Source organism: Semicossyphus pulcher, unplaced genomic scaffold (genome assembly GCF_022749685.1).
Source record: "Semicossyphus pulcher isolate SPU_LCO1_2020_fin unplaced genomic scaffold, fSemPul1.0.p SCAF_2, whole genome shotgun sequence".
Lineage (NCBI taxonomy): Eukaryota > Metazoa > Chordata > Actinopteri > Labriformes > Labridae > Semicossyphus > Semicossyphus pulcher.
This window is the reverse complement of record NW_027211693.1, coordinates 21907324-22195681: the sequence shown is the minus strand read 5'-3', so window position 1 is coordinate 22195681 and position 288358 is coordinate 21907324. Positions and strand designations below refer to the sequence as shown.

Sequence of the window (288358 nt, the reverse complement as noted above, 5' to 3'; positions counted from 1 at the left end):
TCAAAGAGGCTGAATAAAAGAACAAATAGAGAAACAAAACAGGCTTTAACCCGGACAGTTACATGAGCTCGGACAACATGGCGGCTGAATGAAAAAGTTTAAACTATTAGGTCTGAAAGTTGTTCTCACTTCCTGTCTTACTCCATAGTAAGACAGGAAGCCTACTGTCTGTGCTGTCAGTCTGTGCAACATTTGACCATTCCTATCACGGTTAGGTCCAGATAAGGACTTGTGGCCAGCTCACACAGAGAGGGTTGCATTTATATTTTCCAACTGAAACCATATAAGAGTATGTTAGGAACAGTATTCAGTAAGATCAGTGACGTTGGTAAACTGCTCGTGGCCAGCTGATGTTCTTCTGTACGATGAGCACCCACATGAGTCCAGGGGTTAGAGGAAAAGGGAGAATTTATAAATACATCACTAAACAACATTAGGTTCAAAAAAGAAACATCCCGACTGTTTGTACGTACAAATTAAAAGAATATGCAACAGTCGAGATCATGTAAAAGACCCGTTCCTAACCTCAAGGTGGCCACTTACTGCTAAAAACCAGACCTGCACTTTGCCAGCATCGAAACCAGCAAAGTGACCCAATCTTAGAGCTTGCTATATACAGTGTTTAAGTGTTTGTGTGGAGATCAAACAGGGGAAGAAGGGCCTGCAGGCTGTGGGTGGAGCGAGTGTAGGCAGGTGGATGTGGACAGCAGGCCTCATGGTGGCGTCTCTGCGTTAGTAGTCGTGGTCTTTTTCTTTGCAGTCGTCTTCTTCACTGTCTTGGTCTGAGTCTTTTAGAGAGGGAGGAGGAGGACAGGAGGGAAGAGGAGAACAGGAAGGAGGGAAAAAGTAAAGAGTAATTAACAACGCTGAATAAAGAAAAGGAGGAAAAGAAGGCAGGAGAGATAAGAGTGGCTGATACATTGAATCCTGGGATTAAAGCAAGAAAAAAAATCGTATTTTCAAGGAAGTTCCCAACACAAGCACTTGACGGGTAAAACAAAGGAGCCGAATATGTTACACTATTTTCGGAAAATATTGAAGTCTGGCCATCTGTTGATATTTTATAAAGGGTGAGAAGAAGGTAAAAGTTATTTGGGGGGACTCTGCCCTGGGAGAAAAATTGTAATTTCACCTGCAAATGAAGCCTTCTCGAGTGTTTTGAGCTCAGAATACGAGGAGAAAACAACATCTGGTTTTGATATACAAATAGGTACCAAACTCAGGGCTTACTCTATCATTTCAGTCTATATTTCAATCTGATTATAATTATGTTCATCACTTTAATGTTGCAGCTAGTGAAGGTCTTTTCAATAAAGTTATATCTATTTTATGTTACACCTGGATGGTTTGTGAGTTTCCCCATTGTGACCAGTTGATCTTTATTGATAATGTATTGATACAATATATTTTGTAATGTTCTGAATTTTGAAAGTTACTTAATCTATCATATAAATGTAGTTTGGTAAAAAGTACTATTTAACCCTCAAGATGTAGTTGAGTAACGTTAGGAGCAGCCTGTGGCCTATGATGAAGAAAACAGGAAGTCCTGACTAAAATAGTATCTTACAAAAGTAGGCCGACAGAACTTGAGAAAATCTTATTCTCTACTGTCCATCCCCGAGTTTAGGAACACCATAAAAGTAGCTCATGCTAGCTAGTTTAGCTAATAAGAGGGTGGGAGTATGTTGCGTTACTCCGTAAGGCAGTGGCTACTAGGGCTGGGTTTTAAAAAAACGATTTTTCTGTAGCCTCCAAACATACATACAAATGCCACATATATCAAATACTAGACTATTGCTAAATAACTCACAGTAATGATTTCTTGGACATAAACACTTTTTTTTTTTTAGGTAACTTCATGTCAGCCCCCTCCAACCAACGTCTTTTCCCCCAGTCATATCCAATGAATGCATACACGGCTTCTTGATTTCAATAAAATTCTTCAATTGATAGATATCCGTCGTAGCAACAGAGAACTTAAATCCCTGTTGGGTTATTAAGTTAACAACAATGGGACAAACATGAGGTCACATCAAACCTCTACCTTTGCCCTTTGTCCACCAAAGTGTGATCCGTTCATCATTTAGTTCAGTTGCTTGCGCCAAATGTGAAACATTCTCTCTCTGCGTTCCTGATATATTTTGTTCACAATAACGGGATGGGAATAAAAGCCTGGAAAAGTGTTTTTGACCAATGAATCATCCTTGGGTCAAAGTAGACGTGTGTGCACAATTTGTAGATATTCACTCCAGGCGGTTCTGAAATGGCTTGTTGATAATCAAAAATGTTAACACTGACTGCCTGAACTGTTTGCTATCACCTGTGAATGGGATTAATACAGAATGTATTACTTCTGTTTAAAAGTTAACACCACCGTTAGAGCCTTCACGTTTAAGTGGTTGATGAAATACAAACAACTTTGTAATATGCTCCAAAGCACAATACACAGCCCTGACAACCATGAAGTGAATCAACCTTCATTCTCTACGCTCGTCTTTCTTTGTGTGTGTGTGTGTGTGTGTGTGTTCGATGACCCTACCTCTGTCTTAGCAGCAGCAGGTTTCTTGGTTGCCTTGACGCTGGTGCTGCGTTTAGGGGCTTTTTCTCCCACATCTTCATCAGAGTGTTCAGTCCTTGTGTCTGACTGGTCAGAGCTGTGTTGGGACGACGCATCGTCAGCAAGGGCCAATGAGCGAGCTGCAGGGTTGGAAAAAAATTGGTGACTTAATAACAGATTAAAGGTCACACTAAATAGGAGTCTTAACTACCATAACAGTATCTGGGTAGATAATTGATACTCTGGTCTGCTGCTGAAAGCGATCTGGATCCCAAAAAACTCTTGTTCTGCAGCAGTGATATTCAGGATGTGGTAAAACAAAGCAATAAAGCTTTCACTAGAATGGGAAGTCCCTATTTCACACTTGAACCATCTATAGCTGTGGTCCCTCATTTTGGTTGTGTTGTAAGGCGTAAAGATACTATTAAAAGGGATAAGACACAGTAAAAAACACTTTCTGGAGGGGACGGTTACAGCTGGCTCGAGCATTGCCGAAGTGGTTGTCATAGGTTGCACATAATAATATGCATAGCATTACCCCATCCATTAACGCGATTGGCTCCTTAGGTTTGTGACGTCTCAAACCTGCCAATCTGAAAACGTGTTGTTCAGCCTGTCCTTGGTACACTGCAGTTTAAAAGCAGACAGGCTTTGAGGACTGCTTATGTTGTCCCTGATACGTCTTGTAGCACATGAACAACACCACATGGAGATGTTTACAAGGTTAAACACTTGATTTTCACTGGAGGGGGGCTTTAAGAACTCATTTTCCAAAACTGTTTGCAGCAAATTTGGTGTCTTAAAGATAAGGGCCACAAAATATATATCACCTATTTGAATTTGTTTGGGTCTGTGTCCATTATTTTGTTTTCTGTATGGATACAGCACAAAACCCATGTATTCAGCAAGTGTTGTAAATTTATGTAGACATGATAGTAAAACAGGTTTGAGCCAGTTTAAATGATGTAATGTAGGAAAGCATTACTCAAGTTTGTTCCATTTACAAATAACTGGATCTGCTTATTAAAACCTTGGACCCCTTTCATCATGTTCTGTCCCAACAGTTCAAACATTTAGTTAAATCTACAGGAAAAATCATCCTCTTATTCCTTTTATTTTTAACTCCAGCAGTCTAGTTCCTTCGCTGCAGTGTTTTGTTCACTCTATCTTTCAGACTTGGTTTTGAAGTTATACACAGTTTCTTTGTTAGTAGAAACTCAAATATGCCACTTCGCCCTGTTCACTAGTTGTGTCACTGTCTCTGTGTCTCTGTATTCAGTTCACAGCTCGTCAGGCCCACACAGACAGCCAGCCAGCCAGCCGGCAGTATAGTGGGACAAAAAGCCTCTCCTCCTACTGGAATCACATGCTTTCACCCCTCCTGACACTACTTTGCATCGCCTCCCCTTCCTTGTCATCCTGCAGTGCTTTAAATCACATGACTCAACCGGGCCCGACTAGCCCCACTCCTGCTCATAAATAAAAGAAATCCCCTGAGGAAAATCCAACCTAATCACTAATCTAAACACAAATTATGCATGTTTTAATGTTTTTTTTACATTTCCACATGAAGCTGCTAATAAAGCAGAGTGCATGTTGTGGAGCCTTACTCTGCCGTGCAGCGGAGCTCTTGGCCCGGGGCAGCGTGCTGGCCCCTGAGCTCATCTCGTCCATGGGTTCCCTTCTCATGCGGGAGTCTGAAGTGTGCAGAGCCAGGTCATCGTCAGCGTTGATGAGAGTCAGGTCCTGCATGCTGAAACTCCGCAGCTTGTCTGACAGCACGCCTTGCCCCTGGGAATCAGAGGAAAACAGGCAGAACAGATAAGTGACAGCATTGAAAAAGTATTAGTTTTTATTTACTATTTCACATGTTATGTGAAAAAGTGACTGAAGTTTATGGGACAGAATTCTTGGCAATGATATTGGGCAGCCAGTGTTCTAAATATAAATGTCCCATTTATGTCTTGTCCAAACTATTTTATGTTGCTGGCCTTTCAAGCATTTTAGGAACTTAAATGGAAAGAAAAACCTCATGATTGTAACATCTGGAGCTGCAATGATTAGTATATTAACCAATAAGTTCATAAACATTCAATTAAACTAGAAATCTTGTGTGGATTTGCTGGTTTTCTTTGTTTCAAATCACTATAAAGTGAATTTGCTTTGGGTTTGTTGGTCAGCACAAAACCTGTGTCAAAACGCTAATCTCCGCCCCCTTTCCGGCGCGTTGCTATGCTCCGTCGGTAACTTCTGCGTCTTCTTGTCATCTCAGCTACAAATTCCGCCTGTCTCCGTCCAAGAAGCGCTCGAACATCGTTCCAAATTTGTCGCACCATGTTTGATAAATAGACTGAATGAGTAATCGATACAATAAAGGCCTAACCACCGTAACATCTTCACTGTTTACTAACCCTGTTTCGGGCGCATTTGTGATGACAGACGGTGACGCAGTAGAAAAGAAACCGAAAGGAGTATACTCCACGCAGAGATAATCGCCATTTATAAGTGAGTCCTCCCGGGTCTGAAAAACCTGCGTCAACACGTTAAACTTAGGTAGGAAAGGGGTATAAGACAGGTGGTTAGTGTCATGCGTTTCTGTGGGGTCAGGTGTACCCTCTGCACAGGATATAAACAAGAAGTCTTCAATGAAGTCTGCAATATAGAATCGCTTCTACTTAAACTGTATGACCGTTTAATTAATGCTGTAGTCCGTGTAGCATAACAAACCTCCCAGAGGATAGAGGTTATTTTGGTATGCCAAACAACTCCGGCAAATTCTGATCTCTATTCCCTGGAACAAGACTCCACTCATCTCTCTGAAAAGGGGGGCATGACGTGATCTCAGGGGTCACTTGAGAAGAACTGTATCTCAATTAGCTTCATTCAAAGTCTGTACAGATCTGGAGTAAAGACAAAATGTGTCTTTAGCCCTGTTCAGATTCAAAAATTCAGATATTGCATAGATCAAACAACGAAACCAACCACCTCCTTTAATGTTATATTTGACTTGACTGCAGCTACTAAAAAAGCAGATCTTCAATCAGATTTCTAACCCAGGCTGCAAAGCGAGCGAGAGGGAGGGAGTGCAGCGGTGATTTTTCCCCCTTTTGCTGAAGTAGTGAAAGAGGTATGGAGTTCTTTTTAAAGCAAATTTTCTTTCCTAGTTCTGATATGGTGTCTATCTTGTGTCAAACATAATGGAAACAGGGATTAGGGAACTTTGTACATTGTATCTTAGGCCATGTCCACTCACACACGGGTATTTTTCAAAACATAGCATTTTCCTTGTGTTTTGGCCTTTTGTCTACACATAATCACGTTTTAGGCCACTGAAAATTGATGTAATGTAAAACTCCGGCCAGGGTGAAGACTTTTAGCAAGTCTGTTTCCATGGAGACGTGTTGACGGGTAGACGCCATTGCAGCCCACCAGGTAGTCTTCCAGCAAAAGATTTTTTCAGACTTTTGATTGGCTGCGATTTTCTTTTTCTTTGAATGCCTGGGTTATATCGCTGCCTGTTGGTGTGGCATTCTCATGACAGCTTTCTGTTGTGTTTTTGCATTTTCATTTGGACGGGGATTTATTGTTTTTATAACCGTGCTTGTGTGGACGGGTGTTTTTGGAAACAAAGGAAGGAAAAACAACCTGTGTACGTGTAGACATGGCATCTAATTTCATCAAAACACACAGCTCACCTTGGTGGCTGCAGTGACAGCAGCGTTAGCAGCCAGGTTGAGACCCCTCTTTCCAAACCTCATCATGGTGTCATAACTCCTGTCTTTGGCCTGTGCGATGTACTCATCGATCTCCTACAGAACAGGACCACAGTCGAAAGGGAAAGAAAACAATATCAGCAGTTGGGACAAAGATAAGAGCATAAGAAAAAAAGAAAACTCTGAATATTTCAATGTGCAAATTAATTTACATTTGTGATTTCATGAGATATCACAAAGGTCATGTTCCCACCTTCTCTTTGTTGGACAGGGTAGGGTGGACGAACTTGCGGTAGAGGACGCTGGAGCCCTTGGTGTATGGGGACAGGAGCCAGATCACAAAGGCAATCTTAAGCTCAAAGTAAAAAGGAAACCTGAGTAATGAAACAAAGAGTTATACAATCAGCAGACGACACAACAAGAATACATACATGAGTTTTAAAGAGAAACACTCGCTGATCTGACATTAAAAAAAGGCAGAATAGCTGTGTGGGTTACATTTTAAGGTGCTAAAGTGAAAATAGGACACTTTTATCAAAGATCATTGTTCTAAAAATATCAAGAATACTTCACACTAGATGCACATGAATGCTTCTATTGATATTATGTAATTAGTTCATTTATCACAAGCTAGTTTAGGGTCACAATCATGAGCAGCTCCTGACTCACCACGACAGGAGCAGGTCTGTGGCCGTCTCTGCCGTAGAGAACAACGCAAATACTATCCAGTACATCATCCACTTCACCTGGAAACACGCATGTAGACACAAATACACGCAAGTGAGGAGAGAACACATGACAAAAATAGCACATGAAAACGCACAGCTTCTAGTGTGCACGTGCTGAGACACGTGGAGCTGCACAGACATGTTGATGCACTAACGCAGCATATGTTTCAGTCCTGTCGGATCACGTCAATATGCATGGTTAAACTCAAGGAGACAAAGGAATGAACGGCTTTGTCCGAATAAATGAAAGGTGAACTAGGCAAATCGACATCAATAATCAAATGTATTTCATATCAAATGTTACTATTTAAGAGAGAAGAGCTGCACGGTCATTTCATATTGAAAGGCATAAACAGGCCAAAGGCGTGCGGCTGCACATGATGCTGAATCACTCGGCTCATTAGAAACAGGAGGAAAGGGGGAATGAAAACATCAGTTCTAAAAATGGCGTCCTCCTCTCTCCCTCCTTTCCTTGTTCGCTCCTTCTGTGGCAGCAATTGGGGGGGGGGGGGGTTGCCGTGGTAACCAGCCAGGAGGAAACTGTTCTCCAGTACAAGTCTAGGCAGAGGGCCAGGGTGCTGCTACCTCCTCCTCCTCCGCCTCCTGGACCCCCCTCCTTGCTCATCCCTTGCAGAGATGAGGTAAGCATGGAAGACCCCGACTCCCAGGCAAAGACAGAACAGGACTTCACTCCTTTTGGTCCTGGTTTTCCCCATGCAACACTGCTTAGTAGCTCTCAAACTCATAACTACTGTATTTGTTGTTTTGCTTAAAAGATTTTTATACACTTCCTCCTAGTCTTAAACTTTTCTCACAGCTTGGTGTTGATGTTTTAATATTCAAGCATGGACTCTGTTGAGTCTTAAAATATCAACAGACCTCATTTTGCATCAAGGGATTGGGTTGTTTTATGCATTAACATGCTATGGGTGCCACCAGGACCAGGCTCTCAACTTTATTGGCTGATGAAATAAAGTTCAAAGTCTGGATAATCAGATAATTCTTTTAATATTCTTTTATATCTTGTAATACCTTTAATTTAATTTGCAACCCCTAGTTTGGGAGCAACTGCACTAGATGCAGATGGGAATTCACAATATGCAGCACAGCAGGCTGTTATGTAATCAGTAGGAAGTGAATGCACAGTCACATTATGGTCTTTGCATGAGTGGGGTAAATATAATACGCCCAATAGATGAAAGAATACCTAAACACTTGTCTTGTTCCCAATTCCTTTTTTATTCTACATGGACACAACAGTTCAACACACATTTGCCCGGCCCATGTGAAATACAAAAAAAGAATTAGGATTGAAATATACGTGATCACACTGAGACAGGGAAATTAGTTTAAGACACAGTGCTACAGTTTCATGGAGGCCGGTGTGCCCAATTAACTACATTGCCATGCTTATGACCATGTATGGGAGACAGTAATCATTTCACGCTCAATATTTTGGTAATGAGTCCTCAAGTAATACAAACAAAATAATCAGGGTTATAAATTATTGCAAAAACTATTCATTAGTGCCAATTAAACAATTTCAAGTGTGTGCCTTGCCTTAATTCTATCTGTGCGATTTCTGTTGCATTGCTTTTCACGAAGTGCATTTAAAAACACCAGAGTAAAAATAGCAAACAGCATCCCGGAGCAAAACAACCCAAAAGTCAAAAATGCTCTGGTATGATTTAGTAACCGGAGGTGATACTCACATATTCCTTCACATTCTTCGTTTTGACAGCCTTGTATGAAGAGTATGCTGGATAGAGCGTCCCAAAGGCAAGGCTGCAAAAAGCAGAGGAGCAGAGAGCCCGGGTCAGAGGAGGGGGATTCAGTTTGGCAACATGCCTCTGGGTGTTCTCTCCGACACCTAACAAATTTGTAACTCCTTAAAAAAGCAGGTTAGCCATGTTAGCTCTGAGCTTAAGCAAATCATTCTGTATTACAGGTCGATTTATATTAAGCTGAGTTTGATCTGAATGATGTTACATTAGAGAGTTAACTGGCAGTAATTTGTCAAAACACAATGGCTTGATGCAGATAGATAATTGAGATCATGGAGTCAGGAAGGCTGCAGCGTGTTCAAGTGGAAAAATACACATAAGTCTTCCAGGGGTGGGTCACCATGTGTCAGTCCACGTGCAGTTGGGACACTGTGCACACAGAAACGTGTTTTTGATGTGCGTCTGGTCGCATCCTGTGCCACAGTGGTGATTTGTGCTGATGTGAAAGGATGTCAAATGCTCAGTGAGTGGACATTAGGGAGAATACAGTTGGAAAACTCACTGGTTTGTCTCTATGTTAGGAGTGTAAACCAAAGATTGTGGCTTTGAATACTTTCACCCTATTTAGGATTAAATATTTTTCCCTCATCCTGTGGAGGTTCTGTGCTCACAGATTACTGTAGTCTGAGGATATCTTCTGTTTTTCTCAGCATTTAAGTAGGTCCTATGTCCAAGTAAGTATCTGAGCTGCTCAGTCATGTGTGCAGCGCTTGTCAGCTTTGTACAGTAAGCTGAGGCAACTCTGAGCAGGCCGCTAGGCCAGTAGACTCCTTCAGCAGATGCCCTGTGCCTCCTTGTGTCCCCATCTCAGGTTCACTTCTCTGAGTTCCAGGTCATCCCGTCCTCTCACTCTGTATCATTTTAACGCTACAAAAACCATGACACAATGCATGTATAAAGCACAGAAGAAATATCAGGACAGATAAATCTGCAGCAGCCTTTATGATCTATGTGAAGTCACATTGTTTGCTTCCCATTGACACATGACCACCTGAGGGGCAGTGAAGTGGAAGAGCCAGCTGGAAGCCACTAAAAGTAACTGTTTGTCAATGTTTTCCTTCAGTTATGTAATCCAGAGAAGTGGAACATTTATAAGGATGAAACATCAACAATATCTCCACTGGTGGGTTTTTTTAAAGATGAGATTATGGTTTAGTTTTAGGCTGACGCCATCAATCGACAGAATATCTAATACATCACTAATGCAGCATTATAAAAGTGTCTGCATAAAAGATCAGGATGATGACAGCCGGCTTTAGTTGAGTCATCGCCACTGTCGGGATGTGGTGTGTACAGGTGAAAGCCTGGGCCTAGACTGCTGGTTCTTTTCTACTGGGATCACATGAGGAATAAATATGTGTATTAAAACATTCTGCACAGCAATATAATAAATAGCCACATTGATGTGGCCATAGGTCGAGTCCTAGATGGATGGATGCATGAATGGATGGACTCACATCCCTGACTGGCCTGCTGAGCTTAGCCTCACCATCACATTTTACCAACTCACGGTACCATATGGTAGGAGATGCTCCACATTCAGTTCAATATTTAGGCTGTGTTGTTTTTAAGACGCCATGACAGGCTGTTTAAGTCTTTATACTTGTCTGCAACGAGGTTTGCATATTAAGCAGATTCACTTTAATACTGTAGCCGGCTAACAGCTCCCTTCCCTGCCACACTATCTGTCAGGTGGCAACACTTTAACGGCTAGCCAGGAAACGTTAGCTAACAGCGGCTAGCACGCGCTGGATGCAGACTGTACTGCATCACTGTATTAACTGAAGAAACAGAGCCACGGTTGGTACAGACAATAGCTTGGTTCAGTACCTAAATTGCAGTTAAGCGACAGTATGTTTCAACATTAATGAAATGCAACTATTTACAGACATAAGATGAATAACAGAGCATAGGAATCTAGCTACTTGGCGCGACACAGCTTTCAGCATCAGACAGCTGATGAATGAGCCGTTAATGTGGCTAACGGTTAAACACAACAGCAGCCCGGCCCCATACTCACACTACTATCCTCGAAATGATCCAGGATACCATCTTGCTGGACTGGCCGTGAGCCTTCTCCGCTTCTAGGAAATCTAGTCAGTTAGCTGGCGGGCTAGGTGCCCCCCATTCCCCTCCAGGACGCCGCGGTTTGTTGTGGTATTAACCGGGAGGCTGGCCCGGTGCTGCCTGCCCGTTCCGCCGTGCTGTCTGTCAGGTGGGCTGGCAGCGGCTGCTGAGGATGTGCTGCAGTCTGGGTCCAAGCTGCTCTGCTCTGCTCTGTACCACTGCTGCAAAGACTGGCTCTTAAAGGGCCAGACACCCTTTAAAATGTGTCATTTTAACTTTAAAAAAAGCTGTCTCGTGTTGCCCCTCCTCTTCAGAGCACTGACAAGTAACTCACATGATCCAGTAAGCTCAGATAGTCAGTGGCAATTATGAGGAAAAAGCCAGAGAGCCCATGGTTAATTGACAACAGATGGGATTATTACACACACAGTGACTTTGATCATAAGGTATGCAAGGAAAGTTGTAGGGACATTAGGTTGTGTCACTATGTTATATCTATTCTTAGGACAATTTTTAAGATATTTGGTGAGTGATACATATGACAAGATGAGATTTTTTGTTAAAAACCACTTAAGCATGTACAGGATAAAATCAGCAAAGAGATAAGAAAGGTACACCTTTGTCCACAGCGGGCGCCAAAATCAACACGAACTAAAAGTTCCTCAAAGGAGCTTTAAATGGAAACAATCTATTCAAATTTCTGAAAGATATTTCTATACATCAGTCAAAAGATTTTTTACTTTATATCAATGATACTCAATCATTAAAACAATCCATATATATGATACACCCCTTAAAATTATGTCTTTGTTGGTTTATATTGAAGGCGCACTTGCACCCTCCACCTTGGTCAATATGTTCAGCATTCCCTGCCCCATTTATTTGATCTACTTTCTAATTCAGACTTGAGCAGTGAAGGCCAGGCCACACAGGACAGATCGAAGAGCATGCAGTATCAGTAAAGAACAATCTGATACATTGTACATTGCAATCTTCACACAGGTTACAACGAGCTATTGGAAATTGGAGTGCCTGTTACATGGATATTTAAAATGACAATTGGAGTTGATGATGAGCTCTAATTCACCAAGAGGAGAGTTTAATCTCTCACCTTAGACATTTTACTGTAACAAATACATGAAAAGGAACACACACTTACCATATTAAACACAGTAAGGAACCTTACATTTGGATGGAGCTGAAACAAATACTCGGTTAATAAATCAACAGAAAAGTGTCTATTTCAACTGAACTATTTTGCTATTTCTAGATTATTTCGAAGTTATTTATAAGGGGAAATCCAAATATTTGCTCTCCCAAGTAAAGATTGAATCTATTTTATCATCAATGTAAACTGAATATCTTTTTGGAATTAATACAAAAATATTGACAGGTTCATTGATAATGAAAATGACTGTAATGTCTTATAGGCACCCTGATTGCAAAGGTGTTGTGGGTGAAAATAACCATTAAACAAACAGAAGTTTTTGTAAACTTTATTGTGAAAAATCAAACAGACTGCTAAGATCAATATATATATTGATACAATGTTAATAATGGCCAGTAGTTCTGTTCAGCTGCAATTGTGATTCTTGAACAATGTTGGAAGTCTGCAGTTCATTCAGCCCATGGGACAAAGATAGGTGACCTAAAAAAAACCTGCCCTCTCTGAAGTCCTCCTGATCTTTACCTTGTGATGTATAAAAAGAAAAAACTTCTTACTCTAAAAGTGAAATAAGAAAACGCAAAATACAAAACTTTGGTCTGCTTCCCCTCACTGGCTGCTTCGCAAATTCATCTCAGCCACAGAAGGCAGAAGCAATCAGCTCAGTTTAAAAACTCCAACAACAAAAACAATCTACAAAACAGGTTAACCTTGCTCCTATTAAAGAAAAAAATAATATCAACGTCATCAAAATAGGAAAGTTAGCCCGGTAATCACATTTTGTCAGTCAACTTATATGGAAGCTGAACCTCTGCTCCAAAGGCACGTCAGCTTTACCCTCCATACTCTCACATCTTACATATACAATGAAAACAACAGAACGAACACACTGACCTTAAATACAGAGTTAATCAAAAAAATAGAAATTGGAAAACAACTAGACAAGTGTGAGCAGACTGTGTAACAGCGATAAAGGACTTCCTTCATCAATGCGCTGACTAGCCCCTCCCACTCTAACCCCTCCCCAAATCCAAGGTTCTCTTTACCCAAAACCCAGAGCGTCACTGCCCCCAAAAAACCTACTCTCTATCTGTGTACTCTGCACTCTGCAGCATGTACTTGTGTGTGTAGGTATGTAATGCATACTGTGTGTGTGTGTGTCTGTGTAGTGGCATGGTTATCAGAGGCTGGTTGTTTTGGGACAACGTTAAGTGAGAGGAACTAAGGGCGTGCTAGTTTAGGTTCGTGGGCCTTCAGTGTCCCAACAGCATCCTTCACTGCGTGATAGATGATGTTCTTCACCTGAGGAAATAAAAACAATGACAGACATGTTAACGACCTCCTACCAGAAAACAAATCATAACCAATGCCTTACACTGTCATGAGTTGCATATTGTGTCAAATGTTTCAGTACTCGAGCAAACACAATACTCAGGTTTTACTGTGATATCTAAACAATACTTACTTTGAGGAACATTAAAATACTTCAATACATAATAAAAAAAGTTTGATTTAGCATGAGAATAAAAAACCTTAAAGTTATAATGTCAAAGATTTTCATTTAAATTAATGTCTGCTAAGTCATTAGTTATCACAGAATGAGGTAACTGGTGATTGAGCCTACGGCCCACTGATGAAAGCCTTTGCATTTGCAGTATATAGTATTATTATGGACTGGGTGTCTGGTGCGACTGCGGAAAATAATCACAAGCGGCGCCAAAATTCATAAAATCAAGACAAATTTTTTTACAAAAGTATAATTGAAATCACAAAGGTTAAAAAAAAAAGTATAAGAGCATTAAATGCTGGATTTCAGTATGCTTATGTTGCTATAACTTAAAATATAATAAGAAGGAATAGTAGTAATATATGTGAATAATACTGTTTATTCAAAGCTAACAATGCTGACTGAATCTATTGGTGTTGACATATGCGCAAAATTAACGCTAGCAAATATTCGCCTCCTGTTTACGTACATGACATGGGAGCAAAGGGACACAAATTAAAAAAAACATTCACTTCCAGCTGCAAAGCAGTTTTGCATTTTCTCTTCTCTGCTGTCTGAAGATTTTCATATTAGGATTCAGTTAAACACATGACATAATTTCAACAGGTTTTTGAATGTAGTCATTTAAAAGCTTGTAAGCGGTTTTGAACCCTCTGCCATGTAATTTGTCTACGTCCGTATAATATGATGGATAATGTCATGATATGATATCATGCATCAATATAATATATCGGTTTAACTTGATTTCCATCTGTTAATTCTTTTCAAATCAAATATTTTTATCAGCCTGTAAACTTAGTCTGAATTAAGCTCTACTTTGTCCCACGCAGTTTAAAGGTGAACACACCGATTTGACTGTACGTTGGATTAGAAATAACACTAAACCAATATCCTTCCTCAGTTGAATGCATTAAATGTGACACTATAACCGAATGAGGGAATAGCACACCGACCTGTAGCTTGTCTTCATGGTTTGTATGCGTAGTGGAAAGGTGTCTGAACTCCTGAGTCAGTCTGAAACAGTGCCTGACATGTTCAGGAGACACAAAGTCTTCTGCTACCTTGATACAGCTGTACAGGTTGTGCACCTGAGGGAGAATAAACATGCATTTCATGATAAAAATAGATCTTAAATCATGGGGCATTTATAAATGATTTCTAAATAAATAAGAGAATGTTCTTAAAGAAAATCATCTCAGACCTGGTGCGGAGCTCCAGCAGGGATAAAAACAGCATCTCCTAAGAACTGGACAATTGCCCAACCCTGGACGCCGTATTCTTCATATAGCCTGCGGCGCAGCGTCTGATCCAGGTACCAGCTCTGGTCGTGAATGGGGTCGTGGTCTGGAGGGTTCTCTTGGCCCTGTTCCTCTCCCACCTGACAAAAGGAAAAGATATGAGGGTTACAGTGTGTTACAAGTAAAGCAAATGATACAGCTGCAGAGATCAGATGCTATTTTACTAAAATCTATGGGTTGCTGACCTTGCGGAGCAGCTCTCTGATCTTCTCCGCATCCTTGGCAGCGTAGATGTGCCAGAGAGCCCCAGGTTTCTCCTTTCCTTCGTACACCCTCCTCTTTGTCATTTCATCCACATCGCCCTCCTCGATGGTGGTCATGACCTCTGGAGGACCAAACGTAAACAACAGAGCACACACATACAGGGCACCAAAGGGTCATGAGTGTGTCACTATCATGACATTACTTCATCACCTGTTTCATAACTGGAACTGTCAGGAAATTTCTGCACCTTTCACAATAAAATCCTAAAACAGCCAAATTCATCTACGTCTGTCGGCCTGTTTGACAAAAATTGCGCAGATGTGTAGTTCTAAACTGGTGGCTCATTGCCCACGGGTGGGTCACAGGTCCACAATGGGGGGCTGCTGGACTGTGGGCCGTAACAGTCTTATCATGAAGTGCTATTCTTTTTACAAAACACTGTTTGCAGCTCCATCATGTGGCAGCAATCCAGTGTGTTCATCTTTTTCTTAAAAGATTAAAGAATTACTACAGCTGTTTAAAACACGAACATGCATTAACAGGGTTAATGTTTCTGATGCATGAAAGTAAATAAGCTACTGATTTTAAGGGATCAATAGAAAAGGTTCAAATTTCCAATGTTGTTTAGGTTGCAATAAGGCAAACATGAACCCGAATGCTCGACCAGTTGAGAACCACAGAGGCAAAGAGAAGGACGAGTTACAGACTACACAATCACATTTACCAGCACAATGTTCACATTCACAGCCTACAGTTTACCATTTAGTGAATCTAACACTACTGTACCTAACCATTCATATGCATTTAGCCAGGTGGCCTATGAAATAACTAGGGATGTGCATTTAGATTTTTTTTTTACCGGTTAACCAACAATATTAACGGTTAATAACCGGTTAAAGATTAAAATGCACTTTTTGGATTGTCTGGGACCCATGCAGACACTTTACCAGCGAGTCACTGGGTTTCCACCGCAGCTTTTAGTGTAGCCGCGAGTTTGTCAGCTGTGTGTCTGGCTGCCATACTCTGTTAGGAGTATCAGGCCTCATCAATATAGTGGCACGTAATTGTCACGTAGCTCAATTCGACCGGTGGACCCGACGCTTGTGGAAGTTCGCTTTGCATGTGGTATTGCATTGTGCTTGTACCACCGCTATATTTAAGCACTGCATTGCATTATTCACAACATTGTCGTCGTCGTCGTCTTGGGTGAAACAGTCCCACACTAAGGCTGGGTATCGATAAGGATTTCTCAATTCGGTTCGACTCCAGTTCACAAGGTCCCGATTTGATTTGATTTCCGGATCCGATTCGATTTGTTTAGGGGTTATAATATCAATTCACCTCTAACCTGGTGCATTATCCATGTTGTTAATGTTTACAATAAGAATTGCCCCTAAAGAAGTTACATCATGTACTTTTTATTTAACATGACAAAGACACAGCAGTCAACACAATATTAATTTCATAAATTAGACAGTCGAATTTCAGATTTTTAGTCTGTACATCTGGCTCATGGCTTTGATTAAACAAACTGGGGTTCAACCTGCGCGAGATTTGGCCACGAGATCTCATTGCGCGGAGAACAAAACCACGCGAGACTGAGAGTTATGGGGAAAGGCATATTCTATAACAACATGCCGAAAATACACTCACAGCCAAAGCTAACGCTAACAGAGAGTAACATAAACACGAGTGCAAAACTAACCAACATATTCATGGACGCATACACGATAAAAAGAGTCTGTCGGGAGTCATACTGAGTTCAGGAGCGCTCAGAAACGTGAGTGATCAGGCGCATTTTAACACATATATTTAAAGATCGATGTTGGGATTTATTAATCGATATTGGGTAATCCAAATGAGAATCGATTCAAATCAAGACCCATTTTATTTAACCGTTTAAACGGTTAAAATTATTAACGGTCGGTTAACTGGTTAAAGTGCACATCTCTAAAAGTAAAGTACATTAATAATGCTTGTTTATGTTTGTGTACAGGTCCAGTCATTATTATTTGGTCACTTCACAGCCATCGGTTCAGGATAAGTCTGTAAATGTGTTTATGTTGATGTGCATGTAAAATGCTCTTGTCCTAAGAAGAAAAAGAGGGACCAGTGTATGAGGACAGGATGGTCATACTGTTGGGTGTTAATAAACGTCACTGTGGAGAGTGACAGGAAGCCTGCGAGGGAAAAGGGACACCATGTCTAGATGCCCTTCATTTAAACTTGCCTCCCACGGTGTAAGGACCAGAGCACTGCTCGCCAAAAGCTAACAGGAACTGAAGAGACACCAAGCGCAGTTATTATTTTAAAGTGATAATCTCGAAGATTTCCTTCAAATTAATGTCTGTTAAGTCACTATCTATTGCCAAATGAGGTAACACAATGGTGATTGAGTTTATGGCCCGCTGATGCATTTGCAAGTACAGACTGGGTGTCTGGTGCCACTTTCGCAGAAAAAATCCCAGCAGTGGTTGGTCTGCCAGAGAGGGTAGGCGGAGCTAAGTGGCTGCTTTTCCGGTCTCTGCAAGTGTCATAAGTAAACAGTGATCTACCATGGCTGAACAAACAACGAAAAGAAACAAATTCGACGCTCAGATGAAGGCAAACAGTCTAAAAAGGAAAGCGACCGTCAGCGAGGAAAATTAAGAGTTACAACCGGAGCCAACCGTGGACGTCACACATGCAACACTGTCTGGATATCTGGGGAGTGTGCTCCCGCAATTACCGTTTTGTCAAAGTTGACAAAGTCAGGATTTCGAAATACATTTCAAAGTCACCCGTTATTAATTAAAGGTGTTAATAAAGTTTGCATTTACATAGAAATGTGGAAACATGCCACTGTAGAAACAGTGCTCTGGCCCCTACTTCACAGGTAATAACAGAAGCATGAATGGGGGAGTGAGAAAGGGGAGTTAGTCAAGAAGAAGGGCATGCTACTGAAGTGATACAATTGAAAATCTACAGACCTTTGCGTCCAGAGATATCTGCCTCTGTGAAGGAGAAATTTTGCCACAATGTAAATGAGTGAGACCCACTGGAGGGTCTTTTTCCGGGTTATCCTATCCAAGCCACTCAAGGCTGGATCAACTAACGCAGTGAAAGCATGTTCGCAAAACAGATGTGAAAATATTCTTGAAGCTAAAGAAGGAGGGGTTGAGATTCGGTCTTTTTATTTCCTACAAATATTCAACACAATGTCTTTGGTTCGTTATGAGGAAGCTAAACACTATATTATAAGTAAAAATATGTTAAAATAAAAAAAATGTTATTGTACGGGGAGTAAGTAGTTTTAAACATTTAACAGATAAATCGATGGTGTAAAAGTGATATGTAATAAATGATGCTTTAATGTGTGTGTGAGTGTGAGATGGAACGAGGGAGACCAAAGAGAGAGAGAGAGAGAGAGAAGGAGAGAGTCTGTGTTAAAGTCCACTGACCTTGGTCCTGGTCTCCCTCTCCTTGAGGGATGCCGACATAGACCATGACGTTTACAGCATCAGAGACATCCAGGTGGAGGTTTGTGGTTCCCACCTTCCGGTCTTCAGACGAGGTTAAGCCTGGGAAAAAAAGAAAATTAGATGGTGAGAGGGAGATGATCAAGAGAGAGCTGAGACATCTGAATGAGTTTACAGGGGATGTTAGTCTCAGCCGATCCTTCTCACCATAGGCATTGTACATCTTCGGTCCGAGATCAGGACGCACAAAAAAGTTTGGCAGCCGTGCAGCAAGGTTTAGTCGACCGTCTCGTTTTGTGTACTCAGGCAAGGGGAGGTTATCCATCAGGTCGTCAAACCTGGGGAATATGTAAGAATAGATTGAAGAAGCGCCTTGTATCAACATATAATTAATCAGAAGAGGAAACGTAATTCTGAATCTAGAAAATGTCCAACATTTTATCGTATGACAAAAGGGAAAAGTAGTTCACAAAAACATTTTTCAGCATAGTTGCAATTTCCTAATATTCCTCAACGCAATGCAGCCAAAACATGTTGGTTATTCCCCATTTTAACTAGTTACTTTACATGTACACATGAAGCTGCCAAAATGAGGTACAAAAATCACCAAAACACAAACATTGATCATTTCATAAAGTGTAAATTGATCGAACAGGGCCTGTCAGAAATTATTTAAAGGTGACATATTTTAGCTCTGCAATCAATTTTCTATTTCTCTCACGTGTTTTTGAATCATGTTGGTAAAGTTTGATTCGTTTTAAAAATTGTACACATATTTTAATGTAATCCTTTTTCAGAGCCTCTCCTTCCTCCTGAAACAAACAGGCCGTTTTGCCATTCAGAGGTTGGACCTTAGCCATGATTGGCTGACAGTATTTGGAATGACCATGTAGCCCCTCCCCCACTTGTGTGATCCCACGTGGGGGAGCGGCCGCACTGCACTGTCACTCCAAAGTTGTAGAAAACATGGCTGCTAGGATCGGTTATTCGGCCTTATATGTATGAGCAAGAATCGCCAGGAGGTATCGGAAATGTACGTTGAAATCTTGACGACTTGACTACAAGCTCGTACGAGAAGGCAGCCTGAGGTGAATGACGGCGAATGTCGATTTCAGCGAAAGCAGAGTTCTACGTAGAAACCTGCAGCTGTTTTGTACGGCCCATTTCAGAGGCGACCTTTTAAAAATGTTATTCTGCAGTTTTCACTTTTTCACTGTGTTTCACTGTCACCCAAAAATGTGAAACCCATGCAAAATATGAGAATATCCATTCAAAAGATACGGCCCCTTTAAAATCCTGTGAGCAAATACAAGATTTCATATATGCATGATGGCAGTTAAAAAAAGAGTAAAGTAACTGTGACGTTTCAGATAACTCAAACAATATACACTATTATACAAAAATATTATAATATGTATTTGTCAACAACCTTCTCTCTCGGTATGAATGGTAGCTTGATTGGTAAGGAAACTGATAACACACAAAAGGAGCAACGTATTTCTGGGTCCCTCACCGTGTGGGCATCATGTCCCTGAAGTCTTCACCTGGAGGCCAATCCTTTAATTTTAACACCATGGGCTGGCCTTCACTATCTTGCAGTCGCTCTGCATTTACAGAAAAACACATTAGCTGCCATTTCTGGCATCAGAGAGAAACCGGAGCCACAACGACACAATAAACAACAAGCAAGAGTAATTAAGCCAAACTGTATGGGCACTCACTGGAGATGACCTGGAAGCCGTCCCAGAAGTCTCGCACCTTCACGTCAGAGATGATAGCACAGTTTCTACAGTTGACCAGGTCTACATCCTGGTCTCCAAACTCCTTACTGAAGGCATCGGGATGCCACAAATCCCCTTTCAGGCGTTTATGTATCCCTGACACCAACACAGGCTGGACACAAAGAAGAAGAGATCAGACAGATGACAGGGCCACACATGCTTCAACCCATGTTTCCCCAGCAACAACCTCTGCCTAAGGACACAGGTGTTTTTCAGATTGTGGTTCTTACTTGTCCCTGTTTCCAGCACTCTCTGAAGATCTTCCAGTTGTTGCTGTTGCTGGGATCCTGAAGGCAGAGGAGTCGTCCATCACAGAGCCAGGAGTGGGAGGTATGTGGTTCCAAAACACTAAGACCCATTACGCCATCTTTGCGGCCCCCCAACACACCGAGCTCGCCGCCCTCAGAGGCTCCGGTCCGACGACCTTCGGCCTTCTTCGTCTCCACAACCGAGGCGATGATGTGATCCAGGAAGTTTGGGAGGCTGCTCTTGAGCTTGTCACTCTGACAGACAAAAGAGAAATTGAAGTTAAGATACACTAAAAGGCTTTTCTCCCAGGATTATTTAATAAATTAAAATCTTGGGCAAATATGACACTTTTCGGCTGAGAAATGGAAAACATTTTGTAAATCTTTTTTGGCTAAAATGCATAACAAATGTGTTCGGTGTTCAGCATAGGATACACTTTCTATATACAGGCATGAACTGTTCAACGTGGGATTTGAATCTGTTTTTTTAAATACATGATGTATTTCTAAAGGGGGGTATTTGATGATTTCAAGCTTCATATTTCACTCTGTGATACCGGTGGAGTAGCTTAGCATAATTTACAGTTAAAAAACGACTGTCCCTTTAAGAAACCCCGCCCCTACAAGCCCGCTTTCTTCTGATTGGCCAGCTCTCCGAAGCCCGCCGAGGGGCAGAACTCAGTGTTTGAGGCCTGCCTCCTACCCTGTGGCTGTGTTACAGAGTTGTCGGCAAAGAGTATACTTCACTTAATCGATTTGAAATGAATGTCTGGTGCTCTTGTCCTCTGGGAAAGTAAACACTGATGCCTTTCCTTCACAGCCTAAGAAACACTTTCTCCAAAACATTCTTCACCAATTTGACGAGCAGGGCCATTGAGCAGAGTGGTGGAGTGAAAAACATTTCCGAGGCAGACTGAGCTGCTGAGTGGGCGTGTCCTTGAACTGTGCCAGGGGCAGGAGGTTGTGTCTTTGGCAGATGCCATAATATTGTTGTGACATCACAAAGTGAAGGTTCTGGAGAAGGCTGTCTGAAAGCAAGCGTTAACAGCAGCCTGCAAACTGAGACTTTTTTACCAGGGGATAACTTGACCCGCATTTATGTTCATGTAGTATGGACATCCAATATTGTAACATTGTAAATACATCTTACAATGTGAAACAGCATAATACATTTAAATCTAAGCTAATGTACATTTTTTGGAGGGCGAATATTGACTTCCAAAGCAGAAGAGCAATCTAGTAAAATATCTACAAGTGATAAAAGAAAGCTTTAAACGTACGCCTGCTGAGGTAAAGACGGAGGGGAATGGTACCCCGCTCTCTCCAGGGCCCTGGGGGAGTTTTCCTGGTCCAGAGTTGAGCAGGTCCCGGAGACTGGACCCTTCAGGTTTGGACTGGGCCATGCTGGAGCCCAGCAGCAGGCTGTTAAATAGCTTAGGGCTGGAAGCAGAAGGCTTTGAAAGGGCACTCAGGGAGTCAAGGCCAAAGGGAGGCCTGCTGTCTCGACTCATCATGGAGCGAAGTGAACCGGATTCTGGAAGAACAACGTTAATCAAGATTTTGACTTTTTTTTTTTTTATTGCATTCAGATATTACTGACCGAGCATTCCCTCTCTCTTTCTTACCCTTGGTGTCATCCTTTGCTTTCTGCGTGGCCAGGTCTGCCAGCCAGTGCAGAGCAGAGCTGTTGCCCTCTCCGGATGAGCGTGACTCCTTGGCAGAGAACTGGGGGAGGTTACAAGGGGAGGATGTACCACTGGTGGAGTTACTGGTGCTGCCCACACTTTCTCCTCCCCCACTGTCTGATGGTGCTGCTGTTTGTGTAGTTTCTGTTTTGATCACCGATGTTTCTCCCTCTGATTTTGGAGCAGTGCCAATACCAGAAGCTGCAGCTGCGAGGACGCTACTACTGCTTGTTGTAGACTGCTGAGACAAGCACATCCACACATTAAAGCCTGCAAGATGAACACTTTTCAGAATTAGGAAAAGCCAAACTGAGAAAAAAGTACCTGTGAAATCCCATTGGGGGCACTAGGGCGCACTAGAGGCTTGGTGTGTCGACTCGCACAAGGACAGTTGGCCTTAATACCCCACTTGCCTCTAGCTGAGTGCACCATGTCACCTATGTTGTAAAGAGCTAAAGCAGAAGAAAGCAAACAAATCGATTAACTCTTCCAGTACCAATACTAGATTAAATTAAATACCCAGGCTTGTGAGGTGGGATAAACTGAATCATAAAGAGCCTGTTACCTGCCCCAGGTATAATCTGCGTAGGCATAAGGTTTTGTGGCTCATGAGGTTGACCTTTGGCACACTTCAACCAAGCGAAAACCTCATCTTCTGGACCTTCATCCACATCTGAGAGAAAGATCATACAGGTTTTCCACAACAGCTCACTTGTCAACACATTACAAATACTATAAAAAAGGTGAGAACATGCAAATAAAATGCATGTAACAGCTAGCTCCAAAGGTCCCTTAATGTCACTGTAATGACTCACCCTCTCTAGGCCTGTTCCTGCGGAGCCGATAGCAGTCCAGACACACTCCGAAGCCACACTTACGACAAACCCAGTGAATGTTGAACAAAGTGGTCTCACACACATCACACATTTCTCTGACGCCTCGCACAGCACGTTTCCAAGCAACTTTCTCTAAAGGACAGCAAAATAAACCAGGATTATATCCACAATAGACACTCATGACATGTTATGTAGATAAGAAAACTTCAGCTTAAAGTTTTTATACTCACGGTGAGGCTCCACCATCATCATCGCCTCCTTCTCAGACATGACCAACTGACAGAACTGGTCTCCCACGTTGGCTAGGATGTACTTGGATGTATCAAGGTCCAGGCCCTCTTGGACAGCCGGCGCAGGTAGCCACAGACCCATGGCCATGGAATCGCTCTGCTGAGGGCTCAGGAAGCCTTCCACACGGAGCACGCCTTTACGAGTGAAAGCCAACCTGTTCATAGGTGAAAAAAGGTTAATTCAGTGACATATTATTTTTTATCGTTGTTTTAACTATGATGCTATAACAAACAAAGCTACAACATTAAAGGAGAAATTGGCCCGTGGAAAAAGCCACTGTCAGTCAAAGCTGGTGTTCTCTGTAATCGATAGAAGCAATGATATTTGAAATTGGCGCCATAGCTGTGGAGAAAGTTGTACAAACAGCTCGTGGTTTCACCCATTCTACATTCCTACAACACCCAGCGTGCATTGCGCCCCTCCCTCTGAAAGGAACGGCCCAGCGAGAGACGCTGGAGTGAAATACTACCGTTTTCGCTGCACGCAATGGCTCAGAGCGGTACATAATACAAAATACGACGAGAATATACCGGTGGATCGTCTAAAAAATCTTCAGGTCTGCAGTCTACATTTCAAACCTGACGATTTTGAACGAGACACGACATTGGAGGCGGGCGTCCTAGATTGAGGGAGTGTAGTTTAGCGAGCTCCCTGGCCTCCACCGGATGACAAGTTTTATTTAGTCTGGCGGAGGTTTTCCAGGGTCCATTGGAGAGGCGGATATCGTCCTCCAAAGGCCCAGAGCGAAAATGCATTTTTTCCTACCATAATGGCATTAGCTCCCTTGTAATAGCATGATAGGTCTGAGGTTGGAAATTAGTGAACTGGCCCTTTAAACATCTGTAGATTATAAATGCGTACCTTCTGAAGTGGAAGAAACGACAGGCCACATTTGGATCATCGTCATCGTCGCTGTCTTCATCGGTGGTCCGATATTTACGGTAACGCTCCAGACGGCACTCACGGCACTTGTGCAGGTGAGGTGCCACATTGATGCAGGAGCCGTCCTGGAGAAAGGACTCGCCAGACTGCTTCAGGCGACGCACTTTGCTCTGGTCTTTTAGTACAGACTGGCCCACTGGAGGAGACAACTTTGAGTTAATTCAATGGCTTAGTTTGTCGATGCTAAACACTCCGGGGTTCTCAAAGACTTACCTTTGAAAGGCTTGTTACGTGGACGGCTCTTAGGAGCCCCTTGGACTTTAGCTTTCTGCAACATGGCCGCATCCTTGGCAGGGTGTGGTGGACCTCCTGGGACTGGGCCTTTCTCTGGGCCATCGTCATTCTCACTTAGGTCTGACAGGTCGCTGTTGCTGCTGGAGTCAGAGTCACGTTTCGATGATTGGCCTCTTTCTTCAAGAGTAAACTTCTGAGACTGGCTCTGGTCAAAGGAGACAGGAAGGTCCTCCATTGCTCCAGGGCCACTGCTTCCAAACATGGGGCAGCCTGAAGTGGATGAAGGCATCTCCCTAACTTCCTGCTCCTCCTTTGTCACAGTCCCTTCACCCTGTGGCCTCTGTGACGAGGCCGGTGCTGGAGAGGTGGAGGAGCTGGGTGAGGCTGCTGCTGAGAGTGCTGAGAAAGGGGAGGACAGAATCCCCTTGGGTGGCTCTGCCATAGTGAACAGGTTTGGCTTGCTGTCCGAGGCAGGACCAAGGGTCTGTGGTTCAGCACCAGAGAGTCCAGCAAAGGAGGTGTGGGAGGGTTTGTCTCCATATGCCAAAAATGGATTAGTGGGCTCTTTGGAGGCCTGAAGGAAAAGATTCTGGTGGCTATCTGAAGTATTAAAACCAGATTGCAGGCCTAAGCCCCCCACAGAAGTGCCATTATTAGTGCTCTTCTTGGAAGTACTTTGAGTCCCAGCTGCTGCAGCTAGACCACCAATACTTAGACCAGAACCCCTCCCAGCTGCAGAGCCAGCCATGCCCTGGAAGCCCGGTGAGGGTTTGTTGAGCACACCATTTCCAGTCGGATGGGTCTCAGGCACTTTGGGCTGCTCAGGCTTCTTCAGAGCTTCACTGGAGGATGCTGGCTTGAAAAGGCTTGGGGGTTCCTTACTCAGGCTCTCAGACACGGCGGTGAAGTAATTGGTGTCCTTGGACTGGGTCTGACCAGCAGCTAGGCTTGGGCTGGAGCCAGATTTCTGGGTCATGCACTGGAAAAACAAGTTTTGGTCTTGCTGGGATTGAGTCTCATTCTTTGCTCCGCTAAAGCCGAAACCAAAGGGCCTTGGAGTGTCCTGGGAGGTTGTGGTAGTGACAGGAGCTCCATTGGTCTGAGAGGTGACTTCTCCAAATACAGGAGCAGTGGACTGGGGCAAACGAAAACCCGAAGCCACTTTGGAGCCCTGAGAAACAAAGTGGTAAATACAATTACATACTGAAACAAAACTGAGATGACTGGTAATTCATGATATAATAGTAGTGATGGTGCTGACCAAACTGATCATCTTACCTCAGTCTGGCTTCCCCAGGTGGGGGCTTTAGGACTAAAACCCACTGAAGCAGAAAGTGCCACACTAGGCCCGCTGTCATGTGACCAAGAAATGGTGACAGGCCCCGGGGAGACAAGAGCAGCTGTTTTAGAAAAGGCTGACTGTGAGGCCTCCTCTCGGTCTGGCTGGGGGGATGGGGAGGCCTTGGGGGCTGGCGCTCCAGGGACCAGGCTTGGCATCTGGCCTAGGGAGGGGAAAGATGTGGTGGAGAAGGGAGAGGGGGCCGGTTTGAGGGGAGGAGGGGTGGGGGTGTGTGCAACTGTAGTGGTAGAGTCTGCTGCCCCTTGTGTGGAGAGTGAACGACCATTTTCTTTGACGTGGGCAGGATAACGGGGAGGAGTGGCGTTTGATTGGTCCATCTGGAGTGGGGAATTGGTGTTAGGGGATGACACTCTGCCCTGAGGAAAGGTTCCTTCTGAAGAGCTTCCGTTTTTGGTTGTGCTGCTGACTCTTTCGCCCGAGTCTCCGCCCCACATCCCCATCCCTTCTGCAGGAGTTTTGTTTGAATCGCTACAGTTTTCCCCTTCAGCTCCGGCATCTCCTGCGCCTTTAAAACGTTTCAAGTTCAAGTCATCCTCACCTTCGGAGGCAGTCCTGCGTCTGCGTCCACTGTCACCTTTCACTGTTTCACTGTCCTTCCTTCGCCGCCCGTTCTTTCCAAGCTATGGAGGAAAATTTAAGAAAGAAATTTTATTTACTACTTTCTATTTATTAAAATATCAGTCCAAAGCTGAAAATACATTTGAAATTAAACAGCATAGTGTAACTGTTTACTGTGACAGTGTGACAACCGTACCTCCTCTGTGAGCATGACGTGTATCACACGAGGATCTACCATCTGATTTTCTTCTCCCTGGACCAAAAACAAGAAGGTTGTTAAGCCGCATCCTTTCACTGTCACAAGAATGCATTTAGCACATTTAGTAGGTGTGTCTTAAACATATCATAGACCCGCATTAATCACTTGTAACATTTATAATAACGATAATAAAAGAAATTCAGGAGAGACAACTCTGTGAGTCTGTGTCAGTCAAAGCTGGTGTTCCCTGTAATCGATAGAAGCAATAATATTTGAAATTGGCGCCATAGCTGTGGAGAAAGTTGTACAAACAGCTCGTGGTTTCGCCCTATTACATTCCTACAACACCCAGCATGCATTGTGCCCCTCCCTCTGAAAGGAACGGCCCAGCGAGAGACATTGGAGTGAAATGCTACTGTTTTCGCCGCAGGCAATGGCCCAGAGCGGTACAGAATACCAAATATGGCAAAATATATCGGTGGAAAAAATCTTCAGGTCTGCAGTCTACATTTCAAACCTGACGATTTTGAACGGGACGTGACATCAGAGGCGGGCGTCCTAGAAGCTCCCTGGTCTCCACCAGATGCACAGTACAGTACACAGTACAGTATCCCATCTTGTCGGAAACCTTTAATATTGCCTCCTGTTTTCCAAGCTTTAATTTTGCTCCACTAGTCCTTTAATTTGTCTACAATCTGTCTTTTGCCAATATTTCAGGGAGCATTAACCCAATGAGACAAATAACATGATATCTATAAGAGAGTCCCTTTTCAAACCACTACGGTGTGATTTTAACATTTCACAAAACCAAAACAAGTGGGTGAAATTTCCCTCAAACTCTTGATAAATAAAAACAAGCAGTGATGTTATACAATTATCATACGACTGATATTCCATCTTGATCCTTTTATTCGTTTCTCTATTATTTCACAATTAGTTTTAACGTGTCTCTATCTGTTTGGCGTCCCATTTACCATTTTAACACAAACGTCATCTTACCTTATCTAATGTAATCTCCATAATGTGTGAGATAGGGTCGTGCTGAGAGACCAGTCCTGAGGCCCAGCACTCCTCAAACTCTGGCTGGTACACTCGAACCCTGCGTCCTTGAATAGTGTACGAACCTGAGGAAGGGAGAGAAGAGTTGGAGTTACTTTCTGGCAGAATTCAGAACGGATGATACACCAAGTCTTATTTAAATCAGGGCGGATCAGTTTTGTACGAGGAGTAAAAGCATCACCACAAATAAGCAGCATCCGCTACATCATGGTCGCACTGTGCTACTAAATCCAAAGCCCACATTTTTACAGTGATACCTGTCGCATCAGCCTGCTTTGGATCTGTGATATTTTATTACAGTCTATGTTTCAGGTATGAATACGTGACATAACGTGAACTGGAATGTACAATTATTAAACACTAGTGGTGGATCACTCCCCACAGATCAGGACGCAAAGTTTAACATCATGATGTAAAATATGTTTTAAGCTGCCTCTAAATCCTTATGCAGAGTTGCAGTGAAAAGTGTGAGTGTTGTGTTTGACTCTTATTTGTAATGATTAGAGGTGTCACGCAGACGTGAACAATGCTGCACAAGTGCCGTGGCAGAACTTAATCACAACAGTTTTAGGGGGAAAAACGTTGCTGCAGGACTGGGTTTGGATGTTTAAAGTTTAAATTTGGATATTCGACGTTCACCAAAGTCAGTCGAACATCCAACCTTAAACGAGCTTCACTGCGATAGCAAACCTAGCTTGAGAACTGCGAATTTTGTGGTGCGTTTGAGTGATATTTTTAACAGGAGGTGCAGGGCATCCACTCTTCTCTTTTCACTCACCGCGTCGGCATTTATTTTGAAGGAACTAGCTGTCTGTTATAACAATCGGGAGCTCAAGGCACATGACTTCGTCCCACTGCCTGCTGTAGCCTACTGTGTGGATGTTAACTCACCGGTACCCTTCTTACACAAAGTTAGATTCATAATGCTCACAGTTTGTTTTATTGCCTGTGACTTAAACAGCAGATGAAGGCGTAGCCAGTAAGTGCTGTGAACGCTGAGCATGTTAAATGAAGCCACTGCTGCTCTGTAAAAACCTTGTTATTGTAGATTATAGAACACTTGTAATGCACTAGACTACAGAAGGATATATGTTTGGAGTTTGTAATGTTTACTTAAGGTGGGTCCCACAGATACGGATATTATAAAGATGCAGCTTTTAATAATGAAGACTGATTTTTACATTAAGCTGCATCTAGAAAAGTTATTCAGCTGAGATGAAGAGTGACAGATGAGTGTAAACGTATAGCTATCATTTGTTTTCTTGCTGATCCGATTTGGGCTCAAAAACCACAGTACGATCCTAACCGCGAGTTCAGTGATCCGTTACACTCCTAAACACTATACTGCTCAATATTAAACTGAAACATCTGAGACATCATAACCATGCTTTCTGGGCTCAGCATCCTCTTCTAACTAAACATTACAACAAATACAAGGTTTAAGTATGTCAGATGAACAGTTATTCTAAGGTGTCCCGTGATAAAAACATTACATGGGAAACGCTGTCAAGACAAAACACCCCTGAGGACACGCAAAGCTAGTAAAGGAAAACAACATTTAGACGGGTGAAGGCTGAGTCTTACCCTTCCTGAAGATTTCCTGCAGTTCAAAGTCAGTACGCCAGCTGGAGATGGCAGCCTGCAGGGAGGGCTGCTCCAACAGCAGAGGGTGTCTTATATCTTTATCAACCTGCAGAACAACACAAACCAGACAGTCATCAAACAGTGATAGTGGTATAACAAAAACAAACTACAATGTTACAACTACCTTTAAACATCCTAAATAAATAGTCTATTATTAAAAAAAGCTGTCAATGAACAACCTGGTTTATAAACTATTCATATTATACAATATATACATATATACACACCTCAAACCTCTGGACACTCTTGTTATCAGACAGGAACTCAAAGTTCTTGTTTCCAAAATACTCCACCGCAACTAACGATCCTAAACCCACTCTGTCCACCAGGGAGTGGAAGATCTGCGGGAAAAGACAACATGTCAGTCTGTAGTCAATGACAGAAGTTTAAAGAGCATTCAATTCAGCAGTAAAGATTAAATTTACTTCTCAAGACCGCAAATATTCCAAAATGTATTTTTAAGCACTCTAAGCTACGTTTACACTGAACGTCGTCTTTCCTTGGACTTTAAAGTGAGTCACGTCTGATAACCATGCTTTGCTCATATTACCCACATGAACATATTAACAGACTTCAGACATCAGCTGAAGCATAAGCCAGCCCAAATGGCCATTTGTACTGGGCACAAAAAACCAATCCACTTTGGGTCTGGGCTGGAAGGAAAATATAAAGTTAAGCCGATATCAGGGAGCAAGAATGGAAAGAAGACTCAAACTAAAAGCCGAAGTTATTAAATTAGACCATGGCCAGCTATTTTGAGCCTATGTGGCAGCTGTGAGTAGCCATTTCATGCCTACTCATTTCAACATGTACAGTAGCTGATATTGTTTGGAGGTCTAACTTGTGTAAGGCCCAGCTCACTCTCGCTTTCAAACTGAGCACTCACCAGGGCAGGCCAGGCAGTGGCTGATGTTGTGGCCCCAGCAGTCCCAGAACTATCGCTCCGATTGGTCCAAACAATGGACTCTTCCACCAGCACGGCTTTAACCCCCTCGTCGTACACTTGCACCCAGGAACATTGCTGAGAGGCGTTCTCGAACTCCACAAATACCTGCAGTCAGGAAAACAGAGAGAGAGACAACATGAGCACGAGGACTGTTCACTGCTAACTCAGGAGCTGACTAACTTTTCATTAAATCTGTAGTTACACTGGCTGGAGTGCTGTGAAATTCGGTGTATAAGACGTACTTTTGTTTTTATCTAAAAAGTGGACTGCGTCGCATATATCTGTGCGACCAATATACCAGTATATAATGCAGAGAGGTATATTATTGTGTTAGACGATCTAGCTAAAGTCATCGGTTGTAAGTGGTGACATCTCACCTCCGCATTCAACTGTTCCCGTGTCCACGCCGGTACAACGTCTCCTATTTACAATACGCTGCAGTGCTGTTTTGTGTTTTTCTCGCCATTTTAAGTGAGGAAAACTAACTTGATTGTTGCTAACGCTTCATCGCGGATATGCACCGTCATGATCACCATTGCAGCCGCCTGCAGCCACCCTCACAACAGTCAACTTTACTGTAGGCTGCCAGCTACCGCTAGCTACAGCACCGGAAGCTAGCAGGATTACAAACTCGACGTAACCAGATGGTAGGCTGTAATTTGTGTGTGTTTTGAATGTGTTCTATGTAACATAGTTCATCCTTTTCTAAAGACAGAATGACAGACATTTAACTGGAGAGTAGAGCTGTTTTACTTTGGGTAGATACTGAAAAACCAAAATCATGTTTCACTTTGACTTGGGTTTACTTCCCTGAGCTCCCATAGGTCACAGTCCCACCAGAGTCCTCCTTGGACACAGGTAAAGGTCTCCATAGCCACACGTGCTAGTGAGAGGAATTTTGCCACATCCAACCGCGAGCAAACCACTGTTTGCTGTAAATGTTGTCTTACCTCTGTGTCAGCAAAGAAAAGCTAAGAGACTCAAAACAAACTCAATAGAGGCCCGCAGCTGAGAGGAACAAGTGTTTGACACTGCAACCTTCACAACACAGCGGCAACCCAAAAACAGCTGCTTAAAAGGCCGATAGCATATGCAGCAACAAACTGTGAGAATCATGACCATAAAATCGAGTTTGATCTGCCAGTGCCGACTGCGACGCAGAGCAAGGAGTTCATTAGACACTTTCAAATTCACTTTCTGGAAACGAGAATAAGACAGATTTTTGTTTGTGCGTTACTTTGTCTTGTGCACATTTCTTTTTTTAAGGATGTTTTATTTTGGCTTTTGCCATCATTTATAGGAAAGCTGAAGAGAGACAGAAAATGTTGGGATGAGAGAGAGGGGGTTGACATGCACCAAGTGATCGGCAAACTGTAGCCTCTGTATATGGGGCGCCTGCTCTACCAGCTGAGCTAAACCAGCACCCCGTCTTGTGCACATTTAATGCAAATTGGACACTTCATAGATGCCCTGTACTACCGGAGAGAGAAATGGACAACATGCATCATTTTTTTATTGACCTACGATGACTTTCTAACTTACATTAGCACAGATTTCAGTGGGGTGACAGGCTGAGTCAATCATTAGTTATCTAGCTACTTAGAAATGAAATGAAAAAGTTGATCATTCATTTCTTTATGACAAGGCCTTGATAACAGAAAACATTCAGGTGATGACATCCAACTTCAAGCACGTTATATTTATTCAGAATGCATGCTGCTGTAATAAATATTACATACAGCCATATACAGATTTCTTAAATGATCCGTGCTGGTACAAGAGGCTGAAAAATGTGCAGCTAGTATTTACTGACCTGTTTTCCACCTGTAGTGTTATTTCATTTGATATAAGAAGATGATACGCAACAACTATAGAAGCTTCATTTAGTCCGGAATTCATTTGAATTAGTCAGTTTTACTTATAAATGTCTCAGTTGGTGGCATCTATTTAAGAGCCTGTGTCCACTGACGGTGTTGTAGTTCAGCATATCAGCACAAAAACACCCTCTGCGTCAGCTGTTTTTTGTCGCTGTGCTCTCAGTTGCAAAAAGTTCAACTTTTGGAACACCGATGCGCTCGTCAATGTCGCTTCTCCCTCACCGACCAATCAAAATAAAGAGGAGGCAGGACTTCAGATATTAACTTTGTCAACAACAACGGAGGAGAAGCTAGTCCTTTCGTTTTTTTCGATTCCTTTCCATCATTTTTATGTTTTCTTTGCAGAATTTCCTTGATTAAAAGCAAATATTAAGCATACAGAGCAAATTAAAACAGACTTAACGATCACTACCGAGAGAAACAGAAGTGCTGGTGAGAAGCGCTCTGAAATTCAGGTTGTAGACGCTGCCAGCGCAAAAAATAGCATAAGTGGACACAGGCCCCTATATGAACCATAAAAATCTCAGGGTAGGTTCAGTGAGCATGACTGCCCTTTGTTATCAATGTCCAGGTTAACACTGACAGATAAAAGTGATCGAACCTGCAGGATGCAAAGATCAAACACAAACTTATCTGTTGGCCACTGAGAAGCTCCACAAGAGCTGTTTGGGGGTCAGGTCGTGGCCATATGTTAAAAGCCCCATCATTCAGTTAAATGGAGCCATGGAGTCACCTTTTGCTGCAATGTGACATCATGCCGCGTTGGCCAATCACATGCCCAACACAGCCACCAGTGCCGTTTTAAAGGAGAGCTGTTTTTGGTCCGATTCGCTCGATTGTTCCTCAACTTAAGTTCATGAGAGGAGCAAAACAAGCAACACTGTAGCAACGGGAACTGAAGCAGATCTGAGGAGCGGAAAAATATTTCCTGAGAGAATTTGTTGCAATTACTGCAACTGTCTTTTCCTGAGCAAGACTTTTAGTTAGGCAGATGTTTCTCTTGTAAAATTGATAGTGGAGGTTTGTGATGTTGTGGACTTGAGTGAAGTAAAACTTTGCAGACATAGCTGAGCTTCTGACTATAGCTGTTTGATTTAACAGAGCAGAGCATGACAGACAGGGCTGTTATCTGTCCGTTACCCATCAGCTTAGGTTTTAGGGTGAATAATTAAATTTTAGTTGATGCTGTATTTCATTGTTTATAAACTTAACTACACAGGTGGCCTTGACTTGGCCTTTTGGTAAAGATTATACCAAGTCAATTGCTTAACTTTCAGGTGCTGATGTGCTCCTTCGTTCAAGCGTACACCACCATGCTGCCAACACATCTAGAAGCACTTTATAAAAAGGTTGGTTTACCCACTTTTCATCAATATTTTCTCACTTACTTGTAGCGATATATGAAGATGCAGATTTTTCTCTGCTAAGGTGGAGATATCCATCGCTTAATTTACCGCTGCGGCCACGATACAATCTAAATCTAAAAACATCTACCCCACAACCACGTTATCTTTGGCTCCCAGACAGGGTGTGTGAGTGGTGCTGAGATGAAACAGAAAAGTGTGTTTTCACCTGGAGCAAAAATTGATTTGTTGGGAGAGTCTGTGTTTTCTTTTGATCCAAGGTGATGCTCCACCTCAATATAGATAGATATCACTCGTTGCGAATTTATGTCTTACTTGGAGCAGGTGTACTTTTTGTGTCGGAAACAGACAACCAATAGAAGAGTTCGCCAAACAATTTGACATTTTACGTGACAACAGTCAGTGTGTGACTGCTACTACAGCCTGATTTTCAACCTATCAGGAACTTGTTTAGTTCATTTTCATCAGGACATTTCTCCTTGTTTCTGAGGGGTAATGTACCTGTGAGAAATTTTAAGACCAAACAGTTCTGAGGACTCCCTGAAACAAACATGTCAACATGTGAGCTCCCCGAGAACTACAAGGCCTTTTCTTCCATGTGTATCTGCGTCTCCAACAGTTACGCTGAACTGACGATAGCAGGCCGGCGCTTGGTAGGAGAACATGACATACACGCATGGTCGTAGCTGTGTGTTTGTTGTTACATTATAACATCGTCTTCCATTTGTCTATTTTAGCGTGTCTTCGTTCCTTTACTGCTTGCATTACAAGCTGTTTAACATTACGAGGGGTTTTAAAGATGGCGGTTGCCGGTGCTGCGTTGTCTCATGTTTTTGCCTGTACAACTGCACTTATGTCTGGACCATTAACCGTACATCACATCACTCAATGTCCCTCTTATGCTGGGAGTGCACCTATACTGAAGTAGGAGCCATTGAAGTCCCCCTAAACAACAATCTTACAACTACGGCTGATCCAACTTGGTGCTGTGCAAGCACAAAAAAAGGGGGGCCGGGTCCTCCATAGTTCTTAGAACTAGGGCTGACCCAAATGCTTCAAAGCTCCAATCGTTGCCATGGTAATCGACAGCAAAAATCAGGATTTCTCCTTTTTAACCACAGACGATCGGAGACGAGAGGATATAACACAGATCTGTGTGTTTCTCACGCTCTGTAACCGGCTCTATAAGGTCGTGATCTGTCCGTATGTGTCCTCGTATGTCCTCGTGTGCACTCTCCTGGTTACGGAGCATCTTTGAATGCATCACAACGTCATTCTAAACTATGATATGTTAATAATTAACTTAAGTCCAGCTGAAAGAGCTACTTCAACAACAGTGTGCCGTGTGGTTATGATAGTGGATAATTCTAATCCCATCCTGGACGGAGAGACAGAGATTCTCACCCCCAGCGTAACAGACAGGTATAGTTATGTTGATTTTTTTAAGACCTGTTTACATTTAAATAAATATACCTGTCACAGCACAGCTCGCTCAGAGCGCTAAATGTCCGTTCTACCGTAACCAAATTATTTTCTCAGTTTATTTTGCAGGGTGTAGGAAGCCTATGTTGATCTTTTAAATGTTTATATAAAAATATCTCTGGAGGAAGTTTGTCTCTCGTTGTATTGCTATGTCCTCTTGTGGACATATTGCGCAAAAATAGACATTTTAATAGTTCAAACGTGTTTTTTTAGAAGGAACAATCAAACATCAATGGCAAATTTTGACAGCACTAGTATCTGGCAAATAAATGTAAGATATTTTTTCATTAAGTGATCTGGTACTGATATTTTTTACTATCATCGTGAGAAGAACAATTCAATTAGGCCTATTAGTAGTAAAGAAACTCACTTCCAAGTCATTAAAGAGGACGAGAATCAGAACTCCAGTTGACCCCTTGTGCTACATTAATATATATGTCAATACCTTTATCATCAGCTATTTGCATTAAAAAAAAAAACATCCTGGCAAAAAGTGTTTTTTTTTCTTTTTTACCAAGTTGGTTCTTCATCACGCTCATGTAACATAAGAAAAATGGTATTACTCCTGATTGTTGAAATACATTTGCATATACAACTCTTAAAGTCGAGCTGAAACGGCATTTCGAGAGTATCTAGCTTCCGTATCGTGACGTATTTCTGTGTGAAACAGGACGTGCACGCCGGACATATCATTAGAGGGATTTGATTTGATCGTTGAGAAGTGGGCGTAGACAGACGTTCTCCACAGCGCAGTAGCTAGCTAACTGACCGAGCGTTCTTGGTGCTCTGCGGCTAAAAGTTGCAGATTGATTGGTTGAAATTGTTTGGTGCTAACTTACGTAAGCACGCGTGAAATTTAGTTTTACAGGAAGAAAAAATGAGCGGATTTTGATACAAGAATACGAAGACATGGATTTTCTGTATTTTTTTTGGCCTATATTGTCAAATAGATGCACAATATTACCGGAGATGTGATCTAAAAGGATTAAAATGACATTTTTCATTTCACCTCGACTTTAACTCTTGCATCAGTCCTTTTTGTCCTTAGCACCAAAACTGAAACAACCTCCCATGAAAGGTGTGTAAGTCTTACATGTCTTCTTCTGTTCTATTGTATTTTTTGTATAGAGAAAAAAAAGAGAGAGAGTAAGTAGACAACTATTAGGTAAACCCAACTCTCCATTGTCTGTTGTGTGTCTATGTTGCTGTGGAAGTTTTTGTTATTGCTTGGGACCTTTGTACGGTTGACTCACAAAAACTGACTCCAGTATTGTTAGGCTGAAACCTAACTGGCACTGCGGCACATGGTCAAACCATTACAATACCACACTGTTACTACCATATGACTTTATTATCATTCTCATAGCGATAAATTAGAAAATGTAAAATATAATATATAACTTACACCTAATAATAATATCAAACATAAGATGATTGCATCATACCATATATTATAGATATTATAGGATTATATATACATGTCACTGATATTAGAACACAATTATGATGATTATGTGGGTGTGTGAGTACGCGTCTTTGCATAAATCTGTGTATATATTTTTTTTTTTCCTATCCTCTACGCCCCTACTATTTACACAGGCCTGTCTTATTCATTTTACATCAGCCATTTATTACCACAAACCTTTTTGGTGGTATCCTGTCAACTACCTCACTGTTGTATAATATTTTGGTCTTTAATGTCACCTTGCTCACTAATTTGTCATATTTTTTTTCACCAATAAAAGAAAAAAAATAAGAGAAATAATTCAAACACGGGGAAAAAATATCTCAAAGACTCAATCTTAACAGAATTTTATTATGTTAAATAATCATGCTCATTTAAAGAGCTAAAGTTGATAATTGTCATTAATTTACTCAAACCAGTTACTGCTAAATCACTGTTTTATTACCTGTAACATTACATTTAAGTCCATAAATATGTACAAATCAAGTCAATGAGCATGAGTTTCAGCTGTGATTATGTAGGTCACCCACCAAACCCCTAATTACAAAGCTCGCTCAGATGTCATTGTGCAGGACTGTGAATCAGCCTAAACAATACTTTGCAGAATAATTTAATTGACTTGAGTTTATTAGATTACCTAAATGTGCGTTAGTTTGCACATTTCTCAATCTAGACCTCACAATAAAGTGGGTGAATTCCTGGTTCACCCTCACATGAACTTGTTAGGCCTTTAACGAGACTATCGTGAGCTGGCGAGGGGAATAGACTAACTAAAGCTGTTATTCGGTTTTTCTTACAGTATCGAGGTCGTGTAGTTAGCTTTGACGCATCTGTACAATGCAGATTATTGGCACTAGATACGGCGTGATGTTTGTGAGGGTCTTTGGTTAGAAAGAGCGAACAAAGCAAAGGCCGGAAAATCCCCGGCCTCGAGTTTAGCTCCACCTCACCGCCTGCGACTTGTAGCTGTTGATGTATAAATTGGCTAACTACCTGGAAATGTGTCGATATCACCGGTTAAAAATGAGCCTGTTGGGTAAAATACTTTCTGTATAGCTAGCAGACGTTTCAAGCATTAAGTGGGTGGTGTTTAGCTCCGCAGTATGGTATCACTTGTATGTAAACACTGACCGTCAGCCCCGCAGCAGCACTAGATGTTGTTGTCGCCTCTCCCCCGCTACCCTCCGGTGCGACCAGGCCGATGACGCTCACTGCCCGCACCGTCCCCCGGAGCCAGTCCCGGGCCCAGGCAGCCTTCTCCGGCTCGGATCCGTTCGCGGACCTGCCGTCGTCGAGGAGCAAAAGCAGGCGCTTCCCTATCAGCTCGAGAGACTCCCCCATGGTTTGCTCGCGAGCTAGCTGCCTTCAGTCAGTCACCATGAACAGTGTAACTTCTCCGCTCGGGATGGGAAGTCAAAGACGCGAAAAGACGAGCAGGAGAGGGCTGCAGACACGTTGTGTTTAATATAAGTGCACGAGAAAGCCCGTTTCAAACGTTGCACCTGAGGGCACGCGGCGGCGGAGCGAGTCACGCCAGAAATTCACACAGTCGAGATGTTATTGTCCTCAGTGCTAATGCGACTATCCTGCTCTGTCCGCCATTGAGCCCTGCAACAATCAAACGCACTCCTCGTAGACAGGCAGCACTGCGGAGACAGAGAGCAAGTGTGCGGGAACAGCGGCCTCTAGTGGCAGTCTGTGAATCAGGTGAGTCGTGTGAGCTGTAGAAACTGAAGTTTAAGGTTTTTCCGCAGTGTTAAGACAGAGGTAGACAACGATCAATAAAGAAAGACATACATAACAAAGTTTGAGGCCAGGCAAGTTTATTGGTATAGAATATTTTAGCAACAAGACAATTCAAAGTTGAGGCGAAGTTAATATTTTGAATTCACAGACTCAAAGACTTTATCACAACTACCCTCACCTGCAGTCCTTATCACAGAAACATTATCTTTGTTATATTATTTCTTTATTTTTTAGGAATAGACCCATGGCGCATCATCTGATCAAAATTTATGTACCGAAATGCATAGTGCAAATAAAAAATACACATGCAATTATACAAAACATTACTGATGAGAGTGGACAGAAAGACTCTCTTTTTATTTGCAATTGAAAGTGATCTGAGTTTGATTCATGTTCAACGATGATAAAGGTAAAGCGTTTCACATATCATGGCCAGTGTGGATGTGTTAAGTTTAGCACTTGAAAATAAAATAAATGAAGCGTTTTTTATTTTGTATTATTAATATTATTATTATTATTATTATTATTATTATTATTATTGTTGTTGTTGTTGTTGTTGTTGTTATTATTATTATTTATTTTAATCTGAATTATTATTTGTACTTCGTAAAAGTAGCGTTCCCATTTGTGTCCACTAGGAGGTGCTCCACTGCAACATACTCATCATTGTAGTGCAGTGGGGAGATAGTTTTGTGGGGATGTGCTGCTGCTTCATTAAAAAAATATTTACACTCTCTTTCTCTAACCATCCAAATGCCATAACAAAGGAGCCCAGGACGAGAAGGCACAGAGTTAGTAATAGAGTAATACGATTTCATCTATGAATATATTTAGAGCTGTGACTTCTATTTTAAGGCATCATAACCTTCTCATACTGTTTATAGTTACTGATGTGTATTTTTGCATTACAGCTGTGAGATCTTAAGGCACAAATAAAGAAGTGTTAATACTATTGAAATATCATGTATCACTGAAACAGTGCAGTTCAAGAAACTAAAAAGCTTGCAGGGAGACAAAATGACACAGATGACTATTTGAAAAACACACCTCCATATTTATTCATGAGTTATACAAGATAAGATACATCATATCAGTATATACAAAATCAGAACATAAAAATATCAAAAAAGATAATAATACAAATATTATTTTTTCTTTCTATAAAAACCTGCATCTTATCATAGAATCGGCCAGGTCCTTTAGTCTGGCTCTTACCCTCCCTGTTGGTTGTTTCTTGTGAAAGGTGATATTTATAAATTGGGGTGTGAGGTTATTTTGAAATATCTGCATGTGCCAAGCATGTATAGGTTACCTATGTAAACTAATGCCACCGTGCCTTTAAAAGTATGTAGTATGTGCAAGGACCTTTCTGTGCAGAAGTCTGTGTGCATACATGTAAGAGTGTGTGTTTAAACATGTGTGCCACTACCAGCATGTGTAAATTACAGTGAACAAACCATAAGAAGCCTCATAAGGTCTTTTTAGGGGATACATTTGATATGCACCTTCCTCCAAGTTTATTCTATTTGCGTCCACAACAGTTTATGCAAATCACTGTTTATTTGAGCGCATTCAAAGTCTTATTCAAAACATGAATAACTGTCCATCAGTATGCTGCACTCACAATTACATTTCCATTCACTGCCGTTAAAATACACCCAGAGATGTGCACACTCTAACACTTATGGGCAGCACAGGACAGGGAAAGCAGCAATTTTCCACAATTTGACTGTAACAAACAGGAAATGCTCAAGCTGCAGCAACATTTCTCAGTCCAGCAGTAATAACATGAGAGTCCCAGTGTTGAATACTGGCAGTATCTGTGCTTGTGCACCCTGCGGGTTACTGGAGTTTCATACAGCTGTGTGGTACGCATTCAGCCTGTTCCTCCAGCTCAGGGCAAGGGACACCAGCATTGGCCGGCCGCAGGAGGATGTAACGTGTACGGTGGCGGACTCCACCCCTAGAGCAGGGACCCAGACACAAACCCCAGGACGACCAGAGAGACACCTCACAGTCCAGGGGTGTCGCTGCATCAGGGGGAAATAGATATGACAAAGATACATTTTTAAGTACAAACTCTGCAGAAACAGGGCATGTTTCCATTTCCTTGTAGCATCGGTGAGTACAACAAAGTCCTCAAACTATTCCTTTCATGCAAGACAAATCAATACAACAGCACCACAAGTTTCTGACCCTTCCAGGTAAAATGTTTTAGTTCCACTGATCTTACCTGAGAAGCGCTGTGGAATGATTGAGTTTGGCAGAATATGATTGGACATTGGGGTTTGACGATCATGCGATCTGCTCTGTTGAATGATCCTAATGCTGGCAATCGGCGGAAGCTCCTTTAAGCGTGGATAGTAGAAGGAGTTGGCTGGATGGTTCGGCATCTGAGACGTGATCTGAACGAGTCGGCAGAGAACAGTCAGGCATAATTCATCGGCAGAGCCAGCTAGATTCTCAACCAAAGTTCAAATACACAATAGCTCACTTTAAAACACATGTTGGGAAAGGATAGACAGTCTATTATGTAAGAGAGGCCCTTTTTACTCAAATCACTCCCGGTCAGGCATGAGCGCAGCCAAGCAATCATTTCAGCGAAGACAGCTAAGAATGATGTCTCGTTCTCGTGCTGCTAACCTATTTTAGGAGTAACGAAGGCCATCCACCTTGCTTTGTCTTTGCAGTGAAAGCACAAACGACTGAAGTGAAAGCTCATGCGGATAATGTGTTTGTATTTTTTTTACTTGTGAACCTCAAAGAGCTTACCTTTGTGATGTTTTCCGGGGGGCTCGTCGGGAAGTTGGGAGAGGAGAAAGTGAATCCACTGTCCGTCCCCGCATCATAAGGCTGGAGGTCAATGGTCACTTCCTGTTTCCACCGGCTGCCCTCGCATAGGTTGAGGCTGTCCACGCCAACAAACCAGTCGGGGCTGGGGATTATCTTCACCATAAGGGACAACTGTTGATCAGAGAGAGAGAGAATGCAGTTCTTTGAACTCTTTTGGGAGTGGCTCATAAATCACAAGTTTACCTTAAACAAATGGAGGAGGAAGGTTATAAAGTGCATCAAAAGGTTCAATGGTCCTACTAGTGGTGGTCTGTTCTTCCAGAATGAACTGTAACATGTCATCCAGCACCATCATCCGGTTAAACCCTAGTTTTGTCCAATACTTTGGTTTATGACCAAATAAGCCAGCTGTGAAACTAGCATCATTCCAGTCAGCCTCAGCCATACTGTAGCTGTGTCCCAGTCCAGGGGTTGCAGCCGATTGCGTCACAGAAGCACATCGAAGGCTGTCCCAATTCGAAGGCTCCTTCAGATGCGGCCGACAAATGCGAAGGATCCATCGGGTGCATCAAATGAACGAAAGGGCCCTTGAAAAAAAATTAGCATTAATTACTCAATGCTAGTTATGCTAGCTATTTAGCCCGCTAGCTACCTGTTGCTAAGCAACAGGAGCAACATTTGGTGACACAAGGGTAGACCACACCGTCTTATTTCAGTTCGGCTTTAACGGCCTATGCAGGCTATGAATGGAGCATCTTGCGTGGACCGCCTCCTTCGAAGGCCGCAGTCCGTGGATTGGGACACAGCTTTTGTGTTTAATGCTAACTCACAGAGCTAGAATGCTACAATGCTAAGCTAAGATGGTAAACAGTATAAACGTTATACCTGCTAAACATCAGCTTGTTAGCGTTGACATTATTAACTTTATTGTCTTTTTCTTTATTCATATACACAAGAGAAATAAACTATTTTTTGTCAAGATAAATGTTTTGTATGTGCTGAATGTGAAAATTCCAGTGAGTTTATTTGGCCTTTTTGTCTCTCTTTGCTTTCTCAAATTGAAACTGGGAATGAATCAAACAAAGGAACTACACAGATATACTTTGTTTACATGAATTAAAATTCAGGGACTAGGGAATGCATGTGTGCACGTGCATACACCCACTCAGTTTCCTGTGCAGGGTTCGACTGTGTCTCCTGTGTGATGGATGCTTCCTGAGAGCTGGTGACCTCATTCAGGAAGTGGCCTCGGGGTCAGCACACGCTGAGGTGACAAAAGTCCAGAAAACAGCACATTTGAAAACGCCTCCTCTTTTTTGTCCTGATATTTGAGGACCTGGCCTGTGCTGCTGAGGCGCCGTAGGAGTGGGTGGGATAGGACATCTTTTGATAGCAACGAAAGGTTGGCCTGGAGTCGGGAAAGAGTGCTGCATGATGGAAGAGCTGGAAGAGACATCAAACCAGAGCACCAGAGAGAGCAGACCATGAGGGACAGGAGGCAGGTAGTGTCATTATGACACATGGGGTCTGTTTCTTGCCTGTGACGCACGGCAAGGAACAGAAACAAATCAGAAGCAGCTCTGTTGCTTTTCAGAATCCTCTACTCATCCCTTCCTTCCTTCTTTTCTTTCTTCCATCTTCTTGTCCTTTTCCAAGAAGCCTCACCCTGCTACATTCATTGGGCCACTCAGCAAGGATGTCTACTCAAGGGTTTCCCTCATCACTGGCTTGATGGTTGTTTGCGATATACAGACCAGGAAAGATCTTTAGACCACAGAAAGTCAGTCAAAGCAGCCATGATCCCTTTCCCTTTTTCTCCCTCACAGCAAATCTTCCGCAGAGCCCTGAAGAGACCAAGTCGACCTACAAAACACGCCACTTAGTCCAGAAGCTCAAGCACCTTCACGCTCACTAGTTGTTGTCCTATTTTCTGTGGTCTCATGGCCTGAATCTTTAAGAAAAATACTAGTTGGATCCTGAATGGTACTGTTGTGGTGTTAGCTGTCTGTTTTGAATCGCACTTTAAACAGCAATAGCAGGAGGCTCATGAATATGGAGATAGGAATCATATGTGCTTTGGATTTCTGGGGCATTTTGTCTGATTGTTTCAGTTTGTGGGGAAGAGAAAATGCTTGGGAAGTGTGTGAGAGAGAAAAAGAGACAGAAAAGAAGGGCAACGGATTAAGCTGTCAGCCAACTCACATCATTCAGTCTGTCATTGTCACATTCGACACAAGCACAATAGTCATTCCAAGCCACTTTTTTTTGTTCTGTCCACTGATCTAAAAACAGACGGACCCGTTTAAAATCAGCCACAGACATCACGTACCTAGAAGAAAAGCTGTTAAGCTGCTGTTCATGACAAGTACTTACCAAAGATGCCCTCCGACAGGGTTGTTTATGATTTCAAAGAGCCATCAGGTTCAGGCAGTGGAATTACCAATAAACAAATGTAGGTCACCAGACATTCAGACAGGCACACACCTATTTCTAAAAACTCCACCAAACGTCTGCCCTTCCTCTTCACCTCTCTCCCTCTCGTTCATCAGCTACACATGCCTCACACATAAAAGAGTATTTTAGTTCCAGTTATAACTGAATAGTATGTCAACTTTTTCCAGATTGGTGTACCTCATTCCTACCTCAAATCCTTTGCCTTTGTTTAAGCCCTTGGTGCAAATTTAGGAGTCCAACCATGACCTCTGCTTCCATACTCACTCTCTAATACGCTACAGTGATACCCTGTAGTCAACAATGAGCAAAGGTGCACCTTAGTTAAACACTGAGCTGGTATATACCTTAAATAATACAGGGGATTTCGGGCCATCAGCAGTCTGACAAACCAAAGAAATTGTGATCTTGAACTATACCTAGAAAATATCTAGTTGGACTGTGGATTCTGATATACATATGTGTGAATATTGTACTGAGGTACACGTGGCTTGGCCTTCTGGGAAATATACTAATTTGCTTACTGTCTTAGAGTTAGATTAACAATACAAAGCTTAATCCAAAGGGCAACTTATTTGAAGTTCTTGAAGACGTTCCACCTCTCATCTGAAAGGCTACTTCAGTTCTAAACTGACTGGACGGAGCTGGAAGAGACGGCTTCTAGAGGCCAAATCAAGAGGAACCAACACACAAGATAAAGATCTACAAAAAGGGTGGCCTATACGGGTATGTTTTTGAAGCCACTTGAAACTATCCAAAGAGTCAGTGGATATGATTGTCTAAGGATATTGGGCTACAACAACAAAGGTGTGATTGCCTTTTATTTTGCAGCTGGAGCAGGGGGTGGATGCAAGGCTAAAGCTGACGATGAAAGTGGTTGAAAGGTGGAATATGGGATGTGAAGATTGGAGATGTAACTGGGGGAAAGGTCATACACTGTCTTGTATGCAATCAACAGGGTCTTGTGGTTTATTCTGAACTTTACTGAACTTTACTGGAGGCATGCAAGAACTGGGGAGATATGGGACTGACAGCTAGTTCTTGATGAAAACCTGGTAGCTGCATTTTGTTCTAACTGTAAATCCACATTCAGATAATTGGGTTTTGAGAAATAAATCTGTGTATCATCGGCATAGAGGTGATATGACAGGTCTCAAAAAGGCACACTATTCCTTCCACTAAACTTCATCCTGGGCACACCGAGTTCAGTGGGACAGGCAGCAGACAGAGTGCAGACCGCTCAGGACGGATGTGGGCGTTTGTGGCTGCAGGGCTTCAGCACTTGAGCTAAACATAGTCTGATTGGATAGTGGAAAGAAGTGGTGAAGGTTGCGGATGGACGACGTTATGTGGAGGCCCGGGTCACCAGATGACTTAAGGGATTTACTCAACCAGAGACAGTGTGTGTGACTTACTGTGTCTGAGCATGTGCTTACTTTTTTGAATGAGTATTGCTTCTACTTAAGTTTTATTTGTGCCTACCAGTGAGTTTCGGGGCAGCATGAGCAACTCTGTGGAGCTGTGCCCGATGCCGTTAGGGATGCCAGCAGTTCTGTACATGGTCCCGACTGCACGTCTCTTCCTGGCCTCCTTGGCCGCCTTCATCAGCTCCACCGTCACCCCGAGTTCAGAGAAGTTCTGCACCCCTGCACTGGCTGGAGCACCCTCCTCCCACAGTCGAAAATGGCGATTGTGGCTGACCGCTAATGGGGGAAAAGAAACACAAGAAAGAGGAGAAGACAGGAGTTAGATCCCTATTCGCTGGAATGCATATCAATGTCAATGAGGTACCACAGAGCCTCAGCCAGACGGTGAGATCATTTGCACCGCAGAGCCTGTATGTATTTCTACGGCTGCCTCCTACTTCCTGCAATTAAACAGATAATGGTGAAGAAATTGCCCACATGTACGTCTCCAGCGTTAGTGCTCGGTTATAGTTACATCTTTCTCTATCTATTACAGATAAAACCGCAGCACAGGCTCGATTTGCCAGAAGATACAGGTCAGGATGTCGGAGTCAGCAGTCAGAACATTTTTTAAACAAATTTTACAGGACCATTTGCCTCACATTATCATCATTGGCCCTGTTTATCTTTGATATCTGCTGAGAATCAAGAGACTTGATTTAGGTCAGACTGTTTGTACCGCAGGTTCTTGAGCACATAGTGAAACCCACAGACCCACTTGCCTGGGCCAGTGGTTTTAAGGGCAGAGTAAGGTTAGCCAGAAACACGCTGACAATTACTCTGATGGTTCTGCCTTACCTCACTTCTCAGAGCTGCATACGGGCACACGTACACAAGCGCGCACTTACACTTAAACACTCTTGACACATGCATTAACACACTGCACGCAGCCACACACTCAACCTGCCCAGCACACTTCGCACACTATCTTGTTTCTCCCCAAACTGCCATTACTTAGGCACTTAATTGAATTTCCATCTTAACAACTTTCCCACAAGCGTCAAGACCCTGAAACCTGATAACACATCACGTTTAAGCCCCACCAAGACGTTAAAGCCCACTTCCCGCCCTTCGTGTATTTTTGCTGGCCATGACAAACTCCATTCCCTCTTCCATCTGGCAGTGTCCTCGGCCCCTTACCCTCAGGTCTCCACAATAAAGCAATACAAAACCATCGCCGGCGCCCAAACCCCCCGACAGGTTGTTCTTTTCTTTGGGCTGTGACAAACTCCATTTCCAACGTCGGCCCTTTGAACCCCTTGTTTTTTTTCTTCTCTTGTGACAAAGCCCAGTCCTTGCCCTCCCCACCCCCTGTCCAGCGGTGCCCAAGGACATTTAAAGCCATTATGGGTGTGTCAGGATCCCCACTGCCTGTCTCTATAAGGAGTAAGTAGGCCATCGGTCCTGGCAGGGCAGCAGGGCACCAGTGGGAGAACTGGAAACCAGACAAAGCCACAGACAGTGATGCTCAAGAGCAGTCCAACACACACACACACACACACACACACATACATGCACACACACATGTACAAACATGTGCCATCCATCCAACACTCCATGGATGGGGAAAAAAACCCAAAAAGGGGGCCTGAATCTCCTTTTCCTCTCCTTCTCCTGGCTCTGAGGTAAGCGGTCTGACCCCACCACACCCCAACTATCATCACCCACCTTCGCCAGCCCTGAAAGCCTCGACTCTAGTGTTTACTGCCAACACTGCGGTAAACCAGCGGAAATGTGGGAAGCAGTGTATGATCAAGTTGAAGAAATAGAGAAATATTGAAGATATGGCTGGACAGAAGTTAGAGTAAGAGAGAGAAAAAGTCCCATCTGGTAACATTTAGACTGTCTTTCATATTGCTTTATGCTTCTGTATTGCTCTACGCTTCTCGCTGCTTTCTTAATCAAGATCGTTCGGACCAGTGAATGTGGCTGCGTGTGCTGACTGTGAGGCTCTAAACATCTGGCACATGATGACTTTGTGTTACCTTTAACACAGAAACCTACATTTGACAAAAGAAGCTGAACTGATCACCCCAAGAGGTAAAATTCCCTTTAAAAATGGCAGATTTTTAATAACTTCTTTGTCCCTGGCAGTCTTTCTCACCTATGAGTTTGGACCACTGTGCAGGGGGTCGGAACAGCGGATACTGCTTGGGGAAGGCCTGTGGGTTCCAGTGACCCGTAAAGACCAGGATGTAGGAAGCGGGACCCTTGGCTGTGCATCCAGTCCCATTGAGTGGTCGCAGAGGCCCAGCGAAAGTGAGGCAAAGCTTCAGAACAACGAGTAGCTGCTGCAGCCAACCGCGGGTCAGGTGCTCTGATGACATCATCTGAAAGAAACGGAGAAATGAGAAACGGCCGTGTGAGTATGACTCATTTATATTAGAGATCAGGTTGACTGGGTTCTCTGTGCAAACACCAAAAATGATGATTGTGAAGTATTGCTGCTCATATTCTTGAGTTTCTTGAAATAATGTTTGGCACTTTTTTAAAGCAGTCTCTCAGAAGTACTTTGGCAAGTAATCTTTGTCCATCAGCAAGCAAATGGAAGGATTTTAAAATACAAACGTAGGAAACCAAACCCATGCATAATGTTCCTTTTTATCTCAGAAGAAAGCTTATTGAACCCATTGACTCTGGGGCCTGAAAAACAATACTCCTATTCCCCCGGGCCAAGCCGAGGGTGTGTTGGTCCACCGCCAATCTGTGGCTGCGCTGCAAAACATTCATGGCTTTCACGGTAATGTCTGCCACAGAAGCTGGCCTAAAATTAAACAACAGGGGTGACATCTCTGAGGATAGATGCAAATCCTGTCTGCTCGGCTGCTCTACTGACCTCACCGACTGACCATCCGCTGACCGCCAGCTGCTGAGTCAGATTCACTCTATGAAGGGTGGAAGGGAGGGGAGGAGGGCACGTGCAGGGTAACTGCTCAAAACACACTTCAGCCTCGCATCTCTTTGTGTCGCTTACTGCTGCCAGTGGATTTTTTTTTATTGTCAAGGAGATTGAAATAAATCAGGGCAGTGCGACTTGTTTTCTTTCTCATCCCATCTTCTTTTCCACCCATATTCCCACCCCTCACCTGCGCTCTCCGTTTCTTAAGGTGGCAGAATTAAACGACACCGTGACACGCACACATTTTCCATCCTTTTTCCGACTTTCTTTGTTAGTATGACTGGATTTAAAATCTTAGCCTCAAGATATTCCTGAAAAACACCAAAAGAAACACTTGACACTGGACACGGTTTCTTTAAGAATCACATGAAGATATTTGCAAGTTAAATTCTGCAGTTCCGAGAACACTTGACGCAAAATCTTCCAGGTGAAAATGCACAGCCAAAAAAGGGGATTTTATTTCACCTTTTTGCTATTTTATTTGCAGATGTTTTCACTTTGAGTTGACGGTTTATGACCTGATGACAGATTGATTTTTCTGGGTGTTTCAGAAAAGGAGAATGATGTTTCGTGGCTGCAGCCTTGTGTATGGCGTTTCTCTATACTATAACTAAACCTCCAAGCAGCTGCAGAATGCAGACAGTTAAATTTGGGCAAGTGGACCAGCGCACACACACACATACGCACACACAGCACATAACACTCATGTCCTGCTGCTCATTGTCCCTGAAGTCTATTTCCAGAGGTCAGATAGTATTTCTCTGCCAATATAGCTGCAAAACTCCAACTCTGACACTTTTTGACCGCAGCCTTTATATGTCGCAGAGTGTTTTATCAATCCTGTGTCTCCATTAAATGTATATTAACCACTGCACAGTTTAACAGCCAGCCATAAAAATACCTCCAGTATGGAGACACACAGAGCCCAGCTTTGATCTCACTGCTCAGTCATCTGATCATCTCACTGGCTGCGACTTTGCTGCTCTGCAGGAGGCAGATAAAGCTCCAGGTTAGAGAGGCTTTAATATGCAACTAGTTCCAAAAAGTAACTTTCTTTTGGGAAAATGACAATAACATCATTTCCAGACTAATAAGAAGCAGTTTTTTGACGCTGGTGAGTGTGCTCAGGTTATTGGAAGTTCACCCAGAGCTGGAGGTTTTTCACATCAGTATGTGAACTTAACTGTCCCGTCTGCTCCATCCTCTGTGTTCAGTATAGAAAAGGAGGTCAGAACTTTCACAGGCTGCTGCAAAGATTTACCTCTTTTTCTGTTTTATTTTAAACACTTTTTAGATGAAGACAACCTGCATTTTCTTTTTAACTGGAAAGTATCTTTCTTTCTGATGATTTGTTGCTGATGCACTGTAAGAGGCTGTCATGTGATCTGTGTTGCTATAATAACCATTAACCAGATGACCCTACTCCTCACTCAGACTGTGGCTCAGTAGACCCTTCGACCTTCCCTCTGAACTTGTCACACTGACACTGTAACATGCTAAAGAGACATTTCTTAAATTCCCACACTGACACACTGAACTGTATCAGTCAACACACACGCAGACCTGCAACCAGCTGATGTCTGCTCAAAACACACACACACACACATAATAATATTCATAATAGACTGAAGGGCATTTATGGTGGCATCCAGAGACTTATTTTCTGTAGACATAAAGTTTACACTCTCACACACTTACAGCATGTGCTCACACCTCAGACCTGCTCTCATCAGTCAACATAAACAGACACACACAGCAGTTTGTGTTTTTTTCTGTCAGGCACAAGACACAATAAAACCAGGGGATGTGGCGCGGAGCCAAATGTAGCGGCTGACGCCCCATGGGCACCTTCACCGTGTAATTACAGCAGGCTCATGCAGAGATAATACACACATCCAGCTCGGCTCATATACACAGGCACGCAGGTTTGTCCAGACAGCGGGAGGTATGTTCATTTTTAACAAGGCAGAGGCGGGGAGGTAATTTGCTGTGTTCCCTCAGATTTTTCTCAGAAATGTTTTGTTTAGTGAGGCAGTGTCTGTGCTCCTCGAGAAGAACAGAGTCCAACCCTTTGTTACACTCTCCTGTATAGTGATCATTTATCTGTATATATCATCACGCATATGCACAGAAACACAGACGCATGGAAGCGTCCAGACAGGCATCACAACAGGAGGTCGGAGAGCAGACTGTTCCTCACGCAGGCCGAGGGGAAGTCCTGACAGTGAAGGTAGCAGCTCGTACAGATAAAAAAAGGGAGGAGGGCATGCGGTAATAGATTTGCCTGATGGGCTCAACTAAAGCCAAATTTCAGCAGGAAGAGGAAGTATGGACGGACAGCGCATGCATGTACATGCACTTGTATCGAAATTGCACCAATGAATGAGAAGCAAATGTGCAAACATACGCAAAATAAATACAATTGAAGGAATTTGACTGTAAGTTTATGTTTGTGGATGTCTCATAAAAAAAGATGCATCTGTGCACATTATTCTTTCCTCAAAAAGCATGTCGTAAATTTGAATGTGAACTACATTTACATTATTTGAGGGGTTTTTTTTCATTTGATGCTACTTTTTACACACAACACTGACAGCTGAAGATGCCAGTCATTTTGCAGATTGAGATTCTTCAGATAAAAATATGTATTTCTTAAACATGGTGCATTTTTATAGATTAAACCACCAGTAAAAAAAGTATACAAGAAGTTAATATTGGTTCCTCTTTGAACATTAAAATAATCATTATTGACATGGTATAATAATCACACTTTGAATGATTAGAAACTTTCACTTCTGATGCTTTAATATGCAATAATTCTATAGTTATTACTGCGTCATTGTTGCCTGTATTGCAGGGTGGTATTGCTACTTTTACCAATATAAACTGATGCATGCATCTCCTCAAACATACACCCTCCCAATCTTACACGATCTCATATGACTAGCAGAAGCGCTCAAACGTGCCCACATGTTTTCTCACACTGTCATGCAGGGAATGAATGGAGTCTCAGCGCACGTCCTACCTGTGTTGGATCAGTCAATGACAGAGAGAAGCTGCAGCACAATCACACAGTTGGGACCTCAGAGAGGAAACAGCTCCTCTCTCTCTCACCTCTTCTTCCTCTCCTTCTCTCTCCTGAAACTCACTGTCTGCTGCAGCCTTATCAGCCCGTATCCCTCTATCCTCTGTCTTTATCTCTCTCTCCAAATTTCTCTCCTCCTCCTCCCTTCTCTCTCTCATTGTATCTCCTCATATTACCCTCCTCTCGCTTTCTCTTGCTGCCTCTCACTTTCTCCTCCCCCTCCTCCTCTTTTCTCCCCCTACCTCTCCTTGTATGGAAAGGCAGTTAACAGCCTCCACTGTCCCTCTCGTCTCTCCCTCTTTCTTTCTCTTTTCTTTCTCTCTTTCAGTGGCTGAATGAGCTCAGCAGCTTCATTGCTGACGAGGTAATCAACACCACATTGGCCTCTCGTAACCACTCAGCATTGTGTATTTTCTTACCCCTGTTTTTCAACGCACACTATCAGACTTGAGAGGTTTAGGTTGCTGAATAATGGACGTGCTTATGCGCAGACATTTAACCTGGAGAGCAGAAACAGGCTTTTGTTTCTGCACTAAATTCACTGATTGGACTTTGCAGAGAATCAAAGGGTTTTCAATGGTTGCCGTCTTTTTCTCCCCCTTTGAAATAGTTGTTCTGTCCTGTGGCAGTTCCAGCTGTGATCTCAGCCGAAGACCCCCTTTTAGTCAGGTCAGAGTGAGTGTGTGTGTGTGCGTGTGTGTGTGTCGGAGTCGTGTGGTCACCAGTTCCCACAGCTGGTACACACATGGACAACCAGGGAGGTTTCTGTTACCGGCCACCTCTCACTTATCAACATGTCAAAGCTCAGCCTCAACCAGGCTGTGTGTACTTGTGCGAGTGTGTGTGTGTGTGTGTGTGTGTGTGTTACAGAGAGGGAGAGAAAATGTGAAATCTTAAGGAACTTTTGTTACTTTCCTGGTTATTATCTGTTCGACGCAGCAAATCGGTCATGGTGCGCGCACACACACACCGGGGTCTGTCCTTAGATACACCAACCAGTCCAACAGCGGCCGGGCCATAAAGACGACTCTGCTAATGTACAACTGCAGATCTTTAAAGCGACTCGGCCACGTCACTGTTTGGCTCGTCCGTCAGCCTTCCAGGAATGAGAGGAGACGGAGAGGGGCAGACGGAGGAAGAAGAGGGGGAGTGGGGTTACATGTGGATCAGGTAACAATTTGGACTTTGTGTCCTGCAGTCACAAACAATCACATAAACAATTACACCCATCTGTTTTTTCACTTTCTTCCTTAATTTCTCACTTTTTTCTCCATGTTTGTCTCAAAAATACATCCTCCTCTTATCTGTCTGTCTGTCAGTCTATCTACCAACCAATACAGGTCTGTACCAGACCTATATCTGTCTGTCTCTCTCTATCTATCTATCTATCTATCTACCTGTCTGTCTGTCTGCCTGTCTGTCGGTCATTTGTTGCCTCTGCAGTTTAAAGTAGGTTAGGGGAAAAACCCAGTTTTCCGTGCTGCTGATTAATGACAGTGAGCTCAGCATCCACACTGACTCACATTAATATGAGGCGTCACTGACGCACTGTCACACAGGTGTGTCCGTGTGAGCGCAAACACTACACACACTGCTCACACAAAAACATTCAAAAGGTGAACTCACGCTGGCACATGCACATGTACTTGCAAACGAAAGCAGGAATAGATAATTATTTTGATTACTACTTTTTTTACGACTTAACCACATTCTGCAGCGCGCACACACACACACACACACACACACACACACACACACACATTAGACACCAGACCCGGCAGCAGAATGTCCGCAGGTTGTCTGACGTAAATCTCGAAAGATAGTTCTTAGTTTCTTCCTGTCAATCACGTGCACGAGTCGATGTTACACGAGCCAAGTGAGTGAAGCAATGAGAGGAAAACTATGAGCTAATCACAGAGTGTTGGGCTGCGGCCATACGAGCTCCAGTGTCTCAGCTCCATCACCACAAAACCCTGCAGACCCTAAGACAGACAGACAGACGGATATACACGAGGACAGAGCAGCATTGGGAACAGATGGGTTTTATTGACAGTGTTTTGTGCTGCAATCCCAGGAAAATAAATACAGACTGTTTAATAGCGTGTGGTTGTTTAGTCATCTTTTCATATTTCAAAGAAACAGCTGGTTTATAAGAATTTTATTATTGTCAAAAAAATCCCCTAAAAAAACCCAAAATCAACAATTTGTTGGTTTGTCTCCCAAAGCCTTCTGACGCCTCTGCCTTGTCTTTGTGACTCAGCCCAAAGCCCTTTTGTTAATACTGAAACCAACTTCTACAGCCATGCTAGCAGTCAATCGATAGCAGATATTGGTTGTTAACTTTGACCTCTTTATTGGGCCACATGTAAAGTGAAGGGGTCACCCAAGGAACAACAGTTCAACCAATAGATTTTGAGATATTTCAGCTTGGACCAAAGTGGCAAAACCAATTCACCATATTTACACGGCGGCCATTTTTCTCTGACATCCTGCTCAGGGTGGAAAGCTCAAATGCTGTTGCGATGTCGTGCTACTGTTTTCCAGGTTGTATAATTGTTATCATTTAGCTGTTGTCTACCAGTAGCTAATGCTAGCATTCAAGTGCTTTCTAGATAACATTACGTTAGCTAACATTTCATTAGCTTGTGAGAAAGTTAACTAGTCATTTGTTCCAAGCTAACGTTAGCTAGGAATTAAAGCCTTTTCTTTTTGTTTCATATAAAACTACCAAACTGTAAAATTAAGTTTCAGCCACTTCGTAGCTAACGGTAATATCAGGTAGTAAGTGGTTGAATTCCTATGTTAGCTGTTGTCTGACTGTAGCTAAACAGTTATCCAATCTGTTGTTTTATCTTGAAATATGATCATATCCTGATTTTCACTGATCATCATTGTTTCAATATATTGATAATGATTGTGAGAAACCCTACACCTACATAACCAGAAAAACAGCAGTATTACATTATGACAGCATTTAAGCTTCCCACCCAGAGCGTGATAAGGACGCTGTGTGAATATGGTCAAATAAACCAATCGACCATGTGACCAATGTTGCCCTATCGGTTACATGGTTGATTCTTTCAATAAACTTTAGTTTTTAACAAACATGGGTACTATTTTCAGCTGCGGAATGATACACATTTAGCAGCAGAATGAGTTTTTACTGCCCCAGGACAATGTGCTAAATTAGGGGCTAATTAAAATCTAAAGCAGTATGTGTACATTGTAATGAAGGTACATTTCGCCTAGTTAAATAGCATAGCCCACTGATGTGTTTGAATAGTTTTTAGACAACCATGGAGCTCTGTGGCACTGACAAATGAATAAAATCAGACTTTGAAAACGTGTTAGGATGTTAGGATCAATTTAATGACAATAACCTGCCTTATATTTAAGGTTAATACGTGTGTTAATGTTGGTCAAAAAATATACTGTATATAATGCAGAATGCACTGCAGCATATTTAAATAGGAAAACAAAGTTGGTGCAGTCTTACGGTGATGCAACATCTGAGGCATTCAGTGGCTGGAAAAATATTTAATCGTTCCAAAGACAACCAAAGACAAATATTTATCCTCTCAGCTTTGGAGGTTGGTAGCACGATCCCTCCAAGTTTTTTAAGTCATCTCTCTGGGGACTAATTAATCAAAGAGACATGTATGCACACGCATGCACACAGGCTATACTGACTTCCTCCCTCACACTTACTCTGATCTGTCAAACTGCTCTTCTTTTTGCCCGTCAAAGCACAAAACAGTTTTTCATCTCTGGACTTCAGTTAAATCATCCTGCATGACCTTTGACCCCTTTAAGTTAAGTATTTTTCTTTTAGTGACCCTCTCACGTACACCTAAAGTAGTTACCTGCGCACGATGACACGTCTTATGGATAATTTTATTGAAGGTTCTGACCAAGCAGCAGTGCGGACACCACATCATTTTACTACTTTGACCAGTGAGTTCCCAGACCTCATGACATCTGTGAGGCCTTCAGGCACCTCCCTCTTCCTCCTCCTCTTGAACTAAACAAACAAATAAAAAAAATCTGGCGGCCCAGCATGGGATCCGACAGGAGTAATATATGCCGCTGGGTGAAGCGAGGTGGATGATGCTCTGATGTACTTTGTTGCACACATCGAGAGGGACCCAGGAAGCAACAAGCTCAAGTGTGTTTGAAGTGTGCGTGAATCAGGTCTGTTAAAATACTGCTTGCCTCCTGGGCCTCCTTCAACTACACACGCTCTTATGTAACACGCCTGTCCCTTACTTACACAGAAACTAGCCAGCAGAGCGTGTAACAGTGTTTTATCATCTTGACAAAAAATGTAAGGAATTAGATCACGAAAACGCAACTCGTAAATCTCCCTTTTGGCTGACTACTACTACTGAAATGTCTTTACAACTATTGGAGTCATTGCAAATTTAAACAAACATCCTATCCTACTGCCTTTGTTGATCTCTTTTCAATCAGCCCAATAATGCTGTTGACCTTTGTAGTTTTAAATAAATGTTCCCACAGTGTAAATTGTGATGACTTTGCTAACCCTTACCTTTGCAGTAGATAAAAGGTTATGCCATACTGTACTAGCAGTAAGCACTGATTTGGCCAAAATGTAGTATGCAGTATGCAAACAAAAGCAAAATGTGCAGTATGCCATAAATACCCGGATGTCGTACTGATTCAGAAAAAAAATCTCCAATATGCAGCAGACCAGTCTACCTCACCTACTGTATCCCACAATGCAAAGCACTGAAACGTCACAACAGCTGTTGAAATGGCGGACAGCAGCCGAAGAGCAGACGGGGGTGCTATAGCTAAAGAAGCAGCTTTTTGCTATTGGCGGGCTGTTGTTTACTTCGGCTTTACAAACCGGAAACTGGCGCCTGGCCTTGCATACTGCAAAATAAATTTGAACAGCTCCGTACTACATATTACCTCCAAATGCAGTATGCAGTATGCAGTATGTAGTATGTAGTATACAGTATATAGTATGGTATTTCGAACACAACCTATTAGTTTGAAGAAAACTAGAGGGTGTGGGGTACTAAAAGTCTGTTAAGGATGCTACATCAGAATCTCCAGCTGAACTGCATGTGGCCGAGGTGCATTGTGGGCAATGCAGGCACCTTCTTTGAAAAGGAAGAAAAATGCTTGCAGTAAAAAAAGACCTCTCTTTACTGACAGCCCTGACAAAGCTAAAAGAGTCTAGTAGTCTTTTAACCTTTGTGAATGTTTGTGTCAAAGATGCTTACGAAGCAAAAAGCTGCAGAGCAAAGTGAAAAGGCTGAAAGAAATTGTAGCATGTTATTAAAACATTATGGACAATAAACACAATCCATCTCTAATCCTTCATGATAGTAGTTTAACTTGAGAGGGTGCAACATGCTGAATGAGCCTCCAGTCAGTGGACTTTCAGTGCATTTTCAGAGGCTCCTGGTTATGTGCATGTGGTAACAATTTTGGGGCTGATAATCCCCCACCCTGCAGGTCTATACAGAAGCCCCCTTTCCCGTACACCCCACCTCGCCTGCCCACTCGTAAAGCTGTGCCTGTTCTGGCTCTGCCTAAACTCTTGTTGCCATATAAAAGAGCTAACAAACTGGGATAGAAAACAATTTTGTTTACGGCCAAATCTCTGTAAACGCAGCTCTTTGTCCTTAAACTGCTAAGTGTAATTAGCTGGACGGCGTACTGGCAGCCAGCTTTAATTGTAACCAACTTACAGACCATTATAATCAAGAGAAAGACCTAAAGAGTTAAAGACACAGTAGGCAACACTATTTCATAAGAATATGATTAAAAGAACACATTTTGATCATTGCATTTCCCTTACAACATGAAATTGAAATTACATTGATTGCTGAACTGTGACTGTGAGCGCCCACCCCTTTGTATTTAGTTTGTTTATATTCATCCGGTCTGAATCAAGCAACCAATCAGGGTTAGCTTTCCACATAACTCGCCAGTCACAGTGACTCTGTACAAACTAGCCTCATCCGGCTTCCACGTGACCTGTGTCAGCAGGGCGCACGCAGACGCTGTGTCAGTTAGGAGCTATGGCAACATGCAGTACATTTCCTGTACCTCCTATGACAACGGCATTTAACCTACTGCTGAAGAAGCAAAAAGGAGAACTTGAAGGAGAAAAAAGCTACAAAGAGAACCCTTAATAAAAAGCGATACAGAGGTTGCCCTGTTCCTTCTTGACAGGTAACGGTAGCTCTTACAGTAACAGCTAACGGTAGCTCTTACGGTAACAGCTAACGGTAGCTCTTACAGTAACAGCTACCGGTAGCACCAAGCTCCAGCTAACCTCGATGTAAAAAGGTGGTCCACACCAAGAATCATAACAGATAACTTTTGTAGTATTTGAACATTTTGCCAGCAATAAAGTGTACTTTATGCAGAGATGCACCGCACAACGTCTGCGCGGCACACACCAGTTGCAAAATGCACGTCATGCGGAGTATTACAGTACAGAGAGGCAGAATGATTTTTACATAGGGATGTTCATGTTGCCTACTTCTTCATTTCCCAAAAGAGAAGTACAGAGAAAATGTTTAATTTTTAAGATTTTATTAAAATACGGTGTGGAGTTTACCATCGGAAGTTACCATCACAAACATGATTGTTTCTAATAAAAAAGTAAACAAAACAAAATAAAGCTTAAGAGCCTAGTTACAGGAGATTTTTTTTGTTTGTTTTTTTTTTGTTGTTTTTGCAGTCTGGTGAAAGAAAAAAAAAAAATCAATTCACAATGAGAGTGAGTGGAAAAAAAAAAAAACACGTTCACATGTTGTAAAAATACATTTCCCAATTTTAACATTACACACAGTCACTTTCAAACATTCATTCATTCCTTGTTAGATGGTTAGATGTCAGTGCCAAAAGAAAGCAAAACAGAAAAAAAAAAGTTCAGACCTGTGCACAAAGGAGGAGGGGAGGGGGAGGGAGAACAGTTTCTAAAAAAAACGCAGGAGGCTGTTCTGCATTCACAGGGCGGAGAACTCGGGACGAGGGACACGAGACAGGGGGCGACTGCTGGAGGATATGTGTGCATTTGAACCCTGAGAGAGAAAAAGTGACCGATTCTTAATTTTCTGCTTCTTTTTTTCTTTTTTTGACAGACCACACCAGTGTCCGCTATGCCCCCTCCCCTCCCACAGGGGCTCCGGCATCTCTGTAAAAGATGCTAATATAGCCTTTGAGTGGTGGTGGTGGTTGTGGTGGTGGAGATGTAGGAGGGTCGGGGGCATACTCACACCCATGAGTGAAATACGAGCTGTAAGCTTTGTGAGCATACACACTGTGCTTATCTGTTAGCCTGCGCACAAACACACTGCAGAGCTGACTTTGATTATGAAGAGTAACACAAAAATTAATGCAGTTTGAATTCATATTGGATATATGGGTTTGAGCCATGAAGAAAGTGTCTACACACGAGGCTGAATGTGGTTCATCACAGAAAAAGGACAAAGTGCTGCAGATGTAGGCCTGTCGGGGTGTGAGGAGCTTTTTTGCAGATCGGCCTTCGATGTGGCCCGTTCTTTTCGACTGGGTGTCTCCTGACTTCACCTGCTGTGGTCAACTGTATTAAGGCAGTGAGTGGTTCCATGGCGACTTTCTATAACAGCTACTTTCACAGGGGGAGGAATAAGTAAGGCCCAGAGGATCAGCTGGAAAGGACAGACGGGGTAGGACGAAGAACAAAAAAAAAAAAAGGAAAATCACCAGGAGGGACCTCTTGTTTTCTCTGAAATGTTTCAGTACAACATGTAGAACACAGACAGCATATCCATAAAATGAAATCCTACAATAAAACAGAATGGTTTTCATAACAGTGCACTGCTGAACTGAAAAAAATATATATAATCATCAACAGCAAAAATTTAAGATTACTATTATGCTCATAATCCGAACTATGGGGGTTATTTTTAAAAATATATACTCATCACATGACAAGAGGAGCCTAGCATCTCAGGACACAGACATGCTCCATGTCTCTCATAGACTCTGAGGGGAAAACTGTACATCACTGGAAACTGACCACGACAAAAATGGCAACTCGGGTTGAAAACACTCTGAGAAGAGGGGAGAAGGCCGGGGAGCAGAGGGAAACAGCAAGATGACACAAATTCTTTAAGCCAATAGTATTTCCCCTAAAAAATTACCTCACATGCACTATAGATAGAGCAGCCAGACAATGGAGAGGGGGTTAAAACAAAACAAAAACAGCATCTACTACTAATAATTATCTAGTAAAAGAAAACTAGCAGATCACGGCGACCGCATTTTGTTTTTTCCTTATTTTTCATTAGCCAGTAAGATGGAGATCGAAGCACGTCAACTACACTCTGAAGCCTAAGAATGGGAAAGCATTGTGCTGAATTTTCCACCAGGAAGTTAAAGTAAAGGCAAAAGAGAAACACATTGCTTTGAAGCCTGAGTTCAGTGACCTATTAGCGAACCTAAAAAGACTGTCAATTTAGTTCACGGGGCATTTCATGTTTATTCTTTTATTGTATCATTACTGCTACAATTTCACAACCCTTCTGGTAAAGAATAGTAAAGAAGTATCTAGAAAATCTGTACAAAAAATAAAAGGGTATGCACGGTACATTCAATATCTGTTACTGAGGTACTAGAAAGGTGTTCCCTTGACACCAGGGCAACAGCGTTAAAGAGTTACTCCTAAGGGACTAATCCTTTGGAAAGACAAGAGCTTGTTATCATAACAGGGTGAGGGAACATACACACGCACACACACACAATTCCATACACACACGCACACACACCACTGTCATTAACAAAGCTAGCATGCAAGAACACTGTCCCCTCGCTCCTACAGGGAATCTAAACTCTACTGTCCCCTCACGCTTACAGGAAGGTGGATGCATACTGGTTCATGGGCTGATGTGTAGGGTGGGCCATGACAGTGGGAGAGGAGTGGAGGGTGGGTGGGTGCATGGAGGTTGTGGTGGGGTTGCGGTGAGATCTTATCAAACAATAAGGCGGTACCCGATCCCCGGTCTCCTATCCTGTGTCCTGAAGGTGGGCAGTGTGTGATCGAGCTAACCTGTAACTGTCCGGCTAAAGTGAGACGCATGTAACTCACTGAGGTCTGAGCGATTAGACGGCGCCCTCTGCTGGCTGGGCCTCACGCATACTTTTGCTTTCCCAGAAAGAAAAAGTTGCTGCTCTTGGACACCACGTGTAACAGCCTCACAAAGAGCACATGGCTGTCAGTGTGAGATGTAAATTCACGCCTAGGAGTCCTCTGATAAGACACTCGGAGCCTTTATCTCAGGACAAAACAATGAGGGGGAGAGCTTGTTTGAATACAGGGGAGACTGTCCTAAAACTGGACGGTCATAGCAGTTAAAAGTGACAAAGGATCTTGGGTGATACTACCTGAAGTATGAGCTGAACGGATATATTTTGACAGTCTGAGAGAGCTCCACACTGACAGCATTACAGATCCATCTGTTGAGCAAGCTGACGACAGTAACAAGGAGAGCCAAAGTGAGCACGGTCGCTAGATGCCTGGTGGGGAGGACAGGATGTACTGTTTGTGATTCTGTCTGGTTTACTTTAGTACACATTTTACCCCTTCACAATTAAAGGTGGAGGGGGGAGAAAAAAAGAAAAGGAGAAGAAGAAGAGAGCAGTAACATGAGCCATTAATGTACAAAGGGGGGCTTCAACCTTTCAGCCTGCAGGAGGCAGCAGACTGTGAAGCCTCATGTCAGAAATGCTATTTTTCTTAAACAAACATTAACACCTAGAACCACAACAGATCAACTTTCCATTAAAACAGCCAACTAAGGATATAAACCAATCCGATCATTGAATCCTTGAGAACAGTTATTGCTGACGTCGTGGGGGAGTGAAGGGGGGAGGGGGTGGAGGTTGAGTGGGTGAGATGAGGACAAAGATGGAGGGATGTGTGTGTGTTCTCTGGGATGTGGATGGGGAGGGGGCTAGCTGTGGATAAGTCACTCCTGGGCTGGTTCTGTGATCTGAGGAACAGGACTATGTGGATCCACATCAGCTCAAACTGGCGCTGCCGATGTACTGAAGGGTCGGGCTGTGTCTGATGCCTGGAGGGTGGGAGGGGTGATTTCCAATGGTGACGGAATGTGCTGGCGGCGGCGGAGGGGGCTATTGGTCGGAGGGGATGTCTCTGTCGGCTTCGGCCTTAGCAGATTGCACCGGAGAGGGGGCGTGAGGGGGATGGGAGACGGGGGCGATGCCGTGTGCCAGGTTGCCTGAAACCAGGCTTTCCACCCCTGCGGCGGCTCCGGCAAGACCCCCCGCTGCTGCAACATTGATCAGACCTGGAGGAAATCTGAGAGACAAATACCACAACATGTGATTGCTGCTCTGATGACAGAACATATATTGTCACAGGATGTTGGATCTACGTTTCACCTCATTACCAAGCCTGATGTGTAATCAGTAATTCTCATCCTCTACTTTTCTCTCACCTGTAAGTGGCTCCATTAAGTTCTGGGTGAACAGTGGCGGCCTCCATGCTGGGCCACTGAGAGGCTGCCATCAGATACTCCTTATTCACGCAGTTCTTCAGACTGTCAGGGATTCGTCCTAGAGCGGGGAAACGGACGTTTTCAGAAAGGTTTTCTGATTGAAAACAGTGTCAGTAGCAGGTTGTGCTATGAACTGATCTTTTTTAGGACAGCAATGTTTTAATCCAACTCGATTAATTCAAAAGTTACTATGTACGGTTTTTCACTGCACCTTGTATATTTTATTAACTTCCCATCGGTAAAGCCCACCTCGCATTACTGAACCCCTCCTTTCATCTAGGCGACACTATCTGTAGCCCTCTATACACAGAGATTCTGCAACAAAGCCGTAGTGAAGCTCCGTCTTTATGTCACCTTTATACACCTACACTAAACCACTTGAAGGTGTAATATGTTGCCACCCCAATGTGTGATTTTACGCAGCGTTACAGCGTCTGGAGAGCAAAAGAGGCGCAATGTGTGAACAAAAAGTCTGTGGTTTACATACACATGCCGCTGTTCTGACCTGCCGGCCCCGCCGTTTACACAGAAACCGTTTTGCCTCTGGTACTACTTCTGCGGGACAACTTCGTCCCACCACTCCGTCTCTGTGACTTTTACACAGACGGCAAAGATAGCGAGGCAATAACAGTCCCATCTTGTACGGATTGTGTAAAGGTGGCTGATGACAGTAGTGACATGCGACTCCGGCCTGCAGATACACTGCAGCTGCACACGACGACACACAGTGGCCCCGACATTTATATTTTTTCCGCTTCCAGCTGTTTTAGTGTATTTACTCATTAGCATGAGTAAAGATATGGTAGTAAAAGAAATAAACAGCGCAAGCTGTCATAGTTCAGAAATATAATAGCAGTGCATGGTGGACACCCGGCATGGCTTATGATGGGGCTTTCAGAGGACAACACTTGATGTTTGTTGCAGGTGTTGTCTGTTGACTTTGCTTAATTTGAGAGCGGTTAACACTGTGCTCTGTTTTTATCACCCTTATACATTTCCATTACCGTTAGTGGTGCAACTTAGCAATTTGGATTGTTTGTAAAAGTTTGTATCCTGTCACGCTGCTATTCGGTATTAAATGATATGGTATTTGCAAAATGGCCACAGAGGATATTTGACTTTGATTTGCTTTTTTATAGCATTTAATAATAAATGATGAATGGATTGAGAAGTTGCTCTCCAGTTAATTTCTAAACCATATCTGTAAATAAGAGCAGAATTTGTTGGCAAAGGACAAAATGTTTGGTGTTGGAAGCCTTCTGGTTTTCATTTGTAGTTCATGTAGAATAGTCCACCAGGGTTTCAGCCGGCTTTGGCTGTGTGCAAGCAAACCAGCAAAAAGGCGAGCCCCCTCTGCATTAATGTCAACCCTGAACCCATGGTCTATGGGTCGTCTTTATAACACCTAGCTGACATCTAGCGTGAAACTGCAGATAACAACGGCCTCTCCACTCTAACAGCAGAACTCCGATCATCAGCCACAACACCACGCAGTCTGCACACCCTTCATCAGAGTTTGAAACAGCAGGGTAGAGATGTAGAGATGGATTTGCATAGCTCCTGACTGAACTGTATCTATATCAATCAGCTCATTTCAGTGAACAACAGGTTTGATCCTGTTTAATGAAGAGGGTCTTACCGGTGATGGCACGGCGGACCTCTCTGGCTGCCTCCTCACGGGCCTCCACAGATGCCTGCTCACTGTACCAGGATGTGTGTGGGGTACAGATCAGGTTCGGGGCATCCTTCAGAGGGCCTGTTGAAAAACTGTTAAGAAGGGGAAAGGTTGTTACAAAGATAATAATGAAGGTGGTATCATGCACAGTATCATTATTACTTGCGTTTCATGGATACCTGAAAGGTTCTGTCTCATGCACGTCCAGGGCGGCCCCTCGTATCCGTCCCTCTTTCAGGGCCTGAGCCAGTGCTTTCTCATCAACCAAGCCCCCTCTTGATGTGTTCACCAGGAAGGCTCCCTGACGCATCTGTATGGCAGAGTTTAAGAGTGTGATTGAACTATGGTGAGCAGACCATGTGAGAGAAGTGGCAGCACAATATAACAGTACAGACTGAGATCATTTGGAAGCATGACAGTGTTTTTGTTTTCTTCCAATCCCTCCCACAACACGGGAGCAACGTTTGGATCAGGCCAAGTTGTCTAGACTGTCTTAACAATTATGCTCAGAGCAGTGTTAGCCAAATATGTGAGTCAGGATTTTTGGCCTCATAAAAAATAAAATTGCAGATTATTTTTAAATCAACTGGTAAAAAAGGAAGTTCATGAATAGTTTTCATCTAAAAAGCTATTAAACATAAGGGTGAGGGGCATCCACACACCTGTTTGATGGTGAAGTCATTAATGAGGTGGTGGTTGTGCTCGTTGAGGCTGCAGTGCAGAGATACACAGTCAGAGTGGATGAGGAGGTCCTGCAGGGTGGCCATTCGCTGAAGGCCCAGTGAGCGCTCCACGCCATCAGGCAGGTAGGGGTCATAGAAAATCACGCCAAAGCCGAAGGCCTTGGCCCGGAGAGCCACAGCTTGGCCAACACGCCCTGAAGGTAAAAAAAGAAAATGTATAAGCAGCTATAATTATTATTATTATTATTATTTTTTTTTTTACAACTGAATAAGAGAAATATAATCCCTCAATCAATCACTCACCTAGTCCAATAATGCCCAGTGTCTCACCCCGGATACGAGCAGCACCGCCAGCGACCTCCCTGATCTGCTCCACACTGGAGGCCCGGGTTCCCTCTCGGAGGGCCTGGTGCATCCAGGTGACTCGCCTGTACAGGTTGAGGATCAGACATAGCGAAGTGTCGGCTGTCTCCTCCACCGAGGCGGCTGGCACGTTACAGACAGCGATGCCTGGATGACATGATAACAGAGAAAAGAAATATAAAGCACCGTGTTATTCTTAGAGGTTGTTCTGATACTAATACTGGCATTGGAAATGCCTGAAAGTATGCCAGTCGATGCACAGATCTGATACCGTAATTTATTAGCTCTAAATTAAATCAGCTATTTTTCTCCACCACTCCACAAACGGTCTACACAGCAAGCTGCGCTGTAGTGCAACCATGGAGGTTTTATGGCTGCAACAAGTAACTACTGTTCTAGAGCAGCCAAGATGAACTGATGTCTGGTCATTTCTTAAACAAGGATAGCAAACAACATCTGTGCAGCGCTAACAGAGAATGTAACTTTAATCAGAACTACACAGAATTGACGGACAAAGCAAGACCCAAGGGGCTTAGAGCTTGTTTGTAGGCTCTCGTCTTGATTTCACGCAGAGATTCTGGGAGCTGAATTATCCGAAGAGGTCTCCTTCTCTCACAAACAAACTGATCATGTGATTGAAACACTGGAAACACTGAATTAAGAAGCTCTATGTTTAAATTCTGTGTCTCTTTTATGCTCTTAAGCAGACAAGCGAGATAGATGTGACAAAATCTTTTCCATACTGAGGCCTTGATGGTCGGGCTGCAAAATTAATCAAGATGAATCCTGATCACGATTTGGTCTTCCCACGATTGAATAATTGATTGAGAGCTATAATGTTGTTTAAAATCGTGTTTTCATTACGAGCTCAACATATACTTATCTGTCACGTCTTTGAAGTGTTAGTGTTACTAACGCTTAGTCTCGTTTTGAACGCTGCTTGTTGTTTTGCTAAAACAGGAAGAGAGCAAGTCAGTCTTAAACCTAAACACCGGATCAGTTGTTTGGAGGAATTTCGGGTTTATGGCAAGTGATGTCAAGCAACAAAAATAATATGCAAAGAGAGCATTAAACCTGTGTCTGCGCCGCAAACCAACACAACTAACTAGTTCCCCACCCCAAAGTGCAGTGTATATGTATATGTGCTCTATTGATATAAAGGGCTAATTTGCCAATTTCCAAGCTCAGTCCTATCATGCTATTATGGGGAGCTAATGCCATTATGGTAAGAAAAAAAAGCAATTTGGCGCTGTGCCTTTGGAGGACGCTATCTGCTTCTCCAATGGGCCCTGGAGAACCTTCGACAGACTATGTGAAACACGTCGTCTTGCGGAGGCCAGGGAGCTTGCTAAACTACACTTCCTCGATCTAGGACGCCCGCCTCCGATTGCATGTGTTGTTCAAAATCGTCAGGTTTGAAATGTAGACTGCAGACCTGACGTTTTTTTAGACGATCCACTGGTATATTCTCGTCGTATTTTGGATTCTGTACCGCTCTGAGCCATTGCGTGCAGTGAAAACGGTAGTATTTCACTCCAGCGTCACTCGCTGGGCCGTTCCCTTCAGAGGGAGGGGCACAATGCACGCTGGGTGTTGTAGGAATGTAGAATGGGTGAAACCACGAGCTGTTTGGACACATTTCTCCACAGCTATGGCTCCGGTTTCAAATATTATTGCTTCTATCGATTACAGAGAACACCAGCTTTGACTGACAGTGGCTTTTTCCAGGGGTGAATTGCTCCTTTAATTTAGGGTAAATAGTTTTTTGGTACAACTTTGTTTATATTGTGCTTCTAGAAGATTCACCAAATTCAGGTAACCTCATTTTAAATCTTAGTTTGATGCAAAATTTGTACATGAGCCTGAATGTAGCACAAAATGTAACTAAAGTGTTGCTCTGCTTATTTAACTGTTGAGTACATTTAAAAAAATAAGTAATCTGTGATCTCAATAATCATGTTAATCATTTTGGCCGTAATCATGCAGCCCTACCGGATGTATTTATTTCTTTCCCATCAGTTAAACTACATAATAAAAGAAACACAGGGTTTGTAGTTTACAGCTGTAATTTTTTAAGTCAGACACGCTATCGGATCTGTACACGCCATAGGCCATTTAACAAATGTATGTATCGGAATCGTTATCAGAAAGGATAAACATCTCTAGCTATTCTGTGATATGTGATGATAGCTGACTTTGTGTCCCAAACATATGTAATGTATATTAATATTCCACCCACTCACCAAGCTCGGCGGCTGCTTTGATGTCAACGTTGTCGAAACCGGAGCCGATCCTGACAATTACGCGAAGGCCTTTAAACTTTTCCAAGTCGTCTCTGGACAGAGTGATGGTGTGGTAGAGCAGCGCGGCCACTGCCTCATTTAGCACCTACAGAAGACAAATGCACATTAATAATATAAGTCCTAGTTTCCCAGGCTGTCTGCTGGATACAGACAGAAAGGCAGTGTTTTAAGTGTTTTGCCCTCATGTGGTGTGATTACAGTGTGGACATGTGTGTGTGTGTGTGTGTGTGTGTGTGTGTGTCGGCTCTACCTTCTCGTGAATCTCTTGTGTGGACTGGGCGTCGCAGAAGGCCACTGTGGCCACATCTTTCAGGATGGGCATTTCCACAGTGCAGTCGCGCCCGTCCAGCAGGGCCACCAGGGGCCGCGGGTGCATTGGCCCGTTCAGGATGGGGGGTCGGATACCTGAAGCCAACAGAAAGAAAAATATATGAAGGTTCAATGACTATAAAAAGTATTACTTAGAATCTTCATGTTACAAATGCTTTCATCTCAATCTTCCTGCACTGACAACCTACTGATGACACTTACACACAGCTACCTGCCTGTTACATTTAAGAACTGGCATAGGAAAGATAGAGATATTTTAGTCTGCCATTCCAATATATGGACTTCCCCACGTGGTGCAAGTCATCATACTCGTAAGCGTGTGTGTGTTCTTTGGTTACAAAAGTGATGTGTAACTAAATCTGTGATGGGCCATGGAGAGCGTCCAGCATCCTGGCCTATTTGGTATTAAAGCACAGCTCTGTTACGCAGCCCAGCTTTCATTGATCCCACTCTCTTCCACTCTGGTGCTGAGACTTCTCGTAAGGGGGGAGGTTAGTTTCGGGTTAATAAAGCGGAGCGATATTGATAACATATTAGGTCTGGAAACTTGACCTGCTGCTGTATGAGATGAGCGCACATGGAAGGAGGGGGCTGGGATGGAAGGGGGAGAGGTGATGGAGTGTGGCGGCTGGGGGGAGGGGTGGAGAAAACTGCGGGGTCTTGGAGGGGAGGTGGTGGGGGTTCATGAGGGGGTCTGAGTCATGACCTAAATTCTCCTCCTGTCTGGAAGAGTCCCTCCTTCCTCTTTCTCTGGTTCTCTCCTTTCTTTAAACACACAGAAACGCACACACACCTTGCCAGCAAACATCTGCACATTTAGCCCATGTGTATCATAGATTCACCATCATGCCAACAAAGGGAATGAAGCATGACTTAAAGACATCTATAACAGATAAATGGCACATTCCTGCCAAAGCACTGGTGTTAAAATCAGGGGAAATTTTCACTAACACCATGAATCTACAAATTATTTTACACCTTTCTCTCTCTCTGTCTTCGACTCAGCAGTTCTTGGCCCGAACTTGCCCCACACATGCACCAGTAAACACAGTATCTGGTCCCTGCTGCGTGACAGGTGTGTGTGTGTCCCAGGGTGGGGGAGTGTGTCTAGCTAAAACATTCACTTGGACAGAGGGCAGGAGGTAATGGTGAGACTGCAGAGGAGGGAAGGGTGCTGGTAGCCGAGGGTGGAAAACAAATATTTGTGAACACTTCCTCTGACGTCTGAGCATTTCCCAACGCATACATAAAAATGCACACAGGCGAAGGAGGAGGAAAAACATGCAGCCTGGTTCCTTTGAAAAATGTACAATCTACTGTACTCCATTTAGCAGTGTGATACACATTCACTGCAGATGGCTCCAGAATGCTAACAGGCCTACTGCTACACGCTGAACGCACAAAGAGAGTCTTGCTGTGTAGAAAAACCCAAAGGGAATGGTCACAAAGACCCCCTCTGAAAAAGAAGTCCTGGAAATATACAAGTAGGCCTACACAGAGTAATTTGAGTCAAAGGACACTGGCATACCCGAGGCCTACTAAGCGCAAGCATGGCCGCACACACAATACAATTCATTCAGTGATTCATTCATTCTCCCTCCCCTCTCCCTTTCTTTCCCCTCACTCCCTCCTCCTCTCCTCTCCCCCTCTGGCCACAGTTGGAGGAGTAAGAGGTGAGGGGGGAGGGGCAGCGAACGATGATAATGCAGCAAGCAGCGGTACTCCACCCAGACGCAGCTAGACACACACACACGGTTATTCAGTTCCTTCTCAGAGGCTGCGACAACACCAATACGAGCAGAACATAAAAGGAAAACTGCGCACACATAGCTCCTCCACACCCAAACCAGACCTCTCTCCCCCCACAGTTCACAAAATTCAAAAACACATGCCAAAATAGAAAACACATGAGCACCGGGCCTAACCTTGCATTATGAAGTCTGTGAGCCTGTCTTCCTCTCTCTCTCTCCCTCTCTCTCGCCTTGCTCTCCCTCTATCGCTCTTTTTTTTTCTCTCCCTCTCTCTCTCTGTCAGCCTGCTCTTGGCTGGCTGGATCCCAGCTGTCATCCACGCCCAGACCCTCCCCCACAGCCAGCCTCCAATCACAGGCAGCTCCATTCAGGGCCGGCCAACCAGCACTAACCTCATTAGCATAGCCGAGGCCGAAGGCGGTCTGGGCTGTTGTCGTTTTTTAAAGAGACAGCTGGCCCGTTTCCCTGTAGCCGCGGCCACGACCCTTCACCTTGTCCTCTCCCTCTCACCCGTCTCCAGGGACTCACCCAGACTGTTCCCTCCATTTTAGCGCACCATTATGTCTGATGGCCATCGTTTCCCCCCCCTTTACTCTGCAACAGCTCATATACTCAGTGCTCTGGAAATCTGCACTGTAATTTCGCACTAACACATCCAAATTTTCCTTTTTGTTGTTATCCTGAATTTGAAAAACAATGCAATGTTTTCACCTGTACATTCTTTACATTCCAATTTTACAAAAAAAAGTCACCTCTTCCACTCAAACGCTGAGAGGAAGTAAGAAATACAATCATGTCAGCACTTTAACCAGTCAGTTCACATTACTACTTCAGATGAAGAGCACAGCAAACAAGTATGCTAACTAACAGCTTTGCATCACAGTAAAACCAAAACATACAGTCAAAACAGTAATATTACTACAGTGCTACAAAAATACATTAAAAGCAGCCATTGAGTGGCAGAATTATACAGTAGGGTTGTTCTTAAAAAACTATGCATACACTGAAATTTAAATATTCCATCGCATTCAGTGATGATTCACCAGTAGTGTGTGTTGGTGTCTGCATCTGCAGAGAATCTGCCCTCTGTCTGTATTTTTTTAATTATCATTATTATTATTATTGCCTTTCATGCCTTTATTTAGAGGGAGTACAGTGGATAGTGTCGGAAACAGGGAAAAAACGAGTGGGGACAACACGCGGCAAAGGGCCAAGAGTGGGAGTTGAACCCGAGGCCGGCGCATCGAGGACTGTAGCCTCTATACATGGAATGCCGTTTTAACCAGTGAGCTAAACTAGCGCCCCTATTCTCTAATCATTTTATTATTTTGCTGTTTTTGAGACATTTCTGGGCATCATTGGTCAGTGCTGTGTAGCCCCTCACCAACAGTCAGCAGGTTGGGACTAAAGGAAAACGAAGCGACAGGATAACAAAACTTTGTCTCTCCTCTGCTCTCTGTCTGTAGGCATCAGACGCAAAAGGGTACCATGTGTGTCATTATGGGACGCCAAAGAGTTGTAACAAAAAGTGGTGTCAGAACGACCTGTCAACCTGTGAGTGAGAACAGCATGCTGTGTGTCGTAGCTGTATAAAGGCTACAGGTGTGACAGAGGGCAGTGCAGAGAAGACAAATACAGCGAGCCGGTTGAAGCACGGTGTATGCATTGTTTTCAATAACAGCGCTCTTCAGTTTACTTCAGTTCCTTCCTATGCCACTCAACATCTGCTGTTTTAAATTTTTCTTGCAGCAGTTTCTGGTTGAAAATCTGATTGTTTCTTTTTTTTCAAGCTTTTGAATTTTATAATTCTATCTAATGTAAAATGAATGGAGATTGTATTTTCTTAATCACATGGTATCGGAAAAGTATCAATGTATCTTTACTTAAAGACCTCCTCTAGTGAAAATCCAGTGTTTAACCTTGTAAACATCTCCATGTGGTGTTCTTCATGTGCTACAAGACATATCAGGGACAACATAAGCAGTCATCTCTATGGCTGGGCCTGTCTGCTTTTAAACTGCAGTGTACCAAGGACAGGCTGAACAACACATTTTCAGATTGGCTGGTTTAAAACGTCACAAACCTAAGGAGCCAATCCTGTTAATGGACGGGGTGACGCTATGCATATCATTATGTGCAACCTATAGCAACCACTTCGGCGATGCACGAGAAAGCTGCAACTGTCGTTAACGTTACTGCTACTAATTACTACATTTCAAGCTAGCCAAGTTTCAACAAGTTGCCACTAAACGACGGCAGAGACGCGTTTTGTTTTTGTGACGGAGGGGGCGGTTGGAAATGTGCATAGTGGGTGGGGACTATGTAGATTTGGGTATTTTTAACGAGAAAGAAAAAGGAGATGCGTTGGGAGGATTTTTACAAGGTAATTAAACGTATTTTGCAGAAAAAACATCAGACACATTTATTATTTCAAGCAGAGCATTTTATGTTTTAAAACATGAATGGAGCTGGTCTTTAAGGCAAACCTACTATAAAAATGTAATATGGAACTGCCAGCATCAGGATTTAAACAAACACTTGTCAAAATTAGATTTTTATAGTTTACATCTGCCCCTACCGTGGTCAGCTTTGATATTTAAATCAGTTCCAGTCTACAAAAAATATAACATATATTATCTATTATATATTATCATGAAATGTGCGATAAAATACGTACATCTTTTGCAATTTTAAAACAAGGTTTAATGGGCTGAGTAATTGAGTACAATGCTCTCTGTATATAATAAAATTGTTATTTAAATGCTTTGTATTAAAATAGCAAATTAAACCTCATTAAACAACCTCCTATACATTTTCTTATACTTTGTGTTTGAGTGTGAAATCTCACCCTCACAGATGCGGTCAAGTCTCTGCCGCTTGACCTGTTTGTGTTTGTCCATCAGAGCCATAGACCAAGCAGTCTGAACCTGGGACAGAGAAGAACAGATCCAAGTGCTATGGAGCCCCTTTACTGATGTCCACTTAGTTTCCCCTGCACACAAATGGGAAAAACGGAGAAAAGAAAAAAGTGTATTCTTTATATTTCCATATTCAACTTAGATATTTACATTCCAAAGAAGAAGTCTTTAAAACTGTTGATAAGATGGCAAATTTGAGTTTTGTAAGTTAAACAAAGACCCAAATTATCTTTGCATGAGCATGTAAAATATACATATGTAACTGTTTTAATAGCTAGTATATTTAATATTTAGTAGCTAGTTAGTAATAACTTACAATTATGGATTTAATCAACTAACTAAACACAGATAAATGAATTGCAGCGTGTTAATCCTTCAGTGATAAACACTCACCTGGAGAACTGTGATCGTTGTGCCAGTCAGGGTGACAACTTTGTTTACACTGTAAACAAAAAATGGTGAAAAGATCTTAAATGAGAACAATGTCATACAGTATCGCTGCAGGTGGATGAGACTATAACTCCATGTTACAAAAATCTGCAAATAGGGATGCACGATTTTATCGGCACGTTAACAGTATCTGCCGATTATGGCTTGAAAATGACATATCGGCATCTGCAGATATGTCATTTTTCTGCCAATATTTTCCACCGATAAAACAACGCTTTAATTATGCCTAAATGCTCGATGATTCCCTAAAAAGCTTGACGAATATTACAGTTTTATTTGAAAGAAAATGTTACATACAAATAGTATGGCATTTTGTACATAACCTAAGTTCAAGTACTTTTCTTATAGTGAGGCCCAGTGAATGTGTACATTTTAAAAAGCTCTGTATTACGTTATTTCTGCATCTGCCAGTGGGCCACTACAATAAGAGTGGGCATGATATGAATTCCACTACAGGGGAGGCTTGATGTTCTCTACAATTAGGTGGAAAAAACATGTGCCTAATATAACGGTATCGAAATCGGCAATTGGCAAAAAAAGTTTGGAAAATATCAGCATATCGCCAAAAAATGCAATATCTTGCATCCCTATCTGCAAGGCTCCATACACAGCAGGCATTAAAAGTATAGTGTTGACCTGTGTGCATCCTGTTCGATAAAAGTATTTTGTTCCCATAACTCCTTCAGCCCAAATTAACTGATATGGATCTAGTTTACTTTTTATTTTTTACTTTTACACATTCTTATTATTTTCTATCTAAACTGTAAGTGTTGTTGACATAACATTGTGGTCAACTTTACTTTCTACAACTTTACTGTACAAGAATAACACCTCTCTCTGACGTACTTCAAATGAACAGCTGAACACCACCGTTCACAGTCTGTGAGTTTCTGACTTTAAACATCTTCATGGTGACAGTATCAATAACTCGCGAGCCCCCGTTAGCAGAAAAGTTACCGTTAACTAGCTAACTAGCTCATGTTGCTAGCTAACCATTTCCCGGCTACCAAGAATAAGGGATGATAATTATGTGTTTCATTAAATTCTTAAATAGTTTGGCCTTTGTTCGGTGACGTTATTTATCTGAGTTAGTCGCTCGTTCTGAGGTTGTAGAGCTTGCCTTAACTTCTGAATCGCGTCCCTAGCTAATGCTAACTAAACAGATAGCTCGGCAGCTATCGTAAGCTAGTCGATGTTGGCTAGCAAACCCAAACAGACATTTGAAAACTTAAAGTGGCTAACATTTTAATGAAAACTTAAGTTTCATGCTAACTCTCGAACAAACACAGCATTTTTGTGATATTTAGCTACGCATTATTTGCTTAGTATTTCATTAAAACAACCCCATAGCTACATTTATGAAGCCTTTGCAGCATTGCTAACGCTAGCTAGCTTGCGCCGTTAACGTGCCGCTGAGTGTGTGGGAGCTGAGCAGAGGGGGAGCCCGTTCCGTCCGATGTGTTATCAGCGAGTGGCGCTACAATGTGAAATATCTGACCCAGAAGCTTAAAAAAACACTATTTCTACAGGGAAAGGTGAATCGCCCACATGTCTGAATTCAAGCAGGACTACTTTTAAAACCAGTGACCAAATCTTGCAAAAATCGTCAGTTATTTACCCCGGATAAACTCTTTCAAGAGTGCTGAGACAGTGTGCGTGCGTCGGTGGTGTTCCCTCTCTCCCGATCGCCATGAAATTAGACAAAAGAGGAAGTGGCTTGTCTGTGGGGGGGGTGGGGGGGGTCAGGCCGTCTGTGAAAAAGCATCAGTGGACTGGAAGGAGCGCCCTCACGTTACATGGCGGAACAGCAATCTGAATCTGACAGGCAGGCCTTTCTTCCTTGTAACAGACCTGCTGCTGATAAAGTTATTAAACTTTTGTGTTCTTAAAAACTTAATCAGCAGTTGAATGGTTAAAAAAATACAACTATGTGCTCTTCTCAAAAGAAAAATCACATAACATTTTGTAATAGCAAAATATAATTCAGGTTCATTTAGCTAATTTTTGTCACTCTAAACTGGAAATGTCCCTTTATTCATGAATATCTGCTGTTAGTACAATCAGAATGAACAGAAGACTGTATTTCTTTTCACCCTCTGCATTATACTGAAATCAACCACTGGGTGTCACAATAATCCAAAATTCTATTGGGCACTGATAAGCTCTCTTCTTCTGGACCGGTTGAATAAAAGACAAGACACTTTTTGAAAAAGAAAAATTAAATTCTATTAAATTTTATTTGTACATAAATTGTGCAACAGGAATATTTCTATCTGAAAACACATAAAAATCATTTCTGAAAGGCCACCAAATCATCTGCATTTCTACTGCCTTTGTCACATTACACTCAGAATTGGCTTTGCTTGTGTACTCTCTCTAACCACTGTAGAATACATTATATTGTGCCCTAAGGATTCCAGCTGCTGCATCGATTCTTGGTTATCATAGTGCCATGTGCCATCTGTTGAAATGATCCATCTCATTGCAAATAAGGATTGCAAAAACGTCTGGTAGTAAAAACAAAACCAGAGCACCAAGAACTCTGTATTTTAAGCTTAAGGCATGATCGACTTACAGTATAATTAGTAGTATTGTAGACAATGTGTATTGTGATGATCAAGCAATTTGGAAAATATATGGATAAAGGACGGAGCCATCCTTTCCGCTATAGCTAGAAGAGTTTCCTCCCATAATAAAGAGTTATTTCTTAACAAGTAAAATCAATAACAGAACCGCAGAACAAGTACACTGTTTATGTTTGTTAGGGATTTAAAAAGAATTGCAGAGAAATTCTGGAGTTCATCCTGATAAACCATTAGGATAACATTTATATTTTGCTCAGTATGTTGTTTGGCCAACAGAAATATCATTTAGACCTACACATGGCAACATAATGTCCACCTTTAACGGCTCATATACAGTCATTTTGAAATTCAGAGAGGAAAATACAAAATTAGACAACAGTATCTGATAGGGCACTGAGGAATGCTAACCTAACCAAATTAAACCTCTGGCTTTTAGTTTGTAATCGAATCACCTATGAGGAATTATCAAAGCACATTCTGCTTACTCCAGTATATAGTGTTGTTTGATGAGGATATGCAAGGACAATCGTGATGCATTCAAATGCTTAGCACAACTGAAGAGTTGCATCAAGAAGAAATACTAGCCAAAATTCTTTGTGCATGAAAACTAGCTTATTTGCTCATGCACATTTCCCTATAACATTGTAATTTGATATTAGCTTCTAATAACTTGGTTCTTGATTATGAACTCTGGGCTAAGGCCTCAGGATTGCAGCAGGTATGTACTCAGCCAGAGGAGCACACACAGCCTACACGTGTGCTTAACATGGTTATGAGTGCAGTAATCACCAGGTAATGGGAGCACCAGGCAGTTGTCAGTTCTCTTCTATAAGGTTCAAGTCCAGTTCTGTGCAATCTCTTTCAAACACAATCTTTTGTCCTCCTTCAATTACAGTTCTTTTTCTTTTATCTTCGTCGTCCTCCTCTTCTTCTTCACTTTCACTTAGTGGCCCAATGCTGGCTCGTCCCAGAAAGTCGGCAGGGGAGAAGGCTGAGCGCTGCTCTGCTTGGGAAGAAACTTGGACTAGGCAGCCACCTGTAGCGCACACTAGGCTCTCATGATTACCAATCTACACAGGAGAAAGAAGAGTCATTGTTATTTTAGTATCTTGCAAAAATTCAGGTATTCCAAATGAGCTGAAACACCTAACTAATAAGAGGACCAACTCATTTTCAATGTTCATGAAACAAGCCAAATCATCAACTTAATATATATCTGGGATCCACATCCAAAGGGAGTAAATATATTGGCAGTGCTGTGATAACACCACTGGGAAGGCTAGAAAGTCTGCAGGTTCTGTATTTTTTGTTGACGTAAATAGATTTAAATGTGCAGGAAAGGGCCAGATATAAGCCAAGATATACTATTACTTTCTTACTACCTTCCTTTGAGTGTGAACTGGATGGTTTGTCATAAAAGTCAGCTTTGTGGTGGAGATCTGGGGGCCCACCTTTCCCTAATGATCCCAACATTAACACCAGTCTGAAATGAGTAGAGTGGCTAGTGTGGGGTCCAACGTTAGCTGTGCTGAGTCAGAGATGTGAGGAAATGAAAGCTGCCAGATGCCTACTAAAGTCCTTGAATGCTCCAGATGACAGAAAACGTGAGCAAAAGCCAAGAAAGCTGCGGATTACTTCCAGATACTATAAACTATGTGTATCTCAATATATGCAACATGACAAGATTGGCAGAACCCACCCAAGCTGACAGCCCATTAGACTTTCTTGCTCACCTGTGTCATCTTGCTGAAGTTGAGGCCTGGTCTGGGGCAGGGCAGAACATCCGGGTCATGGCGTCTCTTCAAGCGAGGTTTGCGCATGTCACAGGGCTGTGAGTGGCATCGCGGCAGTGCCGGGTGCCTGTCGCGCCTGGAGGACGACGGTGTGCTGCAGGCAGAGGTGGGAGAAGGAGACAGTGCCGGGTGTTCCATGCCAGAACAGCCATAAGTCAAAGCAGAAGCAGGGGAGGGCCTGGGGGGCAGGAGAACCACAGAGGCGTCCTGAATGTGCACAGGGGATAGAGAGAAGCGGCGCTGCAGCACAGAGTGAGAAACCAGGGGGGCTGGTGAAGAAGAGCAGGAGGAAGGAGTAGCAAAGGAGGCAGAACATGTTCCTCTCAGTTTATCACAGGAATCCCAGGGGAAGCTCCATGGTAGTGGTGAGTCAGAGGACAGTGCTAAGCTAAAGAAGGTAGGGCTAGAAGATGAGTGTAGGGATGAAGAGGTGAAGGAGGAACTGGGACCACAAAGTGGCAAAGAGCTGGCTCCAGAGCCTGAACTAGATGCCCCACCACTTTGGCAGCCACGTTTGACAGGGGTCCAAACCTTGGATGCACAAGGATGCCAGTTGGAGCGGCATCGAGACAGGTCCTCTGGAACAGAGAGGGATCGGCAGTGGCGTTTTGGAGGTGGCGGTGGAGGTGAGCTTTGGAGTGCCATGTCTGTGAAGGACAACTCTGGTCTCTGGAGAGGATCCCCAGAGTGGGAAGTGGGCCATAGGGAGTCTGGTCCATAGGAATCATCCAGAAGGTTGTCTTTGGATAATGGGTGTGTAGCCGAGCTGGTTTCTGAAAATGCCAATAGATAGATGTGAGACAGATTCTCCCACTGTTAGATTTCAAATGCTGCATTAGGTCAATGAACTTGCCTTGTGTTGATCTACAAGCACTCCATGACACAGTGGGACTGGAGCCCACTGCAGGTAATGACTGAAAAAGAAATAGAATAAGCTTGATTCAAAAGCTGGACCCATGTTAAAAGTGAATCCAGCAAAAATGCATTTTCATCAACAGTTCTGTATTAAACTCACCACATTCACATTGAATGAGAAAGCCTTGTAGTAAGGCTCTTCCAAACTCTGCTTACGGAGCTGCTCTGTGATAAGTGTCACCATAATTGTAGCTACAATCCAGGGATAGACATGGAGATGATGAGGAGATTTACAGAGGGCAGTGGAAATCTTATTAGTCAGGATCCTGGCGTGGTTTGTGGTGTCCCCTCCACACCTCAACCAGCCAGACTGACCAGCTTTGTCAATATGCCACCATCATCTTTAGGCCACCTAGAGAGACAAATGAGAAGGGATCCTTATGAAACAATGTAAATGATTAACTGGTACTGGTCAGACACATGGCAGAGAAAGCTGTTCATTCCATTTTTGCTTATACATTGTCAGGCAGAGCATACATTTGATAGTAGAGAAAAAATCTGCTGTTGTAGTTTTGAAAAGTCCATAAAAAGAGAGAAAGAATGCCTGAATTAGTGCATTTTAATTACAGACCACGTATTACTTAACAAGATCCAGGCTGGGATCTACATGCCGCCACAAACGAGAGGCAGAGGTTCATGTTCACAAAGGCAGAGAGTGCACACATGGACGTGGAGAGACCCAGAACAAAGAAACACTTCACATTCCATCATGCACAGGGATCATGGGCATTTCTTATTGGGGCAACAGACACGGTCTAGTTTCAAAGAAAATGCAGTGCATGTCATAAGTGCAAATCATTGGGACAATTCAATGGCAATCACAATCAGTTGGGTCCAATAAACACAAATGACAAGAGTTGTCAAGTGAATGGAAGGGGGTGGGAGAGACGAAAGGGGAAAGGATGGGGGAAGTGTGTGAAAAATGAAGGGGATAGGGGTTGGAAGCAAGCCATAGTAACTTTGCAAGAGGGACAAAAGATCAGTGACCATGTCTCAAGGGCTTATATTACCCAGGCAAGCCCAAAATGGTGTGATGTATCCAGAGAGCAGGGAACCAGAAGATAGCCTACGTGTCGATTTAATTAACATGCATTGCCCAGATATTTTCTTTGTACCCAAGTCACACACAGTTAGCTTTTAAGATCTAAAAGTTACTCAATCCACAGACATCTTTGAAGATTAACCTTCACTGGCACAAGTAAGGAATTCAAACAAACCTTAGTACAGCACAATGTACACCTCAAACAGAAACTAAAATAGAAAGACAATATAAAAACTCTATCCATTGCATTGACATGTTACAAGGCCCTTTTAACCATTGCACTGCTCATTAAAAGTGTATAGCACCCAAAATTTAGAGCATATTTATAGTGACAAATAAGACAGTAATGTATAAACTCTATTAATTTTAAGTAATGCGTTTATATTCTGAATTAAAGCACTAAATAACAGTCCTACTCACTGATGAAACTTTGCTTTAACACTTGCTATTGGCAATCAGATGTGGCCTCCAGGGCCTTCCTCCTTGTGGCAAACATGGTGCTACATTGCTAGCCTAGTTCCACATGCCAGAAGATCGGCTACTTCACCGGTATAGACTGAGACTCACTCGGTGACAGAACCCACAGTTTTCTGTACTCACCGAATAAGTTAATTTGCTCTAATGCATTCAATAGCTAAACCCTAAAACTGTATCCCTTTTCAATCTTACCAATAAACTTTAATAAAAACGTTACTACAAATTAATAATACCAGTCTATCATATTGTCATCTTGCAAAAACACTATTACAACTAGAAGTGGCGTTAATTAAGAAGGTGTAGACCCAGGACGCATGTCGTATTAAAAAATAAGTTTAAGGCAATGTTGCGCAGCGTGCCATTATCTAAATAAACAGTTATAAACCTGTAACGTTATCTCCAAAGTACACTGCAGGACAACCGTTTGCCATTGACCATTTACATCATATTATCATAGGGCTTGATTTAGTGGCTAAATCGGATACAAACTTTAGCTGATGAGTAAAGTAGATACTTAGCTAGCTCAGCAGCACGATGTAGCCCGTTGAGCACATAGTTATTAGCCGGTTCTGTAGCTAACTAACGTTAGCTGATAGGATAACAAGTGTCCTAACTAACGTTATACTAGCATTAGTTTGCTCACACTACGTCTGTTTCCTACCGGTTGAGATCGGGGCATTATGCCCATTTGTAGCCATGATTCGTTACACTACATGATGAAAATGTCTGGTAAGTGATGTAACGGCTGGGCCGATAGTGTATATCTAATTTAGTTGTAGCATTAGCTGTGTTACGAAGCCTGTTTGCAAGCTAGCATGCTACAGCTGTCCTGATGTATTACCTGCATTCAGTGGTTCCTTAGCAACCGAAGCAGCACACAGTGCATCAGATAGAGGGCAGTTCAGCGGAGTATTTATAGCCTTTGGACGATACCAATACAAAGGTAGTTAGAATTCACTGCCTTAAAACACATTGCAATTTCAGGAAACCAACCAATACATATTTAGCAGCTAATTCAATAATATCACTACTACTTGTGTTTTAAAACGAAACTTAATTTTTAACAGCATTATGCTACACTACATTGGACGTCTCTGTCCAGTTAACCGCCCCACCGTTAGACCCTTCTATATAAAGCAACAGCATAAAATCAAAACTGTCTGGACCATGTCTTAGTGACAGATAAACGTATTTTTCTGGTATTTATGGAATGGTTATATCACAATCTAATTAAGAAAGCAAAACTATAAATTTATATATATTATTTATTAAATATTCAACAGAATGCTCAAGTGAACCCAATCTACGCACGCGTGGTCGGGGTCTTGGCGAAACAGGATGTCTAGTCTGCATACCAGTTCCTTAAACTTTACTAGTTTTGAAAAGCGTTATAAAACAGCATTGCGTCCATTGCCTCTTTAGTCTTTGGTATAACGTTACGTTATACAAAGAAAAAACAAAGACGATATGGCAGGAGATAAACTCAGGAAAGAAGAAACTCTCGCAATGAGAAGGAGACTAATCGGGTATGTAAAAATGAGACTGACTGGTGTGTGATTGTCTTGATGCTTGTTAGCTGTCATTGGCCCAGGGTTCCACTCTGCAGAGCGTGTACTGAAGTCAACGATTGATTATTCTTCCTTCCTTTACAGACAGTCATGCAAACTCTTTTATTCAGACGATCCTGTGAAAATAGTAAGAGCACGAGGACAATATCTATTCGATGAAAATGGCAAGCGCTATCTGGACTGCATCAGTAACGTTCATCATGGTAAAGTATTTATTACCAGTGCAGAGTCCATGTTTCTTACTTTTACAAATCACAGTATATTACAGTAGTGCCTCCAAGTGGCAGAGTTCAAATATGTATGTAATATACAGTGTACTTTCTTTTGCAGTGGGTCATTGTCACCCAGACATAACAAAGGCTGCAGCAGCACAAATGGACCTCCTGAACACAAATGCACGATTCCTGCATGACAACATAGTCATGTATGCAGACCGCCTGGCAGCCACCTTACCTGAGAAACTGTGTGTCTTCTACTTTGTTAATTCTGGGTAATGCTGTTGAATTCACCCACAACTTCACAGAGAGGCGACCCTAAAGTTCGATTTTCAGTAGTTTTTCATCTGTTCTCCCTACAGTTCAGAGGCCAATGATCTAGCCCTGCGCTTGGCACAGCAGTACACTCAACATGAGGACGTCATTGTGATTGACCAGTAAGTTTTCTGTTCTGTTTCACAACACATTCACCCTCTGACAATACCCTTGCATATCAATTACAATGAACTCTGCTTTTATACTAGTGCATACCATGGGCACCTAGTGTCCCTCATCGACATTAGTCCATACAAGTTCCGAAAACTGGCAGGACAGAAGGAATGGGTTCATGTGGTGTGTAAATTATATGACCCTCATTACAAAAACTGGCTAAATAGTTGACTCCTGCTTATCTGAAAGTATGTGTTCATTTTCTTAGGCACCCTTACCTGACACCTACAGAGGCATATACAAAGAGGATCACCCCAACCCAGGACAAGCTTACGCTGATACAGTAAAAGACCTAATTGAGGATGTGCACAAGAAAGGTCGTAAGGTACACTTTAGCACAGTTTCATTCAGCCTGAAAAAAATCAGTAATGCACAAAACACATACCATTAAACAGCCGTAATAAACATAAAAATACACTATATATTAATGACAATGTACTACTATTTTCTGATAGATCTCCGCCTTCTTCGCTGAATCTTTGCCAAGTGTTGGAGGACAAATCATCTTGCCTCAAGGATACTCCACTAAAGTCGCAGAGTGAGCAGGGACTCACTTTTCAGGTTCTGTGTTTCCTCAGTCATGTTAACACCAATAGTGACATCTCCCTCGTACCCTCCACAGATATGTTCGCTCAGCTGGGGGAGTGTTTGTGGCTGACGAGGTGCAGACAGGCTTTGGACGTATGGGAAGTCACTTCTGGGCTTTCCAGATGCAGGGGGAGGGTTTCTGCCCTGACATAGTGACCATGGGCAAACCGATGGGCAATGGGCATCCCCTGGCATGTGTGGCAACCACTGCAGAGATAGCTGGAGCTTTCACAGCCAACGGAGTGGAGTACTTCAACACGGTGACTATACAGTAGTACTCACGTTATATGAATGAATTCCCCTTCAAGCTGGCAACTAAAGCTTTTCCCAACTGTAGAGGCAGCCAGAGTATAAAGCCATGTGCCTTTTTGGAATAAGTTTCAGTTTTAAAAGTCAGACATCAAATCATGACTTTTACCTTATGATGTGATATATTGAAGTATGTTCTAAAATTTTAACTAAACTGATGTCTGTAACATAAAGATTGGGTATTATAGATGGGGTAAAGAGCCCCAAAATATTTGTTCCTGAGCATAATTTATTCTTTTTTTTTTCTATTACAGACTTTAGTTTCTTGACTGCTGTTTACAAGTTGTCACTCAGCCACTTTTTATTGTATTACTGCATAAAACATACACAATTGACTAGAATTACTTAAGTAGATAGCAAATAAAGGTGTAAATGCAAATAGCTGTTCTTAACCAAGAAAAGGTTTGTTGAAATATGTTTGGTCTTTGTCCAGCTAAGCATGCATTTATACAGAGGGAACTTGTTTTCTCTCCAACTTCATTCAGTTCGGAGGAAACCCTGTGTCCTGTGCAATTGGTCTGGCAGTCCTCGATGTGATTGAGAAAGAGGACCTAAGAGGAAACGCCACAAGGGTGGGAGCGCATCTTAAAGATCTGCTCACACAGCTAAAATCACGACATCAAATAATTGGAGACGTCAGGTAGGGATGCAGTGACCAGTGCACTCAAGCTCCTAAAAAGCCAATTCTGTTCTTTCTGTTGCCTATAAGTATGGATTGATAGGAAAGGTTTGGTCATCATTAAGTTATCCCTTTATTTTCCTATTACATTGCCAACACTAAGAAAACCCCCTACACCTATATTATGTACATTCTGGCTGATTGTGGTGGAACAACTTATGTTATTACAACTGGCTACTTTTTTGGTGGTAGAAACTTTAAAAAACACATTCAGTATGATACAGTAACAATCATGCAGCAGCAGCAGAATGTAGGGTGGGCATGGACACTTTAACCAGTCCTTATTTGGGCTGCGAAGTGTAAGAACAAATCAGATATTAAGAATTGTCCTTATAATTATAATATTTTACTGTTAAACTGGAAGATGCTTTTGAACCGTTATAAGCTGGTAAGTTGGTGCACAGGTTGGTGTAAATTAGTAACACTATTGTAGATGCTATTTAGCTCATAGCAGCAAGCTGATTGAATAGCTTGTTTCTTCCTGATGCGTCTAATCAGTCAGTAATTAGAAACACCTGTGCAGATATGGAGGGCCTCTAAAAGGTGCGTCATATTTTAGGACACACTGCATGTATCTCTCTTAACATTGTATAGAAGCTGTTAAGGTTGCAATTATACTTATCTTTAGAGAACTTTTTAATGTTTAAAAATGTGTACAAAGTGTTTTTTTCACTTAACCCCGTTAACTTTTCTGTGGTATGTATGTGTGGATGAGGTCTTTTTACACAACAGATATTTTGACTTTTCATTGCCAGAAAAGCACAGGCATTAACAGATCAATGACGCATGCTATTCAATAAGTCAAAAATAGCGCAAGAATGACAGTCACAGTATGTCATGACAGTGAAACTCCACAAACAGCAACTAAATTCAGCCATTATTCATTTTATTATTCACAGCTGTGCTTCTCCTACTAAGGCATGTAACATGTCTTACACTTCTAGCTCTTACTGTTCAGCCATATGAACCCAAATTTGAGCTTGTACGTAGATTTATTGACAGAGGCATTTTAGCCACCCTGTTATTTGGGGATATTGTATTGAATATGTGTTATATAGTCAAATAAATAAAGTAATTCTAAAGTATTATAAATAATGGGGCATATTAAAATAATTTATTACGCAGAAAGTTTATCTTTCAGATTATACCTCTTTCTTAAGAAATAGTCAGTTAATATTGGTATTTGCTCCAACTCAATAAAATGTGCTTAAATCAAGCGTGTAACTTGACCGTCAGATGCTCCACACTCAAGTTATTAAGTGTCAACACTTCTCTTTGCCTTTCCTGTCTGATTCTTTCAAACAAAAGCGAAAACATTCTTTTAAAGATCTTTTCTTATATTAAACAGAGGCGTCGGACTGTTTGTGGGTATTGAGCTCGTTACAGACAGGGAGCAGAAGACCCCTGCCACTAAGACAGCAGCATGGGTGGTGAAAAGGTACAGGACTGCACTACAGCGTTAGTGTTTACAGTCTAATTACATAATGCCAACATTTTTCTTGACACTGGCTTTGCTGTGTGTTTGGTGATTCAACTTAAGTTTTTCTGCTGACACTAGATTGAAGGAGGAGGATCAAATCTGTGTCAGTACAGATGGCCCTTGGGAGAGCGTATTGAAGTTTAAACCTCCGATGTGCTTCAGTATGGAGGATGCAGAACTGGTGGTACAATGTATTCATCGCATCCTTACAGGTAGGTAACACACACACCCCCTCTAGTCTTACAGCTGTCATAGTATGGATGTAATAAGAATCAAAACACTAAGAAGATAATTTCACAAACTAATAATTTGGCTGAACGACTTCTTAAATGTTCTTGTTCTCACAGACATTGAAGCCAGTGACCTTAAACTGGAAAAGGAAGACATCTAAGGTTTGTTAAACCTGTAGAAAAACTTTTAATTGCATCAGACATTGTCAGATGGTCACATTCATAAAGTTCAGAGGTAGAGATATGAATGTTTATACTTGAGGTCCCAGTAGATCAAACAAGTTCATTCATTTCACCTGGCAGAACATGTTGCTGCCTTCCACTCAACTCTGACCACTGTGGGGACTCAGTCACTTTGTTCTTGTAATGCTCTTATCAATTATCAACACACTGTCTAGAAGTACTTCTGTATCAAAGCATCAGTATAGGAATTATCAAAGCAGAGACAGTGGGGTTTTAATGTCACTATCAAAAGATGACTGCTCATTAAATTAATTAAGTATCCTGTTTTATCCCCCAGGTGTTCAGTGCAATGTTAAGGTGTCACTTGAGAAGGCTGTTAAGGGATACATACAAAGTGATGCAAGCTGCTGCACATCAACAACCTGGGAGATAAAGTGTATACACTAATGACACTAATGATATATTTATAATCAAAAATAAACATTTTTAAAATCCTGACTCTTACTGTCTTTTACCCACAGTTGCAATATATAAAATATGAAGCCCCAACTTACAACACTGATCAGCAACATGTTCTTAATACACATGTGGTTGAGATAAGCACTTACCAGACTACTATCTTTAACTCCAGGACACATTCACAATAATGATATTGCAGTTTCACATCTAGCAGGGTGGGTATGACACTGAGCCAGTTACCCAGCAGACAGTGAAGCCCTCTCCCACAGCTTCCCAAAGAGGCATCCGTTGTGATGTTAACATTACTCATGACAAAACAAGCAAGCCATTTAACAGTACAAAACATTTAACATTAACTTTACAAATAATAACAAAAAGATCAGAGTGTAATATAAACCAAAAGTTTATTTCTACCAATTTGCCCAAGACACTAGAGGAATGAGTTTCCAGTGAGTGAGGGAGTACCCTCGTACATTAACAGGCTTGCGTTCAGTTGAATAACACTAGTAAAGCCACTTAAAATTGCAAACATGATGGGGGAAGAATCTCCTTAAAAGCCAAAAAGAAAGAAAGAAAAGATGCTGGTTGTCTTCGTCTACTAGACCATCTGCAAACATTCACTTAACACGCTTATAATGAACCCTTTGATTAGTTTAAATCCCTTATTTAGCCTCACCCCACATCTGAAGCCATGCAACTCGCATCCAACACTCAGCACGGGAGAAAATAACTAAAGATCTAGAAACACCAAAAGGGGAAAAAAAAAAAAGCAAAATTGTTTTATTTGTGAGCTTTTAAAGCTCTTGCTCCTGCTCGTCTGTAAATCCAGTAGACATGTAAAAATACAACCATACAATACATTAGATTCAAAAAGGTACCAAAAAGTACAGTAAAAATAACACTTCCATCACTGGAAATGTAAATGGACACAAAACAATATAAAATAAAAAGTGGAAAAGTGACATTTGCTTCCCCAGTTCCTCACTTGATCTGTACAAATGGAGCATGAGTCCAAATTTCTGCCAACTCCAAAGGAAAAGCCAGAGCCCATGTTCGCTGTGGTCAGACCATGGATCTCTTTTTCTTATTTACTTTAGACCTTAAGAGAAAAACACGGTGCTTAACGTTACTGAGAATAAACCAAATGTGGCATGCAGTTACACATAGACAGACAGGTGCATGAATGAGTTTGACAGGTCAGTGAATGGACAGACACTTTGGGGGGAGGGAGGGGGGCCCCGACCGCTAGCTATTACACCTAGCACCCTGGTGAAAGGTGAAACGGTCCATGTTCCTGTTCTCAACCACCACCAACTCAACCCTTATTGATCAAGTAGTGTTTGTAGAGATGCATCTTAAGATGGCTGACAGGTGGAATGAATCCATCTTTTATGATCACAGACCCCACAATACGGCCTACCCTAACCCCACCACAATGCTTGAATGGATTTAGAGTAGATGGACATCTTTGGGGTCAAAAAGGCACCAATGGTTACAGCTATGTTCTCATACTACCACGGATGATGCAAAAATGCATACCTGCACTACGTGTGATCAGTATGGCTTGTAGCTACTCTGGTGGCCTCCACGTCTTGGAGTTTTCCCATAGCTTGTATTGCCCTGGTCTGGAGGACAAGAGAAAAAGGGACTGAGTTCTTCTGTACAACAAGGAGGACCAAGAAAATAAAGTTTCTCTCATTCTTTTTTCTTTCCCTGGGGGCACTTATCGCTTACTGTAATCGTAGCCACCCCCATAGCCGTAATAACCAGCAGAGTAGTCATAGTTGCCATAGCCGCCGTATCCGTAGCCTTGCTGTCCATAGCCATAGTTCTGGTTGTATCCCTGGTTCCAGTAGTTGTTGTAACCTTGATTCCAGTTCTGGCCCTGGCCTAAAAACAACAGGTGAGGCCTTTGTCACAACTCTCCAGCACACATGACCCAGGCAGTTACTCCACACAAAAACAAGCCTACTGCTAAGAGCAGTTAAAATAAAATTTTGCCGGTACAGTCTAATAAAAGTAGCTTACCACCACGTCCCCTGCCACGTCCTCCATATCCACGGGCACCATACTGCTGCTGCTGGTAGACCTCTTTGGGCTGGGCGATTTTAATTTCACACTGGAACGCCACACAAGAGCACATTAGGTTACATATGTATGTAACGAAGTAAATTACACAATGCGTCTATATGCTGTGTGATTTTTACCTTGCTTCCACCGACATTGTGGTATTTCTTCTCCATGACCTTCTTGACGGGAGCCTCATCTTTATACGTGATAAATACGAATCCCCTCCTCTTTTCCGTCTTTGGATCTTGTGGAAGCTCAATTGTCTCGATCTACGCAAGAGAAGGGGAACCTTTGAAGCAGCCAGTATAATAAACATCCAGGTTTTTAATATGCTGACAGGTCCATTTCATAACGTACCTCTCCAAATGTCCCAAAGTACTCCTGAATGACTTCCTTTGAGGTGTCTGGGTTAAGGCCCCCGACAAAGATTTTCTTGACTGGGTCTTTCTTCATAGCCATAGCCTTCTTGGGGTCAATGACTCTGCCATCTAGCCTGTGCTCCTTCTGTTCTAAGACCTAACAAAAACACATGTGATCATTGTAAATGGCCAAATTTGTTAACACATCTAGACTTACTTAAGATCTGATCAAATGCTTGCCCACATACCTTGTCTACGCTGGCTGCATCTTTGAAGAGAATGAAGCCGAACCCTCTTGACCTTCCCGTCTGCTGGTCCATCTTGATGGTGCAGTCTGTCACCTCACCATATTTTGAAAAGTAATCCTTAAGATCCTTCTTGCTTGTATCCCAGCTGAGACCACCAACAAACATTTTCCTAAACACAGAAAGGGAAAGGGGGCATGTTTAGGATTTCAAGCAGTACCTCTCCACCAACTTTATATAGGTTTGTGGGGGTGGGGGTGGCGTTAGGCAGGGGGAGTGCAAATGTACACACTGTTCCCGAACATCTGTTGACCCATGACGTAGGGAGACAGGCTACAGTTGCTATGCTTCCAGGCTATTTTTCAACATTTAATCAATATACTGCAAATCACTACAATGAGACCACAGCACCGACCTTCTATCAGTAGTTTCTCATACGCCAATACACGTTAGATTTGATCCATGCTCAAGCGCCCATCCCCCCTCCGCTCTGCATATGGCGCCAACAAAGGCCGGTTGAACAAAGAAACATGGCAACCCACGAGCGCATCTCAGCGGTCGCTTTCGCCAAGGATTCACATATAGCCATTATAAACTCACCCAGCATCCTCTTCTCCTTTGCTGGCGTCGATCTGGCCGCCCTCCGTGCCACCGTTTTGCGAGTTCTCGTCGGCGTCGGCGTCGGGCCCCTCTCCCTCTCCCTCGCCCTCTCCCTCTCCTTCTCCTTCTCCTTCTCCGCAGTCATTCACGGCGCTCTCGTCGATCCCCTCCTCGGTGTGGCCGGCTCCGTTAAAATCATCGTCGACTTCGTGGCCGTTTTCTGACGTTTCCATATACTGCTGCTCTATCTCAGACATCTTTAACTATTTAACCTAAACCCACAGGGGAAAAAACATCAAGTTACAAAATCACGATGGTTATATAATCCGTCCTGCCATGCATGCTTCGCCATTTACTCGGTGCCAATGCATGCATTTCCCACCATTTTGACCGGCACCATCGCGTTCCATACATTCACAGACTGCCGTCTTTGTCGCCAAGTGGTAGCTAATGGCAACACAGTAACGTTAAATTACACGCACCAGCAGCACGCTAACATCTACAGTAAACTTCTGCTGGGGATTAGAAAAGGCTCAACAATCTGTTACACACTGATAAACCAAGTCTGGACTGTACTGTTACTCTAATTCGCAGTTACGTAATGCAGAGGTTCCGTTAGCCTCACTGTATTTTAAAGTAATTACATATTTTATATACATCTATAAACACATAACTAAAATACTAGACACAGTTACAGTACTTACGTGGCAATATATCGAAAATACCAAGACTAACGAAGAACGAAAATGTGCTTACTAGTCACACAACCGGAGAGCTCTCTTCAAGATGGATTCTCCCACACGACGACAACTCGTGGTTGGTTTTCTAGAACCGGCAGGAAAAAAAACTACATTTCCACGGGCAAGCCATCTGAATGGACGTTGAATGCTGTCATTCATAGCCATGACCAATGAAAAGCACGTCGCTTTCTTTTCACAGAAGAAGTTCACGCCCTCCACGCACAGGAAGGCACGCAGAGTACCTTTTCTGCTGTTTATGAAAGAGGTTTGTTCTCTGCTGGTAGGCGAAGCTAAAATACGACAAAAAACTAACTCTCCTTTTAAATAACAGTTGAGGCGTTGGGTTTCCTATTTGACTGACTTGCACTTCTATGCACTTTGACTCTGACATTAATGTACAAAGCTGCAACAGTAGCACCGCCTAAAATGTACAGCCTAGTTTCTTTGTATAACCATTGTTTATGGATAAATGCCAATATATACAATAGTGCAATGTAGACAAAACATTAAAAACCAAAATCAATGTGTGGCAGAAACACTATTTTTCAAATACAGTTTTATTGGGACTTGTTGAGAGATGTTGATTAATCAAAGTGATAAGTAACGAGAGATGCATGCCAGAGTTATACTGACTGCAAGGCTATGTTTTCTTCTCATCTGTTTGATGAGAAAAATGTTGCCTAACTGATCTTCTGATGTCAAAGCCTAATCATTAACTAGCATGCCTCTGTCTGCACAATGGGTTAGGAGAAAGCTACCATTAGCCTACATACTGCAGCTACAGTATATTCAGATGTCTTGAGACATCAAGCCCCATCACAATTCAAATCTTTAAGCCTTAATCTTTGTGTATATATATATATTTAATTTGATGGCCAATAAAATTGCAATTGGAAGAACCACTATTCTACTGTTGCAATGGTCATTCAGATATTTGTTCATGCATTCTGTTGGCTGTCATGTAAACTGCTGTAACTCAGAATAAAACACTAGTGCTCATTTGACCAACTGATGTCATCTATTTTGCACAGTCATGAACTTGTTAGACAGCTACATGCACAAGTTTAACTTTAGTAGCTGGATTCTTTTGGCAATAATGCATTTTGTGTTTGTGAACATTTTCCAGAGAAGCAACAAGAGATGATCAAAGCAACCGCCACAGAACATGTTATTGAATAATTGGCAAACTTTATCGAAACAAACACAAAGATGATTACTACTGAACAGACTAATTTGTTTAATGAATAATGTTTGAAATTATGTATTCGTCCCTCTTGTTCCACGTTATCATTCTGCTTCTTCCACAATGGCTCCTTCACATATTTGAGGTTTATTTGGATCATTTTTGATCAGCCAGTCAGCAAGCCAAATCTATTACATACAAAAGATGGAGTGAGTAACATTAATATTCAAAAGCAATAAATAATTAGCCAATGAAATAAATCTTTCTTTTTTTAATATTAAGCATCTAATACTTACACAGGGGTTGTGTGGCTTGTGCTTGCAGAGGTCTGTGAGTCCACGCAGCAGAGTCGGGTTTACATACCTGCTCAGGTATTCTGCAATTTCTTCTTTTGAGGGAAAGGGCTCGATTACAGCTGCAGAGAGAAAGCATGTGGTGTACAGGCTCCTAAGTGATCAGTACTAAATTTCTATACTTTCTGAAGTATGTTAGAGTGTGTGTGTATTACTTACAGTTTGGGAACATGAATTTGATCTCCCTTTCAGCCGCATGAAATGATTCACTGCCATGGAGAGCGTTTTTCAGGTCAGAGGTTCCATATTTTGCTCTAAGGCTGCAGAAAAATGTATCACAGTCATATAAATATCTCTGCCAGGGTTGTCATTTGCACAAACATTTACCCCTTTATGTTACATTAAACTATAATACCAACTTATAGGATGACCTGCACTCACAGGACATGGTGAACTCTGCACTGTACTTTATAATACTAACTCTGTACCAAGACCACAGGCATTATTATGTCATTTTTCACACTCACATATTAAATAGTATTTTTGACCCAACATTATTATTCAGTTTAATATTATGCCCATTGCATTGCACTCCTTTTCTGCACCTCTGTGACCAAAAGATTTGCTGCAAAGATGTTTTAATGATAATGGAAATATATCGCAGGGTAAAAAGTCTGAGACCACATTGAAAATAAATTTAACGTTAACCTGCAAATAATTAGAACATTTAAGTATAGTCAAACATTTAAAAACGCAAGAAGTCATGACATATACAATTAAGAAGAAATTGCACTGACCATCTTGATTTTGTTGTATAAAAGCTCAGATTGTCTTTAGTTATCTATTCCATTGAAGCATGTGTTTATATAAAACCCAGTGTATTTGTTTAACGTGTTTCCAATGGATTGTTGCTTACTAAGTACATTATAAATTGTCACGTGTCAGAAGTAAAATTGTATGTTAATGTTTTTTTAGCATGAAATCATGGCTAGACTAAAGATTTCCAAGAAGGCTGTGCATGGAACTTTACATTTTTTTTGGTGGAAACTGGATCAATCATATCCAAAGCACGACCAGGCAGACCAAAATAGACCACACCATTATAAGATCAATGCATACAACTTAGTTCCCTGATACAAAGATAGGAAAGCCCCTTAATAACTCAGATTAACAGCATTTGCTTAATAAAGACGTCTTCTTGTAAATTTAGAGGATGAGTAGAAGTTTCTGAACCACTGCTCAGGAGGACAAACCAAGCTAGATGCCTGGAGCTTGGGATGGGCTAAGAAATACCGGTCTTTTTTCTTTTTCTTTTTTTTACCATGTATGGCTGGGAAATAGTCCTATTAAATGATTAGTCTAATTTGGGATTGATGGCAGTAACAGAGGGATGAATGTAATGAGACAAAAAGAAGTGAGAATGATATTAACATGTGTCAAACCAAATAAATGTTCAAATCTCTGATTTGACTACACCCTTACCAAAGGGAAGCACCAATCCTTTCTTTATAGACATGCTACACCCTCTGGTCAAAGTCTTACTGGAAAAGGATTGATACTGCAGCAGGATAATGATCCCTGACACACCTCAAAGCTTTGCAAGAACTACTTGAGTAACAAAGAAGATTACAAAGTCTTGAGTGTCATGGTCGTTCCTCAACACTTTGATTTATACACACTGACAGTATGTATATATATAACACATGCACCTAAGTCTACATACTGACCACTCTGGATGAGTTTCTCTGGCCTTGATGCTGTTGAAAGGCCCTATGATGGACTTCCAGTGGGCGATAGCGTTGTGGCGGGTGAGAGTCAGAGCGACAATCGGGCCAGAGCTCATGAAAGCGGTCAAGCTGGGAAAAAAGAGCTTTCCATACTGGTCTGCGTAGAAGTCACTGCATTGCTCTGGACTCAGCTGCAGCATCCTCTTCTGCCACAGGAACACAGTATTAGGCAGTTAGGTGAAATATAAACAGCCACTGCGTGTTTTAGGTCAGTTTTGCTGATGATGATTCGTCTCACTATTTTGTTTTTAGAAATAACTTTGTGTTGAAGAAAGTATGGCCATAATATGGGCTGAGCAGGACATTGACAGCGCCCTCTGGTGGAAAAACTGTAAACTAGCGGAGCTGCTTTTTGTAGCCATAAAAATATCAGATACTAGCAAATACTGTATATTGGTAGGGACTAAACCATGAAACTGCCAGGAACTTATAGTTTTAGATACACCATAGACAGTAAAATACTGCTCCAGTAATCCACAGTTAGGTCAAGTCCTTCCTGACACAATACCGTTAGTACCATTAGGCTGTACAAAGTAAGGTACGCGTACCGCTGTATTTTTACCAACCTGCAGGATAGTGAAGCCCGATTTGAGGATAATGTCCTCAATCTCGTCGGCCTTGTCGATGGCATTTGGCTTAATTAGGGCCAAAGTTCTTTCCACATAAATACGAGGATGCGAAGATTGTTCCATCTTCCCCAGTATCCTACACCAACTTCTGTAACGTTAGCATGAAGCTAATTTAGCCAATATATTTTCTGTCAGTCCTCTCAACTAAACATTTGTAAGGCAGTTATTAGCTTGATATTATAAAACAAATGAGGTAACATTAAAGATTGCGTATAACTGGCCGGGTTTACAAATTGAGCTGTAAAAAAAAAAAGTCTTACTTCCACGACCACCTGCGTCCTGTCTATTCCAGTTGCTAGGATACCATTGCAAGGCAACGGAAAGCCTAGCAGGTCAATCCATACAAAATGCGCTACACATATTTCAAATACACCGCAGTCTAAAAACATAATGAAACAAAACAAAAAAAAGACATCCATCTTACCGCATTTTTATTGTATAAGAATAATGAAATTTCTTGCATTATAAGCATGTGTACATTTCCTGATTTTAACTGTCGAACAAACCTTTTGTAATTATTTTCACCCAGAAAATTTTAGAAATTAACTAAGACTGTCAAATAAGACATTTTAGATTGCTTTCTTGAGGTTTGACATGCACTACTGTCCCTTCTAATCTCAACCAATTTGTGTGAAATGAAGATTGAAAAGGAAAGAAGTTCTTACTGAAAAACATGGTATTCAAAGTATTCTCATCATTGATATCAAAAAGCGTTGAAACCAAGACAGCACAGGTGTTCTTTTTAAACAGTCTTTTATTCAAAGTTGCTTTGAAGAAACGTTCTTATCGAGTTCCAATGGTGACCTGCCACACTCTGATCAGGTTATCAGTGTAGCCAGCAAACAGGGTCTGTAAAGAAACAGATACATTAATATGGATGACGCACAATCTAATAAATTGTAGTCCGATAATGACATAAAATGTAATGTTTCTAGTGCCCCTCATATTTGCAGGACTGTCACCAGTGGACATCAGAGTTAAAAGTGAATGGGTATAATCACCGGGGTTCACACTAAAAATACCAACTAGCCACACATCTGTAGTGAAAGGTGAGTGTTGTACCTGTCCATCAGCAGACCATGCCAGGCAAGTGCACTGAGGAGGTTCAGCCTTGCTGTTTGTGCTGATCACTTCCTGTCTCAGCTCATCCACAATGATCTTGCCCTCCAGATCCTACATAAAAAGAAGGCAAACAGGCATTGCAATCAGCGATTACATCAAAAATTAACATATAGAACAAACTGGTCCAGGTTAGAGCTCAGAAACAGCCTCTTTATCATCAAAGAATACAGTTGGCATTGTAAGTTTCATCACTGCGTTTTGAACTGTAGCTTTAATGCACTACAAGCAGATGTTGAGATATTTAGAACATGTCATTTACCCAAATCTTGATACTGGGGCCAGTAGCGGCACACAGCCAGTAACGGTTGGGGCTGAAGCAGAGGGCGTTGATGGTGTCACCACTGTCCAAGGTGTAGAGGTGCTTGCCTTCATTTAGGTCCCACAGCATGGCCTGGCCGTCCTGGACAAAAGAGAAAATACACTTCAATAACCGTAGTTGTAAATATAGTTGATTTGAGATATATCTAAATGATGCTAAACACACTGATCTATTTAAGTGCAGGCAACACTCAGAAACAGCCTCTTTATCATCAATGTTAAACAGATGCTTTCAAAGTTTTCATCACCGCTGAAACCTGCAACCTTGAGCTAAATTAAGATTCTTTTAATTTCGCTAGCCTTCTACAAGTTAAAACTTCATACCTTTCCTCCAGATGCACACAGGGAGCCATCGGGAGAGACAGTCACTGTATTCAAGTAGCCAGTGTGGCCAATGTGGTTGGTCTTCAGCTTGCAGTTAGCAAGGTTCCAAACCTAGGAGCAAAGGATAGAAAGACAGTGTCACACTTGTAAGTATAAAGATGTCCATCTAAAAAAGGTAAATTGGTCGTTCCTTCATAAAAACAAAAACTGTACACAAGGGTCACAACAGTAAGGTAAGACATAACTTACATAGAACTTAAAAGGTAAGAGTTTGAAATTATACGAACAAAAAGAAAGTGTGTTGCACAAACGACTCCATACCTTGACCACCTTGTCCCAGCCGCAGGAGACGATGATGGGGTTGCTGCTGTTGGGGGAGAAGCGCACGCAAGATGCCCACTCAGAGTGGCCCTCGTCCTGCAATAAGAGAAGATTCTCTGCTTAACTAACATCAGTGCCTTAAGTTTCTCCGAATAGCCAGAGGACATCTTTACCACCTCTGTGATTGGACAAGTAAGGCTACTGTTTCGTTTAGTTGCTAATCAGGAACACAAAACCTGAAGTATACACAGGTTCAGACAACTAAGGGGACTGCATAATGATACTAAGGGATGGCAATGCTGGACAGGACACCTAAAAGGCCAGTATCGTAAAGCTAAGCAACATGTTTCCTGTTGACATCAATTTCAAATCTATTTGAGAAAACACCAGATTTAAGGGCAGTTTAGTTTTGGATTGAAATGCTTCAACTTCTTATTAAGCAATATACAAATTCACTTAAAATCAGATTCTACTTCTTGCAATTCACAAGACAACACGAGGCTGGGGCTCACCTGGATGGTGTACTTGCAGACTCCCAGGGTGTTCCACAGCTTGATGGTCCTGTCCCGGGAGCCAGACACGATCTGGCGGTTATCAGCAGAGAAGGCCACGCTCAGAACGTCCTTTTGGTGTCCATCAAATCTCCGGGTGGTGCTGCCACTGGGGAAACATTACACCAAACATTTTAGCATTTGAGCAAAACTGTTGCACATCTTTTGACACATCTAGGAGGAAGCGTGAGCACTCCTCGAATTTCTGCAGTTTCAATGGTTTAAGCTTTGGACTTCAAATGTGTGTAGCTTATAACTAACATAAAAATGCAAACATTTGAGAATTCTTTTAAATAACGTGTGCATCGGCACCATCCTTGATCCACAAATATGCCATCTGAAACACTGCATGATAGTTGTAGCAAAATTGGCGGCAAGGTCCGAGTGACAAATGTTTACCTTTTACTATATATAAAAAAATGTTTACATCAGAATTTGATAGTTAAACTTCTTACAGGAAAATCTTCAGGTATCTTACCAACTAATTTTTAATTTCCAATATGGCTAAATAAGTACTAGAATAATACTATAATAATAAATCAATAATTTCAATTCCATGGGTTGTGGTGAACTGACTGTTTCACATGACACTGAGGCTAAAGCCTACGTAATAGTGTGATGCGTTAGCTGATTGTCTACTTGATGGATCAAACACTTGCAGAAAAGGCGTCAGGTCAGTGACAGCAGCTAATTTCAGAGTGTGTTAAATGCGTTTCGAAACAAAGTATGTTTCCACATGTTGATAGAAAAGTTTCCCAAAACAACTAAGACTGTCTTTTTGGTCAGCATCCAATTAGACCTGTTTTTTTAACGCCCCTTGAACACAAATCATTCACAAAGACTCCCAAGAAACTCTTGGCTTCTCTATCACAATTTTTTTTGTGTTAAACCAACTTCAGATACTAGCAGTCTTTAAGAGACACTGCAGACTTTTGAAATAAGGTCTCTTACTTATATTAGAAGTGGCTAACCTCTGTACAATATCCCACATGTGTAAGCCCTAGTCATTGAGCTTTTTACTTGACGAACTGAGACCATGCAAGGACATCCTTATGACTTGGCCACCTAAACCATTTCAGTTCTGATTAATGATACATCAGTATGTTTGCTTTTAAATATACCTGTTGAGTATTAGGAGTCACAAATGATGGTCCTTATTGTTATCTTAGCAAGGCTTAGGTTAAGACTTAAACACTAAGTCTTCTACTTCAACCATCCAACCAGCTATACACCTGCACTTACGTGGTGAGGTCCCACAGACGAAGGGATTTGTCCCAGGAACCTGACAGAGCAAACTGTCCATCGGAGGAGATGACAACATCACTGACAAAATGAGAGTGACCCTCCAGGGAGCGCTGAGGGATGCCATAGTTGGTTTCATCACGGGTCAGCTTCCACATGATGATGGTCCTGTCTGAAACACAAACATGAGTTTGATTTATTCTTAAAGTCCAAACTTCATTCAGGACCAGATACATGTGATGCTATCATTGTGTGAGGGCCTCTGTGCGAGAAGCTGTCAAACAGTCAACAAACTGAAACTGTTAAGCTAGGAGCGGAAAGTTAGCAAGTGCACACATTTACACGTCAAACTACAGTAAACTATACTTATGCGTGTAACACGTGTCACAGATACAATGTGGATATCTCAGAGTCAATTACTGATGACGCCAGAAAGCGTTAGCTAGCCTGCTCTGCTAGCCGGCGTCTTTCACATAAGTTCGTGCAGATTATTTTTTTGTATAATACCCTATTTTAAAATACGATACGGTACAATGTGGCCGTTCATATGTTTTTTAACTGTTACTTAGACCAGCTTTGTCATTTATCTTACGTTACAGCAGCAAATCAACTAACTCACTCATGCTACCATAGCCATGTTGGCAGAGCCGGTGGGGAAGCCTCACCTCGAGACGCTGACAGAATCATGTCGGGATATTGGGGCGTAGTAGCGATCTGGGTGACCCATCCATCGTGCCCTTTTAGGGTCCCCCTTACTGTCATCTGCTCGGTCATTTTGGCGAAGTTCGGTGGTGCCTTTTACAAGGATGGATTCGGATTTTTCAGAGGTCCCGAAAAACCTAGGTCCTCATCGCACCAGGCACAGAGGAAAAGGAAGTTCAGACCCGGATGCTAAAACTATGAGAGGTCAGCCGCCCGCAAAGGATTCTGGGAAATGTGGACTTCAAACTTGCCGGAAAATCTGGTAACGAACACTGCTATTCAATTGCTCATTATTTTATGCAAATTTTACATTCATAAAATTAAATTCTTGAAGAATCTACCATCTTACGTTACATCTATTCAAACTATTCTCTTCAAACTCCCCTACATTAAAAAAACTGCAATAAAATAATATTCAAAACTATTAAATTAAATGCAAACTCAGTCACACCTGCTGAAATAAACCTCGTGTTCACATGGCCTAGTTAAGTTATTTAAAAAAAAATGTTTTCTTCATCCCCCCACCCACATTTTGCATATCTCTCTTATGAAACTAACCTGAACTATCCCTATGAAACCTAAACTAAACTAAAACTAAAAACTTGTTTTGCTTTTTTTGTTTATATCTCTTATGTCTGTATTGCAGGCCTATGTTCCTCCAGCGTTTTCGCCGACAAGGATCCACTGCGACCAACTGTGTAACTTGTTTCATCTGAGAACTAATGAGCTCATTCAGCTGAGATAATGCAGACATTTGAGAGTGATTTATAAAAAAGTTTCTTTATTGATCTGATCAAATGTGGAGCACACTTTGGCCCAACGTTTAACACAACACTGTGTGTCCTTCTTATATGCATACTGTAGTCAGAGAGTCCAAAAAAACACTGATGCCTCGTTCAACTCTTGAAGGACAGGAAACTTTTTACTAGTGTTGTATTATGTTGTGCAGAGTTAGGTTTGATTTGAAGCATTCCATTGCATGAAATATCACACAGCTACATGATAAATGTCAAGGAGATTCTGCTTTCTGGGGACATAGACTGTCTCGAGCATTACAAATTCTACTCATTTTAATAAATCTCCTGAGTTTTCCTCCAGCAGAGTGACAAATCTAACATTTAGTTAAATATCTCAACAGGTACCGCATGGATTGGTACAAAATTAGGTAGGCCTGCCAACATCTGCCCAGACAGTAGATTGAAAAGTCTTTGCCAGTCCCCTACCATTGCTGTTGACTCTGTATTGCGTTCGTTTATTAAACGTAATCTGTTGGGTTGTAGCAGCAAATGTCACATATTTGTATCAATCTCTTCCTCAGTCAAATTCACAACAATTACTTTCAGCCTTTTCAAAAGAAAAGGGGGTACCAGTTTAGCTCTGCGGTTAAATGCTGTGTCCCGTGTAGGCCCAGGCCCAGTCCTTGGCCCAGTCCTCGGCGCAGCAGCCCCATGTTCGACTTCAACCCTGCTTCTTGTTTCATGTTTCTTTACTGGATTCATAGAGCTCATACAGAAGGCCCAATTTCCTAGTAACGTGGTTCCTTCCTTTACAGTGTATTGGCCTCTGATTTTTCTACCACACCTCCTTAGTGACAAATCGCAACCCAAATATCTGAACATTTTCAACCACTCAAATTTATCAAATGAAAAATGGTGCAGTTTGGTCCTGAGACGGAACGAAACATCACAGTATGTCAACATCACAAAACACCACAGCATAATAGTCAACCAAAAAGTCCAGCAGGTGGCAGTGCATAAAATGAAAATATTCCCTCTACAGAAATAAACTACAAAAGTGCAACATAAATTCAACTAGTGTAGGGATCATCAAATTTCAAGTATGTAACTGTAGCTGGGATTACAAGATCAGTGAATACATGGAGTGTGACTTAACTACACTACTACTGCACACACGCCATTGGAAACCCATGTCCTTTAAAATAAAAGAGCAGCATCGACTTTTTACCCTAACTTTTTTCCCCCCAAGAAACAGCTCTGCGACCCACTTTTGGGGCCCGACCCACAAGTTGAGGACCACTGTGTTAAAGGACAATTTCCTGGTATATTTACTTGATACTATGACATGTCTCTGATTTACTTTGTATTTTTGAACAGATGCTTGCTTTTCTCTCTCTCTGACTGAATGTATTCTCTTCTGAATATAATGGATGCTTTTATAAATACTGACATTCTTGCGTGTAGATGTAGTTTAAGGTATATTTTTGGTACGTCTGAGAATGCATAATAAGTGGTAAAAGAATGACACTAAACAATGTTACATGACTATGATTTAATGGACAAAAAAACACAAATCTGTAGAGTTTACGTCAGTCTACATGTTTAATTGACCAGATTTCATGTTATACATTTTTAGACAAGTAATTACAAAAATAGCTTAATTCTTTTACAACCAAATACACAACCGAAAAATAAAAACATTCTCACAAAGTCAAGCTAATACTGTGATATATGACATTGTGCCATTTTCTGTCTCCGTTAAGCCTTAAAACTGAAACTGATAGAATCTGAAAAAAGAAATAAAGACATATAATCATGTTAAGTGTCAGATAACCATCAGCTTTCAGTGAATCAAAGCGCAAAACTGTGCAGCTAAACAAATCTGCTTTCAATATAGTTTCTAAGCGATCCTGTTTTAGCTTCATGATATTAATGTACAGATGTGTGTTTAAAGAAAACATTTATAGATGCCTTTCACTACAGAATGTGTGAGACGTGTGGTGTAGGTTTAATGTGTGAAAATAAACTTTGTATGGTAAAATCATTCAGTGAGATTTCACATCATGTTGATCTCGCTGATATGGAAAGTGTGATAATCTGTGAAAAGTGAAGCTGATAAGAGGTGACATGTTACACACTCAGGACTAACATGAGTGCCAGGAGTTTACAGGTTAGCTCGAGGATATTTTTCATTACAAAGAGACAATCTGAATTACTAATGTGCCCTGTGTCTAATCCAACACTGTTATCCTGCCACTGCATTGACCTTTAAACAAAGTACCAAATTTAAAGCTCCTGTGAGTTTAAACAGACTATGAAACAGAAAGAAACTATGACTGATGTCTCTACCTACAATGACCTACAAAAGCAAAACACTGATTCTTTTCTGTACGATTATTTTTGAAGAGTGTAACCGCTGTCGCCGGGTCGGTGTCAGAGGAGGAGATGACCTGCACGCTGCCGAAACAGCCTTTGTTTCCTTTTCCGCCCGAAAGATTCACTGTGAGTGGTGTGTTTGACAGTTTAAAGACAGCAGCGTGATTTTTTTGTTCCAGAACAATACAGAACAGGATCTGAATAAAGTTAAGAGGTACTGCTTTGTCCACAGGGGTCGCCAAGATCGACAAAAGTTCCTCACAGTAGCTTTCCATCTCATCCTTTCGTGTTCATCTGATTTAAATCTTACTTTAAAATACTTAAGACGATACCGACCCTGTTTTTGAGATTGAGGGTGAGGATGTTTGCTAAAAGCGACAGAAGATAATTAACAAATAAAACCATTCTGATTGTTCATATGAAAGCTAACTATGAAAATGTCAGTCATGTCTTCCAGTAACCTGAAAGGGAGCCCGAAAAAGAGAACTGCTGAAAAATACTGTATTAAAAAGTCCCACAAGCTAATGCCGAATATAGAGAAGTCTGCTAAGACCCTGTAACACCATTTTCCATTCATGTGTTTGTACTTCTGTTTGTGTCTTGTGTAGATTAAAGTTGTAATTTAGAAGATTTCAGTTTCGTCCGCTTTGGCGGCACCTATGGTGATAAATGATAATTGCGGGAGCACACTTCCCAGATATCCAAACAGTGCATGTGTGACGTCTACAGTAGGCTCTGATTGTAACGGTTGTAACTCTTTCCTGGCTTTCCTTTTTTTCTTCACTAACTGGGCGCCTCTTGTGATTTTTTCCACAAATGACACCACAGACACCCAGTCCGTAATAATACTATATACTGCAAATACAAGGCTTTCAGTGGGCCATAGGCTTAATCACTATTGTATTACCTCATTCAACGATAGACAATGACTTAAAAGAATCTTTGAGATTATCACTTTAAGCCAAATGAAAGTATAACTGCAATAAACCCTTGTACTTTCAACAAAGACGCATGTGTATTTGTGAACATGTCTGGTTTGCATATGACTCTGCAGAATACAGATAACAGATACATAAAAACATTGAAGCACCAAGAAATTATTCCATCTGAGAAAGACCAAAACAAACCAATAACAGTTATGTGATTGAAATGACTGAAGTGTGCACACATAATGCAGAACAGTTATGAACCACTGTGCTGAGGTGTATGGCTGAATAGAAATGAAAAATTACCCTAAAAAAACATTGATTTAAATTTCATTCTTTAGTCTGTTAGTCCTTCAGTCCAAATATGATTTAAAAATATCAAACAAACACACATTTAAGTCAGCAGCAAGAACTCACACTGTTGTCCAGAGAAACGGGCAGCAGTGACAAAACATGTCTTCATCAGTGATTAAAAGGATAAAGACCAGTCAAAAAAGGATGATTAAGAAAATTAAATGTGAAACGATCACGAACACTGTAAATGGTTCCTTCAAAGCTATGCACAGGAATGCAAAATAAAACTGGACAAAAGTCACTAAGAAAAGAACGAAATAAAACAAAACATACGAGTCATGATTGCCACAAGTGTAAGCCATAAAAAGGTAGACTTTAAGTGGCTTGTTGTTGTAAATAAAAGTGAATGTACTGTCTTCTTAAGTTTCAATGAGGGACCATAAGTCATACAAGCTGTCAGGGTGCTAAACAACACTGTGTCTTGTTATGATCATGCATTTAATTAGTTAAAACTTGAACAAAAGAGCCGTACAAGAGATCACCACAACATGTTCTGTGCAGTAAACCCTTCCTTATGTGCCAGTGACGTCAGGGACTCCCATATAACTTTGACCTGCCTCAGGTGTGTCTTCTCTTCTCAGGTGAACGTGAAAATGCAGTGTTCTCTGTCGCCCCCTCCTGGAGAGTTTCTGTAACGCAGGATCTGAGTGTTCAGTACGACACCGGGGCAGAACATGGCTGCTTCATAAAGGCCGCTCTGCCCCCTGTGCTCTCCGCCTGTCAGTGTGTGCTTTCTCCACCAGACCCCGCGTCCCTTCAGGGCTGAGAGAGACGCTTGCGTTTGAGCTTCTGTCTCGCCATTTCCTCCTTTAAGAAAACAGAGAGAGGAGAAGAGAGCACTGACCCACACTCCTCCATCTGCAACAGGCAAGAGATCTGTCCATCCACCAAAGCATCCATCCATATGTGAGACTGCACACGTATCCATACAGCGATCAGGATTACAATCAGGCAGCGAGTCAGACTTTGTTAGTAAGGCAGCTAGACTGCCAAGGCACTATAACAACGTCATCTGGACTGTCCTTCAAAGTAAGAGTCCCACTGCCAGATCAGCTTCTTCTCTTCCAAACTATGGCTGCTTTCACAACAACACTAGCTCTCTAGAGTTCAAAATAAAAAAAATCAGAATACTGTCGAGTCAAAAATGTCCTTGTTAAAAAAATTTCAATATATTATATAAAACGTTTTTATGAAAAATTTGAAAAAAGGGAGCTGGTTGTTGGTGTAGTATTCAATTGCAAAAGATACCATATTAATATGTACAGATCCCATGCTGCTGGTTAGTCATCACTGCAAAAAAAGGAGAGTAGAGTTTAATTATTAGTAGAATATCAAATTCAAATCCAAACATAGGACACAAATACTCATGCTTTACAGTCATATACTTACAAAATGCCCCTGTTTCAAACAAGAGTCAAGCAATCAATGTAACGCTAACACCCATGAGTAATAATCTCAGTGAACGCTTTGATTCCAGATAGTGTTAGCTCTTTATTATTCCCTGACTGTTTCTTTAATTAGTTTGCAATATGGTATATATATTATTGCACAGTTAGACCTCTTAACACTAACCTTGTGCCAGCAGCCTGGTATGGGCAGCCCATCCTGTCCCTGCAGAGAGAGAGCAGTAGAAATAAATTAATAACCAGGAAATGTAATGTGACGCATTCTTTAACACACGTACAGTTCTGCATTCTACTGATTCATATATGAATGACAGCTTTAATAAGGATTTGCACTCCTTACGAGCAAACTAATATGTCAGGGATAGTGTATAGTGTGCAGGTTATTATAGCGGATTATTACACAGCTGTGTTAAATACTTGATTCTGATTGGTTAATTACGGCATTCCGAGGTCTGTTATTTCTCGATAACAGACCGTTGCTATGAAGAACAGACCGTTGCTAGGGATGCGGCTCTAATCACACAATCCAGAGGACTAACTATAATCATATCAATCCGCCGAAAGAAGTCAATTTAATTAAAGTCAAGTGAAGTCAAGTTAATTTGACGCTGGCCTGTTTGAGGAGGGGAAAAAAGACCCTAACCCAAGACAGTGGAGAGAAAGCAATAAAGGTTAAAAGACATAAAATTTGTAGGGTATGACTCTGACAGTGACAAGACAGAAAACCTGCAGTCCCTTTCACCGCGTCTTACTTCACCATCACAGGAAATGTTTCAATTTAATGTCAGTAAAAAAACAGCTAGCTTAGCTCATTTTAAGAAGGCTACAGAGTTAACCTTTGCTATGGGCGCAGCTCTCACTGTGAGTGTATCGGACTACTTTAAATGGGAAACGAAAATATAATCATTCTAAATGAATAAAATCATTTCAAAATCAATATACTGTGTCGAATAATTGATTTCATTCCTTCATCACCTTTCAGGGACGCGTCGGGGTCCTGCTCACCCTGTCGGGTTTCCATTCTGCAACAACAACCTGCTAACTATAGATGACCCCTTACATGAAACCCTGACAAGGAGCGCAGGACCCCAACATGAAGCAGCAAGGTCTTTGTAGATCTCTCTGTCTTAGCCTACAGTTTTTGAGTCTTTTAACCTTTATCTCTTTCCCTCTTCTGTATTCCTCTCTTTCCTTTTTTCCCTCTGTAAACAGACCAACGTCAAATTTACCAGACTTCTTTCGGCGAATTGATATGTTTACAGTTAGTCCTCCAGATTCTGTGATTAGAGCCGCATCCCTAGCAACGGTCTGTTCTTCATAGTAACAGTCTGTTATTGAGAAACCAATCAGAATCAAGTATTTAATACAGCCGTTAATACAGTTCACCTTTAAACTACAACTATGTGATGTATAGGCGAGTGACCAAGAGCAGGGCATGAAAAGGACAGTAGCAACAGTAGATGCATAAATAGTGATGGAAGAGGAGGAGGAAGAAAGCAGAGATACTGTACCACAGGACAGGGGGCCTCTGGGCCGGAAGGAGGAAGAGGAGGTGGAGGTGGAGGGGAAGATAACCCTGCCTCCTTAGACAGACCTTTAGTGTCATCACAACCCTGTCAGCAGGAGCAGGTTACACATTCACAGCAGCGAGGAAGAAAAACAGAGAAAACGACAGAAAGAGAGAAGAAAGCAGGGGAATAATAGATGTCTAAAAGGTGACAGGAAAGTTGTGTGAAATGTGCAGTATTATGTTTGTGTGCGTGTGTGTGGATGTGACATACCACAGGACAAGGCTGGTCCAGGCCTGGAGGACCCTGCTCACCCTTCTGGCCCTTTAGACCTCTCTTTCCCGACGCTCCCCTGTCACCCTGTATACAGAGAGGACAGCAGATACACACACACACTCATAAACACACAGTGCAAGTGAATCAGGGATCAAATTGAGCTCGGTGATGATGATTATCAGGCTTAAAGAGGAACTGTTGAACAAAAGCTTTCTGTATTTTGATGCATATAAAGACATGTTCTCTCTGTGTTCTGTACCGACCTTGTCTCCTCTTTCCCCTCGGTCGCCTTTCTCTCCCATCATCCCCGGGAAACCCTGGATAAAAAGCACAAACAGGTCAGAGAGTAGCTGATTACAGGATGCAGGTTTAAATGATGTAATAGAAAAGGCGAAATTTACTCACATCTAATCCAGGCTCGCCTGGTCGGCCCTGCAAACACACATCCACACATTGAAATCATAATGTATGTTTTATTCCAGACTAACACAATCATAATAAATGATGTATTATCATTATATATATGGAGGTGATCAGGTGCTTACTTTTTCTCCCTTTGCTCCTGGCAGACCCACTAACCCAGGTGAGCCCTTAAAGCCATCTAATCCCTGCAGGTAGAGCACATTATTATCACTTTGTCCGATTCTATTCTACTGTTTTTTTATGATAATAATGTCTCAGTGTCACTTACTTTGGCTCCAGGACCACCAGCTTCCCCCTTCTCTCCCTTCATCCCATATCCAGGCTCACCCTGCATGAGAACAAACCAAACCTGAGCACCAAATAACAAGTCATAGCCTCTATAACATACTACTGAAATGAACTGTAGGCTTACCTTAGGACCAGGCATCCCATGCAGCCCCTGGAAAACATTGTGTACCATGAGTGTGACAGCCACAGGTGCATATAAATGTTTTAACTCGTACAAGTTCTATCAATATTTGGATTGTGATAGCACTCACCATGGAGCCAGGGGACCCAGGTACCCCTGGTGGGCCGGGCGGACCAGGTGGGCCTGGCTGGGTAATCATCTGAACCTGAGCAACATGGAAATAATACGATTCAAGCATGAGCCAAAAGCTCATTCTGGATAAATTCATGTCATACACAGAGATGTTTCACCTGGTAAAGGACCGTTGTAGCATTTTTCCACATTTTGGCTACTCAACCACAAATCATGTATACTTTATATCACTGCTGCACAGCTCCCAAAGTATCTCAAGAGTTGGTCAGCCCTACACACGGGTCTGTATGTGACTGACTGAGTAGCTGACTGACTGACTGACTGACTGAGCGAGAAGAAAGTGGGCTTGTAGGGGCGGGGTTTCTTAAAGGGACAGAGCTGACTGAGTGGTTTCAGGCAGAGGCTGTATGAGGGCCTGCACAGGGCACCAGTGTGAGAAAAATGAGTGTTTTAAACTGTAAATTATGCTAAGCTACTCCACAGGTATCACAGAGTGAAATATGAACGTTGATATTAGCATAATACTCCCCCTTTAAGTTTGCATCAATCCTCATATGAATGTTGTACGTGTGCGTCATACTGACCAGGTTGTCTTCCATTCTGCAGTCGCCTTTCTCTCCTCTCTGTCCGTCCATACCCTGACCAACAGAGACAAACATGAACTTCCAGCTGTTTATTTACTTCCCTACTATTTGTATATCAGAGAAACTTGTTTACTCTCAACTTACAGCAGGCCCGGAGAGCCCCATCTCCCCCTTCTCTCCCCTCTCGCCGTGCGGTCCGGTCTCACCAATATCCCCTTTGGGTCCCTGGAGGAAAGAATCAATAAGAGATGGCACGAAAAGGTTCAGTGGAACAAAATCAAAGCTCAAACCTACATCATAAAAAAGAACAGTTCAATACATTTTATTAGCACGTGTGTAATCTCTCCCTCTATCTGATCGTACCTTCTCCCCATCAACTCCGGCTGGCCCAGGTAAACCAAGCTCGCCCTGGAAGAGAGGAGAGATTAACTCGATTCATTTTGACCAACTTTCACTCTGAGCAAGATTTATCACATCTACCAAGACGTTTATTAAACCCCGTTAGTAGGTGCTGGCAGAACATCCAGGTGGATGACAGAACTCCTTACCTTCTCGCCTGGTCGGCCCGGGGGTCCGGGTGGTCCAGGCTGGCCCTGGAGAGACACAGAAAATGAGTGAGTAATATACAGTATATTCCTTGATTTACTTCATAGGATGCTACCTGCATAAATATCCTTTGGCCACTAGGGGGTAGTAGGAACAAGCTACACCTTTTATAAGGCGGCCTTTTTGCTAACTTGCACACAAAGCAGCAACATCTTCATTTAGTTAGAGTCATGTTTGAGTCCACCTGATTGGTGGCTTTTATCTGCTACATGTTTAAGGCAGGTTCTGTAATGTGGCTTTGCTGCTGAGAGCTTTGAGAGTGAAGTTGAAATACAAAATCAGAGGCCTGAAACTGGCTGTGAAGCTGTGTTCGACCTGAGGGGAACTGCAGGGACAATGCTCAGCGGGTTTGCTACTATGCACGAACCCCTTCCATGAGATCCAGTGTTAATATAAAAACACTGCTTATAACCGCTTTAAATACATGTGCAATTTTCAGACAGCCGCAGAGACTCTTTGTATATACATAGCTGTCTTTTCTGTTTATCACAATTGTGGAAAAAACTGGGAAATCACAGAATTCCAGCAAGAGGCTTGAAGATGGGCCAACCCAAAGGGAAACAATAAGGCCGATGGATTTCACAGACCGAGCCTGACAGTAAACAATCTGCCTGTTTGCTGATCACATGCAACTCGAAGCAACTGTACGTTATAAAGATAGTAAAACTGTGCTGAATGTAGTTCGTTCGACACAATGGCCTGGCTTCGTTTTCCATGCTGCTGATTGTTTGGCTGCACGGTAAGACGGCTGCATGAAAGGAGGAGGAACGAAACAGTCATGCAACTTACAGCACACCATATCTAACCCATGCTGCCCTCTATGCCGGCTGAGGAGTGACAGCGTCTTAAATCACACTCCTTAACCTCTACATCCACAATGTTACACTTGTTTCTTCTCCCTCTGAAGTCTTCGTCCATCTTGAAGCAATAAAAGAGGAACTTGCATTGCCTCCCAGAGGTGTTCATGCTTATTCTCTCCCTTTTTCCAATTTCTACCCCTTTTTTTGGTCTCCATTCAGGCCATGGAAACCAACAGATGTTTACAAACAACCGTCCGATGTGAAGTATTCCATCATTGGAAAGTGAAGGCCACTCATGCAAGTAATTATACAAAACGCCGTAAAATGAGTGAAATTAGCCGTAAAAGATTACAGAAATTTAAACCAAATTAATCATCACTTAAAACTTAAACTTAGATGAAACCAACACGGCTTTTTAAACAAACAAGTGGATGGATCATAACACAAGCTGGGTGGCCAATGTGCGTTCCCCGCTGCGTATGACTCTGAGTGAGAGTTTGCATGTGATTTGGTGCCAACTGATCCTCGCTGGCAAGACGCTCCTGATAAGATCTCAGGTTCATGTTTTCACCAACTCCTCTGTAACTGTCTCACGCTGCTGTCTCATGCAGGGGCCCATTTCAGACCAGTCCAGGGGGACCTGATGCATAGTGGGGTTTAAATCAAAAACACCCTCCGCTGCAGAGATAGCCATCTGTTATTAGCATGTAGCACGGTACACGCTAGAATCAAAGGGTCTTGTGTATAAAGAGAGGAATATGAGCCTGAGACTGTGGTGACTTAGAGGGGTTTCCCTCCCATCTAATCCAATGCATTCCCCCTGTGCACTCATTGAGTTATGTGGAACAACACGACATGCGGCCCTGTAGCAAGTTACACACACGAGTTTTGTGGGGTGAATTTGACATGGAAACACACTCAGAACAACGAAACAAAGGCTGTTGATTTTTCTGCATGATTAAGCATACTTCGTACGGCTCTGTGTTATCTGATAGAGCGGCACAGCTGGACTATATTTGCTGGGTCTGTCCGTTTCATCCCAAATGAATACACAAGCGTGTAGTGAACCAGGGACATTCAGAGAAACTCTTCAGATGTGGCCTCCAGAGTGACATCCAATACATCTACAAACACACACACATCCACGAGCAGCAGCAGGTTGGATAAGATGTGGATACACACAGGGTGTGTGCTGATGCAGGCCTGTGTGACTCTATGCTTTATCATACGTGTTAGTGACTTATCACTCCACCAAAACCCATGCAGACACAACAGCAGATTACCGAAACACTGATGGTGTTGATGGCCTGTCAAGAAAAAAAGTTCAGGTTTGTGTTTTTTTCATTTTCAGATGTGTTTCTTACCACAACACAGAATTATTCCTGGACTTGTTTTAGTTTCGCCTGATGTCTAACTAGATTCGGTTATAAAACATGATGGAATATAAGACCCATGAATCTGATCTTAGTGACACTTTAATGTCACTCACCTGGATCGCATCCAGAAGCTTCCCATTGAAGTCGATGATGTCTGAGGAACCTTTTTCTCCTTGATAACCCTGTGGCAAAACAGCGGGAAATTAATGATACTTTAACAACTTAAGACAATGGTAGAAATGTTTGATAAGAATGAATAATGAGGGTTATCATATCGGGTGATTTACACACCATAGGTCCCTGTGGTCCTTGTCCTCCTATATCCCCTTTGTCCCCCTGTGAGGAGCACAGATACGACATATAATGGTAAAACTCTCTCAGACAATACAGCTTTTAATATAGCCTAGAAATAATGTTACGACTATGCAAAGTACTTATCATTAACATGCATGTTGTTAGTTACAGGTAATTGCTTTTGTACCTTAAATCCTGGGAGTCCATCCATGCCTCTCTCTCCTTTTTCTCCCATACCTGGCTCGCCCTGTTTCAATACACAGTAAAGATTTAAGACAATACATGAAAAGACAAACGCATAAATATAATCAGCATTCAAATATGAAATCTGAAGAGTAATCTGTACCTTCGATCCTGGGGGACCCTGTTGTCCTGGATAGCCTGATTCTCCGTCTTCCCCCTGTCAGTTCATGACAATCAGTAAATTTAAGTGCAGCAGAATCGGAGAAGACAGCTGTGGCGTTCGAGGACAACAACAGAACAAAAATGTTGAGTCAAGGTGAGTAATCTATTTATGATCTTACCGGCTTTCCTGGCAATCCCTGCGGCCCCTGAGACAGAAATAAACATGTTACTATTATCATCCAAAGGAATACGAATCATCACCAAAGATTAAGAGTTCAATCACACTGGTTGATGTGTAAGCTGGTTTCTGAGCTACACTCACCTCAAGGCCATCCCGACCTGGAAAACCCTGAAGAGAGCAGAGGAGAAACATAAGGTGAAAAGTTCCAAAAAGTCTTCATTAAAGAGGTAAATCCATTTGGCCACTAGATGTCAGTGTTGCACAAGGCATGGAGAGTTCATGGACTTTAGCTTGTCAAACACTTCATCCTGAAGCCTGAGCACTAAACCCTTATGGACTTAATAGAGGGTGCGCCGTGTGTGTGAGTGTCCATGATGGCTCGAAATGGTAAAAACAAAAGAAGGAGGAATGGGACTAATACGTGTTTAATAAAGGAAAACTGCACCTTTAAAGGGGGGGGGTTATTATGCTAATTTCAAGCTTCATATTTCACTCTGTGATACCTGTGGAGTAGCTAAGCATAATTTACAGTTAAAAAAACTCCTAATTTTTTCTCACACAGCTCAGATAGGCCAGCTCTCCGAGGCCTTTGTGACATCACAAAGTTCAGCGTGTAGAAAAAACTGTGTGAAACCTGGTGTTCATAGCAGCCTGCAGACTGAGCTGAGAAGCCTGGGGATTACTGCAACATACTTTGACCTACAGATTTGAAACTTCACCCACGTTTAGTCTGGACATCCAACATTGTAACATTATATATATGTCTTAAAATTTGAAGGACAAATTAAGCAACCCTATAACCGTCCCTATAAGCAATTAGCCTGATGCTAGTTACAACTTCCTAATGGATCTCTTCCAGACACAGTCCAGTCCTGGTTTGTGTATATTTTTTCGGGGGTTGGACATCCTTGTGTTATATGTTACCAATTTTTGATGTGACAATCTGTACTATGACAGTACTATGACAATAAAGTACTCAGTAATGTTTTTATTGAGAAGTTTGCATCAGGTCCCTCATGCACTTGATGATTCGAGTGTGACAGACGCTAAAAGCAGTCCTGCATTTAGCGGCAACACACCTCAGAGTTGCTTCTGCAGGGCACAAGGACACACTGAAAGAGTGCAGGTGATGCACACCATCATCTTTGTCCTTCATAGGCACCAGATCTCAACCAAGTTAGACACATAGTAAGATTTAGAACAGAGATGGACAGAGGTGTTAGACAGCTCTCCGTCAACACACATTACCACTGAGACGCTTCTTTTCTGCAGTGGGCAGGAGGTGACTGTGGAGCCCTGGCCAAACACTTGATGTATGATGAACAATGAGCCCCAGCCTTCACGGGGGAGTTTCCACATCCACTTTCTAGCATCTGTACATTTGGCTTCTTTAGGTAAACACACATATTGTGGCTGTTTGTGAGGGCCAGGTGGATGTGCGCTGCACTCGGAGCAGCTTAACATCTGCTATGAAGTCATCCATGGCAGTGACAGCTTAGTGGGATCTTGTGTAAGAGCCCTCCAACTCTCTCTCTCGCACATACATACACACTGTGCTATCGTGTTTGCCTGATCACTGAGAGCCCTGTAATAAATGCTTGATATAAATTAGAGGTTATTAACCTTCCACTGTATCCTCATATTTTACAATAATGTGCAGAAGCTGCTTGGACGTTTCCCAGCTGCTTTTCTTCTTCTTCTTTCTCTCTTCCAGAAAAAATACAAACTGTCATCCAGATCGTCTCTACTGCTTCTCCAGCAGCCTTTTAACCTCTTTTCTCAGCCCTCGTACCTCCTCCTTGTCTTTTGATCTTCCCTCCACAGCAGCGGGATACAAATCAGCGTTGCAAATAATTTTTGGCACTTCTTTTATCCCGGGTGCAGAAAGGGATGGATGAAGACCAGTTCAGATGTCAGACACCCTTCCAATTATAAACGACAGTAAATTTCCTGAGGTATGTTGAAATATCAAGAATGGTAAATATTATTTACACAGCAGAGAGAAACGAGCGGTAACTTTGATTGAGCTGTCATTCCTTTACTTTCCTCTTTACATGCACAAACGACGAGGGACACCCACGCTGGCAGGCCTGCTCACTTTCTCTCGCTCAGCCCGATCACACATCTGCCCACAACATGGAGCGGCTCTTAGCGGCACCATGCTTTGTTTTGCTGTTTGGGTTTTGCAATGCCTTTTGATCAACTCGGACTCACAGAATATATTTGAAATGGACTAGGTTACAGGACGGGCCCCTTGTCTTCGGCCCGTCTGGTTTTAGTCATCTCCTGATCTGTGCTGGCTTTCTCTTTTGTCGGTTCTGCTTAAGCTCTCACTGAAGCCAACATTTTTCACTTGCATCCCGTCGCTCTCCTGTGCCAGCTGAGGGTTCAGAGCATTCATTCCTTTACTTGGATAAACAAAAATTACCTTCGTAGTCTCCTTCTCTCTCTTCCATCCTTTAACCGCAGCTCTTAGCGGCTACTGCGTATGAGCAGAACTCTGGGAAACAGACATTTTGAGAAACATAAACTGCCTCAGGCGAGGAGCACAGCTATTGTTTGGTGAGGCCGGCAAACTGCCCATGAACTCGCCGCAGTGCCATATCTGTTTCAGGGGAGCACAGCGACACAGTGGTGGTAGGAGGGTGGGAGAATGGGGGCGTATGGGAGAACTTTGTGGCCGCTTTCTTACACAAAACAGATGAGCAGGAGTGGAGCTGCTATTCTGGGAGCTTTTAGGTAAGCCGCAGCTCACTGGCAAACCCGGAAGAATGAGAATATGGGTTCACTGCAATTTACTGAACAGACCCTTTGCCCCTAAATGCATCTGTATAAATGCACATACACACAAACCATGTACACACAGAGAAACACAATTTGCAATCTGTCACACCCTGTGGTCAAACTCCACCAGGTCAACACAATCGGGGTAACAGTAACCCCTGATGACTGAGGTGTTTTAAGTGACTGAATTCTTCGTGGTGTGACCTTAGTTGATGGTGAGGAAGAGGGGGAGAATGATGGAGGAGGAGGAGAGTAACAGAAACTATATGTGTGGGTGTGTATGGTTGAATTGTTTGGTGTGCATTTGGGTCTTTGATGCATGAGGAGAAGATCTTACCGGCTCTCCAGCGGGGCCACGAGGCCCATCCTTGCCTGTGTTCCCTGGGGGGCCCCTGGGACCGGGAGGACCTGGGGGACCGGGAGGACCAGCCGGGCCAGCCTGGCCTTGGTCACCCTGATGAAAAAACCCCCAAAGAAACAGTCATGAAAAAGCAACAATACTAACCACAGATTTCCTTTAGTCTGTAGCCCCTTATACACTGCCGGTTCAAGGCGGGATTATTAGGCCTCTGAGGCATAATGTTGGGGCGAAGTCGTTCCTCTGAGCCGGCATCGGAGGTAGTAACAGAGGCAAAATGGCCTGGAGCTGACAGGGCGGAACAGCGCCGTGTGTGTGTGTTTGAAACACGCACTGTTTGTTAACACATCACGCACATTTTGCTTCCGCAACGCCAGAACGCTCTAGTCCAATGTAAAATGGCAAAGGCTGCATGACGGTGGAGCTTTGTGGCGGCGCTGAGACGGAACAGCAGTGTAAAAAGGGCTTCTGTGTTTCTCTGTGTGGGTCCAGGTGACAGAAATGGCAGAACCATCGACCATCTAAGTGGAACAAAAATCTTATTTTGTAAACCTAATAGAATTATCAAGGGTGCTGCTGTGGGCTCACGGGTATTTTTAGATGAAAACAGGCGAATACGGTGAGAGCGAAAAGCGTCAGTTTCATAGCCGTAAAGTTGTGGTCTGAATACTAAAATAATTAGCTTAAAGACGAGCTGAAAAGAACATCACAGCCAGTTGACTTTATTCTGTGAGTTCATCATAATGACTGACTGTTTTCACATAGAAGTATCCATCTGACTTATTTCAATGTTAAATGAACTATGTACATTTTTTCTACATGGTTTAGAATCCTTATTGAGCTTTGCCACCATTAGCATGTAGCTTATTAGCTTAATAAGCTAGTTGTAGCTGCTCTTTGTGGACTATTTTCCACATTTGTTTAGTGAGACAGATCTTTAGTCGCACAGTGAAACACACGCATGCTGAAAAACATGTTCTCACACACAAGAACTTCTTCATTAGGAGCAGCATTGTCTGTGTTTGTTTGTACTTCACAAAAGCAAACCAAACTGTCAACACCTATTGAGGATCCTTTTATCACTTCATTTACATTAAACTGGGAACATGTCTGTTTCTAATGAATTCCACCCTCGTGTTTGTGACAAACAGAAACCATTAACGCCCTGAAAGTCTTGCTCATCACTGGAGGGGATGTAGGCCCAGTGCTGCCTCTAGTCTCAATGTGACACTTCCTGTGCACACGCTAAGCTCTTCAGGCATGTGGTTGGCTTTGTTGCGGTGGGCTACATGGTACAACAAGCCCTTTCATGGAGACCTTCAAATAGACGACTAAAAGCTTATTTCCTTACACTGATTATTATTATGACTCTGTAAAAGCTCAGGCTCCAACTAAACCATCGCCAACAAAGCTCTTTTATTCTCAGTGTAATGAGAAGCACACATTTCTTCAGCCTCTCTGAATGTGTGTGGTTCATCTACCGAGATGTTCCCTAATTTTTAAGATGCCTTAGAACTTTTCATACAAATAATGTCACCCAACATGCCACCACACAGGAGTATTATGCATATAGGATCAAACACAAAATCAATAAATGCAATTTGATGGAAAAAAGTGACAAGACGGGAGATGGTGGGTTATTGTGTTAAAAGTGCTCACATGCCTTGGTTGAGGTCTACCTTCAGAAAGCGTCTCTGAAAGCTGCTCGACTGCTCTCCAGAGAGAAAGCTGTGATCGTACCGGGGGAAGACCATCTGAGATGCAAGAAGTGCAGCATGGACAGGAAGTAGAAAGACGGCCAGAAAAGAAAGAGAAAGAGAAAAGGGAGAGGATATGGAGCAGGGGAAAAGAGGAAGAAATGAATGAGTAAAGAATCCATAGTTAACTGAGATTGAGCCCAAGAGTCCAGCAGAGAAAGGCAGAAATGAGAGCTCAGCAGGCTCTGAAGCTGTTAGACAAAAGAGAAAGCTCAAAGGGGGAGTTTTGCTCCTTAAACTGAAAGGACAGCGAGAGATCAGCATCCGGAGAGACAGCTGGGAGGACAAAGGAGAGTTCGCTTGGAGGGACAAACCTTGATGGGAATCTGATTACTGTGCAGACCTGCATATGTGCTGTAGTTAGGAGGACCCTGAGGAGAGGAAGCGACAAAATGACTCATGATTTAAATCGCCTCGTGTGGCATAATATACATTTGCAAATTCTGCAGATTTAATGTGACGAACACAACTACATCGTCTGCAAACAGTGAGAGATACATTTCATTGAAACAGAGACCCACTAACTGTCCTGTCCCGTCTGCCCTTTCAGAAACTTGCTAAAACATGTATTTAATTGCGCGTGTGTGTGTTCCATTTAATGTCTTCCCATCCTTCCCCCCTTTGCGACCAAACCAAACAGAGGAGGCTTGGCTCTTTCCAGCCGACGGACAGTAACTATGATGATTGTCCGTCAAGCTGAAAGGAGCGGAGTTTGTCTGCCGCCAGAGAGCTCCCAGCACTGCGCTGCCTCTCTGGTCGAGTTCCTCTCCAAAAACACATGGAGGGAAGGAGGGGGGAGGATGGAGGGAAGATCTGAGAGAGGAGGGAGGACGAACAGCGGGGGATAGGAGGTAGAGAAAGAAGGAGGGATGCTAGCTTGCTCATGAGGTTTCCGTTAACAGGCTGCGGTGTGCGCTGGATGGCTGAGGTTTTTCCGTCACCGCAGACCCCTCCTCCTCCTCTCTCCCTACCGTCACATTCACTCATTCACACCGTTCCCACCATGGAGACCACATACACATATGCCCCTTCGACATATCATAAGAGAATAGGCGGTTTCACAATGGGTTTCCCCTTTACCACGTTCTCATCAGACCTTAGGCTAAGACAAACAGCCTTTCACCCTCAGAGCAGCAGTGTCTAACCATGGCCTTTTTGTAGCTGCTCTGGGGAGGCAGGAGGACGATTTGGCGGGGGATGAAACTCCTATCATGGATCGGCTTTCAACACAGCCGTTAGTCGAACCTAAAAATGTAGAGGCCTGTCCTTGGTATGGATTTGATGTAAGGATGCTGGGAAAAATGGTTGCCTGCTTTAAGCCTTTCAATAAGTTGCTTTGGAGGAAGACACAACACTAAACATGACCTTTTGTTTCAGGTTTTTATACCCCTGTTTTTAATCTGTTCTGGATCCAGATTCAACCTGACAAAGGCACTGAAAATGATGGATTGACAGGAAGTCACAGGTTGACAGAGATTTATTCCCATTTCCTGTTTTCGCATGTATTCTCTCATCCTCTCGTAGAGTTCAGAGGTCATCCAGCATACAATGTTGACCAGAGCAGGGAGGTGACTGAGCATATGTGCTGATGATGAGCTCCCACTCTCCAAACTTTTATCTCAACCTGGAGAGCTTGGATCAATAGCTGTTAAAAAATCATATTTTAAACATTGACTGACCAAAAGGTTTTCATTTGTTCACACTATGAAAAGAACCCCAGTGCCAAACCTCATTCAGAAATACAGTAGTTTTAGGAGCTGCAGGGTTTGTCCTGAACCAGATCCGTGTCTCTAAGCGATACTCTGAGGTTTTTCCGGCTGCAGCCGTATCCAAGGACATCAGAGCACCAGAAGCCTCGTCCAAGTCTAATATTTACCATTTGGAAGAAATATGTAATGCAGAACGCAAAAAAAGATTTTATTCCTGCAGAAACTAATACCTCAAAATCTGAGGGGATTGGCTGGGAAATCTAATGGTGTACGCCTTGATGGGAATCAGGAATTCTACTTATGTTTCGGAGCCGCATCATAAATATTGTTCCGCTTGGCAGGCCTGTCAAATTTACACTCCATTTGTGCTCTGCTATAAAACAAAAACCATTCAGGCTCATTCCAACACTCTTACACACACTGTTATGCCAATATTGTCAGCCTCCAACTCGGAGAAGATTTACGGCCACGCATCTATTTGTAATTATTATTTCAAAGCTTGTCATTTGTTGGATGCTCGCTAAAGAATGTGATTAATAATAAAGAAAACATCAAGTGGCTACAGAAGGGTTTATATGAACATTATGTGTGTGAGTAATTTGAAAGTTTGAGTGGCTCACAGTCAGAGTTATGTTCTTCATAGGACAAGCTAATATGGGAATATAGATAGTTGGAGTTACATTATATGGACAAGAAATCAGGGAGGATAGGTATCTACTAATATAGATCAATAATTAGTCCTATAGAATTCTAAGCTTAATCCAAAAGGCAGCTGGACTTGGTTGATGTTCTTGAAGATGTTTCACCTCTCATCCGAACGGCTCCTTCAGTTCTAAGCTGACAGGTAGACGGAGCAACAAATATAAGCCTCTGTGGGTCATTCGTATGCTAATCAAGTGAGAGTCGTTAACCTGGGCTGTTGACCTAATATCAGTGAGAGTCGAAAGCACACTCTGCTTTGGTGGGTCGTTAGGCTCACATGATCCAGAGTGTACTAATACTAATGAGCTACAGATGCTACCTTGTGGATTAAGCTTCGAATTACCATGACCTGGATGACTGAGAACCTTCACAGACAAAGTCCTCAAGAATAAATCTATAGGAGTTAAGCACTTCAAAACATAAAAAAAAAAAAAGATCAGTTTTGTTGGTTTGCAGGACTTGAAATATTTTTACACCTGCATAAATACATGTATATCCGGCTTCATCCACCACTAAACAAACAGCATAGAAAGTAAAAAAGCATCACATGCATAATTCTGACCAACATACGGTTTATACTGTATGTATAAAGAGTTTGCAGTGTTTGGTGCAGGGCCCAAACAATTTATGTCTTAGTCGAATTATGTGGTTGTTTGACTGACGTTGTTTTCTTTGTCAGCTGATAACGAAAAGGTTTTATAAAATATAATAACCGTAATCAAATAGGGATTTTGTGTCCGCATACCATTTTGTTTGACTTAGAATCAGTTATTAAAATTGTGTCTGATGAATATAACGGTGAATGACTAACCTTTTAACCATTTCAGTTCTACTTTATGTTACAAAAATGAAAGGGTTTGATAATGGTGCATTGTCTTCCCCATATGTTTTGCATGTAAAGCGGTGTGACCTTGACCTGATAGTATATCCTGAACATAATACAACTAAGACAACATTCAGGATTCATAGCGTACATGACTTCTTCAAAGAAACCGAGCTGTTTACCATGTAAAGCACGGAGGCTTATTTTCAAACCACAGTGAATAAAACGGGAGATAATTACACAGATCTGATGGTGGCTGGAATGATATCACATGAAAAGACAACACTGACAACATGGACCAGATGTAAGATCGAGGTTACGGCGTGATATTAAAAGACCACAGTTTGGTTGAGAATAGATGGCAGCTTTGGCGCTCGGCCCAAACCGATGGGTTTTGATGGCGAGGTTGAAGTTTTTCCATCGCTCTTTCATATCATCATTTCTCATCTCTGGCTTTGGAGATGTGGGCAACTCAAACCTCATCACAGGAGCCGGCCCGTGTTGTTGGTGCAGTGGCTGGGGAAGCCGCACAGTGTAAACACACTCTTTTTTTGAATCATTAAAAGACTTGCATGTGGAAGGTTACGTGGGTACAAACTGTAAAATAGCTTCTCTGTTGGCATATTGTTGCCCAAACATGATAACGAGGAAATAATGAGATTTCAAGATGTTGTAAAAATTCCTAAAGAATTGGAAATTCCTCTCGTCCTGCACTTTGATTTCCAATTTGTGATGGTCCGTTACACTGTCTGCTTCGGCTTTGAAATCTCAGCTGCATATGTTCCCTGTGCTGGTGTAGATTTCCTCCTGCAGTCATGAGACACTTTTCATTCAGGTGCACTGATAAGTCTGTTTGTATATAATATTATAGTATCTGTGCATTTATGGGTGCAGATATAAGTTCGCAGAGGCAGTTTAACTTACTGTGCAGACGTCAGATCTCTAAATGTGTCAAACTTGTCCTTAACACTGACATTTTAAAACAGCTGAATAGCAGAGAAAAGCACTTGACGTTAAGGTTAAAAGGGACAGGAAATTAAAAAGGATCCTTGCAGGGACAGAGAAAGACATAACAGGAGAAAGAGGACAAAGGCTGGAAGGATTAAATGGAAGCACATCTTTAAATCGCTGAGGAACAAAACACAATAAAAGGAAAGCTCATTTCAGCCAGGTCACCTGTAGTGAAAACGTCGCTTCTAAAATACACATATAAAAGCCAAAAACATCTCAGGAAAGAACAGAAAACATGACTTACCCTTGGCCCAACGTCTCCTTGGTCACCCTGGGAGAAAAACAGGAAAATAACAATTGTCAGCTTTTATTAGTGCTGTACATGCACACAGGAGTCATGCAACAGAACACAGCTACTGTCGAGCAGCTGTGACAGCCAGAAGAACTTGTGTATATGAAGGAAGCGACTCAAAGGTCATCTGTCCCAAAGCCAGCTCAGGATGTCCACAATTACTGCATAAACCATTTGATAAGCCACAATTGGAATCATGTGACGGGGGCGTGATGAGCTGACTGAAAGTTGGAGCGCACGTGCTGCAGATCGTTGGTTCTCTGATGAGGATTTGGAGGTCTCATCACGGAGCTACTAGCATGATTACATGAAGGGAGCCAACTTTCCAAACCTCAGCATCATCTGTCACTTGGCTCAATCCCGCTCTGACACATGCAGTTGTGCTTGTGGTTGCGCTTATCTGGACAATTTGCGCTTGAATGCAGATGGTGCACACACCAAGTCACCCATGCGTGCGTACAACAAATGACCTGATGCACGAGCCTCCTCTGCCAGCTCTCGCAGCCCTAACTGTTGCTAACACCTTAGCGTAGACCGGGAACACATCTGGCTATCATCGAAGGCTTGCAAACCTGTTTGGTATCTTGACGGGAGAATGTGCGGAGACATATGAGCTCCTACATAACTACATGTAATCTATGGCTTGTTTGATGGCTGTGGGAGGCATTGCAGAGAACACCTGTGCGGTTGTGTGTGTTTATGGGCGTTGACTTGTCTAGCAGGGTTTTTGAAATCCATACTGAAACATACCTTTTCCCCCTTGGGTCCAGCTGGTCCCTGCAGGACGGAGGAGATAATCAGAGACAGTCGGTCAAGATAAATCATATGATCAGCATACATCACAGCACAATACATCTTTAACTGGCATCTAGCAGGGAGCATTCATCAAATGGTAAGGCACGGCGGTAATACCACTTAAAGCGATGAGACTGCTCAATCACAAGTCCCATCTGTCTGAGTATATTTCACAATAAGAGCCCCATATGACAGCGAGAATCCCTTTGTGAATCCTCTTTGTGAGATAAAAACAGTTCCGCTGAGAGATAAAAGAATAAGAGCGACGTGTTTCTTTGTTCTTTCAGCAGTCGTTCTCTCAGAGGGGAACTCTAAAGATGCTTTAGATGTGGAATGATAGAAACTCAAAACACAGACTTATAGAGGACACAGTCAGACTGTGTGTTGGATTGTTTACAAGTGTCTTATGAACACCAGGCCTGCAGATGAGCTAAACCCTGACAGTCTGTGCCCGCATCAATCTTTCTTTCATCCTGTGGCACAAGGGCCCAGATATTAGACAGGCCCCACATGGAGACCTGTCACTAACTGTCCCCTAACTCAGCCACTGTCTCTCCAAAAAGGCACTCCTGTGAGCAGACCTCTTACAACCTTTATTTTGAACTTTTTATGCCTGTCTGCTCTTTCGCTTATACCCTCATCTCCCCCTTTCTGCTTTTATTCAGTTCCCCTGTCTCTAAATCTGCCACGAGATCTGCCTCGGTGCCTCCCTCTCTAATTTGTTCCCCCTTTCCTCACATTTTGTCCAGACTTGAGCTGTAATTGTGTTCAGGGGTTCGGAGCTGAAGACAGGGTCTGGTGCGGGAGGTTAATGTGAGTGTGCACATGATGATAGCTGATCTCCTTCACGGCTTTCTCTTTCAGTTCAGGGAAGGAAAGGTTAAATCTACCTGACAACAGGTGTGTAATGATCACTTTTAGAAGACTATTTTTTAGCTTCAGCTTAGCCTCTTTAATCTCACTGTTCCCTTGGCTGGATAGTTCAAAGTCATGCTGTCCTGTCAAACTTTGTTCAAGCCGAGCGTACTACCGTACTGTCGATTATACTGAGCAAACTCACACATTTACGCCTTTCCCACTGAAATTAGCATGTTGAGGCAGGTTTTTCAGACCCCGGAAGACCCGCGCATAAACGCGGATTGTCTCTTTTCCAATTGCCAGTGGAATATTTCGGTCTCTTTTCTGCTGTGTCACCGTCTGACGTCACAAACGCGCCGGAAACAGGGTTAGTAAACAGTGAAGATGTCTCGGCATTTGGAACGATGTTCGAGCACTGCTCGGACGGAGACGGGCGGAATTTGTAGCTGAGATGACAAGGAGTCGCAGAAGTTACAGACGGAGCATAGCATCGCGCCGGAAAGGGGGCAGAGATTAGCGCGTGGACATGGGTTTTGTGTTCCCATCAATGCTGATCGGAGCCGAGGCGATAATTACCCGATAATTACCCTCCACTACTGCAGAGTCTTTGACCCGGGTCTGAATGCCGATTATAACCTTTCCCACTGAGCAAAAAAGCCACTTAGCTGGTTTTTTGACCAGTGGGAAAGGGGCTATGAAGGCCACATGATTCGTCTGAAAGCGCCAATTTTAGTTTATTATTGTTCACAGAATCTGATGCTTCTTGTAGCCATTTCTTTTTATGGTAATTACCTCACTTTTCTGTTTTTCGAGATCCTTTAAAGCTGATTCATTCTCCTAAGTTAACCTTTTGCCTTGTGTCTCACATCCCTTGAGCACTTACACAGGACTCTGGTCACGCGGTCTGTTTCACACCTGCCTGCGTTTTACAGCAGACCCTCTGTGATTGGGAGAGTCCTCTTAAAGGACAGGCCCAGCTTGAGGTCTCCTTTTGCAGGAAACAACAGCTTAATGGTGTTTGGAGAGGAGCCATTCAAACAGCTCTCATTAAGCTGTGAGGGGTTTACATTTCAGCAGATGACTCGTCCCTCTCATTGGCAGAGCGACCAGAAAGGAGCTCCGAGGGGGGAAGGGGGGATAAAGGGTACTATAATGACTTTTTAAAGAGCCTCTGTAGAGGTTATACACTCTTTACTCTCTAACTTTTCCCGCTGGTGTGTTTCCAATTCGCTCTGCTCGGCCTGTTTTCACGCTACACCTGGGTGTGTCTGGGAGTGCTGCAAGGTTTCAGGGGAAGGTGATAGATAGGACTCAGAGGTGAAGTGCAAAGGGGATTTCAGCACTTGGTTCAGTTGAACCATGAGTCCCTCGTGGCTGTAAGCTGTGAGGTGGAACTAGAAACAAGATGGCTACCGTGGGCTTTTTACTCCCTAGCGGCGTTCCCTTAGGAACAGTAAAAATGATTGATGAAGTTTAGCAGCACCAGTTTTACAGGCCGAATACCCACCTGGATTCACAGTTGGAGAATCTCTAGGTATGAATGACTTCAGTATTAATAATATGTGTTATTTGAAAACTACAACGAGACAACAGGTGTGTGATGATGTACCTGGCTTCCCTTGGGACCTGGAAAACCCTGAGAAGAGAAAAAACAGAGTGAAAATTTAACTTTTTTCAGCCCTTGAAAGTATTTTTTACACATTCGATTATAGAGACACTTACGGGTTTCCCATCCAAACCAAGCGGTCCCTGTCGGAAAGCAAATACACGATTTTAGAAGACAAAAGTACAAATTCATGATTGACACTGAACCAATGAATAAATAAACATCTTGGGATATACACTTATTCCGTTTTTTGCCAAAAGATAAATAAGAAGATTGACACCACTCTCATGTCTGTGCGTTGAGCAGGCGGCTAAAGCCACGCAGCGGTTAGCTTAGCTCGCCACTGTGACTAGCAAAAACAAAGTCTGGTACTACTTCTTGTTTTCACTCTTATACAGTTTGTGTGAAAATTAAACAAACTAGACATAATGTGTCAACTAGTAAACTTCAGAGGTGCTGGTAAACACAGCCAGGCTAGCCGTTTATATGTAGCTGTTTGCTGCCGTCATGCTAGCTAGGCTAACATTCTCTTGTCTCTTTATATTTAGGGTTCAGACACGAAAGAGGTATTAATCTTGTCATTTAACTCTCAGAAAGAAGCAAATTCGTGTATTTTAAATGTCAAACTATGTCTTTAATAACTGGCTTCAAAAACATCGGCTGTATTTCTGCTATGAATGAAAAACAAGATTCAGACGCTGTGTAGCTACAGACTGTTCCTCTATTATCTCCCCCTGTAACATCTCTTTAACCGGCTGTTATTTATTAGTATTTTATAATGTTTGAGTGTTATCTCTCAGGAAACACTGTAAGTGATCTTAGTTTAGGAGAAGCAGCTAAGTGGATTTGGCAAGACAAACGTATCAAGTGAGGACAGGAAAATGCGTGCTTGTAAACGACAGAGAAACAGCTGCAATTATTGGAAATTATAGGATGAAAAAGAAGGAAGACGAAGAAATTGTGTTTAGTTCTTATACAAATCTTCTATGTATATCCTGCCCGATTTAACTGCATGTTTGTGTGCACACATACGACTCGGATATGGAGACGTTTCCAGGTGGTTGTGGTTTATAATTATTTGTAGATTTAGAGTGTGGTGTCCAGCCGGATAGACTGTGAGTGGATTTGATCCAGCTGGGTCGAGCTTCCACACAGCCTCACATCTACCATGTCTCCGTGTGTTTGCAGTGATGAGATAATCCAACAGGCAGTTAAGTATAGCCCCTATACAACCTCACCCCGGTGCCGAAACAGCAGTTGGAGTTGTCCACTTTGTTTACCTCAATAAAAACAGCCGAGCAGTCGTTGAACCTCCTCGGCAAAGCAACACTCAGTTCAAAGGCACAAACCTTCAGATCCCTACTTAAACAAAAAGGAACTCTAGGATGAAACTTTCCAAAAACACTTAAACGTGATGTATGCGGTAAAGGCTAATGTTGACTTCCTCCTTAACGACTGTACTTGATGTTAAGCTAACAGTGTTCACAGGGTCCCTTGAGTCGTAGGTTGCACAACCCTTCACAGTGCTGGTGGCTCTGCAGACTGGAAACCATCATTAACAAACGTCATCTCTGGCCTTGGATGGCTCGTATATCCGGGCTTTTCCTTCATCTTCCTGCTTTACCAGCCCCTCGGGTGCTATCCGGCCCGGGGTCCCATAGTGAAAACCTACCACAGTTTCATCGCTGGCTGCTTTGATGGATGGACAGTAGGCACATAAGGATGAAAAAGGGGATATTTAGGGGGGGATTGTACCATAAGTTTATTTTTTATTTAATGTAAGGCTATAAACTGTTTTCAAAAACATTAGTGGTTAGTCCATATAAAGGAGATTTATAAAAGTACAGAAGGAAGCCTTTGAGGCTCCTGATGTCTTTTTGATTCAAGGCCGCTTGTGAAATCAGCAGTGGGTGGCTGAGACTCGGGTGGAACAAATGACTGAGACCAATCGCACGGCAATAATTTCACCAGGACTGTCTAAAGCTGAGATTAAGTGTAAGGATGTAATGCGCTGTATCACTGGACTTAACTTCTTTCACCACTCTATTAAAAGCAGCATGCTGCGTTTTTCATGTCATCCGTGGTGCTTTGAGCACTTGAGTAAGCCTACAAATGTCCCAGTGAGTTTTGTCTTCTGTATGCGTACATGCCTCTGGATTTATGCATGTGTGTGTGATATCTCTGCATCTGGCAGCGTTTATCAGCGCCCGGCTCTTTCAAGACTCATCAGGATGAGCAGGCGAGGTGTACACGGTGAGGTCACTGGCTGCTGTGGAGTCTGATCCGGAGCAAAAACAGGCTGATTTATAGCTGCTAACAAGCCTCACAGTGGCCTGTGAAGTGCAGGTACCGTAGCTGTGTGTGCGTCTCGTCCTTTGTGTGAGTGTGTTAGAGAAAGTGTATAAAACCCAGTATCTAATATCTGACAGCCGACAGTTTGCTTTAAGTAAGATAGTGTTACCTCTATGACCTTAGTTACTTAGCTGTTATCCTATATGCATACAATAACACTCAGATGAACTGTGGCTACCTGAAGCTGTAACTCAACCAAGCATGCAGCCGTGCAGTAAGCTCCTGTATGACGTATAAGACAGATATGAGCCTTACTTCAATCAGCAGCAGAGGTCAGAAAGAGAAGACTCTTAATGGGGCTTTAAAAAAAGGCAAAAAAAAAATCGGGGGCAGAAGGACAGGAACCAGGTGAGATTGCATTTCGATGTGCGGTCGTTAATAAACGTTCTGCTTTTCGTTCTGCGTAGCTGCTGTGTTAAACTGTGCCTCCATTGTGGTGCAGACCTACAGAGCACAAAAGTCTGCAAGGCATGAGAAAGAGCTGGAATTCATATAAAAATAGAACAGGCTGTACGAAAAAAAGCCACTAGTAAAACCTTCATCTGTACCACAAATGGATCAGGCCGCAGAGTAGAAAAAAAGGAGGACAGAGAGAGGACCATAGAAGAATAAAAAAAGAGATTAATGTTGAGGAAAAGTGAGAAATAGGCCTGAGATTACCACCGAAACCTCAAGTGATTGTGGGAGAAAATGAAATAATGCCTTTTTATTCATGTGCGGTTCTTCGTGTGTATTCCTTGTCTACATCGCCATCCTGTCCCTCAGCAGAAGTTTGGACTCAGCATTCCCACCAATTAGATGGCTTTTAAACACATTTCTGGAAAATTACTTGGCCTGCAGGAGGGCATGTATCGCTGTCTATGTTTGTGTATGTGTGTGTGTGCATGCTCACACATGTATATGTGCACGCGTGTGTGTCTTAATCCCTAATGAAACAGGGCGAGGGGCGTCTTTACTGTCTTTATGGTGCTCCCTATGGTGCAGACTGCTAATTATCCAGTGGGGTGTAATTGCTGAGGATGCTTCGAGAAATCTTGGTGTCTGCACATCAGCGAGAATCACACATGGCACAGCGATGTGTCGCGCACATTAGGCTGGATGAGTTTAATTATGTGACGCCAAAATGAAAGAAGACGGGGAGAGTGAGCCTTTTCCTCTCTCCTGGTTCTACTTTTCTTCCCTCCTTTGATATCATTATCTTTTCCTCCCTCGCAGTGATCCACAACCCTCCTTTGGATACATTCCCCTCCTCCTCTACACTTGCTTTCATGTTGCCACAGGGACAAAACTCCACTCTACGTCAGGGCTACATGAACATTAATTGCGAAACATGACATGTGCTTCTTTAGGGGGGGAAAAAGTGGCTGCGTCTTGAATAAAGCATACCAGAGTGCCAGAGTGCTGTGTGTTTGGGACAGAACATTACTGACATGTTGTTGGGTGACTGTCTGGCTTTAATCTGCGCTCAGCGGCCTGGAAGCCTGAACAATGCAGGCCTTGGGCTGATTCTGCTGACTGAGGGCCGCTGTCTGTCGCAGGCTGGCACTTCAGTGCACTGTGGGGACATATGAATGCAAAGAAAACTGGTGTGTGTGTGTGTGTTTCCCCCTCCGCACTTTTCTGTCATTGTGTCTGACTCTGATTGTTTGACAGTGGGGAGGCTCGTTTCTGAAACTCAAACCCCTGGCCTGTGATTTATGAGAGGAAGACGTGACAGGGGTTACACGAGGAGAGAAAACATACATCGGCACGCACAAACACACACACACGCTTATCAAAGTGTTCTGCTTGAGACACACACAGACGGCATGTCTTTAACACTGTTTATCATTCAAATAATGCCTCAATGGAAGTGGACTGCTGCATGCATCAACAACTGCGAGACATGTGTACGCCACCTGAATGAACTGCAGCACATGCAGCGTCACACTTTCAAACATGCACCCGTGTGTCTACAGAGCTTATGTGACAAGTTAGTGGTGAAAGAAGTGCTCAGTGGCCAGTTGCACAAAGTTTTTCAGATAAGGAATTCACGTTATTATTTTTCCTTAAGGAAATTGTTTAAGACAGTTGCAATGAACATCTCAGACTGATTCCTAAGGTAAGAAAAAAAACTAAGCTGTTTACCGCAGTCCAGCTTAAATACGTTATGAATACTCCACAGCTGCCATGGTGACGGAACACCGACCCAAGATTTTAAAAACGTAGGCTCATAATGTCAAAAATCAAAAGAAATGAGGCCAAATTGGACTGTTTAAGAAAAGCTCACGCTACATGAAGATGCGAGGAGAAAACACGCTCTAAAAAGGACATTTGAACCAAACGTTACATCAGCGCTGAAACAACGAATGTGGCAAAAAACACAGCTTGATGTGTTTTACTCTGATTACAAGAGGCGTGGGCTCCACGTAGCGTGACGCAGAAGTTGACGATCATCCAGCAATGCAGTGACAACGTAAAGTTTGGGGAGATTAGCAGCCGCAGCAGCGCAAGCTTCATCCGCGCTGCTCAATAAAACACCTGTATAGTACGTTTTGTTGAGGTTAAGTAGCTGTTTATGGTTCCTAAAGTTTCTTCTTTGAATTGTTGCTAAGGATAATTGTGCAACGCCTTACCGATTTTAAGGAATTACTTAAGATAAAAAACACGACACAACATGAGGATGAAAAGTATTTAGGAAACATCCTAAGGACAGGACTTAAGGTGAATGTGCGCAGCTCATTTTTTTTTAAGGAAACCTGAAGTGAATTTTTAAGGAAAATCTTAAATTAAGATGCTTCTTGCAACGGGCCACAGATCTTTTACCACAGTGTAGAAAAACTCCGGTGGTGAAGGTACATTTTGATTCGTTCATATAGTACCGAGCAGAGCGGGAAGTTCCCCCCTTCATCAATAAAGTCTTAACTTGTGATATAATACGTCCAAACTTCTTTGGTGATTATATTTTGCAATCTGAATATATAAAGTAAATGTATTAAAGTAAAAAGTACCACATTGAAATGTGAAATGTTGTTGGGTAAAGCGATAAAGTTGCATAAAACCTCAAGTAAAGTAAAATACCTCAAAAATGTGCTTAAGCGTGCTGTTAATGATGTGTCAATGTGTCAAAGAATAAAGAGATCTGCCTGCTGAGGGTGGAAGGCTTGACTTTGACAGAGACATAATAAGGGTGAGAGAGGGCGAGAGAGAAAAGGGGTTTTGGAAAGCGAGCCATGTGTTTGTTTTAACAATGGAAAAATAAAGAAAGAGAATTTGTTGGCACAAGTCACTGGCACGGTTAGCATCGCGGCGCTCTCACAAAACTGACTCGACTCATTTGCGCTGATGTGCGCATGCCCTCTCCATATGAGCGGTGCATGTGACACACACACACGCAGAAAGAGAGAGACCTCTGACCACTTCCACAGCTCTGGCCTTTGTTTCAGAGATTTACATAAACTACGGGTGGTTGGATGGGGTTCACACACAGCTGCACATATGGACAGAGATACACAAACACAGCTACCCAACAGGAACAACGGCCTCTTTAAGCTCCACTTCTGAAACTCGATCATCTCTGCTGCTGCTAAATGAAATAATGTGCTGTCCATGTTAATTGCCAGTGTGATTAATCTGCTGCTGTTTCGCTGTAACTTCATACACGCAGCCTCTTTAGCCATCATACCTGCACATGTGCATCATAACAGGAAGGATTACCCACACTATGCAGCTTTAATACAAAACACTACTTCATTAATTTAGCACACATTTAAAAGAGAAAACAACTCTAATGAAGACAGTGACAAAGATGAATAGAGTCACAGTCAAACAAACACAAATGTGCACACACTCCTCTGTGTGTGTGTGTGTGTGTGTGTGTGTGTGTGTGTGTGTGCGCTCCACCTGTGTGTAATTAGCAGCAGGCATTTCCCGTCAGGAGGGCCGAGCAGTGCCAGGCAGACTGGGAATCCGACTGGGACCGAGCCCCATGGGTAATGAACTTCCCAAAATTTCCAGAGAGACAGCGTACACAACAGACAATAGAGGGGTCACACGATAGCAGGACAAAGTGTCCCACAAAGCACACACACACACGCCCTGCAGGGTGATACCTCTGCTCATACAGCCTGATCTGTGAATCATGAGGGCGTATCAGTGTTAGATGATGTAATTATGATGATGGCTTCACCTCAAACAGCAGCAGAGCCTGCACGAGCTGTTTTATGTCAGCGAGTGGAGAAACTCAGTACCCTGACCGGCCACAAGAGGCCGCTGTTTCTCCTGAGAGAAGCCGTATGTATGTATTGTGGTTTGATGCATTGTCAACGATCTGCTTTGCATTCAGTAGTTTTGGACGTACGCAGTTGTATTATTTAAACATTTGTAAACCTCGTCTAAAAGCTGAAGGCCATGATTTGTGCCTTGTGGATGTATGGTTCACATTTGTATGGTTTACACTCTTGTGGTTTTTGTTTACAGATCATATCTTCTTTATGTTTATTACTCATTTTCACACGTGCACCAAATCTGTTTTAAGCTGCTTTTTTTTTTTTTGCCTCGAGACAGTAAGTTGTAAGACTTTCAACTCATCTTACCGCCCAGGGGAAGTCAATGTCTGCATGTATTTAACTGCCTTTATGTTGAGTAACTTCTCAGTCATGGGGCAGGATATATCATTGGAGGAGAGGAAATGTTTAAAGTCGCAGAAGAAGAGGCAAAGACACAGGACAGGAGGCAATTAGAGTAAATGTCTTTAAAAGGCGCAGTAAAGGGACAAAAAAAGAAGTAAAGTTGTTGGAAAAAAGAATAAATCCAGAGATAAAAAAAGCGAGAGGTGATTGGGTGAATTGAAGAGTGACAGGATAAATAACAAATCAAATTTACCGGGTATCCATCCCGTCCAGCCTTGCCCTGGTGAGGTTAGAGATTGAAGCATGAAGCATTGAGAAAGGTTAGAACAGAAACCAACAGTGCAGCAGGATGTATATGAACGTATCACGTAATTTTAGTCTACACTCAAAGATTCCTGCATGACATATTTAGAAAGCTAATTGTCATTTGGGGTTTGTGCTAATAGCTTCCAGTCCGTGCACTGACAGATCGTGCAGTAGCAGGTGACTCATTACCACACCTTCCCTTCAGCTTTACGGGCCGGAGGCTGGACTCGGGGTGTGTTCAGGAAAATAAATTACACATCGTTTCATGCACACTTAAAGGAACCAGCTGGATGGACAGTTCTGTCCAATAAAATGATCCCCTGGATTTTCAAAATGTCAGCCTGACACGCTGCTCTGTCCGAATGTTTCCACTAAAACGTCATGGTGTGTTTAAGAGCCTCTGCATATCTGATCTCTGCCACATGTCACCAAAAAATTTAAAAAAATGCAAATTAAATATGAAAAAAAAAAGACACCCGAAGGCAGGAGTAGTGTCTGGTTAGTTAATGTCTTTGTGAGTGTTTTATCTGCCGTGTGTGTGAGTGTCAGCAGGAGCTGTAGTCCCACTGAGGAGTATAAGTCGCTGCTAATAAGTCAGCACACACACACACACACACACACACACACACACACACAGTTCCCTAGGTGGTCCGTTTATTGCCGTGCTCTGTGGATGCACATGTGTGAGTGAGTCTGTGTCAGCTTGTGTGTCTGTGTGTTCAGGTTTTACTGCTGTGGGAGAAAACCCAAGCATGTATAGTGAAGGTGAATATATAGGAGGTGTGTTTGCATGTTTAACAGCAGAGGTAAATCCCGTCATATTGGTTGATTATCATACTACCTGCATGAGATGAGATTGTACTTACAGCAGGTCCTGCAACAGAAAAGAAAAATCAGGCATTAGGAAATAAACTGTATACATGTTCAACGAAGCACAGCATGTGTGAGTTATATTAATCTCTGGTTTGTGCAGCAATCAATTCCTCTGAACGGCGGTGCGCGACTAAAAAACAGCACATGCAATGTGGTTTGTTAAATGATGACTGTAATTAAGCAGCTAAATATGGTACAGAACAAGCTCATTAGAGCCGCTGCCAGTGGAGTTTGTGGTGAAGCCGTTATGATAAACAGACTTCTGGATAATGGGTCGTGTTTTGCATTAGGATATGAAGTAATGTCTGTTTGCTCAGAAGATATCTGTGTTAGAGGTGGAGGACGAACAGGCGGGGAAAACCACGTGTATAAAAAAGATGTCTCTCAGGGCAGTGTTTCAGATCTGATTGAAATTGTCTGATGTTCAGCCGCAACAAGTTTCTGCTTTTTATTCTTAGTCTAACCAAAAACAACAGTGATGATCAAAGGACTCGTCTTGGTCTTGATGGAAGACTCTTAAAGAAAACATTCTCTTAAAAGTGGAAGGCCCGAGGGCCTTAATAAACCATCCAAACCCCACAGAGTGAGGATATTATTTAGCCATTAAAATAATTGATATTAAGGATTGCTTTCAATGTATCTGATTTAAATTTAAAACCAATCATGATGTTGATTTATAAGATTGTTAACACAATTATAGCCTATGGCACAGTTTGAACCGATGCCACTGCAGCTCTGGTAGAACACCGCTCATCAGCATGGATGAAACACTAAACATCGACATAAACTCGAGATTGAAAACAGACTCCCTCTGGGGAATAGTGGAATATTTGTGGTGTTTTGTTACTATTTAAACACACTGAAAGTCCTGCTAACATGACCAGAATCTATGCGAGCCTGGAAGTTTAACGTTTGATTTAAGGGACGGAGCATTTTTGGGACAAGAGGAGCAGAAAGAGGGATGAAAAAAATGAAGGTTGTGGGGGTGAGAAGGTAAAAGGGAAAGAAGAAGAAAAGGTGTTGGGGTTTATGGGGCATGAAGTCAGTCAAATTCAGCTGTGTCTAGACGCTCGGACAAGGACCTCCTGGGCCAGACAGCTAGGTAAACAAAAGCACACTGAGGCCAGCTTTAAGCATTGAACTTGAGACAGGTGTGTGTGGAGACTACAGAGAAAGAAAGAGACACGAAAAAAGAGAGAATGAAAGAAGTAAACAGAAGAAACAGGGAGAAGAACAAACAGAAACAGAAATCGTGAGAGTTGGGTTGATGTAGGAGACAAGGCGACAGATGCTAAACTGCTCCGTCTGTGCTCTTTCCTGTTATTTGTAACTTGTGTTTCTGTTTCTTCTCTGCACTCTTATTTGTTATTTCTCTGACAGAAACAGGGAAAACCTCTCATGATCTTGTAAAAGCCGTCCTGCAGTCATTAGCTCGACGATGGCGCAACAGTCTCTCCATGCCACCTATCCTTGCACGATAACCCGGGCTGCAACGTGAGGACGCAAAAGTAAACAACAGGAGAGACAGTCTAAACAGAACCACATCGCCCTTTTGCGCAGAACATCTTGTGACAAATAGTGGAGGCCAATGAGCGTCCTGTTCTTAACGCCGAGGTTTCCCGTAATGATAATCCGCCACAAGACAAATGACTGGAAAACCATCCCAGCCATACTCGCCTGGTGATCCCCTGATGGCATCGCAGAACCTTAGAGGGATTTCTGCAGGCTACGTTGATTGGAGGATTTAAAGCAGAAGTCTGGCGATGCTTTCTTTGCAACAAATCCCATTAAAAGCAGCTCCCATTGCTGTCCAAAAAAAACATTGTTGCACAAGATCAGCTTTAAACAGCTTTAGAAAATATCTAAATTAAAGCAGTAACAGTTACTGGTGATGTGGCACTTAGTCAACATCTTCACAGCAGCAGATCTCATCAATTTAATCTCCTCTGCAATGACTCACAGCAGACTGGATCCTTTCCATCTGACACATTTCCTGCAGAACTTCAGTCCTGCAGGTTTTGATAAAAATCGTCTAACAGTGTCGCGCCGCAGTTTGGCGGAGTCAACACTTCATTAAAACCGTTTAGCGCGAGGATGACTCAAACGTGTTAAACATCCGCTCGATCTGTCATGACGACCTTTTGCGTAACAAGAGTTATGTCTCTACACTGTTTGGGTTCTTAGATGAGTGTTTTGCGGTCTGCAACACAATAATGGCGGGTACTGATGCTGGCAAGGGAGAGTCTCATTAGGCTCGTAGTACAGCAGCTGCTACCGCTCAGGGAGAAACGACTGACATCTGGGTAAAGTTAGCGCAAACACATGGCCGAGGTTAGCGCTGTGTCGAGGGACGGGGATAACTGCTGCCCGTCGTCCACCGGCCTGGCTCACGGGTCACAACTTTTACCAGCCTCGAACTCACCCAGGAAGGGAGAGGGAGTGTGGGAACAACAGGGAGAGAGATGAGGAAAGAGTGTGAGAGAGGAGAAATAAACAAACAAAGCAGGTGTTTGGCGTCACTTACCAGGTTCCCCTCTTCTTCCCATCCGTCCACGTTTTCCTGGAGGCCCTGTGAAAACACACAGACAGAGTTATAAATCCCCTGAACCAGCTCTGCAGGGATGAGTAGAGAACGACCAAGCATCACTTGAAGTTTTACCACTGTTGTGACTGGCATTAAGTTTGTGTGTCCTGGCACAGCACAAAAAAGTCAGATTCAACAGAGATCCTGAACCAACCAAGTGGACCTTCAGTTTAGGGCTCTCTGGCTGAGGTTAATCAGATCTGTTCCTCACTGCCTGGGCTTCATCCAGCCACCGCCCTCTGACCCTGCGGTGATGAAGCTGGTGCCACCACCTTTCCGGTACAAAGATTTCTGCTGTTGATGGAGAAGTCTGGTAAAGTTGTGATAAACAACAGGAGGGCTGTCGGGAACCCAAAAGATGATGTGGTCTATAGCAAGAGGGCCGGCCTCGAGTCTCAGACCTCATGCTGCTACCGGACCATGAATCATTTCTACAAGACCGCTGTTTGCGTCAGTGTCTGGTAGTTTAGTGCTGTTTTAAGAGATGGTGCGAATGATCATAGAGAATAAAAAGCTCAGGCTCGGAAAAGTCGTCCACTGCTCCTTGTTAGCTTAGCAACTGTCAAAAGCTACGGAGCTCTGTCAAGCTTTGGATGTCCTCACAAGATGAGAAGAGTTTGGAGGATTAAGTCTTTTAAAACCAGTGTAGTTAAAAATGAAGAATACTTGTGTACTTTCTGGGGTACAGAAATGTGTTTGTCTGCTCTTATCTAAGCTACAAATGTTAAGCTAACTAGCTTACTATCTACAGTAGAGTGAGGTCAAGAAGTGAAGTTAATTCATATATTTGATTATATTTATGTGAAAACGTGTTTACAATGTTTATACAGCTTAACATGTACATCATCCTCTGGCTTTCATAACTTTTACCTTGAGCTAAGTCCTCCTAGCTTCTGATTGGTTTGTTCTGTAACATGTGATTAGGAACAAGGAAGCGTTGAAGTTGTTAAGCTGATGAAAGCTGTGTCTCCTTCGAAGGACGCAGGGTTACGAAGGATGCTTCATTTGTAGCCCGCGTATAGACCGCTAAGGCTGAACTGAAATGAGACGGTCTGGTCTACGGAGGATTTCCAGTTCGTGTCACCAGCTGTTCCCGCCCTTACCCATATGTCACAAAGCACGGCTCCTGTCGTCTAGCAACAGGTAGCTAGCTGGCTAACTAGCTAACATAACTAACGTCATGTAACAACTTATAATTTTAAAGATAATATGAAGTTTCACGGCCCCTCCCCCTTTCCCCTTTTTTTTTAACATTTGTATTCCTAGCTTACACCAAAAACTTTAAAATTTAGAAGTAGATTGCTCAGCCACTTGAGTGTCCACCACCTTGTTTGAATTTGTGTGCAATGAATCTCTCTGAATTGTCGGAAAAAGGAGGACGCATTTGTCAACCGCATCTAAAAGGAGCCTTCAGAATCGGACAGCCTTCGATGCACAGCTGTGACACAATAAGCCCTGAAATATGTCCTTCGAAGGCTGCAGCCCCCGAATTGGGACACATCAAGTGATCTAACCACAATATATCGAGCACTAACGTTACATTAGTATTGGGAAAATATTGCGTTGCGTCTGTGCATCACAACCTTTGCTAATTGTATGTTCTCTGGGGGTAGCAGGTTATGTTAGAAAGCTGAGGCAACATGAGGCTAATTATTGCTAGCAACAGTCGTCATTTCAGCTAGCAAAATCTACCGTCACCAGCCAAAACTGAGAAGCTTACTCTTGTCAGCTTTCGTGTGAAATAAATGACCTACAGTTTCAAAAACGAGTAAGCAATTCAAAAGGTCTGTAGCCATTATCTTTGTAACAACAGTAACTAGAGCCAGCTTTCTTCTTCAAGGCCTGAAACCCTCCTGTAGGTAAAACCTCTTTCCCTCTCTTTCCATGTGCCCATCATCCTCCCACAGCTCTTTTAATGAAATAGGAACCATACTGGGTATGTTCCTGATGCTAAATGGTTCTGGCTGCAGACATGTTTTCTCTATTGTCATTATTGGGGTTATTGTAGTGGCCTAATCACTTCCTGACTCTGCCCACCCTTTCAAAGAGAGCTCAGTCCTCCACCTCCACCTCCTCTCCGTGTCCACCTCAACCACTTTCCTCCTTCTTTCCCTCCTTTGTGTCACAGAAAGATTTTCCCCGTATGTCCACTGTTCCTGGTTTTTATCTGATTCAGTTTGCCATTTATAGCTGCTGCCGGACATTTTTGGCAACAAGTAAAGCAATTTAAAAAGTAACAATGGAGCCTGAGTACAGCTGTGCACCTATGACTCCCATTTAAAATTTATGTTTGAACAATTTTAATCATTTAACACCTCTACACCCTCAAACCTCAGACACATATGCCAGCTAACACACACACACACACACACGCGCGCGCACACACACACTCTGCCAGCCGTAGAATTTATATTAATAGTCTCCATATTCCAGAGTGGGCTCTACTTCCCCCGTTTCAGCCCCCGCAGCCGTAAACAGCAGCATGGAGCTGTTCTGCTGGGGGCCGAGGCCTCTACAGAGAAGGACGGAGCATTTCCCTTTGGGCCCGAGGGGAGGAGATGGGGAGGACAAGCTTGAAGTGGGGGGGAGAGGAATGCGTAAGGGAGTGGCGGGATGGGAAGAGAGACAGTGGGGGCTGAAAAATGAAATGTGAGGGTCAGAGAGGAAGATTTACTGCAGTTAGAAACGTCAGGAGAAAAGATGGTGCCACCTGAATATGGGTTACCAAGGCCATGCCTGCTCTACCTTTACTTGGGACATAAAAGGCAACTGGCATGTCGACAGCTTGGTCGCCAAACGCTGGAGGAGCGGGCGTCAGAGGGACTGAAATGTGGGAGTGGGATTGTCCCTGGGAGGGGGAGTGGATGTGGGCGATGACAAGCTGATGTAGGACTGTATTGACGGGAGGAATTAATGGGAAAAACAGCAGCAGAGGGGAGCAGATTGTGTGTAAGTATTCAGATTCCTATTTCAGGAGAGAGCACATATCCTCTGACATATAGGCAAACTAACACGTAAACACACACGCACATGATGTGACTTAGGTGTCAGCTTAAGTTAGGTGTCACTTCCTGCGTCGCCGTGGCAAGCCAGGGTCAGGAAATGTCACACATACACACCAGAATAGAAACCGCGTGTACCCTACAGAGAGGATCATATTTGTATTGTAATGTCTCCATCATCAAATTTCATCTACCATCTCTTTTTTCCTAGTTGCTATCTAGAGGTCAAAGGTCATCAAAAACACTGCGTTTTCAGTTGGTTTATACAGTGTTAAGCAGGTGGGAGGATGCTAATGGAGCAGAGAGAGGCGACTAGGGAAGGAAAGTTTTAAGAGAGGCAAGCGTAGTGCAGAGACTAGAGGAAAAGCGCTGAACGAGGACGTCGTCCGTCACTGTAACAGGTGTTGAAATACGCCCAAGGAAAGAAAGATGGCCCTCGGAAAACGTCCGACATGTAGGGAAGAAAAAACTGCATCCTGTTCGTAGATCTCTCTGAGGGACGCTCCGGCAGAGCGGGACACATGCAGGCTCAATCAGCATCATGAATATGAATATGAGCACGTAAATGGCTCTCTAGGCAGACCATACACACATACTGAACTGTGTTTGAACTGCAGATAGATGGTCGCCTGAAGCTGTGTACCTCAAGCTAACCCTAAACTTCTCCTAAAGTATCAGCTTGGAAACGTGCGGTCCAGAGTTTGACAAGGAGCCAGCTGAAGGCCTCCTCTCCCCAAATACTCTTAGTGTGTTTACATGTTTGTGAGAAGAGAGTCAAAAACCTGAGGCTGTGAGAAACAAACACATGGATCTCCTTCATTGGTCTTTACATGGAACTGGAGGATGACCCTTCAATCACACATGAGGGCAGATTCCCAAGACTCACACACACATATGGGGCAATAACTGCGATTACCCCATCAACGCTTAAAGTACATGTTTGCGTTAATCATCTCCCTTTCTCTTGCTCGTTCTTCTTCTCTTTAAACAAAGCGAGGGAACATTGCCTGCATACACATCTACACCATTTACAAACGCACACGCCCGTCCGTCCTCCATCTGCTCTGTCTGTTTCTCATAGCCATGCCTCGGCTTGATTTAGCTACTGTGACATTTCTCGCAAACAAAGTGCTTCCAGGGAACAAAGCGCAGGATTGGTGGAACAAGCTCCCCCCTCTGTCTCTTCTTTTAGGCCCCGTTTTGTTTGACCCAACGACTGGGAGCAATAAAGAGCCAAATGAAAATAGCAGAATGTGATACTCCTTATGCACGGCCACAGGACTTACATCCATCCATCTAGAGTCCTCCTGCAACGGGGGAAAATTTAATTTAACTGGAGAGGAAGAGAAAGGTGGGGTGGGGGCGTGGAGAGGAGGGTGTAAGTAGCGAAGGTCAGCTCGTTGCTTCCATAGTAGCTGGAGGCGATGTGTGTCTACGGCATCTCCTCTCTCATTCTGCCTCCGACTTAAGATTCTTTCAAACTCAGAATCCAATTGACTCAAGAAATATGAATTTCAAACAGCTTTTGTTTAAAATTACAAAGTGAGTTGTTATATTATTTGTCAAAGACTGAATATATCGCTCTTAATGAGACGTCAGCTCAATTGGTACCATTGAAACTGTTTACTGATCTGAGATGTGATCGTGAGGATTCCTTTGTTTCGTGTTTGCATGAACGCCGACAGCTGTTGAACCTCCCTGTCTCAAATAAAACTACTTCTTCCAAATGTCAACTGATCTGTCAGCGGCCCACTTTCCTTCCAATAAGATGGGGGACACATGCTGTGGATGTAAACAGCAAACAGAAAGAGGAAAAAGACAACGGATGTGATTCACATGCTGCTGATTCATTCTCCAGCTGCCCCGCGTCCTCCTCTGCCCGCAGGGTCAGCCGGGGTTCAGTGGCTCAGACAGGGTTCAAACCACAGACTGTATAAGACATGGATGTAGCCTCTGTGACTCGGTCCATTGGTACGGGGATTGCTTTTTTTGGAATTTTTGGCTTCTGCCATCTTGTTTTCTTTGGAGCTTGAAGTGTCTCGATCCTGGTTGACAGGTCACCGTTGGCTATCACAGGTAGCCACACCTTAAAGAATACAGGGGTGTTTCCAGGAGGTGACCTGGGGTGACATGCCCCCCCCTGACATCTGATTGGCCACCCTAGGTGCAACTCCAAGAACTGTAATTGACTATCTCTCTGGTCAAAGGTGGGGCTTAAGTTCCAACCACTTCGTTGGGCTTTATTATAACAGTGACTTTGAAGATACATCCTTTTGAGTCTTTTAATTTAGCACCAAAGATTTATATGCTGCCACTCTACTTTGTTATTATGTCTAATTAAAAAACCTTTACACACTATTGTAACAACTGTTTGATATCTTGATATTAGTAGTTAAAGTAGATACGATTAGTGGAAACAAAAAAGGTAAATAAATGTGCTCAATTTTTAATGCCCCCCATGCATAAGTCAGTGTCCCAGTTGGGCCACCGCAGCCAAAAAATTCTGGACACGCCCCTGAAAGAATACCCTGCTTCTAAAATTAGCATCAGTCTTTATTGAAGAAGAGTTGAAACTAATGGTTGAGACCATAAACTCACAATGAAATGTTTACTGAGGTAATGCATCAAATGAGATGTACAGCTCTTTTTCAGTCGCCCCCTGCTGGCCATTAAATGCAGAATGCTGGTTTACACTGGCGCTGAAAGCAGGAGGCCATGTCTCCTTCTTTTATACAGTCTATGGTTCATACACATGCAGTCTGACAGTGGGAACAGGACAAAACAGTTGCCTATATTTCAACCTCATCCCATCAAGTATTTCTAGGTGAGCCATAAAGGTTTCATAAGAACTGCACTGCATTGTTTTTGCCTCTTCCCAACCTACTGTGCTGCGATTAAGAAACCAACAGTAAACTCTGACTCACTACTTTAACCCTTACCATGATCATTTCCTTCACCTTACCTATTTCGTTTGGTGCTTTAACTTGAAAGAGCACCAGTGAGAGTGAATTAGTTTCGTAACAGTTATTAGATACTGACAGGAGTTTCAGACTTCAGTGTCTCTCAAGTGAAAGCAGATATTATCTCTTATATATTTTTCATATGTGTCTAAACCACAACCTCAAACACATCACCATGAAACTGAACACTCTGCCTGTGTTTGGACCATACTTCACCTCTTTGTTGAAATGTGGTTACAGAGAGATGCTGAACAGTAAACATCACTCTGGTATTCATGCAAAGGTCACTGGGACTGGGAAATAAGAAGCCCAGAACACGTTGGTACCAGGTCGACCTTCCTGTTTTACTTTCAGCATCAAGTGTAGCGTGACTGCAGAGCCGAGTGAGAGGGCGTCTGTGTTAGGGTCTGGAAGTGTGTGTGCATGTGTGTGATGGATGCCTATTTCATGCCCATGTGAGTGTGATCAATGTATAGGTTTCTCGACCCGCTCTGTCAGGGCTGAGTGACGCTGTTGTAAACCTGCATGTGTCTGTTTGAGTGTGCGTGCATGCTCTTACAGCTGAGGGGTGTTTACGTGTTTATGTCTGATGCATTATTCATTTGATCCTAATTAGCAGCGTGTTTGAAAAGCTTGTCTTGTGGTAAACCGTAATCAAGTGTTTATATTTGCTGGTGAGCATGCATGCACAGGTTTATAGGAAGGAGGTGCCTGCATTCTGCATCAGCTCCAGTGTTGTGATGTCCGGCAGGTGGTTTGCGTTGAGTGGCAGGCTGGTGCTGAAAGGCAGCCTGGGTAGTCAACTCGTGTCATAGCTAATGAAAGGTGAAGGCAGAGACAGGCGCGCCCCACACACGCAGACAGACGCAGTCAAAACAATGAGAGGGCCCTTGCAAAACAGGGCCAGCACCAGCCGAGCTCTGCAAATATGAGCAGATCACGACAGAGTGGAACAGAGCACCAAGAGTTCAGCAGCCAGAAGACAAGAAGCTTTGTTTGTAGGTGCTAGCAGCTGGATCTCCGACCAGGAAGTGAGGCAGTGTGCGGACTGAAACAGGGGGCAACAGAAGCAGGGGTAATGGGCCACCCAGGCCATGACGCATCTTATCTGGTGAGTGATTGGTTTAGTGGATGACAACCCCCCAAATGATTTATTGCTGGAAAACAGCCACCGTTAAAGAGGGGGTATTATGCTGTGTCACATTGTAAGTTATATAATGTTACAGTATTGGATGTCCAGACTAAACGTGGGTGAAGTTTTAAATCTGTAGGTCAAAGTATGTTGGAGTAATCCCCAGGCTTCTCAGCTCAGTCTGCAGGCTGCTGTGAACGCCAGGTTTCACACAGTTTTTTCTACACGCTGCACTTTGTGATGTCACAAAGTGCAGCCTCAGCAGGCTTCAGAGAGCTGGCCAATCAGAAGAAAGTGGGCTTGTAGGGGCGGGGTTTCTTAAAGGGACAGAGCTGACAGTCGTTTCAGGCAGAGGCTGTATGTTGGCTATAAGTTTTTTAACTGTAAATTATGCTAAGCTACTCCACAGGTATCACAGAGTGAAATATTAAGTTTGAAATTAGCATAATACCTCTTTAAGGAATAAATATCAATGCTAAACTGACAAATTATACGCAAAAGAAGAGGAGTCTTACAGTCAGCTCTAACGGACAAAAGGATGTCAGTTTTTCAGCAATATAATGTTCCAGTTTGCTGACCTTAGCTATCATACTGTCAGTTATGAATCCCACCTGACAAGTAACACTGTAGCAGCAAAACCCCTGACTGTATTAAAGTGAGCCAATTTGAAAGACTTCTATTCTGAAATAAGCCGCAATTTCCTCTTTGAAAAGTTACTTCATCCTGCTTTTAATGTTGCATTTGCTGTGTGTTACAGATGTTGTATATAAAAAAATAAATAAAGGAAAGCAAAGATGGACTTTGTTTGGGAAATTCTTCAGGAATCCCTGAAAATTGGTGAGAGTTTAGGTGGAGTTTGTTATGACCACGTCTGCCTGTGTTCCTCTTTTGGAAAGAGGGCCCTTGCGTGACGATGCCTTAAACGAATTGACCCCAGATAAACAAACCGTCCTCAACTGCAAGTGAATCACACACACACACACATTTGTGTTTGTTGACGCTGGGCATGTTGGCGTGTATGGGAGAGGCACGGTTTTCGGCACCATTCAGACAGGCTCCTGGGTGGTACTTCCATTAATAGGGGCTGCAGCCACACACGCTGGAATTCAGGTTCTCAAGAGGATTTTAAAGCGTACAAACACACTTGCACGCAAACGAGCAACCTCAACCCCTCCATACACACACCTATCCTCAGCGGCTTCAGCTTGGGAATAGAAATACTTCCACGTTTTTCCTGTTACTCTTTTAGAAACAGTCCAATCACGGAAGTCGCAGTCGTTACTGAAAACCACCTATGACCAATCGCCACCCTCAGATGTGGGAACCAGTGAGTCCCATAACAAATGCGAGATGTGCCTGGAGGCAGGGGACAGCAGCTTTTGGCGCGATATGGAGGTGAGAATGAGGGTTGTGTTTGTAGACCAGATCAGATTGGGGCCACCAGAGGTGCAGGAGTTTCCAAGAAGTCTGGAGGTGTTAAATCCAGTCCTCAGGAAGGATTAACATGAGGGTTAACACGCGCTGGCACACAGGTAAAGCAGGGGTTAAGGAAACATCTGAAGGTGTGTGGGCCTCAACATGGCGGGATTTTTACTTGGACATCCAAAGGGCCAGACTCTTTAACGTGACAGACATCAGCAGCAGCATCGATGTGCGCAGTGGTAATTTGACAAGGATATTGTGAGGTTGTGTGATATTGTGGGGTTTTGGCCATTGCCAGTCTATGTCGAATGGTGGTCTGTGGGAGGATAAATGCTCTTTTATCTCTGTATCCTTCATTCATTCATAAAATATGGTTCGAGTTTGACGTTCTGGAACATGTTAGAGCAAAACTGGAGAGCTGGGCATGAAGGGGAGCGGGGGTGGGCCGCCAAGAGTCGGCAACAAAGGGAAAAGTGCACTAAACACCGTGACTTTGAACGAAAACTGCAGTGTGTGTGTGTGTGTGTGTTTGTGTGAGTGTGTGGCTGTAACAGAAGACAATGTGTGGGGCATGGCCGAGGAAACATGGTGTGAATGTTCAAAAGCTAGCCTTTTTTCTTTCCCCCTGACACGTTCCACCCTCTGCCCTTCCCTCGACTTTCTTAAAACAGAATCCCAGATCTTACTCTCTCCTCTGAAATCCTTTTCCACAGGTGCCTCACCTCTCGTGCCCTTCCTCTAAGCTAGCTCCATGCTCTGCTTTCTTTCTCCTCTTCTCTCACACCTGAAACAGACAGGCTGATTACAGCCTCTGTGGAAGCCAAGGTGAGAGCTGCCAGCCGCGCGCCCAGTCATCTAGGAGTAATGGGCCGCACGGTGCTTCTGGTACAGCTGCTGATACACATTTGGCATGGCGTGATGCAGGCAGGTAGAGCCATAAAATACACTCAACTGACACGCCAAACACTATTGCATGATACCACTGGAGGAGCGCCTGTTTAGTACAGCCTGAGTTATTATCATCCATGAAGCACCTTTGCACCATTTCATGTCTTTCCTTCCAGAAATGTGCACATGAAGTAAATGGATAAGTAAGATATGTGTGGTCAGATGCATTCCTTATAATTCCTAATTAGTCATTCCCAACATTCCTGTTTTACTTTATTTGCCTTTGAAAAACAGCATGAATGCCTCCCTCAAACCTGTATGTGAGGACTGTACTTTGTATGAAGGTATAATCACCACCTCTTCTTTTCTCTTGCCATTAGTGTTGTTCCACCAGCCCTTGCTTACCTGGCCTCATCCATCTACTGTGCACCAACAGTGTAATGTATTTGGCAGTGTTGTAGCGGGGGCCTTTGATGTTGCGTGTTGCCATAGCGAGGAGTTTGACTGACAGCCAGTCATCCAATCATGACAATCACATACCAGGGAGCTTTTTGAGTCGTCCAATCATGATTCCCAGTTTGCGCTGCGTACATACTTGATAGTTAGACAGAAACTTTGAATGTTATCATTTTATATTTAACAACATTCAAACTTATGAACACACACACACAAGTCATCTGAGTCATCATCAAGACAAGTCTCAAGTCATTAACTTGCAAGTCTAAGTGGAGTTCAAGTCACCATGACTCAAGACTGGATTACGTATATCCCAGTGCATAGCCCCCCTGCTCTGCTGACCCGCTCTGGCTTTAGTATGGCTTAAGGACTGATGGAATCAGTATGGACCAATATCCATGTTGAGAACAGTGTAAACCAGACCTTACTTTCTAACCGTCGGTATGTTTATACATTTTGGATTACTCAAAATATTATTTGTAATAATTAAATTCTCTGCACATTACAATATGGGCTAATCGGCATGAAATATCCATGGTACAAAACATTAACATGGCTCCCTAAAAGCAGTGAAACAGCATTCATCGCAAACATCTGCAAGTCTTGGCTCTTGCAGTCAGAACAAATACATAAGCACATCGGCTAAATGTAGATCAACAATGGATCTTTGAGGCGTCAGAATTTGAAATCCTAAAACTCTGCAGTCAAAGGACTTCAGCATCACGTCATCTGAGCGGCTGCTGCAACCTGCACGAACATGAACTTGGTGTTTCAATTACGTCAGTGCTGCTGCGTCTGTCAGCGCTCATAAACTCTGTTGGATTTCAAACCGGGTTTATCAACTGCTTCTTTTAAAGATGATCATCTGTTTATGTCAGAGACTCACACATGCAGGTGTGTGTAAGGAGGATTTCATTTCATAGCGCCTCAAGATACGCGGGAGCGTCTCCTGCTCTCCGTGCTGTGATGTTACTGATGTAACGTAAGCCTTGTCCTCTTTCAATCCTGCGTGATTGGAAGGGCTAGAACAGTGTAGTGTGTCTGTGTGTGTGTTGTGTTGTGAAGCCACTCCTGTGGCAGGTGCAGACTTGCCCCAGTGTGAACTTTATGGGAGGAGGTCATGAGTCACTTTATCCCATTGGTGGCGTCCATATTTGGTCCAATCAGCTGCTCGGTTTGGGAGGTCAGAGCGTGGCTTGGATGGCTGTCGAGCCTTTAACACAGTCGGTGATGGACAGGGAGCAGTGTGGTGTTACAGCCTGTTGTGAGTTTACATTCATGCATTCATGTACGCACAATATATAACAATATCTGTCGAGGTATCTGGAGTTCTGCATGGCTCAGGGCCGCAGAGACCTCCTCTGTGTGGATTTGTGTCTGACAGTATTAACAGCTGTGTGTGTGTGTGTGTGTGTGTGTGTGTGTGTGTGTGTGTGTGTGTGTGTGTGTGTAGCCTCTAACTATGTTTGTGTGCCTGACAGCTGCGACTGATAGATGGCTGACACAGCTGATATGTCTGATAGTCTTCATGTGCAGTAATGAAAGTTAAACACAGCTGGGAGCGCATGACAGAGGTATGTGCCATTCATCGCTGTTGACCAATCACATCTCTGCATCAGCATTCATAATGTAGTGACCTTGCGCGAGGGTCGAGGTGGAGCACGTAGGCTAAACAGATAGGGGACCACAGCTGCAGAGAGAAAGAGAGAGAGCAATGTACGAGGCGTCATTTAGCTCATTTCACTCAACGCGCGCTCATCCACAGTCAGTCATGTCACGTTCATTTAGTCCAGACACATGTTTGCTATTTGATGTAATGGGAATTTTTCTTTACAGAGGAATAAATGGCAAACGCAAAGACATCCTCCGTGTTAACCTGACAAAGCTACGGCTGCCAGCCAAACAGAGGACGCCTCATTTCAGTCCAGCTGGCGACTTTCTCATATTAATTTTTGATTATAAAGAAATGTGGAGGGATGCACATCTGTCTGTATCAGAGGTCGCCCACACATGCTCTACTAATGTGTGTGTGTGTACGCTCAGCTGAGAGGTCGTACATTTTAAGCATTGCAGTGATTTGACACACAGGGGACCTCCTCCCTTAGACAGGTTACAGTTAGCACTAAAAACTCTACTGAAGGCGCTTCATGTCCCTTATACCACACAGAGATTTATGGGCCTAAAGAAAGAATGAATACAAGTATTATCTTCATTTGCATGGAGCGGTAGAACTATCTCTAAGACTCAAACCAGCATGTTGTCAAAGTCACAGCAGTCTAATGGTTCTTCAAAATGTGCAAACATAATTCTACTTCATGACAATTCAGGTGGTCCTGCCCCTACACCTCCCTAACTAGCAACTTTTGCAAATACCTGATTGGAAAGTCCTGCATCTCCCTCTTCATCCTTCGTAAGGGAGTGAATCCAGGGGTATAGGTGTCGTGGATTTGACTACAGATCAAGATAAATACTTTTTACCATTAATATTTGGTTGTTAGAGCTTAGGTGACCCCATTGGACTATCCCAAATGTTAAAAATGTACAAATCACCTAATGTACAAAACACTGCAGCCTCCAGCTCTCCTGCTGTCCCTGCTTCCTGCCAAGCTCCCTCAGCTGCTGCTGGCCTCAAATACTAACTCCCTCATTCTTCAGCTCGCCAACAAAAGAGGCAGCGGCAGAGGAAAAAGAAGGTTCTGTATATCTAAATTGGACTGTTTTTCGGTGATAAAAGCACTCCTTTGGAAAGGAAATCAGAATGATAGGTTAAAAACCCTTCGCACTGAACCAAAACCGAGGAATGAGCCACCCTAAGGTGTCCTACTGAGATGGACGGGCTTCAGGTTTCTGAGGTGTCTGCCAGGCCAATTGGAAGGAAAACACTTGTGGTTGTAACAGCCCTCCGAATAACAGAGGTTCTTGGACCCAGCCAAAGTCCCAGATCAACGGGTGTTGAGGGTAAAATGATACATCGGTACAAGAAATACATTTAGCGGTCACTTCTAAACTGATTTAGGGCTGGTTGCACTTTCTAAATCTTCAGGTTTTTATTCACAGGATGGGGGCTGTCTCATAAATCAGTCAGCGGAGGTTTATGGTTAAACTAACTATCTGGGGTTTTACAACAATGGTGGCTTTGTCTGCCTGCACCTGACTGAAGCTACGCCAATATGGCCTTAAACTAAACCAAATACAGTCAAGAGGCTCTAACTGCACACTTCTCCCCTTCAATCCTCCTCCTGTTAAAGCCATTAAAAAAAAGCTCATTTCTAACAGATCCATTGTTGATTGAAGATTAAACTGCAACGAGGGACCAAATGTTTCAGATGAAAAATTCATTTCTCTCTGCTTGTTTAAATAAATGCAAAACAGAGATGTTGGCAGGGAGCACTAAGGGGAGCTCATTATCTCTTCTGGATGTCTGAGATTACAGCAGAAGAGGCGCAGGTCAAACTTATGCACCTGTTATCACAGACGAGAACGATGAATACCAGACACTTAATCTCATGCGCACGCCTGCTGCAAGTGTGAGCAACTGGCAGTCATTTTCAAACAGTCTACTTATAAACCTGCGTATGAAAAGAGTGGTAGAATATTTTGAGGAAATATGCTGAATGACTTTCTAAGAAATAATGACTTTCATTTTGGTACAGTGAAGCTACAGCCAGGTGCTAGTTAGCTAGCTAAGCTTTGCATAAAAAAACACACAACTGTTAGCGTTTAAAAACTGCCACCTCTTTTGTTTAAATTCGGATTAACAAACAAAAATAGTGTTAATTTGTAAGTTTAGAGGAGCTTTTTGGTACATATTGTCAACTTAAGTTGCCAACTACTTTAACGTCAAAGTAGCTAAAGCTTTAAAGTTGCTAAAAAAAGTCGCCGAAGGGGTTTATTAAGTTGCCATTTTTAGATTTTTATGGAAACAGTGCTTGAGATGGAGCTTGAGTCGCTATTTTCATTGCTCGCGGTTAGCTAGGCTAATGGTCTCCTAGGTAAGGTTTAGCTAACAGACATGAGAGTAGCATCTTCACGACCTAATCTCTGGAATAATGTCAAAATGTCAAACAATTACACTATAGTCCAAACATACAAGTATGTAGTAGGCTACCCATGCAAGTAAGATACATCTCTGAAATAAAAACACATCAAATGCAGAGGGGATAAAGTAGCTAGGCGCTACATTCATCCGGTTTACATCAGAACAAAAGTCAAACACTGGACTGATGCAAGCACTCTTCTTCCTGCAGGTTTAGATTTCACAACCAGCCCACATTAGATAGAAGTGCTCTTTGCAGAATGACAGCTTAAGGGAGGGAGATAATGAATGAATGAAGCAAGGAAGCGAGGGGCAACAGTATGACCCTGAGAAACTTCTCCCATGTCTGGCTGTTTAAAGCTTCGTATTGCTCCTGATAGATATTAATGATAGAGAGCAACACGATCCGACTTTGTTCTTTCATCCCGATGCGGAGCTTGTTTCTTTACTGATCAATGTCCCGTGTCCTCCATCTTAATCACACTTTATATGCTTTCCCCCTGAGGCCAAATGGGAATCTTATACACTTGTGCGCACACACTCACACACACGTCAGCCAAGCCTCATTCCCTGCTTTATCTATTACTTAGAACGCAACACAGATGGCCTGGCATCAGCAGGCTGGTATTCAGTGTGTGCCACCACTTTCTGTGCATGTGTGTCTGTTAGCCAAGGCGTGTAACAAAGTCAGCATGTGACCTCCCGCCTTCAGGTTGGTGGGCCCATAAATCTGCCACTGCTACTCCAACACAGGTGACCTTTGACCCTCACACATACCCATTCACATTTTCTTTGCAGGCACGCCTGGCGAGCACGCATTCAACCAATAGAAGATAGAAAAGAGACAAGAGTTTGATAGTAAAATCATCATGCAAACACATGGTAGATGGATTCAAAAACCATCTCCAAGGACCCCTCTGTGGTCGTGTCGTACCATATTCTTCTACCACACCTCTCTGTGTCTGCCCTCCAGGTTGAGAGCTGGTGTAAGTCTGAGGAGGATCCTCACGTCGCTGTCACGTCTTCCCGCCTGGATCTCGACTTCCGTCTTCCTCTCACTTTCACTCATATACACATCTCTGACTCTGCCTCCCTCCTCATCTTTCTCCCCTTCTATCTCATATTCAAGACAGCCCACAGTTGTCCTTCGGTATTCTCTGCTCTCGTAAACACCACTTGTCAGGGTGTCACCTTTCACCCACCCTCCCTGCTCACCCGCCAGCATCGTCCTCACCCCTCAAAATACAGTACATACCCATCTCAGCCTTACAAATACACACCCCTGTCCTTACTCCTAAGTTTATCTTATTACTTAAATTAGAGAGAAACCATCCAACAGAGGGGGATGGTGGGTAACTTGAGCAGTGAGAATCTGCTCGTCTTGTCAGGCCAAACATTTGGATGATGACATTTGTATTCATGTTTCTTTAATCATGGTGTTGAAGGCTGAAGGACAGCCTGTGTTGCAAAAGCTCAAACTAGTCTGCTTTTATAAAATTTGACTTAGCATCTTGATTTCAAACGTCTAGCAGACTTGAAATGCCTTAAACTTGTATTCTTTATAGCGGCCAGCAGGGGGCGACTCTAATGGTAGCAAAAAGAAAGACTGTATGAGAAATGGACCCTACTTCTCTTTGATTTAACTCCTTAATTAAAAAAGGTCCCAATGAGTTTTTGGTCTCGATTGCTGGTTTCACGTCTTCTTCAAGACAGCATAGTGGGCTTTTTGTAAATGGGAAATTGACTGTATCCATATAGCACTTTTCTAGTCTTCCGACCAATCAAAGCTTCATATTTCACACTCCGATGGCAAAGGCCTAAGGCCAATCAGAATCTATGCACATTCATACAGGAGCAATTTGGAAGCAACACTTGGACATGTGACTGTAGCAGTCGGGGATCGAGCCCCCAACCTTCCGATTGGGAGACGACCAACTCTACCACGGAGCCACAGTGATTGGCTCCCCATCAAGTTTAATATTCCAAATATTTACTGATGCCCACATCTTGGACCAACACACTCATTTATAGAGCCACACCTACAGCAGCTAATACTGTGGTATAAACTTGTAGAAGTAATGTCTGGGAACAAAAGATTCAGGAGCAGCATTGCTGCGAAAACGTCTGATTGGGAAAGAACCTTCAGTGAGTGTTCAGATGACCATTGTATACAAAGATAAAACCCAAGTTGTAATTAACTGGACATCAAAAATCACAAAAGTCAAATAACTCCTGTCAACAGAGACCACAGTGAAGAGAAACAAGCATCAGTCCAGAGATCCTCTCCTTGTGTCCTGCCCACCAAGACTAAACAAATCCAGCGGGCCTTTGGACCTCATGCAGACTCTGTGTGTTTGCACTGGTGCCACAAGACATCACAACAAACATCCCCCTGGGAACACAGAGCCAGTATGTTATGATGAGAGTGGATACCACAACTGAAGGTAACTTCCTCTTCCCTTTGGCTCCTTTATAACAGCATTAGATGACAGATATCAAAATATTATGCTCAGCTTTTATGAGTCTTTAACAGTGTTTGGATACGGGGCGGTGCAAATAAAAAGAGGAGCCTGAGGGGAGGGGGGCCGACGTGACTTTAATGAGGGTTACAGGAGTTTTAAGACAGATCGATGCACATTTCACACAGCACTTGTTCTTTTAATTTCTCCTCTTTTAGAGCGGAAACGTTGCAGCCAGACCCCATAGAAGAAATAAACACTTGGACCATGCTTATTCACCAATACATAAATATCTCTTGAAGAGAAACTCAATCGCTTCCAGGTGCCGTAACAGATCGCAGCACCGCTCAACTGCGGTGCTGCTACATATCCCCAACCTCTCGCTTCACGTACAATTCAACCATAATGAAGAAATTGAAAGTGACGACTGCGGGCCTCATATTTAAACTGTTCTTTCTTTGAGGACTGCGACAGTGTTTTCTCCTAACTCTGCCCCCCTTTGATGCAGAGTTTTTTGAGGACAGAAGCCGGCGCTGCCACAGAGGGCAGACAAGTTAGAGCTCAAACTGAAAACCTGCTGACATTAAATGACTGATGGATACATGAGAGAGTGATTGTCTCACAGCATGATGTTATTTCTCTGTACTTTGTTGCAGGGAGGGGAAAAAAATGACCTGAAGCAATTCAGTGTCATTCTCTTACCATGCAAACAAGTAATTTGGCACGCGACCTGGACAAAGAGGCCTCACACACGCCACCACAGCCCCCTCTCTCTACACACAGACACTCCACAATCATGTCCTTAACAGTTCAGGCCTGAAGCGCCCCATTTCTTCCCCCTCTCTCGTCATTTTTCAGTAGTTTTTCTTGCTCCCTGCGGTCGGAAATGTCTTGTTTCCTTAATGGTTTCCAGTAAAGTCCCTAAAGTCCCCCGTGCATATCCAGCCATCCTCGAGGGAAGCCTCTTTCGTGCGTCCAATTAGACCCTACATTCGGAGCGGTGTAATCAAGACATGAACTGCAAAGCCTCATGCTATCTTTAAACTCGGATCAAACACACTGACAGTCAAAGTGTAAGCAGGTTTGAAGCAGAGCGGAACATTTCAACATGACATTTCTGCATATGAAGGCTGTTTCAGAAAATGTGACTCTAATGGAAGCCATCGACCGTGTGTTTAATGTTCAGCTACTTGTCTTGTGAGACCTCTCAGCAGGCTCTCCCTGCCCTCCACTGTGAGGAGGAAATGGAGCACGGATCAAATGAACATTGAGACTCTGTGTGTGTGTCTATGCATGTGTGTGAATGTGGTAGTCTTCCAGTACAGCACCCAGCCTGTGTGTATATTTCCTATCGTTCCAGTCTGGGACTCCAGCAGCACGCCCAGCTCCCATTAACCAGATGCGGCGCTGAGGGAGCTCCGTTCTGGGCTTCACCTCAGAGGAGCCCTGTGTAATCACCCAAGATCACCACCCAAGGGCAGGAGCCAGCCCTCTGCCACCATCAGCAATCGTTAGCGTTAGCTCCCACCTCTGGGACCGCGGCCTCAATGGCACTAACTGTAGGCATGATAATGAATGGGTATTTAATGGCACTGAACACAGAAGGGCATTGGGTAATGTAGGGATTATTAGGGTGGGTTATTAGCAGCCATCCATGCTGCTTTGGTTCAGTGGGACAAGCCCAGCTGTTAGGAAACACACACACGCAATGTTTAGGTCACATTATATAAGGCCAGACTGACTGACTATAGAGGGAATCCATGTCAGGAGGAGAAAGGGGGACCCCGTAATTTTCCACATTTGTAACTGCCATTCGTGCAAAGATAGGGAAAAAAAGATGCCTGGAAAATTGTAGTCCAAAAGCAAGGAAATGATTTCGCTTTGTGCCGGAGGTCGTCCTATTCATCATCTAACGTGCTAATTTGTCAGCAAGTCGTTTATTTTATGCTTCAAGGATTTTCACTAAAAATGTTGGTTTTTAAGTTGCTATAATTGTTCCCTCTCCGTCTTTTTCACAATGAAAAGTCTCCACATTTTCCAGAGCAGCCTGATCCCTTTTTTTTAAAGTTATGTTACAGTATACAGTCGCACCTGCTCCTTCCTGTGCTGACTCCTAGCCCCCTTGTTGATGGATTCCCCTCATTACGGCCCTGCAGGCTCCCTAGTTGCACTCAAGGCCAGTGTCGTACGGTGCAGCTGCACGGTCAGCCAGGTGGTCGCTTTAGCATTCAGGATGTCTATCATATACTTGATGTGCAGTTAATAGTTCCTGATACAAGTGGAAGCAAATATTTACACTATATTTACATTAGTATGTCATTAATATGTCACAGAAACAGAGTAATGCTTTGTGGTTGCTGGTTTCAAAATAAAAGTCTGTCTTCAATCTTGTCATGTTGACATAATATGCCATGTTTCCTGATATTAGAATCAAATGTAGTTTAATGTTTAAGTTATAAGAATGAAATAAATCTTTGGTTTTTAAATCAGTAAGTTTGTGTCTTGTGTTCTGCACTTTTCCGCACACTAACACAATATTCTCGGTCATTTATTTTCGCTTTGGTCTCAGTCTTATGCAGGTCCTGTGCTCCCACACTGGGGCCCAGTCAGCAGTAGGCACTCAGGGCAAAACCTTGGCTCTTTACCCTCCTTAACAGCCAAACAACAGACACACACATGCCTGCGTACTGTAGGCGGGTGCTACATCTTGTTGCCCAGGTCTCCTCCACTCCGATCCATGCTGTGTGCCAGTCCCTACACACCCTCTGCCGCTTTCATCTGCAAGATCCAGATCCTCTCAGCTCATTTCACCACAACAGCAACGAACTCACTTTGAAGCGCTTCCAGCATCCCCCGGCTCCTTACGCCATGACTCACCACAATGACAAGAGTACCTGCTACAAATATAGGAGCTGCACACACTTTCACATGGGATACACAGAGGCGAGCATGTTCCACATCACACACACCACATGCATGTACCTTCATCTTCCGGTGAGTGCAGGAAAGAGGAAGGTGTGTGAAGTGCGTGTCTCAGGTTAACAGAGTTTCCTCGGCTGCGGCACAAGTTGTCTAAACTTTCACTTTCTTTGATGTTTGTTTGACTGAAGCGGCGGGTCGGGCCACTGTGCAGCAGTCCCTGAACAGACTTTAGAGACCACATGTGTGTTGTGATGTGTTTTATGTACGCTTCAGTAATCCATCTGACACCGACACACTGCACAGCCATGAGGAAGGATCGTTTCCCTTTATTCAAAGTGTTCTGAAGATACTGATGCCATAAACGCCAAGCAGAACAGAGGCAGCCGTTGATTTGGTAACAAGCGTGTTTTCCCCATGCAGACATCTGTGAGGACTTTTATTTTCACGGTGGGAAAAAGCAGCATTTATGTCACAGGGAGCGTCACCTTTTTCCACTTAGGACTGTGCAGGACAGACATCTCTATTACAGCACTGTGACGACATAGGTATACAGAATGTATGTGTGACTTCCTCTCCATTTAGCCTCTCTCTCGACATAAGACACACATGACTGTAATTATGATTGCACACAAACAGAAAATAAAGCCCAAACTCATATTGAGGGTTTCCAACTTCCATTTATATACAACATTGCAAAACAGGAAGTGTTATCAGCGGGTATAATTGATTTCACTTGCAGTACGTTTACTATGTAGAGAAAGTGAACACTTGCAACATCATTTCACTTCTTCCTGCCTTAGATTAAGTGTTACATACACACATTTACTTTCTACTAGCGTCACATTCATTCACTAGAAACTGTAACTGTTTTCCTCACAAAGGGAAAAAAAAACTTCTGAACCTGCAGGTGTAAAGTTATTTTTGGGGCTGACACCAAAAGCTGACAATTGTAATTGTAATACTGAATGCATACAACGTACATCCAGGTGCCCGATGTAATTTATTTTACTGTTAAACACAAAAAGACAGTCTCAGTTAAGCAGTTTGTCTTATTGCTTGTCTTATTTGTTGCTGTTCAGCTTTATGCTTGGCGCTAAATGTAGGGATTACCTACATATGACAATGGCCTTTTAACATGGAATTATGTTGTCACATCAAATGATCTTATCAAAACCAACATGGGATGCACAGTCTTTAAGTGACACACACGTCAATTTAAGATAACAAACCAGGAAAAATAGCATGGGGGACACTTACATTTTGGCAGACGATTACCAGTTTTTTAGCTGTGTCATTGTACGCAGAGCACGACAGGAGGAACAGCATAAAACTTTTCTGTTGACTCTCCACCCTCCAATTATCCACTGAGGTCTTCTTCTCTTAAAGAAAACTGACCTGTTTAAAAAAATGTTCACTAAACAAAACTGTTTCATGTTAAAAATAGTTTCTCTGGCGCTCTTCAGCTAGCTCTTCAAGCTAATGTTAGCTTGTTTGTTGGTGCTCGGATTAGGCACTCTTAGCTTAGGATTTCTTATAAGTGTTCAGCGCTCAAAAGGTTTTCACTAGAATTAGAACTTTTTAAAAACAAACCTGAACCTGAACTTTATATGTAAAAAGACTGAATAAAGTAGTTTGAAGTTATAAATGAGTCTTTTCCCTCACTTTTCAGAGGGGTTTGTGCACTGCTAGCTTGGCTAACTTTAGCTAACTAGCTGACTCAAACCGTACATATGGTGAAATTATATATTTTAAAACAATGAAGTGATTGAAACACTAAGAAAGTAGTTGACTTGAAATTCCTAATGTCTGGCCAACAGCTGGAGCTCATGGAAAGCTGATAAAGGTGAGTCAAACAGGAAAAACATTAGACTCAGTCAGGCTGATATAGCAGTTTGGTGTGACGCAGAACTTAAAAAACAAAACAAGAATAGTTGAGGCTTCGTGTTGAACTGCCAAATCTGATAAGACTTTTCATTCATTCAATTCAGTCAGACTAAACAAACCAGACCAAAACAATAAGTCTGAACTTAGTCAGAATTATAGCACATTAACACTTACAAGCTCTGCCTGAATCACAATACACCTCAAAGCCATCCCTCAAAGATCCGCCCTGCTTCCCTCTTGTTGGGAGAAAACATGATGAATGATCATCTCCAAGCAGTATGTGCGTGAGCTGTCTGGTCTTGGGTGGAGGCCAGACCTTGAGTGAGGAAGAGCAGAGACAGATAACAGAGCGGCCAAATGGCCTCTGTCATGACGCAGTGAGGCAGAGACAGAGCGGCTGAACGGCGTGTTCGTTCATCTTTCTCTCACTGTCGCTCCTCTCCCCTGGTGGAGGGCGGTCAGGATGCGGAGCATGAGAGTGTTGACAGAAGAAGATACGGCCGGGACCAAAATTCACGGACACGACATGACTCAACGCTAAAGGTTCAAGGGACGAGCGCAGAGTTCACATAAATTACTCCTAGCTCGCCCTGGTTAGCCTTTAGTGGGTCAAGGATGGCCGAGGGGCATCATGGGTATTGAGGAACCTGTCTAAAAGCAGCTTCTTTACAGCTCTCTGAGGGGATCAGGTGAGACAGGGTCGTCTCGTGTCAAGGTGGGCATGCTGTGAAGTAGAGACTGATGCTAATTTGAAGACAGAGATTTATTTGTTTGTGGTCCTTGAGGGGAGGAGAAAGTGTGTTTGCAAAGTTTTATGGAATTTTAACCTGCATCTGATGTTACACACACACACACACACACACACACACACACATTGAACTCTGAGACCCCATCTGGAAAGAAGCACTTCAACGGCTGAGTGTTTTCACGGAAAAACACATTTGCTTACATCATGAAACTCTGTTAACTCGTATAGCTTCTGTATGTTTGCGGCTCTGACTGCGACCTGTACACAACAACAGAACGCATTGAAAGAGTCACTCGGGCAAACCAAACACCAGCGGCTCAGCAGTGAAGTGGAATATTATATCTGTTGACTTGTAAAAGGTCACTTGAAGCACACTCATGAATGAGGGGTAGAGCAGGCTGTGGGAAAGTTAGAGAGAAGCAGGAGATGGTTGAGAAGATATCAACACACCTGAATAAACTGTCGTGGGAAAACCATAACAAATACGGCTCATTATTTTCAGCTTTTTAGAATTCACACTGGATTTTATTTTGAGGTAGAAAGCGGAGACAGATGGGAAATGTCATCCAGCAAAGGTAAATGGAAATTCACTCAATCACTCAAAGCTGCTTTTACACAACATGTCACATTCACCCATTCACACACTGATGGCAGAGGCTGCTACCTAAGGTTTTACATTCACACACCGATGGCTATGCCACCGGGAGCAATTTGTGGTTCAGTGTCTCGCCCGAGGACAATTCGAACCTCCAACCTGCCGACTGAAAGTGGTGGTAGACTGACTCAACCACTGAGGGATAGTCGCCCCACAAAGTTTGAAATTCAGCCGTTTAAAATGCGCTACACTTCAGCTCCTTTCAATGCTCAAAAAAAGTCCCGGCAAACTCACTCTGAAGATAAAGCTCACGAATGGCCAAAGCTTGAAAAGAAGTCAGTGAAGTTGGACCTCATGGTCAACAGGCAAAATATTAGTTTATATGTTCCCTTTAAGAAATCGGTGTAGTTTTGTGCAATCTGTTGATAAAAGGCTAATAAGTGATCAGGATTTGGCTTGTGAAGCATTAAAAGCGTTCAGACTACCCACGTCTTCCAGAGGTTGTTGGGGGCACATCTGCAGGCTCCCCTCCGCCACCTACACCCACACACTGCTCACACTCCTTTCTGACTGTAACTGTAACTCCTCTGCAGCAAGGACGGCCGGCGTCCTCTCCTCTGTCCGGCCGACTGAGCGGCTGCAGAGTTGAAAGGGGGGCCGGAGAGCTGGCTCTGATTAGCTTGTTTGCTTTCTATGAGCTGGGGAGAAGGAAGCTCCCCTGCTGTGGCTCCGTGTCAACAGGCTGCCCCTCGCTGCCTCGGCCACAAGGTCTCCGACGGTCACACGCACACATAGTCACAGGGTACACATGCATGTGTGTAGTGTACATGTGTATGAACGCACAGAGCAGGCAGAGGGGGAGGTAACATGCATGTGTGACACATGAAGAGGAAGAAGGTGAGAAGTTGAACAAGAGAGATGGACAGAGGCGTAAAAGAGCGCTGATACCTAGACGTGCACGATGCGCACACAGTCTGCAAACAAACACATGTTCCCATGGTGGTCTGCAACAACGCAGAGCAAATATACAAGGAGGGAGGCCGAGAACAGAAACAAACAAGACAAATGGAGACAAAGCATCAGGCCCTTAACTCCCCTTGTATCCTTCATCCGACGAGGTTAAAACCCTGGCTAATGTTGGAATCTGGTGGAACACGCCACAGCGCGGCCACAAATAGCTCCTAATAGAACGTCCCATTATCCGCACCACTGGAATGTGCAGCTAATGCACGGAGACCAAAGCCAGGCCCAGTTAACATACCTGCGGTGACTACACGGTTAAAAGCTGTGGGGAACGTCTGTGTGTGTTTTCTGTTGCAATTAGCCGAGGACGGGAATAAGGGATGACGGGATTATGTGGGAGAGACTGTACGGATGCCACAGATCAACTAGAACTCACTTAAACTGCTGCAATACTGTAAGCCGGCAATTCTGCAACTTTTCTCCTGCAACACTCTTTTTAGGTTAAAATATTCTCATGACCTCTTTGAGCACACCGCTGTTAAGCGGTCATGATGGTCTTACACAGTTTATACAGGACAGGTTTATTCCAGGGATGTAATGTATATTTAACAATCATGAAATCCCCCTCTGATCCCTGATCTGACTGTGATACAACCCTACATGTGTTATATACACCTTATGCAAAAACCATTATCACATAATTACAAAAGAGCCTCAGAGGTGGGTCATTCAAGATTAAAAGTCAATTAGCAACATTTGCAAACTATTAAAGACATCTGGCCGTCGGCTCTTTTATGGGCAAGTTTTCAACAATTTAGAAACCTTTTAATGTTTCAAATAGTTCGTCTATTTCTGAGATAAAAAATGATCAGTCAGTTTGATGTGTCAGTCCATACAGTGTTGACTACACAGACACAGTGCGTGACAGGGGAAGGACAGCAGCAACCTGACCAGACATGCAGGAATATGACAGAGGCTGTACACAGCGTGTGACACATGATGCTGTCATTCATTCGCTACAAATAAAACAGGTGACTCATGTGTTCCTCTTCTTACCTTATGAGCCTATAGTCAAATAAAACAACTTTCCAACTGTCCTTTCTAACATAAAAAATGAGGCCATTTAGAGCTCCATGTCATATAATGTGATTTGTATAAGGGGGGGAGGGGGTGTCATGGTGTGTGTCGTTTTCTGTCATGATATCTATATGAATAAATCAAACCTTGTATCTCCATATTTCATCATTTTAATTTTCTTTTCATACATCAATGCCGTTGGTCACCCTTTATATCTGCACAAATATGACAATGCAGTGTGTGTTCTACATTTCCTGAAAAGTAGTGGTTTTGGAGATACAAGGTTACATCCACTAACTGTCGAGCTGATTAATTTGCAACATTGCTCACTCATTACCTGTGCGTATTTAATCTAAAGAGCAGCGATACAGTGTGTAAATATGATAGTATTTCTTTACTGTGTCTCATTTACATACCACAGAGAGAAAATAATAATAATAATCACTCACTGTATAAAAGAAGTGCTTGTAGCCTTCTGGTTTCAAAGGTGAAGCCAATACTAAAGTACCCTAAGCATGTATGCTTTCTAAATGCCAGCAGGGGGGCTGCACTGGTTGCAAAAATAAATCTGATTGTATTGAAGTCTAAGTGTCTTCTCACCTGATTTGATACCTTAGTAAACATTTTTATAATAGGTTTCTGGTCTGGATAGCTGAAGAGAGACAGGAAATATGGGGAGTAGACAGTGGGGGATGACATGCAAATGACTGGCAGACCAGGAGTCGGACCTGCGATCAGCACGTCGAGGACTGCAGCCTCAGAGAGACAGGGTCTCTACATGGGGCGCCCGCGCTACCAACTGAGCTAAAGCAGCGCCTCTTTTCAAGTCTTCTTTGATACAGCATGATGTTCATTTAGTGAAATAAAACCTCCTTTTAGGTTAAAATAGACAATTAAGCAGAGCATGCTTTAGGGCGGGGCTACCTTGTGAGGTGTAGTAATGTTCATTGGCTCTCTTGTACAAATATGGTCACTTCTGGCTCCAAAAAAAACAAGATATGCTGAACTTAAGGCTTCATTTAAGTAGTCCAAGAACCAGTGGGTGATGTCACGGCTGCTACATCAACATCATATACACAGCCTATGATTGCAATATGACGCTACCCAACACCGCTAACTACTGCCTTAAAAATAACCAGGTAGGATTTTTCACAGGGCTCTTTCACTAGAGTTTAATAGATAGTACAAGAGTGTTTAATAAACTAGTACCTTGGTGAACAGCCAACAAACCAGACAGCTGTCCTTGAGGTGCTCTCTCAGTAATTTCACCCTCAGTCCGTTCCAAACAGTCCTCTCTGCAGCTGCAGTATAAATAACCATCACACATGAGTGCAGGGTGATATCATCCACTTCTCTGCGGCTGTAGGCAACAGCACTTAATGTAATTCAGAAGTAATTCCTGCAGTTCCAGGGTTATTTCCCAAACTTTACTCCTGCTGTAGCGTCTACATATTTCCCTGGAATGCTCCCTCTTTGCCTCAGGCCCGGTTTGATCTGCTGGACCCCTCCGTCTCCATCACACTGTAGCGGGCCATGTCGTGCCAAACCGGATTGTGCTATGCTGGGCAGAGAGCGGGCCAGGTACTGTTACAGTCTATTTGTCACAGGTCAGTGCTTTGTCTCAGGTTAATTATGACCCGCGGTACAGTCTGAGCAGAGGAGAGAGCCTCTTGAGTAGCAGAGCAGTCTGCACATAGTTAGCTACAGTCCCACGCTGAAGATCGTATGAATGTCGGACAATTGACTGAGATAATATTATTGTACCTGAGGCCAGAGCTGCTAGGCAGGAATGTGTGTACAGTAGTGGCCGTGAAGAGCTGACACGTGGAAATGAGAGAGAGGTCGCACCGACTGTTACAGTGAGGGAGGTCTAAAGAATGGAGTCCATTCAGCCGTCTTACACTCAGGGCCCCATCCTTTGAGGAGAAACTGTGATAAAGATGATATGACCTCAGCGAGTCCTCTGACGCTCCTGCACGGAAGCTATCAGGCGCTTTAAAGGCACGGAGCAAAATTTCAGATTAAACGATTATGTCGACTCTCGGAGGCCTCAACAGCATCAAGGTGAACACTGGGTCATTCATGCTGCACCGACGCCGTGAATTTCAGCTCAGGAACATAAAACAAAAACAGTTAAAGCTGCGGTGAACGGCTACGTCCACGTTAGCCAGATGCTAAACCAACAACGGCGACAGCCTGACCTTCCCTCGACCTTTTGTTCTGCGTAAAAGTCGCCTGCCAGCATATTTTTACTAAATGCTATGTGTAATAAGCAGCCCCATGAGGTCAGAGGGGTATACTTGTGCTTTGTTAAGGGTATCAACAAACATAAGAAGAAGTAGGCCTGGGATGGGATTGGCATACTTCTCCTCTTCCATCCTCCTGTTTCCTCTGCATCATCGGTCACCCTCTCCGCTGAACTCCTCGTTTTGCTTATTGTGCTCATCGTGATTTCTCCCAGGCCTCTCCTCCCCTCCGCTTCTCTCTGTTTATTAGCGTTGTCTTTACGATGGTGTGAGTGGAAGCCGGCCTGTAGCTAACATGTATGACAAGCCGCTCAGGTCTGCAGGCCCCACGCCCAGTACGCAGGGAGCTGAGAACGGCTTGCTCTGTATATTTGGAGAGGGTTCTCTTATACATACTCGGCATATCACCGTTTACCCAACGCATATAGAAGCAAAGCCTCTTTCCACCTGCATAAACCTGCAAAATATGGACAGATTATTGTAGAAAGTAAAGCTGGCCTGTTGTTCCCACTCCCAAATCCTTCCTGTGACCTTTTTAACCACCTGACGAGTCATTTCCTGCTGTTTTGCTTGAGTACAGAATCAAGGAAGGCCCAAACAGCCACTTTGCAACCCCTTCTCTGTGACCGACAGGTAAAATGTCAATCTCTGTCACAAAAACAAAGATGTAGGCTCATATTTCATTGAGAAAATGGCATTTAATCATCATTATAACCAGCAGTGACACGGTAAGGAAGCTGAATTCTTACCCATAAATATCTGAATCACTCACGAGGATGAAGAAAAGCGGATGACATCATATAAGCGTGTCATAAAAAACCTAAAATGACACTAATGACCTGGGATTACACGGCTCATTCTGTGACTTTCAGCGACTTTTAAACTTTTAAGAGTTTAACCTGCGAGGTAATCGGTCTCATGGGAACTCATGAGCCGCAGAGGCCAGAGAAAAGACACATTTCCCGTCACAGCGTAGGAGGGAACATGTGGTGGGATCGCGAAGGAGTAGATGATGTTATTGTGTAAGGAAATTGACAGTTTTGACAATTGAAGCACCATCAGATGTGTTTGGAGTACACAGGTCTGGCAAAGTGGATAAACAGACGGTCACAGCACGCAAAATCTTAATGATGCCTCTTGTGTGCTGGTGGTGGGTTAAAATGATGCACGAAAACATGTGACAAAGGGCTCGTTCACACAGGAGAATCATGGGAAGTGAAACCCTCCGCAAGGGAGGTTTAAGCAGTAACAAATTGCTCTGTAAAAAAGGAGGGTATTTTTTAAAACCAACATGCGTCAATCAGTGGGAAGAGGCTACACGGCTGCTTCCAGGAAACTTTAAAGACAGAGGCCAAACCTCACCTCTAAGTGTCCCGGTGCGCTCTCTGTCACAGTAACAGTCTCTCTCTTGTTCGCTCCTCATATAAGAGAAAAGAAACCTCAAGGTGCGGGTCTTTTCCCAGCGAGCGTCAGTCCTGTAGATTACCTTTGGACCCAGATGAAGAAGTTGTTTTAACAGCCTGCAGGGAGAAATGCTCCTTTGATGGTGAATATCACTTGTAATTCTCTCCAGTGATTTAGAGTAAGACCTCGCAGGCCTCAGGAACACTGCTGGGAAAACTCATGAGGCCCTTCCAGACATCTTGGTGGCGTTAGATTATCTTAACTGCAGGCCTGCTGCCAAAGTCACCAGCCCTATTTGATCTTTAGTTCATCTTCTGTGGATTATCGAGTCCTAACTACTGTCCCCAAACTCTTTTATGTCCGATAAGAACAAATCACGGGGAAAGGAATGATAAGGGCGAAAGGAAGAGGGGAAGCTTGAGGAATAATTTAACATGCTAATGTTCTTTTCTTGGCTGACCTTCATTAAATAAGTAGGTAAACAGCTGTTCAACACTGATTTCCCTCTTTAAAAAAGGAGAAGATAATTATGAGAAACAGGGTTTCCTCATCTTTAAACCATATGGAGAAGCTCGGCCAGCGAGCAAGACCACTTTCCAGTAATGGCGTTGTTGATCTTGGACTCGAGCAAGAGGCTTTTTTCCCTCCTCTGTTCTGCATAAAACAAAAGGGTACATGGTAAACAGACGAGAGGAGAAACTCCTAAGAGATACTGGCAGTTGCGTAAATAAGAAGAGCATGAGCAGAGACGAACAAAACTGCAGAATTCGTCATTTAAACATCTGGATATCACACATGAATCAGAGCGAGAGACGCGAGAGAGGAGACCTTTTATCAATCAACTGTGTGGAGACGTTGGAAAGCAGGACAACGAGAGTGTCCCGAGGTGCTGGTCAGCCAATCAGCCGAGCAGGCAGATGTTGGAAGAACGACATACCTGGCCGAGTGCATCACCCCTCGCCACATGTCTCCAGTTAGCTTCTATCCTAAAGAAAGACCCTGTCTCTCTTAATTAGTCTCTGCACATCATGACACCTTGAGGACACGATCTTTTGCCAGACGTGGATAAAGTTTATTCAGGACAAATGATTCCCGACGGTCCTCACCTGCTTTCATCTATCATTCGGAGAATATCTTAACCATACTGCAAAAACTTTCCTCACACCTAAGGGGAGACTTTTGGAAACATTTTGACTGTATTAGTGATGCCTGAATGTTGCTGCAGCGGTTAGCGCTGTGGCCTCGCAGCTAGAGGGTTCTTAGTTTGAATCCCGGGTTCAAACGTAGAGGGCCTTTCTGTGTGGAGTTTGCATGCGTGGGTTCCTCCGGCTTCCTCCCACAGTCCAAAGACATGCTTGTTAGGTTTAATGGGGACTCTTAATTGCCAGTAGGTGTAAGTGTGAGCGTGAAAGGTTGTCTGTCTCTATGTCTCCGATCAGTTCATGGTGTACCCCCGCCTCACGCCCAATGACAGCTGGTATAGGTTCCAGCCCCTCGTAACCCTGAACAGTATAAGCGGTATAGGGATAGATGATTTATGGATACCTGACTGATAATCAATCATCATCATGTAGCTAATTATTTTTTTTAGCAAAAAGTGAAAAACAATCTCTGTTTCCAGCTTCTTAAACGTGAACATTTCGTGCTTTCTTCTGTTTAATATCATTGTAAAAGGAAAATCTTTGGCTTTTGACAGATGAGGAACAAAAAAAGCAACAGATTAATAAGCATTTAAAGTAATTGGGTAATTTATTTAGCCTTTAATCTCCACAATGAAAACAGTTCACAGTCTGTTTGTCTCCGGCACGCACATGTGAGCCCAAGACAAATTACAGCCCTTTGCATGCAAAAGTAGACAATAAAGTATTTTCTTCTTTTGTAGAGAGCTTTCATTTGATACATAAATTCTTTAACACACACCAAGGCAATTATTTGGAGAACTAACACGATGCAAGTTTGAGAAAGTGTCCATCCAAATCTGGGGGGGGGGGCGATCCCAGCTGTCATTGGGTGAGAGGCGAGAGACTGATCGCCAGTCAATCACAGGGCTGACACATTAGCCCTTTTCCCACTGGTCAAAAAACCCGCTAACACCCGGCTTTTTTGGTTAGTGGGAAAGGCTACCATCGGCATCAGACCCGGGTCAAATCAATATCAAATGAGTAACATCTTCACCGTTTACTTACCCTGTCTCCGGCGCGTTTGTGACGTCAGACGGTGACGCAGCAGAAAAGAGACTGACAGGAGCATACTCCAATGGCAACGGGAAACAGACAATCGGCATCTATAAGCGGGTCTTCCCGGGTCTGAAAAACCTGCGTCAACGCGCTAATTTTGGTGGGAAAGAGGTAAAAGTAAGGACACCTTTAACACTCACATTCACAGCTATGGGCAATTCATAGTCACCAATGACTCAAACGAGCATGTCTTTGGACTGTGGGAGGAAGCCGGAGTACCCACATGGAACCCACGCAAGCACGGCCAAGCTGGGATTTGGACCAGGAACCTTCTTGCTCTGATGTGACAGTTGTAACCATCACACCACCATGCTGCCAAGAAAGTAACACCAACTGAGAAAAGATACTGTAATAAACTTTCTACCACTCCAGCTGCAGAAGAAAGCAGTCACTGTGTCTGAGTGAAGCTGAACGAGTTCAAAACAGTAGAAAGACCCAAATAACGTGCTCAAAGATGAATGTCAAACAGCGAAAAAAAAGACAGTTGACACAAAGCAAACATGGCAAACTGACAAACCCTCTGAATATTTGAGGCCACTGGGCCCGACTAAAGGTCGAGACACAAAGATAAATGATCAGAACACAACATAAACACAACCATTCGTATTTCAGCAGTGCAATAATAAAACACCGCTCGCTTGATTCCAGTAACGAAGAGTCTTGCTTTGATCTGGTCGGGTTAAATGGCCCCGTGGCCCCCCTGTTGAACATTATGGCTGGCTTTACTGTCCTGTGGTGGCTGTTGAAACAGCACAAACAACAACAGAGCTGATGGAATCAAAGTTCATAATGAACAGGAGGGAGCGAACGGATTGTACTTTTGGAGGAGGCTTTGTCTTCTTCAGCTGTCCCCTGAGAGAGAGAGAGACGGAGAGAAACACTGTGATTTTGTCTCCTCGACTCCGAGCAGCTCCAGAGATGATTATGTTGAACCAAAGAGTCTGCAAACGCACGGTTCAGGTTTCGTGTTGCGCTGATGCAGTGATATGTGCATGCACAAACAATGCAACAAGGGAAAGAAGAAACGCACAGACCTGCTGGATCTTTGCAAACACAGAGATCACATCATTGTTTTGACAGATCAGTCCTCACAACATTTGACAAGAGTCCATTGTGGCTTTCACCATCAGGACGGAGTTTACTAACAGGGCTTCTTGTTCTTCCTGCTCCCACAAATGTGTTCACGTCATCACCACAACCCATCATCATCAGCCCTCCAGAACACGATGTTAACAACATCTGCCCCCCTCTCTTTGATGAGTGCCTGTCATTGATTGTCCATCCTCATGGCTGTCTCTTCTTTCCCCCCTGCAGCGACGATGTAATTCAGTTAAGGAGAAAGTAGCCAACAGAGAGGCCTGCTGAATGGAGAGGTGAGGAAGGATGAGTAACCGACAAAAGGAGGAGAGGTTTTCCTTTTTCCGACAGGGTCAGAGGTGTGGGAACGGTCTGGGAATGTCCGGTCAGGGTCAAAGCGTCGGCACAGATGGACAGAGCAAACAGCCTCCTCTCGGGGCAAACGCTGCATCCTGTTAGCGGCTAAAGGAGATACAGCCTGTGCCAGAGGTTAACACAGCAAGGGCCAAGAGGTCAGGAGGCCGAGCGACCTCACCTGCCCTTCTCTTCAGTGTCAGCCAGTGGAACAAACCTGTTGCAACGCCTGAGGACGGACAGACACAAAACATGCCACGCTCGGCTGGAAGATGTTCCCCGCTACGCTGCATATGTGCCCTGTTGCAGTGGAGTGATTGCTCGTTTACAAGGGTATGTTGGTATGTTAGCCTGGGGAGGTGAAATTAGAGAGCTGTTTGTTTGATGGTGCATTAATTTCACTATAAGCAAGAACATTGTTTGCCAGGGTAGCAACTTTGAAAGGAGAATTTGGTCTATTATATCACCACTTTAGTCCCGGCTAAAAGTGTGTACAGATATTCTTGATTCCTAGAGGATAAATCAAACTTTGCCTTTTTTGTCTGTTGGTACCATGACTTTTGTGGTTTAGAGTGAAAAATCTTTCTAAACTTAAATATTGCATGGATTGCCATGAAATCTGCTACATTTAAAGACTTTGGAGAAACCCATTTTCAGATTACAGAGAAGTTGCTAATACTTAAAGTTTCATGTAATGACATGTATTGATCTCTTAGGAATAACACTGCATCATCTGCATAAAGGCGCATTTTATGTTGTGAATTGCTACTCTGAATTCCGTTATTGCTTTGTCGTACTGCAGCAATGAGATGATCAATGAAGATGGAAAATAAAGAAGGTGATAGTGAGCATCCTTGTCTGGCTCCACTGTGAAGTGCGAATATAATTTGTGGTTATTGTAGCCATAGGTAAAGTTTGTACAATGTAAAGCCAATTGATGAAAGACTCTCCAGAATCGGACTTGAAAATGTAATAAAAAGAGATGGCAAAATAAATGTGTGAAATTATGGTTTCATCTTTTGTTTGCTGTGATAGATCAATAAGATTTCTCTGGTAGGGCCACCAGGAGGTCAAACTGCTTCAGTGATATATCGCAAAATCTAGCTGATGGCTTGGCACCAAGTTTTGTACAGATATTTATGACCCCAAGACGATGAAACACTGCTATGAGATTGATATAATTGTCTTTTTTTACTTGCTTAAATTCGTTTTCTTACCCGATTAACAATTTTTGATTCCTGCTTAACATCAATATTCCGGCATTATCACTGTGGACATTAGCTTACTGATGTTAGCGTTCAGCTCAAAGAACCACTGTGAACACTTAAAGGGGGGGTATTATGCTTTGTCACATTTTAAGACATATATAATGTTACAATGTTGGATGTCCAGACTAAACGTGTGACGTCACAAAGTGCAGGCTTTGGAGAGCTGGCCAATCAGAAGAAAGGGGCTTGTAGGGGTGGGGGTTTCTTAAAGGGACAGAGGCTGTGTGAGGGCCTACACAGGAGTTTTTATAACTGTAAATAATGCTAAGCTACTCCACAGGTAGAGTGAAATATGAAGCTTGAAATGAGCATAATACCCCCCCTTTAAACATCACAGATTTATTAGCATGACTGTAGACACTTGGTCTTGTTACCAGTGAGGAGGGTGTGCACACAAAAAAAGAGCAAGTGGTTACTAGGATTGTAAATTAATGGAAGTACCTGCTTATACACAACATTTAGCTTTGTTCGAGACGAGTGCTCAGACACAAGGAGGAAAAGTATTGCATATGCTAACAAGGGAATTCCACCTTCAGGGCAGAACGCACGTAAATGGATGGGCTTGTTTCTCTTAAGTCGGCTGACCTGCAGAAGCCCCTCTGTGGTGCAGGCAGGCTGAATTAACACAACTCTGGATTAAGAACTCAAGTGTTTCCTCGTGTAAACACGCTTGGAGGTATCCATTTGTGTGTTATTTTGAGTATATTTGTGTGCCTGCCTGATGAGTCCATGAAGTCCAGATGTGTCAAATCTAACAACTCCTCCAAGACACGAATCTTTGATGTGAAATACACACATCACAGCCCACACATCTGTTCATCCATCTCTCCCCTTTCTCACCGGTCCGGGCTCGCCGATGTTGCGAGCGGACCGAGCATGTGTCGGTTCAGGGCGCCGGAGATAAATAGAAAAATAAACAAGCAGGCCAGCTGTCAACCAGACAATCAAACTACAGCCAGCAGCAGATCGCTTTCATCACGACGTCTGAGGACAGGCTCTCACGACAGAACAGGAGGTAAAGAAAACACAGAGATATGAATGAGGAGAGGAGAAATTGCACTTCTCATCGCAAGAATAGCAAAAACCTGAGATGAAAGCTTGAGGTTAATATGTTTTGATGGCTTAATTAACCAAACTGTGGAAATACTGTCCATATCTTGTACTCTGCGTGGTTAAAACTGACAAGTTTATGAAAGCTAGGGTCATGACTTTTCATTTCTAACTTTGTCTTTGTGACTCACAGAGGCTCTACTGTGTGCATTTATTGTTTTGTTTTCTAAGGACTTTTTGAACTGCTTAAACGTCCATTGGCTCTGACAGGTCCTAAAGTGATCATAACGAACTCACAGGAGTGTGTGCTCCGTGTTTAGTGATTAATCTCCACTTTACACGCAAAGCTGTAACTGCAGGATGAACATATGCCATGAAGGCATTCATGAAAACAGGCGCATAAATTAAAAGACAAATAGGCCTACTGGAATTCCCCGTCTATTTCTAACTTAAAAATACAAGTGATCAGAAATGCATCCAATATTTTCCTCTCTAAATTTGGTCTTGTGCAACCTTGCAGCTAGTTTTCATTTGCTCTCCATAATAAGAACCTGTTCAGCTTTTTACCGCGAAGCACTTTATGTGGCTTTCACAACAATGGACAACAACGATGAATAATAGAGGAATTCCTCTGTAGGGTTGCCAGAAAAGACGAGGGGAGAGGCAAACTGAGAAGAGAAGGCTTCTGTGACAAAGAGTGTAAAGTAATAATTCAAGTATTTGTTTGTGAATATTTGTTAAAAATTTGTTTGGAGTAACAGAAATAACGCAGCGTGGTAATGGATGATTCTAGAGAGTAAACTGTAAAACCATAAACTTGGCCTGCTTTCCTTTCATCACCTCCTGTCCTCTGTGCAGCGGTAGAGACAGGTTCTGCTGTGTAACAAAGAAGCTCCGAGGCAAACTTAAAGAGGCGGTATAATGCTGTTTCACATTTTAAGACAATGTAGTAGAAGGACCAACAAAGTTTGCTTGGTGTGGGTCAAACAACGCAGGACTTTCACCCAGCAGACCCGGATAAAAGTCCCAGGAAAGTACATTTAGATATTTTTAATCTTCCCAGTGATCTTCTTCCTAAACCATTTAGTTTGGGGCCTAAACTTAACCAAATCGACGTTAGGCACATGTTAGAAAGTATGAAAACCCAATGCTTTGTGTGTTTGCTTTAGAAGACTTCACGTAGCGTTGGTATTTGACAACCTGGGATGTTAATAGAGTTAGTTTGAAGCGATGTGTCTCGTGAAGATGCTAACGGGTACTTGTGTTTGAATGAAATGCCAAATGGCCGGGACAAAGACTTCATATAACAAATCTTGGATGGTATTTGACCATCTTGGATGAGAACTCCTTGTTCAGACTGGGAACAAATTTTGGTCCTGGCAGTTTTGGTCTGGGCTGGCCCCATTCCACCCCCTAACCCAAACCTTTTCCACTCTAGCTTTTCACTTTTTGGTCCTTTTTAATCCATTTTATTTGGATTTTCCTTCAGTGCTGCTTCATGTCCCTTGATTTCATTTGATTATTTCCTGCTTGACTGCTGTTCTGACATTACAAGGACCGATTCACTTAATAATGGCCCATACCGCAAAACTTGCCTTAAAGAGGGGGTATTATGCTGTTTCACATTTTAACACATATATATCAATTTACAATGTTGGATGTCCAGACTAAACGTGGCTTAAGTTTCAAATCTGTAGGTGAAAATATGTTGGCGTAATCCCCAGGCTTCTCAGCTCAGTCTGCAGGCTGCTGTGAACGTCAGGTTTCACACAGTTTTTTCTGCAAACTGCACTTTGTGACGTCACAAAGTGGAGGAACTCTATATTTGGGCATCTGCCCGAGATGCCAGGGCACAGTTCAAGGACACGCCCACCCAGCAGATCAGTCTGCCTCAAAAAAACGTTTCACTCCACCGCTCTGCTCAACAGCTCTGCTCGTCAGGTTTGCCAATCAGAAGAAAGCAGGCCTTCAGGGGCGTTTCTTAAAGAGACAGAGCTGACTGAGTCGTTTCAGGCAGAAACTAGGGCCTGCACAGAGCACCAGTGTGAGAAAAATGAGTTTTTTTAACTGTAAATTATGCTAAGCTACTCCACAGGTATCACAGAGTGAAACATGAAGCTTGAAATTAGAAGTAAACCCCCCCTTTAAGACATATCAGCACCCACTTAAAACACTAATCATTACTTAAACATGCTAATGATTTTTTAAACTGCATCATCCTCATACAGTCGGGCCATGCACAGGGGGAAATAAGCTTAGTGAAATTAGAGTTACAGAAGGTTTTCATTACAGAAAATGACAAGCAAACATGCACAACATACGCGAAGCATCAAGTATCCCAATCTCCTGATGATGGATCAGACAAAGTGGCAGAAACAGCAGTGTTTAGCGAGGAGATAGTTTACACCTCGGAGACTTGGACACACTTCCAAGGTCGGATGTATTTACGGTTTGCATCTGTTGCCCGGGAACTATTTGTCTGTACTTTTCCTGGTTTTGAATGAATCAAAATAAGCTAACAAACAGGCCATATTTGTTATGGTGCAGTTTGTGTTCAATATTTGCTCATCTTTGATCATGAACAACACAAAGATGGTAGGCTTACCTTATTTATTTTATTGTCTTTTTTGTTTGTGCTTTCCCCTTTAACATACCCTCTGAGGTCTGCAGCCAATCAAGGCACAAGACCAGGCTGAGCTAACCCTTTCAAAGCCAGTGGAGCAAAAAATTAGTCCTCAGGAAACGCTTAGCGATCTGACTCATTCAGGTAACATCATCATTTACAGTGAAAGCGCATGACAGATAATTATAGTTCCCTACCAGAGGAGGACGGCGAAGCAAACACCAGGGGGGATTCCTTTTAAAACACAGCTTCACTTCCACATGGTCGTTACAGGTTAACGTCATCCGTTATAGTCAATGTCTGACTCCATCAGCATTTGTTCAATACTTTATTTCACATAGAAGTTAATCCTAAAAGGGGCCACACAACAGTGACTCCCTCTCCGCAGCCCTCCAGGCCCTCGGGTGTGGAATTAGTTAACCATGCTTGACAAGACCTCAGATCAGGTGTCCCTCTCTCTCTGCAGGGAGGAGGCAGGGCTGAGGTGACCTGTAGCCTGAACAGGAGTCTCCTGACATGGGGATCAAAGTGTGGCACATGCTCCCCTCCACAGGGAGGACAACACACACATTCATCTCTGCAGACTCGGACTGGCAATATGGCACCCACCCTCATGGGCTGCAAGACCACCACCAGCAGTGTTGTGAAAAATATTGAGGGAAACACGTGTCAATATGTTTCCTAAAGTATATTTAAAGGGGGGGTATTATGCTAATTTCAAGCTTCAATTCACTCTGTGATACCTGTGGAGTAGCTTAGCATAATTTACAGTTAAAAAGCTCATTTTTCTCACACTGGTGCTCTGTGCAGGCCCTCATACAGCCTCTGCCTGAAACGACTCAGTCAGCTCTGTCCCTTTAAGAAACCCTGTGACGTCACAAAGTGCAGCATGTAGAAAAAACTGTGCAGACTGAGCTGGTTGGAGCTGAGTCTGGACATCCAACATTGTAAAATGATATATATGTGTTAAAATGTGAAACAGCATAATACCCCCTCTTTAAGGCAAGCTTCGTGGTATGGGCCATTATTAAGTGAATCGGTCCTTGTGATGTCAGAACAGCAGTCAAGCAGGAAATATTCAAATGAAATCAAGTGACATGAAGCAGAGTTGAAGGAAAATACGAATAAAATGGATTAAAAAGGACCAAAAAGTGAAAAGCTAGAGTGGAAAAGGTTTGGGTTAGGGGGTGGACCGGGGCCAGCCCAGACCAAAACTGCCAGGACCAAAATTTGTTCCCAGTCTGAACAAGGAGTTCTCATCCAAGATGGTCAAATACCATCCAAGATTTGTTATATGAAGTCTTTGTCCCGGCCATTTGGCATTTCATTCAAGTACCCGTTAGCATCTTCATGAGACACATCGCTTCAAACTAACTAATACCAACGCTACGTCAAGGCTTCTGATGCAAACGCACAAAGCATTGGGTTTTCATACTTTCTTACATGTGCTTAACGTCGATTTGGTTAGGTTTAGGCCCCAAACTACATGGTTTAAGAAGAAGATCACTGGGAAGATTAAAAATATCTAAATGTACTTTCCTGGGACTTTTATCTGGGTCTGCTGGGTGAAAGTCCTGCGTTTGACCCACACCAAGCAAACTTTGTTGGTCTTTCTACTACATCACTCCGAGCACTTTCTCTGACTGTGTAATATTGCTGGAGATCTGTTTACATTAGAGATAGATGAAAGCCTGCTGTGGCGTATGCAGACACCAAAGGGTCACCCGGGTTGTGCCAAGGAGTCTGTATTTGACGACGTGGGAATGAGAACGGCTGTTCTGAACATCGTGTACACCTGAGGGTCAAACCTCAGCACAGCCTCTAAAAGGACTAGAATATTGGTTAACCATGGTTTCGATCCTTGGCTACAGTTCATGTGTAAAGATTGAAAAAGATTATAAAAGTGCAGACAGCTTTATAGTTCTGTAACAGTAACATTATCGTATGTCAGTGTTTAAAAAAGCAGCATGGGATATTATCAGTGCATAAGAGTTTCACTTGGCAGTCACTTATCTCTGTTGACCGTCTGCATCACCTGCTTCATACGGTCAGAATTGCATTTGTCAAGACATATGTGCACTATTACTGGAAATAGCTCTCAGAATACCATGACAGGTCTTGGCACTGTTGACGGTGAGTTTGATCCCATTCATTATTGTTTCATTCTTTCGTCGAACCATTGTAAAAGAAGATTAAAACATAGTGAATGATGAAGAGAGACGCTCAGCATGTGTCCATCTCCGTGGAGGTTGTTCAGAAAGAGAAACATCTGGACAAACATGATGTTACTTCATCTCACTTCCTGCTTAATGATACAAAGAAGAGGATAAAATTCTGTATATTATCTGAGCATGACAGATCGGGGTTACCATCACTAAACATTCAATACTTTTAAAATGACATCTTTTATGTCTTTACCTTTAGACATTTGGCTGCGTGGATTCATAAGAAATGGTTATAAAAGTTTTGGCTGCACTGGACTGCTTATTCAAAGCTACCATAATACATTAAAGCAGCTTGTGAAACATCATTCCCAAAATCAAATTCCAAATAAAAAGTGAAGTATTGATGTGGAAATGGAGATCAGGGAGCAGCCAGTGACATCAGCACCTCTGGCTCGACTGTCTTTGGCCGACGGTGAACGGCTCTTTAATGTGAATCTGGCTCAACTTTACAGCCACACTGACCAAACCTTCTCGCCTTAATGCTTCTTTGCCATACTCTTTTATAACATTTGGCACCACTGCATCCCCTAAGTGACCTATTTTTTTTAGTTTGTACCTGCATTTTCCATCCTGTGTCTCTTTAGCTTCCTTGTTCTTCTTTCATCTCGTCCCGCTCTTCGCCAGCATCCCTCTTTCTCCAGCACTTCATTTCTTATGGCAGCTAGTCTGAAGCACAGCTGCTCTGCACATTAACATCCTTCAGTGACAAACAAACGGACGCATACAAAACACTTTCAACTCGATATGCACCAGTAAAAGGAGTTACTTCATCAGATGGCAACGTCTAGCATGTCAAACACATTTTTTTAAAAGGCTGCAGCCGTGCATTACAGAAAGAAGGAGGGGGGTTTATGGTCTCAGAGGAGGCCTCTCTGATATAGCCTGAGTAAAAAGTGTGTGTGCATAAAAGAGGTTGAGTGGGGGTGCGTGCATGTACTAAAATGGATGTTTAAGTAAAGCATAAGTTACTTGATGTTAATGATGCTGTAAGTAAGGGAACAGCCTGTAATAAGCAGTAATGGGCCGTCTGTCCCCGCTAAATAAAGGTGATACATCACCGTCTGACCCCTAATCCAACCATCCCTCTGCGCTATTTGTAGTACCTGGATGTAATATGTCATCAGGTATACCTTTGGTGTTAGCACCAAGGTCTCTTAATCAGAGATGAATGTGTGCATGCCTAAACGTTTTACTAGTTATTGGTGGACACAGAAGACACATGTAGCGCGTGCTGCACCACAGCTGGGTTTAATTCACAGGCAGTGTAATCAATTCAGAAAAGGGATTTTCTCCAAAACACAAATATTGACACACATTTGGCACTGTTGTGAAATCCAACTTATATATGAAGCTTCGTCAGGTAATGACCTGCAGTTTGAGCTGATGTTTGGACATTTTGTACATTCTGTACACTAATACAAAGATGTACACATTGCTCCTCATGCATGTGCAAAACTCCCGGGCCTGTTGCTAATTTTAAACATATTGTACATGCACACACACACACACACACACACACACACACACACATGCACGCTGTTGTCTTGATATCCTTGTATGACCAGCTGGGACGGCGTTTCATTTTGATATTTATCTGAAACTTTCCCATCGCTCGAGGAGCCAAAGTCAGAAGAGAAATCAGTTACCACATCGCTGCACCATCTGATACAGCACCAGACTGCACGACATTTAACTTAGCCTACATACTACTGACACTGGACGCTGTTTTCTGATATATCTCTGACTTTAAAGCACTCATTATATCATGATCTAATACAGCTGAGAGAGGAAATCAGGACAGGATATTGAATGAATAAATATGACAGTGAAGAACCTGATGACACGGAGGAGAAGCAGGTTTTAATGAGGCCTGGTCCCGCAGTGAGACCTACATTTCTCATTTGAGTAGTGGGCTGAGATTTACAGAACCCTGGAGTATAAAGGGAGTTAAAGACTGCCTAACAAGTCCATCAGAAAGCAGTTCGAGCTCCACCTGGTAGATACACAGTGTATTATTGTTTTACACCACATTCATCAGTGTTGAGCTCTGCCTCTGAGCCAGACGACTGCAGACATGGTGGAAATATCCCTCCTTAAGTCTGATTTAAACACTGTTACACCTGATTCCTGATTCTTGCCAGTATTTTTTCACTATATTATTATATATTCCCTCTTCCCTTCTTAGCTACATTTCCATCCATATTTTCAGTACACTTCATTTTGAGAACAAAGGTACAAGAAGAAAAAGCAACAGATTCTGTAGAAGTTTCTGGCAACTATCATCGTTCAAATGTTGAGGCGCTTACTTAAACAACACTCTACTGCCATGGCATACACATGGCTTTCAGATTAATGCTAATGTCGGTATGCTAACATGCTCACAAAAAGAGGTTATATTTCTCTAACAATACAGTCCATACCAAATTCACAGGGAGCAAATTTACTTTGACACCACATTTAGGATGGGAAGCTAAAATGCTGCTGGACATATTTCATGTTAAAACTAAGTATTTGATAACCCGTTAGCTATCGTTAGACAACAGCTAACATTTGTATTCAGCCACTTACTAGCTAATATTAGCATTGTCTACAAAGTACGATACAACAGAAAAGCCATAAATTTAGCTAACATACAGCTGACTTAATGTTAGAGAAATGGTTGAACTCTAGCTGTTAGCTGTTGGCTAATGGTAGCTAATGGGTTATCAAAAATGGAATAGTAAGGGGGCCATGTTTACCATCTTAGTTTAGCATGATAGCATGCTAACATTTGCTAATTAGCAGTAAAAAGACAGAGTAGCTACAGCTGAGGCTAGCATGGCTAAATGGTGCCTATTGAATGATGATGAACTCTAGGTACTTCAAAGCTCTGATAGATTGAAGGCATTTTTACTGTTACAAAAGGAAATTAGAATTCTTAAACACTAGATTTGCTAGTTTCAATCCACCTTCTTGTTTCGACTTTTAACAGTTTTTTTTTTATGATTTACCTTTTTCAAATTGCTCTTTTTTTTGCAGGGCATCATCAAATCTTTGGGTAAAATGTTACGGTCACTCGGTGCCTCCTCTACTCTTCCTCTGCCCTTTTATTGCCTCCTCCGTCCTTTCTCCTCTGGTTTAGGACGATGACTAGAGCGTCAGATAGCCTACCATTTAACCTCTCCACCTGACGTCTCAATAGGGAGCTGATTGTTTCTGACTTGACACCATGAGCAGAGCTTGAGAGGAGGAACGGCACAGCAAGGCCGTTTTCCTGCGAGCTCAGGATTCCTCACATTCAGTGATAGAAAGAACATATGGTTATGAACGGCCGCTGAGCCAGTGCATCAGTATGAAGTCAACTGAGGTTAATTGTCCCTTCCGATGTTTGTCTTTGTCTGTGTGCTGTATAAACACACATGTAATTACACTGTCAGGCCGGTATTTAGTTTCACAGTCACCTTCATACGTCTCCACACTTTAAATCTGGACAATGTGCCGGTTTGAGCACACTTGGCAACATATTTACTGATAAAAGAGAGAGAGAACATAATGTACGTGAGTGTGCAGTGTCCCTTTTATTTGTGAAAAGATATGTCAGACTGTGCCGTCATGTGCTGTCAGGATAATTAAAGGTACAACATTTCAAATTAAAATTAAATATCAGACGAAACATAAAAAGCATAAAAAAGACGGTTCATGAATTAATCACAGGGTTCATCCAAACTACAGAGCATTAATGTGAAGGTCACATCAACACGATGCGTGAGGGATACAAATAGCTCATCATCTGCTCCCCCAGCTGCTGTCACACTTGATTTATAGCGCAGAGCGGCTCTGGCTCGCTCTGATATCAATCAGTGAAAACATTTTGATGTCATGTAGCTCACGGTTGTCTGATACTTGGACGTCGCTTGCTAAAAGTTATAAATTGTTTCTTATGAGGAACGTTGGCCAGTGGAGTGAGCAATTAGGCACACATGTTGCTCCTCGTCCAAATATGTGCATGCACGGGCAGGAAATTCTTTTGAACAGTATTAAAAATCCTGTAAAACTTACATGCATGTCCACATAGTTGTTAAAGTGTGTGCGTCATTAATACTCATTTGGACAAGCCAAGGAATGTTAATAAGAGAGAGCATGAAATCAAATGTGCCATGCATAACTTGTTTGTGTCACATGTTATAATACTTAATTACATAGTTATTGATCTTCCCTGTTGGATTGGATTTGTGGTTTTCTTCTTTTTATTGTTTTGTGAATATTTGGAGAAGTGTGTTTCAGTATGAGGGTTGTTTATGATAGAAAAAAAACCAGATTAAACCATGAACCCACGACAAGAGAAACAGCTGTGTTATAATTACACCCATTTAGTCCTGAAGACTGTCAAATTAAAAGCCCCAAAATAAAAAAAAGACTAAACTAATGATACGGCTGATATAACTCTAAATACTTTTGTTATGGTGGACATTAAAAGACTAAAACCAACAATGTGTTTGAAGAGGCAGAAAGCACTGAGAGACAGACTGTCTGTGGTACTAAAACACAAATAATACTCCACCAAGACTTATTTGTTGGGGACTATTTTTATTTATATATTAATTATTGGGCGCTCTAGTGAGTAATTACATGAGCAGGATGGTGTATGCAGAATATTATTATTATTCATTACAATGAATAAAACACTCTGGGAGTAGAGCTGAGAAATGGTTCATTGTTGGTTTTGGTCTTTACATTGGATTTGTTGACAATAAGAACAGTCTATAAGGTCACAATAGTTGTCCTTTAAAAAGGGGGTATTATGCTGTGTCACATTTTAAGACATATATAATGTGTAGGTAAAAGTATGTTGGAGTAATCCCCAGGCTTCTCAGCTCAGTCTGCAGGCTGCTGTGAATGCCAGGTTATACACAGTGTTTTCTACACGCTGCACTTTGTGACATCACAAAGTGCAGCCTCAGCAGGCTTCGGAGAGATAGCCAATCAGAAGAAAGCAGGCTTTCAGGGGCGGGGTTTCTTAAAGGGACAGAGCTGACTGAGTCATTTCAGGCAGAGGCTGTATGAGGGCCTGCACAGAGCACCAGTGTGGGGAAAATGAGGAGTTTTTTAACTGTAAATTATGCTAAGCTACTCCACAAGTATCACAGAGAGAAATATGAAGCTTGATATTAGCATAGTCCCCCCCTTTAATGGTGTAGAATATCCATATTCATGTTCATGTTTGAGTTCCTTTAATCTGAAAGTAAAAGCTTCTGCATCCACTCTGACAAACTCCACATTGTGGTTGTTTTCCCTCTGAGTTCATTAAATCATCAGGTGGTTAAATGTACTCTTTAGAAATAAAATGAAGACTTTATTAAAGGGCAGATTTCAAAGTAAAACCTCCTTTTATTCCTTTGATTCCTCTGTCTCACAGAAGTTATTACCTCAGACTCTGCGGGCCTCCTCTTTAAGTGCTTGGCAAGAATTATAAACCCTCCAATATGGTTGCCATCAGGCATTAAAAGACCAATGGCCAACCATATCAAACAACATGTGAGAAGCCATCATTCACACGCACTTCTTTCTCTTTTTCTTCTTCAATTTCCCGCCGCTCATGAGCTGTTTACTTAACGATGCAAACAAAGCTGATGAGGTTGGTGGTGGGTGAATCTGAAGAACGCCAAGTTCAACACCAACAAATGGTGGCGCTCAAGGCGTGACGAAAACAGCAATACACAACACGCATAAACATAAACCATCCAGAAAGCTTGTTTACCGAGTTCAGATTGGGTTTCCTCCAGGATGTATCCAAAGTGGATAGACAGACGGAGCTTGGAAATATTCCCAACGTTTGTATAGAATCTACAGATAAAGACTTTATCTTACTTCGATAAAAGGGCTTCAAATGGTTTTTAAAAAGACTCAGGTATATTCACATCAGAACTTTGGGATTCATAACTCCTACCTGCTAGGGTTGATTATTAATTCCTCACTGGATCCGTGGGTTTACACTTCAGACATCCATCAGGCTCTAATCACAAGTGGATCAGTCCAACCTCCCCTGCCTCACATGTGACCTAAACATATGCTTGTGCAACACATATGTTACATTTCTCTGAATCACTGTAACACTAATAAATCAAGCGTTTAAAAGCAGTATATCAATGCAATTGTTCCATGATGCTTTGCAATACATTAGATATAAATACCCTCACGTGTGCGCCTATCAAACTTCTGATGCAACCCGAGCCGAGAAGAAACCAGACGAGGAAAACTCAAGACAGCAGAGAAGATTCGTCACTGACGAAACGGGCTGACTCGTCTGTCTTTTAATGGACTTTTTTGGCCTTTACTCAGCAAAGGCTGGCAGAGAGGTAGAGGCAAAGATTGGAGAGAGAGGGCAAAAGATACACAAACATCCAGATTCAAACCAGGACGTCTCCATTACAGTATATAGTATATAGTCTTAATCACGGGCCACCCAAAGTCCAACAGCTTTGTTACAAAGTACAGAGATTGTTTTTCTGCGTTTGGTTATTTTGATTTATATGTGCGGACTCTTTATGTATAGGTTTTAGAAAGTAGGCTGTAATTATTTACAATATGTATTCAGATAAACATACATTATAGCGTGCAGCACACTACACTGTGTTAATGCGTTTCTGTTTTATATGGATCTTAACAAAATCTCATGTTCAATTCCAAAGTGCTTTTACTGCTCTACTGTCCTTCTTTAGTGACCCAAGAGACAGAGCACGATGAGAGGGACAGTTGACCCCCCAGACAGTGAAACTATCTATGCTACATGTGGTCTCAAAGCAATGCTGGGTGAACAAAGAGGTAAAAGGATTGTGCAACAGTGACTCGTGTTCAGTAACATGTCCATGAAACTACCGTAAAAAGATAAAGATCTCTGGCACAGACGGTGATTTCTGGAAAAACTCAAACGTCAATGTTTAGAGCTGCTGCAGGCGTGTTTTCACTGACAACCACAGTAAGAGTTTGTGGTCCACACCGGGTCCACATGAAACCTGGACTGTGTTTGGCAGAAAACTCACACAACGACCCCCTCTTATATACTCGCATTTCTACTTTTACCCCTTGCCACACACACATGCGCACGCGCACGCACCCACTGGCCATCAGCACATGTGAGCTGAGGCTTGTTTGTGCAGAGCATTCCAGTGTGACGCTTCATCGGCACATTAAAGAGCCCCCCCAGCAGGCCAAGCTGTGCCCCCCCAGCACGCATCCGCTGGGCCAGGGGAAGGGGTCCTATTTGCTTTATCACATTTGTTTTGATTCGACAGTCAGTATCCAAATGCGGCCGCAAGTGCAGCGCTCTGAGTTTGTTGTTGTACTGTATGCATGTCCTTTTGAAGTGCCGGGAAACCAACTTCCACTGAGAAGCAGCGTCATCAGACTTCGTGCCACATCGACTTCACTGCAGCAGTGAAAGCGGAGGCTTCCACGCTTACCGGCTTTTAACTGGACACACCGCTCTCTCGCTGTTGCATTTGGATGAGAAACTATTTTACTACCAGGGTTGTCGTAACGCTGTTTAAATCCAAAGAGCAGCGACTGTTATGACTGCTTTAATATCACAGGGAGGTTTGCAAGATAGATGTTGGCCTGTCAGAAAAGAGAAAGACACAAGATATGGATTCTCACCATTTGCTTTGCACAAAATACAATTCTAACAAACTATATGTGCACCATCTGCTTGCTCAGCAGAAATGAATTAATCAGCTGGAGCACTATCAGGGACATAAAGCATGATAACTACTACTTCTGCAGAAGCTTGCAGGACTGGCAGTCAGTTTACTCACTCTAAGAATATTTATGCAACTACTGTGTCTTTAAGCACTTTCCAACATCCCATAATTCTCAGCTGTTGAGTAAAAGTTTCAGGACCAAAGTGTTCTCAGATTTAAGATCAATATTTCAGAGTGAAAATGTGAAACAACACATGTCCACTTCACAGCTACATCTGGGCCACGGTAGCTGTGTACTTCCTCTCTTTCAAATTAAGAGCTCAAAATAGTCTTGAGACAAATCTTCCTCAGTGAAACGTACAACCCGAGTTGTTGTAGCTAAGGGTAAAACGCCTAATAGGAGCTGTGGAAAGCTTGTGACTCAACAAGATTTCTTTATCTGATGAAGAAATACCCAGAAAATCACGACTCAATAAGTCCAGACGTTCATGATTCAATCTGTCACCAACATCAGATTGAAAATGTTGCCCAAACCAGTTATTTCCTCACGCTGTGATCGTCTTAGTGTGAAATACGAAGAAGCTCTGTCATGGGTGAGTCATCGGAGGGCAGACAGATAATCTGTTGCCTATTTGTTGTGTCTCCCGTTGCACAAGCCCCCCTTCTTTCCCCTGAACACCACCGGCAGACACCCTGAACTCTTGACGGCACCAGCCCCGACCACAGGAGCCTTCCTGGGCTACCAAGTCTGAGAGATGGCGGGAGGAAAAGGGGGTCTGCTTCGCATGTGTCTCCTTGTTGGTATGTTCGGTAAGCACCCATCAGAAAATGCTTACGATCTTCAAGCATGCACTTCGATTCACAAACATTATATCTAAATGTCCGAGCTTACGTAAGTAGGGCTTTAAAGTGGTGCTTGTCACACTTATTAATCGAACAGCGGAGAACACGACAGAAAAAGAGCTGCTCTGCTCATGTTTTTCAGACTGCTGTTTCCTCAGAGGAAGGAGGGGCAAAAGAAGGGGGTAGATGTATTTTTAGATGGGGTGAATAACTGCCGAGTCACCGTGTGAGCAAGTCTGACTAGAAGAGAAAATAAAAAACATGCTGAAAAAGGCTGAAGGCGCACAATACATCGCAGCCTAACCCAAAGTTAGACTGTTCGAGTTTTTAGCCGCAGAAATCACTTCCACATGTCTGACTCAGAAGAGCCAAAACAAGACTGTGATTAATGATATTTACTGGCACGTTGTCAATGTGCGTACAATATATGCACCGCGGCTATATGCCCCAATCTGTACCACTGCTGGCTCCACACATGGATGTCATTCATTCAGTGTCGAGTGCAGTGGTTTAACATATCAGGGAGATGCAGAGAGGCAGTGATTGGAAAATTGGGAATATGATGGAGTGTGATAGAAAAGAAGATGGGGGAAAACTCAGACCACATACCTGGAAGGAAGGGAGGAGGGAGAACCACAGGGAGACGCCATCGACGGGACATGATGGGAGAGAGAAAAGAGCAAAGGTTAATGGTAAAGAATAACAATATGAAGAATTTCTGAAGCGTTCATGTGTCTGTGAGCATGCATAAATGTAAGCCTGCATATATATGATGCATGAGGCTGCAGCGTGTGGATGTGTGTGTGATTTTAAGCCCCCAGCAAGCAAACCAGCAACATACCCAGCTGTCCACCAGTGTCTCAGCTCTCCAGTCAAAATAAACCTCACGCAAACCACAAATCACACACACGCATTTGTACTTCTACACTTCTAAAGGATCCTGGTTGAAAATGATGCATTCTCCAGCAGCTAAGCCTGACCGAAACACTTAACCCGAAACCAAGCATCAATTTCTAAAACCAAGTCTGCACAGCACATTGAAGGAGCGAACCAATGTCCTAACTTCCTGATAAATAAATAAAGAGTAAGAACACACAAAACAGAACATACAGTACGGTGGCCTAAGGATTCCAAAACATCCATAATAACCCTCACCTGTGGTGAAGAGCTTTGGGTAGTGAGGTTACGGATACAAGCGGCTGAAATGAGTTTCCTCCATGGGTGCCTGGGCTCGGCCTTAGAGATAGGATAAGAAGCTCAGACATCTGGAGGGAGCTCGGAGTAGAGCCACTACTCCTTCACATCAAAAGGAGCCAGTTTAGGGGGTTCAGGCATCTGATTAGACACCTCGCGGGCGTCTCTCTTTGGAGGTTTTCCGGGCAAGTCCAGCTGGGAGGAGACACCGGGGCAGACCCAGAGCTTCCTGGAGGGATTATACCTGTATATCTTATCTGGCCTGGGAACGCCTCGGGATCCCCAAGGAGGAGCTGGAAAACGCTGCTAGGGAGAGAGACGCCTGGTTCACCCTGCTTAAATCTGAATAAATGTGGGAATATGCATGTTTTGTCTAGTGTATCCATGAGCCACTATGGAGTTGCTGTGCTTCTTCAGATGTGGAGTGTGTCGCATGGCGTCTGTGCAGAAAAACTTAAACTACATGTTTAAGGACGACATGTGCAACAAACTGCATAGAACAGATATTGGAGGCGCCTTGGATCCATCATTTAAACGGCTTCAGACACAAGGGGGAGCCTTTTGGCAGCTGAACAGGTGAGAAGCTGCATCAAACATGAATCCTTCATCCTCTGACATGAGATCTGACTGTGACATGAGGAAACCATAACTGAAATCCTTTTGTGTTGTTTTGGTGAAGCTCCACCACCTCATAAATACAGCTCCGAAACACTTCAGAAAGCAGATTATACATTAATCAGGAGCATTGGCACTTTAATGGCCACTTAAACCCAAACCAAAGCTTGGGACTGATTTACAAGCAACAGAAGAAGAAAGTTATTCTACAGTGAAGAGGGTCGACGGGGCTGGTTGGAGCGGAGTTTTCTGCAGACAAGACAACAGTGATGTCAATGTCTCCACCTGCAAATAATAACAACAGGACCATAAACATCACTTTACATTTCTTAAACAGCCTGAAGACTGAAGCAGACTTCTCTCATGCTGCTTCTCGAGCTCTGTCTGTCTTCTGCTCCTCGCTGTCTTTCATCATACATCTCTGCATCCACGCTGTCCACTCTCTTTCATCCCTCACCTTCACTCTGGCTCACCGTATGAACTTCTTGGCCTTTTATCCTTCTGCTTAACACACTTCTAATAATCCTGTCTATCTCCCTCTCGGATGAACAGCAGCGTTGCCAGAGAGCCTCTGACAGTCATCAGAGTCTGATTATTTCAGTGCAGCTCATCAAAGTCAGAATCTCAACAGCTCTTTACAGTTCAGCGTCGGGATCAGCAAAGATCAAGAGAGATTTATGTTATCTTTAATATGTCATATAAAGGTCCAAAGCCTGAAGCATGCACTCTACAATGCAAGCGGACAGGGAGAGAGGGGTTAAATAGTCACTGATGGAGCACAGATGCAAAGATATTACACTACTAGATGGTTCTGCACAGCTTATAGGAGCCTGTCAAGAGCCTCCACGAGTAGATGTGTCATCTTAATTCATGTATATTCAGGCTGCCCCTTAGAAGTCAAACAAACGAAGGTCGATGAAAAGAGTCTTAGTCAGCAAAGTTTTGATTGGGTAGTTGCAGAACAACAAAAACCAGATAATAATCCATCCAGCAGCTATACCTCGTCTGTCTTAGCATCTGTTAGACGTGTAACCGGCTGAGCCTTCTCTTCTAATGAAGTGTGGATAACTTATCCATGTGACGTAGACTCGTGTGTCTGTTAGAGGACGTGACTCCCCCAAGAGTGAGTAAAACTGGCCAAGTATTGTGTTCACTGCACTGAGAAAATAAAGTACGTCATGTGCAATGTCAGCAAAAGTTTCAGCCCCGTTATTCAACAGGTAGCTAGCTAGCTAGCAAGGAGCTACAAGCCAGGCTAAAGCTAGCTAAATCAGCCAAAAGAAGCCAGCGACAGTCTCACAACTACAGTTCAGAGGACCGAAATAGCTGAAGGGATTTTATACTTTGTCTGGCACATAAAGAATCCTTAACGTAGCGCTTTAGCTGTTAGCATTGTTGTTAACAGGCAGCTTGCTATGTGGGCGTGCTCGTAATGTTTGTTACTAAAGTTTTGTATTTTTCTGTAATGTTGCACAGTTTTTACTAGGTCGTTAAAAAGTCCTCTTTCAACACCGTAGGCTAATTCAAACAACTTTCAGATCCACTGAATTAAAAAAATGTGATAATTAATCAGGATCAGCTGATATTTTTACTACCTGTGCTTCAGACCATCCCAGCCATGGCAACACACAAAGAAAACACAAGCACGCCTTGAACGCAGCTGAGGACCAGAGCTTTTAGGCCACATGCTGAAATCAGTTAAAGAGGCACTTGTTGACAGAAAGCAGACCGTTCCTCTGATCAATCATCTGATTGTGTTTACAACTTTAATTTCATCAACGTGATCTGATTTTATGGACCTGCCCCATGTCCCAGAACATCCTAAGTCATGTTATCTCTCTGTCCCATAGACTATATAAAGATGGATGACATGACAGCTCCCTAAATGTGAAGCCATCTCTAGCGCCCCCTGCTGACTGGCGGTAGTATAGGTCATAAAGCCCGCCTCCTCCATGTCAACAGATGGGACATGAGTCAAACTATTAAATCAAAATACACGTCAAATAAATGTTTCTCAAACATGGTTTCTGTCATTATAGTTAGTTCTTATCATGCTGATTTACGTCCAAGTGTTTATTTTTCTGACAAGTTTATTTTGAATTGCTTATTTGATGCTGTCAATGACAGCTCCGTTGACAAATACGGCTCCTGCAGCCGATCTGTTTCGGATTAGCAGAGTAGAGGAGGATTTTTTGATTAGCAGAAGTGGAGCTGCAGATATTTACTGCACAGCTCTGGCTCCAAATGTCACCAGCACAAGATGGCAGTGTCCCTCACGGGGGCTAATTTGGCTTCAATTCTGTACAATGAGAGCAGATGGAAACGCGTTGTCAAGCTATACATACACAGTCATTGCTCTGTCCCTACATATAACTCGTATGCAAGTCGTCCATGCGACACGGTTGCAGACTTCATTGAGCTGCATTTCCTCTGGACGCTCAAGTGTCATATCACTTTCTTAATTTGAGTAATAAACTTATGAATAAAATAAAATAAAATAACAATAAAATAATGACCAAAAGTTATTTCAAGTTTTATATTAAAACATTCAGCTAATGTTCTTGGTCAGGACTGTGAGGAAGCTGTTTGATCAGATCTGATTGGAAGAAGCCCTTCAGTCTATGAACCACAGATTGCTCTTGTACACAAATGGGTGAAACAGCAGCAAAATGCAAAGTGATTTGTATAAAAGTGCACAATAAACGCATCGCAATTTAATGTATGAAGTTCTCATTGATGCAAAATAACATGACATCAGCTCTGACTGCATAAGCCCCGCCTACTTCAAACCATGGACAGTTTAGCTTCATAAGACTTCATGTATGAGTTTTTTCATTGTTAACGTAGGACTTTACAGCTCATAGTAAAAAGCAGATTGAGAAAATGTGTTTTGGAGGCCTTAAAGTGGATTAATACAGAACGTCTGAACAACGTCCCCGATGGAGTTCAAATTAAAGTGATACGAAACAGAGAGGAGTAAGGTAACGCTCACACTTATTGGTTGTGCCTGGACACTGTTTTGTATGTTTTCTTCATAGATGACAATTTATTTAAACTGCTATTAACTTGATCAATCAGTTAGTTGATTGATTATTTAGTGAGGTTAGGATACGTTCTGTTTAAGAGTGAGATGGGCCGGTCAGTCAGTGTTTGGTTTTTTGCCTCCTGTTCTGCCTCTCTGCTGCCCAAACCATGCTGTTCTCATTACAGCTACTTTATGGAGAGGCTGCGGAGTACCTACACACACACACACACACACACACACATATCCGTCAGCCAACTGTAACTGAAGATGCCTGTTCTTGTGCAGCCTCTCCTCCTCCTTTGACGTACGCCTGAGTCGAGCCGGGAGGGAAATCGAACTTGTTCTGATGTGATTTATAAATTACTGTTTCAGTGTAGTTGAATAAATCTTTCTCTCTGGACAGAGAGGTAGTTCTGAGGGATAATGGATGACTTTTGCGGGGAGGAGACGTGAAAAGTGAGATTGGGTTCAGGAGCCCTGTGGTTGTGGTGGTCCTGTGGCGACAGCGGGCCTGCACACGCTGCATCCACTGAAACTCATAACCATTATTAAATCCCATAAAGTGAATGAAAACATTGTCCAGGGCTGTTTCACTGTCAAACCTGAGACTTCAGAAATTTGTGTGTAATGTATATTTACAGTAATGTAACTTAGATTAATATGTGCGTACGCTGATTGTGATTTAAGAGTTGGAGTTAAATTTCACGTTTCTTGAATGTACTTTGGTTTGTAGCTGTTTTTTTTAACACAATTTTTCTTGCTGTTGCGTTTTTCCTCGTCTCCTCCTCCTACTCATTTTACTTTTTATCGTTTGTCTTGTTTCATTCTCTGACAACCATCACCGCTTTTAAAAAAATAACGAAAGTATCCTATAGCCTGACCTCAAACATCATCGCTGAGAGCTGCACGCACTTTGTATGGAGTGAAGCGATGTATTCCTGTCTCTTCTCTCTGTTGCCTTCACACACACACACACACACACACACATGCACTGGTCTATTGAACAATAGCGACTGGCCTAAACCCCACACAGATCCTTATCACCTCTCTTCCCTCTCCCCAGAGGGCTAAAACAACAGGGATCAACATGTGGCCCGTTTTTACTCCGCAGCGTCCCGGCTCTGTGCACAACAGGGGGGTCTAATGCTGAGCAGATCCCAGAGATACCACGCCATTAGCTCACTGATGCCATCTCCGCACCGGCCAATCGGAGCCTGAGAAAAAAAGCTCCCCTCCAATGGGAACGTACATCCGTGTCATGCAGCGTCTGCAGTCTATTAAAGCCCAAACTTGGCTAATAAATCGCTATCGCCTCTTTCCTGTCCACTGTAAGCGCTGTACAAATTGGTGAACCTGCACAGCCTGACTCGGTGTTGGAGACATAATTAGACAGAGAGCGGGATGTAGGGGGGTGAATGAATGAAGAGTCTCTGTGAAACACACTGGTTTTATTACACAGCCTGTTAGCGGTGGAAAAAAGGATGAAGCTCTTGTTTTGAGTGAGCGGGTGGTTTCTGTTGCCTTGAGGAGCTCTGCTGGGACAGATGTGAGCTGCAGATGAAGAACAGAAGTTTCTGCCTGATTGTCAAACTGTTGTCCCTCGTGCTTTCATTTCTGAGAGTCTGTTTGTCGTGCCGCCCATCTCCGCGCTCTCACATGTCAAGCATCGCCTTCTCCCGCGCTTCTTTTCTTCTCTATTATTCTATCGTTGTCTCTGGTGACAAACAAACCATGGAGGCCAGCTGTGGGGCAAACTGAAACTTGGTCAGTTGAAACAATTTCTCAATAAGTAAATAAGCACTGCATGTGGGAAAATAACTACAAGAATTACACCTCGACAATTCCTTGTTGCTCAATTGAAAATGCTGCAAGCCTCATGTTCCTAACATTACACCTTCTGCACCACACTGTTGTTGTTCATTATACACACATAATAATTTACCTGAAACCCGTTGATTTTTGGGGGGCTAATTGGTTCTGGTGTCTGGTCGTTGCGTTGACTGGCATACTCGCCAAAACCCGATACCAAATTTGAGGCTGTATTGGAGGTTGATATCGGTACTGGTATCTGTATCGGAACCATTTTACTCTGAACCATCTGTTTTCCAGCACTTGGAAGCTGTTTTCTACCCTCTATGTTGTTTAATTTTCTTTTTATGAAACTGTTCCTATGTGGTCAGCATTTCCTCCTCCAGCTGGTCCCATGAAGCGTTTCATGCTTTAAGAGGCACGTTGAAAGTCTCATTGTTATCTTCCAGGAACCAGTGGTAGTTTCGTTAACGAAAATTATGACGATAAATGTTCATCAGCGACCTTTTCTCCCATGATGAAGACGAGACGTTGACGAGCTAAAAATAGATCGTTGATAATAAAAACTCTGACGACACGTGTGTTTTGTTTTCACTAATGAGACGAGATGGGACTAAAACATTAATACATATTTTCCCCCACTGTGCGTCTAATCTGTCAAAATACAAGCAATGTTGTGGCGCTGGTTTAGCTGATAGAGCAGGCGCCCCATGTACAGACAGATCGCAGGTTCGACTCCTGGCCTGTGACCATTTGGTGCATGTCCTCCCCCACTCTCTCCTCCCCACATTTCTTGTCTCATGACGATGTCCCAAAGTGGCAACTTGGCAACAACATGACATCCACACGAAACGGGGTTGGTGGGAAATAAAATAAGAATCGGTGGGAGAGTCCAGGCTAGATGATCCAAGGTGAGGAGTCCGGATATTACACAAGGAAAAGTGTTATGAGAGTGAAACGCTGCTTTATAGATTTAAAAACTTGTGACCTTAATGCCCATTTCTGAAACCTGTTTTAGCTTAAGTGATTTAGTTTAAAGAGAGAAAAAGTTTTGACTAAATGTGATGACCTTTTATTGACTTAAACTGGACTCAAATGTTTGGAGTTGTCGTCGACTAAAACTATAATGTGTAAAATGATTAAAATTTGACTCGAACTAAATCTAAAATAGCTGCCAAAACTCAGGAACACACTGGCAGATATTCCCCCCTTTGTCTTCTCCTGCTCTTATCATTTCTCCATCTTTCCGTGCAGACTGAAAGCATCGCCGCAGCTTCCCATGTGCTCCCTGGCTGAGAGTCAGCTGTCGCTCTTATCGCACAGTGATGGTCAGGTCACACATCTGGCAGCCCCTGGCAGGGAAGTCCACTGCCCAGCCCCCTCCATCAACCCCCCCTTCATGGATCTGACTGCATCGAGATCTTTTGTTGGCTTTTACGCCTCCTGAAAAAACAAAAACCAACACAGACCCAAAACACTCGGGGGAATCTGTCTTTCATCTCGGAGCTGAGCAGAGGTTACACATGCTCTTTCTCACAGGCCTTTCAGCATCGCGCTGCAACACAGCAGTTAATCACAGATCAATATAATAATCTGCATATTAATCTCTGCTCATCCTCTGCTGGAAATGATGCGTTACTGTCTCGTCTTTTCCCACATGCCTGTCTCTCCTCCGCTCATCTCCCTTCCCATCCGCTGGGCTCGGCTTGTGGGTCGCTCCGTTACTGTTTGGAGAGCAGTTCGCCCGCCTGCCGTGACAAAGCTAAGTCCTAAAACTAACGGAGCCCATTCAGCGAGCGGAAGGCCACTAATCCCCTTATAGATACACCCTGCAGTCCAAAGCAGCAGACTGGAAGCACTGAGGGTCACGTACTGTAGCTTTAACGTGGACCTGTAGCAGGCTGAAGTGCACAAGCTGGATTGTAATGCATGCACCCTGCCAGAATCAAATGGCGTTAGTTTGCAGATTTATTGATTTTATTTAAACGTCTAATCTAATCCAGCTGTGTGACTGGCATATACTCTAACTCTATTTACAGTTTTCCATATCAAACGCCACCAACCATTAGACTCCTTATATTTTAAAGTACGGCAAAGAAAACACGAGCTCACAAGTGTTCTGTTGCAATACTTGAAATGTGGCATCTCACGTGGCATCTAATGACTTCAATTGATCCTCCAGAGAAAGATTTTGCAAGTATGAAATGAACCAATGTGGCTTTGATTACAGCGCTCTCACATGTGTGTGTGTGTGTAATTGTGTGTGAGAGTGAGAGTCTGTCTTTGAGCATGAGTGCAAACATGTGTATGTGTGTGCGCGCCACTAGGGAGGCACGCCAAGAGCGTTGCTGCATACAAGTGGATGATGACTGACACACTTAGAGGGTGACCCAACTCTTGATTTGGGTCTCGTAGCCAAATCGACAAAATAAAAGCGGAGCGGGGAAAATCAGAGCAGTGTTAAAGAAGCGATAGAGACTGAAAACAAGAACGCGAGAGCCGACGGGGAGAAGGAATTTAAACGTTTGAGTCCTGGGAAAATATGGAAGGAGTAGAGAAAGCACGGTCCGGCTCGCATCAGCCACTAACCGCAGGATGCATCGCGCTTGGCAGATCAATGCGTCTTTATCCACCCATCCTCACTCGCTGATCTATCCCAACACTACCCACCTATTTAGAGAGCCTTTGAGGACCACTTTAGACCAGGCAAGGATAAACGAAAGCATGCAAACATTTGGTACAAAGACAAACATGTCACCCCTTTAAAACAGAAAGGCCTCTAATTTGAAGGGATCCTAAGGAAAGGTCAGAGCGCTGCGAAGCATCTGCCTTCTGAGACTAGACACATGTTCTGCATCACTGAGAAGCGTGATGTGGATCTAATACTGCATATTAAAGGATATACATGATATATATGAGAGGGTTTGGGCACGTCAGAATGTGAAAGGTATATGGGCATATATCTATTTGGAGCATAAGTACATGTTTCACATACGGGGCTGCAGAGAAGGTGATTGGCTCTGACTGCAGGCGTCCCTAGTGGAAGACGGAGGAAAACCAGAGGAGCCGCTCTGCAGTGACCTCTGCTTCACCTTTACTTCTTTCATATTTCACTGTATGGTTATCTGTGGGAAGAGCTTAGAGGAAAGAGGTCTGCTTTGAAGGCAGACCATTAGCACATCATGAAGGGATTCTTTAGAGGGACAACAAGATGTTCTCGAGATGTCTTCATGGAAGCACAGAACTCTTCTTCTGCTGACAAATCGGTGAAGTTTTATGATGCAACAAGCGTTACATTAGCGTTAAATTAATCATCAAATTGCACCTAAGATTAATTTTGTTGCCACATTTCTCCACCCTCCGACCCCGATCCATCCAATCTCCAACCCCTCACATGCTGCTTTCCACCATATTTAATATTCTGTTGATGACATGGTTTCTGTGTGGTCAGTATTTTCTCCTCCTTCTGGTGGCATGTAGCCAACATTTTCTCCTGCTTCAGGCGGCGTGCATACAGTAGTCTGGTCAAAAAACCGCCTCATTTTTCTTCCCCAGAACACACTGGAAAGACGGCTGCCGTCACAAATCAGCTTCAGTGGCCCTCAGGGAGAAAGTTCTTGCACATTTGAATGCTAGAGTAAATAAATGTGGACAGGAAAGGCGGCGCTCCAAATTTCCAGTAGCGGTCCTCATCCTTTTGCTGAAATTTCCAGGGAATTTTAGACACTTTTTGACGATGATAAACCCTCAGAGCGTACACACATATCTCCCACTTCTTTCCAAAACAGTCCTTTAAACTCCTCACAGCCATGTGAGTCATCCCCGCCTGCAGACGTTTGGCAGGAGATCAAGCAAGGAGACGGGCTCCCTATGAAAGCTTTATTCTTTCATTTATAACGACACGTTCAGCTGATTGATCGTCTTCTTTCTGCTCACAGTAACTTCACACTCTGCAGGCTGAGAGCGTGCACCAGATAAGAGCCTTAGAGTCTGGTGGTTTAAAGGTTTGGAGGTTCAGGTTTTGATTGTGCGTGGCTCACAATCAAATGTGTGTATTTGTGTTTCCATGTGCAAAAAAAAAACCAAGCATGCTGCGTGCACTGACCGAGAGAAATCCGCCGTGTCACGCTGCTGCCACCCTGCCTTCATGCCCTCGGGCTCCGTCAGGTTCCCAGGGGCCTAATCAAAACCCAGCGTCACCCGCCGACCTCCTGACCCCGGCTGTAAGCGCTCTGATTAAGACCTCATCAACACAATGTGGCCCTTGCAGCTGTATGCTTGTGCGCACAAGCCCAGCTTTGTCCACCTTAACACACACACACACACACACACACACACACACATGCTCACTTGGACACATACGCAAGGGTGCACACACCATTCTGACCCAGAATCATTTGGAGGTAGGAACTTAGTAACCTTTGACCTCTATGACTAGCTACTTAATCTCCCTCCCTACGACCCCTGGGCTTGCTGCGAGTGTGTGTGTGTGCGTGTTTGAGGGCAGGGCAGTGAGGTGTGAGGAGCAGGAAATGAGCATCCAGATAACAATAAGGCCAGATACATATCCATTCAGCGAGACAGCATGAGCAACATTGTGTGTGTGTGTGTGTGTGTGTGGGTGTGTGTGTGTGTGTGTGTGTGTGTGTTTTGGGGTGTCTGTTTGTGTAGGAAGGCTGACATCAGATCAAGCAGCCAGGAATAAGCCGGCAGGGGGCAGGAAGACTGTAAGACCCCGGTTTTCAGACAAGTGGATGTTTCTTGAAAGTGCAGCTTAGCCCCCTGAGAGCCTTCAAACACCCATAAGACCCTCAGGCTCACCCTGGCTTTGTGTCCTCCTAATGAAGTCATCACTGTCAGGCAGCGGGCGGGTTAACAACATCCTCTGCCCTGTATCAGAGCCTTTTATACCGGGAGAGATTGAGAGTCGAGATTTAGCAAGATTCCAAATAAATGATTTTTAAAGATGTTTAAGACGCTGCTTGTTTGCAAACGGATTCCTTTGAGGGTCTACGAAACAAAAAAATGCTCAGAAATAGCAAACATGACTCTGAAAGTCAAGCATCCTCCCCACTTGAAGTGTTATCTTAAGCTGTAATTGATAAGAGCAACCAACAAACTGCGGGTCACATGCGGGAGGGAGAAAGTCAGAGTGAGGGACGAGGCTGTGGGAGAGAGACGAGGGTCAGAGCGACGCTCCAACTAAAACAAAAAGTCTCTCCTCCGAGCGCACTGCCAGCTATTCAGCACAAAGTATTCATAAATTTACATCCCATTTCAGCTTGAGACTGAGACACTGAGTCTGACAAGGAAGATTCACACAAGCACACATACCGGCATGAACGGAGCAGCACACACACACACGCAAACACGCTGGATTTAATGAGAGCGTTACCGAACCAAAGAGAAAAGAAAACAATGGAACATTTGGATTCAATCCCAGATTGTTTTGCGGTTCACAGCGGGAGCTGCTGCTTTAGTTTTATTAACAAGCATCCTGACTGAACCTCATCAGTCAGGTCAGAAAACAGACCTCAGATCAGCCGCGCAGCAGTGAGCTCCGTGGAGCTGCTCGCAGGCTGCACAGGATTATCACAAGCAGAGGCGGATCAGATTTCAGGGTGTATCTGCTAAAGTCTTTACAGAGATGCTCTGGCCGTGGACCATGAAGTCTGTAAATTTCACAAATTAGCTCCAAAGCGAGGATACATTTATATTAAAACAGAGGGCTGATGAAGCGAGAGAACAAGAGAAATCTGACAAGAGGAGGAGAAACAAAACATTCAATAAAGTGCAGAGAGGGAAAAAAACAGTGATGTCATGAGGATGGACTTCGCCTCCACCTGGCTTTTTAAGCAGCATGACATTACATTACCTTCTAACTTTATCTCATCTCTTCTCATGTGACCTGAACACAGATGCATTCTCGAACAGTCCAACAAGAAAGCTAACACGTCAGTCCTTCTGTTGGTTCGGAGCGAGAAACCACAGAAGAGCGAAGCTTCTCTAAAACAGGAAGCATGTGCTGTTTGTTTGAAGAATCTGTGGGCCTTTTTGTTTCATACCAGGCTATAAACTCGATTGATTAGGCCATAATCACTGAGGGTAATGATCGCCTAAAGGTTAGCCGGACAGGAAGCAAAGATTAGAGACAGGAAAAGTGAATGAGGAGTATTCTTCCCACACTCCAAATCTATCATGTTAATGGCTCTGTGCAAGTCCCAGCTGCAGTCCCAGTGTTGAGTGCATCGTGACGAGGGAGGACGGTTTTTGTGGCTGTGTGTAGTCAGACCATCAAATCACATATATGGGATGCAGCTGCTCGCTATTGATCAAAGAAAAACATCGATTTGTTGGCTGATTATAAACCTTCAAAGCAGCTAACTCTTAAATGTTGGATTTACAGCATTACTAAGATCTTATACGTGCAGATTTAGAGTTCAAACTTTGAGAGCTCCTCCTGCGCAGTGAAAGCGATCAGCCTCCTCCTGCTGGAAAACTTTCCTCCATCCCCTCACCTGCACTATATTTCCATAAACTGTGTCAGGTACGTACCCACGCACTGACTGCAATAACAGCTGAGTCACCGGGCGGACTCTACAAAGCACACTGACGGTTTGTATATGTGTGCGCCCTTAGGAAATCGAGCGCGTGTGTTTGTTAGGTAAGACTGTATAATGCAAATCTGCCACTAAAAACAGAGCAGACACAAACATTTATAACATCCCATGTTTGAATTAGGACGGGCTCTGTACACAGTTTAAAGACATCGTTCCAGTCCCAGCATGATTCCCACAGCATCCCTGTGACTTAGACGACCACAGAGGAAGAGTAAGCGTTGCCAGAAGTCTCTCTCAGCCAATCAGGTCGCTTCTGATCCCGCGGTGAGAGGCGTTTTATTCTCTGTTAGGGGTAAATGGAGGCTCGGTGGTGAAGCTGTGACAGTTTGAGGCTGTGTGATCAATCATGCGATGGGTGCTATCAGTGCTGATGTGATAAACTGCTACAGCATCCAGTACACAAAGGGCGTGACCCTACGGGGGGCCAGGAGCCTGACTGGCATCCCTTAGATAAGAGATGTGAGAGTGTTTGCACAGTAGTTTCTTCTGAGTCAGGAAGCCACCGAGGTGTGTGTGTGTGTTTGTGTGTCATTTCCCTAAATTAAATAAGGTTTTTGAAGAAAACAACCTATTCATGGGGATATTTGAATTCATTTATGAAGCCTAACATTTCAAATATGAGGTTTATTGGGTTTCATGTATAAGAATCATTATAAATCTGTTGGTTTTAATTTGTTTGTTGGACAAAACAAGCTATCCAAAGACTTCATCTTTGGCACCTGGAAACTCTGATAACATTTTTAAGTATGTATTACTATTTTCAGTCATTTATAAACACAATGATTAACCACAGAAGCTTATTGAATTCACATAAGAATAATAAAATCTGCCATGTTTTTCTGAATTAACAAGATCAGAATGAGCTTTCCACCTGAACAACCGTAAAGTCCTGAGGTGTCTGCGTAGAGTCGACTAACTAACAATACCGTCTATATTATTAAAAGACATGAGTATCTCCCAGTGTCTCTACCCAAAACTAAAATAAAACAGGATTAAACTCGGGCGGGACATGCTCGCTTTCATGAAATCAATCTTTCATGTAATGAGAGCTAATCGCAGGATTTTGAGGTATCTTGTTAATTTGGAAAAACGGGGCACTTTTTTTTCCTCAAGTGAACGCACTACTCTTCTATAATAAACTCAGAGTGTAATATTATAACTTTACTTCCTAGCTCATAAGATGTTAAAAGTGAGGGATATGGTGTTTGTTTCATTTATTTGTAGCATCCACTCAGAATATAATAAAACTGTCATAATCCATCTATAAGCTGTTGTAAAATCATGTCATGGACTAAAGTGACAATGCTGGTGTGACACGTGCGCATCTCGTGCGACTCGCACGCCGAAAATGTAGAGAATAGGCGGCTCGTCTATTTTTACCGCGTGCGGTTCTCGGTCAAAATACACGGTGAAAATGAATCGTGGTGAGTCCTATTGATCTCTGACAGCAATATTAACTTCTCTTCCAGTAGTAAAAGTCACAGGCATGGAGAGTAAAGCAGGTCAACACTTCCGGTATGATTTTTCAAAGTAAAAGCCCGATCTGGAATTCTGATTCCCCTCGTTTGTACACAATGCTTTTATTTCCAAGTGTTTCCCAGGCCGTTGTTGTTATTATTATTATTTAACTTTACATACAACATGATAATAGGTAGTAACCTGGTCAGCTTCTGTGTCGACCCATACTTCCTGTTAGGATCGACAAACTGATCTAATGTTGGAGACTATGGATCAGAGCTATCTTGGAAAACTAAAATCTTTTATAATTAATTAATAAATCCTAAAAACATATTCAACAAACCTGCAGCTCTGGATGAAACCATATGTTTGTCATGAGGTGATAGTAACTGTTTGCTCCTGAGTTTCAAACAGAGCTTGAGGAAAGCCAGAAAACACAGAGTTAATGCTCGATGTGTTTCCACTTCTGCTGTGCCACTGGATGACAGGGCAGCACGCTCCTCTAAATTGACTGTAGACATACTGAATAAGAAAAAAAAATCAAAACACTAATATCTCTTGACATCTGGAATTTCTCTGATGGAGATAAAATATGAAACGTTGAAAGAAAAGAATGCTGAAAATGTAACTGAGACACGAGGTTTAAATAAGAGCATAACGTCTGTTTGAAGTAACACACGAGCCCCCCCGCAGCTCATTACCTGAACCAGAAACACAGACGGCCGCGCTCTGAAACAAAAAGCAGCGCGTTCCTACCAAACCCTATCATGTACAGACATCTCCACAGCCCCAAAACTCGTCTCATCTGACACAATAACCACAGCTACACATTATCATACGCTAGCAAAGTCCGTCTTTGAAAGTCAGCCAGTCTTTGGAAGGTGAGCCTGCGCTAATACATGGACGGCTGCTGCTGCAGCTTTTTTTGAGGGGCTAACTGAGAAGGAGTGGTTTGTAGGAACGCTTACAGAAGGAAGGGTGATAACAGCTCTTAAAGGTCATGGGATTACTTATAGCTAAATAAATCTAAAATGTGCCTTGGCTAGATTTCTTCAAATGAAAGTTAAACATTTTAGGAAAAATGCTGATTCGCTAACTTGCTGGAGATTAGATAAGAAGTTTGCTACAACTGTCATTATTGAGTTATTTAGACATCTTTTTCTCTGCTCTCTCACCTTCAGAAATGTCTGAGTCTTCTGAGGATGCTAGCCTACAGCACAACTTGATCAACAAAAGTGACTTAAACGCTCTTTGTTTCATAACACAGCAGCGCCACCACCTAGCTACAGAGAAGTGTAGCTAGTAGCACTGCTTTTTGTTTTGTAGCTACTGACTAACACTGTCTCTACGGTTTATATGGAGATAACTGGTTAGCTTAGCTTTAAATAAGCTCCTGAACCAACTAGCTATCACGAATTAACAGTTTTGTTCTTTGTGTGGAAAAAATACAATATATGATATTTGAGTTAGTGAGCTAATGAAGTTCAGTAGGTGGTAGGTGTAATGTTTTCTTTGGACAAAACCAGGCTAGCTTTCCCCCCTTGCACCAGTGCTCATGCTAAGTTAGGCTAACTGTGCCTTAGCTTCATATTTTATAGACAAACGAGAGTGTTGTCAATTTTCGCCAAGGAAGTGATTATTTCCAAAAATGTCCAACTATTCCTCCGACTTCTCCTCAGATCTCCAAAAACAATGTCCCCAACACATCCCCGCTGCCTGTTGTGGTCAACTCCCTGTCTGTATCGCATCTAGAAACATTGGTTATTCGCCTGATAGCATCACAATAATTCAGCACATTTGGACTGCATAATGACTCTCATGCAATGGCAAGTGCCTGGGAACTGTCCTGAGGCCGACATCTGTGATAAGAGAACATCAAATACATCAACTGAATCAAAGGATTGGTTTAAAGAAAACCAAACCACCATCAGGACGAGGACTTTACCCTGGAGTAGAAACCAGCTCTGACCTGACTCTCCTGCTCCCTGTAAATAATTACACGCTGCACCGTCGCCATCTTTATGCAAATAGCTCTTATCTCAGAAGTCAATTTCCTGCCAAACAGGAAATGCTCGTCTGTGGAGAGATTTGATTTTATTACACAGAGGAGCCAGGCAGGACAGGAGGTAATTAGCCTAGCATGAAGGAGAGAGAGAGACACACAGCAGAGTTTGATGATGTGACTAACAGACTGAGAAAGCATTTATGTTCCCTTGTGTTGTGCCGCTTCCTGACTTTAACTCAACTCAGATTGTATCTCCTTGAAAATAACATTTTTATAATGCTCTTTAAAAGTCTCATTACTCCGGCTAACAGAGTAAGTGTGAGCTAACAGGACACTGTTACAGAGGACGCCCACTGAGCCAGCAGGCACCCACTTCAGCGATTGGCCCCCAGGGGCCTGCAGGACCTCCGATAGGGGTCAGCCCACATCTGACGTCCGGTCCTGTGATCCACTTTAAATGCACACACACGCTAAAAAAGCCACGCACAATCAGTCAGGAGTGCAAACATGCATCAAGAGATCCACACACACTCCACGCATGTCATCGCAGGCTGATTTCCTCACTTTCCTTCTCACTCAAACACACAGTTATACACACACATCCTAATTAGTCACACCTGCTGCAGCCCCAAAGTGAGACCACATTAAAGACAGCTCCGAGCACGTACGACACAAGCTATAATATGAGCTAGCAAGCCTGTAGTTTGGATTTCATGGTAAATAAATAGTTTGCCCAAATATGTGCAAATATCTGTAACATAATGTGGATTTTCTGCCCTGAGCTCCATGAAAGATTAATGTGCAGCATGTCAAACAGGCATACTGAAAACAAACCTCTTAATTGCTCCAGTCGGACATCTTTCTACTTTGATTATTATGTTTAGAGGGGGGTTGAGCTCGCAAAGTGCTTCATTATCGTCAAAGAGTAAGTTTAACGTGTCACTAACGCTCACACATGCACACTTTTGGCGTATAGCGTTCCCATTCCTTAGCGTGCACCATGACACCAGCTCCCTCTCTTATTACCCTTCATGGCCATCTGTGTTGTGGTACGTCGAGGAGTTCGGTGTACTCTCTTCATCTTCCCAACACCTGACCTCTGACATGCCCTCTGACCCCTCAGGGCCTCTCTAGGGTTGTTCCCCCACGGACCCTGACCACTCGGGCCCTGCTCCGTCACTTATCACCCACCAGGAAGCCGGGCTTGTCCGACACAGAGCGGCTTGGCCCGGCCTGGCCTCTCTCTGGTTCTCTCTGGGGGGAAATGAAGATGGAGTGAAGGGTTGGAAAAGAGGAGGAAGATCTCAGAAGTTCCACTCAGTGTGAGATTCATCCATCAGCGCTGGAGGGGTTGTCGTCTTGCTGTCTGCCTGGCGCAAGGCCAAAGCGTGGGAGTCGAGTCTCTCCAGAGGAATCAAACGAGAATAAATGGATAACTTCACCTTTTTCCACACCTTCAACTTTTATCTGTAGCAAAGCAGCCATATTAAGGAAAAGTACTGAGGAAGAGAGATGAGACTCTGGGGCTCGATAAATCCAACTTCATTCGGTCTTACTGCCACATTGATGCTGGAGAGACACCTAGATCGTCATGTTTTGAATCTTAGGTGCACAAACCAAGCTGGCGTATTTGGCGAGTTGGGAGTCCCTATGTGTTACATCAGACATGAGAGGGCACTTAACATGAGAAGTTACCATAATGTCCTCTTTCTCCAACAGCTGTCAGCTGGAGTGTAACTGTACCTTCGATGTAAACTACCCACACATGAGCCTCTTCTCACTAATGTACTTGCATGAGAGAGATTAAAAGCCTCTATGTTTCACTCTGTCTGAGCGGAGCAGCCTGGGTGTTGCCCATCATGACTCTCACGCTCCTTTACAGAGTTTCTTGCGAGAGGGACATCTGGACTGATGAGGGGGAATGCCTCATTCTGTCAAACAAGGTTGAATGATATCTGTAGATTACTTCAACATCGCTCGCAGAGAGGACTGTTGCAACCTGCATTTCTCAATGAAATCACTCAAAACTTTGTTTGTCTGTTGTTTCAGTCGTTGTGTACGGGGCCGTTTGTGTGGCCCTGCAGAAGAGTGATGTTTCCATTCCTGGGACTGAACTTTCTCTCAGGGATCAGGTTCAAGGGTCGTCCGACATCTACCGGCTCTACATCGCGGAACAATTACAACTCAACACATGGCCGTGAGGGCAGACATGTGGAAGACGATGGAGAGAAATGACTCAAGCTCTGACCTGTAAGATTTAGGCTGATCACTGAGGAACTACTCAGTGATACTAAATTAATCAGCATTTGCAAAGACCGCTCTTCGTTTATATTCCACTAATCTAATAACTGAGGTCCTAGAAAGTGCTCCACAGGGATCCAACCTCTTCCCCTGCATGTATACACCTTGCTCTGTGGTGGTTCCCTCAGGCCTGGTGTGGGGTCCAGTCACTGAGAAGATGATGAGACGTAGCAGCCATCTGTCTTCACACCATAATATTGCTGTTTCACGAGTTATGAACCCCAGAATCGAGCTCCAGATCGTGGAAGCTGGCTGGAGGGGTGCAGCAAGGAGACATAGTTGGGGTTAAACCTGTCAGTGATGGGACTTCTGCAGCTCTGACACAAATTGAGACAGGCAAATTGAAAAGTGGACACCAGGTGAAAATGGAGGAAGGCGAGGGAGGGCAAAAGGAAGGGCACGATAAAGAGGGAAGGGTTTAGACAGCAGACATCCAGGGAGCAGAGGGCAGGAGGGGAGGTCCTGTGCTGTGAGAGTGAAAAGGGTGGAGGGGCGGCACAGGAACGGCAAGGACCGAACTTCAGACAGCATGAAGGAGAGAGAGGGGCAGAGGGCAACGTACTCCTACCAACTCTTCAAACACATTCCACTGCATACAGAGACATGACTATCTCTGAACATGGAGACTCCTGCACACGTTGCAAAAAGAGGTGAATCAACTCTGATAGAATACCAGCATGGCATGAATGAGTCAGAAACAATCACATGGAATAATAACAATCATTTTAATGCTTCACACAAGATGCACTGATGCAAGAGTTGGTCCCGGAGCGTGGGAAGATGCACTGAGCCAAATTAGATGTCATGGACCGTCTCAATCCATAAATCATCTATTAAAAGCACCCAAGGACACGTTATTCTTTTCGGCCATTGAGAAATCCATTTGATGTCCCATCTGGAGGAGAAGAAGTGTTTACACACAAACATCTGCTTAACAAGGAAGAGGTACACAAATCGGACCTGGCAGCCACGCCACCCAGCACACAGCCCTTAATGCAGAGAAATGTAAACTGTGTTTCTTATAGCAAGCGAGGCAGAAAGAGATGGGTCCCTTGTACAATTGATGTGTTTTAAATCCCCTATTAGAGCCTCATAAACGATAAACACATGGCAAAGACAAACACACACACACAGCAACACGGGGACAAGACTACACACGCAAACACAGACAGAACAACAAACAGAGAGTGAGAGTGGAGAGCTCTGTGATTGCGTGTGGCACACAGACATTTTCATGCTCGAATGGGTGTGCGTTTGCGTGTGTGCCTCTTATACTTCATGTGTCCACAGATAAACATGTTTTTTCAGGCTCTGCTGGGTGTCAGAGCTGGAACTAATGACACTTCTAATCACAGTGATAGGCATCAGAGAGTGACTGCACGCCAAACACACTCTGCACACTTTACTACAGCATGCCAGGCCACACGGAGTTAATGATTTAGGACTGTCTTACGTAAAAAAAAGTCTGAACTGCAGTCTTTTAAGATTACAGGTTGGTCATGAAAAGAAAAGAATAAAAGGTTCCATATTTTATTGTGATTATATTCCGGGAAAAGACAAAAACCAACAGTGCAGTAGTGTGTCTAAATACTTTCAGACTTCCTGCCTCTGTTCTTTGACTAAAACCTGAAGCTAAATTTGTTTTAAAAAAGTCACAGAAGTGCGTCGAAGGCTGTCCCAATTCGAAGGCCCCTTCAGCTGCGGCCGACAAATGCGTCCTCCGTTTCCCGGGCCACTAAGAATCCCCCGAGATGCATTGCACGTCAATTTAAAGTTTTTGATTTAAATCAATCGAAAAGCTAGCGTTACACGTTTAAGAAAACGAAAGGGCCCTTGAAACAAATTATCTTCAAAATAATAGGTTAACTGACTCGGCATTAGTTATGCTAGCTAGTTAGCCCGCTAGCTACCTGTTGCTAGGTGACAGGAGAAGCGTTTGGTGATGTAGGATAGACCAGACCGTCTCATTTCAGTTCACAGGCTATGAACGGAGCATCCTCCGTGGACCGCCTCCTTCGAAGGCTGCAGCCCCTGGATTGGGACACAGCTATTGCTATCGTTTCAAAAAGGCTCCCTGAGTTCAAAGCTGTGCACTTTGTTTCATTAGATGATACTCAAGCAGGAGTAAACAGCATTTTTCTTTGGGACTATTTTCCCTCGTGGATTAAGACACATTTGATGCTCTTGTGGTCACAGCGCAGCAGATTTGTCTCACAATGAACTGATGTGTGTTTGATGGTTTTTGAAAAGCAATTGAGCTTTCTGACAAAGAAAAATATCTTCTGGCTTCACAGATGTGTCACTAGGATCAAGTGATTGTTGGTTTCAGTCTTTTATGGGTTTATTTGACAATGACAGACATATATAATGTCACCAGTCTTATCCTTTAAGTGAGCTATTTGCTTGCATCGACATCTGTTCTGTCAGAAAATGACAAAATCTATAGATATCATGCTGTCGACATGAAAGGTTTGGCTTCATCTCCTTTGATTCTCTTCATCTGATGGACCACAATGGCTCGCTACAGAAACTTGAGTCCAAATGGCCTTAATGGGCCTGATTTTCACAATGAGACAATTCAGAGGCAGTGGATGGTACTGTGGGGAAGATTCCTGAGGCTTTTTGAGCAGAATTTCAAAAAGGAGGACGTGTTGACACAGGACTTTAAACATTTTGGGAGAACAAACCACGCTGGCTGGTAACTCGATGGTTTTTCCGTTGGCGATGTGACTAAAGAGCTACAGAGGAGACGTGGTCCTGTCAGCACGGCAGTTATTTGCTGCTTTTGGTGAGTTTAACCATTGATTTAAATGACAAAATTAACCTACATTTATCCTCTGCTTTCCTCTGCTTGATCTCTGTTTATTAGTGTCCTTCTCAACAATTTATATGTGGCCGCTTTAAACGCTTTCGCATTCTTTTTCCATTTCGAAAAGTCAATGAAACCGAATCTCCGACACAAGCGCGGAGTTCTAAACTCTGCAAGCGGCCTGGAGGGTCAGCGAGTGTGAAGTTAAAGTGAAGCACGGCAACGCAAACCTCCCCGAGGGAAGCTGAGCATTTAGAGCCTCGTTGCAGGGGAGCGAAGCCCGGCCACACGCAGACACAGAGTCCACATCCCTCCTCACCAGAACAATTATTCCCATAATGTCAGAATTTGAAGTTTATTAGGAGTTGTGCGTTCAGCAGCGGAGAGCAGAGCCAACAACAATGACAGTGACATTTAACCGCCGGAGAGGTTATCCGGCTTCAACATCTACCCTCCAAATCCTCCGGGGACCTTCCCAGTGTAACACAACCAGCTCTGCACTTTTTCAGCGGAGCGGTCATACAAGAATAGCTTGTGTGCACACATATATATATGCATGCATGTTTAAGGCTACGGTCGCATTACAATATGCTTTTGTGTAAGCGGGCTATAATAGAGAACCTAAAATATGCCAGGCTCCTTGCAGGGGGTTTTGTTTGAAGGGTCTTGGCTAAGCCTCAGTCCGTTTTCTGTCTGGCTGTCTGCCTGACTGTTTATCCACTCGTCTGAAAACACCAGCTCTCATTTGCACAAGGTGACAGTGTCCTTCTCATCTTAACCCCCCCGACATCTGATGTGCGTTTATGTGGACAGGAGGATTAGCATACCCCTCTCTATGTGATAGAAAAGAAGTCAGTGGGACAATAACGGCTGCAGGGTTGATGCCATGATCCGGCCCCCGCACTGGGCAGCTCAGTGTTTTTAGGGAGGGGACGATGGGAATGCAAGTAAATCGGGATCACAGTCAACCCGACACCACCATCACCGGACCAGCGGGACGACAACGGGCCAAAGCATTCCTCACTCCTCCAAACATGGCCTTCTCTCCTCTGCTGCAAGACACCGCTGAGCTTCAGTGTTCCCGAAATTGATCTATGTGCCACGGCAAACATTAACTGCTCTACGGTCTTCTCTCCAGTCATGAGAGTAACATCTGATTTTCCCGGGTTGTCCGTTTAACAAATTGGGGGGTGTCCACTTAGCGGGAGCAGGCGATCGATCAGGAAGCCTTACCCCCAACAGTTCTGATAAGAGCATGACGGATGCTAAACACAAGGCTGGATTCTCCATGCCAAGGGCATAAATAAGGGATAGACTTATCAAGGAGACAAATGAACGCGGCTCCCTGAAGAGACACAAAGAAGATTGCAAGCATGGCAGATCTCTACTTCTGCTTCCTGGCTGCTTTGAAGTTTTTGAAAGATACGACTTTAGCCAAACACAACAAACCAGACCAAGAAAACATACATGTCGGACGTCTTTAACCCAAAAACATCTGCTCTCCATTCATACCGCAAAGCCATTGTCCAAAGCTGATCCTGATTTCCTGAGCGATTTCGTAATTAGACAGCTCACAGACAAAACCGCCAAATATAGAGTGAGAATTTTAATGAAAACTGGAAATAGTTCTGCGTTAAACCCCGAGCATAAGAGGTTACATGCCTTTTAAATGAAACAAGCTCAGTATAATGAGAGTCTATTTGCATCGGCAGGCATGGAAAATGTATTAGCCCCCGTTTACAGCTCTGTTGTTAGGAGGGTACGGAGCATCACTACAGGGTCGCTGTGTTTATACAGGAGACCTTATAAACTCCTCAAGGCCACTCGCTCCCGACTACTGCTACTCCCTTTCGTCTCTCGCTTTCTCAAACGCAGGTCATTGTGAAAGGGCACCCGGCATTCCCAACATTCCCAGTGGTGCCTGGCATCCTGGCCTCCGTCAGCGAAGATTTGCCAGATCCTCTGCATCACACACACAAACACACACTTACAATTACCCAGAACCACACATGAACAGCCACAAACCAAACGAGGAACTTCAGCTCCCCTTCAAAGCCACAACACCCCAATCAGATGTCACCCAGTTTGACCTCTTTTGTCTTTCCTGCCCTCGCTCCCTCTCTTTCATTATAACAAGCTGGGAGCTGGAACATCTTCGTACTCATGCAACATTTGATTGCATATTTTGTAATCGGCTCAATCTCACTAGGATTGGGTTTTTACATTACGTGTTTTGCGCTCCTTTCTTTATTTCTGACCACAGGCTTTTGTTTTCTTAAACACATTTTGATACATTAGCAATGAAGTTTCTGGGATAAATAGTTTCCATACCTCAGCAACCAACAAATAACCAGTTTGTTTTGTGTGAAATCTGCCTGCTTTAGCTGACTTCAGTACAAAACAAGCCCACAAAGCGGCATGAGTCGCAGTCTTCGTGTGAGACTGACAGAAAACTGATTCCCTTATGCATAACCCTGAAGTATATTTATCTTCCCTGGTTGGCAGGAGACGCTCTCATTAGCATAAGTCAACATATAGACCTGAGCAAACACTGGACACATTAGATTCACTGAGTGATGTGTTGGCCTGCTGAGGAAACGATTTCTTCACAATGAATTTTAGGGGGAAAATGTCAGAATGTAACTTTTAAAAGAGGCCTTCAAGAAGCACAAGGCCTACAAGCTCACTTGTAGGCCTTGTGCTCCTATAGTGATATAGGATACTGACAGGCACTCATGGCCACCAGGAAGCAGGATGAAGTGTTGAGTTGTGATCACCTCCTTCCCCCTCAGTGTGGGCATCTTCTTCCTATCTTCACCATCTTCATCTGTCCCTCGTGAGCGCTGCAGCGATGGCATCTATCCTCCACACCTGTCAGGGGTTGTGACCCTTTCATCTGGCCTCCTCGCTCTCTGGACCAGGTGCTTTCATTTCACACCTCCGTCCGTCTATCTATACATCCTACTGCTCTATCCGTCGACGCGTCTATTACCAGCTATCTCTGTCCCAGCTGAGGCGATGATCCTTCTGCTCATCTCCGCTCTCTGGGCCCGATCATCAGGGCGCTAACTTTACACCCGCGATCACGCTCATCCCTAAAGCCCCTCCACACTCATGCCTGCTGTCTGACAATAGCAGGAAACTGAGCCACAGCGAGGTTAATGAAAAGCCTAAATTTAACACTGCTGCTCTGATCCCTCTGGCAAGTGGCTTAAAAACTATCAGGGGAATTTGGAGAGTGCTACTTAGCGTGCTAATAGGCCAGCACGTGTGTCTCTGGTGACACATGAGGGCTGTATGGAGGGAGAGAAAGATCACATTCAGGGGATTTGTGGACACAAAATACTCCAGGGGGCAACTGAGCGGGACCTGCGGAGGAAATGAGTGGAAAAAGAGATGCGGCCTGAGATGTTAGGGTCAGCAGGGGTCAGCGGATGGCTAAGTGAGTGGAAAAGAAGAGTCCTGCTCTGTAAATAGCAGACGTGGATTAAACTGTCCACAAATCATTCTTAGTGCTTGGTACAAGCTTGCTCGCGGCCTCTAGTGCTTGTGGTTCTCCACAAAGGACAATGCAGTTTTATTCTGCGACGCCACAAATATTTAACAACACAGAAGAAAATTGCTAAACGGTGAATTAGCGTCATTATTTTCTGCTCTTGACTTGTAGTAGCCGGACGTGATTTGTTTTTTTTCCCCCTTCAATGGGAAGATGGAAAATGATTTCTGAATACTTGATGGCCATCTGAGGAGAACATGTTGGAGCGGAAGGAAAGAAATCAGACTAAACATGATGATAGGTTACAGAAGACGTGACCTGAGCGATAATTTAGGTTTAAAAGAGTGAGAACAAGAATAAAAGAAGGAGAAAAGCTGGAAGTGGGAGTGGAAGGAAAGATCAGCTCAGGTCAGCTGATGGTTAACAGCGCATCAGGGATCATGTTCTACAGTCGTCCGAGACTTTTACTGTCCCCCTTTGATACCCCCGTCTCTGCAGCAAATGGCTTCGACATCTGTAGGCCCACTTAGAGAGACAAGAAGAGGAAAGACTCAACAGAACAAAGGTTTAAAATTAAGACAGCAAAGTGAACAGACTCAAGCATCTAACGAGAACCCCAGGCTCGTAACGCTGGTCTGCAGGTGTGCATGCAGTCTCATAACGTGCTGGTAACCTCATTATGGCTTTGTACTGTTACAATCCTCCACAGTGGAAAACATCTTGACCGAATCAGAGCCCAAAAAGGACCAGAGCGCCAATCAAACAACAACCGACATCCAGCGAATTGAAAGTGACAGTGGTGGTTTGGGCTTAGACTCGCTCTGCCAAACCCAGTCAAACAAGGGGTTTGAGAAACCGACAAGAAGCGAGGCTGAAGCAGGGATCTGGCTCTCAAAATGGGATTAAGCTTGAGATCAATTTAACCGTCGATATGAAGACACAAAGATCTGTCTCGAGCAGGAGTTTCTGATTGAATGTGGTTTTAAGACTTTCTGATGCTGTGAAGGGCCGCAGGAGGGAGAACTCATGAAGACATTGTTAAGAGACATGATGAGTGGTTATGTTTATTAATGCAGATGAAAAAAAGAAAAGTAGGCTGTGATGCATTAACCCTGCTACATTTGTTCTTATGGAAAAGATGATGTAAAGAAAAAGTACATCTAGTCTTATAAGGCTAAGAGCGTACACTGAACCAGGCTTCCAGCTTAATGCTAATGCACTCACGATGATAATGCTAACATGTTTAACAGGGAGAGTTCTGACTATCTTAATTTAGAGGGTTAGCATGCTAACGTTTGCTAATTAGCACTAACCACAGAGGCTGATAGTAATGCAATTAATTTTGCAGGACGTTGGTCGTACACCAAAGTACAGGACAAAATCTAATGTGGGCTTAATGAAGTAATGACTAACAACTGAAAGGACAAAGCTATTTCAATTTATCCCACAGGATACATGCGAGTCACATTAAACGGCGATCCATCCAATATTTATGACACATTCAAAAAGACAAACGTCGACTTCTTGGTGCTTCTAAAGGAAAAGTTGTTTGATCACCAGAGTTTCTGGCATTCATCCTCGGGGGGGATCAGAAGTGGTTGTGCAAAAATTCACTTTAATCCATCGAATTGTTGTTGAGATTTTTCAGTCTGGACCAAAGTGGTGGACCGACCAATAAACGATTAACTGACATGGCCGTCCTCAGAGCCAAACCACTATCATGGCTGACAAGAACAAAATGTCCAACGGCACATTTCACGGCTGCTTTCCTTTTCACTTCTCTGCCATACGTATCATTGCATGCTAACGCTCTGTCAATATCTCTATTGAGGAACACACGTGAGAGTTGAGTGTTTCAGACATTCTAAAGCATCCTGTAAATGTTTCCATGCTTTCTCAAAGGAGGAGGCACTGTTGTTCATTAGGGACAGCCAGATGCAGGTTTCGTACGTTACTGATGCCTAGCTGGAGCTGTCCGCAGAGTCTGAGTGTGCTTCCATACAGGCAGAGGACGCATCGCACCCCGCACACATGGGCTGCACTTGCAGAAAGCATCTAATCAGACGCAGGATCGCCAGCGTGCCCGCATGTCTGTTTGCCAGAACGTGTCAAAGAAACGTGAATGAAAAACAGGATTTTTTTAGTGACACTAAAGGCTTTTTATTCACTTAAAAGAAGAGCCGTGTTTAGCCTGTCTGCCCTCCGCCCCCTCAGTGTGACCACAAAACCACACCACAGTACACAAGACTAAAGCGTTCAATACCACACGTTCAATCACTACCAGCAGGAGAAAGGGGCAAAGTGTGGGTCTGCTTGGCATGAAGGCGGCCTGTTGATGCCGATAATATAGGGTATCCAAGCTATGTGAAGAGCACAGTTGCGTAGGATGAAAAGGAGGGATAAAAGATCGCTGGATCGAACAACAGGCTGTTTTTGTGGCTGCGGGGGGAGACGCCATTCTTTTTCCTCTTCCTTTCTACACCTCCTGTACTGAGTTGCTTAAAGCTCCCTGTTTATATGAGTGTATTCAAGTGTGTGTGCTGGACATGCTGGAGTAACAGCTTCTCTGGGTTGCATCCAAAATCTATGCGTGCTTGATTCTATCGCTTTTCCTATGCACATGTGTATTGCATGTATGTGCTGGCATGCGAGCTCTGCGTTTGTGTACATATTCATATACCTGTTTATACTGGCCCCTGTCTTAAAACATATTTGTTTGCTCTGTGTAACCAGGTTAGACGTCCTCCTCGGGGTCTTTTTTGCTTTGTGCTAGATGGACCCAAAGAGAGTTGGACTAACTCGATTCAGATCCATCTCTGACTGCACCCACGGTCGAGTCCGGTATCAGCGCCTGGGGTCACATATTGGTCTGAGGGGCCAGGACATAGTGTGTGTATGTGTGTGTGTGTGTGTTTGGGAGTACTAAGTGGCTGATGATTGACATAGGGCAGACCTGTAAACAGACCGACAGACTGACAGGTAGACAGACGGACAACTTCAGGACCATTAAAGCCAGGTCATTCGATCTGTTTTTTGTGAGGGGCCATCTGACCCCCTGAGCGAGCAGATCAGGCCTGTCGTGGAGCCCTCAACACCCCTCCACCACCACTCCCAGCCCCCCTCCTGATCTCCTGCTACTCCCCCCTGTTACCCCTTACCCCCTCAAAGAGAACTACAGCCCTCACTTTTGTAGTGATGTTTCTTTTGTGTCCGGCCAAGTTACCATGTTCAATCCATTTCTCAAGATACAATCTTGAATTTGGATGTTGATCTATGATTTCTTTGATATTTTACTTTAATTTGTTCTTTGTTTGTTCATTTAAAATGTTGGTTTTATGTCTGAAGTAATGTAATTGTGTTGCTGTCTTTGCTGGACACATTCCTGGAGATTTTTAACCTCAATGAGGTTCAAAAAAGGTTTCAATTTTTCAGCTTATTTTTGTGTTGTTGATATGACATTTTCAGGCATTGTGCAAAAACATCTTACATTTCAGAATGACCTTTAACCCCATCTGTATCCTCCACATAACCTCCCCTTCTGGCGGAGAACAGTGCCAGGGTGCTGATGGACGTTCGATCCCCAGAGAGGACCAGAGAGGAGACGGGTGTGACGCTGGATCTGTTCTTCTTGCATTCAGATCTGGACACACTAAGTAGACCTTGTTGAGGGTTTAAAGCTGACTGCAGGAGAGCTTACGAGGCTCCTCTCTTGCTCAAAGGTCGAAGGTTGTGAGGTTATGAGCTGAGGATTATTACCGCACACGAGAGGCTGAACAAACAACACGTGTGACGCTTGCGTGGCCCGCCGCGAACGTCTAAAACCTGAGATTGAGTTAATTTCGTTTGGGTTATGAGACGGCTAAACCCCGGCTTGTATTCATATCCAAAGATAACATCTCAGTTGTGCGGCGTGTGATCTGCCTCACCAGTCTGTCAGCGGCTCAGACTATTTACAGATACGGGTCTGGTTAAAGTGACAGGAGGGACCAACACAAGGCCAAAATAAAAGTGAGCTGGGAACAACAGCTGTCTTTGTGTCAGCATACACTGTGCTAAATATACTTGAATAATTCCAAGACATCGCAGGCTGCGAGGGTGTAATATTTCTCCCCCTTTCCTCCCTTTCTCCTCTTCTATATTCCTCACACATTTTCATTTTATTGTGGACTATTTTTGCAGCACAAAAGACAAATTTATTTTCCTTTAAATCCTTAAGAACGACAGCCAGTAATGGTTTCACTCTGTGATATTAAATCACAAAAGACAACAAGCACAGCTGCTTTGCACTATCTTTGCTTTGTCTTGATCTCATTAACAGGGAGACACACAAATGTAAATTCACACAAAAACGCACACACACCCCAGCAGAGAGGCCGGACTTTGAAATGTTAGTCCTACTGTCATGTCTAGGACACGGCCCAGGGGAAAACATGAAAGGCAATCGGTCAGTTTAGAGAGGCTTGTATTAATGAACATGGTCAAAGAGCAGGGGAGACGCAGAGGAAAGACATAGCATTACATGCTAAAGGCTGACCCCACTTTACTGAGGTCCTGCTGGGGAGGGGGCGGAGGAGGAGGAGGAGGATGGAGAGGAGGCAGTAAAGTCGAGAACAGGAGGGAAGACGAGGCATGGAAGGATGTAAGGAAACTCCAAACATGAGGATACTGTTTGTAAAGAGTAATGGATGCAAAGGGGATGGAGGGTGAAAGGATGAGTTGAAGCAGGAAAGGGATGTTAGGAGGTAAAATGGGGGGACAGGGAGAACGGGGAGAAAGAGGGCAGCGAGGGGTTTGAAGGAATGTGAGAGAGGCGGAGAAAGGGGTCAGCTCAGGAAGGCTTCCAGCTGCGCTCCCTCCACTCTGATCTTATCTGGCCTGTTTGCGTGGGGTACAGGCCGCGCTTCCACACCCCTGCTACCCCCTGATCTCCTGCAGACTCCCCTTCTGTCCACTTTACCCTCCAACAGGCAAAGAAGCAATGCATTGAACCTGCTTTGTCCAGAAAGGCACATGAAGCAGACAAAGTCAGGCCTTCGGACATGCAGGGGGCAAGAATCCTGCACAGGAAAGATAAACATCTTGCTACTCACGCTCGATTTACCGTTGTCTGTCTTCCCGAAAGGGGAGGAAACGGAGCGAATGTGAGAACAGAGAGTTTAAAAGTTCAGACGTAATTAGAACAAATAAGATCAGCTGATCTGCAGCTCAAATTCATTAGTGTACCAGACAGACAAAATTCTCACGTCTGATTCGATCAAAGCATCTACCAGGAATAAATCAACAGGACGTGCTGGGGAAAGATGTCTCCTGGACAGCTGCTTGTTAAACAGGCTGAGAAGGAGTCCTGCTTCCTAAGAGTGCAAATGTTGTGCAGGACGTCAGGTTTGGGAAACGATACAACAGGAAGGTATTGGGGGATTTTCTGTGAATTACCTACGCCATCTACAAGAATCCCTGCAGTCAATTTGTTAACAATTATCGTCTTGGATTACTCTCGCATAAAATCATTCAAAGCATCTAATAAATCCATACGTTCTTATGTGAAATATTGCCAGAAAAAATAGGACTACATGCCAAGAATCCGACCTCCCATCTCAGGGCCTCTCATATTCATAATCTGAATGATCCTCACGTATTTGATCAGCTGTATTTTTCTCCTGCCGGCGAGCTGACTTCATAGATATGAACTTGAGCCAATTCTCCCAATTAAAACTGCACCAGAGTCGAGCTTTGCGCCGGTGGTTTGGCTTTTACTATCAACAACATGTTTTATTATGATCGACTTGATTTGGGTCAGGTCTCCTTATTAGCCAGTTGTGTGTAAATTAATCCCTATTTAAGGGCCAATTTGGGCAGTTAAAGCTGTGTGTACAGACTTTTTTGGTTTAATCCTCGCTTTAAAAGAGCCCAACTCTTTGTTCAGGAGGTAAAAGGAATCATATGGGGCTCCAGGCAAAGAAGGCCGCACTGCATGCCAAGATAATGTTGCAATAACGGTATATTTATGTTTTGAGACGAGCCGTTTAAATGACAGAAAGACACTGACATTAATTGTAATATTTGATTCCATATGTAAACTTCACACATATCTTCAATCCACATATTTCTATTCATCAGGATCACGTTGAGCACATCCGTCTCTCTGACGCTCCCTCCTGCCGCCGTCTCGCTCTCTCTTCTCTCTTCTCATTCCCGTCTTTGTCCTTGTTCCAGATCACACAATCAGAACCACATGGACGTGAGAAAACACTGCAAGTAAATAAACAAGACCAAAGAAGGGGCCGCTCGGTCCAAAAGTGCATCCCTGTCGTTCAGGATTCAAGAAGTATTAACAGCATGTGAAAGAGTGACAGCGCCATGAGGAAGTGTGTATGAATCTGAATGTTTCTTCTGTGTTGAAGTATTTCTTTCCTGCTGTCTTGTTAAACCACAGCCGCCCTCTTCTTCTTGATGTGTGTCCAGACTGCAGCTCCATAACCAGGACAATTAGCACGCAGCAGACACAGAAACACACAAACAAACGTGCTTTAAATGACGCACAATCATTAGATCACATCTACATGCAAATGATCCTTCAACACCTTCAGGATCAAATCCATCCACACATGAAAATTGACCGCATTTGTGCGCTAACTGTCCAGAAAGACCAGATGTACATGGAAAGGTAAGAAAGGGAAGTAGAGGAAACAAAAGAATTGAGGGAAAAATGTGAATGCAGAGAGAGAAAATGAGAGGAAAGAGAGATGGTGGACCTGATAGATTGTCCACATGTTCAACCCAGATACTCCTAGTGTAACCAGAGCTGACTGGACATCTGTGATATACTCTCCTGGCTCCTGAAAATACACTCAGGACTCATTGTATTATGATTCCTGAGTGGAACAGCAAATATGCAGATAAGAAGTCCCTATAGAGGGCTGGCAGTGGAGATGGGAGATGTTGGATGGTATGCAGGAACGTAGGAACACACGCAGGAGAATTACAACACGCAGGGCCACACATACAGACGCACACTTTCTGCAACAAGAATGCAGACGCACACAGATTGTTGCTTAATATGTAAAAAACAGATGGAACGCTGAAATAGACTTTCAACATGTGCAGTATATTTCAGTATAGTAACCCCCGCCCCCCTCTTGTGCATACATCTGGATGAAGCAGTGAGACAGCGAGCAGCGATATTGTCCTGACAGAAACTGAGTGTTTCAATTTAATGGCCGCAAGTCACTGTGTGTGTCCCAGCATGCGCTCATTAACACTTATTAAACACCCATACCACACTGTGGCAGCGACATCGGCCACAAACCTGCGGATGAACAAGCACGATTGCTGGCACGCATAAAGACACGCATGTGAAATCACAGATTTCTGTACGAGCTCCAACTTGGCCAAAGATAGGATTTAGTTAAACAAGGTTATTTTAGTGCAACATTATTGTAACAATAAAGTTAAGAACTGCACACTGCTGGGAAACGACTGCCTACAAGATCCTAAAATCAGGGTCAGAAGAAAACCTCAGAGAGTGAAATGACCCATCAACGGCTTTGGCAGGCTGTTACACACACAATGAAGCTGATCCTTTAACTGCAGCCACTGCGGTTTGATGTTAAGCCGTAGATGTGTTACACACGGCTGGAAACATGAGAGCAGAACAATGGCACGTCTTGTCTGGTAACTCTTGGCATTTGAGGTTTGAGCTGACTGTGTTCGTGCCTTGCTTTGGCGCAGTCAAAGGTGACCAAAACCCCTGATGATTTATCGAAGGGATGTTCTGATGCCATTTTTACTTCCTGATACGGATTCCAACAGGTACTCCTCCAGTACCAGAGCAATGCAAAAAATATATTAATTTTAAACAGCTTTATACTCCTAACCCTGTATAGATGTAACTGCTGTATGCCCTGAAGCAGTACACTGAAGAATTCCTAACCTAAGCTAACCCCCTAAAGCAAGCTTAGCTAACGTTAGCGGTAGCCCTGCTTTCAGTCCTTTCTGATGTCCTTTTGTCCGTCGAAGAGCACTGAAGTAACCCTTAGTTTTAAAACTGTATTCTTTTGTGTTTTACCAGTTTAATTATCTTATCTTTAAATGTAAACAGCCTTCAAATATATTATGAGGAACACTTGCATCTTTTGCTAGCTTGGACTAACGTTACCCTCTACGCTAGCACCGCTCGGCTGTTGTTTGCTATCATCACATGTTAATTTGTAAGAGACCAGTTCTTCTTTTAAGCTCTAAATTAGTAGTTGCTGGTTACAGTCACAATGTGTATTATTCCTGTGTAGGCTTGTGTTTTGGAAAAGTAGAAACAAGATAGATTTTCTTGGGGGAGTAGATTATTATGGTATCGAATCAGTGCATTGACTACATACTCGCCACTCCCATTACTGCATTTCAGGCTGTACAGGAGGCATTTCCATTACTCGTATCGATATAGAAACAACTCCAATTTAAAGTTCCTTTTATTATAAAAGTCACAAATATCTCATTTCATATCAGGGTTGCAACTTCAGAGGTCTCTGGTCCACTTTGACATTTTCTGCCTCAGCAAAATTGAGCTTCCATTAATCGCAGCAATCTCAAGCTATACAATGAGGAAATTATAAATTCACTGTTAGATAGAAACACCTGGCTACCCTGAGAATGTCCCTCTGCATGTCTTCATTGTCTGTTTACAGTATGTGTGATAGCCATCTTAATCCCCCCCACCTCACTCCTGGCTGAACTTTGGGTTAATGTATACACACAGCGAACAGACTGACCCATGTGGAGGTTCAGCTGCCTCAGGCCATCCACGTCCCAGAGCCTGTGTTAAATATACACTCTGCAAATCATAAATAAAGAAATACATTGGGAAGAGGACACCGAATGAGAGGATTGTACCACGAAGTAAAAGAACAAGTGACATAAAGACACATTCAGAAAGGTCAAACTGAGAGAGAAAGCAGGCCTGACACACGTAAATACGCCCCTCCCCGAGCTGTGGTGTTAAGTTGTTGAGAGCTGTCCTGCACTCTGCTCCGAAATGCCCTCGCCTCCCTATTATGACAGAATAACATGGACCAGTGATGCTGAGGGCTCTTTCAAAGGCCTCGGGCGCAGTTTTACGAGCTCTGCTCTCATTAAAGAGGTGCTGGGAGAGTGACGAGCCTGTCGGGGGGCTTTTACTCCGAGCAGGAGCACGTCGGCACAGTGAGACCATCTGGATCAGCGCTGCTCTGCTTCGCACCTCCAGCACCTTGATTGCTCATTCCACTGTGTGTCTGGGAGGGATGAACGGTGACCTCTGCTCACTCTCTGCCTCCCTGTTTGTGTGGGTGCACATCCAGAGATGAAATCTGCCCAATAAATCCAGGTGTGTTCGCGTGCGTCCCGTCCTGCAGCCGCATCTAGCCTCCTGCATTCCTGATGGATTTAGTGGCCTGTAAATGCCAAGGAAAAGACTGATACTGGAAACTTACTTCTGTGGATCTTTATCCACTCTGGAACCTGCATTTAGTTCTGTCACACACATAGAGTTGTGATCTGTTTACACCCTGACTGTCCTGTAAATACATAAATGATTAAACAGGTTGAGTACGCTGCAGCACAGAGAGGGATCGTTTGACCTCACAGCGCTGTCAGCCAGCCAGAGGCCACACGGTGGTGTTAAAGAGTTTGTCTGCTCCCCCATTAAAAGGCTATTCACCTTGTCACCTGCCACTTGTGATAATTAAAGAAAACATCGTAATAGTTTCCACATTTGGCACCGTGTCTGCTCAGCACTGCTCGGTAGGCTTCTGCCACTTGTCCTTGCTCTCAGCCAGATGGTACTGGCCGGGACTGTGTGAAAGTTTTCTCTAAACATTTTTGATTGTGACTGATTATTTTAGAGGTTCAGGAAGTCTTATGATGCTTTATTTTAGAGCTGACAAAAACAAGAAGTTTATCTCGGTGGATTTTAAGAAGGAATGAGGACAAAATTGAGCACAAAATAGACAAAACAACCTGAAGAAATTCTGAACTTAGTCCAGACTAATACATTTGGGAATGTCAGGATCTGTGTCGGATGTGTTCCCAGCCAACATGGATTACCAACTCATGTTCTTGCTTCTACTTTCCTAGTTTCACACACTTTAAGGATGTGGCCAAAAGTGCTCATATTTCAATATTTTTTAAGAGACATATTCAACATTAAACTGTTTGGTTTTGCCCGCTGCAAAAGTCATGTTCTGTTATTATCGTCACCAGCAGCCACCAGACGCCTTTGAATACAAGCATATAAAATGTGCACATATTCAAATAATTACTATATAGAAGAAATACTGTGTACAAGTAACCGTTCAAAGGCCATCTGCTACGTTAACAGATTCTCCACAAACACCATGAATGATTCTGCGGCGATGCTCTTAAATCAATCCAAGCCTGCAGAAATGGATTTGGCCCCTGTGGTTGTAAACACCACTTTAAGCTTTTTGATGCACGCTGTTCTTCTGTAAACAACGGCTGTTTTTAAATCAGACAAAGCATCACTGTATGAAAAGCAGCAAATCAGATGTTCTTCTAAATCAAGGTTTACTTTAAAGCTGTGTGTTCTTCAAATGATTTATATCTCGTTTCGGATCCAACCTCCTCGAATGTTCTCCATTGTGATATTGTAAACATTTATGTAGTGACACATTGTTGTGAATAACAACTTAAGCTGCTACTTAAGACTTCACATGATGTACTTTCTCAAAATTTATTTCATGTTTGTAAACCTAAGAAACACTGGTGTGGTCCATGTTTCTGTTGGGGATGTGTGTGCGGGAATAGTTCTTGTTTTGGTGTCCTATAAGGAGCTAAGAGAGGCATGAGAAAACAGCACTGCCTCAGCTCTCTGACATGCCGGGAAATAGACAATGATGTAAATATAAACAGGCCCTTACATAGCTGTTGCTCAACAGCAGGCTCTTTTTTGGAAATAACTATTTCCACAGCTAGCTGAGAGGTTACAACCTAAAACTCTACGTTTAAACATAAACACATGGATACAGATCCAAATCCATGTTTCCTCTTTTACTCATTTCCTGTTTTTAATGACCTCACAGCTAATATTATTTTATTTCAATAGAAAATTGCATCCAGCAGTGTTTTCTATGAATCAGTGTGGATGAGTCAGCCTGTTGTGTGTGAGCTGCACACCCCGGCCTTCTGCTCCTCTGCGTGTTCCCGAGGACCTTCCTGGTCTTCATGGGCTGCCGACCGTCCGGCTTGTGTCCAGCTGTTTATTTTTCAGAGGGAAGAATGTCGGCCCTGCTGTTAAACACTGTGGTTTCACAAAGCTAACTTTAATAAGAAGACTGATGAGAGATAGAGAGGGGCGGGGGCTGGATGTGGTTTATGTGTGGGTGGCTTGTGTGTGCTAACCAATGGTCAAGGCGAGCTATAAGCACAAATACAAATGTATGAATACACACCTGAAGCCACTTGCACAAGCTGCTCCTCAGTTGAAATGACTCTAATTTTACAGATTTACACTTCTCTAATTTAAAGTTGTCACACAAACTACCTGCTACACTGAGATTGCAAGATACTGTATTTGAACCTACCAACTGCCAGGAGCAGATCTGTCGCATGGGCTCTGCGAAGTGTGCAACCGCACAGGGCCTCGTGCCTCGTGCCTCGTGAAATAGCTGTAGTCACTTCCATTATGCATACTCAAAAATCTAGTCTAACAAATTATTCCTTTTTTTTCACTTTAGATACTGCATTGTTACGTAGTGCGTGCTCCATCTCGCTGCTCACTGCAAGGACCAAGGAGAAGGGCAAACAATGTCGGCCGCACGAGAGAGCAACAGATTCATTAAACGTGAGTCATAGCTGAGAAAAAGAAACGTTTTTAAAAAGGAAAGAATTCAATAAGTCACTGCGAGGATCGCTGGATAAATTAGTCAACACTTTCAGAGATGTGGGGGCTGATGTCAATGAGCAGGGCCTCGCACCCCCACCTTTGCATATAACCGTCGGTCTGTAAAGACTGAAAGGGGCGACGTAATACAGCAAACATAGTTTATTTGACAAAGAAGACAAAGAAACAGCACTTAGTTTAATATATCGACTACTGGAGAATATGTCACAGCTTGTGGTCATCAAGTAACCTGTTTATTCTTGTCTCCTAGCTAACGACACGTAACTGAAGTCATAGCTAGCTACAATTCATAAAACTGACACTTAAGAGGGACAGTTTTAAACGTCTATCAAATCAAATGAGATGAAGCAGAACCAGAGATATCATCTTTTTTGTATTTCGCACATTCTTCTACCCACAATGCAACTTGACAACCAACTGTATGGGCAGAGATTCAGCTTTGTTATGCTAGTAGCGGCTAATGTAGCCTTTAGCCTCAAGCCGAAAGGAGAAAAAAAGTCTAGAGGTCTGATAAGATTACTTATTTCTAAGAGATTTTTTTCCTTATCAAACTTGTTGCATTTTTTAAACTTGTACTGTATAACCAGATTAGACTCTAGAAATGTGTAGCCTTTGACTTCAACAACACAGACACAACTTTCTCCAAACTAAACACCTCGTGCGATCCAAGAGTCAGCATTCCCCTTCCCCTCTACAAATAAACTGAGCACTCGAGCTGTCCAAGATCATCCTCCAGATGAGAACAAGATATCAGGAAGAGTCACTCATTTTTATGCGACTCTTAAAGGGACCAGAGGCAGTAACAGACACATTAACAGTAGTATAGAAGTAACCTGAGGACATGCCGCTCACACAGCTGTGCATTAGAGCTGCCGTCCATATGAAGATGCTATCTGTAGTCTGTGATGTAATGCTAAATACGGAGCAGGCTGCAGGGAAAGAAGGATGAAGGGAAGAGGGATCAGTTCTTCCTCCTATTCCTAATAATGTCCATCATAAGGCAGTAAAATAGGGGAGACTGGGGGCAGTTGTTACAACTTTTGGTTTTGATGTCTTTACTTGAAAATCACTTGGACTTTTTGGAAACAATTTTTATGAGCATAACTTGTATCAAATGTTTTCACAGGCAGTGTCACAAGTCATAATACTGATTTAAACACAAGAAGTCACATTAAATCTGCCACCATTTGCAGGGGAAATTGCATCACCATATGGGGGTAGTGGTAAAAAAGCACACAGTATCTTGGTATAAATACCAAATAGCGATTGTTACGATTTGTTTAATTAAAACAGCCCTTGTGTGTGTGCTGTGGCTTTCAACTCTCTGGAGTCCTCTCCATGTTTACCATCTATTCAGTCTGCTGCTTCCTGTTTGTTGCTTCACTCTTATTGGTTGTTAGCATTGTCATGTCATACACATAAACAGGTTGGTTTTATCTGAGTGTCAAGATGAGAGAAAGACTGAGTTTTGTGACCACCTCACACCAAATGATGTGAGCACACCTCAAGTCCTGCAACACTCATTTTGATTATATTTTAACAGTGAAATTGAAAATTGTCTGGGATAATACAATCATTTGAAAGGTCATTTGGGGTAAGGCCAGCTTTAGACAATCAGTTGGTGCAATTTAAGATGCTACAGTTGCCCACATTCTCCCTTAGTCAACATTTCCTGTGCAGCATTTCTCCTTTACAGCATAAATCCCAGTTTAACATATCGTTATCCATGCAACAGATTTCTGAGTTTCCCTTCACAGATGTGCAGTTGGTCAGGTAAAATAGTTTGGGAAACTCTATTCTGCATATAAAACGGTCAATTTGAGCAGCGGTGAAGAATTTCCTTTTGATTTTACATCTTTGTCTGGAGCAGAACAAGATTTACACGGCAGGAAACACCCGACAGACAAACTCAGGGGAAGATGTGTGCGCTCATGTGCACGCACAGACACCTGATTCTGTGCAGCAGCAGGATTCAAACTACTTTGTGATGTAAAATCTGTATATTATTTCCTCCTGGTTTAAAATCTTCTTCCCCTCTAGCATAATGTAAAAATCCAGCTGGATTTTCTGCTACAGGTTACCGTCCTCATAACTGACTTTATACACTGAATTTACAGCAATGCAGTGTCACTGTGGAGCCACGCTCTTAAACATATGCCTGCAGACATCAAAACAAACACACGTGCACAAAACATACAGTCTGCAAACACAGAGTACACGGACACACATGCACACACACACACAGAGCTACTCTCCACTCCAGCATATTAATACTTTAGGAAACTGCCCACAGCTACAGCGGAACAAATCCATAACAAGAGCACTTATGAAAACAAATTTCCTGCGTTTATTATTTTAAACGGGTCATTAATGGATCTTATACAGCCTCTGCCTTCTTCCTGTGGTGATGTATTGTATAGGTAGCTGCAAGCTTCCTGTCTGATTTATTATGGCTTTAAAAACAAAATGCAGGCCCTGGGGGGTGTTGGCCCCATCGTGGGTCTCCGTCTCCCCAAAGCCAGGCTTTCCCCGTCTCCTGCTGCAGGCGAGGGGGGGCAGGAAGCTGGACGGGGAGAGTGTGCGGCCTCGTGGGTGAGAGGTTGATGCCCGGACCGGGCAGTTAACGCCAATGATAGGCTGATTGGCTTTCCACAAGGGTGCATACTGTAGTTGTCTTCCTTTTAACCATTAAACCGCTGCAGAAAGCGTAAAAAAAATCATTTGTAACTCACCACATCTGTAGGAGTTTTGGAGCCACAATGCAAAACGCTGAACCAGTACAAAAAAATTACAAGACCTAACGTTAAAAATGTCTTTTGTTGGTATGTTGAATTCTTCAAGGCATCCCGCTGTGAGCATGCTCTCCTGATTATACACACAAACACACATATACAGGGGGCCTGTTTTCCCGCTCAATGTGTTAATGAGCTCTTATCTGATGGAAAGTGATCTGAGCGCACAGCCAGGGGTCTGACCTCCTGCCCTCATATACACTCACACCAAAGACTTGGATGAACTTTACTAACTGGCAGAGCTCCTCTTTAACTATGACGCGGGATACAGACGTACCAACTACAGGACATGCCGTGTTCTTACTAAACTTGGGAGTGTAATCCTCCACTTACTAATATACTAAACTACTAAAATATATCAAGAGAGACTCGATTATTTCATTGTTTGGCCTCTTTAAAGTGAAATGCGTCCAATTCAATTTCCTAAAGATTTAAGTGACATCATCTCATGCGACCAACCATCCAAAATCCAAGGCTCTTCAGTTTACAGTGATTTTATTTTGGCACCTCCTCGTGCTGCACAGTCACCAGTGTCTCAGTTACATTACTGGCCGTCTCTGGCTGGGATTACATTTTTGGGCCTGTGCCCAAGACGTGTGGGCAGACTGTGCGCCCCCTAGCCAGCGTCAGACCAGTTAAACACCCCTTAAATGCAAATTGCAGAGATGACAATACACTCCCCCTACACAGGACACATACAGCTAGCACATGCTTCTAATTAGCCAAGCCAAAAGGTGTTGTGTTCAAGTGTGAGTATAATGAATGTTTGCGTAGGTTTGAGTGCGAGCATGTTGCGTGTGTGTGTGGAGGGAACAGGCGGGTGTTAATAGCAAACACCTGAAGCTTGTAAGCAGAGTCGGGCTCTGTCACATAGTTTGCGCAGACTTAACGACTACTGAGCGTGTCGTATCTGTGAGCATAAAAGTGTCACAATGCTGCTTCAACTGAGAGGATACAAGAGATAAATGTCCCTCAAGGTTAAATAGTATTTATAGACAGTGTTGCTGCTGCTCCACTAAAGGGAGTTGCTGTCAAAACACTCAGATTTTCATCAGAAGGAAGTCACTCAGTCAGAAGTGTCAATGAAAAGCTCAACATCATCTTTTCAGTGCTGCTGCACGAGTGCTGCCCCCTGTTGGGCCCCTGTCTTCATGCACGCTGAAAGGCGAGCACCCTGATGCAGAGGGAATAGCTTTAATGGCAGAAATGCCGCTCATGCTGTGTGGTAGTGAGCCTCTCACACACATCTAGGCAGAAATACCTTGGCCTGTGATCCTGGTGGTGAGAGATTCAAGTTTCAGGTGGGGAGAGCGGGTGCTAAAGGGAGAGGAGGGTCTCTTCTTACAGCGTCGTGTTGAGAGAGAGAGAGAGAGGTGCCTCTGTCGGCCCCTCAAAGGCTCAGGGACGCAAACTCAGACTCACACACGCACACACACCAGACACGCAGCACTATGGGGACAAAAATACAGACATGTACTCTGTCAGAGGGAGACAGATAGGACGCACACATGAAGCCACAGCAGAGTTCAGATAAATGTGCATAAAAAACCTGTTATATGCATCCCTGATAGCACCAAGTTCATGAGCTTTCTTTAAGAACAAACACAAGTTTATCAGCAGTGAAACCCTCTTTAGAAATAAACACATTTTATAGAGAAATGTTAACAAGTCTGTATTAAGCAATCTAATTGTTAAGGCATGAAAAAAAGTGCACGTCCACAGGAATTTGGTTGCATCAAAGCCACAATAAACAAAATGGTGTTTTCTCCAGCAAAAGCAAAACAGCATATTTAAAGATCAGAAACAGAGAGCTTTAAATAAACTCATGAATAGTTGTGGGGGGATTGAATGTCAGGGCCAAAACCACTTGATTACACAGCAGTTCAGTGAAATCTAAAGAAAAATGGGACTCAGCATCTGAAACAATAATATCATCTAATAGTGGAATAACATTTAGATGTATGAGAACCCACAGGGGCGATGCAGGCTTGCCGTAATCGGGCAACTTTTTACAAAGCACCTAGATTATTATTCTATTGAGTAGAAAAGCACTGAAAATTGAAACTACAACTTGCATTAACAGTATCAGTGGCTGCTGAATGCAATCAACAAACACTCGCGCCAACTTTGCTGACCTGCCAGCCAGAGCTAGCGAGTCGTCTTGGCACAGCCGACCTCAGACTGGAAAACAGAATGTGTTGAAAGTGGGCCATAAATTCCACTTGTGAACACTTTCACCTGTTCTTGTTGTTTCGAGGCTATTCGCACTCGGAGACAGAAAGAACAAGGCAGAGGGAAGAGCAAAGGGAAGGAAATACCCCAAACGTGTAGATCAAACAACTTAAAAAATCCACCTCTGTCTCGACACAAAAATCTGAACATATTGTGCACAAGCAGACTCTCTCTCTCTCTTCTGTAACAATGCTAAGATTCCACCCGAGTTGCAATTTTGTAAAAAGTGGAATGTCATGAATGCCAGCTTCAATAAAACACACACATCCTGTTGCTCCAAGCCAGAGAATTCTTCCATCCACAGGTGAGGTAAAACCGCTCATGTAAGCCATTAAATACCCAGCCGATCAGACACAGCACATCAAACATCATAGCAGCAACTTCCCCTAAAATAAAAGAAATATATCTTTCTTTGATTTCACAGGCATAACAGGGAACTGTGTGTAACATGATGTGGATCACACACTGTTCTCCACCTGTGGAACGATCACAAGCCCTGTAATGAACACCGCAGGCCAAACGTGGCCGTTCTTGGCACACGGTTGCTCCATCTATTAAAGCGAGCATCTCCCACTGACACAAGGCATCAGGGCTCGGGCCGGACACCCCAAACCCTACTGATCTGCTGAGTGTTGAGCCCTGCTGTCACAGTATGGGCCCTACACAGGCTTAGGGGCCCCTAATCCTCCACACAGAAACACACACACACTTAAAGTTCAGGAGAGCTGCCAAAAGCATCGCAGGGAGACAATCAGGTTTCACAAGCAGTCGCTCATGCCAGCACTGTAAATTAGATCTGTTTTTGTTTGTGTGTTTTGGTGAGCGGCACTAATGCAACAATAAGCAGAGACACATACCTGGAGGACAGGAGCAGTCTTGGCCAACATCCCTCGCTGCCCGCATTTTTGGAGTCAGCATCCCCACTTTCTGCAAACACAGAGCAGATTCATGTGAGACAAAACATCCAGATCCCAAACATGTGTATATTCTACATGTGAAGCAGTGGAAGTATTTCAAAGCTGCGGATAAATGAAAATCATTGAGCAAAAAATTCTAAATATGGAAAAACATTAAAATAAATTAAATCACCACCAATTACAATAATGAGATCATAATCCTTCTCTTATTAAACGCAGCTCTAGAATGAAAGGAGTTCACTCAATTACTTTTTCCATGTGATAAAATTAAAGGTTGGTGTCTATTATCAGTGGTTATGTCACCCTATAAAGAGCTTTAACTGCAAACTAATTGGCCAGCTGCATGTATGGTTGATCCCTACGGTCATACATTAAAAAGGACCGATTTTAGGGGGAATAATTAGGGTGCAATTGCCAAAAAATGCCAACTCTGGGAGTTTGTAAAACACATGTTCCCTGTTATTACGCACACTTTACGCACAGACGACAGTACATACACAATATGTATTTATCAGCGACAATCAGTTTTATTTGAACCATTATAAGACAGTATGTACCTCTTCCACGAGCCTCCCTATGGAGGTGCTCAGCTCTGGAATGAGGGTCCCATCCTCGTTTAGAAAAGCCCCGTGAGGCGGCTGGAAGATGGACGCTTTGTCCATCTCCATCTGCAGTCGGTTCTCCAGCTGGAGCGTCTTGAAGCTCATGAGAAGACACACGGTGACGGAGCTCAGAGACATCAACAAGCACAGGGCGATATGAAATCCTGGAAGCCACCGCTGGACCACGGACTTGGGCGCACACTGACACACCGGCTTACTTTCCCCGATAGAGTCGCTGGCTGTATCCATGCTGAATTCCTGCTCCTACGTCCTCTTGATGAAAAGAAACTTGTGATAACCTTTTTTTGTTGGTAATTCTGCAACCAAACTGTAACCAGGCTCCGTGGACTAACGCACTCACAATACTACCTCCTGCACTCTAGGTTCGGGGTTCAAAGCGCTGTCTTTAATTAGTCCTGGAACAAGAGGCAGCAGCAGTGCGCACAGATGGGAGCGATCTGATGACAAGCAGAGAAGAGGCGCCTACTAACGCGCAGGTCGTTCTTTCCTGTTGGGGAGTATCCTACATGCATGTGCAAACGCTAGTACGAGTGGGTCCAATTGTTTGCCTCCCTAAAAGTTGCATGTTCAACTAGAGGAGATGCGCCCGCCCTGCTGACCACGTGGGAGGCTGCAGATTGACAGCTGAGAGGGAGAGGGGTTGGCAAATATCTGATCACAGACCTGTGAGTACCTGAGGTTTGCTGCGTTTTCGAATACCACTGTAGTCGACTGAATTTTATAAGGGGGCAAAAAATAAGTGACGACCAATTTCTATCGCAGTAAAAGTGATAAACTGTTAGCCCAATTATTTCTTTATGATGCACCGCGCAGTGTTCAGGTTTACCGTAACTGTGAAATGTAAACAAAGAGGCGCTTTAAACTCAGCAGTAACTGCTCCGTATATTGCAGTTTATTGTCAGTGTGAACGCATCTTGCGCAAAATAGCCTCTTATACAGACAGTTTATCCTCAGTGAAGAATAAATCACTGAGGTTTGATCAGTCAGATTGGCTACGCTGTTTGGTGTTTCCACACTCAAATTTTAAACTCAAACTTGAAAAAGGGTTTGAGATCATTTCTGTCACGGTTCAGTCAGACAGGTTGTAGTACTGGTTCAGCTTTAACATTTCGACTTTATTTACAGGGGTGACCTCACCTTAAAAATAAAATCAGAATGACAATTTTTGCCAACTTTATTCGGCTGGATATTTTAATTGTGTACATAAGTTCACGCTGTGGTATACATTATTGTCAGTCACCCGCAGTGGCAGTTCTGCAGTATGAAAGATAAATGAAAGGATGTTTAAGCTTTATACTGCCACCCTGCGGACGGATGATGCTACTGCACATATTTAAAAACAAATCACTGAACAGTAAACACACAGGACACACTTCTGTCTGTTCACGTTTATTGAGAAATGTACATGATACTGCAAAAGTTACATAACCAGTGAAAAAACAAACATCTGAACAAATTCTATGTACAAAGATTTTCTGCCCGCAAAAGCTTTTTTACATCTGTAATGCTGAATAAATTAATACTGGTGGGACTGACGAGAGGTAAAGCAATGCTCAATCTGTTACATTACCCATCAGCCACTTGACAGTGCATAGAGAGAACATGGACAAAACTGGGCTGATCATGAATAATAAAAAAAAATCAGGCCCACCAGTATCTGCTTAGAAGCCATGAATTAAATAACAATGGCAAATAAATAGAAATCGTTTGGCGGCATTTTCATCAAAACATGCCACAGAGGGAAAAACAACTTGTTGATGAGTGACACTAAGAAACACACTGATTGAGGACAGGACACAGCGAAGCAGGGCAGTGGACTGATACAGTCAGTTAATGTTCACCTCTCCTGGAGAGTCAGGAAGTAGAGGCTGGCACTGACAATCGTCACGGTGACAGCCGAGCCCTGAGCCAGGTTACAGGTCAGAGGTCTACAGGCTCACGAGTTCAGTCTTTTTTGCCGCTACTGCTGCTACTTCTGCTACTTCTGCTGGTGCTTTTGCTGCTACTGCTGCTGCTCTTGTGAAAGCAGGAGAAGAAGGGATGTCTGAGCGCCTGCTCCAGACTGAGCCTCTTAGCTGGGTCATACTCCATCATCTTCTCTATCAGGTCAAACAGCTGCTGGTGGTCTTCGCCCTTTGACGACATGTAATGCTGATGGAAAAGAAAAGACAACTGTAAAATCAGTTTTTAACATATGTCATGATTAATCTACTGTTCTGCATTATTACTGTAGTTCTATATTACTTGGGCAAACTGCTACAGATAAAACAGCGTGTTACAGAAAGGGTGGGAAAAGCCCCCTGCACTTCAACCCTGACGGCATGCAGCTACCTGCAGCAGTATTCCTCTTACCTTTAGAGGTTTGCAGTGTTTACGGACATATCTCCCAGAAGAGCTGTGCACATCCCAGTCAAGCTTGCTCCGGTGAATGTACCGCTGTTTCCTGTACACCACACAATGATGACAAAATTATAGCTAATCAAACAACTCAATGTACTCGTTTTGGGGCTTATGTTCAGGTGGCCCAATAAATTATGTCAAAAGCACACAAAAATGTTATAAAATAAGTCAGTTTGCGCAGCCCCCTTACCTTGTTTTCTGCAGGAGGTTTGTGGGGATGGGCCCCAGGACTCTCTCCATCATAGCCAGGTGCTCTTTGCTGTCATGGGTCTGAAAGATGGGACAATATAAGACATCTTGCCAATAGCCATGCTAAACATTACAGATAAATAATTTCATTATGCTCTCTACTGCCACCTACCTGGAAGAGAGTAGATCCCAGGTAGTACTCGATGAGAATACAGCCAATGCTCCACACGTCACAGGAATGGTCCCAGCCCAGATCTGAGAGAGACAAAGTTAACTAAGTAACCAATGAAGGATCCATTTACAGCTCCGGTGGAGAGCTTTAAAAACACCCACTTACCTAAAATGACCTCAGGAGCACGGTAGTGACGGGTCGACACCACAGAGGTGTGGTGCTCGTGTTCATAAGTGGCGTTACCAAAGTCAACTATTTTCACATCTGGGTTCCTGAGTGTGCGTTCATCCCGTTTCTGAGGACAGAAACACAACCATGTAATCACACAGCTGCTAGAAGAACCACGTTTTGATTTTTTGCCGATTAAACAGCTGGTAGTTCTGGAAAAACAATAAGGACGCTTACCATGTCAGGGTTATACTCCATATCATAGTCTGAATCAATGAAGAGAATATTTTCAGGCTTCAGATCGGTGTGGGTCAGCTTGTTCTTGTGCAGAACTGAAAGACAAGACAAAGTGCGTTTTAAAGTAAGCTATTTTTAATGATTCTGTATTTTTTGTGTGCTTGCATGTGTCTATTACTCACATCGCACAGCTTGAATGATCTGGTACGCCATGTGCCTTATGTGTTCCACAGGGAAAGGCTGGAAGTTGTTTTCTTTGAGGAAGTCGTAGGTGCTCAGGCCAAGCAGCTCAAAGGCGATGCAAACGTGGCCGTGATAGTCAAACGAGTCCAGAATGTGCACACAAGAACTGAAGGAGAGAAACAGTAGGTGCAACGTAAGTGAATTAAGTTTTATGCTTTGCAAATTTTTAACTTGCATACATGTGTGATCATTTAAATGTAATGAAACTGGGACGTGACGTTAGAAAAAATGACTTACTATCTCTTATCGGAGTCGAGGGACTTCAACTGCTCAAGCACCTCTACCTCAGACATAGCTGCCTCTCGGTAGCGGTCAATGTTTTTAATGATCTTCAGAGCCACTCGAGCTCCACCACTGCAAACACACAAACAGATTTTTAATTTCAATCTAGGGAGAAAGAGTGAGTTAGTAAAAAAGGAGCATTTTCCTATTTAAACTTACCTAGAGTGATCAATGCATTCGACAACCTTCCCAAAGGCACCCTCTCCTAGAGTACACACAATCTCATCTACAGAGAATAAAGAGATGAAGTTAGAGACGCAGCACGGACATCTTAACACTGCCTTTCGGCTGATTCACTGCCTCATATTACATTGCTGTGTAATACTATAAACAGGCTTCTGATGAGTGAAATACAACTCAAAGCTAATTATGTTACACACAAGCACTATATAGCCAAAACAAAATTAATCTATTGGCCCAAATACTTCAGCCTCTAATTTAATCTTTGGAGATAAAAACCAGACAACAAGAGAGTGAGAGAGACAAAGTGTGAACAACAGTAGAAAAAAAAGGTATATATTCTATACATCTCGCTCTCAGCATGTCTCCACTGTGATAGATGAGGTGACCCTCGTCATCATCCTCAACACTCCTGGATCTTTTCCTGCTCCTGCGGTGATGGCTCCTCCTCTGCACCGGAACCGACGCAATCCGCCATCACATCAATAACCCATCAGTCAGCCAGCACCAGGCCACCACAATGCGACATCGTCATTCATTCAACCAGGCCAAGGGGGGGAGGTGTAGGGGTGGATAGATTCGGCCCGTTCAGTAACACCGCCAGGCGAATGGACGGAGCAGCAAATTCAAATTCAGCCCCGTCAGAGAAATTGGGCGCCAGCCACCACATAGTGTGTGTTACAGAAGAAAAACATGGCAACAAGATTTTCAGATGAGAAACTTTCTCAAAAGTAGTACAGAAAAAAACTGAACTTGATTGATTACAGTCTTTCTACATGTAGTTCTTTGTAGCTCTTCCTACAGGTACTGCTTCATTCTTTACTATCACGTCCCATAACTGCCCACTTAGATTTCAGCACAAATTCTGGGTCCACTTCTCTTTTAAAACTACAAATACTCACAACCCCTTACTCTTTGAGCCCCCAAGTCCCCTACTTGTCATTACTGGAAATCATGCTTAATAGTGGAGAGTAGGACAAACAGACAGATACAGAGAGACAAAGAGATATGACCCATTCGATTTGGTGGTATAGATAGGAGAGAATAGGAGAGGGAAGATGGAGGGTCTCGTACCGTGGAGGACCTGCGACGGGAGTGGCTACGTCTGCGCCTTCTATCTCTTTGCCTGCGGCTGCTTCTCCTGCTGCGACCACTTCGTCCACTACGCCCGGATGACTTGCTGTAGTGATGCCAGTCAACATCTCTGTCCTTGCAGGTGCCGTCACGACTGTCCTCCTCACAGGCCATGTTCAAACTGTGGTCCCGGGTCTGTCCTTCCCGTGGGTCCAGTCTATGGTTCAAACTGCGAGTCTCCAGGTACTGCCTGCAGTCAATCAAAAAGAGGACACACACAAATCAAATCAAGGACAAGTAAGCATAGTTGTGGTCAGGAACGACCCAGTTCCTTGTCTGTGATCGTGCTCTAAAATGAAGAGCGTATAGGATGGTGCTAATGGTCCGCCTATTGCCTGACACCCTATCTCTTGAGCCTTTTATGTAACATTTGTAATTAGCAACATACTTATTTACACCCACCTAACACCATGGTTCCCGTAGCTTCAATAAGAGGCTGCAGGTTATTAACAGTTTATTGGCGTACAAATTAAGGTTTTAAGAGTACAAAAATATAAAAACAGTTATGGCACACATTTGGGCATTTCTAACATTTAAACAGCTGTTGGCTGTGGCCGTTGGCTTTAGACTCATGCATCTTGACACAGAGCCACATTGGCAGAGTTAAAGTGTGAGGCATTAAAAGTTGTGGAAAGTTTATCGGCACAACCTGATGGTGCGTAATACAATCTGTGATTCTACATCTGTGGAACTCTATATGCCAGGAGAGAAAACCAAATGTGATGCCATTTCTACCAATAGGAAATAGAGAGTTCGAAAAATCAAAAAAAATTGCTTATTCCATATGTAATTGTACCCTAACCTTCCTAAAGTTTGCTATGTACTCTTGGCTTTTTAACACCTAAAACCATCCACCCAGTAGAGGGTGTTAAGAGCTAAGCATCTAAAAAAGAGCCAAGAAACCATTACGGCCCTAGCACCCTGGTGGTATCAGTTGTCTTCTGGGAAGAAGTCTGCCTCTCTACAGACTTAAAATTAGAGTAGATCTGGAAACATCTAAGGTAACCCCACAGGCCATCATACATGCACACAAAGATGACAGATGGCACTGACAAACTGACAATGTGACCGATGTATTTAACAAACTTCTACTTTTAATTATTAAACAATCCATTTTACATACGAGTTAAAGTTATACTATATCATTTTGTGGAAAACAAAAAAATCTGTTATTAATCAAAAGCTTGCCAACTTTGTTTCTTAAATACAATAGATTTGATGGCAAGTACATGAACAGCTTTTATACAAAGTTCAATAAAATTAGGTTAGGAATTTAAGCAGGTACCACACACAAAAAAATAATGATATATAGTTACCCCTCATACGTCTTAGTGTGGCGGTAGGTTCTTCTGGACTTATTTTCTCTCTCACTGCTGTGTGAATCTCGTTTCCTTCGTTTACGACACTCCATTCTCTCTTCCCAGCTGTACTCGTCGAGCCAGACACCTGGGGAGCGCATTCGCTTTGAGTGGCGCATCTAAAGGTTACATAAAAAACATATCAAAATGGTATAGGCTGGAATTCAACTGAATCCGAACACAGATTAAATTCTGCTCTTAACTCTCATGCCAATGTTTAGCAGCACTGCACTCTGCTCATTACTGGATCCCATCACCCAATGCAAAAGCACCTAAAATATGCATTATGTTTGGCTGCTGCAAGCTACAATTGAGAAGTGTATAATAGCGGGGGTGGCTTATAAAGTAAGGTCAAACAATAAATCCTATCAACAATCATCTCACTGTTAATAACATCTGGAGAGTTGGATATAGGGTTATGAGTATTTTTCACAATTTTCTCACAAATTATAAATTAAATGCTTCTTGAGGGAAATGATAGGTTAAAGAAAAAGACAATGAAAACGAGTGGCAGCTCTCACACTAAGTCAAAAGACAATCATCCATATCATAACTGCGTGTTTCGGCTGACTGCAAACAAACACGTAACGATAATAAAAAAACGCATGTGCTAAAGTTGCAAATTAAGTGGTTTTTCACGCTATGCAACTTTGACAAACAGGTATTAGTTTAATGCTGCGCGAGCACGAGACGTAAACACGTCATAACCAACGTGCACGTGAGGTGGACGTTTCCGCAACTGTGAGGGTTTACAAAGCTATCGGCCTGACAACAACCCCCACATCTTTCCACTTTTGTAATTATGTAACATTAAGCCTATGCCAACTCAGAGTATGGTAAGGTCCATGACTATAAACAGTCAAATGGTCAAGGACGCAGAAATAAGGCACATAAACGTCAAATAAAGATCTCGATCTAAAGGCCTCTCCAGCGTCGAGCACGCGAGCGGTATATCAAGTTAGCCACCCATGCAACAATAACAACAATAGCCTCACTTATAGCTACATTGTGGCTAATCGGACATCTATGCAACTCGTTCAAGTCACCATAACTGAAAATTGCACCCAATCTTGCCAACGAACAACATCCGAGGCAAGGAGTCTAGCGACTAGCCAAAGCTAATTAGCCTGGCTGATACTGATCTGCCGTCGAAGCGTCGAAAGTCTGAAAAGCTAACAGGCTAACGTTAGCCTATATAGTGGGAATACGCTAAACTGTAAGAAAACAATTAATTGGTTATTGGATATGGTCCAATAGTTATTCTTACCTTCTGTTAACAATTATGAGGTTGTAGGTGTCGGGTTTTCGACTACGTGAAATATATAAACAAAGAAAATGCCTCTAACTGTTCGTCTTCAAAGATGGCGAGCGTCTCTAGACTCCGATAGAAGGTTCTTACACAATTCCATGACGCAACACACAATGTCCACGCCTACTGAGGTTACGTCAGGGTTATTCTTCCCCTGAGTTTATTCTTTCAGGTACAAACGAGTCTCTTCACAAGTGCAAGTATGAAGATAAATATGCTACTTGGCTGAGACCAGAATTGCTCTCTTGAGCAATATTATAATAATAGAGTTTGAAGCTATCAGTGTTCTCTAAAACCGGATCGCTGAATGAATCCGGATAAATATCCTGTCGATGGAACAGACTGTTAATATTTGTTGGTGAGGGGATATGTTAGTAATAGTCTCTAATGGTTGAGGTTATATTGAGGAATATCTGTGGCTGGATGAAACTATTGTTGAAACCTTATTAATGCCTAGTGTATTTTATTTATATTTTTATTATTGCATTTTTCCTGTATAGCTTGCGTCTTGATAGTTCTGCATAGAGCAACGGTGTTCTGCCTGAGAAGCATCGCTCAGGGCAAAAACTCTCTCTCACTTTCAGCTTTGAATTGTGGGTAAGACATGGCTGCGCCCCGTGCTTCTCCTGACATCCACCTTATCTAAATGTGACAATCTAGTTATTCCAATTGTAAACAAGGATCTCTTGGTACAGAACAGTGGACATCGTCTGAACTTGATAGGGAAGATGTCGGAGAACACGCAGAAGGTCAGCGTCTCCGGAAGACCGCTCATAGGAGCAACAATTGCTGACATGCTGATGAATAATTTCGAGAAACTGCCTGACATTGATCAGAAGATCTTTGTCTATGGACCTGCGTATTTGGGAGCAAACGGTGGACTTGCAGGACTGGTATCCAACAGCTTGTACCGCAGAGCTCTGAATATCAAACAGGCTGCCTTCTCCTCGAGCCTGCCGATGGCCGCGTTGCCATTCCTGACAACATTTACTCTGTACAATGCTGCAGTGTCCAACCCCCTCTTGTCCGGTGACCTCAACTGTCCCTCCTGCGTCCTGATGCGAGGTGCACTTGTTGGTGTGTTCGGTGCAGGTTTGTACCCCATCCTTCTGGCCATACCTGTCAATATTGCCATTGCTTCAAGGTACAGCACTGCTCCGCTGCCAGAGAAGGGCAATGTGCTCCGGTACGCCGTGGACCTCTCCAGACCGATCCTGAGGAAGATGAGGGCGGTGCTGTTGCTCCAGGCCTTCTTCGGAACCTACCTGAGCTCGAGGAACTTTGACTCGTACACCAAACTGGCTGAGATTACATTTGGCTCTGGCAGAGAAGAACTCAAAGACTGAAATGTCCTGAACTGGACCTTGCATGCTTCTCAAATTCTATATTTCAAATGTAATATAACTGAGATTTCCCCCAACAAATGAAATAAAGTCTGTGCTACTTTTCTAAGATTGCTGGTGTGTCAAATGAATCAAGTTAATGTCTTTTTTTTATCTAAAAACAAATTTGTTTCATGCATTAAGGAGAGAAAACTGTCATCAAAATGTAGCATCACTGATGTGGTATTTGTATCTCAAACAATCTTCTGATTGTTGAAATATTTTGTAAAGCATGCCAAACATTTCCCAGCCTCTCAAATTTGTGATCATCTTTTTTTCCTCATTACATTTAAACTTTTATCTTTGGTATTTGACTGTTGGTTTGACAAAACCTGTGATGGACAGTTCCCACTACTGTGTGACATGTTGTGGACAAATAATAGGTTAAACAACTAAAATATAAATTGTTAAAAATTTTAATTTAGCTTTGATGACTCAGCTTGAGGTAATGTCTGGTTTGCAGATTAAATATTTTGGTATGCTTAACCATTCAACTGAATTTCTGCAATATTTTTTGTACGTAATCAAACAATTGAATATAAAATATATTGATTAGGAATCAATATATTTTAAACCCTGATCATGTGTATTTCTTGTAAATCTACTGCTTTGTTCATGGCACAAACCTTGAATGGGAAAAACATGTATATATATATCAAACCAACCATCATCATACAGAAGAAGAACTGCAGGCAATCAGCTAAGCATGGCTCACTTTATTAAAGGCTTTTTGGGAACCAGTCACAAATGTCGCAGCGGTGTTGGGACAAAAAGTGTGTCTGTTCGGCCTCTTAAACCATTACAAACACTGAATCCACTCCTTGAACTGCACACAGCAATGTATGTGTGTAAGCAAAGATGGAAAAATGGCACCTTTCAAAAGAGCAGAACGGATGTAATGTAGATTGTCATTGAAAACACACGTTCAGCACAGTCAATGTTTTATTAAAACATGTCTTCAGCTTGAATGGCAGGTTCGACTCTCTATATACTTAACTAATCTGGGGAATGTGTTACAGGAAAAGCAAGTTTACTGATGGCAAATGAGGAGGGAGAGTTGAAGTCAGTCTGTTATTGGGATGGAAAGGTGCTTCTTAAGAGAAAACACTGACATCAATCAATCATAGCAAACTGAATAAGACTGTTTTCAAAAAGCTTATAATTACACAGTTCCCCTTCCCGTCCCCACAGCCCTCCTCTCCTCCCAAACCAACCCCCCCCCCCCAAAAAAAGGCTCCCGAATCACAACAAAACCGCCAAAAACAAAGCTCAGTGACGATCCCACAAAACAACAAACAACACATTTCAAGTCAGAGGAACCTGAATTGTCATTACAACCAGTGATTCATATGGCACACGTTTCCCTCTTTAACTTCCCTTTAAATCCCCATTGTCCTTCATCTTCTCTGCAAACTTCCTGTTGCAGCAGTAATCATTACGAGGTGGATTCTCTTAATGCCCCTTTAACAACACCTGTCTTTGCATGCCATTGGACTTCATATTCAGTAGAGGAAGGTAACAATAAAAACTATACATCTGTCAGCACAGAGATCTCCATAAATATATCAGACAACTGAATGTCAGTCAGAGAAAACTTCCTGAAGAGCAGAAAGATGAGGGTAAATGTCACCTGTACACGATCTACACCTGGCCCGGCTCCTGTTAAGCTATACTGATGTTCTGCATTAATGGCACGATAAATTTAAACGGAGTAAACATTTTTTAAACAGTTTGTATCCCCCATCCAACACTGTCCCCAAATAAAATACAATAAATAAAAATACAATATGAGATGACCTATGGGCAGGTTTCTCCAGTCATTCTCATGCAAAACAAGACAATGACAATCTGAACAGACATTGAATGCATGAACTTCTGGATCACTAACACGCACACACATAAATGTACACGTGAGATGAACTGGTAAAATGCTCAAGGCATGTCCTCTTCTGCCTTCCCAGAATCCTTCAGTTGAGCTATAAAAGTTGATACGGGCTAGCCAGCGCCCTTCACATCATCGTTAGTTTCATTACAGTACATTACAAGTGAAGGAAATAAAGTTAAAATAAATACTTAGACAAGGCTTAGGCCTAAAAGGGGGAGAAAAAGAGAGAGAGCAAATACAAAAAACAACAATAGTAACGGTAGGAATTTCATCTTATAAAGTGGTTTTCCCTGTAACTGTACTCGCTATAGTAGTAAACATATCTTCACAGAGTAAACACACATTGAGGGAGGGGAGAACGGAGAGGCTGGATCCCTCTCCAACATACTGTACCTCAATCGCTGATAGTTAATATGCTGCAAAGGCATTTTGCTCCAGTTTCCATAGCTTAACCTTTCTAATTCCCTTTTAAAGATGTGTTCTTTTTTTGAAACACTCTTCTTGATGAATCCCGTTCATCTAATTTCCTTTTTTTTTTCATCATTTCTTCATAGAAAAACACCTAAGTACCAGCTAGGTTCCTTCACAGTTCATTTTAGTGCAACGAGAACACACACTCCCTCGCTGGTGGGAGGGTCAGCTGCCGCCAGGGCCTCATGTCTTTGCCAGAACGTTAGACCTGATGGAGAGAAGAGACGAAAGGTTAAAGGAGCAATTCGCCCCTAGACAAAGCCACTGTCAGTCAAAGCTGGCGTTCTCTGTAATCATAGAAGCAATAATATTTGAAATTGTCGCCATAGCTGTGGAGAAATGTGTACAAACAGCTCGTGGTTTCGCCCATTCTACATTCCTACAACACCCAGCATGCATTGCGCCCCTCCCTCTGAAAGGAACGGCCCAGCGAGAGACACTGGAGTGAAATACTACCGTTTCGCTGCAGCCAATGGCTCAGAGCGGTACAGAATCTGAAATACGACGAGAATATTCCGGTGGATCGTATAAAAAATCTTCAGGTCTGCAGTCTAAATTTCACGATTGACGATTGTGAACAAGACATGACATCGGAGGCGGGCGTCCTAGACTGAGGAAGTGTAGTTTAGCAAGCTCCCTGGCCTCCACCGGATGACGCATTTTACGTAGTCTGGCGGAGGTTTTCCAGGGCCCATTGGAGAAGCGGATAGCGTCCTCTAAAGGCACAGAGCCAAATTGCATTTTTTTTTATACCATAATGGCATTAGCTCCCCGCAATAACATGATAGGACTGAAGTTGAAAATCGGCAAACTGCCCCTTTAATGCAGGACGGTTTGTTGATTCACACTCAACAGTATTCGACTTGTGTTATCATTCTTACCTGAGTGCTTTCCACCTGTCTTTCTCTACCTGGTTCTCTGGACTCTCGCTCTCATAGGATGCGAGGTATAGTCCTGAGGAAGAAAGAGAAAATAAATTGGAATATATGACGAGGATTGGAGCAAATTGACAAAAAACCAACAAAACAAAAACCTCACCGAACAAGTTCATTACATTTTTTTAAAATAAAAGCAGGTTCTCACCGTCCTCGCTGAAGATGGGAGCAGTATGGAGGTAGTGCAGGATGGCCCGATCCTCCTCAAAGGGACACTCGACCTGTTTCCATGTCATGAACTCCCCAACCTGCCGCGCCAGCTCCATAAATTTCTAAGAAACAAAATGACCGTGTGTTAAAGTTTTTAATAAGGTTAAAAGAGGTTAAAAGAGGCAAAGTCAGGAGAGGAGGGACCGGCTCACCTCGAAGTTGACATGGCCATTGGGCATCCGATTGGCACAACCTTCATTCAGGAAGTAAATGTCTTTGATCAGAAGACTGAAGAAAGGAATCACAATCTGAAAAGAGAAATCAGGCAGGAGGATATCAGAGATATTGACGTGAGGATGAAAATCAATGATTGAATTGTTGCCAGCATGCTTTCACAATAAAAGCAGGGCCCTACCCTTTCTCTGTTGCTGTTGGCAGTCCGAGAGCGATGTGCGGCCCCTCTCAGGGCCGTCCTGTAGTTGTAAAAGTTCCCGGTAGGATCCATCTGATGCTGTCAAAACAAATGGCAACAAGCAAAACACCTTCAATATCAAGTCATTGTTTCATCTTGTATGTCTCAGTCAGTGAATCTTTGTGTGTGTTTACCTCAAGTATGAAGAACTTGGCAGTCTTTGCTTTGCCCCAAGTCTTCTTCAGGCGTGACACAGGACTCATGTTCATACCAGCTGAGGGAGGAAACAAATGTAACTATTTATGCCAGGTCCTGCTGCAGAATACTCTGTGATAATACTCAAATGCAAAATGAAGACTCACAGATGATGGCCATGAGGGAGTTGAAGTTTCCAATGTTGAAACACTCCCTGGCAACATCGATGAAGAACTCAATCACCGTGGCTCTTTGCTTCTTCTTCGCCGGCTGCAAAACAACATTGTTGTTACAAATGTACTTAAATTTATGCAGTGAAATTGATCCATCTTCTCAGGTACCAGCACAAACATTAAACCATAGTTGAAAATGAGAGTGTAGTTACACAAAATAACCGTTAGGGGGAAGTGAAGCTCTGTAACAACCAAATTGAGTGTATGAGCTGCCCCTCTTTTTGTTAATAGGTATGAAACTCTACAACAATACTAGGTTTCTCCAGAGATTACCATCTTGAATGTTAAAAATCTGAACATGCATATATTCTAGAGTATATGCATAAATAGGGAACATCTTTTAATACGCTTCATTTTTGGCACAGTGAGGATATGTTTTTGTTTCGTCTAAAGTTAGAATAAATGAGCACCTGGCGTGCCGACATTTGCCACTCACCATGCAGATCTCAGTAGCCACCAGGTAACACAGTCTGTTGAACCACCTGACATACGCCTCCAGGTTGGTGGTTTTCTTCTTCTGGTCGCCGAAGCACGGCTGCTGATGACACACACAAACATGCACACGAGCACGCACGAGTCAGCAAAGGAAGTGCTACCATTTGGGATTCCTCTCATCCTAATTAGCTTCCTATCTACAGGCTGACCCCCTGTGTGAGTGTAAATGACAGAGATGACAAGCTGGAAGCGAAAATAACACGATCAATGGAGAGCGTGAGGAGAAAAAAAAAGTAGGGGAAGGACAGCCGGAGAGGAGACGAGGGAAAGAGGCAGGAACTGAATTCGAAGAAAAAGGCAGTAGAGGGTAGGGTGATAATAAAAGTTTACCTGGGTTCCATCTAGCGGGTCTTTCTGAACGAAGGCTTGGACGAACTCCTCCGGTCCAATATGACTCAAATGTTCCTGGAAAACACACACAGATACACACAATCACACACACACACAAACCGATTGGGGTAGTCCCATTAATAATTCTTTCATTTCAGTAATGGAGGGCAATCAATAAGGGAAAGTAATGACTCATTGACGTGACTCAGTGGAGTCATATTTCCTCAAAGTGACACTCGAGATGATATTCGGTTCTATTAAAAGACAACGGTGCAGTCACATGCATGTGTAAATCAAAATGACTCATTTGAGACATCATAAGTCCTGATACAATCGAAAACAAATCAGTGCTGCACACACACACACACACACACACACACACACACACACACACACACACACACACACACACACACACACACACACACACACACGAGAAACGGCCTTTTTATTCTTCTTATCCAGAATTAGCTTGTTGCTAAATCCTACAAAAGATACTCTTGCATGTGTGCACTGTACATGCCCGTCTTTGTCTCTCTTTCTCTCTCCTTTGTGTGTGTGTGTGTGTGTGTGTGTGTGTGTGCGCCAGAGTGTGAAGCTGTCAGGTCACATATATCCACAGCGGTTTTTATCCCCTTTGTTTGAAGCCCCGGGCACATCACTGACTTCTGGGGGTGATGTCACCGCTCAGACAAGGGTACAAGCTTACTCAGGCGCACACACACAGAAACAAAACCACCCCCAGATACACGTGCTCACATCAAGACACACATGAATAGACTGAAGGCACTGTGCATGCAATGTGAGGAGGCTGCAGAGATCCTTTGTTCATGTATGTTACATTGCATTATTCCCTTTATATTACACACAGTGAAGGCCACTGAGTGCTTGAATAGCTGTCAAGTAATGATCAAGGTTATACTACAGCGTGCTTCACATTGCTACAACTTCATAATGTTGGGTAAGCCTGCCAGTTTTAGTTTGCTGTTACACCCCCTCTCCTTTTTCTTTTGTTCTGTCTCCATATTATCTGCCTTTTTGACGTCTTATATTCCATAGTTATGACGCTGACTTGGACTCCACCCAGGCTCCACCATCCTTAGCTTCTCCTCTTGCCCCATCTACCATCCTTCCCACTTCTCCTCGTCCATCCTTGTTATCATTTCTCACCCTGACCTCTGTCTAACCCCCACTTTCCTCCCTCCCCTCTTCTCCTCACCAGCTCCACGTGGGTGAGCTGCTGTGCCAGTGTGTACGGGTCGTTGCAGATGGAGAGCATGTCCTTCTGGATGGGCGGAGGCTTGGTTTTAAAGGCCACCAGCTTGTCAGAGATGGAGGAGGCGTTGAGGGAGACCTTGACGATGCTCTCTTCCCCCTGGCTCATCAGGGCCAGCCTCTGGCTGAGCTTCTGCAGCACCTGGTTCAGGGTTTTCCAGTATGCCTGCGGTGAGAGGAGAGGAGAGGAGAGGAAAGGAAAGGAGAGGAGAGGAGGTGAGCTGTCAATAATGACTTGAATGAATAATGTATCAATGCTTCTAAGATCAGTGATAGGCATAAATCAAAAGAACCCATTGGTTGCTGGTGCTGCAATACCAAAACCCCGTACTTCATGTAGATATGATTTATATAACAATGTAATCGTGCATAATATATGTAACATCCTTTTAAGGTCAAAGGCAGCTGGCTGTATATTATACATGCAATATTCATGCATGCATTCTTTATACAGCCATGCACAACCTGTTCCTCAGTGTAGGGATGCACGATGTTGGATTTTATGCCGATATGCCGATATTTTCCAACCCTTTTTGCTGATTTCGATACGGATATATTAGGCACATGTTATTTTTTCCTCGAGTCTCCCCTGTAGTGGAATTGAAATCATGCCTACCCATATTGTAGTGGCTAAAAGCTGCCATACTGCAGACGTCTTGCCCCCTTTACGCTTGACGTTGTACAAAAGGTCACGTGTCTGACCACTCGTGTTTCTGAGCGCACCTGAATGCAGCATCCCCCTGAAACACGGCACTGAGGGAGACATGCCCGGACTTGTTTACTGCACCTACTAGGGTGATATCAGTGATCGCCGACGGACTCTTTTTATCGTGTGTGCGTCCATGAATATGTAAGTTAGTTTTGCACTGATGTTTATGTTACACTCTGTTAGCGCCGGCTTAGGCCGCGAGTGTATTTTCAGCGTGTTTGATGTTGTTAAGTCCGGTAAAATGTGAGCTAACTGTTAGCTAGTTAAGAGTTGTGAAAGATGTTTAACTTCTGTTCATTGACAGTTTCTGTGACTTTTTAGTCTTTATTATATATTGTTGATAACTTTGCGCAGGCAGTGCGCGCGCACACTCACGCCGAGTTAATGTTGTAGCATCACGTCAAGCTTTTTTAAGGAATCATCGAGCATTCAGGCATATCTGCCGATGCTGAAGTCATTTTTAAGCCGTAATCTGCAGATACCGATAACGTGTTTTTAATATCATGCATCCCTACCACAGTCCTACATGGTATTTGTTCTTTATACTTCTGCTGCTGTGTGGCTGCTTGCAAATGCATTTTGACATTAATTAATGGTGTTCGAAATTATTTAATGAGCCCAAAAATAAAGAGAACAATGTCGTCTGAAATAAAAATGTGTTTTCCAGGTTTTCTCACGACAGCAGCCGGGATGTGCTGCGTGTTGTGTCCAGGAATGTGTGTTTCCCTGCAGATGACTGGTCACCCAGGCCGTTAGGTCAGTCTGTCTCACAAATGACCTGCGGCCACAGCTCCCACATGTATGAACGCACACACACCCTTACTGTAGACAGCAATCTGTAAATAGCAGCACATTCATCACCGCCTGCCAACCTCCCCTCTCTCTGTCCTCTCTTCACCTCCCTCCATTCTTCCTCCACTCTATCGTTCTCCTCCTCCTCTGCTCTCTTTGGCCCTGTATCCCATCCCCCCCCTCCTGTTTTCTCCATCCATCTCCCTCTCTCGATTTTTCCCTGGAGGCTGCAGAAAGAGCCACTCCTCTAACATCCTTCCTTCCTCTCTCTCTTGTAATGTAAGATTGTGTAACACAGAGCTGTGGCTACTCACCCTGCACTGACACTCTGACTCCCTCCATCACCTCGCTACACTGCTAGTGATGATAATTGAATGTCGTTCCCCATCGGAGCATTTCTCACAGCAGATCACTGCACTTTATAAACGACCATTAAGGCAACATCGACACTAAGAAATCTAAATCATCTTACAGGTCATCACAAGCTATCATCCTGTAGAAACAAGAGGATGACTTTGCTTTTTAAAGAAGATAAGGCTTCCCTTAAAAATGTAAAATATACCTCATCACATGGAGCTATCCTGTGGATGATGTCTTTAAGGTGTCCGACCATCTTGTCGTCCCTGAAGTCAGACGGGAACGTCTCCGTCCACTCTGTCAGCAGCTGCAGGATCTTGGGACCAAACTTGCGCACTTTTGCCTGTTGTGAAGAAGAACAGTGGTTCAGTGTGGTGAATATTTGCGGCTCCTTGAGCAAAATAAAACCTTAACGTAAAGTTGGCAATCAGGCGAAAAACAGTGGCTGTGTAAATGCAGAATAAAAGCATGTCTTAATGCTTTTTCTGGGTCTTTCTGGGTGCATTTTCACGCAGGAGTTTTGTATTCGTGTAAGGCGCAGTGCTCACCGTATCGAGTGGGCTCTGATCCAGCTGCTGCTGTTTGATGCACAGCTCACACACCCTGGCCAGCAGCTCGGGAGGAGGGATGAACAGACGAGCGCTCAGCAAGAAGGTAAACACATAGGCTTTCTGTCAAAGGACAGAGGGAGACACTCGCTAAGATACTGCCGCTACATCAATAACAAACACTGAGGCTTTCTGTGATTAAAAGAAGCAGAGCAGCACTTTAAACAGACACATGAGGCTGATGATCTCACTGATATCAACTGTCTGATGCAGTGTGTTTCTGTTTACCTCGGGGTAGTAATCAGCAGTGGGGACCAGGTTCTGGATCAGGGTGTCCAGGGAGGCGGAGGTGATCGGGGGCCCATCGGCCAGGCATGCCCCGGGTTCCGGGCCCTCCTGTGGGGCCTCCTCCTCCTCCCCAGGCTCAGCACAGGCCAGATGGGGGCTGAAGCCACTGGGAGTGGTGAACATGGTGCCTGAGCACACAGTCTGGGGCATTCCTCTCTACAACACAAACACACAGAGAGAAAATCTGTCAGTAAAATATAGAAATGAGAGAGATACAGCTGGGTTAGGGGAATTTAAAAAGTCAAGCATCTTAATGTTAGTAGTTTGGTTTAGTAAGGAGAAAAATAAATAACATTTTGCATGGACTGTCCATGATAAGAGAGATGAAACTTTATTATTCTAATTTCAAGCGTCATATTTTACTCTGTGACACCTGTGGTGTAGCTTAGCATATTTTACAGTTTTGAAAAAGGACGCCCCTACAAGCCTGCTTTCTTCTGATTTGCCAGCTCGCTGAAGCCTGCTGAGGCTGCACTTTGTGACATCACAAAGTGCAGCGTGTAGAAAAAACTGTGTGAAACCTGGCGTTCACAGCAGCCTGCAGACTGAGCTGAGAAGCCTGGGGATTACTCTAACACACTTTTACCTACAGATTTGAAACTTCACCCACGTTTAGTCTGGACATCCAACATCATAACATGATCTGATCCCATTTCAAATTCTGCATATTAATGCTTAGTTTTTGCTAGCTTTGACTTGCATCACACTCTCCGCTAGCACTGCACTGTTGTTGTTTGTTATCGTCACATGATCATTAACCTAAAACCAGGTAAATGATGGTTTCTGATTTCTGACATTTAAGGCTCTATCTGAAGCTAGACTCTCCCAAACATACTCTGACAGTGTGGAGCATATGTGAAGTAAAACAAGCAGGTTTAATCCCTCCCTGAAGAGGAACAGACTTTTTATCTAAAGGAGCAATTGGCGCCTGGAAAAAGCCACTGTCAGTCAAAGCTGCTGTTCTCTGTAATCGAAAATCGGCGAACTGGTTACTTTAATGTGACTTCCTGAAACTGAACAAGACTACTAATTATGTAACATTTATAGAGTTGCATGTTTCGGTAATATGTCTTCCATTTCTGATCAGTAAGTGGGCTTTATTTGTTTGAGGAAGGGAACCTTTGTTCTCTTTTTTGTCAAGTCCACGTCAGCTGTTCACTTTTATGTGCACGACATTATAACTGAACTAAACAACTTCTGTCTCTCTTACTTTCACAGCTTTCTCATCAGCTTGAATTCCCCAACACACTTTCAGACTTAGGTTTCATGCGTGTAACATTTCCTATCTGCTCTTATTCAACAAGAATCCAGTCCTTCCATCCAACTGATGACCCACTGCCATCACCGTGGGATACAGAAGGGATACAGAATACCTCCAAACAGCTGCCCCACTCTCCCACATCCACAAGACGGAAGAGAGAAAGAAAATGTGGGTCACTCAGAGACAGTTGTTGCCTGAAAGCGATCGCCGGGCCTCCATCCCTGCCCCGTGTGTGTCTGTCCCTTTAAGGATGCTTTGGGTTACACATTTTAAAAATTCAACATGCTCTTTCTCTCAATGGACCAACACAGCTGCTGTAGTGGAAAGGAGCACTTACAGTACAGTGCGCTCGAGTAGTGATACAACGGATACAGAGAGCATTATGATCCTCAGGGTGCAATTATCATCATCACTCATCATCACCCGTCTACATGTAGCTGATGAGTCAAATAAACCCCTTTGTTGTTAGCTGTAATGTGGCAAGGATAGATGAAAATATTGGTTAAATTAAACAACATTTAGTCCCGATTTTTGTGTCTTATTGACATTGATCTGACAATTAAACTTGGCTGTGCTCCTGCTCTATAGCTGAACCTGGTCTCTGCGTCTACCTGAATCACTCAGGGGGACAGAGGACGACTGCAGTCTCTGTTTGCCTACAGGCGAGTGCAGCGTTACAAAGCCTCTCTGCCTGCAGAAGTCACGAGCAAAGCGGCAAAACCACTTGCTGACAGCGAGACCTTGAGCAACACAGAGGAAGTAATTTTACACGCCAAATTCTTCCTCTTGTTTGCGGCTCAGAAAGCAGAATTAGTCTAATTAAAATATGTACACTTTAATAAACACACCAAACATAATACAACTCCAAAGCAGTAACAAATGAAGTCTGTTAAAGGACAATGTGGCCACATCCTAAACAGTGGAGGAAACCTAAGAATGGTCCAGCAATCGTTTCATCCTCTGCTGACCTTCAGGTTCCCTTCCCCCACTCGCCGATCAGCCTCCTGGGTGTCATTGCTCCCTGGGGTGAAAGGTCAAGCTCACACTGACTGCTAAAGCACAAGCGCATGTCTCAAGTTTCCTGTGTCCGGGGCTCAGCTTTCTTTTGTTCTCCCCGGTCCCTTACACACTTATTCATGCACTTTTACACACCCAGACACCAACAGAGAGAGAAGCACTTGAGGCTGGGGGATGGGGAGTCTTTCTGTGGGCAGTTCTGACAGCCTTCCTTCCTACATATCGCCGGCAGCCACAGACACATCTCTCATAAGATATATTGAGGTTAAAGAGGACTTCTTCTTTTCTGCTCTTCATCTTTCGCACAAAACTCTGTGAAACTGTGACAAAAGCCTGTGAGAGGACAAAAGGCAGATTTGACAGAGCTGCATCAAACTAAACACTGAAGCTGAACACCGAAAACTCTCACTTAGAGAAACATAACTCATATAACTCTCAATGCCTTGACCTTGAGTTTTAAATCGCCTGTTCGCAGGGATTATTAGGACCATATCTAAAATTTCCTCTATAGAGCATTTGAGCTGTTTTCCTCTTATAAAAGTGATTGTCACTGTCAAGATTAGGCTCTTAAAGGGGCAGCCCCGGGTATCCTTGCAGCGACCTCCTCTAGATTGGATTACAACATGCAGCAACAAAGAAGAAATGACCTCATAAACCGAGAAATGGACAAATCCAACAAGCCTTAATAACAACACAGATGCAATAGAAACGCATTACTGTAACTTAAAGGGACTTCCTGTGTGCTAGGACTGACGGGAAGACAGAGTCTGCACAGCTCTAAGAGACCAAATCCAGGAGTTTATCTGTGAGTCATCTCATGCATAAAATCACATACCAGCCTGCCAGAGTGTTTGTATTCATATATGTATGGCAGTGACTGAGGGTTTTATACTACGTGCCCGCACTGGCAATGACTTCCTCTATCATTTGTGATAATCTTCACTCTCCTTATTTCTCCCGGTTTGCTTCCTCCTCAGCTCTCCTGCTTCTGCCCTCCGGCGTTTCTCCGGCTCTGATTCATCATTTCATCACAGCTCTGCGTCTGTGTCGGTCGATACCTCACAGTCTGTAGCATGTGAGCAGATGTCAGTCAGGTGGCTCCTCTACAGACGTGTGTATGTCGCATGATAGAACAGTCATCAGAGTTTGGATGTGAAACGAAATGTGAAAAAACTGATGCTAACAATTACATTGATGCATTTTAAATCTGTTTACAGGTCTTGGAGAAAAACTGCATGAGAAGAAGTTTTAAGAAACCTTTTTGTGGCTCAACTGGGAGCTGCCCTAAATCTGATAAACTGCCTTAAGTGATGTCATTTGAGTCACAAGACTACAAGTCTGAAATAGAAAACAATCTAGGGTGTGGAGTTTGTTTAACAAGTAAGGTTAGCAGGACTCTGCAAATCACTCCCCACCGCTGCTTGAGGCTCGAGGCTACATTAGCTGCTACTAGCATAACGCACCTGAATCTCAGAGTGGGCTGTCAGCATTACACTGAGGGTAATGTAGGCGCCCAGTGTTGACAAGGAAAGGAAGAAGTCTGCTTGTAATCATGAGTCCATGAGTCAGAGTAACAGGAGTGCAATGCTTAATCTGGGTTGTAATCTTTTAAATAAATCATCATCATGTGACCTGACTGAGAACCAGTTGAACGGTACTCCTGGTGGGATCTTTACTGCCTTCATGTACAAAGTGCCTAATACAAAGGTTTGCTAACATTAGCAGACATACGCTACAGGTCAGGCCCAGAGTGTATTGACGTGAGGAAGGGTTAATGTTGCTGCACTGAATAAAAAAAAACACACATTTGCATGTGCAAGATTTCCATTTTCAAATGTCAGTCTCTCTGCAGATTTCTGTTGTCTAGACTTTGTAGCAACAACAACTATTTCTGTGATGACTTTGGACTTGTTTTGCAATGTTCCTAAAGATAACTTTGGAGTCAAACATCAGTGGCTAGAACTGCTCATTTTTCCTTGCAGTGTAATTTAACATGTCTGGTGAACTGCACCAAAAAAGACTTGTGACTGGAAAAGGCAAACTTAACTAGACAGCTACTTCCAAGAAAATGTTACTACTTTTCTTCTTTTTTTTAATCTTAAAAGCCTGTGCTGTTTTTTTTCCTACAAGGTGAACAAGAAGTCATCCCCAGCTGTACTCCGTGTCTAACTTGTTTGCATACCTCATGATACACCCAGCTCCCTCTGCGCCTGTCACGTCGCATCAAGGCTGCATGAAAAAGCACATTGAGAAACAAGCAGCTGAGAACAGGTGAGTGTAGTGGTCTGTGCTCTAATCCCCCCTGAGATCTCCAGCAGCTAGCCAACGGCAGCCTGCACTCTGTCTAGACAGCTGGGGGAGTGTCATTGTTCAGGGCCCTTTCGGTGTACATGTGTGTGTGCGTGCGTGTGTGTGTGTGTGTGTGTGTTGTGATTCTGTCAGCCTGTTATCGTTGCCATCAGGGGATCCGCCTGCTTTGTTCTATCATGATTAACAGAATGGCACTGTCTGGAGACACACATTCTTTATCAGCACCTTTGACTGTCTCTTGTGTGTGTGTGTGAGTGTGTGCGTGTGTGTGCTATGTGTTGATGAAACAATGACATTCCTGACACGATGGAGAAACTTTAAGTTGTCAAACTGCTTCATAACTGTGTTAATCTCTGGATTGTAACAGTCACCTCCGTCTCCGCAGAACCTGTTCAGCCACATAGATGGTATTACTCACACCTACCTGTGTGCGTGTTTGCGTGTGTGCGTTTCAGGATATGGTGACATAGCTGCTGACAAATCTTCTTTGCCATTAAGGGGTTAATGGATGACGACAATCAGCATTAGAAGCTGCTTTCCATTAAGACTGAAGAGGCTTATTCAGGACTAATCAAACACTGTCTGACCTCTATCATTAAGGAGTCAGAGGTCAAAGGTGAAGACTTAAGGCTGCTTGGTGGGGGCACATGGATCCAAAGCCACTATGGGGTAATTGTTCTAGTGGTGCTCTGTTGCTTGGCTCAGTTTCAAGCGTGAATATCAACCTTGTCTGCAGTTCGGGACATTTAAAAAAAGGTGCTCTAAAGAAAGTCTTTGAAATATCCATTACAGTCACAGGTGACTTTGATTCACTGGTACTGCTGGCCACGTCTATTCATCATCACAAAAATTAAAGTTAAGGACAACATACTCGCCTCTAGGTCTGTATAATAGACTTATATGAGTGTTGTAGCAGCAGAAGTTGTCGAAATCCTTCATAAAGAAACTAAAAAACTGTAAAAAATGTCTGCGTTTGGATGAGAAAGAGCAGTTTTTCTGCTGACGTTATCCACAAAATGTCATGTTTAACAGACTTTAAAGTTGTAATTGCGAAGGTCTCAGATTTGTTCTCTTTGGCAGCACCTATGGCAATAAACGGTTATTGCAGGAGCACACTTCCCAGATATCCAGACAGTGTTGCATGTGTGACGTCCACGGTTGGCTCCGGTTGTAACTCTTGATTTTCCTCGCTGACGGTCGCTTTCCTTTTTAGACGGTTTGCCTTCATCTGAGCGTCGAATTTGTTTCTTTTTCTTTGGATTTTCACTTATTTTTGAAGTTGTATCTGTAGTCGTCGATCTTTTCTTTGTTTGTTCAGCCATAGTAGATTACTGTTTACTCCCAACACTTGCAGAGACCGGAAAAGCAGCCTCTTAGCTCCGCCTACCCTCTCTGACCAACCACTGCTGGGTGATGGAAAACGCGTCACTAACTGAGCTTGTGATTTTTTCCGCGAAACTCGCCACAAACACCCAGCAAGCAAAGGCTTTCATCAGTGGGCCATAGGCTCGATCACCATTGAGTCATGTTTTAAAGAGGCGTGTTGGTATGAATTGATAAGTAGTTGAGCTCTCTCCTAAATGTTCGATCGCTTTACAGGAAAAAACAAAACATTTATTTTACAGAATTTTGTAATATTGTGTCGTGCTTTTCTGGGTTGGGCCTGCTTATGTCTTTGTCCCTGAATACAATTGTTTTTAACTGAAAGGACACAGCATACCAATACTAAGAAACACCACAAAGCAAGAGTGAAACCAAGCCATGATGCAATGCTATTCTTAGAGGAGCCGCACACTGTCAGGAGCCACAGCAAATATCCGGTCTGGGTATTGCAGCAACACTTTGTTTTGTGTCTGTGGTTGCTGCCTGGTGTCAGAGATCACAGTTAAAGGTAAAAACACTGAGGTAAAAACTGCATCCCCCCTACCTTGCTTTGGGAGGCGATGAGTGCAGGAATAAGATAGAAATGATAGGAGAGGGCGATGTTCCCCCCAGGGTAGTGCGCAGACAGCCAAGGCTCTATGAATGTTAAACTCCCCTCCTACCAGACTCGCTGAACCCTGTTTTTTTTCCATCGCAGACTCCCTCATATGCCTCCCCTGATTTACACACTCTAACACTTCCATTCTAATTCAGGATCCACATGTCGCTCCTTTAACACATTACAGTTTCCACTCTTCTTCTATTTTGGGAGTGCGCTCTAAAAAAGCAGATCCTGGCGTATTTTTGGGCCTGACACTGTTTTGTGCACCTCAGAGTATTGCAGCTCTGGCCTAAATTTTCCTCAGTGTTCTTTGAAAGCTGAAATGATGCGACTAGAGACAATAATATTATGGGTATTCTCATAAAGGCGGGGGCTTAAAAGAAAGTAAACACCTCTTTGTCATCAGCCTCTCTCTCCCATCTCCCTCCGATGCGTCCCCTCCTCCTCCTCCTTCGTCTCCCTCTCCACGCCCTACTTTCCCAGTCAGGACGCCTCTACAGATGGCCCCGCAGCAGCCTGCTCTCCCAGTGGGAGCTGCTGGCATGGGAGGCTTCTTGGCCCTCTGCCCCTGCCATCATCCCCAGTCTCTACAGGAGCCCAAAAGTGTATTGGCGTCCACACTGAATGCCGAGGTCCAGGGGCTGAGCCAATCTGGCCGCTGAGCTGCGCAGCGACTGCCTGGCACCGCCGACAACAGAGAGAGAGCGCAAAATACCACACATATGTCACCGCACACAACGAAATGTAACCGGTGCACCACTGTCGGTTAATGGCGTGTGTGTTAAGGGAGGAGTGCGGCTGAAAACAAATGAGTTCATTGTGTCTTGAAAGGAACACATGCATGCACACTTGCACCCACACAGCAGCCAAACACAGGATTGAGTTACAGTCGAGGCATTCCAGCTCCCCACCCATTCCCCAGCTCCTCTCTGTGGTATGAGACAACAGAGGATGGGAATCACACTCACGCCTTAACAGGGACACACTTCCCAAATCCCTTTTATTGGAATCCCCCTGTTCTGTCTGAGCGGGGTCACACTCACATCCTGGCACCTGTTACGCTCCCACCAGCTCCATCATCCCGATGTGAAGCCCACCGGGGACTCTCTCTCCGTGAACACACCCTCTGCACGTGTGCAGCCAGCCTCATTCCTGAGCGTGTTTGGACACAGTTGTGTGCATGTATTTGTTTGGGTTTCTGTTTGTGTGTGTGTGCTCGGGCTGAGAGAGTCAAAGTGTATCTAAGTCCAAGTGAAGTCATTCCTTCAGTGCGAAAACAACCATCTGTCCTACTGTTGTCCAAGAGGCGCGGCTGTGCTTCAATGTCTTCTCACATTTTGAAAACAGAGTGATAAAGCTAGATGCAAAGACTATTCGACAGAAGGGAAACTGCACAAGTCAAACTATTACCAGGCTAATATTTGCATTTAAATGGACTCAATCATTGCACAGAAGCACAAGCCTGAGAGAAAGTGTGTTGCATCTGAGGCTGGCTCTAAAGGTTGAGCATTATCCTCTGACGTCTGTTTCAAACCACTTCACATGTGCGAAAAAAAAAACACACTCCTGAGTCTATTCCACCTGTTCAGAGTGGATGAAAGTGGTGTGTGAATATGAATTGAAGGCCTGTGACATGTGATGCGTCTGGGCAATCCATCATGTTGCTTAAAAATAATTGGAGCTGAGCGCAGGTTGTCTCTTAGCGGGCTCGCAGCACGTGTCTGAGCATCGAGTGCCCTGAATGTGTCACTCATATTGGTCATAATGCTTTAAAAAACAGTCATGCATTATTCATGATACTCCAATTTACAACCACCCTTGATGCGATGCTCCTTTGAGGGGAATCGGACAAGAGCGATTTTGTCTCTAAACAGGCATAATTTTGCCTCAAGTGCCACTTATGAGGAATTACCAGTGCCCCGAGTGAATGGAAGAAAATGGGAAGGAAGAGAAGAGCGGAGTGATAAAGAGCATCCGGACAGAAAGGATGAATGAAACAATGTGTACGTGCAGCTCCCTCAATTTAAACCGTTCATCCAAACACCCACTCAGCTTTGTATTACTCTCAATCAAACATGCACAATAACCGTCGCAAACGAACAAGCGAGACCGTAAAAGATGCAAATCTAATATCCAGACTCATTTCATCATGGCCGCCTCCTCTCCTGTTAGAGTACGTCTATCTGCTCATTACAACCCGCACGGGCAGAGGCCGGCCACGCGGTGCGTCCCCGCTGATGCGCGGCGTCGAAGCGCATTAAGGAGTGTGGAGAGATGTCACAGCGTGGCGCGTTCACAACTCATGCCTCGTGTGTTTTGATATGATTAGAGACAAAAGGTCAGAATCGGCGCTTCATTATCCAAAACTGGTTGTTTCAAATTTACGTTTGGACACTAACACATTTTAAATATCTCATTCTTGCAAACAGATTCATGATGCATTCATGCTTCCTATGCATTGACGGACCGCAGCAGTCTTCCTCCACAGCGGTCGGCTGTTGACAGATTGTCAGGGGACTTTCCAGTGGGCATGATGCTAATATCATTATCTAAATAGGGATTTTACCAGCCTACTCTGACATTAAATGCTAAAATAAACCCCCACGTTAAAGTGAAACCATGTCATTAAAGTAAATAAGGATAGTCCAGGCCTACTGTGTCCAAGGTTTCTAAAGTCAGCTGTGTTTCCAGCTCCGCCTCAAATTTCCACTTATAAACAGTTGAGTTTGCCCTACCTGATGTGTGTATCCTTAATGTCTAACAAACTTAATTTCCTTCCTTTCCTTCCAACATTTAAAGCTGATTTACCTATTTCAAATCCTGATTGACCTATTTTAAATACATGTTCATGAGCTATCGTTCGCCTTCATTACTGCCTTTGTCGACGAGCTGCTCCACTTCTCTGCTGTTGATTACTGCTGATTAGCAGGGTAGTTTATAAACGAGTAAAAGGAAGTTGTCGGACATAGCATGCCATGCGTGCATCCACAGAGCACAACCAAAGCAGGAACCAAGACATTCAAAACATTGCTCCATAGCACTATGACAGGGTACCTTTAACTTTAAGAACATTAACATGTTTTTTTATTTTAATGAAAGGAGCCAAACATCTCAGAAGTGTAATCTAATCTGAGCACAAGAACATTGCCTGAAAAAATTCTGGCACACAATTTCCAAAAATGTATCTGTACAGAGAATGAGGAAGGAGGAGTATAAATGTGAACAAGCAGCCAGTAAGTGACAGCTCTTAATACTTGTTGCTATGGGAACAACTCAGTCGATACAACAAAAATAGTGAGGTTTTATTCCAAAGAAATCTGCTGCGATGGCAAAGTTCAGACTGCATTGTTTGGGAACTTTTTATCTCTCTCTACACAGGTGACACACCGCTCACCTCGTACCTGGAGGATTTCCAAAGCCCGATACACTGAATACAACTCTGATAAAACTGTCATTACTTGGGCCCAATATCTGATGGAGAGTGCTTACTCCTGTGGTTTATTGCAAACACCAGGGATCTAATCATATTCCATTGCTTTTTTGACCGGGCCGATCTATAAAAACAGCCTGTCAATAGCTGCCCTTCTGACAGCATGCAGGCCATGTGGAGGCAGCTCAGACCAGCTCTGCAGAGCACACAGCGTTTCCATGGAGTCAAAGCTCCTGTTGGGAGGTAATGAGATGCCTGTTGAGTCCCCTCTGTAACACCCCTTCTTCTCTCTCTTATTCCATCAAAATCCCTTGTTTCTCCGCTGACAGAGCAGCCGCCTGTGACGGAGTGATTGCACATTTGAACCCTGTCTGCCTCGGCCCATCAGCGAGATCGCTCTTATCATCCCGGTGTCAGTGGCAAAGCTGCAGAGTAGCCAAAGGACATCCGGAGGCCTGTCAGGTACACAGGCCATCACCGTGTTCTGTCCCCTTTTTCAATCGAGCTGCTGCCGGGGCTGAGGGTGATACTCGACAATCAAGTGGAACTGGGGAACATTTTGTGAAGACTTTAAATGTAGGAGACTCTGAGAAGTTCCCTGTTTAGTGAGAACGCTGAGATGATGCACAAAAATAGAAATGAGAAAGTACAAAGGGGGAGTTTCCCTTTCTATTTTTGTTCCTTCTATTGATGTAATTTCCCGATGAGACGTGTTTTAAAAAACGTGTTGGCTTCAGCACAAAGAAACGGAAAACTAAAGAATGTTCACTGCTGACTAATCACTCATACATCCCCCGGACACAGGTAGGTTTGGGGGATGGGTTTCAAGCCTATCCCGGGAAAGAAAAGCGATTGATCATACAATAATAATAAGAAAAAAAACATCCTGCCTGTAGGTTGCTGTAGTAGATTCCTGTTTTGACCGCCCTGCCACAAGGCAGTAGTGGAATTCTGTCATGTCTGCAGAGTATAGCGTGTGATGTATGATTCACGCACACACACAAACCCCTTCCCCCTTACACACACACGGCCATAAACCGTGTGGCGGTGATAAAGCTGTCATTGCTACCAGACTAACAGCTCCTGTGTTTACCTCCTTGTCGACCCGCCCCAGACAGACCCTGCACCCTCTCGCTCTTTCTCTCCCCTCACAATGACTGGCCTCACTCTCTGGGCCTCTCTCACTCTCACGTCACACCAAACGCTGCCCTCATTAACAGCACACCTGTTATTCTCTGCAGACTTGGCCTGAATTGGGAACATGTGCTGTAGTCTGTGTCTGTACCTGCAGACTTCTGACAGACCCTAACTAGTGTGACTCATGCCTTTACAACCCCTATCTACTGTACTGTTAGAGCGGGCTGTCATTTCAATGCAAAGCCGTTCTACTGCCAAGGATAGCGAGGCTTTATGGGTTCAGCACAGATGAGCCGAAGAGGAGGTGGAGCAAAGTGCTGCACAGGGTCCTGATCACTGGAGGACAAAGTCAAAGTGTGCTAATGACGGTACAGGATCAGAATAATTCAGTGATTATCTTGTGCAAGAGAGTCAAAGGAGAGATTTGCTCTTTTCACAAAGGAACCTCTCATTCAGTAAGCACGACACACAAGGAGAAATGTTTGTTTTTACCCCCTCTGGGCATGCACAAGCACATACTGCCAGTCAAGGTGAGAGTAAGCAACTACACATTTCCCAGGGTATCATCCAAAACAGGCGGAGAGGGGAGATAAACACAAAGCAGGGCATGAGTTAAGAAAACGGCAAGTGAAGCTGCTGAGAGAAGCGCAGTCACGAAACGCGATGCCCCTTCAGTGCTTCACTCCTTGGGGGCTGGGAGGTGCGGCGGTGGCTGACTGAGGCGTGGAGGACACCAGAGTTGAGGGCGTGGGAGCGAGCATCAGGAAAAGAAGAAGCAGATTTACTGGTAGTATCAACAACCTCGAGCAGGCTAGAATTTCTCCCCCACCTAACTGGTTTCTGACGGAGCCGGAGTTACTTTCATGCACCTTGCAATAAGCTGCAAGAGACAGATAACAAATCCTTCTGGTTTGTGTTGGTGAGCGGTGCAAGCTGCTACATCGCCCCTGGGTGAAAAGGCTGCTTACCACCTCAGTGGATGATGCAGATTTTTTCACACCCAATGAAAAATAAAATGTCAACAGTGCCACACCTGTTCATTCTGTGCAGTATCTGAGGAAAAATAACACCTTTACATATGCAAAGCCAGTATGTGAGGAAATCAGCACTGCGTTGACAGATCTTTTACTCCCACGTTAATTATTACACAAAATGAGATAAGCTTTGCATGAAGCCAGTTAACCAAACCCTGTCAACAACAGTAGAACATGTGACATTTTCCAGAGTTATCAGTGGCTACTGTCTTTGTTTTCAATGCTATCAATCGACTTTTACAACGTCACCTGCGAACATATCATGCATTCTCTATCATAAATGTGTCAGAGGCTGAAGACGCAGTGACTCCAGCTCCCACGATGAGCTGAATCCCCTCACACGCCCTTTAAACAGCCCTGAACACCGCTGACTCACGCCACAGACTGTGATGCCTTCATCGTAGTAAAGTGATGCAGGCGGCGCTCCAGTATCTCTAACAAGATAAGGAATTATGATGTCATCACTGTTGCTAGTAAAGTTCGAACTGTGACGACACAATGTTAATAGACGGTTGTGCGTGGAAGGCTGGTTACAAAGCATCCTAAAACCTCTCGCGCTCACAAATACACACTCGCACGGTCACGCGTAGGCACGCGCACGGGCTGTGGGCGTGAGCGAAATCTCAATATGCTAATATTGTAGTAGTGGGGTAACCTTGCTTGTATACGCTACTCACCGGCACTACACTTTGATCCCCATCTTTGATCCGACTTGTATCCGATGTCAAATCGATAAAACTGCGGCTCCAGATATTCCCAAATCAATTAGCGTTTACAACACAGCCCGTTCAACTGGCATCAGCGGGAGAAGTAGAGCCGGACTCCAGAGGCTCAGTCAGACTGATGTAAGTGGAGAGACTGGCAGTTGATAGTAGTAGCTTGTTAAATGTCCGGGCTCTTGACAGGTTTCCGCAGGTAAACAGCGGACACAGACGAAGAGCTGAAGCCGTGAAAAAGTGCGTCCCTGTAGGTGTGGCGATCGTCCTGTCCTGCGCCACGGAGACACCGAGGACCGCACAGCACATCCACACGTCCTCGGAGCAAGTGCTGAGACAGGGAGAGGAGAGGGAACTATTCACGCACCCGTCAATTTGGCATTGTATTTCAACTTCCGCTTTGTACTTTCAAAATAAGACACCCAAAGACGAACAGGTGCTCACATTTGTTCAATGCTAAGAGGGGCTGATTAATTCACAGGGGTCCTCTGGCAAAAATGACAAAACACATTAACAAACGACTTTTTATCCAGACCCCTTCAAAATAACAAAATAAAAACGATTTTCTAAGCACAATGCTAATGTATTTAAAGAAGGTAAGAGTTATTTTTCGGCCCAGCCACACACACTCCAGATTTAACCTAGTAAGTAATCCAGGCTTGGGAATGAAGAATAAAAAAAAAACGTGGTGGTTATGTAGACACATTTTCATCACATTTTGAATTTCAGCCAGTTCTGAAAGTGGTGTTATTATGATAGTAGTAGTTAGAGCCTTATTTTGTGTCGTTTATTTTGAAGGGAAACTAACTTCCGGTAGCTCATGTTTGATACTGCCGTGGGCAAGCAGTGGTAAAATCTTTCTCTCTCTCTCTCTTTCCCTCCCTCTCTCTTTCCCTCCCTCTCTTACACTCGCGGCACGAACGCAAGCACACACACACACACGCACACACAAGCACACACACTTCAGTCGAGGATCTTTGATGCTTCAGGCACTCTCTCTTATTTCAAATTTCCAAACGATTGTATCCTTGTTTTACCTGAGTGAACTACTTGAAATGCTGAAAAGAGAGTATCATCTCTTATATTATACAGTCATACATGCTTGTGCAGTATCTCTGATACTAAAGGTGTGAAACATGCCGACATTATGTTCAGTAGTGGGCCTTTGAATCCATAATGATTTCAAAGCCAATGTAAGAGGCATAACAGAAATGTTAATTCATTAAAAAATTGCTTTTAGGTTGGCTAATGAATCATCCCATTATACACAAGCTTCAGACCACTGAGGTTATCCAAACAGCCATGGGCAGATTACAGGAAAGAATGGACACTCTTTTAATTTGTAATCTCCAAGCAAACCCGCTTCCATCCTGAGCGACACTGACTAAGCATGACCCCTGAATGAAGGGGCCATCTCTGAATATGCAAATTAGACTGTGACGTTCAGGGCCGGGCTGTATTTCCATTAAAACCACAGTTAATTATTACCATCAACCTAATTTAAAAATAACAATGAGGGAATGTCCAAATCCTCCCTCCTGAGTCCAGATGAAAAGCGGGAGTGATTGGTTAAGGGAGTGGGATGTCTTGGTGGAACCCTGGCTGCTCCTGTCATCATGTTTTGTGCAGGGTTGAGATGTAAGTTATTGCAGGAGAGTAATTAATTTGAGGGGAGGTGTTGTAGAGGAAGACAGGCAGGGATGGACAGAGGGGGAAATAATTAAGTGGATGAGATGCACAGCGGTAAAGGTCCTTGTTGGGCCACGAGGGGCGGTGTGTGAGCTGCTGTCCCCCGGGCTTTGACGCCTGCTGCTGGGCCCCGTGGGTCAGGGGAGTGTGGGTCTGACATTGCTGCAGAGGACAGAGATTAAACTCTCTCTTAAGCAGGTGGGTGCTGCTACAGTGAGGGGTGAGAATTAACAAACATGTATGCATCCTATTTCACTAATCCTAACCAGTTATTTCAGTCCCTGTCTGGCAATAGGTCACATGAGTGGTCAGGCGGTCCAGCAGGGTGTAAACAAGCCGGGGGCAGAGTTAAACTATCTACCACTTTATCTGGAGGTAGAACCAACAGTGAGAACACCGAAAATGTTGGTAATAACTTTTGTTTGACTAATCTGGGGATGCGTTCAAAACCTGCATAGACATATAAACAGTGTCAGAGTTGTAATAGATCCCAGAAAACAGCACCTGACTTGTTGTGAACAGTGTTATCACAATTGATAAAGATGACTGTCAAACTGCTTTAATAAGATCCCAAATATAATAAACCTTTGACTTGAAAATGCATTATACCAACCTTAACCAAAAGGCCAAAGTCTTACCGCTTCAGGTTGTGGTGACCAAGTGTTTATCCCCACGAGGAAGGGTGATTTCCCCGCATTGTGATAGTGGGAAGTTGGAACAGACGTGAATCATAGACACACAAACACTTACATATATAGGCACAATAATGACTCAGCCTGCATTTGAGGAAGCACGTGGAAATTCAAAATATGATTTAGCCGCAGAGGTTAGCGTGTTTGTGAGGATGTTTATCAGGGTTTCAGACATTCACCCACTTCCTCCGTCTCTCTTATCTTCCCCAGTCTATTAGGTGTGCGTGTGTGCGCTCTCAAACAGAAGCCTCTGTAATGATTTCACAGCAGAGCGTTGTGGTGCCCCTGCACATGTGAGAAGAGCTCTTGTTGTAGTTTCCGAACAGCTTTACTAGAAGAGCCGAGGAAGCAGACGCACAGGCGCTTTTAAATGCCTCACATCTCTGCTCCCCTCTCTCCTCTCACAGCTCACATTATGCAGCGAAGGTGTTGCAACAGTACCAATGACGGGTGCAGATTGCAGCTTTAACACTCAAAGTTTGTTTGCTGTTTGCCCCTTCACAACCCCCCCTTTCTTTTTTGCTCGAAATCATTAGCATGCAGTATATAACACCAGCATTGCGCCTTTATCAAAAGCTGTTGCTTGGTCCCGGCATGAGGGAATGACTTCCAGGAGAAGTGCTGTTAATAACCTGACAGTTACAGAACAAATCAAGCCCTCACAGCCAGTGTAGGTGAGAATGCTGTGGTGTCAAATATAGTGTTCTCAGAAACTGCAGTGTGTCAACAGCGCTAGCTCAGTGATAAAGCCATTTGAGAAACGTGGCTATGCAAATTTCTTTCAGTTAGGCTTATGCCAGATAAGGTTAGTGGCAACATAGGAAGCTAGTAGCAGTGGAGATGACCTTGCAGAAGCTAAGGTTGTGAAATGCAGGGGTCGGCTTAATAGCCACTGACTTGACCAAAAAACTCAAAAATCTTTCTCCAGAGAGTAAAGTTTTATTTTTGTCAATCTGGACCTATTTTCTCTTTTTCCTCCGGCGTGTCTTTAGTTTTCTGTCTGCTGGCTCCCCCATCTCCCTCCCTTTGTTTTTCTCTAAAAAACCTCTTTCCTTGGCTCTTCTGCAGGGCCCAACATCCCTTGCCAGGAGCATACTCATTATTTATGCCACTGAAAATGTAGCAAAACAACATGAAATAGCTCCTGCATCTGTTAAAAGCATAAATCACCTCTAAATGGTTCCTATAAGTTAAACTAAACACATTAATCTTCCTGTTTAAAGCTACAAACGCACAGTGCTGTGAAGTTAGACCCTTTTAGTCCTGATGTATGAGGATATAATTGGTTGTAACATTCAAGGAAGAGGGCCTGTGATGTAACATGAGGATGTTCTGGTAGAGACTGTGCCGCAAAACTTCCCTTGTGTCCAAGAAGACAGACAGACAACTAGTTGCCAGAGGATGAGTGGGAGGAAGGAGAGAAAAGAGAAGAAGCATTCAACAGAGATAGCTACACTGAAAGGCCTGAATAGGGTGCTCACAGATTCTAAAGGCTTCGCTTCTATAAGAGTTAAGAGACCTTTGCTGTCTGTCATTTGTTTGTCCACTGCTACTTGTGAAGAGTGCATGCTGGCCAAAGTGTTCTTGGAGACAGATCCAAGTCTTGTCTGCCACCCTGGCCGAATCGGTCCTCATTTCCCCAGGCGCCTCTCTGTCTCTGCAGGCGAATGGCTGAGTCTGTACGCCATCATCCCGTGTCCCCCTTGAGTAAGAGGGGGGTAAACTGAGAGAGGGGTGCTCTTTTGTGGTGGTAGAGGAGGAAAGGGAGGGTTGTCTGACACCTCCAGTCTTAGGCCCCCCTCTGGCAGGCAAATCTGGAAAGTGGCGAGGACCGAGTGGACACAATAAAAAAGCCTGAGGGATCCACAGTAAGAGCCAGAATATTGGGTTCGAGGTTCAGACCAAGTCAAGTCAAATTTTATTTTACAGCCAGAAATCACAATTCATGTGAAGGGGTTTCCAGGTTTTAACAGTGTGCAACACCCTGTGCCCTTAACCCTTAGATTCAGCTAAGGAAAACTCCTATAAATAAAACATTTTAGATTTAATGTTTGGACTGTATGATGTGCAAATGAAACAGGTTTTGATCCTGCTATAATTGTTTATTCTTCGTAACTCAGAGACAACGGTAGGTGATAACCAAGTCCACACACCTGAATAACTGTTAAAAGATAAGTGCAATGAACTGTTAGCTAAGCCCTGTATCAATTAGTTACTGCTACGCCTGTTAAGTTTTCGATTCTTACAAAGGACGCAGTTTATAATGATAACAGTAGATGATTTACCACTCAAGATTCTTAGTCATTTCTTAAAACAATTAAACCTTTTATTGTAGCTAGCTAGCTAGCTAGATAGTTGTCATTAGCTATGTGACATTGAAAAGTGACTTACTTGTTATGGAACAAAAATAGCTGTAAAAGGGTCATACAATTGCGCTGGAAGTTTTTGATAGCATAGGCTAGGCAATGACAATGATTAAGAAGTTATCCAATTTAATTAACCTTAGCACTTATTGCTGCCTCTTAAGGTCACTGTTGCTACACCAGTTCAAGCATTCACTTCTTACCAAGGACTTATACAGTTTACATTGATAAAAGTGGATAATTTACCTCTCCAGATTCATAGTATTTTTTTTTAAACAATGACACCCTTATTTCACATTAAGCTAGAAGCTGTTTTTTTTTACTTCTAAGTGGGTTGAATTACACCTGTTGCTGGCAGCTTAAATTGTAGCTAGCTTAGATTGTAGCTAGCTAGCTTGCGAATTGTCATTAGCTCCATGAGTTGAAGGTTTTTAAAAGTTTTTTGTCTCACTGACTAGTTTTGAAATTAGCATGCTGTAAAAGGGTACTGCATAATCACTTGCAGCTACGATACCATGCTAAAAAGCTGAGGCTAAAGCTAACAGCCCAAGGCACATCACATCCTGACCAGCTGATGATCCATTTGGAGGCCATGAAAATAAAGAAGCAGCTTTGGTGCAGCATGTTTACTCTTGTGTTTTTGGTTTGGGAAAGACTCAATAACTCTTGACCTTAACACATACTTAAGACTGGCACCCCTTCTGCATGTGGCGAAATACAACGCTTGTTAGGCCTGCCAAACCTACTGTACTCTATGAGTTTATCAGTAACTAAGCCATCGTCAGCTGTTTCCTTAAAGTTACTGTTTGCTGGATTACTGCTCTGCAAGAAAAAACTTTGGACAGAGAGATTAGGAGCGACATCCTTATTAAGAAACCGCATATATAAAGTGAGCGTATTATAACTTGATGTACCTCATACTTTCAAAGTATCGGGTATCTTCTAGAAATGTAGGTCATATTTGGTTTCTGGGGCATCATATGTTTTTTGTTGTGCATGTTTTAGGAACAATCCAGGTTGACTTTCTGTCAGTAAGAGCTCTGAGATAGATAGATTTGAAAAGATACCAGTAGCCATTTGGTATGTGTGAAAGCTTAAGGAGAGCTGTACCATGTTTGTCGTACAGAAAGAAAATATGAAAATATGAAAGTTGGTGGGATAAATTGATGATAGATCTAAGGGGAATGTATCAGCTGTGCACTGAAGTTTGAAATTAAGTGAAGGTAGATGATCACAAAGATAAAAGACAAAGACAAAACCGATTGTAAATGACTCTGTGTTAGAGGAGGTGTTGGTGATTCAGTGTGAGATCTTTAACCTTCCATAGAGTGCGTGTCTGAGGGGGTGTTTGAGAAAGCTTTATCATCTTGAGTTTTCTTTCCTCGACTCCGCATGCCGCCACCTGTCATTCAACAGCCAACAACTCGAGGAGAATGTGATGGCAAGCATCTATTCAAAGACTCATCCTCCCACACAGCACTTAACCCTGCTATTCCATCAGAAGAGGAAGATGTAATTACTGACGTTATAGCCATGTATCACACGTTGACTTTTTAAGCAGGGGTCATAATCCCCTTCATTTTTGCTTCAGGACTCCCAGGGTGAAGGGGTCTGTCTGCTACTGGCCTCGACTACTCTCCCTGTGGTTCTGGGATCAGCAGGGTACAGGGGATTACATGGCTACATAGAGGGAAATGTGCTCTCCAATCTAGGACATAGAGTTTAGATTTGGTCTCCCTGTGACTTAGATTAACAACGATAAACTCCATCGAAATACTTCTTGTTTATTAGACGAACACTCAGCTGAGGAAACTTCATGCTTGCAGTGTTCCTCAGCTGTTTTTAGACAAGAGAAGCATTATTTGACGCTTCAGTTGACGTCTGCGCTCCTCATCAAAGACACAGAAGCACAAACAGCGTTGATCTTAATCCGCGTCAGCTGCAATATTAAGCAGGACTAAGGGGAGAAGATGTGTACTCCTGTTTGTCAAACAGCCTCGTGTGTCTTTCCTGTTGCTTGCCTGTGCATACAATGATTTCAGGGCACAAGTGTGTTTTATTTGAGCTACTTTGACACGCTTGTGCCTAACAGCTTCTGACATGTGTCATGTCTTACGTTGACACTGAGATGGAGAGAAAGGATTCAAGACTGATTGGTTCATGCAAGGTCGTTGTAAAGCTTCAGGAATCTGTGTTGACGGCTTTAGTCTTGACACCATATTTCTCCTGAGGCTTCAAAGCACACACTGTACATAGGCCACTGCATGTATCAGTCATTCTTATCGAACTGTTACCGGTTCAGATTCATTCATTGCCTGGCATACAATCATTTGTACGATATATATTATCGTTTTAAAGTATAATCTCAAAGATTTTCTTTTAAATAAATGTCTGTTAAGTCACTATCTATCGCAGCATGAGGTAACACAATGGTGATTGAGCCGATGGCCCACTGATGAAAGCCTTTGCATTTGCAGTATTACAGACTGGCTGTCTGTTGTGACTTTTGCTAAAAAAATCACAAGCGGCGCCCAGTTAGTGACGCGTTTTCCATCACCCAGCAGTGGTCGGTCTGCCAGAGAGGGTAGGCGGAGCTAAGCAGCTGCTTTTCCGTTCTCTGCAAGTGTTGCGAGTAAACAGTAATCTACTATGGCTGAACAAACAAAGAAAAGATCGATGACTACAGATACAACTTCAACAATAGGTGAAAATACAAAGAAAAAGAAACAAATTGGACGCTCAGATGAAGGCAAACAGTCTAAAAAGGAAAGAAAGGAAAATTAAGAGTTACAACCGCAACAAAAGGAGCCAACCGTGGACGTCACACATGCAACACTGTCTGGATATCTGGGAAGTGTGCTCCCGAAATTACCGTTTATCGCCATAGGTGCCGCCAAAGAGAACGAAACTGAAATCTTGGAGAGTACCACACCAAAGCTCAACGGTGCCTTGAATAAATGCTAGTGCTAGCATAGCAACATGCTCTTGCAATTAACACAATATGACTGTGGCTGATGATAATGTAATGTTGACAGATTTAGGGCAGAAACCGAAGTATCTGACAAACAGAAATGTTGCTGGCACTGAAGTAAACATCATAGCATTACAAATTGTTCAATTCAACCTACAATTCATGTCTGTGCTTAGTGTTATGACAGTCCATTCTTCAGATCTGAGGCATTTTACTCAAAATCACAAATTGTACTTCATGGTGTTCGAATGAGAAGTCAAGGGATCACCAGAACATGGAGGGGTTGGAGGGGAAAGGAACAATGGAGCTATGTCTTTATCGAACCTGGACACTGCTCTGTTTAAACTGTCGAGCCCTGAAAAGCGTTTCAGCGAATGGGACTGAATTTGATCCCATAAGCACCAAAGAGTAATTCTGCTTGTCATGTGAGACAGTCAGTGCATTCATCAACAGTCCAGGTACATCTGTAAAAACAAAGGACTGGCTATGAATAAAAACCTTTATCCTATTATCTCGAACAGTTTTTCACTTTTCCCACCTGCCTGTCCTTACCTTCTTATTGATCCCTTTTCCATCCTCTCCCTTCACAACCAGAGGCTCCAGGAGGTGGTTTGATTGACAGGCCTTTGCTGTGTCTCTGCTAGATTACCCCTCCCACCCCGCTCGTTGCCAGGGTGACAGATGGGTTTCCTCTGCTGAAACACTCCGTCTCCATCTCTGTCACTTCAGATTGGTGGAGAGAGGAGGGGTAGGTGCGCCTCAGTCAATCCTACACTTCCCATGACAAATCACAGGGATACAGACAAACAGTAGGCAGTGAGTATACATTTCTCTTTCTAACTTGTCTCATAGTCTATCACTCTGCTCAACACCAATCTTGCACACTATTCTAGCTTGAGTGTTAGCTGTCATAAAAGGCAGGCCAGTGCCTGTGAGGGCTTGCCTGTGATTCACAATCATAGTATTCCTCCAGTCTGCCATACAAGGCGCTTAAGCAGTGTTCTGGCTGCCTGCACTATTAAAGGTGGGGGTATTTGATTCAAAAGCAACTAGAACAGGTCAAGAAACCGCCTGGAGGCAGCTTCTTCCCCGGCTTAAGCCACTCTCATTTAGCGCAGCTCTCTTTCTTTTTTTTTCTCCTGCCAGGCTTTCTCCTTGTCACTAAGCATCAGCTCTAACAGAGTTGCTATTAGCACAGTTCATCATTCACACAGGCAGTACCCATGGCACAATTGGGCCATTTCCAAGTGAGATGGATGACATCACCCATTGTGCTCATCGCCAATCCAATCAGGCTCCCAGACGCACCAATGTGGAGCCTTGGACATCAATAGAGTTGAGCCCATGACATCATCCTTCAGCCAGTTTCTCTATGCAGGCACTGACATCATCCATGAGTCGATTATTAGAGTTGCTGGTGTCTAATGATCTGTTCTAGTGTCTTCAATAGCAATGATTACAGGTCTTGGATCGCTCCTGAAAGAATTTGAGACTTTATCATACTGAACCAGGTGTTAAGGATGACTCACATGTAGACTGTCTATGTGCAGTTCCAGGCAAACTGGTGTATTCAAACTTTCACACATACATGTGTGAACCTTTGTGAAAGCTACGCAAGCACGCCTACTATCTCTGCTCTGGCATCTCTCCTATCTGATCCAATTATAGTGATGTATCACTTTCCATCTGATTCAATCCTATGCTATTCTGCTGTCGGATCCTGTCCAATGCAGCAGTCCTTTATTGTTTTAGTCCAATGTTCATCAGAGTACGTCAGTAATCTGTGTCCTAATGCCTGCTTACAATCAAAATTCTTTTTTGGATAATAATATAATTGAATTAGATCTTATCTTTTAGATCCTATTGTATTCTATTCAAATCTTTCCCATCTCATTCCATTGCACCTACTCCTATCAAACAAAATCCAATCTTATCCAATCCAGTGTGATCCTATCTGAGTCTATTTTATCCTTCTTCATCCTATCCTATTTTAGTATTTCTCACATTATCATATCCTATCAAGCCAATGTAATATATCAAACCCATCCTTTACTATCCCACCCTGTCCCATCACATCCTCTTATCTTTTTATCATATCCTATTGTATCAAACCCACTTCTATGACACCATATCCTACCCATTCCTTTACAATCTGATCTGGTTCAATCTAATCCTGTTTATCCTTTACAATCCTATTAGATCTGATCTAATCCAATGCCGTCTGATCTGATCCCGTTCGATCCCATTTGATCCTAACTAATAATGTATGTTGAAATTATCCTCTCCTATCACATTAGGACATTCTCCTATTTCCTTTCTGCTCCTTTCCTGCTGCCCTATCATATCATATCCTATTCTGTCCTATTCTATCATGTCCTATCCTGTTCCACTGTTTCCTAACCTATCCGGTCCTATCCTGTTCTATATTGTCCTATCCTATCCTATCCTAGCCTAGCCTATTCTGTCCAATCCTGTTCTATCCTATCCGTTTCTATATTGTCCTACCCTATCCTATCATGTCCTGTCCTGTTCTATTGTTTCCTGTCCTGTCCTATCCTGTCCTATATTGTCCTATCCTATCCCATCATGTCCTGTCCTGTCCTATCCTGTACTCTATTGTCCTATCCTATCCTAGCATGTCCTGTCCTGTTCTATTGTTTCCTAGCCTATCCTGTCCTATCCTGTTCTATATTGTCCTATCTTATCCTATCATGTCCTATCCTGTCATATCCTATTCAGTCCTCTCCTGTTCTATACTGTCCTATCCTATCCAACCCTGTCCCATCCTGTCCTATCCTATTCAGTCCTCTCCTGTTCTATACTGTCCTATCCTATCCTATCCTATCCTATCCTGTTCTATCCTGTCCTATCTGTTCTATCCTGTACTATCCTGTTCTATAATTATTACACAGACAACAAATATCATCTGTTATAGGTTTAAAAAGCATGTTGTGTTATCTTACATAGCAAGTCTGAGCTCTCCCTTACATAATTTAGAGATTAGAAATTTACCTATACAGGGCAGGCAGAAAGTGGAGCATCTCTAATGCGACAGAGACCTTAGGAGAAAGATGTGGCCTAAACTTACTTTCTGTCTCCCACGCCTCCTTCCTTTATTCCAGGAATCTAGACAGTGCTGAGTCTCTGCTCCCATGCTCTGTTAGCACTGGCCTTCAGTCCATCCTGACAGCCTCTCCTTAGAGACCACTCTCACACACATGTACACACACATGCACTTCTATCCTCGCTATCTGAGAATAATGGAGTGTGACATTACCTCATTGGACTCTACCCACAAAATGCACACACCAACACACACCAAAAACACATGCACACAGAGTTATCAGAGTCAGTGGAGCCTTTCAGCTTCCCCAGGGTTACCACAAAGATCCACACAGCAGTTTAGTCTGACCAGCTGCCCTACGAACACACACACATATGTATACTTGCACTGAATATACACATTAGCCTATGATACACCTTGGCTGCTGAAATTCAATTTCATCACATTTTCAGCATTCATTGTATACGCACACATTAAGTCACATTGTATGTATACAATGGTAGACTGGCCTGTGAGTTAAATATGTGGAGTAATTCCCTGTCTATAATATATATTTGCAGCCACAAATGTAGTGGAGTCATACAACACACTACGAACTGTTGTTTTGCATTCCTTTTTGTCTTTGAAGCCAGCAGACATCCGGAAAATAAAAGATAGAATAAAAGAATCTGGGGGAAACGCTCACATCAGTCCCCAGCAGGAAATAGTTCCCATGGGAAGATATGACATCAAAACACTATTGAAGAACAAATGGCAAACATTACTGGAGCGCGAGCGGGCACACAAACACACACACACACACACACACACACACACACACACATAAAGACAAACTCATACTGATAATATAGTACATCGAGATTTTATCATATGTACCTGATTCTGTCTGTTTCATCAGGTTGGATTAGGTGAGGAAGCAACAACGTTAACACTCTGAAAGTCTGTCACCCTCACCACAAAAAAACGCTCATTCTGTATATGTAATTTATGCTTTAGTTTCAGTTTCTCCTCTTCTCCTTATCTCCTTTTATTTTGTAGAGGTTACTGTTGTACCAGGACCATTTTGGTGACTTCCCAACCCCCTCAGATATCTGTGTTGCCATATTTGCAGTGTGTCTGCAATTGGAAGTGAGTATATATCATCCCTATTGGAAGCCAGACATGTTAGGGGAGAAGCAGGCGAGGGACCGAGGTGAGACGCTGAGCCGTCTGCAGTGATAATGAAGGAAGAACCAGGTGGACAAGTGTGACTGTCGGATTAGTCACGAGGGGTTAGATAAGGTACACACCCTGTCTCTCTCTGTGGTATGTACATGCACACATGGAAATACATCATACCTAAACGCACACGCACAGCTGCATGCTGTCACATTTGACAGCAGTTCACCCGTTTGTTCCGCAGGTATGCGACATGTTTAATTAGGGATGGATAATGAACATCATTTCTGGTGCTCAGACATGGTGAGCAGTGTGTAACAGAATGAGGAGGACGCTTCACTGGTTACAATCTGTACAGCCCTATTAGCCACAAGTTCCTGGATAGGACTAAGCAGGCTTTGATTAACATTAACACGTGTATGTTGCCTCGGAGCGATGGTTGATTATCAGGAGGCAGACGGGAATGTGAAGTTGTACCAATTTCAGACATGCTTTATGGTTGTTGAATTTTTGTTACATTATAAGTAATAAAAGCACAAAAGACAAGTAGTCCTTCCAAATACTATTACATAATAGTCTTTGGAATTTAACCAAATGTGTTGATGGAAAAACACGTCATACCTGACGATTTCAGGGCAAAATAATTTGACTGTAGACAATTGAATGAAATATCAGTTTATGCATTAAATCAAAATATCCCATTCTCACCATAATTATTAAGTTCAACATGATCCAAGCAAATACTTTCTGGTTCCCTTTGATCTCCCTGGTGACGACCACAACAATGGATACAGCACATAAAACATGAAATGAGATTAAAGTTACAACCTAAAAGATCGCAGATTTTTTCTCTTTGGCGGCACCTATGACGATAAACGGTAATTGCAGGAGCATACTTCCCAGATATCCAGACAGTGTTGCCTGTGCGACGTCCACGGTTGGCTCCAGTCATATCTGTTGGCTGACGGTCGCTTTCCTTTTTAGACTGTTTGCCTTCATGTGTGTGACCAATTTGTTTCTTTATCTTTGTATTTTCACTTTTTTTTGAAGTTGTATCTGTAGTCATCGATCTTTTCTTTGTTTGTTCGGCCATAGTAGATTACGTTTACTCTTGCAGAGAGCAGAGAATCAGCCGCTTAGCTCCGCCTACCCTCTCTGGCAGACCAACCACTGCTGGGTGATGGAAAACGCGTCACTAACTGGGCGCTGCTTGTGATTTTTTCCGCGAATGTCGTCACAGACGCCCAGTCTGTAATACTGCAAATGCAAAGGCTTTCATCAGGGGGCCACAGGCTCAATCACCATTGTGTTACCTCATTCAGTGATAGATAATGACTTAACAGAGATTTATTGAAATGAAAATTTTCGAGATTATTACTTAAATATAAGGAAGCAACACTCATATTCCAGCAGTATACCACCAGCATTGCTTGTGAGGGATTGTGGTTAATACTTTGCATGTGAATTTCCTGGTAGCAGCTAGTCAGCATAGTATGGATCACTCATTCTGACGTCAAGCTAGAGGAATTAAAAAGCTCACATGTGCTCTCTGCTGTTAGAATACATCTGCGTTACAGGGCTACATACACAGAGATGTCCTGAAGTCCTACCTACACATGGACAAGCATGCAGGAGGGCATAATACATGTTGTCAGACAGCAGAAAATCAAATATGCAGCATCGATTTAAACTCATAAATTACAGGCAATTCTCATGTCTTCACGCACAAAGACTGCCCATTAAAGCCATTACTTCAGCAAAAAGACACGGAGGCACTTATGTTGATTATAGCTTGTCATCCATGACATGTGTGACTTTATATTACCAGAGGATCCATAGTATGTGGATTATTATATGAATCTGCCTGCTGCAGAATGAAGATCAATGTAGCAGCGCTGCGAGTCATGGACAGCTGCAGGGAACTCTTCAGGGGCACTAAGTGGGTGTACGACGATGATCCCTCAAGTATGCTGCATTATGCAAAGAGAGGAGCTACGTGAGAGCTGCTTCATTATGACTCATGGACAGTGCAGTCTGAGTTAGGATTAGTTTGTATGTCTGTAATGTGTGAGTGACACCTTCGTCATGCTCCATCACAGGATAAGTTTCCTGCTGTTGTTTCCCTCATGAGGGCAGGCTTTTATTAAAGCTGTGTTTCCACCAAAAGTACCCAGGAAATAAAAGGTTCCTCCAGTGCAATGTTGTCTGTGTTTCCACCGAGGGCTACAGGCCCATGGACATAAGGCAAAGTAGTCTCTTAATGTGTGAAAGCCACATCTTTCCTAAACAAATTTGCAGAGGTTTGACATCTTATTTTATCTCATGGACTATCCCTTGTTTGAAACACTCAGCTAACTGGTTTATAATGCTTCTCTGTCGATCCTCTGAATGCTGTGACTAATCATAAATGTTCAGCACTGCAAGTCCCTGTACTTTTGGAACGTACGAATCCTGAAGCAATGACTTTATTTAGGCCCTCATCCCTGCTCTTGAATCACACTTAAGGTGCTTTTCAACAGCAGAACGTTCCCCAGGAACGAGGAACCTTTTGAGGAACTCTGTGCGTTTTGATAGCAGGACCCAGGGTCTAAATTTGGTTCTGGGGTAACTGATTGGAAAGTCCCTGCTCAGGGGGTAGTACTTTCCAAAGGTCCCGGAACTTTCAGGGCGGGGCCTGCAGTGCTGATCGCTCCTGATTGGTCGAGTACTCGCGCTTGTCTCCTTTCCAGTGTTGATTCAATGAATCCACTTGCAATGAAATAAAGCACGATCAATAACAGCACAAGTTCAATCTTCTCCATCTGTAGTGTCGCACAAATGATGATACCAGCATGTGCTTCGCGTTTTATGGCGTCATCTTTGTTGTATAGCCTTCATCTTCTTCTTCCACCTATAGGACTGGCGGTGTAGTGCAGTCACTTTTATTGCTTCTCCATGTGTCATTGGCCTCATTTGTATAATCTTCCTGGGACTTATGGCCGCTGTGGAAACGTAGACAACAGTGGTCCACAGGAACCATTTAGTTCCTTGAAGAGAAGTTTCTGGAACTAAAAGTTCCTGGTACTTTGGTCGAAAAGCACCAAATTTTCTCTGGTGTTGTCTCTCTCTTTATCCCCTGTTCTTACCCAGATCTCAGAACAGCCATGTGTCGCTGTCCAGGCCTGCAGGACTTCTCACTGCACATCCCTGGGGGGAGTCACAGACAGAGACACCAGAATCAGCAATTAGGAACGCAAATGTATCATAATTAATGTGAGTCTGAGAGAGAGAGAGGGCGGATCAAGATGGAGGCTAATGGTCAGATTGAAAGAGAGGAAGAGAAAAGGGATTGAGAAGACGTGCGAGGAGGACACATCTCGACTCATTATGTGTGATAATTAACCCCTATCCCCCCCTTCTCTCACCAACATGCTGCTCCATCACTACTGGGACGGATACACAGGGGGCACCATATACGACAGCACAAAGGAAGCACAACATGCGTCATAGCCTGTTAAAGCTTCTTCCAACTTTTCCTTACAAATCCTGAAATGGTATGTGATGAGGTCGATATCATCAATACATTGGAAAACCTATTTCCTCCCTGCATGTGAAGCTATTTACGCTATCAGCCCTTTTTTCACAGCTGTTCCTTCACATTAAATGTCTGTATCTGCCAGCGTCTCACTCAGTGATGCCTTCAAAGATGCTGGGAATTTATCATCAGGCACAACGCTGGCGTGTTTTTGACAGTCCTTCCACAGGCCCTCCTCTGGGTTTCCTAGCAACAGGTCCACGTAAGGGCTGACACAAAGGGGGGTATAGCAATGTCCCCTTCCTGATTACCTGTTAATTACTCGAATGGAAGTGAGGCTCTCTGGAAATGTACCTGGTAGGCTTCCATTAGCCGTCTACTCTGCATCCTGCCCTGATTTAATGATGCAGGAGCCACTTCACCTGCCTTTGTCTTTGCTTCTCTCTTCTTTCTTGCTTTTTCTGTTGTCGCTTACAGTTATACAGTCATACAGGGACATTATACACTGAAAAGTCTATCCTAGTGTAGGGTTGCACAGTGGTGCAGTAGCTAGCGCTGTCGTCTCACAGATAGGAGGTTCCTACTTTGAACCCTGGTTCGGATGTAGAGGGCCTTTCTGTGTGTGAGTTTGCATGTTCTCCTCGTGCATGTGTGAGTTCCGTCCGGATACTCCGGCTTTCTCCCACAGTCCAAAGACATGCTCGTTAGGTTCACTGGTGACTCTAAACTGCCCGTAGGAATGTGAGGGTGGAAGTTTGTCTGTTTCTATGTGTCAACCCTGTGTTTAAATGGCGATCAGCGCAGGGTGTACCCCGCCTCTCTATTACAAGTTAAACTACTCACAGTAGTAGTTTGAAATAGTTTGCACTTCAACAATCTACAACATCCATCCATCCATCCTTCCATCCATCCATGCATCCATCCATCCATTATCTATACCGTTTATCTTGTTCAAGGTCGCAGGGGGGCAGGAGCCTATTCCAGCTGTCATTGGGCGAGAGGCGGGGCACACCCTGGACTGATCGCCAGTCAATCACAGGGAAATCTACAACATATGTTGCATGTATAGAAATAATCATATGTTCTGTATAATATAGGAAGGACCAATATCTGAAAAAGCTTTTCCTTTGAAACCCGAAAAATTATTTTATGACTTGAACTTGTACTTTTGCATTCTTCCTGAGCGCCTTCTAAGAAATGATTGTATTTTTTAAACCTTTTTAGTAAGCCAAAGTCTTTTGAACATTTAAATCATTATATTTAAAGCAGGTTAATGTTGCTGGGAAAACGATTTAATTCTGAAAGAATTTGTTAAGTCTGTAGTTCTTGAAAGACAAAGACGAAAAAGCAAGGATGTGAACTGAGAAAAAGGAATATAACCAAGAAGGACAGAAGGAGGAAGGAGAGGAGGAGGAGGAGAATCATAAAGAGCTGCAGGATGATAAAATAAGAGACTTCTCTGGTGCAAAGAGGTCCCACGGAGAAGCAGAAATGGATTTCTAAATTTGTTATGCAGGCTTCACTGTGTGTCTGTGTGCATGTGTACTTCTTGCATGTATGTGTGTTCATGCACATGTACCCCACCCGTTTCTGTGTGGGTGGAGATGTTGAGCACCCTGGAACAAGTTGTTCAGTAATAACAGACGTTCCTTCAGGCTAAATCTTCACCTCACTCTCTGCCCGCCAACACTGTTTAATATGAGAGGAGTTTTATCGCGCAGATAAAGGATTTTACATAATGAACCAACACAATCATTTACACACCACAGCAAAGGGACGCAGCTTTTCCTGCTCGATGATTCATTTTAATTTAGCGCTGATACATTCTGATTGGTTTATTAGCACATTTTTGATTTAATGAGATGGACACATTGATCGTGCCGAGTATGGGTTGACCCCTGTTTTCGTGTTGCTGCTATGATTTTTTTATTGAAATGTCCACATCCTGAGGACATAGTTTGAAACGCAATTGAACACGAGCCAAGGAAAGGAAATTACACTAAACGTCCGACCCATCCCAGCTCTGTACATTTGTTTGTTTCATTTCCTCCGCCTGCAGCTACGACCCACCTTACTTGTTACTCTGAGCAGGGAAACAACGCTCATCAGTGCATTCCTTCCTTTTAATACTAGAGCTTCCTGTTTTTATATATTCCAGGCACAAAACAGAAGATAAAGCTTTACTTCTTAAGTTTTTGCACTGATGGTGTCTGTCTTTAAGAAACGTGCAGTTGGAGAATCAGTGTAGGTCTGCTGGTGAGTCACAGCGTGTAGGCCTTGTGCGGGAGAAACAGAAAGAGGCGTCTATGTATAGAGCGAGCCTGCTAAAGACCCTGACAGCTTCAATACACGGCTGATTACATAACCACATAGCTGTCACAGCTCTACAGAAAATGTGCTTCGATGAAGCACAAAGGGTTACACTCCTCGTGAGGGGGATTTGTTTTCGTGCCTACGTCGTCACTAAACAATGAGCGTTTGAAGATGCTGTGCCCACTACTACCCACACACACACCGATCAGTCAGGGCAGCTTAGCCAAAATACTATTCAACTCCACTCATGCTGGCATGTGTGAGCGATGTCATTGGGGCAAGGGGTGATAAGACGTGTTCATTTCTGTGCACGTGTCTTCCCAGAATCCCCTGCATTTACACATCTGTGCATGTGTTTCTGAGCTGCTGCAGAATAATTCTGTGTGTGCATGCACGCAAATGTGCACATATCTGGTGTGAACATCTCCAGCATCCCACTCCAGCTTTGTCTCCTCTGCATCCCTCAGTGTGTATCCAGGTCTGTGTGGAAGCGAGGTGTCAGATCCCCTGCAAACGTTCCAGCCACAGTTATCTGATGATTGTTCACCACTTCCACAGCTAACTCGGAGCCAAATTGTTTTTGTGGTGTTCGCTGTGGCGGCTGCTCGATTTGATTTGAGGCTGGGAAAGACATGAGCAGCGGGAAAATGTGTGTGTGTGTGTGCTTGTGCGTGCATGCGTAGCCACAGAAGCCCATAGAGTGTGAGCTAAGCAGTATTCTCTCGCATTAATGAGTCAGCAGATTCAGGCCAAAGAAATGTCCCCCAGGTGCTCAGAGCAGAGGGAGCTCTTGAAAAGGGCATCTCCCAGTTCGACATTGCATTTATTGCGTAACTACCGAACCTCCTGTTTGGTGTCATTCGTGCTTTCCTTGAGGGAATTAAACACCGGTGAGGAGGGGGCCGCTGTTTATCCCTCGCTGACTCATTCATACACAAGGAGAAAAATGTGCTTTATTATTTCTACAACAAAAATCACTGGGAATTATGATATAAGCAATATTTGATCTTTTTCTGTTGTCAGCCAATAAAAAGCAAATGAATTTAACTCCACATTATTTCCTATCGAGTAATTGAATGTCTTGTTAATGAGAGACAGGCTGGTAATGTGGCATCAGCTGTACCTCACATGTACCCAGATGGCCCGAGTGAATCTCTGCCAAGGCCGCGAGCTGCATTTATAAGAGAGCTTACAGCGCTGCCACAATCACCCTCATTTTAATTCCTCAAGTACATTATGTTGCATTTACAGGGAGGATTATTGTGTTTGATTGTGCCGAAATAGACGGTGAACATTACAAAAGCAACGAGCATTAATTATACAAACCGTATTGAAATAATGAAATCCTTTTTAAATCACTGGCCTCGTGTTGTGTTTGACAGCAACATGGAGGAAAAAGAGGGAGGTTTTTTCAGCTGTTGTGTGATGGAGGCAAATCTTGTGCAAAACTTACCCTATGGCTCACAGCCATGTTTGCAGCTTTGTGTGGTGATCCAAAACCAAAACACTGGAATAATTGAAATTGTGCCCTAATAATTAGTCCCTCCAGGAAGTTGGGATGTTGCCTTCCTGGGAGTTCACCCAAACTCAACCAGTTACCGCAAGTTTTTCCTCAACCTTGCAATTTTGGCCAAATGCTGCAACTTTTCTGCTAATTTGACCAATCATCCCATTTCCCTGAGCGTGAAGTCATTCACTGCACCAAAGTTACTTCATTGATATTCAAGATCCTCTGCCGTCTGCAGTATTGTAAAAACATTGCAGACCTCAACACCTCAATGTTGAGCACATCTTTTATTGTTTCTTTAATATGTTTGAAACGCTGCACGACAGAGGCGTACTTTTTATCTGCTGTTAAGCAGGAGGCTGCTCTGTTCTCACGAGGCTCGGTGTGAGGTACCTAATCTGGCCTCGGACTAACAGGTCTATCTTTGTTTCTGTGCTGAAACTTAGCAGTTGCCGTGTTTTGAGTCAGTTGACCAATCAGACGCTGTGTTTCTAAGGTTTCACCAACCAGAGGCTCTGTTGTGTCAGCACTGATTGTACACATTTATGATACAGTGAGAAAGTCATCCCCCTGTCTCCAGGCTCGGGGAGTACAACGGAATACAAGTAACTGCGTTACGTAAATAGGATTTTAAAAAAAGGTTACAGAAGTAAGGGGGAATTAGATTACAGATACATTCATTAAAAATTACTAGCAGGATTACAATTTCAAAATACATTTTATAATGAAGACGATATAATACCAAAGATGCTCTATAACATCTGGCGTCTCATTTGTGAAGCGTCCGTCTGACCGTCTCTGATAAAACCATGCAACTGCACACATGCGTTACAACACAAGCCTCACAACACGGCTCCTCAGAGTTGCCATCAACAGTCTCTGGTTGCCACGGCCTGGGGTGAAAAAAATGCTTTCACCAGGGGGAAATGGGAGCAACATCGCAGTACAGTGCAAGTTGTGCCTTTAGCCTCTCATCATCCAAGGTCTCGACATCTAATTTAAAGAAACATTTACAGGTAAGACCAACCGCTTATGTTATCTGCACAGAATTCCAGTTTAAAATATTAGCTAACCTTGTCTGCTACTACTACTAGTGTCATTCAGTTTTTATACATTTTATTTGGCCTCTCGAAGTGGCGTAAGAGGAGACAAACAGCTCGCTCAGCCAATAGATAAGCCTCAAAACATCACAACTTGCATTGCATTGACATTTTTGGCCGCAACAATCACAGAAAATGCCCATAAACACCGGAGGGACTGCATTATGGCACTTGAGGGGTTAAAAAGAAAGAATTTAACTTCCTGTAGGCGACAAAAAGGATGTGAGAATATATCCAATACATTGGAGACTGTTCAACCTGCTGGTGGACAAGACGGGGAATCAACAAAGTCATCCTTGAAAGAAACCTTGTTACTGTGATGTGACTTTATCAGCAGCCGTACATTTCTTTTTACAGCGTTATAGGTTTGATTTCTTTATTACCTTGTATATTCTTTAGCTATATGAATCGTAGGCTCTATCCTCCCAGTGTCTCCAGAGACTCCGGCTGTGCACACAGAAAGCCTGGGGGAAAAGGCCTGTAAAAACAGCATGGCTCGCTCCTTCCTATCACTGCTCTACAACTGCAGCACACACACACACACACACACACACTTACACTATCAGATGAATTCCCGCTCCCACTGATCACAGCCCTTCACCATCATCTGTCTTCATTGCGGGGCTTGGGAGACAGCTGGTATTGCTGTATTAGGGTGAAAGATTAGTCTCACTATATTCTGCTCCCTACATGAGGTCCCACATCAGCGAGTGGATAACTAGCCCCTGTTCCCTTGTTCTGCCGCTCTCTCAGCTCAATCATGAAATCATTCCCATAAGTGGGCTCTAATTCAAATGAACAACAAACACTCATGTTGGCCGCTTGGGCAGACACGCTTCCTTCTTGTGCAGGAATGAGTGTCGTTTCAGAAATGGCAGGTAACGCACATAGTGACAGCTGCATGCTTGCATATGGGGTAAATACACAAATACATGCAGACAGATGGAATAGTTTAACATCAGAGCACATTTTGTAAACATGCTTCTCGTGCCCTCCTGCAGCCCCTGGGAGTCTGGTTGATGTATAGAGGGAGCTCTGCAGGCCCGGCGGCTGCTCACACTACTTGTTGTAGAGGAGAAAGCCGGCATGGTGCACCGGCTGAACAAGAGAGCCTGCCGCGTGTGTGTTTGAGAGGGTGAGGGAGATTTATTGCAGGTGTTTTAGGCTCCTGCGTGATTCATTACATGATCCAGTGTTGCAGGAAGAAGAGACAAAGAGAGACAAAGTGTGTGTTTACAGATTCAGTGAATGACCGCAGTTTGGTCAATATAATAGGAAGAATAAGAACTGAAAACAGAAACTCTCTTTGTTTAAATGTTTTCTGAAAATATAATCAGATTTTAGATTCATCTGCCAAAAAGAAACGGAAATGCTGAGGCCCCCACATTTCCTGCACAATCACAAAATGAGAAGTTGAATGGTTTATGTCATAAAATGTAACAGACATAGCAGGACATCCTGTTGCCGATAGCAAAAAGTTACTGTGAGTGAAACAGTTTGACAAAATCCAATTATATTAATTAATTCTAATTCTAATACGTTATTTGCCATAATGTAACTTTTTTCATGTACAAAAGCACATGAGTTTTAACAAGGACAAAGAAAATGAAGGACAATGAGTAATTATAGTAACTATGAAGACTAGCATAGAGACAACTAAAGTTCTTAATTAATTAAAGGGGGGTATTATGCTAATTTCAAGCTTCATATTTCACTCTGTGATATCTGTGGAGTAGCTTAGCATAATTCACAGTTAAAAAAACTAATTTTTCTCACACTGGTGCTCTGTGCAGGCCCTCATGCAGCCTCTGCCTGAAACCACTCAGTCAGCTCTGTCCCTTTAAGAAACCCCGCCCCCTACAAGCCCACTTTCTTTTGACTGGCCAGCTCTCTGAAGCCTGCTGAGACTGCACTTTGTGACATCGCAAAGTGTAGCTTGTAGAAAAAACTGTGTGAAACCTGGCGTTCACAGCAGCCTGCAGACTGAGCTGAGAAGCCTGGGGATTGCTCCAACATACTTTTACCAACAGATTTGAAACTTAACCCACATTTAGTCTGGACATCCAACATTATATATATATGTCTTAAAATGTGAAACAGCATAATACCCCCTCTTTAACATAATTCTATTTTTAATCTTTTCTTGTTATAACAGTGACGAATCTGTATCTGCTGCCCTGCCTCTGAGAAGAACCAGTAATGACTTCCTCATTACCTGCACCGACCCTTCAAATGTGACATCACCTCACTAATCTCATTCTGCAGAGGGGCCATCTGTCATCATCAGACTGCTGTTCATTACGCTGACATTTCCGGTGTGTGGTCTCACACACACACACAGAGAGAGAGAGAGAGAGAGAGAGAGAGAGAGAGACAGGTTACTGTACTTGTACAGACCCTTACTGTAATAATGCATCCCATATTCCCAGATTTTATGGCCCTAGAAGCACTAATGTCAATGACATCATCATCAGCGTAATGATCATTGCCGTGAAATGAAATTAAATCAATTTAATTAAATTACATGTTTTATTCTGTCAGCTGGGGCTTCATTAGGCGTCTTTAAGTTTGCTTCTTCTTCACTTCTTCTTCATCATATTTATTTCAGACTCTTATTATCTGTATCAGATAGTTGCTTGCAGATTACATTTCTCACAGCATATTGAAGGGATGTTCTTGCAGGGACTCTCATGCCCAGCAGTAGCTTTATCTTTGTTATCTTATAGGTGCAATGCTTGTCTTTTATACACAGTAAGCTGTGAAGAAGCAGTGAACATGGTGAGCATTATAGGTGGGGGAACTAAAGGAATGTTTAGGATTATTGTCACCATAGTAAGTCTTCAACTGCTGTGAACATGTATTCAACCATTTATATAAAACTGCATTTTTTATGACCTAACAAATCTCTTTAGTCTGACTGTCAGTGAGTCTTAAAGGGGAACTTTATGGTTTCACACATAAAGGTCAGTGTACTCATTCCATTGTTCTTATAAAATGATGACTCATAAACTGACGATGTCATCACGGTTTATCTTGGCTTGGGCTGGAAGATAACACATATTAAGTGTAAAAACCTGCGTTACAAACTGGAGGCTTGGAGTGTTAAGGACACGCACACTTGCCGGGCGGGGAGAGTCCAACAGAAAGATGTCGGTTGCATCATGGGAAATTTAGGATGCAGTTTTTTTTTCTGAGCTTGAAGTCTGGCTATCTTTACCCTTGCTTCAATTAAGACCATTTTTAAATGTCTTAAGTGTCTTGTTATTCCCTTACATGTATAAAAACACCATCCTACATCACTGAAACATGCCTTAAGTAACCGCTTGATTGAGTAAGTAATTGGACAGATGTCCACACTTTTAAGGCCTTAAATTGAAATTGCATCTAATAAACATGAAGGTACAAACAAACACATGCATATGTAAGCCTGCAGGACATTGCAGCACCATTTCCTGTCATGGGAGTGATATATATTTCACATTAAACTATTTAGACAGGCCACCTTTAGTGAATGAGCTTGCTTCAGAGTGGGACGCTCAAACTGCTGCCTGCAGGGAAAGCATCTTTAGTCTTGTCATATAAATAAGAGGCAGCTTGGATGCGCCTCATTTATCCTCCATCAACGCTGTCTGGGCTTTGAAGTTGAGCTGCTACAGCAGAACAGTGTCTCTGTCTGGTGTGACATCACCAAAGGAAATCCAATCTCAATCCACAACATTAGCATTATAATAGCAAACTACAGGGGGGCAGTTTATGGAAGTGCCAGTGTGACAGCTGAGGAATTAGCTCGCATGCTAAAGCTGACACGTACTTGTAAACAGCGCGAGTTATGGACTCTGTCACAGGGCATTTTATAAACAGCCTATTAGATACTTTAACAGTGAAACATCAACAGGCTTGTTACACTGAAGCTGGACGGCTGGAAAGCTGTTAGCAGAGGAGACACCCAAAGTAAATACATATTTATATATTCACTAAATTCTAGATATAAATTTAAATTTCAAGCTATTGTATATCCCAATACAGTTCATTTGAGGCAAGGAGTAGGAAGTCAAAGGTGCAGAAATACACATCTGCGTTCATCTGGAAAGTTGTAGTAGTAATGATTGTTTCTCTGGCAGGGAGGAGGTGTGGGGGTGAGGGCCTCTCGGGAGGAAGGAGACAGGAATATGATCAAATGTGGGCGTATGGAAGGACATCTGCGCGGGAAAAGCAGAGATATTTGCAGACGAGGGGAGGCTGAATGTGTGAGGAAAGGAGAATGGGGGGAGGGCAGGGGATGGATGGAGGGATCTTTTTCCTATCTCAGTAAGGCCCAAGAGGTGCTGTTACTGAGCGGGTCAATATCTTTCGGCTTCAGCCTTCATATGTGTTACATTTTCATTATGTGGTGGATACATGCTGCACACCAAAACACAGATACAAAAAATGTGGAGACATGCTGCATGCACACACTAGGGATGAAAATACAATCATGGCAAATCGCCAGTCGTCCCGCTGAGAACAACCATCGGCGGTTTCATTTTGAGGAACACCATTTGCTTACTGTGTGTCCCCACCCTCTGAATATACTTTGTTATAGTGAGATCTTTTCCCCGCAGACCATGGTAGTTAACAAAGCCCGCCTGCATCTCTGTTTTGATCCTGTACCTCTGCTGTCATATATGATAAGTCCTCATCAGACCTGGATATAAAAATAAAGACAAACAAGAACAAAAAATGTCTGTCTGTGGTTTTTACTTTATATACACGAGACACTGGTACTTATCTGTGAGCTAATCTGCTAATCTCCTCTCTGTATGAATCATTCTACATCTTATCAAGCCCCTGGTAACCCACATCCACAATATCCTAACTATGTAATTATGGGTTTATGCACATAATAGTAAGCATAAAAAAGAAAAAAATAGTTTCAATCTAAACCAAAATATTCTCTTTTTAGTTTAAAACTCTCCTGATTTTGATTTGAGCGTCGGAGGTGGGAGTTAAGCTCCATAACATTATATCAAGCAGTGCATTCGTATTAGACAAAACAATAAAAAATCGTATCGCATCTTATTGCACCGTATCACATCAAATCGCATTGTATCGCATCGTATCGCATCGTATCATATAGTGTTGTATCGTATCACATCGCATTGTATCGTTTCGCATCGTATCATTTCCCATCATATCGCATCGTATAGTGTCGTATCATATCGCATCGTATCATATGGTATGGCATCGAATTATATAGTGTTGTACCGCATCATATTGTATCGTATTGCATCGTATCGTAAAGTGTCGTACAATATAGTGTCGTACCGTACAGTGCCGTATTGCATCGTGTCATATAGTATCCTATCGCACCGTATCATATTGCATCTTATCGCATTGTATTGCACCGTATCGCATCGAATCATATAGTGTTGTATTGTATCATATTGTATCACATCGTATCATATAGTATCGCATCGCATCACACAGTATCGCATCGTATTGCATCGTATCGTATTGCATCGTATTGCATCGTATTGCATCGTATCACATCGAATCATTTGGTGTTGTATTGTATCACATCGCATTGTAATCAAAATGTAAAAAGCCACACCCACACAGTCTTGAAAACTTGTCCAAACAGCAAAAAGGCCAGTATTTTTTAACGAACTCCTCTTGTAGTTGACGGTTAATTAGACTCAACTTTGATACCATATATACAGGTTCACTATTTTGGAACAAACTAGCAGCTGTAACCTTTTTAATTGTTTGTTTTTCTTTGTTTTTGGATGGTGCTTATTTCCTTAACAGGACCAAAGCTTTGCAAACACCATGTTATCATAGCAACCTTGTCTGCCAGAGCCAGAGCTTGAACCCATCGGTTTGGGCTAATGTGAGCAGTTGCTGCTTATTACACAGTCAGACACCACTTAATGGGCAATTTGAAAGCATTTAACTTTTACATAATTAATGTGTGGTTATTGTGTTTGTTAATAAGGGGGCTTAATAGACTGCTGGTTGTCAATAAACTGGACCAGAGAAGATGTTTTTAAGGGAAACTGGACAAAAACTAAAAATGCTAAGCAGACCTAAAAGCCTTTATCTCTCCCATTACCTTCGTCTGGGAGGTTAGAGGAGGCTGAAAGCACTGAGGGACATAGAGGCAGACAAACTGACTGTGTGTCTAGGGTCTGAACCCAGATCTACATCTAGATTCAGGCCATTCAGACGTCTGGCTCTGGCAGTCCATCAGCAGAAAGCCCTCGCTTCAAACACAGATGCTGCAGGCTGCGGTCCCATAGTAAACCAGAAGTCTGACAATCTATTTCTACAGCATCAAACTGGGACTTTATGTTGTGCTGATGAGAATCAGGTGATACACAGTGTGATGGTCCCACTCCTGACCCCCTTTAGATAGGGTTGTGTATGTATGTGTGTGTGTGAGTGTGTGTGTGTGTGTATGTGTGTGAATCTGCCTCCATTAGACAGTATTAGATGTTGAACCTCGGCTCTGTCCCAGGGGTGGCAGCAGATTGAGCTGCGAAGATTACCCAGAGAGCTGTGCAGTGTGGTGTGATGTGCACGGCCCAGTTTCTGATGCATGAGTGATCTATAAATTCACTCTGTGCTTCAGGGAGGGAATTTTTAGTATATTTATGCTCCTCTGGACAATGAGTGCTCCCAAACAAGCACATCACATGTCAGCTTTTCATGTCAGTCGTACACTTAGAGACAAGTGAGAGACATATCACAATCTGATATGAATATATACAGTAGGTTACTTCAGGTTGTTTGTTGGACTTTAAATCCATGTGAGTGTAAAGTATGTGTCCAAGAACTGGTATTAATACTTACAGGTTTTTAGGAATGACCTGCTGACCTTTCCACATTTCTACTTTTGGTCTGGGCCTCTCTTTCATGCCTTGGGCCCTTAGTAAAGTGTTTTCTGAATTTGAGCAAATCCTTTTATCTAAGATCGTAAACCCTGAAACATTCCTTGAACCAGTGTTGAAGCCAATCACCAAACTTTGAGTCTGAGTCGAGTCCCCAGTGTTCAAGTCTGAGTCCCCCAAACAAGAGTCGAGTACCTGGACCTGAGTGCGCGTCAAGTCCTCATTACCTGAGTCCGAGTCCGAGTCACCAAAGTAGAATCCGAGTCAAGTCCCCGATACCTGAGTCTGAGTCGAGTCCCCATAATCTGAGTGCAAGTCGAGTCCCCATTATCTGAGTGCAAGTCGAGTCCCCATTATCTGAGTGCGAGTTGAGTCCCCATTATCTGAGTGCGAGTCGAGTCCCCATTATCTGAGTGCGAGTCAAATCCCCATTACTTGAGTCAGAGTCAGAGTCGAGTTCCCATTACCTCTGAGTCCAAGTCTGAGTCGAGTCCCCATTATCTGAGTCTGAATCGGAGTCGAGTACCCATTACCTGAGTCTTAGTCCGAGTCAATTCCTCATTAACTGAGTCCGAGTCCGAGTCACAAAAGTAGAATCTGAGTAAAGTCCCCGATACCTGAGTCCGAGCCGAGTCCCCATTATCTGAGTGCGAGTCGAGTCCCCATTATCTGAGTGCGAGTCAAATCCCCATTATCTGAGGGCGAGTCGAATCCCCATTACTTGGGTCAGAGTCAGAGTCGAGTTCCCATTACCTGAGTCAGAGTCTGAGTCACCAAAGAAAAATCTGAGCCGAGTCCCCATTACCTGAGTCTGAGTCAGAGTCGACTACCCATTATCTGAGTCCCCGTCCAGTCCCCATTATCTGAGTCTGAATCAGAGTCGAGTACCTATTACCTGAGTCAGAGTCAAGTCCCCATTATCTGAGTCTGAATCAGAGTCGAGTCCCCATTACCTGAGTCTGAGTCAAGTCCCCATTATCTGAGTCTGAATCAGAGTCGAGTACCCATTACCTGAGTCTGAGTCGAGTCCCCATTACCTGAGTCTTAGTCCGAGTCCAAGTCTTTAAGGTTGAGTCTGAGCCGAGTCCCAAGATGGGCTTCAGTTCTCCACTTTAGCACAGCCTAAGAGATGACATAGAAATGAAAAGGTCAACATTAAACCAAAATGACACAGTTGTCACCATTTCAATGGGAGTTTATTTACTGTGTGTGACACAACAGCCGAAGAAATGCACATGTAAGCATGTTGCCCGCATGTCCAATAAACATAACCACTTAACTAAACTGAAACAAATACATGTTAAGGGGCTTACTAAAAAAAACAATAAAACAGTCCTTATCAATAAATAACTCAGTCTTCCACTCCATCTATTAATGCTCGAGCAATGGTCCATTGTGATGAAGAATCTCATCATTTAAAATCATGTCAAATGACATTTACATTTACAGCTCGGCACATAGAGTTATTATAGCTATTGCTCACTCTTGTATTTCCTCATACAGACTTTCTTTCATTGCTATTTCCGACAAGCTGAAAACACAACACTGGGTTTCCTATCTATAAACTGGATTTAATCAATATCCACTGCTGTACTCGGCTGTAAATCTGAGAAATATTATTTCACAAAGATAAGGCAAGAGTTATTTTACTAGCATCAAACTACAGCTGAGCCTTAATGTAATCTACGAAACCCTCATCTGAAGCACAGTTATCACAGGACAATTGTTGCTTCATTGTGGGGTAAAATTGTAGGGTAGATTTTTATACCAATTCAGCTTCAGATGTGGGCAGCATCATGTCGAAGCTTTTTAGAGAATTCAATTTATGAAAATCATGCCTCGGCCTCCTCTCTGTGTAATTATGCCGGCGTGGTCTGCAGCCGAAGAATAGCCGCAGCGTATCCTGTTCAGATAGTGCAGCGCTGCGTGCTCTGACTGATGGCTCTATTTCATGCAAAGTGAATAAGAGACTCGGAGCCAATGAGTGACCAGCGGCGGCCGAGAGGAACGTAATGACTGACGTGTTCAAAAGTAGGTCAGGGGATATTTTCTACTTCCTGTTTTCCCCAAGCTGAACGCCATCCATCCACCTCCTCCGGCTTCTCTCCAATCTACCATTTTCAAAGCCATTTCTTCCTCCCCCATCTCTCTCTCTCTCTCTCTCTCTCTCCCTCACCCATTCATTGTTACCTCTCTCTCCCCCATCCTCTCTTTCTCCAGGTCCTTCCACCTCTCAGAAAATCCCTTTAGCAGAGCGAGGACCTTTTCCCTCTCCTCCTCCTCCTCCTCCTCCTCCTCCTCCTCCTCCTGCAGGCATCTATTTGCTGCAGTTAATGGATAATTGAGAAATGACTACCGGCAGTGAGAGAGAAAGAAGAAGAAGGAGGAGGAGGAGGAGGGGATAGCGTGGGCTCCTCTTTTGTCTGTGAAATACTATGGATAGGAGACAGGCCAAATCACATCACAGGCCTTTAGAAAAGCTCAGGACACATTTTCATACTGAGACGTGCTCTATTGAATTTATTTCCCGGGTATAAAAGAGATGAATCTTGGTTTAAGAAGTCAAACAGTCTAAAACGATAGCTCACTCAAAGAGATGCACCTTTAAAGAGGAGACAGAGGAGGCTTTCTAATGTGACAGGAACCTTTCGAGAGACCTGGCCCACATACTTCGTTCCCTCTCTGTCCTTCCTCATCTCCCTCCAGCTCCTTCCAACAGGCCAATTTAGATTTTCTCCCTCTGACAGGCTCTCTTCCTCCTCCTCCTCCTCCTCTTCCTCTGCTCCATCATTACTCCCGCTCTGTCTGCGGTATTGTGGCCGGCCTGTTGCGTCCTCCAGCTACTCCTCGCCTGCCGCGATGTGGATCTAATGGTTAGATAATGACTACACATCTCATCTTTAACTGCTGGCTGATCAGGGTGAGAAGCCTCTGTAATCTTTCTCTGGGTCCTAATTGATTTGCTCAATACGAGGCCTAATAACATCCAGGGGAATAGTCATTAAGTGCGTGTGAGGCTGGGTGTTGCCTTTCCTTTAATGAGGCCTCTTATGGAGCAGAGAAAGCAATTATTCAAGCCAATGTAACAGGATGCTTCTCTGTGAATGTGATGGAGCGGGCCTAGTTTGTGTTGTGGAAGACAGAATGAGGTAAACATGGAGGTGATCAGGTACAAATAATGGTAGCTTCAGCTAATTTAGCAATTATGGTTAGCTCTGAGGCATGTTGAAAGACTACAAAGAACTACTCAGGGCCTTCAGGAAGTTACAGTAATAACATCAAGATACAAGAACATTAACCATCCATACATTTGTTTTGACCAGGTATTTATGTCATGATAATGATTATCATATACCAACTAGTCTCTAAAAAAAGGCTTCAGTTCAAAAGGTTCAGCACAACAGCGCTGCCATGGCTTTTATGAAGTTTAGTTTTTGTTGACTTTTTTTTTGTTGAGAGTCTGAAGTGTGTAAATTCAATGATGTTTATTACTGAGGCCACAGTTAAAGGTGGTGTTGTACTGAACTCAATTATATTGAGATGTCTCTAATTTTTTTGTCCTCCCATGAGCCGGCCAGAGTATTAGAAACACCTCTGAATATAATGCAGCTCAGTACAGCCGCACCACCAATTATGACCTTGATGCAGAAATATCATTGAATTAACACCTCAATGACAGCTTAGAAAAAGCCTGCACATTACAGGCAACATAAAAGCAAATCTAATGGCTGAGCTAGTGTAGTGGATTACATTAGATTTTTTAGGTGTACCTGATGATGAGGCCGGTGGGTACATATACAGCTGAGGCTGAAAGAATGAGACTAAAACTGTCATAAATGCCTCATAAATACATCTGTGTAAGGTATTAATTTAATGTAATACACAGTTGTTATTATAGTCAATATATGGTGCTCTAAAGCTCGAGCAGTCATTCATTCATTTGCACATTTACACAGTCTGCGATTGTTTGCCAGTTATCCTTCCTGCATTCAGCAGCTGCAGCTGAGTGGATTTTAGTCTGGATAACTTCTTCATATCTTTCTACAATCATAGTTTGCTCTGAGTTTGTAAAATATGCAATCAGCTGACGGCAGACTTGTGCCTATGTGTGATTGGTCATACGTTGCAGACTCTGCCCCTTATATGTGAACGCGCTCATAGAAACCCTGGGTTGACTTATCGAGTTCATAACCAGCGTTGTGTGCCCGCTTAGTGCCATCTCCATCGTCAGAGTTAGCAAACCCAGATAACTAAAAGATCCCCTCGGTATGTCGAGCTCGCTTCGTAGTATGTGCCTCTGAATTCTGTCCTCTCTCATATCTAGTTTTCAAGGAAAATACCACTTACTCTCGTGAAATACGGTACGACACAAGAAACAGATCATTAAAGTGCTCCATAAGTATGATATGAACGTCAGGGATCGGCGCACTGCATTTCCATCTAACCAATGACAGTCTGGTGTTCATGGGATAGTGAGCCAGTCTCACACACAGAATCTACGGAGTCTGCTGCCGAGGTATGCGCGTCTCAACAGGGGAAGCAATTTATACAGCTAGCATGGTGTAGCTTTGTTCCTAGGGAGACTGCGGAGTCTGCAGAGACAGAGGTTGAAAGAGTGCAATGCATGAATGATACCTGAACAGCTGGCAACATTTTGATTGGCTCGCTCCCCGAGTGTGTAGGAGCACCAGGTTTTAAATGAAATATATTTATTGAATTTGACAAAAATCGTATTGATTTAGAATCACACAGGCCACCTTTAAGTACAGATGTAAGTCTGCATACTAGTTTGATTTTTCAAGGCTATAAGTGAAAACTATTTTCACACTATGAAACACTAAGAGGAAATAAGAGGGCCTGCTTATGGGTGCAAGAGAATAAAACAAATGGTGATGAAACAGAGATGAAACACATCAAACACAAATACTAACATAAAATTCACATAAAAAAAAAAAGTACATTTATTACAAACTGTATTTATAGTGTGTTTTCACATATTTTGTTCAAGTGGAACAAAGCTGGCAGTCTGGATGCCGTCATGGCTCAGTGGTACGTTAATGTAAAAGAGTCATTGTTAATGTTATCATGACACCTGTGCTTTACTATGACAAGTTCGGCTGTAAAAAGGCCTCAAGGAACATGAA

General features: G+C 43.2%; 13 protein-coding genes across 20 annotated transcripts in view; 2 read left to right on the top strand and 11 right to left on the bottom strand.

Moving 5' to 3' along the window:
* reep2 (receptor accessory protein 2) overlaps positions 1 to 11059 on the bottom strand; it is a 12498-nt gene extending 1439 nt beyond the window's left edge. The window contains exons 1-8 of the mRNA XM_069670504.1: positions 10803 to 11059; positions 8711 to 8783; positions 6940 to 7016; positions 6524 to 6644; positions 6253 to 6366; positions 4168 to 4348; positions 2540 to 2697; positions 1 to 788 (exon numbers count right to left, since the gene is read on the bottom strand). The exon at positions 1 to 788 is cut by the window's left edge and continues 1439 nt beyond it. Of these exons, the coding sequence (XP_069526605.1) occupies positions 714 to 788; positions 2540 to 2697; positions 4168 to 4348; positions 6253 to 6366; positions 6524 to 6644; positions 6940 to 7016; positions 8711 to 8783; positions 10803 to 10834 (831 nt within the window). The 5' untranslated portion in view covers positions 10835 to 11059 and the 3' untranslated portion in view covers positions 1 to 713. The remainder of the gene's footprint in view (positions 789 to 2539; positions 2698 to 4167; positions 4349 to 6252; positions 6367 to 6523; positions 6645 to 6939; positions 7017 to 8710; positions 8784 to 10802) is intronic.
* A 1270-nt stretch (positions 11060 to 12329) lies between these two features.
* On the bottom strand, positions 12330 to 38050 carry kdm3b (lysine (K)-specific demethylase 3B). 4 transcript variants are annotated; one of them, XM_069669663.1, is made up of 25 exons: positions 37584 to 38050; positions 30205 to 30369; positions 29546 to 29659; positions 29259 to 29364; positions 27615 to 27739; positions 26613 to 26669; positions 25777 to 26478; positions 24478 to 25669; positions 24184 to 24400; positions 23262 to 23476; positions 23011 to 23163; positions 22761 to 22868; positions 22520 to 22647; positions 22136 to 22436; positions 21791 to 22044; positions 20493 to 20765; positions 20203 to 20374; positions 19995 to 20085; positions 18689 to 18819; positions 18464 to 18583; positions 17993 to 18016; positions 15005 to 15144; positions 14723 to 14899; positions 14475 to 14609; positions 12330 to 13316 (listed from the first exon to the last, which is right to left on the bottom strand). In XM_069669663.1, the coding sequence occupies exons 1-25, from the start codon at positions 37791 to 37793 to the stop codon at positions 13236 to 13238; spliced, it is 5391 nt and encodes a 1796-aa protein (XP_069525764.1). In that variant the 5' UTR covers positions 37794 to 38050; the 3' UTR covers positions 12330 to 13235. The 4 variants fall into 4 exon arrangements, with proteins under 4 accessions (XP_069525764.1, XP_069525765.1, XP_069525767.1 ...); XM_069669664.1 differs by having other exon boundaries at positions 22136 to 22433; XM_069669666.1 differs by lacking the exon at positions 37584 to 38050 and adding an exon at positions 33530 to 33598.
* A 1213-nt stretch (positions 38051 to 39263) lies between these two features.
* Positions 39264 to 50916, bottom strand: spon2a (spondin 2a, extracellular matrix protein). Its single transcript, XM_069670428.1, has 6 exons — positions 50833 to 50916; positions 47013 to 47238; positions 44925 to 45145; positions 40971 to 41162; positions 40432 to 40603; positions 39264 to 40228 (listed from the first exon to the last, which is right to left on the bottom strand). The coding sequence occupies exons 2-6, from the start codon at positions 47236 to 47238 to the stop codon at positions 40041 to 40043; spliced, it is 999 nt and encodes a 332-aa protein (XP_069526529.1). The 5' UTR covers positions 50833 to 50916; the 3' UTR covers positions 39264 to 40040.
* Positions 50917 to 57451: 6535 nt separating this feature from the next.
* ctbp1 (C-terminal binding protein 1) lies at positions 57452 to 73593 on the bottom strand. 2 transcript variants are annotated; one of them, XM_069670005.1, is made up of 11 exons: positions 73531 to 73593; positions 71856 to 71904; positions 71393 to 71536; positions 66714 to 66868; positions 66404 to 66548; positions 64101 to 64307; positions 63777 to 63991; positions 63294 to 63424; positions 63079 to 63206; positions 61380 to 61497; positions 57452 to 61240 (listed from the first exon to the last, which is right to left on the bottom strand). In XM_069670005.1, the coding sequence occupies exons 3-11, from the start codon at positions 71451 to 71453 to the stop codon at positions 61054 to 61056; spliced, it is 1347 nt and encodes a 448-aa protein (XP_069526106.1). In that variant the 5' UTR covers positions 71454 to 71536; positions 71856 to 71904; positions 73531 to 73593; the 3' UTR covers positions 57452 to 61053. The 2 variants fall into 2 exon arrangements, with proteins under 2 accessions (XP_069526106.1, XP_069526104.1); XM_069670003.1 differs by lacking the exons at positions 71393 to 71536; positions 71856 to 71904; positions 73531 to 73593 and adding an exon at positions 68719 to 68862.
* Positions 73594 to 74130: 537 nt separating this feature from the next.
* Positions 74131 to 79599, bottom strand: LOC138598268 (protein FAM53C-like). Its single transcript, XM_069670021.1, has 5 exons — positions 79566 to 79599; positions 77306 to 77557; positions 77144 to 77204; positions 76231 to 77063; positions 74131 to 75567 (listed from the first exon to the last, which is right to left on the bottom strand). Exons 2-5 carry the CDS (start codon positions 77387 to 77389, stop codon positions 75313 to 75315), a joined length of 1233 nt encoding a protein of 410 aa, XP_069526122.1. The 5' UTR covers positions 77390 to 77557; positions 79566 to 79599; the 3' UTR covers positions 74131 to 75312.
* Positions 79600 to 80113: 514 nt separating this feature from the next.
* Positions 80114 to 84954, top strand: phykpl (5-phosphohydroxy-L-lysine phospho-lyase). Its single transcript, XM_069669438.1, has 13 exons — positions 80114 to 80250; positions 80377 to 80495; positions 80623 to 80782; positions 80870 to 80944; positions 81032 to 81119; positions 81205 to 81321; positions 81452 to 81534; positions 81619 to 81844; positions 82379 to 82533; positions 83921 to 84010; positions 84131 to 84264; positions 84400 to 84444; positions 84803 to 84954. Exons 1-12 carry the CDS (start codon positions 80192 to 80194, stop codon positions 84441 to 84443), a joined length of 1350 nt encoding a protein of 449 aa, XP_069525539.1. The 5' UTR covers positions 80114 to 80191; the 3' UTR covers position 84444; positions 84803 to 84954.
* Positions 84955 to 85309: 355 nt separating this feature from the next.
* hnrnpaba (heterogeneous nuclear ribonucleoprotein A/Ba) lies at positions 85310 to 89025 on the bottom strand. Of its 2 annotated transcripts, none has more exons than XM_069669440.1 (9): positions 88955 to 89025; positions 88199 to 88470; positions 87602 to 87770; positions 87352 to 87510; positions 87132 to 87263; positions 86953 to 87043; positions 86659 to 86814; positions 86464 to 86549; positions 85310 to 86023 (listed from the first exon to the last, which is right to left on the bottom strand). In XM_069669440.1, the coding sequence occupies exons 2-8, from the start codon at positions 88453 to 88455 to the stop codon at positions 86479 to 86481; spliced, it is 1035 nt and encodes a 344-aa protein (XP_069525541.1). In that variant the 5' UTR covers positions 88456 to 88470; positions 88955 to 89025; the 3' UTR covers positions 85310 to 86023; positions 86464 to 86478. The 2 variants fall into 2 exon arrangements, with proteins under 2 accessions (XP_069525541.1, XP_069525542.1); XM_069669441.1 differs by having other exon boundaries at positions 88903 to 88971.
* Positions 89026 to 89513: 488 nt separating this feature from the next.
* nme5 (NME/NM23 family member 5) lies at positions 89514 to 92912 on the bottom strand. Its single transcript, XM_069670376.1, has 5 exons — positions 92768 to 92912; positions 92142 to 92347; positions 90634 to 90734; positions 90418 to 90536; positions 89514 to 90309 (listed from the first exon to the last, which is right to left on the bottom strand). The coding sequence occupies exons 1-5, from the start codon at positions 92891 to 92893 to the stop codon at positions 90226 to 90228; spliced, it is 636 nt and encodes a 211-aa protein (XP_069526477.1). The 5' UTR covers positions 92894 to 92912; the 3' UTR covers positions 89514 to 90225.
* A 654-nt stretch (positions 92913 to 93566) lies between these two features.
* Positions 93567 to 97583, bottom strand: rack1 (receptor for activated C kinase 1). Its single transcript, XM_069669772.1, has 8 exons — positions 97374 to 97583; positions 96709 to 96880; positions 95428 to 95575; positions 94916 to 95011; positions 94595 to 94705; positions 94212 to 94352; positions 93893 to 94003; positions 93567 to 93679 (listed from the first exon to the last, which is right to left on the bottom strand). Exons 1-8 carry the CDS (start codon positions 97480 to 97482, stop codon positions 93614 to 93616), a joined length of 954 nt encoding a protein of 317 aa, XP_069525873.1. The 5' UTR covers positions 97483 to 97583; the 3' UTR covers positions 93567 to 93613.
* A 2158-nt stretch (positions 97584 to 99741) lies between these two features.
* On the bottom strand, positions 99742 to 225158 carry LOC138598779 (collagen alpha-1(XXIII) chain). Its single transcript, XM_069670632.1, has 32 exons — positions 224831 to 225158; positions 224214 to 224283; positions 133500 to 133548; positions 133358 to 133361; positions 130054 to 130080; positions 122955 to 122981; positions 122842 to 122868; positions 120330 to 120356; positions 119532 to 119558; positions 114965 to 115039; positions 113265 to 113381; positions 110285 to 110311; positions 110142 to 110168; positions 109964 to 110017; positions 109805 to 109864; positions 109615 to 109659; positions 109437 to 109505; positions 109231 to 109254; positions 107090 to 107134; positions 106905 to 106949; positions 106686 to 106766; positions 106542 to 106595; positions 105956 to 106030; positions 105829 to 105855; positions 105685 to 105744; positions 105539 to 105601; positions 105399 to 105425; positions 105257 to 105310; positions 104991 to 105077; positions 104721 to 104822; positions 103376 to 103414; positions 99742 to 102610 (listed from the first exon to the last, which is right to left on the bottom strand). Exons 1-32 carry the CDS (start codon positions 225122 to 225124, stop codon positions 102560 to 102562), a joined length of 1860 nt encoding a protein of 619 aa, XP_069526733.1. The 5' UTR covers positions 225125 to 225158; the 3' UTR covers positions 99742 to 102559.
* A 1117-nt stretch (positions 225159 to 226275) lies between these two features.
* On the bottom strand, positions 226276 to 232639 carry LOC138597737 (dual specificity protein kinase CLK4-like). 3 transcript variants are annotated; one of them, XM_069669217.1, is made up of 13 exons: positions 232527 to 232639; positions 231218 to 231378; positions 229842 to 230091; positions 229115 to 229217; positions 228747 to 228813; positions 228543 to 228659; positions 228245 to 228411; positions 228063 to 228157; positions 227823 to 227952; positions 227658 to 227740; positions 227487 to 227566; positions 227249 to 227339; positions 226276 to 227047 (listed from the first exon to the last, which is right to left on the bottom strand). In XM_069669217.1, exons 2-13 carry the CDS (start codon positions 231376 to 231378, stop codon positions 226841 to 226843), a joined length of 1551 nt encoding a protein of 516 aa, XP_069525318.1. In that variant the 5' UTR covers positions 232527 to 232639; the 3' UTR covers positions 226276 to 226840. The 3 variants fall into 3 exon arrangements, with proteins under 3 accessions (XP_069525318.1, XP_069525319.1, XP_069525320.1); XM_069669218.1 differs by having other exon boundaries at positions 231227 to 231378; XM_069669219.1 differs by having other exon boundaries at positions 231218 to 231347.
* Positions 232640 to 233173: 534 nt separating this feature from the next.
* Positions 233174 to 234816, top strand: tmem126a (transmembrane protein 126A). Its single transcript, XM_069670096.1, has one exon. It carries the CDS (start codon positions 233297 to 233299, stop codon positions 233912 to 233914), a length of 618 nt encoding a protein of 205 aa, XP_069526197.1. The 5' UTR covers positions 233174 to 233296; the 3' UTR covers positions 233915 to 234816.
* Positions 234817 to 235178: 362 nt separating this feature from the next.
* LOC138597739 (ras-GEF domain-containing family member 1C-like) lies at positions 235179 to 256284 on the bottom strand. The gene is made up of 14 exons (XM_069669220.1): positions 255936 to 256284; positions 243026 to 243241; positions 242738 to 242860; positions 242395 to 242532; positions 240276 to 240497; positions 239057 to 239131; positions 238668 to 238766; positions 238166 to 238268; positions 237998 to 238077; positions 237807 to 237902; positions 237604 to 237699; positions 237390 to 237513; positions 237188 to 237260; positions 235179 to 236514 (listed from the first exon to the last, which is right to left on the bottom strand). The coding sequence occupies exons 2-14, from the start codon at positions 243233 to 243235 to the stop codon at positions 236490 to 236492; spliced, it is 1464 nt and encodes a 487-aa protein (XP_069525321.1). The 5' UTR covers positions 243236 to 243241; positions 255936 to 256284; the 3' UTR covers positions 235179 to 236489.
* Positions 256285 to 288358: the final 32074 nt, after the last annotated feature.

Coding starts and splice junctions, on each gene's coding strand:
- hnrnpaba (XM_069669440.1), bottom strand. CDS start 88,455: ATGTCTGAGATAGAGCAGCAGTATATGGAAACGTCAGAAAACGGCCAC. Junction 87,264..87,351: donor ACTTTGGGACATTTGGAGAG/GTACGTTATGAA, acceptor TCTCTTGCGTAG/ATCGAGACAATTGAGCTTCC. Junction 87,044..87,131: donor ACAATGTCGGTGGAAGCAAG/GTAAAAATCACA, acceptor GTGGCGTTCCAG/TGTGAAATTAAAATCGCCCA.
- spon2a (XM_069670428.1), bottom strand. CDS start 47,238: ATGATGTCATCAGAGCACCTGACCCGCGGTTGGCTGCAGCAGCTACTC. Junction 41,163..44,924: donor TGCTGCCCCGAAACTCACTG/GTAGGCACAAAT, acceptor TCTGATCAACAG/TTGTCCCTTATGGTGAAGAT. Junction 40,604..40,970: donor CCCCGGAAAACATCACAAAG/GTAAGCTCTTTG, acceptor CGACTCGTTCAG/ATCACGTCTCAGATGCCGAA.
- LOC138597737 (XM_069669217.1), bottom strand. CDS start 231,378: ATGCGCCACTCAAAGCGAATGCGCTCCCCAGGTGTCTGGCTCGACGAG. Junction 228,814..229,114: donor AGACATGCTGAGAGCGAGAT/GTATAGAATATA, acceptor TATTCTCTGTAG/ATGAGATTGTGTGTACTCTA. Junction 227,953..228,062: donor TGGAGTATAACCCTGACATG/GTAAGCGTCCTT, acceptor TTCTGTCCTCAG/AAACGGGATGAACGCACACT.
- nme5 (XM_069670376.1), bottom strand. CDS start 92,893: ATGGAACAATCTTCGCATCCTCGTATTTATGTGGAAAGAACTTTGGCC. Junction 92,348..92,767: donor CGGGCTTCACTATCCTGCAG/GTTGGTAAAAAT, acceptor TTCCTGTGGCAG/AAGAGGATGCTGCAGCTGAG. Junction 90,735..92,141: donor AGAGAAACTCATCCAGAGTG/GTCAGTATGTAG, acceptor ATTTTTCTGCAG/CCTTAGAGCAAAATATGGAA.
- tmem126a (XM_069670096.1), top strand. CDS start 233,297: ATGTCGGAGAACACGCAGAAGGTCAGCGTCTCCGGAAGACCGCTCATA.
- kdm3b (XM_069669663.1), bottom strand. CDS start 37,793: ATGGGGGAGTCTCTCGAGCTGATAGGGAAGCGCCTGCTTTTGCTCCTC. Junction 30,370..37,583: donor GTGCTGCTGCGGGGCTGACG/GTCAGTGTTTAC, acceptor TCCTGACTGCAG/GTATTTGTGGAGTTCGAGAA. Junction 18,584..18,688: donor GAAGATGTACAATGCCTATG/GTGAGAAGGATC, acceptor TTTTTTTCCCAG/GCTTAACCTCGTCTGAAGAC.
- LOC138598779 (XM_069670632.1), bottom strand. CDS start 225,124: ATGGATACAGCCAGCGACTCTATCGGGGAAAGTAAGCCGGTGTGTCAG. Junction 122,869..122,954: donor TTGGTTTGGATGGGAAACCC/GTAAGTGTCTCT, acceptor TTCTCTTCTCAG/GGTTTTCCAGGTCCCAAGGG. Junction 105,311..105,398: donor CAGGCGAGCCTGGATTAGAT/GTGAGTAAATTT, acceptor CTTTTTATCCAG/GGTTTCCCGGGGATGATGGG.
- ctbp1 (XM_069670003.1), bottom strand. CDS start 68,860: ATGACAGCTGGGATCCAGCCAGCCAAGAGCAGGCTGACAGAGAGAGAG. Junction 63,992..64,100: donor ACTGGGCATTATTGGACTAG/GTGAGTGATTGA, acceptor TTTTACCTTCAG/GGCGTGTTGGCCAAGCTGTG. Junction 63,207..63,293: donor CATGAGACAGAACCTTTCAG/GTATCCATGAAA, acceptor CCTTCTTAACAG/TTTTTCAACAGGCCCTCTGA.
- LOC138597739 (XM_069669220.1), bottom strand. CDS start 243,235: ATGCCCCAGACTGTGTGCTCAGGCACCATGTTCACCACTCCCAGTGGC. Junction 240,498..242,394: donor GGATAGCTCCATGTGATGAG/GTATATTTTACA, acceptor CTCTCACCGCAG/GCATACTGGAAAACCCTGAA. Junction 238,767..239,056: donor ACCCGCTAGATGGAACCCAG/GTAAACTTTTAT, acceptor TGTCATCAGCAG/CCGTGCTTCGGCGACCAGAA.
- rack1 (XM_069669772.1), bottom strand. CDS start 97,482: ATGACCGAGCAGATGACAGTAAGGGGGACCCTAAAAGGGCACGATGGA. Junction 94,353..94,594: donor TGTGTGCATCTGGAGGAAAG/GTATGAAGTTTT, acceptor TCTTTTGTCCAG/GACGGCCAGGCCATGCTGTG. Junction 93,680..93,892: donor CATGGTCTGCTGATGGACAG/GTACAACACTCA, acceptor GTTTCTTTACAG/ACCCTGTTTGCTGGCTACAC.
- LOC138598268 (XM_069670021.1), bottom strand. CDS start 77,389: ATGGTGACACTTATCACAGAGCAGCTCCGTAAGCAGAGTTTGGAAGAG. Junction 77,064..77,143: donor TGCTTGTAGATCAACACAAG/GCAAGTTCATTG, acceptor TGGCATTTTCAG/AAACCAGCTCGGCTACACAC. Junction 75,568..76,230: donor ACTTCAGCAAGATGACACAG/GTGAGCAAGAAA, acceptor TCTCCTGTGTAG/ATTGGTAATCATGAGAGCCT.
- phykpl (XM_069669438.1), top strand. CDS start 80,192: ATGGCAGGAGATAAACTCAGGAAAGAAGAAACTCTCGCAATGAGAAGG. Junction 80,496..80,622: donor CATCAGTAACGTTCATCATG/GTAAAGTATTTA, acceptor TTTCTTTTGCAG/TGGGTCATTGTCACCCAGAC. Junction 82,534..83,920: donor CAAATAATTGGAGACGTCAG/GTAGGGATGCAG, acceptor TATATTAAACAG/AGGCGTCGGACTGTTTGTGG.